This window comes from Hyperolius riggenbachi, chromosome 9 (genome assembly GCF_040937935.1).
Source record: "Hyperolius riggenbachi isolate aHypRig1 chromosome 9, aHypRig1.pri, whole genome shotgun sequence".
In the NCBI taxonomy this organism is placed as follows: domain Eukaryota; kingdom Metazoa; phylum Chordata; class Amphibia; order Anura; family Hyperoliidae; genus Hyperolius; species Hyperolius riggenbachi.
This window is the reverse complement of record NC_090654.1, coordinates 19,158,205-19,412,324: the sequence shown is the minus strand read 5'-3', so window position 1 is coordinate 19,412,324 and position 254,120 is coordinate 19,158,205. Positions and strand designations below refer to the sequence as shown.

Here is a 254,120-nt window from a genome sequence, read left to right as displayed (position 1 = left end):
AAGATGTTATGCAAAACAAAATTTGCCATTTTAAAACAGAAAGTATTTGCGATAATTCAGGTTGGAGTGAGCATATGATGTCTCCCACAATGCATGACTGCTGAATATGCAAATCATCCTTTATTGTCCCTGTAAGCTAACCACACCTCCAGAAGCCTACACATCATTGCATTCCAGCGGTTCTGGAGGTGTGGCTAGCTCACCAGGACAAGAAAGGATAATTTGCATATTCAGCAGTGATGCATTGTGGGAGACCTCATATGCTCACTCCAACCTGAATGATCACAAATACCTTCTGTTTTAAGAAGGCAAACTTGTCACGAAGGCAAGGCACTCTACACAACTGTTTTATGTTATTGCTGTAGGTTTTATTAAGACAACGGTCCGTGGTTAATCTGTTTATCTGACTGCAATAAACAGATACGGGACTCATGCCAACAGGTATGAAACGATAGAAAACGTCTTTATATTCACTAGGGAAGATCAATGAGATGCAATATTTCCCAGTTCCTGCAGGATTATGCACATTTTTATGCAAAAATATGCAGCTTGAAAATGGACCAATCAGGTCCCACCAAGGTTTAAACTGATTGGTCCATTTTCAAGCTGCATGTATTTGCATAAAAAATTACATAATCCTGCATAAACTCAGAAATATTTGCATCTCATTGATTAGCCACAGTATTCACCATGAAGAACATTTTTGGCATATTGCCTTACATGAAATAAGAACATTAGACTCGTCAATAAAGAAGCAAAAACATATTATGCTTTTATTTTAATTTCATACAGATTTTTTTTCCTCGTTCCTAAAAGTTACAAACAGTGCAATAATTTAAATATAAAAAAATAAACGCAAATAGGGAGCGCAACAGAGCGAGAACCGTGTAACGGTGTAAGTGCCGGGCTACGGTCATCACACGACAGCGATTGGGGAGACGGGGAATTCTTATACATCATGCATCTTTGGCACTCGAAAAAGGATTCACAAAGCCAAAAGCCCAAATAGCTTACCCTACATATGACAATGACGCCAATGGGGGGCAGTTAGGCACCATTGGCCTCAATTCACTAAGCTTAACTCCTGTCTTTAATAACTCTTCTGAGCTGCTTTACGGTTATCACAATTATATCACCATGGTGATAACTGTAAAACAGCTCAGAAGAGTTATTAAAGACAGGAGTTAAGCTTAGTGAATTGAGGTCAATGCGAGCCAAACTGAGCAGCCATGATGGCCTCTTACTCGTCCAACAAGGCCACCAAATAATATATCGAGGATCTAAAAAGCCCCTCTAGATACCTTTAGATGTGTTTTACGTGGAGAAAAAAGGTGGAACAACGGGAAAACTGGAGCCCAATCTCACACTTCCCGGTTGCCCAACATACAACCAGTATAAGGCTTGTGGGGAAGTTCCGTCCCCACTCTGCCTTTAAGATGGCCGTGGGGTCGCTTCTCCAAAAAGAGAAATACTCCAATTTTAATACAAATGAGTAGTACCTGGGCGGCCAAAAATCTTAAAACGATTATGGTAAAAGCTGCTTATAAAGTAAGGTAGGTGTTGGCTTACCTTTTTCTTATAAGGAATTTACCTGAAGAAGTGGCTTTAGGTCGCAAAACGTGTTGTCTGTCCTTTGTCTCAATTCCAGGCTGCATAAATCTGCATTTAGTTTGTATGCAATCTGGACTCCTTAGCATCCCATTGAATGTCTCTAATAAAGAGAATCCATGGTCACATGACTGCCACCAGAATGAAAGTATTTAAGGTACTTTATTCCATCATCTTCCTGTATCACTGTTAGACCAGTGAGAGGGGCTGCAGGCCATCGGGGCATTGTAACATTTGACTGGACTAGGGTTGTAAATGTCAGGGATATGGGAATGTAACAGTTCCATTGGATAGATCATGTATGCTTGGCACTATATACTTCATTAAAATCTCTAGTCTTATATGAAGGTGCATTGTTTAAGCCCCTGGGGCACACCTGAGACAGGGGGACTATGCAAACTGGTACAGCTGATCTTCTGAGAATTGTGTTTTTCTCACTATAAAACCTGGTACACACATCCAATTTTGATTGGCCAATAACGTCACTGCCACATAATGCCAGTCCTGCACTCCCTTCACTGGCTACCTATAGAATGGAGGGTCCTATTCAAGATCGGCCTACTGACATTTAAATCCCTGAATAATTTAGGCCCTGGATACATGAAAGATATGTTGCAGCTGCGTAGCAATCCCCGCATTCTCAGATCAACAGGTTCTAATAATCTAGTCATACCCAGTCCACTTGGAAACTTTTGGTCCCAGAGCCTTCTGTCATGCTGCCCCTACGTTTTGGAACTCCTTACCTCAACAGATCAGGACAGCTCCATCCCTGGACGTGTTTAAATCCAGACTGAAAACCCACCTGTTCAGTTTGGCATTTGCAGAAATATAACTTTTGTTGTGTGAATACTTCATCCTACTAATTACTGAATCTGAGAGAGCCTAAGCGCTTTGAGTCCTATGGGAGAAAAGCGCTATAGAAATGTTATTGTATTGTATTGTATTGTATAACACCACTTCCATGTAGCCTGGAACACACATCCAATTTGCATTGGCCAATGTCACCACCTCTATTTAGCCTGGTACACAGAACCAATTTTGATTGGCTAATTGTACCACCCCATGTAGCCCGTTACACATATCCAATTTTGATTGGCCAATTTTACCACCTCCGTGTAGTAGGAGGGCCAACACGCTTTGAATACTATGAACAGATTGTGTAGGTAAGCTCTCATACTGCATGGAGGTGGTTAAATTGGACAATCACAAGCCAATCAAAATTGGATATAAGTACCAGGCTTAAAGAGACTAACAAAATTTTGAGCCTTATTTCTTCTATCCTGTAAGTTCCTATAGCTGTTCTAATGTGCTCTAACTGCAGCCTTTCCTAGTTGCACTGTCTCTGTAATAAATCTCATCTTTCCTCTGTCGGCTCTGTCGGGCTCAGGCTGGAATGTGCAGCACTGCTTGTAATAGGCAGAAGCTTTACACACCCTCTCCAAGCTCTCCTCTCAGCCTATCACACTCTGGTTAGCAGCCATGTCTTGTTTGTAAACACTGCCTAAACTGGCAATTACAAGCCAGGATTACAGCAGGGAGTGGCAGAAACAGCACAGAGGGGCCCAGGAGAAAATAAGGAATAGAATGGTATGCTTTTTATTGTAAGAATTTTACAGTACAGATTCTCTTTAATATTGATCCACTAGGTACCAGCCAGTGGCCAAGATACTTGGCAATTCACTCAGTGGGGACAAGTATGCAGGTCCAATGTTCAGACCACCCCTGACAGACTATATGGTTGATGAGCAATCAAATTCTGCACAATTCTAAATTTCGAATTTCACATCAAAATTCAGCATTCGAAATTTGCAAAGCGGAATGCAACAAAATTCAGAATTCTGGATTTTCATTCTGAATATCGTCCAATCTTAGGCCAATTGTGAAACTGCAAGTTATGGTGAGTATATTTTTACGCTAACTATCAGATTAATGATGGTTAGAGCAAATTCACAAAAATATGTTAGAAATGTCACAAGTTCGCATAGAATTTTAACATAAAATGGTCACACTTTTGGATCAAATTAAACCCGAAATTCTGCGCCGTTTAATTTAATGTTAAGCGTCAGAATCCCGCACAAAATTTAGAATTACTAGGTGGAATTTTGGCAGCTTCGGAATTCGGACCATGGTATTGGTTGGCCTTTGTGCGTTCACAGCTGTCAGTAGCGCCCGAGGGAGCGTTGGCCATTTGCAGGGGGCAGCAGATGTTCACTAACACCAATGGAATGTTTGTTTACTTAAGAGTTCCGAAGCCAGTGAAAATAATACCTGGTCTCCCAGAATGCTGTGGGAGGAGAATTCTGCATAGCTAATCAGCCTAGGGTAAGCATCACTGGGAGGGCAGGGCTACAGACCAATATATCGATGTAGGACGCTGAAACCAGGGAAATTGGGTAACCTGAATAATTGACTTCATTGTACTATATGTCAGTACAGGGCCTCTTAAAAGTGGATCCGAGATGAACTTTTACTCATTGCATAATTGTGTTCCTTTCCTATGGTTCATAGGGCATTCCTCAAGCCAAATACTTTTTTGTTTTTGTTTTAATACTCTAATTCCCTATAAACTAAACAAGCCATACCCACAGGTTTTCAGAGAGCCTTGGCAGTAGCAAGGGCTCATGGGAGCTCAGTCTGGGCAGGAAGAGGGGGCGATATTACTAGCCAGAGATTTCAGAGGCAGAGGGGAGGAGGAGGGGGGATTAGGTTTCTTTGTTCAAGATACAGATAAGCCTGCCTCTGTGTAATGTTTACAAACAACATGGCTGCTGTCATTGTATCACAGGAAGAAATAATCATATTCTGTTGAAGCTGTTTGCAGCTAGATTTGCTGTGTAAACTATCTACACTTTAGATAAGACATATAGACAAGTTACTTGTTATAGTTAGTTTTTCATCTCGGATCCGCTTTAAGACCATTTAGTCTCATTGAATGTGCCAGTTTTGCACAAGTGATTTATGTGATTCTTGCGAAGGAGGTTTAACAAAAATCTTTCGAAATTGACGATTTTGCTCATGCCTGTTGAGCAGTGCGAGATGACAGGCAGGTGAATGGTGGATATCAGGCACAGATCGATCATTTCAGGGCCGAGGAGTCAGAGTAATTTTGAGTACCTGGAGTCGGTGGTTTCATAAACTGAGAAGTCAGAGTCGGGAATCGGATGATTTTTGTACCAAATCTACAACCCTGGTAAGAATAAAGCTACGTACACACATGCGACAACGATCGTTCGTTGTCAACGACGAACGAACTTTTAATTGATGAAAGAACGACCTAAGTAAAGTTAGTTTTAAAAGGTGTGTAACGATCTGATCGTTAGAACGAATGTTACATCACGTAAAAGTAACTATTGCGCTTGCGCATAAAAATGGAAAGTTCCATGGAGAAATAGTGAAATGCGCATGTCAAGCCTAGTACGAACGACCGTTTCCCAAAAATCCGCCATGCTAGATCATTCGTTTTTAACCATCTAGCTCGTCCGTCGTTAGACTTAATAGTCGTTGGCTGCTTTTTTTTAAACGATCGTCGTTTGAAACGATCGGGGAACAATAGTTTCAAACGACTATAGTCGCATGTGTGTACGCACCTTTAGACTTAAGGTAGCCACTAACGGTCCAATTTCTAGCAAATAATTGTTACAACAATCAGAAATTCTGATCGGATTGGTTGTAAATAATCTCAGTTGATGGGCACAATCAATTATGAACGATTATAAAAATAGTCGTCCGATTGGATTTTCGTCAAACCAAAATTTGGATTTGCTTGTTGTTTGTGATAGATAGGAAGCAAAGATTGGTCGTTGGTGTAGAGAACGATTTTTCTTCCGACCAGAATTATCTGATCGCGCAAATGATTTTTCGCTAGAAATTGCCTCGTTAGTGGCCACCTTAAGCAGTCGGAGTCAGAGTCATTTTGGGTACCCGGAGTCAGGGGTTTCATAAACGTGGGTCGGGTGATTTTTGTACCGACTCCACCGCCCTGGATCATTTCCCTGATCTTACAGTGTATGATGTCCTCACAGCCAAGAGATTGTGAGAATGGGGACAGCACAAGCGAACAATAGCAACACAGTCCTGTAATCCCCCTCAGTCTCGCCACGCTTCCATATCTGGGAGGGCAGCAGCTTTACACATCTATAACTTTCCCCCCCACAGGCAGCACTTAGTGAAGGAAGATCAGCAGCATTTTATCAACTATAGCAAATAAATACTTAAAACATTGAAATAAAACAAAAAGTAGAGTAGTAACAATGTAGACGTTAAATGGTAAGACCACAAAGTAAAAAAAAAGTGTGAGAGAGGCTGGGAGAGATCCGAGTCTGTATTTATGCAGGCGATGATCGATCAATAGGGCCTTTTTCCACTACACAGCTGAATCACAAAATCGCATATCGCTAGTGATTTTAAAATCGCTAGGTTTGCTACTTTATCATAAAAATCATGAGAAGTATTTTCCACTATAGTGATTCGATTTGCAAATCACAATCGCTTTCTGGAGCGATTTTAAGAGGGATAATGCAGTGCAAATGAAAAATCGCAATCGCAAAACAAAATTAATGAAAAATCGTTTGTGATTGCGATTGCTAGTGAAAAAGGGCCCTCAAGGTAGCCACTAATGATACAATTTGCCGAACGATTGTTTACAAATGTTTCTTCGTACGAACAATTGGAAATCATTGTTTGGGACCACTAATGGACAAAAATCTCCCAACCAATCCGATCAGATTCTTGGGATCAATATGAAAATCGCATTGATTTCATTCATCTGGTCGGATTGGTTATGAGATATTTTACCATTAGTGGTTCCAAACATTAATTTCCGATCGTTCAAGTGAAAAATCGTTCATAAAAGATCATTCAGCAAATTGTATCATTAGTGGCCACCTTAATCCATATAGGCAGCAACCGCTAAAACAGGAGAATCTTATACTGTATTAAAGAAATAAATGCAAACGCTATGAGTAAGTGGAGTACTCTGTTGTATGGCTTATTAAAATTATAATTTTTGTTGGATTAGTTTAAAAGTGATACTTAAGTGAAAACAAAGTGAAGAGAAACAATTTTATCTATCCTCCCACTCCTAAAAATGACTTTTGGATATCCCACAGTTTTAGGTTTAGTTTTAAAAAACTTATAAAGCAGAATTATTGTTTTGTCTCAGCTGAATGTAACAGTCTGTCTCTGTGTCTAAGAGCTAGTGTACACCAAAATCGCTATTGCAATTGCTAGCGCTTAGCGATAGCGATTTTCTGAAGCTGAGCATTTTTTGCTCATTCATTCAAGTTAAATCGCTCCCCCCCCCCCCCCAAAAAAAAGCTACATGCAGCGAGTTTAGGAAAATCACAACGCTGCTGTGGGAACACCCTCATAGGGTTTCAGTAGCCAAGCGCTTTTCAAAGCACTGACGATTTAAAAAAAGTGCTCAGATGCGCTCTTGGTGTGCACCAGCCTTCAGATTGCTCAAATATATGAACTATTGACCTTTTTTTTTATCTATCCTCTCCTGGCAGAGAACTGGGCTTCCTAGAGCAAAGTATTTTTTGGCTGCAATTCCTTATCAGTAGTCTGACTGGGTCCCGACTGGAGAGAAACTGTCAGTTGCATAGCTGAATATTAACCCTTTCAGGCAGAGAAAGAAGAGAAGCATCACTGCATATTTACTGTATTTGTGTGCTACGCACTGTACTAACACATATCTATCACGCGTACAACTTCTGAACGACTTTAAGCGCAAACAACAAGTCTTTCAAATGTCCTGTACACATTGACCAACAAAGCGGCCAATAAGCTTATTTACATGTCGTTTAATCAACTTGCTGATGGCGGCAATCGTCTGCGCTCCACTGTACACAAAAATCGAACAATGGACTGTATCAAACGACTGTATGTTTGCACGTCTATTGATTGTACACACGTTTGACAGTCATTTGCCCGATTGTCATCCCAACTGATCCGCAAGTTGGATCGGGCAAACCACCTCTTATCAGTAGGTCATTTAGGCATCCGCACGTCCAACTTATCATCCGACCAACAAGTTTGAACAATAGTTGGGTTAGAAAAGTTGGATTTGTGTACAAGCCTTTAAAGGTTCCCTCTAAGTGAAGAAAGGAATGGAGATGTGAAGATCTATTCTAGAAAATCAGGCGACTGAAAAAATATATCATTAACCTCCTGAGCGATAATCCCGAGCTGAGCTCGGGGTATATCGCGCAGGAGGATTTCTCAGGCCCTGGTGGGCCGATTTGCATAATTTTTTTTTTGTTACACGCAGCTAGCACTTTGCTAGCTGCGTGTATCTTCCGATCGCCGCCGATCCGCCGCTACCCGCCGTGCCGCGCAGCCCCCCCCCTCCCCGACCCCTTGCGCAGCCTGGCCAATCAGTGCCAGGCAGCGCTGAGGGGTGGATCGGAACTCCCTCTGACGTCACGACGTCCATGACGTCGGTGACGTCATCCCGCCCCGTCACCATTGCGACCGGGGAAGCCCAGCAGGAAATCCCGTTCTGAACGGGATTTCCTGCTTACTCTGATCGCCGAAGGCGATCGGAGTGGGTGGGGGGATGCCGCTGCGCTGCGGCTATCATGTAGCGAGCCCTGGGCTTGCTACATGATTTGAAAAATACAAAATTTTAAAAAAATAGTGCTGCGCCACCTCCTGGGCGATATAATTGTATCGCCCAGAGGGTTAAAGGGCTATTCCATACATTTTTGGTCCATATTCAATCAACTTTTTCCTGGGTCTTCTCACAGGAGAGGTTTTCACACAATATCAATAAAATATATATTTTTAAGACCACCCAACATGCAAGAGGATACACAAAAGAAGGCTTGTTAGCTTTTTTGGGTTGGGCGAGGTGGTGGGGGGGGGGGTTTCAGGGGTTACCACCTTTTTAGTGCTTTTCAGTTGTCAGGTTCTGAGAAGTAAAGGTAGCCATACATCTAGCGATTTTGTCTGCCGATCGACCGACAGATAGATCTCTTTCTGATGGAATCTGATGGCCTCCATAAACTGCAGGACGATCCCCAAGGTCAAGTTTAGCATGAAATCTTGCGGGAATCGGCCTTGTGACCCTTCCACGCCGCCGTCGGTTCGTCATTTGCGATTATCGAGCAAGTCAGCCGGATTATCCAGCATGTCCGATTGATACATGCAACCAATTTCAGGCCAAAATTGGTCTAGTCATCGATTGGACATGCTCTTGGCGGCACCCATTTTCATCTGATTCAGCTATATAATCATCGAATTGGATGGTCGATCGGCCAAGTCGAGTAATCTATAGGTACCTATATTGTATATAATTATTATATTAAATATAATCATCTCCTGGGAGAAAACCTGGAAGAAAAGTTAATAGAATTGAAGCCTCAGACTCTTCCACTCAGTACATAGCGTGTCATATATCTGCCAGGCATCACCAGCCAATCAGTACACAGGAGGAGGATCCATGGGCTGCCTGTACTCCAAGCGTGATACGGTTGCCGGGGGTAGCAGAGAAGCATCATTTGAACTTCCTGTTGGCAATTTTCACTGAAAATGGAATTTCACACAACATCTTTGGGATTTCGGCACTGGGTACATAAATAAAGCCTAGGCTCAGAGGGGAAAAGTGAGGGAAAATACTGGAGCCTTCACAGTAGAGGTGACCAAAAAAAATGAGCGGCAACCATGCCGTTCTCCTGCTATTGTTACCCACAAAGTCGATTTAGATGATGTGAATTAGACTGCCAACATCACCCACAAATGCCAACATCTCATAACTGTGCTGTCCAATCAGCTGAGACTTCTGTGTGAACAGGGGGAGATCTACTGACGTTGGGGTGAAATGACCTAGTCTAAGGCCATAGGGCCTTCATTATGTGACTGTTTCAAAGGATTCTGGGAGCTAAAGGCATTCCGGTTTTGAACCACTGCCTCTAGGATGGCGTCAAATGTACTATTGGGAGGGCAATTTTTTTGTTCTTAAATGCCCTCAGAATGGAAATGGCTGCAGCAGGTGGAGAACCTACATCAGAAAACTGTAGGACGTGCCAACTGCATTTCTGTTCTTCAAGCACAGATTTTAGGGAAGGGGGTATTTTCACATGGCTGTACTTGTTTTTCTCTCCCATACTCATCACTACTTAATAGTTTATTATTTAATTTGTGTTTGGAGCGCCATCTGCTGGTAGTACTGGTAATCAGTCTGGTGAGGAGAGGTAGGCTGTTCACTATACCAAAGTGCAGACAAGCAGGGGCATAACTAGTAATCACTGGGTTGCAAAACTTTGGATTGCACACACAACCCCCAACCACCCCCCCCCCCCCCCTCCTCCCAGGCAAAACTGAGAACCATTGTTATTTAATTGGGGATTTTCTCTATCATCATTAGCTTCTGTGATAAAATGTGCATGTTTTCACACATACAGACACACATGAAGTACAGAAAACTGACAGACAAGTGTGCCCCAGCCTCAGCTTCATATTACACTCACTCTGTCCACCTCTGATGGAGCAGAACTGGCTCTTCTCCAGCATCACTACAGTACACAGCACTTGGAGAGGGGAGGAGAGGCTGGGGGGGCAGGGTGCTGTACACAAGACTGAATAGGGACTGTCTACAAAACTTTGTATGATTCCTCATCAGTGGCTGAGCAGTTGCAGTCATTAGAACAATCGTAAAGAGAGCAGAAAGTATTTTCTCTCCGTGCCCTTAGTGGTCAGTCTCCCAAGACAGGAAAAAGAAACTTCTCCCCCAACACCCCCCCCCCCCCCCCCGCGCGCGTGGCCCCCTTCTGGGCCTTGCAGGGACTACTGTAATGGCCCATACACACGGGCTACAACTGTTGCTGGAAACACATGGCGCGCGCATGTTGCGGCAACAGGTCCTCCGTGTGTATGAGGCGCGCGCAAGGAACTGTTGCTAAAAAGCATCAAGGGGCCGCATTCGGCCTGCAGACTTTAGTTTGAGGACCATTGCCCTAGACACTAGGGCAACGAGACAGGTAAAAAAAGGTGTCAGAGATTGGGCCGCCGCCATAGGCTGCTCAGAGGGTAATTTGGGCAAAAAGACAGAGCCCAAATTGCAAAAAAAAAACAAAAACAAAAAAAAAAAACCTTTGCATTTCGGGCACAAGCAACAACTGGCAGTCAAATTGCATCTTCCCACTAAGTCCATGGCAACCTGGAGGGGGAATAGTAATCTATGCAGACGGAAAATTTGCAATAGCAGGATGAGCCATTTTTCGGCTTTACTCTGCTCCCAAATTTCCCGGCGTCCTTTTTGCATGAATGCCTAGGGCGTTACTTAGCACTTTGTTGTTCTTACACAGCATCACCAGCAGGTGGAGACATAACTATTCTATGTTGTTCTCCAGACCTTAGAGAACCAGGCAGACAAGTCATCAGTCATCAATTCCAGAGACTTTTGCGCCCCTTTCACACTTCATGCACCACAACCGTCTGAAAGTTTGCGCCACACAGTGAGGCTTAGTTTCCTATGAAATTATGCCTCACTTCCAGGTGAAATGCAGACGACGCACAGATACCCTTGCGTTGTCACAATGGGACCTGCCACCCAGCGCCGTGATCAATATGATGGCTCCATAGGACTATCACTACTTCTGCGACAGCAGAGTTTTTGTGCGACGCATTGGACGGCGGTAAGTGTGAAAGGGCCCTAACTCTTGTGATGTTAGAAACTTATTTAGTGCAGCAGTAAAGTCAGGGCCGGCACGCCCACTGAGGCCAAGGGGTCTATTGCATCAGGACCCCCAAGTGCTACCGGGCGCCTCCAAGTCTCCCCTAGCTCCAAGCATGTCCTCCCCGGGGCCCCTGAAATGTTTTGGCAACTCACCTTTTCTGGCGTGCTGGTCCATCTCCATCCATCCTCGCTGGCTGCCTCTTCTCAGTGACCCGGCACATGTTATTGCGTAATAATGGAGGTAGGAAGACAGGATGGGAGGGTGAATGAAGACAGGAGCACGGGCGGACCAGCGTGCCGGGACAGGTGAGTTGATATCACTGACTGAACTTTGCAGGGACCCTGGGGAGGACATACTTGAAGCAGGGAAGGGGTGGTGGTGGGGGGGGGGGGGGGTGTTGGGTTACAGTCACGATCAGGGGTTCTCCAAGGTTAATTTTGTACCAGGGCCCCAGTGTGGATTCAACCGGCCCTGAGTAAGTAACACTCTCTTCTGTTCACAAAGCATTGCCAGGAGGAGCATCAAAAAACAACATGTGTTTGTAATATTTCTTACTTCTATTTTTAAATGCTCAGCTTGTTAAATAGCACGACTATGCTAAAAAAAAAAACATTGTAAAGTCAGTTAAAATTATACCCATGTTGCCCTACAAAATTTGAGAACCTGCTCATCAGAAACAATAGCAGTACGGAGGCTGTAACACGAGCATGTGGATACAGATGTAGTTCACAATATAATACCATTCACCGGAATGCCCTCACAACTACACAGAAAACACCTGGGGAGAAGGTGCAGTGTTCTCCCCAGGCTCTTTTAGCCGGGTACTCCACCCGGCTAGTTTTTGTGAGCACCCGGCTGTCATCGACTCACCTCCTTTTATTCTGTAAGCAGAGTTGTGCACAGAAGCAACGGCCCTGCACTCTCTCATAGTGCCCCACCCGGCTACTTTTTCAAACCACCCGGCTACTTTTTCATGCCACCCGGCTGGATAAAATTTCTGGGATGAACACTGAGGTGGATCATGTGTAGGTTACAGAAGAGAAGTCTACTTGTGGTGGTGACTTACTCCATATGCTGCTACACTGCACCACATTTCCCTCTGAGTTTAATTCTACAATCAGAGAAAGTAACATTTCTAGGCAATGGTTCTGAACATGGTCAAACCCACGAAGGATACAAGTTGGGATGAGAGAGTCGGGTGGAAAGATTATAACTTGAGAATGAGCGTTGGTCACTGAGAAGCTAATAATTCTGGTTGATGAAAATTTGGTACAACTTGATGGTGCTCGGAACTGAACCAAGCAAACATGATTCGTCCAATCCCAAGCCACAAAATTAACTTAATTCTGCACCAACCCGAAATGATGAGCATTTCACGGACGGTGTCTATCGAGAACCTACTCAACGGATCTGACTTCTTTGTCAAGTATTTGGTCAGTTATGAAAGTCAACAAAAGACTACAGTATTCATGCATTGGCTGAAATCCCGGGAGTGGTCTGGCTTATACCAAAAACACAAACACCGTTTGGAATATTCCAACAATTTAGAAAAGTTTTGCTTGTAAGAAGTAGGAAGCCCCAGTGGACAAGTGACCACTGGGGGCTTCGATGGCATTCTGAAGAACAAATCTCTAACTAAGCAGTGCAAAGTCGTGTTTGGAAGGAGGAATGATACACAAGCCTCAGATATAACAGATCTGGCGAAGACAAGAGGATGGACTTCATAAGTGAAGCTCTACAGCAGCGCTACTCAAGAGTTCGATTCGCCAATCACCTCCAAGCCTGAAGAACCTTAGTGCAGCAAGCTCTATCTCTCTAGCATCATGAGCCAGTCATAAATATGTAACATCTAGAAGGCGTTCCGAAACTGAGCAGACTGATTTGTTATGCGTTATGAGTTTTCAAGTAAAGCTTAACATATGCTGGTCTAAAACTCTGAGCAAAGTTGTTCTCTTAGTCAATGACACGAGGAGCCCTTAAACAAGACTACCTTCATTCCATATATTACACCTTTTGCTTACGGAGGTGCAGCTTAAACCTCCTTCAGCTTCCAACGTTATTAACAGGTCACGGCGGACATGTCCATGGCTTGGCTTGTGCAGGAAGGGAGGCGCAGCAAATGTGTGGTCCAAACTGCTTCGCTTCAGTCTCTGGGAGATCCACCTCTACCTCTTGGTCCCCTCTCCTTGCGCTTGTTTTTTGTCCTTTGGGCTCTTAGATTTTGAGTCTTGTTTAGGAGAAAGCAGTTTGAGAACTTTCATTGGTTTGAATTTTCCTTTCTTCTTCTTATGGGTATCGGTATGAAAATCTGGAAGACACAAGAGAGGTTGGGTGGAAGTCATGGAAATGGCAGAAGTGGATAGCGGGAAAGGCAAGTGCAAAGACATGTACATACAAGATGGTTTCATCTGCTATTACTGCAACTGCAGGGGGAGCTCCCCAGCTTCTTACCCTCCCCCCCCCCCCCCCCCCCCTCTGCTGGGAGGAAAATAGCCTTTCCCTCCACTAACAGGGCGGAGCTACATACCAATATATAGGTAAAAGCACAATTTCTGATGTGGACACCACCATACTTAATATAGAGATGGGCATCTAGAATACGCTTTTATTGTAGTTGTAGGTCCTCGTTAACCGCTTTCTGACCGACTACATATCTATCTAAAATCTACGCCCTGTTTGGTACACTACTTAAATTACCACCGCAGTACGCGCCTGCTGCTACCGTGCCGCTCTCCCGCCCGGCCATCGCTATGACAGCAGAGCTCCGTGAGCCAGTCAGGAGCAGATTTCATTGGCTCCTGACCATGTGATCACATTGGCTCACAGTAATCACAGGCTCAGGAACCAATGGAATCGGCTCCCGACTGGGTCACGAAGGTCTGCTGTCATAGCGACAGCAGAGCGAGAGGGCTTCAGTGGCAGGAGAGCAGCGGAAATGGCGAAAAAGAAGACTCCATGCAGCGTGACGTCAGTGAACCCGTTTTTTTTTACCCAGCAGTGTCTGGTCCTTAAGGGCCCTTTTACACTTAATCAGTTGCTCTGATTTTTAAAGTAATGCCCATGTTTTCCTATTGGCACCTTTCACACTTAACGCGTTTTAACTGAAATCTTTATCACAATGCACTGCTATGGAAAAAACGCGTACCAACGCATACTAACGCACACCAACTGATTAAGTGTAAATGGGCCCTAAGGGGCCAGAGACTTCTAGTACTGAAGTGGTTAAAGAAGATGCTGGGAATACTGTAAGGAAGGAGAAAGAATCAAGACTCGATGTCTTCTAGTGCCTAGGTTCTCAACACATGGCGCACGTACCCCCTGGGGATACTATCATAGGGCTCAAGGGACACCTGAACTTATCATAGTCAATCTATTATAGAAAGTTTTGAAATTAAAAACTATGATAAATCATATATAAACAAACATGAATACATATTTAGAGTTAATTAAGAGCATCAAGGATTGTCTGAGAGACCTTTATATACAATTATACAGTACTCTTAAAGAAAACCTGAGGCATTTAATCAAGCAGCTTTTATACTTACCTGGGGCTTTTGCTAGCCCCATGCTGGCCATGGGCGCCATCGCCATCCTCCTTGGCCCCTCCGTTCCTCCCCCAGTATATTTTCCTGTCGTGACCAGTCTGCATTACTGCATGCGCACCCGCTGCGCTCCCGTGGCCCGGACTGTTCTGCTCAGTACTAACTGTGCAGGCGCAGAACTCTTCGCATGTGCAAAGAAGCACGACTGGCTGCAACGGGGCTATATACCAGGGATACAGCGGGGAACGGAGGGGCCCACATCCTGCATAGGGTTGGAAGAAGTCCAAGGCAAGTATAAACACTGCTTAATTAAATGTTTCAGGTACACAGTAACAAATATGTAGTCATCGGGGTATGTTAGATGATGTTAATCACACTAATAATAACTGTAATTGAAAAGGTGGTACATGTTATATTAATGTTTAGAGACCCTTCTAATGCGTCACATCTGCAGATCGTTCACTGCTGTCTCCTAGTCAGACCCTTACCTTTCCTTTGTATCAACGCTGCTATTAATTTATCTTCTTCTTCCTCCCTAAAATATAAAAAAGCATCATTAGGAATAAAATGTCAGTAAATACCAGTCACGTTACAGTCAGTGATGAGGCACTATTGTGGTATTAACCATTTCCTGCACCAAAACCAAGATCGGCACCATATAGAACACCTTTGCTACACACCATCGATCTGCTTTCTATTGTATACTTGACTGATCTGTTCATCATGTCATTTCTAAAATGACTAATAATTCAGCTTTTGCTTTGTATGGTCCCGCCTCTTCCCCCTCTGGATCTCTAACGGCTGCTCAGCTGGTCACATGACTCTCTTCAGTGCTCTGCCTGTCGGAAGATTTTTTTCACATAGCCCAGCTTGTGAGGGTTAGTCATTTTTCTTCTTTTAAAGGGAATGTGGTAGATTGGCGAACTTTATTCTGCCTTCCCCTCCAAAGTCAAATTCAAGCAGCAAAATTAACCATTTTGCATTTAATTGGCCTATTTCCAAACTGCATAAATTTGAATAAAATTAGCATGACATTTGCATGAGTCTGGGGTTATTAGGCCCTCTCTGACCTTCCCCTAGCAGTGATGTGACGTACCTCTGCTTGTCCTCATCCAGGCACTTGACGATGGCGTTCCTTTGCTCAATCAGGGTGACCAGCTCCTGCATGAGTACCTGCTCCCTCTCCTTGTCCTCATCCAGCCAGTCTTTCTCTGTAAGGAATGAGAAGGTGGTCAGTATAAGGAACACTCGCGGTTACACAACTACTGCCTTCTTCTAAGGATAATATTTAAAGGACAACTGTAGTGAAAGGTATATGGAGGCTGCCATATTTATTTCCATTTAAAGAGACTCACGTGTGCCCCTGCAAAAACGCCGCTAAACAGGGGTCCCTTCACCCCCAAAATCAACGACCAAATTGGTCGTAGATTTTGCTGCTCCGAGAGGCAGGGCTAACGGCTGCAGCCCTGCCTCACAGCGCGTCTATCAGCGGCGCATCGCCGCCTCTCCCCCGCCCCTCTCAGTGAAGGAAGACTGAGAGGGGCGGGGGAGAGGCGGAGGTACGCGTCTGACAGACGCGCGTGAGGCAGGGCTGCGGCGGTTAGCCCTGCCTCTATGCGGAAGAGATTCCGGGATTTGGGGGATCAGGGACACTCGTTAAGCCGCGGGATAGCGGCGTTTTAGCAGGGGCACACATGCCCCTGCTATCTATGAATAAATCTCGCTTCAGACTCTCTTTAAGCAATACCAGTTGCCTGGCTGTCCTGCTGACCCTCTGCCTCTAATACATTTAGCCAAAGCCCCTGAACAAGCATGCAGCAGATCAGGCGTTTCTGACAAATTTGACAGATATGACAAGATTAGCTGCATGCTTGTTTCTGGTGTGATTCAAACATGTCTTAAGCCAAATAGAGCAGCAGGGCTGCCACGGAACTGGTATTGCTTAAAAGGAAATAAATATGTCAGCCTCCATATACCTCTCACTACAGTTCTCCTTTAAAGGAACAGAAACTTGAAGTCCACTAGGGCTGAGTGCAATTGACAGATATTGAAAGCTATTTTTGGTTCACTCAATTGTCCTTTGTATATACACTGTGTGGGGTGATTTAATAAAACACCATTATCTTTCATCATTGGCCTTGATTCATAAAAGTGAGTGCGGTAGTTCAGAGTAGGGCGGGAAATTACTGCTAGCGGTAAATGAGGGGTTTTGCAGTGAATTCATTAAAAAAATTGTGCGAGGTGATTGCGATAGTAGTCGGTAAGTGTGCGGTACGTGTGCGGTGTGGTGAGAAAAGCTGTTGGTATAATTTGCTTAGAGCGGTAGTTTGCCGCTGACAAGGTGCATGCTGGGTAGAAGTGGGCAGTTTTAGACACGTGACATATATAGAATATATATATATATATATATATATATATATATATATATATATATATATATATATATATATATATATATATATATATATATATATATATATATATATATATTATTATTTAGTATTTATATAGAGCCGACATATTACGCAGCGCTGTACAGTGTATATATATATATATATCTTGTCACTAACTGTCCCTCAAAGGAGCTCACAATCTAATCCCTACCATATGTCTATATTATGTAGTGTAAGTACTGTAGTCTAGGGCCAATTTTTTAGAGGGAGCCAATTAACTTATCTGTATGTTTTTGGAATGTGGGAGGAAACCGGAGTGCCCGGAGGAAACCCACGCAGACACTGAGAGAACATACAAACTCTTTGCAGATAGTGCCCTGGCTGGGATTCGAACCAGGGACCCAGCGCTGCAAGGCGAGAGAGCTAACCACTACGCCACCGTGGCTTGCAAAAGTATTCGGCCCCCTTGAAGTTTTCCACATTTTGTCACATTACTGCCACAAACATGAATCAATTTTTTTGGAATTCCCCGTGAAAGGCCAATACAAAGTGGTGTACACGTGAGAAGTGGAACGAAAATCATACATGATTCCAAACATTTTTTACAAATAAATAACTGCAAAGTGGGGTGTGCAGCCAAGTTCTGTTTGTCACATTGTCACAGGCTGAGGGCTGGAGATGCTATCAGCTTGCCTTTGTGTAATGTGACAAATTCAGTCCCCTCTCCTCCTCCTCTGAAATCTCTGGCTAGTAACCTCCTCCTCCTGCCCAGACTGAGCTCCCATAAGCCCTTGCTACAGTGTCAAGGCACTCTAAAAAACTGTGGGCTAAGCTTGTTTAGTTTATAGGGCATTAGAAAATTAAAACAAAACAAAAAAAGTATTTGGCCTGAGGAATGCTCTATAAACAATATGAAAGGAACATAATTATGCAATGAGTAAAAGTTTATCTCGGATCCACTTTAAGGTCCCCATACACTGTCTCAATTTCCCGCCGTTAGACAGCAGATTCGATCACTGATCGAATCTGTTGTGAAATCGATACGCAAACGCTGACCGTTCGACCGATTTCCATCCGAAATCGATCGATCCAGTCGATCTGTCCGCGCGGAAATTTTTTCTCGATCGTCGGCAGCTCGGGAGTGCGTCCATAGCGGCGTTTGAATGTCCCGACGACCGACGCTAGTGGCAATACATTACCTGTTCCGCTGACGCGTGTCCCCGCTGTCCCGTCTCTGCGCTGGGCTCCGGCTGGCTTCACTTACTTCCTGACGGGGGAAGTTTAAACAGTACAGTGCCCTCTACTGTTTAAACTTCCCCGTCAGGAAGTAAAGTGAAGCTGGAGCCCAGAGCGGAGACAAGACCGCGGGGACAGTGTGGACTCGCGCCGGCCGGATCAGGTATTGTATGCTGGGGGAGGCGGCAGCTCCACAGATTGTGAATCGATTTCATAGTGAAAGTGATTCAAAATCTGTTTGCAGTGTAGGCAGCCAATAGATCCCTCTTTGATCAGATTCGATCACAGAGGGATCTATCTGCTGGTCGATCTGGTGGCAATCCACCAGTGTATGGCAGCCTTTAAGGTGCAGGGAGATTTGGGCGCAGGGTGAAGCAAAAAAATGGCTGATCCTGCTCCTGCACAAGTCCAGGCGGTGTTAATTACTATTCCTCCTCCAGGCCGCCATGGACTCTGGGGAAATATGTAATTTGGCTGCCAGCTCTTGCTAGCGGCCGAATTACGCTGTTTTTATAGTCATTTGGGCTCTGTCTTTTTACTGTCTGATGGCCGCTATAGCCGTAATTCACATTATGGCCTATGGCGGCGCATGGTGGGCCCAAATTTCCAGAGCCCTTTTTGCAAGTCTCGGCCAGATACACGTCCCTTCAGATCCTACGACTGAGCAGGCAAATGATTGGAATATATATACATATATATATATATATATATATATATATATATATATATATATATATATATATATATATATACACACACACACACACACATATATATATATATATATATATATATATATATATATATATATATATATATATATATATATATATATATATATATATATATATATATATATATATATATATATATATATATATATATATATATATATATATATATATATATATATATATATATATATATATATATATATATATATATATATATATATATATATATATATATATATATATATATATATATATATATATATATATATATATATATATATATACATATATACATATATATATACATATATATATATATATATATATATATATATATATATATATATATACACACACACACACACACACACACACACGTGTACACGAGCCTGCATCTATATCTGATTGATGCAAGATCTGAATACCGATCGGATCGAGTAGGATGAAAATTGCATGGTATGTAGCAGGCTCGAAGTATAGCTGAGACGGAGGCCCACAATAAAATATACATACCTGGGGCTTCCTCCAGCCCGGTCGCACCCATGTCGTCCTGTTCCTCTGGTCGCCAGCAACAGGCCCCAAAAAATCCATCAGTTGGGGCCAGTCAGTGCATGCGCAGTCATGCCATGCACGCTACCCTGGCTCACTCCCATCGTTGGGAGCGTTCTGCGCCTGCACAGTAGTACTGCACAGAAGCAGAACGCTCCAGGCAATGTGAACGCGCCAGGAGTGTCCTCGCAGCCGAGGCCGCAAATACACAGTTGGCCCCGGACCAGAGGACTTTCTAATTACAGGTGAACGGAGGGGGAGAAGAGGACGCCGTGGGTGCGATCGGGCCCGGAGGGGGCTGGTAGAAGCCCCAGGTATGTATATTTTATTGCGGGGCCCTGTCTCAGGTTCCCTTTAAGGCCTGGATCACACTTCAGCTGTACGGTCACAAAGCAGTTCAAGACAAACCGCAGCAGATGGATTGCCACTCTCAACCCCATTAGAGCAGATCAGTGAAATGATGAGAATTGCATCTTGCATAACACTGAGTTGATGTACATTGTATGGCAATCTCATATAAACTGGAGCTGGAGTTAGTCCAATCGCACGCGGGAAGTGGCATTTATTAGCATCTCACTAATCAGGTGATTTATAAGCTGAGCATCATGGGAGGTCGCACATTCGGGAAGGTACCTGGTTTATTTAATAGACACCGGAGCTCATACTCTACGTCGGCCTGTCGCTGCTCCAGGTCCTGCTGTTTGGTCCTGGAAATAAAACAGAAAAAAATATAAACCTATGTAAAATTAAATCATTCTCTGTACAGAGCGGCCCAGAGATGTGCAATTCACTTACACAGCGCAGAACGTTTACCTCCTACATACTGACAGTGTAATCTTACCGCTAATGGCTAGAATACCTGGGGGAGCGCACAGAATGTACAGATACTCACGTGTACACGAGCTCTGACTCCCTGCGCACCAGAGCATGCTTCTCCTGGATCAGCTTAAACCAGTCCACCAACAGGCCGTCCTCTTCTGATTCTGTGTGAAGAGCAAACCATTTCATATAACCAGCTCTCTTTAAAGTGGTCTGAAACCCAGCATTTCCTCATTGCTCTAAAAGATTATTTACAGCATAAAATCTACTACCACAAAATAAATGTGTAGCAGCACACCATTCAAAGAGTTAAACACAGCGGAAAGCTTCTGGCAGCATGCGAAGAGGTGATTATCTTTTGTTTACATTACTTTGTCAGATACATTTAGTAAACATTAGCAAAGTGCCGAAACTGAGCTCTACTGAGCTGAGAAGTGATCACTAGATAGATTTTAATATATAAATACAGCAGCCAAGCAATGAAATGCAATGGCAGCTTTCAGAGCAGATAAACTGTACTTTGGGAATTTGTAGACTCGTGCACAAAAGCAAATATGATAACTGCATGAGTAATAAAAAGCAGGTAAACACTTTTTATTGAATGTTATGCCAGAGTTTTATCCCACTTTAAGTAAACCTGAGCCAGCCAATGTTTGTAAAAATAAAATAACACACTACCTGACCTGGGGGACTAGTCACTTACCACCGCTAATATATTTTTTTCCTCCAGTTTCCTTTTGTTGCCACTTCTGTCATGTTTACTGTCATGTTCCCACTGATTTATAAGGTAAAATACAAGAGGGTGCTTCATCTCTGGTTCTCTTTAATAATTCTAGCTTGCATGCACATTTAATGCATCTTGGAATCGGCCCAATCACATGGGCTTCCTGCTGATTCTGATTGGCTCAGGTTCAAGCTGCATTTAATTAGCATGCAACACTTTTATCCGAAGCTCTCACCATTGTCCATCTTGCGCAGTCGGTGCTCCAGCTCCACCCCTCGCCTCTCCAGCTCGTCCAGCCGAAGCTCGATCTCCTCCATCTCCATCAGGATCTCCTGCTCTGGGATGTAGTCGTCAGCCTGGACCTGATGGTGCGGAGGAGGCAGATGGTTGGCAGCGAGAAGAAGAAAATAACGTGAGTCACTGAACATATGTCTCCCTGTACACACAATACTCCACGAGGATAAGAAGACAAACCTCTGACTGCACAAAAGTCTACATCTAAAATACGCAACGTTCAACTAAAGCCAAGAAACAAAAACCAAGCTACAAGAGACCTATGGGAAGAGAATTTCACAACTTTAAAAGTGCCCATACATCAGATGATGTGTGGGCAGATCAAATAAGTGAAAGATCTCTCTGATCGAAGAATGATCTGATGCCTGCCCATAGACCACAGGCCGATTCCTGATCAATTTCATGCTGAAATCGATCCAGAATCGACCTTGTGATGCCGTATCCACCTCCTCGCCAGCCCGACGTTGCTCCCCCCTAATGTTTAAAGTGAACCTCCGGACTAAAAATCGACTCAGCAGCACTGAAAAGGCCTGGTGTTTCTTTAACCGTTTCACAGCATCAGAACTTTGTTTCTCTTATCCAAGCCTCATTTTTAGCTGCACAGAAGGAAACTGCCCGGGCTTTTTTCCCCTGATGCTGTGCAAAGCATGATGGGATTTCTGATTTTGTTGTTCTCGTTCTGCTGTTTTGGTGCAATTTTTTTTTTTTTTACATTTTGAATTTTTCAGACATTTGAAGCCTAGCGCATGCAGCTGGGAGGTGTAATCAGGACACAGGACAGTTGGACCTGTGTCTCCTGCTCCTTGTCACCTCCTTTCAACCAAAAAGATGGCTGCCCCCATGACAAAGATGGCAGACCCCATGAATCACAAACATTTGCCTGTTCTTTTAAAACAGGGTGGGTAAGAGATTATATTACCTATCTATTCTAATTAACATAACTAATGTAACTTGATGACAGTATGTTTGTTTAGGCTGAAGTTCCCCTTTAAAGAGAATCTGTATTGTTAAAATCGCACAAAAGTAAACATACCAGTGTGTTAGGGGACATCTATTACCCTCTGTCACAATTTCGCCGCTCCCCGCCGCATTAAAAGTAGTCAAAAACTGTTTTAAAAAGTTTGTTTATAAACAAACAAAATGGCCACCAAAACAGGAAGTAGATTGATGTACAATATGTCCACACATAGAAAATACATCCATACACAAGCAGGCTGTATACAGCTTTCCTTTTGAATCTCAAAAGATCATTTGTGTGTTTACCTTCTGTCCCCTTCTTCTCTCATGCACTGAACATTACAGGCTTCCTGCAGACAGCTCTGCCTGTGCCTGTGTTTGTAATTCCTCAGCATGTGTCAGCCAGCTACTTTCACAGCCTAACAGAGGAGGATTTTTATCCAGCTCTCTTCTATCACTGATAAGATAGCAGAGAAGCTGCTGGCTTATGTAAATAAAACACACACTGGAGTGTGCATAGAGGAACAGACCAGCACAGAAGAGTTGGCAGCCTTCCAGACACAGGCCGACAAGTCTGACAGGGGAAAGATACATTGATTTATTACAGAGACCGTTATAGTACAAAGTGCTGCAGTTAGCCAGAACAGATTAGAATAGGTTTAGGAACTTGTAAGATGGTAGAAAAAACGTTGTAATTTTTGTTACAGAGTCACTTTAATGTGCCCCCAGTGCACTATACACTCTATATATTACCATAAAAACAGGGAACACCAAGAGCCCCAATAGTGTAATACGTACTGGATAAGGTGGCAATAAATGCATATTGCTAGATACTCACAAGTCAGGGTCACTATTGGGCAACCACTGTAAAGGCAGGTGGGGAGATTGTCCTGACCCCACTCAGGATTAAGAAGTCGCTCTCTGTAGACAGGAAGAAAGGGTAGCAACCCTCCACCAAGGGTGGACTCCAAATTGTATACAATGAACAGAGGCGCCAAAAGCATAAAATTAGATTAAATGAGCTTAAACACCAACTTAATTTGCAAAAATGAACCACAGAGGCGCTTAACTTGAATCCTTGTGCAGATCGCTTGATACTCCTCCCTATATTTCCTGATGAAGCGGGATTGAGCCTGCGAAACGCGTTGCATTTTTTTTTGGAGTTTCTAATAAATGTGTTTGACTGTCTGAATCGCAGTCGTTGTCGTGTCTGCTTGAGGGAGGTAAGACCATCACTTCCTCCTTCATTTTTGCCAATTAAGTTGGTTTTTAAGCTCATTTAATCTAATTTTATACTTTTGGCGCCTCTGTTTATTGTATACTATATATTACCATGGTTACCGGAGTAACATGGGCACGTGTGAGGTCACACACACACACACACACACTACACACACACACACACACACACACATGTAAGTTGGCAACAACGTGGGGCGCAGGTATGGACAGAGGATGGAGCAGAACCAGCGGCGTACACGGACAGGTAATGTACAGAGTGCACTGGGCAACGGGGGGCATATTGAACATTGAGGGGACAGCTTTGGGGTTTCCTCACATTCATCGCTCGTCCCAATATAAACTCGCCATTACTGCCATGCACCAGATTGACCACGATGGCCTGACATCTTGCAGCAGGTCCAACCAATTTAGTGTTCTCTCCAGAATTTTTTTTTCCAGCCGGGTGGTATGAGAAATTAGCCGGGTGGAGCAAGATGAAAGAATGCTCGGCTGGTGCTTCTCTGCTTACAACAGAAGAGGAGGTGGGCAGATAACAGCCGGGTGGTCACCAAAATTAGCCAGGTGGAGCGCCCACCTAAAAGAGCCTGGGGAGAACACTGCGATTCATGCGACACCCTTGATTGGGCATGCACTTGGTGGCACCAACTTTCATCCGATTCTATTATAATAAATGAATCGCATAGTCGATCGGCCGCCAAATTGCCTGATGCATGGCAACCTTACCATCAGATAGATCGCTCTCTGATCAGAGGGATCTATTAGCTGCTCCCACACTGCACACAGGTTTTAAATAAATTTCAGCACGTAAACGCAGCATGAAATTTCAGCATTGGCCTGCAGCACATGCAAGCCTCTTACTAAAAGATATTCCTCTTTTGTTTAGGGCAGCAAAAAGAATCCAAAAGAAGTTCTGACCACGGACACCGTACCACGTACAATTACAACTTGCAATATACTCTTTAACCACCCAGCATGTTCTGTAAAGAATGAACGATTTATGTCAGTCGCACAATGCGGCTTCTCCGTCTTACCTTGCGTTTGATTAGCGGGAATCCGTGACCCGGCGCGGGCCGGTGAGACGTTCTGGACTCTCTCTTACTTTTCCTGCTAGCGGGGGATGTGATCGGAGAAGCCTTTCTGTTGAACGGGTTCTCTTTACATGTTGCCTGGAAAAAAAAAAAAACACTAATGTCAGCATCACTCAAAAGACAGTATTTATGCTTTTTTCTTTTCAAAAACATGAAAGGCTTTTTCGCGCATTGCTGGAAGGTGTTATCGCTGTAACAGATGTGTTTATCTCTCTGATATATACCGTATGCTACACCCCCGGGCTACTTGTGACAGCAGAAGATTCAACAGAAATAGAATACCTGTTAGCGCTGCCGCTAACCCTGCCGACCACGCCAGATGTCTGCGGTCGTTCCCACCCGTTTACCTGTTTATTGTGTTTTATCCAACTCAGAGAAACATCTAAAGAAACAGGTAAAGGGAAGAAGAAATGCAGCGAAGATGTGGATTGAAAAAATTATAAATATTTAAAGCAGCAATGTTTCTTCCAACACTTTTCACTAGGCGAAACTTCAACTTTATGGCAAATATGAGCACGTTCAGTACGTTATTCCCCCCCTCCTCCAGGACAATTTGATTTCATCAGCGTCCGTCTGGGCACCGGCTCCACAGCAGCGATACAACTTGTCTTTTAGTGATAGTTTCTCCATTTCCCCTTTGGTGCAGGATTATGCAAATTTATGCAGCTCGAAAATGGACCAATCAAATTTTACCCCAGCCAGATTTGATTGGTTCATTTACAATCTGCATACATTTGCATAATGCTGCATCAACTCGAAATGATTAGCACCTCATTGACCATTCCTACTACTGCTTATCAATCCTCATAACAAAATCCCCTCCACAGATGAGTTAACCTAATAACTCCTCCCCCCACCAGCAGAAACCCATTCCTAATGCCTAACCCTAAACTCCTTTTTTCCTGCCCAAAATAAACTCTTTCCTAAACCACCCCCATCCCAACATAAACCCTTCCTGATGCCTACCTCTAGTTACATAGTTACATAGTTATTTTGGTTGAAAAAAGACATATGTCCATCGAGTTCAACCAGAGAACAAAGTACAACTCCAGCCTGCTCCCTCACATATCTCTGCTGATCCAGAGGAAGGCACAACACCAGCCTGCTCCCTCACATACCCCTGCTGATCCAGAGGAAGGCACAACACCAGCCTGCACCCTCACATATCCCTGCTGATCCAGAGGAAGGCACAACACCAGCCTGCTCCCTCACATATCCCTGCTGATCCAGAGGAAGGCACAACACCAGCCTGCTCCCTCACATATCCCTGCTGATCCAGAGGAAGGCACAACACCAGCCTGCTGCCTCACATATCCCTGCTGATCCAGAGGAAGGCACACCAGCCTGCTCCCTCACATATCCCTGCTGATCCAGAGGAAGATACAACACCAGCCTGCTCCCTCACATATCCCTGCTGATCCAGAGGAAGGCACAACACCAGCCTGCTCCCTCACATATCCCTGCTGATCCAGAGGAAGGCACAACACCAGCCTGCTCCCTCACATATCCCTGCTGATCCAGAGGAAGATACAACACCAGCCTGCTCCCTCACATATCCCTGCTGATCAAGAGGAAGGCACAACACCAGCCTGCTCCCTCACATATCCCTGCTGATCCAGAGGAAGGCACAACACCAGCCTGCTCCCTCACATATCCCTGCTGATCCAGAGGAGGGCACTACACCAGCCTGCCCCCTCACATATCCCTGCTGATCCAGAGGAGGGCACTACACCAGCCTGCACCCTCACATATCCCTGCTGATCCAGAGGAAGGCACAACACCAGCCTGCTCCCTCACATATCCCTGCTGATCCAGAGGAAGGCACAACACCAGCCTGCACCCTCACCTATCCCTGCTGATCCAGAGGAAGGCACAACACCAGCCTGCACCCTCACCTATCCCTGCTGATCCAGAGGAAGGCACAACACCAGCCTGCTCCCTCACATATCCCTGCTGATCCAGAGGAAGGCACAACACCAGCCTGCACCCTCACCTATCCCTGCTGATCCAGAGGAAGGCACAACACCAGCCTGCTCCCTCACATATCCCTGCTGATCCAGAGGAAGGCACAACACCAGCCTGCACCCTCACCTATCCCTGCTGATCCAGAGGAGGGCACAACACCAGCCTGCACCCTCACCTATCCCTGCTGATCCAGAGGAGGGCACTACACCAGCCTGCACCCTCACATGTCCCTGCTGATCCAGAGGAAGGTACAACACCAGCCTGCATCCTCACCTATCCCTGCTGATCCAGGGGAAGGTACAACACCAGCCTGCACCCTCACATATCCCTGCTGATCCAGAGGAAGGCACAACACCAGCCTGCTCCCTCACATATCCCTGCTGATCCAGAGGAAGGCACAACACCAGCCTGCTCCCTCACATATCCCTGCTGATCCAGAGGAAGGCACAACACCAGCCTGCTCCCTCACATGTCCCTGCTGATCCAGAGGAAGGCACAACACCAGCCTGCTCCCTCACATATCCCTGCTGATCCAGAGGAAGGCACAACACCAGCCTGCTCCCTCACATATCCCTGCTGATCCAGAGGAAGGCACAACACCAGCCTGCTCCCTCACATATCCCTGCTGATCCAGAGGAAGGCACAACACCAGCCTGCACCCTCACATATCCCTGCTGATCCAGGGGAAGGTACAACACCAGCCTGCACCCTCACATATCCCTGCTGATCCAGAGGAAGGCACAACACCAGCCTGCTCCCTCACATATCCCTGCTGATCCAGAGGAAGATACAACACCAGCCTGCACCCTCACATATCCCTGCTGATCCAGAGGAAGGTACAACACCAGCCTGCATCCTCACCTATCCCTGCTGATCCAGGGGAAGGTACAACACCAGCCTGCTCCCTCACATATCCCTGCTGATCCAGAGGAAGGCACAACACCAGCCTGCTCCCTCACATATCCCTGCTGATCCAGAGGAAGGCACAACACCAGCCTGCACCCTCACCTATCCCTGCTGATCCAGAGGAAGGCACAACACCAGCCTGCACCCTCACCTATCCCTGCTGATCCAGAGGAAGGCACAACACCAGCCTGCTCCCTCACATATCCCTGCTGATCCAGAGGAAGGCACAACACCAGCCTGCACCCTCACCTATCCCTGCTGATCCAGAGGAAGGCACAACACCAGCCTGCACCCTCACCTATCCCTGCTGATCCAGAGGAAGGCACAACACCAGCCTGCTCCCTCACATATCCCTGCTGATCCAGAGGAAGGCACAACACCAGCCTGCACCCTCACCTATCCCTGCTGATCCAGAGGAAGGCACAACACCAGCCTGCTCCCTCACATATCCCTGCTGATCCAGAGGAAGGCACAACACCAGCCTGCACCCTCACCTATCCCTGCTGATCCAGAGGAGGGCACAACACCAGCCTGCACCCTCACCTATCCCTGCTGATCCAGAGCAGGGCACTACACCAGCCTGCACCCTCACATGTCCCTGCTGATCCAGAGGAAGGTACAACACCAGCCTGCATCCTCACCTATCCTTGCTGATCCAGGGGAAGGTACAACACCAGCCTGCACCCTCACATATCCCTGCTGATCCAGAGGAAGGCACAACACCAGCCTGCTCCCTCACATATCCCTGCTGATCCAGAGGAAGGCACAACACCAGCCTGCTCCCTCACATATCCCTGCTGATCCAGAGGAAGGCACAACACCAGCCTGCTCCCTCACATGTCCCTGCTGATCCAGAGGAAGGCACAACACCAGCCTGCTCCCTCACATATCCCTGCTGATCCAGAGGAAGGCACAACACCAGCCTGCTCCCTCACATAGCCCTGCTGATCCAGAGGAAGGCACAACACCAGCCTGCTCCCTCACATATCCCTCCTGATCCAGAGGAAGGCACAACACCAGCCTGCACCCTCACATATCCCTGCTGATCCAGGGGAAGGTACAACACCAGCCTGCACCCTCACATATCCCAGCTGATCCAGAGGAAGATACAACACCAGCCTGCACCCTCACATATCCCTGCTGATCCAGAGGAAGGTACAACACCAGCCTGCATCCTCACCTATCCCTGCTGATCCAGGGGAAGGTACAACACCAGCCTGCACCCTCACATATCCCTGCTGATCCAGGGGAAGGTACAACACCAGCCTGCACCCTCACATATCCCTGCTGATCCAGAGGAAGGCACAACACCAGCCTGCTCCCTCACATATCCCTGCTGATCCAGAGGAAGGCACAACACCAGCCTGCTCCCTCACATATCCCTGCTGATCCAGAGGAAGGCACAACACCAGCCTGCTCCCTCACATATCCCTGCTGATCCAGAGGAAGGCACAACACCAGCCTGCTCCCTCACATGTCCCTGCTGATCCAGAGGAAGGCACAACACCAGCCTGCTCCCTCACATATCCCTGCTGATCCAGAGGAAGGCACAACACCAGCCTGCTCCCTCACATATCCCTGCTGATCCAGAGGAAGGCACAACACCAGCCTGCTCCCTCACATATCCCTGCTGATCCAGAGGAAGGCACAACACCAGCCTGCACCCTCACATATCCCTGCTGATCCAGGGGAAGGTACAACACCAGCCTGCACCCTCACATATCCCTGCTGATCCAGAGGAAGGCACAACACCAGCCTGCTCCCTCACATATCCCTGCTGATCCAGAGGAAGATACAACACCAGCCTGCACCCTCACATATCCCTGCTGATCCAGAGGAAGGTACAACACCAGCCTGCATCCTCACCTATCCCTGCTGATCCAGGGGAAGGTACAACACCAGCCTGCACCCTCACATATCCCTGCTGATCCAGAGGAAGGCACAACACCAGCCTGCTCCCTCACATATCCCTGCTGATCCAGAGGAAGGCACAACACCAGCCTGCTCCCTCACATATCCCTGCTGATCCAGAGGAAGGCACAACACCAGCCTGCTCCCTCACATGTCCCTGCTGATCCAGAGGAAGGCACAACACCAGCCTGCACCCTCACATATCCCTGCTGATCCAGAGGAGGGCACTACACCAGCCTGCACCCTCACATGTCCCTGCTGATCCAGAGGAAGGTACAACACCAGCCTGCACCCTCACATATCCCTGCTGATCCAGAGGAAGGCACAACACCAGCCTGCACCCTCACATATCCCTGCTGATCCAGAGGAAGGCACAACACCAGCCTGCACCCTCACATATCCCTGCTGATCCAGAGGAGGGCACTACACCAGCCTGCACCCTCACATGTCCCTGCTGATCCAGAGGAAGGTACAACACCAGCCTACACCCTCACATATCCCTGCTGATCCAGAGGAAGGCACAACACCAGCCTGCACCCTCACATATCCCTGCTGATCCAGAGGAAGGCACAACACCAGCCTGCACCCTCACATATCTCTGCTGATCCAGAGGAGGGCACTACACCAGCCTGCACCCTCACATGTCCCTGCTGATCCAGAGGAAGGTACAACACCAGCCTGCACCCTCACATATCCCTGCTGATCCAGAGGAGGGCACTACACCAGCCTGCTCCCTCACCTATCCCTGCTGATCCAGAGGAAGGCACAACACCAGCCTGCACCCTCACATATCCCTGCTGATCCAGAGGAAGGTACAACACCAGCCTGCACCCTCACATATCCCTGCTGATCCAGAGGAAGGCACAACACCAGCCTGCTCCCTCACATATCCCTGCTGATCCAGAGGAAGGCACAACACCAGCCTGCTCCCTCACATATCCCTGCTGATCCAGAGGAAGATACAACACCAGCCTGCACCCTCACATATCCCTGCTGATCCAGAGGAAGGCACAACACCAGCCTGCTCCCTCACATATCCCTGCTGATCCAGAGGAAGGCACAACACCAGCCTGCTCCCTCACATATCCCTGCTGATCCAGAGGAAGGCACAACACCAGCCTGCACCCTCACATATCCCTGCTGATCAAGAGGAATGCACAACACCAGCCTGCTCCCTCACATATCCCTGCTGATCCAGAGGAAGGCACAACACCAGCCTGCTCCCTCACATATCCCTGCTGATCCAGAGGAAGGCACAACACCAGCCTGCTCCCTCACATATCCCTGCTGATCCAGAGGAAGGCACAACACCAGCCTGCTCCCTCACATATCCCTGCTGATCCAGAGGAAGGCACAACACCAGCCTGCTCCCTCACATATCCCTGCTGATCCAGAGGAAGGCACAACACCAGCCTGCACCCTCACATATCCGTGTTGATCCAGAGGAAGGAGAAAAAACCCTTACAAGGCATGGTCCAATTAGCCCCAAAAGGCTCTCCATGCTAATTTAAACTACCCCCCCCCCCCCCTTCCAAACCACCATCTGAATCTTCTATTTATAATGTTAACCCATTTCATGATGAAACTCTTATCTTAACCCTTTCAGGGACTGGCACCCTAACCCCCCTCAAGGACCAGGCGAATTTGCATGCAGGGGGGCGGTGCATTTGGGGGGGGGGGGGGGGGGAATCAGGCAGCCGGATCCAGAGTGTGGCTTGCTGGGCTGTGTGGCCCGGTGTCCCCCCTGTGTGCAGCAGCCTTTATTCACCTCCCAGGCTCCAGCGAGGAGCCCCTGTAGACCCCTCCGATCTCTCCGGCATTCCGGATCGCGGCTTGATGATGTCATCAAGCCGGGACCCGACACTTACGTCAGAGCAAGCGGGGATGCTGGCCAGAGCGGAGGGGGGCGCCGATCGCCGGGGAACCGGCAGGAAGGTGAGTGGATCCTCTTCTTTCCCCCCTGCCGCCGTATCACTAAACAGTAATCACTATGATCCGCCGGCGATCGTAATCATCAGAAGCCATAAACGATGGTTGCTGATCACTGAGGGGCGAGGTCAGCTGTCAATTTTAGGTAAAGAAAGAAAAGAAAGAAAGAAAGGTGCCCACCTCAGGCTCCCTTTAAAATTGGACCTGAACTCTTGCACAGAACAGAAGGAAAACATAGAAAAATGCACCCTGTATGTATTTAGAGAGTTTAGCCTGTGTAATTCCACCTCATTTGTGACTAATCACAAGTTGTAATTTTATCACTCAGTTGTCAGGTGACTGCCTCAGCAGAGCAGCTAATTTGTAAACACAGGATGTTAACCCTTTGTCTGCTTCCACAAAAGCAGGAAGTACACACAGTGCAGATTTATTGCAGGATTTATTTAAGCTGTAACAAAGACATTTTTTTTCTTTAAAGGTTATTATGCTATTGCTTATCTTTTAGAGCAGAGAGGAAGTTCTGAGTTCAGGTCCGCTTTAAAGTGGACCCAAATTAACCTCTTGAGGACTGCTGTGTTAAAGGGGAACTGAAGAGAGAGGTATATGGAGGCTGTCATGTTTATTTCCTTTTAGACAATACCAATTGCCTGGCAGCCCTGCTGATCCTCTGCCTCTAATACTATTAGCCATAGCCCCTGAACAAGCATGCAGCAGATCAGGTGTTTCAGTGGTTCAGACTTATAAGTCTGATCTGACAAGACTAGCTGCATGCTTGTTTCTGGTTTTAATCAGATACTACTGCAGAGATATAGACCAGCAGGGCTGCCAGGCAACTGGTATTGATTAAAAGGGTATAAACATGACAGCCTCCATATACCTCTCTCTCCAGTTCCCCTTTAAACCAGGCACATTTTTAAAGACCAGGCACATTTTCATTAAATTGGCCACTGCAGCTTTAAGGCCAAGCTGCAGGACCGCACAACACAGCACACAAGTGATTCCTCCCCCCTCTTCTCCCCACCAACAGAGCTCTCTGTTGGCGGGGTCTGATCCCCCCCCCCCCCCCCCGTGTTTATTTGTATTTGTTTTTTAAATAAAAACTGTGTTTTTTTCCCCCCCTGCTGTATACCCCCCTCCCTCCCCCCGCCGGCCAATCCCTGTGATCAGCTGTCATAGGCTTCAGCCTTTGACAGCCGATCACCTCCGTGGCTCAGGAGGGGACAGCCGTGTCACACGGCTGTCCCCAGTACAGCGCTGCTGCTGATCGCAGCGCTGTACGGGTAATTAAACGGTGATTATGCCGTCTAACAGTCTCCCGAGCAACAATAGCCACTCGTAGACTGAAGAGGCCCTCCAAGAATGAGATCCGCGCGAGCTCATTCAAAACAGAGCCCCAGGACTTTACGCCAATTGGCGTTAGGCAGTCCTGGGGCTCCGGCCGTGGCCACGCCCATCGGCGTGACGCGGTCGGCAAAAGGTTAAAAATACAAGATTTCAGAAATAAAATCTATTTTCTAAATATAACAATAAATAGCAGACTTTTTTCAGCTGCATGATGACAAATATAAAATATTTTACATTTATTGGAGGAACCCTTCCCTTTCTTTCATATTGCCGGGACAGAATCCGGCAAACTGGTGGAGTAGATGGTGTCGGGCAAAGGAGAAATTGCTAATGGCTGCCACCTGTATAACCCTAGCTATGGAAAGAGAAGGGTGAAAAGCATGCACTGAAATGCTCATAGGCTTGAAGGAGTGTTTATTTATCTTTGTATGAGTCAGAGTGGTGCAACTAAGTATTTTGAATTAAAAAATGTGTTTGGTTTGGGTCCGCTTTAAGACCATAAATGATGTTTGGAAATAATACTATTTTAAGAGGAACACCGCCCCCTATCTGAACATTTCAGTTTGCTGTAAAATGATCGTGAGCTACTGTATATATATTCAAGATCAGCAACATTACACGAGCCGTACCGTCGCTGCGGCCTTACACTTACCTTGGCAGGATGCTTGGCTTCGGAATTAGGAGACGTCACTTCCGGTTCGGGAGGAGGAGGAGCCGATCGGCTGGGCGTGAACTGCAGGCTGTCGTTAGAGGATTCCCTCGCCTCCAGCGACAGATTCCCCAGCGCGTCGCTCGTGTTGGCCAGATCGCTGGAGGAGGAGAAGCTGGTGTTGGTGGACAGGACGCTGGCCTCGTGGCTGCTGGCCGCGGAGGGACTGAGGAAGTCCGCTTTGCTCTCATTTGGTGGTCCAGAGGTCGTCGGGGAATGAATGGTCGGCTCAGAGGAGCTCTTGGGAACGTTTTCCGATTCGCGATCCTTAGCAGATGGATCTATAGTGAGGCTCTCTGTACTCAGCGCCGGCGACGGGCTGCAAGATGGCGGCTCCGAATGCGAAAGGCGGGACGTAAGAACGCCGGAATGGTGAGCTGAAAACACAGAAATAAAGAGGCACTGTAGTGACACATCAGAATGCAATAAATTATTCAAGATATCCACTTTTACGGTAATTATCCTGACTTCAGCATCACAAACACTTCCTAGATCTGTATATGGTTATTTGTAGCACCGCCCTCCCAGTAATGTTTGGCCTAGGCTGTTTAGCTATGCAGAATTCTACCCTCCCCCCTTCCCCTGAGCATTCTGGGACAAGAGGTATTTTGTACTGGCTTTAGAACTCTCAGTAAACAAACATTCCACAGAGATGCACCTGACAGAACTAAAGATGTGGCCACCTGCAATAAACTTCAGAATGTAAATCAGGGAGAGGAAAGATTTTACAATGGGCACACACTGATTAAATAATCTATAAATGAAAATTGCAAGAAAATAAGACATTTTAAAGTTGCTATTTTATTGAAGTGCTAAATAAAAAAAATTAAAAAAAATCCACTTGGTTTGGTTGACCCTCAGAGAGAAAAACAATCCTGTAACAGTCCTCATCATGGAGCTCCCAGGTCTCATCAGAAACATTCCAGGCCGGGGTTACTGCAGGACGACGTGTCATGTGACTTATTCCCTAATACCGATCACATGATCAGCACGTGGGAAGGTTGCACTTCCTCTTACAAGTAAATCAAAACAAGGCAAACAGAAATCCTACAAACAAAAATAAAGATACAAATACAAAAGCACGATCTGGTGATCACTGGCAGTTTCTTACCCAGAGGGGAAGCGTTGGGGGCTCGGGGGGCGGGCCTTTTCCGTCCTTTCGGGCTGCTGGTCGGGGTAATGCCGTACCACGGGTGGCTGGGCTTTAACGTGTTCCCGTTAGAATCCTCCTCTTCCCCCGGTGGCTCCTCATCCTCGAACGGGTTGTATGGCTTGGAGACGCTCTGACTGACATCTTCTGAGGAGGTCTTGGGTTTATTCTCTGCCTCGTCCTGCTTCTGCCCCACGGGCGGAGGAGGCGGGGCTGCGCGCTTCTTAGACTCGGACAGGGGCACCAGGGAAAGCCAAGGCGGGTTTATGGGACGTTTGTCTTCATCCTCTCTGTAAGAGAAGCCACGTCAGACTCATTAATAAGTCATAGTCACATAGTTATTTGGGATGAAAAAAGACATACGTCCATCGAGTTGAACCAGAGAACAAAGCACACCACCAGCCTGCTCCCTCACATATCCCTGCTGATCCAGAGGAAGGCGAAAAACCCTTATTATGAGGCATGGTCCAATTAGCCCCCAAAGGGAAAAAATTATTTCCCGACTCCAGATGGCAATCAGATAAAATCCCTGGATCAACATCATTGGGCATTACCTAGTAATTGTAGCCATGGATGTCTTTCAACGCAAGGAAAGCATCTAAGCCCCCTTTAAATATACAGATATAGAATTTGCCATAACTACCAAGCAGGACGCCAAGCTACGTGCAAAGATTAAGCCATGACATTTATACTAATGCCTTTTGTGACAGTGTTTGGAAAAGTTTAGTTCCACATTGTTCTTGGCCTCCTGTGGGCGATGATGGGATAAAGCATGCATGCCAATCTCTGGCCCACAGGCCAAATCTGGCCTGAAAATGGTCGATCAGGCCGCAAAATCACTAGCTGTATTATGGCCAGCTTTACCATGCAGAATGGTGTGAACAAGTTAGGGTCCACTCACAATCATTTTAACGCATGCGATTTTCCACATGCACAATTCTGCCTTTGTAATCATTGTATTCTTTTTTGGAACGAGCATTTGTGTGTATTTTTTCACATGAACATCTATCTAATTCACCTCATAATCACCTGGGAACTGTATAGGTGGTGGTGGTGGTGGGGGGGGGGGGGGGGGGGGCTAGACACCAAGGAACTGTATATACAGTAGGGGAAAGAGGTCGACCACTAGACACCTGGGAACTGTATAGTGGAGGGAAGAAACACTGGACATCAGGGAACTTTATAAGGGAGGGAAGTGGCCACCAGGAATTGAGATTGGCCCACAACATGGTACCAGTGTGCAATATCCTCCAATATATCCTCCCCTGGGATAAAGGAGGGAACATTTTTAAAACCAGCCAAGCAGTATATGACATTAGCATAGGAAGTCAGCTCTGCAAACCCAACCAGCCAGGTTGTAAAAATATAAATGCTGCAGAAATTATTTTACAATGCATTGCACATAAATATATTCCAATATGAATTGGAAGAAAAAAAAAAGAAAAAAAAACAGCCCGGACACTGACCGCCTACAATGTAAAAGTCAAAAGTTCAGATACTAGCAAAGTGTAAATATAATGTATTCCTGTGATAGTTCTGTGTCTGCAGGAAATGGTGAGGTATACAAAACGCCTGCAGGAAGTGCTGGAGCTGTAACCAGTATACACAAAACTGACTGCGCTGTAACCAGGATACACAAAACTGACTGTGTTGTAACCAGGATACACGAAGCTGACTGTGCTGTAACCAGGATACACAAAACTGACTGTGCTGTAACCAGGATACACAAAACTGACTGTGCTGTAACCAGGATACACAAAACTGACTGTGCTGTAACCAGGATACACAAAACTGACTGTGCTGTAACCAGGATACACAAAACTGACTGTGCTGTAACCAGGATACACAAAACTGACTGTGCTGTAACCAGGATACACAAAACTGACTGTGCTGTAACCAGGATACACAAAACTGACTGTGCTGTAACCAGGATACACAAAACTGACTGTGCTGTAACCAGGATACACAAAACTGACTGCGCTGTAACCAGGATACACAAAACTGACTGCGCTGTAACCAGGATACACAAAACTGACTGCGCTGTAACCAGGATACACAAAACTGACTGCGCTGTAACCAGGATACACAAAACTGACTGCGCTGTAACCAGGATACACAAAACTGACTGCGCTGTAACCAGGATACACAAAACTGACTGCGCTGTAACCAGGATACACAAAACTGACTGCGCTGTAACCAGGATACACAAAACTGACTGCGCTGTAACCAGGATACACAAAACTGACTGCGCTGTAACCAGGATACACAAAACTGACTGCGCTGTAACCAGGATACACAAAACTGACTGCGCTGTAACCAGGATACACAAAACTGACTGTGCTGTAACCAGGATACACAAAACCGACCGCGCTGTAACCAGGATACACACACATGAAACTGACTGTTACCAGGATACATGAAACTGACTGTTACCAGGATACATGAAACTGACTGTTACCAGGATACATGAAACTGACTGTTACCAGGATACATGAAACTGACTGTTACCAGGATACATGAAACGGACTGTTACCAGGATACATGAAACTGACTGTTACCAGGATACATGAAACTGACTGTTACCAGCATACATGAAACTGACTGTTACCAGCATACATGAAACTGACCGTGCTATAATACAGAAATGAGAGCAGCAGGGTTCGCACACATTATATTTTGCACCAGGAAGAGAAAGAGTTCTATGTAAAGCGAACTCACCAGTAAAAGTTTCTCTGAACCTGGAACCTGTCCGTACAATTATTATAAATTCTTTTATACCCCATACAGACGTGTATACCCTCTGTAGTTTCTGCTGTGTCACATATTACAACTCTCCAATGTATGGGCAGATCAACCAGGAGAGAGATCTCTCACTAACCGGATCTGATCAGCGTGAGATCTGTTGGCTGCCCATACACACGATTTCAGCATGAACGCTAACCAGAATCAGCTTAACGCCGCTGCCTGACCCCCCCCCACACTGTAAAATGCCCCCCCCCTCCCCGCCCCCATCCCCCGATGCAGTGTAGATCCTCACCTGTCTCTGTGCTGTGCCTCTCCGCCTCGACCGCCGTCACCCCCATTACCACCACATGGCGCGTGTACGACGTCACACCACACAAAGACAAATCTGGTGCCGCACAGGGATGGTGGTGAAGAGGCTGGGAGTCGCGGCAGCGGGACAGGTGACAATGTACACTGCTCACAGGCACAAGACACCGAACATGTGTAACCAGGATACACACACATGAAACTGACTGTTACCAGGATACATGAAACTGACTGTTACCAGGATACATGAAACAGACTGTTACCAGGATACATGAAACAGACTGTTACCAGGATACATGAAACGGACTGTTACCAGGATACATGAAACGGACTGTTACCAGGATACATGAAACGGACTGTTACCAGGATACATGAAACGGACTGTTACCAGGATACATGAAACGGACTGTTACCAGGATACATGAAACGGACTGTTACCAGGATACATGAAACGGACTGTTACCAGGATACATGAAACTGACTTACCAGGATACATGAAACTGACTGTTACCAGGATACATGAAACTGACTGTTACCAGCATACATGAAACTGACTTACCAGGATACATGAAACTGACTGTTACCAGGATACATGAAACTGACTGTTACCAGCATACATGAAACTGACCGTGCTATAATACAGAAATGAGAGCAGCAGGGTTCGCACACATTATATTTTGCACCAGGAAGAGAAAGAGTTCTATGTAAAGCGAACTCACCAGTAAAAGTTTCTCTGAACCTGGAACCTGTCCGTACAATTATTATAAATTCTTTTATACCCCATACAGACGTGTATACCCTCTGTAGTTTCTGCTGTATCACATATTACAACTCTCCAATGTATGGGCAGATCAACCAGGAGAGAGATCTCTCACTAACCGGATCTGATCAGCGTGAGATCTGTTGGCTGCCCATACACACGATTTCAGCATGAACGCTAACCAGAATCAGCTTAACGCCGCTGCCTGACCCCCACACTGTAAAATGCCCCCCCCCCCCTCCCCCATCCCGCGATGCAGTGTAGATCCTCACCTGTCTCTGTGCTGTGCCTCTCCGCCTCGACCGCCGTCACCCCCATTACCACAAGCACCACCACATGGCGCGTGTACGACGTCACACCACACAAAGACAAATCTGGTGCCGCACAGGGATGGTGGTGAAGAGGCTGGGAGTCGCGGCAGCGGGACAGGTGACAATGTACACTGCTCACAGGCACAAGACACCGAACATTTATAATGTGCTTTTCTCCTGGCGGACGGAAAGCGCCACTTAAAGGATAAATGTAGCTAAAAAAAATACTAAGATTTACTTACCTGGGGCTTCCTCCAGCCCCTAGGAGTCTCTGTGTCCCTCGCCACAGTTCTGCCGTCTGCCACTTTTCTGGGGTCCCCATCGTTGCCTCTGCGTGCGCACGCCCCTCCGCAGAACTTTCCCGGCCACGGGAGCACAGCCATGAGCGGCGCATACGGAGGGGAATCCAGAATAGAGGCTGCCAGCAGAACGGCAAGGGACACAGAGACTTCTTGGAGTGGAAGGAAGCCCCAGTAAGTAAATCTGCAGTAATTTTTTTAGCCACATGTATAGTTTAAGGTATTCCCCCAGGGGGCGTCCAAGATCATTAGGGAGGTTTGCCCAAAGACTCCTTGCTTTTTTTTCATACTGGCTCGAGCTGGGAATCAAACTCTGGTCAAAGGGCCCAAATCCCGCATCAAAGGCAACAGTCTTACCAGTACGCTACCCAGCACACATTTTACACAGGGGAAGACAACGGGCGGGGGTTCATCATCGCTTGTCACCACCCCCTCCTCACCAAAGCCACCATGGTGTTTTTCCTTTGTAAAGTTTTCAGAACTCTTGTCCACGCCCATCTGCTTGTCGCAGCCCGCCCCCCACCTTGGCAGTTGTTGCCTAATTGGTGGCTGTCTAGCTGGGTGTGGGCTGGGGCTAGCTGTGGGGGTGGCAAAAGTTTGGTAAACTTCAGGACGAATGGTTGCAGCGATTTTACAGATGGAGTTTCTGTCATTAATGAATTACAGGCTAGCGGGTGGGTGATTACCACCCACTGATCCTTGCAGCAATAATAGGGAGACTCACATTGCAAGCTCTCTACACATCATTCTCTAATATTTGCAATTACAAACCACACTCTGCATTTTAAACTATGAAACAGAGCAGAGCTAATGACCCACAGCACTTCCCTGCAGTAAAACCTTATCTGAAGTGGTCTTTCACTGTTTCTCTGATGTAGAAGTGCTTCAGAAAATAGCACTGTAGCTGACCAAATAAGTCGGAGAGCTTTTTTGCATAGATAACAACTGGAGTTTTTTAACTCTTCCTGTACTGGAAACAATAGGAGACTCATACTTTTGCTACTAATGTTCTATTCCTTAGCTGTACTACACAATTCCTTATATCATAAGTTTATGAGATTTATTATTTAGTTGTAGTTATTCACCTCTCTGCGGACCTCTGTCGGCCTTGCGGTTTAGGAACTGGCGGAGTCGACACCTGCTGGTCGCCTGAAAAGGAAAAAAAAAAGGGGGTTGGTTGGTTCCCAATCTACACAGGTACAAACCAAAAAGGAAATTTGGGCGCCCAGTAGGCACAGCGGAAGTTTAGGTGTCCCAGAGGCGCCCATGTTAATACCGGCTATAAATGGAAATAAAGTAGTGAGCACCAGGGCTGCCCACTATACAAACTACTGGTTACTAATAGCAGGCCCAAACTCCCACACCACCTGATATTTAGGCTACTTACACACTAAGACGTTGCGTTAGGTGCTACGTTAAGGTCGCATAACGTGCCCCTAACGCAACGCATGGTGGTGGTGGCAGAGGATGTTAGCAAAAAGCCGCGTTAAGCGGCTCTTTGATGCTTCCGCAATGCATACTATGGTACGCATGCGCTGGTGGAGACCACGTGAGCGGAACACTCCGCATCACGTGGTCCCGCCAGTGACGTCAGCACAGTGCAGTGAATATTAATTAGCCATGTGGCTAATCACTGCGCCTGTGCAAGCAGACTAACGCGGCAAAGCCGCTCTAACGCCGTAGCATACTGCACTTTAGATTGACGTGCAGAGTTACAATGTAACGCAACGTGGGCAGTGTGAACAGCCCATTGCAGTTACATTGCTGTGCGTTGGGGAGCGTTACAGGCTGCTCTAACGTGCGCCTGTAACGTTCCACTGCGAAAGCAGCCTTAAGGTAACACATAAGGCAGAGCAGGTATAATCGAGTTAGGCATAAGTGTGTGGGGGAGGGGTGTGTAAGTTGGTTTGGGTATCGGTGGGGGGGTGGGTTACTTAGGGTTCAGTGGAGGTAGTTAGGCTTCAGTGAGGGCTGTTAGGGATCATGGGAAAAGGGCAGGGTTGGGGAGAGGGGGGGGTGTTTGGTTAGGGCTAGGCATCGGAAGGGGAGGTTGGTTAGAGTTAAAGGACAACTGAAGTTACAAGAACATGGAGGCTGCCATATTTACTTCCTTTTAAACAATACCAGTTGCCTGGCAGCCCTGCTGATCCATTTAGCTCAGTAGTGTCTGAATCACACCATAAACAAGCATGCAGGCAATCTTGTCAGATGTGACAATGTCGGAAACACCTGACCTGCTGCATGCTTGTTCAGGGGCTATGGCTAAAAGTATTAGAGGCAGAGGATCAGCAGGAGGGCCTGGCAACTGGTATTGCTTAAAAGGAAATAAATATGGCAGCCTCCATATCCCTCTCACTTCAGTTGTCCTTTAAGAACCGCTCTTGCTCACTTTCCAGCAGGGTTTAGCCAGCGATCAGCAAAGTGCTGTGAAACATGTAATCCAATGGGATTACTGACATAGCAAGTGCTTGCGGCATGACTGCAATCTGCACTGATTGCTTAAGCGCTGCATATAGCATTTCCCAAGCCATCGCGATGATATCCTCATTCACTCTAATGAAAATTGCAAAGCGCAAGCGGGAGATATCACAAAAAAACCGCACTGAAATTGCAATCGCATTTTGTGATTCGCAGTGTGAATGGGGTTTAAGACATCAGTAGAAGTAGAGTTTGTGTGAGATTAGGGTTAGGTTTAATGATAGTAAAGTATTTTACCATCAGTATTACCCATTGTCCAGTAGGAGAATACTGGTAATTTTACCAATATTCTACTAGCCGCTGTCCCCGGCACCCATTTGGCATGTAAGCGGTACACAGGCCTCGCAGGATCTCACCATTCACAATGCTCTGCGGTCGTGCCGGGCTCTGCCCTCCTCCTGCCCGGGCTCGTGGCATCGGCTGCGGAGCCACGTCGCTCGTCCTCCGTGGTGCTGGAACCGGTCGGGAGTCCGCCGCCCCGTCTGAATCCAGGTCCTTCTGAGGCTTGTTGGGGAGCGGAGGTTTCGGTGGCGAGCGCATCTTGGGTGGCGTTTTAACCGTGTTCTCCTCCGCAGACTCGGGGCTGCTGGCGGCGGGACGGTGCCGGTGATGGTGGGCACACACAAACGTGCCGGACTCAGGACCGGGACGATAAGAACCAGGAAGTAAAGTACTGGAGCACTCTTTACACCTGCAGGAATAAATACTCCAATTACAAAACATCACTTTCCTGTCACCGAAGTAAAAATAATAAAGAGAGAAGTCCTTTTTTGGGCCAATTATTCTCCCAAACGAGGAACGTATTATCTTCACATAGTATCAGCCAATCAGGATGATTTCTGTTAACATACGTTATCAGACCACCTTCTACACCCCATGCTACTTGAAATTGCTCCTGCTACAGGTAAAGCTCTCGGACTTTGTATTTGGGAGAGCTGGTTGAGTAAACTGCAGGTATAAATGTATAATGTCAACCCACTCTGTCTGCTTACGATCGGACCAAAGTTTTCCACCTAGTGGTTTTTTTTTTTTTTTTCACACAAACTAAATTATTACAGGACGGAAAATTCTGGTTGGTCGGATGCAGCAGTAGAGCGACGGCTTATAGTAGTGCACCGTACCGAACAGTGCAACGTTGCAGTTCAATATATTGTCATATGTACCTGAAACTGCAACGCAGCTTGTGAGTCAGAGCACAGCTTTATCACAGAATTATAGTTACACCAGCTGACAGCACCCGAACCCCCCTCCCGTGTCATGACCAGACTTGGAACAGAAAAACAGTCAACAGCTGCTCTACAAATCTGCCCAAAGTGAGCAGGACTGAGACATTATCTAACGTCTGCGGCTATCTGACGGGCAAGTTGTGGCAGGCAATTAGAGAAGTGATTATCTCGTCTCCTTCCCGTAGCCACACGATGCACACAGAGAAAAGAATCCGAAAAACTCTGACATAAGGTGATCGTCGCCCTGAAGGATTGTGGGAAAAAAATATGAATACAATCAGCACAAAGTTTGCATCAACTCAAACTTGTTAGTATCCCATTTGCCATCCCTAGCGGTAGGTAAGATGGCTTTAAAGAGTACCTGAAGCATTGGCGATGGTATAGCTTCCCGTCTACCAAGCAGCGCTGGACGAGGTGGACGTGCTGCTGGCACAGGGCGCATGTGCTGCTCAGAGACACCCGCGGGGCCACATTCGCAGGATCCGCTCTCACCTAAACCAGAGGAAACACACAGGATTTACAGTCACTGAAATAGTCACAGCACTTTACCAACAAACACTGCAACTGTTCTCTCTCCATCAACATGGAAATTATGACCCTTTTAAAAGAAACAGGAGGGTCAGAGTGCAAAACAACACAGCTGGGAAGGGCCCTTTTCAGTCATGCTATGTATGAATGGCGTCACCCCTCAGACACCGCATGGGCGGCTGCAGGGGTGTATGCTGGGATTTGGAAAGTGGACAGGAAGTGCCATTCTTGTTTCAAAACCTGGTCAGCTGTAGAGGAAGCTTATCGCTAGGAGGTCTCTGCAAGACACGCCCTCTCTGCTTGTGGACACGCCTCTGAGGATCCTAAAGACAAATTAAGTCATCCTATCCGGCTGTTTACAAGCAGACTAATTGGAGATCTAAAATGTAGCAGATCACAAAGGTCTACTGACAAATGATTGGCCTACAAATCTATACACAAGTCCTGCCCGACCTACATCTCTGACCATGTCAGCAGATACACACCCAGCCGCCCACTTCGCTCCACCGACAACCAAATCCTAACCATCCTGCGCATCTCGCACGCCATTGCACAACTACAGGACATTACTAGAGCTGCCCCTATCCTGTGGAACTCTCTCCTACTGCCCATCAGGCTTGCTCCCTCCTTCAAACGAGCCCTCAAAACTCACCTTTTCCAAAAGGCCTATCCCACCTTGCCAATGCCCTCTCTCTGCAAGAACCTCTTGATGCAGCCCCCATTTATCATGTCTCCCCCCTCTAGATTGTAAGTCTTTGGCGGGGCCCTCCCTCCTTGTGCATCGGGTCCCTCACCCCCTCTCCCAATATACCTCTAAACACAGCATTGTTTACCCATTATTCACGTTAACGTAACTATACACCAAAAATCATCAGCACACATATACATTGGTGTAAGGGCACGCTATCTGTCTCTGTCTACAGTGTACTCCTATCTATTTATTGCCTGAGGAAGTTGGAACATACCCGTGAAACGCGTTGCACTGTTTGTTTTGGAGTATATGAATAAACCTGTTGTCATAAAACTGACGGTATCTTGTCTGCTTCGGGGAGGCGAGTCCACCACCTCCTCCTGAGGGATTTTAAGCCTTTTAGAGCCTTTTATCCTGCTCTGTTCACTCTTATATTACCAATATCCACCCCTGGTGGAGGGGTGTATCCCCATTTTTCCTTATCTACAGAGAGCGACTGTTAATCCTGAGTGAGGATAGGTCTAATCTCCTCACCTGCCTATATAGTGGTTGCCTAAGCGGTAACCCACGTTTGTGAGTATACACATTATATAATTTTCATTTCCAACCCCGTTTTGCATACTACACTATATTGGGCTCTCGGTATTTCTTCTGTCTTTATCGTTGTATTATTGGGAGTACTACTCCAGTGTATGATCTGGCTGTGTATCATACTGGTTATTACCTGTATTGTGTTGTCTGTCATCCGTTACCATTGTCTATAACCTTATATATTGTCCAGGGCTGAGTAATTTGTATACAATAAATAATAATACCGAGAAAGGTCTACTGTGAAAGATCACAAGAGATGATCAACATTGATAACACTCCGCCCTCCCACCCACAGTGCAGCCCGATGTGCAGCTAGCACATCCCCCAGGAAGAGGAGGGGCATGTCTAGCCACCCTATAACGACTGTGGGAGGGATTTCAGCCGTATGGCAAACTGAGCACTTTATGCTCACATACCTGGGACTCCGCATCTTGGCTCGGTACTTTCTCAGCAAAGGAGGTCTGCTTCAGCTGAGGAGCTCCGGCTGCAATTATAAACCACAGGAGAGAAAAACCATCAGTTATCAGTGGAAGATGGGATCCCCGGCAGGAGGGAGCTCACAGGAAGAGGACCATGCTGTACCATGTGACAACTATTGAGTTCCAATCTTGGTTAGGGCTCATTCCTACAAGTCAGTGAATTGAAATGCATGAATAAAATACGTGTCAGGCTGCACACATGGCTGTGCGTGAAAGGGCGAGTTTTCTGCCATAGGCGGGGTTTTTTTGTGTGCGTTTGCGTTTTTCCCTACATATGCATTTTTCAAGCGTTTTGCGTAAAATGCATAAAAAAAAGCGTGGAAAACGCATGAAAACGCATACGATTGCGTTACCATTGGCTTTCATTATGTGCATTTTTGAAAATGATGCAACAAAAGAGTTTTTAAAAACGCATGTTTCGAAACGCATAAAAAACGCTTATGCATTTTTTATATGCACCCCATTGACTTGCATCAGCAGCAAAAATGCTGTGTTTTCCGCAATGCTTGCGTTTCTGCGATGTGTGTTCCCCCCTCACCCCTATAACATGAATGGAGCACTCCAAATGCTCACACCTCTTCCCTTGGTGCATTTTCGTATCCCGCTGATAAAATATGTGCATACATGCTCAGGTAATCGGTACCTATAAACAGACTGAATAACTAGCATGTGCAGATTTAATTAGCAGGATGCAAAAGCAAAAAAAATAAAAATTAACACCACAAGAAAAAAAAAAACACAAAAAAAACTGACATTTGGCGCTTTAGAGCCGCTTGTAGAGGAAACACCAGACGCTGCTCGTCGCTATGTAAATAAATGACAATAACTGGAAATAGGATGATTTACTACAAGTGCTGTAAAAATATAGACAGGTCTTCCTTCAGATCCGGCAACAGCAGAAGAAGTATTGGATGCGTTCCAAACAAAACAGAACACAGGCCTGGTGCACACCAAAAACCGCTAGCAGATCCGCAAAATGCTAGCAGATTTTGAAATGCTTTTTCTTCTTTTTCTGTAGCGTTTCAGCAAGCGTTTTGTGGTTTTGGGTAGCGGTTTTGGTGTAGTAGATTTCATGTATTGTTACAGTAAAGCTGTTACTGAACAGCTTCTGTAACATAAACGCCTGCAACACCGCTCTGAACTGCCGTTTTTCAGAGCGGTTTGCGGTTATCCTATACTTAACATTGAGGCAGAAACGCATCCACAATCCAAAATCTGCAGCAGCCCGGGAGTATGCGTTTCTGCAAAACGCCTCCCGCTCTGGTGTGCACCAGCCCATTGAAATACATTACCCAAGCGTATCCGCAGCCGCAAGCGGATCGCAAAACGCAGCCGAACCGCTCTGGTGTGCACTAGGCCTCTGAGGAGGATCCAAGTTTACAAAAACTAAAATTCCTCTTAACTTTAGAATCACGTTTTTTCCATTCTTATGGATCAGATCAGGTTTCTGACAGCGCAGGATCATTTTATTATTATTTAGGAATACAGAGTAATGTAGCCATCTTCACAGATGATACAAAATTATGCAGAATTATCAACATTAATGGTGCTCATACACGGTACAATAAAAACGTTTGATTTTCCCGTTTATTCGACCAAAGTGATATAAACGAAAATAATCGTATTTTTGATCAAGAGACATGATAGAGTATCCCTTTTTTCAATAAAAATCTGATCAGACACGTTGGAAAAATCTTTATATTCGATCTAATGGAATAATCAAACTAAATTATCTAATCGAAAAAATGAAAAAAAATTGTTCCATGTATGGGTACGTTAAAGAGACTCTGTAACATCAAAAACGTCCCCTGGGGGGTACTCACCTCGGATAGGGAAAGCCTCAGGATCCTAATGAGGCTTCCCACGCTGTCCTCCGTCCCACGGGGGTCTCGCCGCAGCCCTCCGAACAGCCGGCGACAGGCCCGACTGTTCAATTCAATATTTACCTTTGCAGGCTCCAGCGGGGGCGCTGTGGCTGCTTTCGCTCCGAAGGAGGCGGAAATACCCGATCTCAGTCGGGTCCGCTCTACTGCGCAGGCGCCGGAAACTTGCGCCTGCGCAGTAGAGCGGACCCGACTGAGATCGGGTATTTCCGCCTCCTTCGGAGCCGACAGCCGTCAGAGCGCCTGCGCAGGAGCCAGGAAGGTAAATATTACGTCACCGCTGTACGGAGGGCTGCAGCGAGACCCCCGAGGGACGCAGGACGGCGTGGGAAGCCTCATTAGGATCCTGAGGCTTCCCCCATCCGAGGCGAGTACCCCTCAGGGGACGTTTTGTCGTTACAGATTCTCTTTAAGACTGATAGTGAGATATTACAACCGGACCTTGACAACATGGTCATATGGGCAGGCACATGGCAGATGAAATTTAGTGTTGATAAATGTAAAGTTACATTTATATCGCGCTTTTCTCCTGGCGGACTCAAAGCGCGAGAGCTGCAGCCACTAGGGCACACTCTATAGGCAGCAGTGTTAGGGAGTCTTGCCCAAGGTCTCCTACTGAATAGGTGCTGGCTTACTGAACAGGCAGAGCCAAGATTCAAACCCAGGTCTCCTGTGTCAGAGGCAGAGCCAGCCACTGGATAGTGGCATACAGCTGTGAACATCTGACTTGGAGAAGGACTTAGCAATACTGGTCGATAACAAGTTAGGTAATTGTATACAATGCCAAGGAGTGGTAGCTAAAGCAAATAAAATTCTGGGATGCATAAAATAGGAAATAAAATCATGAAATGCTAGAATACTACTCCCTCTGTATAAATCACTTGTGAGGCCACATCTGGAGTGTGGGAAACAGCTTTGGGCACCACACTATAGAAAGGACATTGACCTTGTAGAACGGGTTCAAAGACGAGCAACTAAATGGATCAGAGGAATGGAAGAGCTCACTTACCACAAAAGGTTGGACAAACTGGGCTTATTAAGCTTTAAAAAGGAAAACGACTGAGAGGTGACTTGATTAACTTGTATAAATACATCAGAGGGCAATACAAAGACCTGGCAGATTAACTTTTGTCCCTAGGCTTGTACACCAGACAAGACGACATGATCTGCGTATGGAGGAAAAGAGATTTTGCCATCAAATTTAGGAAGTTTTTTAACAGTAAACCCTGGAATATCTTACCTCAGGATATTCTATATCTGCATTTTTTATTTATTATGTTTCTATTGGATGAATTTGATATGTCTTTTTCAACCCAACAATAATTTACCTCATCCTGGTCAGAGAGGCTTCGTGATATGCCAATAACTTCACACGGAAGCAAAACGTTATGTTAAGTTTATGAAAATTCTTGCAACATGGAAATGAATTCATCAGACGCAGTATTGATTTGCATCAACTCGAAATTGTCAGCTTCCTTGAGTTGATGGAATGTTATGTTCATTCTCGCCATAAAGCTGGCATTTGGCCGTGCTACCTCCTAATGACATCCGCTCTCACCTGTATTGGCGTTTCTGAAGAGGTTGTAGTATTGGGACACGTAGGTCATGATGCTGAGCCGGTCCGGAACTCTCATGGACACCATGTCTTCTGGGTCCAGCAATGCCGGGATGCCCAGCTCTCGCTCTGCCACTTCAAAGGCCTGTAAGTTCAGAATGTCACAAATAAGCATATAACCAAAAGCGAGCATAACAGTGCAATCTATTGTAAATGTAAACAATAGGAATAGTTTTATATTTTAACCACTTTATCCATCAGTACAGTATATCTACGTCCTCTGTAACTTCATTTAAGCCCTGAGGGCGTAGATATAAGTCTTGTAGCTGAAGCACAGCTGTGCAGGATTGTGCTTGTTCCTGTGTACACCTCCGATGCAGCACTAATTAGTGAAAGGGAACATATGTTCCCCGAGCCAATAAGATTGATTTTTACCATTAAAAATGCTTTTATTTTGTCAGTTCATAGTGAAAAATACACACTGTAGCATTATATCAGAATCAAATATTCTAACCATAAATTGTGACCGGAACATAATCTAAGTTTTGTGATAAATGGTAGAAATAGCCAAACAAAAAATTGTGCTTTTTATCTACAGTAGTGCTTTTTATTTTTAAACTAAAATAGGTAATACTGAGAAATAATGTGTCATTTTCTATTTTTTTTGGCTTATTTTTCCCATTAAAATGCATAGTAAACAAAATTGTTTGAGGGAAAAAAAATGCCATACAATGAAAGCTTAGTTTGTCTTGAAATAAAAATACACATTTCATTTAGGTGTTATAGGTAGAGATAAAGTTATTGCTGATTAAATAGGGATGCAAAATTTAGGGATAAAATGTCGAAACTGCTCTGGTCCATAAGGGAGAAAAAAAGGTCTGGATGCAAACTGGTTTAAGGACACCTGAGGTGAACATGAACTACTGAAATAAACAATTGTATCTATCTTCCTTCTCCTAAAAATGACTTTTTAAGATATTCCACAGTTTTATATTGAAATTATAAAGTGTTTTATAATTGAAATTTCTCATCAGTGAGGGTCACACTGTACCCAGACAGGAACAGCCACTTTCATACCTGACATTTAACTCTTTCAGGCAGAGAAAGAAAAAAAAAAGGAACACAGCATAGTTATTGGTGTGCTAGGCACTGTACATACACGTCTACCTCATGTCACATGTCACCTCCGGTATCCTTTAAGGCAAGGTTCACATTTATTTGACAAAATTTGTGATAATCTGAAATCGCCTCACCTAAATGTACTTCAATGGTGTTGCATTTTTTATACGTTCTTATGCAGCTGGATAGCATACTGGTAAGGATTATGTGGGATTTGAGCCTTTGACCAAGGCTTCAAAACCTGGCTCAAGCCAGTACACAAAACAGGAAGGAGTCTTAGGGCAAGGCTCCACGAATGATCCTGGTCGGCCACAGAGCGCACTCTAGTGGCTGCAGCCCTGAAGTGCTATGAGTCCGCCAGGAGAAAAGTGTTATGTGTCTTAAAGTGTTATAAACAGTGTCCTCCCCGGGCTCTTTTAGCCGGGTGCTTTACACGGCTAGTTTTGAGGAGCACCCGGCTGTCATCGCCTCACATCCTCCTATGCTATAAGCAGAGTTGCACACAGAAGCACCGGCCCTGCATTTTCTCATATTGTCCCACCCAGCTACTTTTTCATGCCACCCAGCTGGAAAAAAAAATCTGGGGAGAACCCTGATAAATGTTATGTGTCTTGTATGAGATTTGCATTTTGTGAGTTTTCTGCGTTGTGGTGACATATAGCTGAATGCAGAAAAGTATTCAGGATACCCACTTTTACGGTAATTATCCTGCTTTCAGCACTTCCTATATCTATATATTCCTGTATTTGTGTACTTTATGAGTCATGACTGTGGCTGTCAGACTCCTGCAATGCATTGTGGGACTTGTAGTTCCCTCAACAGCTGGAGGGCCAAGTTTGCCCATGCCTGGCCTAGGCTATTCAGCCATGTGGAATTCTCCTAGAGCATTCTGGGAGAGCAGGTATATTTTGTACTAGCTTTGGAACGCTCAGTAAACAAACATTACGCAGAGTTCACCTGACAGGACTAAAGGTGTTGCCACCCGTGACAAATGTCAGAATGTAAGTCAAGGTGAGGAAAGATATTACAATGGGCAAACACTTACCAAATAACATTTATAAATGAATATTGTAAAAAAAAAAAAAAAAAAAAAAAAAAAACATAAGCAACGTCACAGTTCCTTTTAAATTAGTAATTTTTTTTGTAAATTAACTCCAATAATATTCTTAGCTAAATCGTACAGGGCTGTGGAGTCGAGGAGTCGGAGTAATTTTGGGTACCCGGAGTCGTGATTTCATTAACTAAGGAGTCGGATGATTTTGGACAAAATGCACAGCCCTGGTAAGTATTAGGGCTCGTTTCCACTAGTGCGGTGCGGAATCGCCTGCATTTCACCGCACCCGCATGCGTTTTTGCCGCGATTTCACATGCGATTCCGCATAGGTAAGGGTATATGCGAATTTAACCATGTCACTGCCTGTGTAAATTAACATTAATACCTATGTGAAATCGCATGCGAATTAGTGTCAAAAACCGCATGCGATTTCCCTATTAAAATACATTAGCGGCGATTCGCGTGCATTCCTCTTGCACGCGAAACAGCCCCATCCACTTGCATTGCCTATGCGAATCCGCATGTGGACACCGCATGCGGATTCGCTATAGTGGAAACGGGCCCTTAGACTAAGGAGTCGGAGTTGGAGTCGGAGCCATTTTGGGTACCTGGAGTCGGCAGTTTCGTAAACTGAGTCGTCGGAAGATTTTTGTACCGACTCCACAGCCCTGAAATCGTAAAATCGAAATTCACATACCAGCACATACAACATAAACACAAGTCACAAAAATGTGAAAGATAATTTGCACAAAAAAAGCGTTCACATCTAAAACCGCAAAACGCTAGCGATTACCGCTAGCGTTCTGCGGAAGTGATTTTTCCGATTAACGTGGAAAAAAAAAATCACTGGACACTGTAGCGTTTTGGGAGCGATCTCAATTAGCGGTTCTATACATGCTAATCGCAATGGCTCAAGAATCACCGCCAAAACGCTGCATGTAATGCATTTATGGTTATCATTAATCACAAAACGCCCGCAATCGCGGCAGTGAGAACACTGCCATAGCAAACCCTGTGCTAAGCGGTTTTAAAAACTGCTAGTGGTTTGCGGCGAGCGGGAATCGCGAGATTCCTGCCCAAGTGTGAATGGACCCTAAGAAAAGGCAAGCGTAAAATCCTGCATGCAGAAGATGGCAGAGAGTCCACACTGACAAGTGCGAAAGGCCTGTAGACTACATTGTTCTTTTAGAACTGGCAGATTAGCGAGAATACCTCCGCTTTGGTTGCAGAACACAGGAAACGCTGAGAAGGAAATAAGAGTAATAAACCTACAACGCAACTTGTAGAACTGCTCACAGGCCGCATTAGTTTATGTAAGGTGACATTATAAAAATGTAATTCTAGCAGAGTTGTGGAGGAGTGCCAACATCCCGATCTCGACACGCCTGCACTCCTAACGCTAACAGAAAACACGACTATCAGGGTGGCCCAAGAAATGATGACCAGTGGCGTAGCAACAGGGGGTGCAGATGTTGCGACCGCACTGGGGCCCTCCTCCATCCATCTTATTAGCTTTTCATTGGTGCTATGCTGGTCAGAGCTGTGGAGTCGAGGAGTCAGAGCAATTTTGGGTACCTGGGGATGGAGTCGGTTTCATAAATTGAGGAGTCAGAGTCGGGAGTCGGATGATTTTTTGACCAAATCCACAGCCTTGGTAAGTATTAGACTAAGGAGTCAGAGTCGAGAAGTCTGAGAAAATTTGGGTACCAGGAGTCTGAGTCTGAGGTTTTATAAACTGAGGAATCCGATGATTTTTGTACCGACTTCACAGCCCTGATGTTAGTAATGATTCCCTTATATGTGTATTGCATAGAGGTTGTTTTTCTTTACTCTGATTACACCTCTCTGACACTGCAGTTGTCCCTTGGTGGTAGGGTTTCCATATCAATACAGTGCTTGGGGCCCCATGTATAACAAACTGGGGCTCCAAGCTCCTTAGTTACACCACTGATATATATTAAGTATTTAGCAGATCATTTATCTAGAGGCTTGCAAATCCTCCAGGCCAATTTATTTTAGCACTTTTTATTTTTATTTCTTTATTTGTTACGTTTCCTTGCTACTAATTAGTACTGCTGTAATGTGTATTTATGGTCACTTGTCACTAGGGGGCAGTGTGAGACAATAACAGAGGAATTCTGCTTTCAGTTTCAATTTTTTTCTGCTAGTAGAGAGACATCAAAGCATCCCAAGAATCTACAGCATAACCAGTCCTGCTGACTGACGTCAAAAAGCAGAGCACTTATCTCAAACAAGATAGTTCCTTGGAGGCTGCTAACGGGTTAAAGCAAACCTGAAGTGAAAATAAACGGATGTGCTTAACAAATGTATCTATAGTCCTAAGGCTAAATCATATTTGCCAAAAACAGTAGAGTAAAATTTCCATGACAACAAACAATGGACTTTGTACAGAGATTGCAAAACTAAACAAGACAGTCTATTTGAAATAAATCCTTAGCCATTACAGGGATAAATGTTACACATTTAGGGACTTATCCCAAAGAAAATAAAAACCATGAGAAACAAATACATCTCCTGCAGTCCATATATTTTGGTGGGTGCCGAGAACAGGCCCAATAAATAGTCAAGATTCTGCAAGGGCAACAAATATATAATGCTGGCAAAGTATAGCTAATATGGGGCTATAAATATTTAACGTACAGTCATGATCAATTCATGCTTCCAATGGCATTAAACAATTCTATAATGTGCCATACTGGTAGTCCCTGGTTAACCAACAAGATAGGGACTGTAGGGCCGGTCTTAGCCTGAAACTGTCCATAAATGGAAACACTGTCATCACAGTCCCCTGCGCCTCCTCTATGCCACCTCTGTCCCCCACTGTGCCACCTCTGCCCCCCTGTGCCTTCAGCATACTGCAGCAAAATGTCATTTTACTGAATTTTAAAATAATGTCAAAGAAAAAAATGTTTGTCAATCTATTTCATCAAAAACTACAAGGTCTTTTTGAAAAAAAAAAAAAAAAAAAAAAAATTTGTTTGACTCGTTCCCTCGGAATTAATTTAGCATTTTCCGTTCATAAGTCAGGGACTCCCTCTACTAAAGTGCTAAACTATTCTTTAACCGGTTCGGGACTGTGGTAAGTAAAATCTACGGCGCATCTGTGGCTCTCTAAACGCAACGTGGATGCTACAGCGCGGCTTACCACGGACCTGAGCTGATCGCTGTTCCTGGAGAAGGGTAAACTCGGCTGTCACATGACTGCCAAGCTTCCTCCTAAGGGCTAATGAAACTGCTCCTGACCTCCTGATCAATGTGAGCCAATCACAGTGATTAGGAGTGGAAAAAATGAGAGGAGACTGTCCCAAATGATTATAGGTGGCCACACACGATACAACAAAATGATCCGATTTTAAGGCAATTCGATAAAAACGATCGGATCTCCCCAAAAAAAAAAAAAGTCGAAAGCTTTTTTTTTTCTTTTCTTTTTCTTCTTCATTTGATTGAAAAATCCGATCGAATTTCCCGTTTTCTTCGATTTTAATCGATCCCGAATGCCAGATATTTTTCTTCAACTTTTCTAAAGATTGTATGGTGTGTGTTAGATTGTCAATTTATTAATATACAAACCCTACCAATTTTGTCAGAGTTTCCAATCATTTTTATCATACTTGGGGAAAAATTTAACACAGGGGTGTGGTACATTGGCCATATTTTTGAAATGTTACAATCAGTCAGAAAAAATGTATTGCAATTCTTAAACTGAACAGATTTTTTTAAAAAATTGTATGGCGTGTGGCCACCTTTTAAGAGCTATATCCCTGTAATGGCTATGGATTCATTTTAAATGAACTTATTTAACCTTTCCTGGACTGACGCAGGTGGTGCTGCGGCCCTGACTGGACGTAGACTCTACTTCGCATTGACCGCGCGTCCCAGCCGAACTTCGCTAGCCCTGCTGTCTCTATGACGGCAGAGCACTGTGTGCAGGACGCAGGTTAAACTCTGCTCCTCAAACCAATTTGAGACCGATCGAGCAAGGTGGCAAGGGTCCACAATAGGCATCTCTTCCTATTTTTTTGTGATACCAAGGACACTCTTGATGGTCGCCTGCTGCTAAAGCCCATCTTTTGCAAAGTCCGTCTTGTTGTGCGTTTGTGATATGCTTTGTGACGCACCTGCATTGAATTCAGCTGTAATTTGTCATGTTATTGCCCTTCGGTTGCTGCACACTGTGCATGCCACTGACCTTTCACCTCTCGTTCACCAGCCTTTTTCTACCAGAACAGTCATTATCGCTTGAAATTTTTTTCTCAACTGCTGCTCTCTAAATCAGACTGTCTGTGCTACAGACTACAATTGTCAGTCAGTTCCAGCCTGCGCCTTCCCCCTTGCAGTCTATACAGTGGGGATGATGCAATGAAGGCAGCTGCAGGAGCCACACCCTCACAGAACCTAAAACACGCCCCTTACACTCAATTTCAAGAGAGGATTATCCGTTTCTGAAACTTAATGTCACAGAAAAAAGTTGTCACTTGAGCAATCACTGAGCTGTTCTATGCCATTTACAGGCTTCGAGAGTAAGAGTTGGCTGGAGAGTCATCTGATGTCATCTGATTGCTGCAGACGTGTTCATACAATGAGCGTTATTATGACAAGCAGGGAAACAGGAAAATGCAGTTAGATGGGTCGAGGAGGAAATTATAACTATGTCAAATACATTAGTAAAAGGTTAAAGCGGATTATAAAAACACAAGGTGTCAGCAGGTATCACCACACACTTTACTCCGATTGCTGTAATCAGAATGTAGGAATACATACATCGCCAAACACGGGGGACACAGACACATACATGAAAAAAAGGCGCAGGGGTTTGCCGCTGCTAAAATTAGCGATTTTCTACTACTAAATTTCGATAGTAAAATATTGGTAATAGTTACCAATATTTTACTGTGCCTAAACCTAACTCAACAAAACACAATTGCCAGCTTCCAGCTAGAGCAATCTCCTGCCTTTATCTGGTCAGCAGACGCCAGTCAGCCAATCAGGTGTACTGTCATACACCCTTTGCCTGTTGTACCAAATCTAGCAGGAATTGCATAAATTAGCATTCAAATGGGAGGATTCGGTTGGATGCAATCGTAGATTGCATCGGTTACAGGGACCGCCGCGTGTAGGCATCTCGCACACGGTCCCCTCCCTAACCACTCACCTGTCAACCGCATCCTGGAAGCTGCAAAAAAGAAATGTAAAATCACAAACACTGGTCCGCACAACAGCCGGGGCCCCAGTCTCTCTCACTAGCTGGGGCCCCCAAACCACCATGCGATACGAATGTGTATCGTATGGTGGTTTGGGGGCCCCAGCTAGTGAGAGAGACCTGGGGCCTCAAGCTGTCGTGTGGACCAGTGTTTGTGATTTTAAACCTAAAGCCATACACTGGTCGATTTGCCATCAGATTCGACCAACAGACAGATCCCTATCTGATCAGAGAGGGATCGTATGGCTGCCTTTACTGCAAACAGATTGTGAACCGATTTCAGCCTGAAACCGTTCACAATCTGTGGTGGTGGTGCCGCCGCTTCCCCCCATCCTGCATACATTACCTGCTCCGGGGTCTCTGCTCTTCTTCTCCGCTCTGGTCTGCTCTGGTCTCCGGCATGCTTCCCTTCTTCCTGTCTGGGGGAAGTTTAAACAGTAGAGCGCCCTCTACTGTTTAAACTTCCTGCCGGGACAGGAAGAAGGGAAGCATGCCGGAGACCAGAGCAGAGCGGAGACGGAGAAGAAGAGCGGTGACCGGGGGTAGTAGCGCCGGCGGAGCAGGTAATGTATGCGGCTCTATTGCGTCGGTCGTCGGGCACTCGAACGCCGCTAGTGATGCGCTCTTTACCCGCGGGCGATCGACGGTTATTTTCCGCACGGCGCGATCGACGGGATCGGACGGAATGGATCGAAATTCGGCGTGTAGCGCGAACGATTGGCAGCAGATTCGATCCCAGTGATCGAATCTGCTGTCGAAACGGAAGCAAATCGGGCCAGTGTATGGCCAGCTTTACTCACTCAGAACCCTCCAGCTACTGATGCCTAACCCCAAGACCCCCGCTAAACCTCTATTCCCCCTCTACCGCAAAGCAGCAATACGCGGCAAAGAAGGTAAAAGTTCAGTGCCCGATAGGGGTCCTCTGCCGTGCACCCAAATTTCCTATCTTTGCTACTAATCACAGGTTTTATAATAGGGGCCTGTGGCAGCGCCGTTTTTTTCTCGAAAGGGCTCCTGCATCGGACACAGACGGTATGGTTCTATGCCATAAATACCAAGAGGAGTTATTTTAAGGTTTATTTAATGCGCCTTGCATGGAATACATCATCATTTGTATTACAGTTTTCTGCATTGAACGAAAACCATTTTTCTAGGATTTTTTTGAATTGCCTGGTTGGCAGGGTTTGCAATGCTGACTCCCTTTGACAATTTCAGAAGCAGCTTTCATGAGCAGTGTAAAATTTCTCAGACCTGTAGCTGCTTTGCAGGCCACAAAGAGTTGAAGTGAACCCGAGGTGAAAATAAACAGATGAGAAACAATTAGATTTATCCTCCTAGTCCTAAAAATGACTAAGTATGCCACTTTTTAAAATATTTAAACATTTACTAAGTAGATTGAATGTTTTACTGTCTCTAATCAGGTGCAGCCTAGTAAAGTGGTCTGAAAGTCAGCATTTCTACCTTGCTGTAAAAGATTCCTCACAGCTTGAAAGCTACTATCACAGAATTTTTTTAGCAGAACATCACTGAAATGGTTAAACAAAGCACTTGTCCTGCTATTCAGCTTCAATCCGCATCCAAACTGGAGATAACAGTATCTTTGTTTACATTCCACTGTTGTTACAATGTGTGTAAACACAGTCTAACAAGTGAAAAGAAGCTCTTTGTGCCTCAGACACACAGTTCATAAAAGATCATTTGAAGATGTTAATATATAATAAAAAGCAGTTAGAATAAAATGCAATGGCAGCTTTCAGAGCACGATAAACGACACTTTGGAAACTTGTAATTTGTAAACAGACAATATTACTTATGAACAAAAGCAAATATGATAACTGAGTAATACAAAGTAGGAAAACACATTTTTATTAAATGTTATGTTGGAGTTTAAGACCACATTAAGTGTCCTAGAATAAGAAAAGGATGAATTTTATCTCTCCCTGCCCTCAGAAGTCGTATCCTGCCAGGAAAACTTTTATGGCAGCAGTTTGCTTATTAGACCCCTACTGATGCCATTATTTTTATTATTTATTTTTAACAAAACATTTGTAACCATTAAGATTACTAATAAAAATACAGCCATCATCTGGCACACAGTCCTAAATCAACTTAAAATGTATTTATACATTTAATCTGTTTTTTTTTAGTTCGAATGAATCTTTTATGTATTGTAGCTGAGGGAGCGGCAAAACCGATGTGTCCAATAAAACCTTAAAGCCCAACTCTACACAAAAGATCTAAATAATACAATCTAATAGCTTATTTACGAGAGTGCTTAAATGTTAATTGTGTGGGGTTTTTGACAACTAAAAAGCCTGCGGTGGAATTTTGATCCCAAGACCAGTAGCTGCTGCTAGAGAGATTAAACGCCAGCCTCTGTGGGTGTGGCTGCTGCTGCTTCCTGGATTGCATCATCTCCACTGTTCAGACTGGAAGGGGTGGAGCCTAGACAGTCTGTCAGAGAGCAGTGCAGATTACAGTACAGGGAGTCTGTGGTACATGATTGATTAGGTTAATTTAATTTCAGCCTTTACTAATGCAACCCATTAGTCAGTGTTCTGAGAATTATAGGAATACGGTCATTATCCAGTGGAGACAGTAGAATGCATGGCAGTCACTGCCTCTCTGGACAATGATAAATATCCACTATAGCTAGACTTTTGATTCTGTAGGATTACTGACTATACCTAATACCGTAATAAGAATAGCAACAAAAGTGGGAGGAGTCATAGGAATTATAGAACCAGTCCGACCGGTCTTTATAGTATCCTGTGCAGTAAGGCATTATAGCTCATCATGAAAGATGTGACCATGTTCGATTTTATGAAGTGAAGAAGGCAAATTCTGGAAGTATGTTCATGGCTAACTAGAAACCAACTTTCCAAACCAAAAGCTCCTTTAAGTAGCTTACCTGCAGCTGTGCAGACATTCGTACAGGCTCAAGACCTCTGGGAGGTGGTACTTCCTGTTAGCACACTTACCCAGAGGCAGATAAGACCCTGAACAGAAGAAAAAAATACAAATAAAAAAAACAGCCCTAAAGCCAAATAAAGTTTTACTTTATTTGGCTGCTAATGGGTTAAAGGACACCTGAACTTAGTGGGATATGGGGGCTGCCATATTTATTTCCTTTTAAATAATACATATTGCCTGGCAGTCTTGCTGATCCCCTACCGCTAATACTTATAGCCATAGATTATGAACAAGCATGCAGATCAGGTGCTCTGACTGGAGTCAGACTGGATTAGCTGCATGCTTGTTTCAGGTGTGTGATTCAGCCACTATTTACACCTGGCGACCTCTCCACAGGGGATGGACTCTGTAATGGACTCTGTTTGGACTGTTTTGTCGGACCCTGGGGTGCTTTTTTTTTCCTATCCTGCAACCCTGGGGGGGGGACTCTGCCTCTGTCTTTCTCCTCTTGCCCTGGTTCTCTCTCTCTTCTTCCTCTGTTCTTTCTCTTTCCTTCCTAAGTCTCTAGCTATTCCTGCTGTTTCGCTCTCTCTTTCGCTGCCCACTCTCTCCAGGACACACGGCGGGGCGTCTGGAGCTGCTGCGGAGCTGAGCGAGCGCCACCGGCAGAGGGCCACCGGCTGCTCCCCTCACACAGCTCTCCAGACTCCCCCACGCGTCCGGCATTATAGCTAGTGTGCTGTATTTATAGGTATATGCTACTTGTACTACTGTACCTGACTGTACATGTTGGATTGCATGCATGTGTTTGTACCATCTCCGACCCTGTCTGAGCCAAAAATAATTCCGGGTACAACCCCCATTGTACTTGGCGAAATAAATGTGATTCTGATTCTGACTACTGCAGCCAAAGATCAGCAGGGCTGCCAGGCAACTCGTAATGTGTAAAAGGAAATAGATCTGGCAGTCTCCGTATTCCTCTCAGTTCAGGTGTCCTTTAAAGTGTAACCCCCACTCCAACCAAAACAAAAAAAAAAAAAATGTGAAGCTGACAGTATTATAATCTGCTCTGAACCATCTAGATTTAAAACGGATCCGAGATGAAAAACTAACTATAACAAGTGACTTGTCTATATATCTTATCTAAAGTTTAGATTTTACACAGCAAATCTATCTGCAAACAGCTTTAATAGAAAATGATTATTTCTTCCTGTGATACAATGACAGCAGCCATGTTGTTTGTAAACATTACACAGAGGCGGGCTTATCTGTATCTTGAGCAAAAAAACCTAATCCCCCCTCCTCCTCTGAAATCTCTGCTAGTAATACCTCCCCCCTCCTCCTGCCCAGACTGAGCTCCCATGAGCCCTTGCTACTGTCTGAAAGTGCCAAGGCACTCTGGAGAAGCTGTGGGCGTGGCTTGTTTAGTTTATAGGGACTTAACCACTTTACCCCCGCCCGTACGAATTTCTCCGTCCCTTTTTCCATCCTTTAACCCCCAGGGACGGAGAAATCCGTACTTTCTGCGCTCCCGCCGCTGCCCGCGCTCCCTCTAGCGCGCATTCCTGCGTGTAAACACGCCGCCGGCCGCTCGCCCAGGGATCAATGAACGGGAAAATACATTCCCGTTCGTTGATCTAAGCCCCGCAATGATCCGCTGCTTTTCCACTAAGCAGCGCGATCATTGTGAAAAAAAAAAAAAAAAACAACGTACCCAGCCTCCTACTACTTCCTCCAAGCGTCCTTCCGGACGCTTGGAGATCGCATTAAACAAAAAGTTACTGGTGCCATCTTGTGGCCAAATAGTAAAACTACACCCTAAACATTTTTCACATACAAATTAAATAGTTATACACAAAAAATTAACTCATTACCTCCCACACTCCCAAATTATTATTTTTTTGTAATAAAAAAAAAAATGTAAAAATTTACAATTAAAAAAATACATAAATAGTTACCTTAGGGACTGAACTTTTTAAATATTTATGGAGGGTATAACACTGTTACTTTATAAACTATGGGCTTGTAATTAGGGATGGACGCAAAACTGAAAAAAAAATGCACCTTTATTTCCAAATAAAATATTGGCGCCAAACATTGTGATAGGGACATAATTTAAACAGTTTTATAACCGGGACAAAAGGGCAAATAAATTTCATGGGTTTTAATTACAGTAGCATGCATTATTTAAAAACTTTTATAAGGCCCGAAAACTGAAAAATAATTAATTTTTTCCCACATTTTTCCTATTTTCCCACTAAAACACATTTAGAATAAAATAATTCTTGGCATAATGTCCCACCAAAAGAAAGCCTAATTGGTGGCGGAAAAAACAAGATATAGTTCATTTCATTGTGATCAGTAATGATAAAGTTATAGACAAATGAATGGAAGGAGCGCTGAAAGGTGAAAATTGCTCTGGTGGTCAGGTGGTCAGGGGGTAAAACCCCTCAGTGGTGAAGTGGTTAAGAGTATTAAAACAAAAACAAAAAAGTATTTGGCTTGAGGAATGCCCTATAAACAATAGGAAAGGAACACAATTATGCAATGAGTAAAAGTTCATCTCGGATCCACTTTAAGGAATGTAGGTCACCCCCTTATCTTGTGAGTCCACTTAGGATCAGATACATTCCTAAAGCATGAAAACATAAATATGTAACAAGTGAACAATTGTCCGAGTGGAAAGTTTTCAGTCTAGCCTGAGCCAAAGATGCCTGACAGACATTTCACAAAATACGCTGCCCCCCGGCCATCAGTCCGTGGCGTTCCTCGCAGCTCGCGGTGGGAAAGCCGAGGACAAAAGGAAACCAGATCATGTAGGAAACGAGAGAACTTAGAAACAGAAGCTTGTAAAGAGGAAAATACAACAATGAAAGCGAAAGAAAAAAAAAAGGAACTACTAAAGATTACCTCCAGCACAGGTTATTATGTAAACAAGAGGTAACGATTGCTTACTGTTTTCTCAGCGTATTTACAAAGCATTATAGTGAAAAGGGAATTCTACACACTTTGCAATATTCCAATATGAGCAGGCCAGGGAATGGGGCAACCAGGACATCTGTGTGGCTTGGGGTTTGAACCTGCGTAGGGACTTGTGCCCGCTGTCCGAGTACCACAAGGCTCCGTCCTTGGACCCCTCCTTTTCTCCATTTACACTCATGGCCAGGGACAAATAAGCTCTTTTGGTTTTCAATATCACCTCTATGCTGATGACGACCAAAATTTATTTTTCAGCACCCGACCTCTCCACACTACTATCTAAATAGAGCTGCTCAAATCTGGAACCGGGAGACATCCTGATAGTTGCTAACCGGATATCTCCCAGTATACCTGTGCGGGGTGGCCGGGGGGTCAATCTTACCTGTCTGACGTCTTCTTCGGTCCAGCCCTCGGCGCCTCCCACGATGCGCTCCACACGCGTCACGTGATTACAAACACTTCCTCCTTCAACCCGGAAGGAGGAAGCGTTTGTAATCATGTGACCACCGCTTGGACCGCATCCTGGGAGGCGCCGAGGGACGGACCGAAGAAGACGTCAGACAAGTAAGATTGACCCCCCCCCCCCCGCCCAGGTAACTGGGAGATATCCGGATAGAATTATCCGGATGTCACACAGTTCCGGATTTGAGCAGCTCTGTATCTAAAGTCCCCGACTGTCAATCTGCTGTATCTACATTTAGGTCATCCAGTTTCCTTAAACTTAACATGACCTAAAACAGAGATTGTGCTAGTTCCACCTCCTCAGTCACAATCAATGTAAAAAACACCCCAATAACTTCTCTGGAGCGCTCATTTACACCACATATTAAACTACCTCCTGTTACTTCCATCTCATCTCTTCCTCTCACAAGACGCAACCAAAATGCTTGTACAGGTAGTCCCCGGTTTACGAACGCCCGACTTACGAACGACCCGCCGATACGAACGCCCGCCGAGATGATGTCACACCGCCGGGGACTACCTGTTCTGCTCCCATTTTTAATGCAGAGTTGGCGCAGCGGAAGATAAATGGAGGACATCTCACCTGTTCCATGGCTGTAGAATGTCCCAGCGTGCTTCCTGGAAGCTGCGCGGCCCGTCCTCTCCCTTCATTCACTATCCTCCCGGCGGCTTCACATGCGTCGCATAATGACGCATTAGCAGGCACCGCCACTAGGGGGCTTCTCCTGATTGCGTCATTATGCAACGCATGTGAAGCCGCCGGGAGGACAGTGGATGAAGAGAGAGGACGGGCCGCGCAGCTTCCAGGAAGCACGCTGGGACATTCTACAGCCATGGAACAGGTGAGATGTCCTCTATTTACCTTCCGCTGCGCCAACACTGCATAAAAAATGGTAGCAGAACAGGTAGTCCCGACTTAAGGACGGACGTCCCTATCTTGTTCGTTAACCAAGGACTACCTGTACATGCTCTAATCATCTCCCAACTACTGTAACACCCTACTCTGGGGTCTACCAAACACCAGACTGACACCTCTCAGGTCCCTACTGAACCCTGCTGGATATCTCATCCACATCTCCTCCCGCTCCACTGAGGCAGCCCCTCTGCCAATCTCTCCATTGGTTGCCAATTACCCAGAGGATCTTGTTAAAACTCCTCCCGCTCTCATACAAAGCTCTGCACAACGTGTCACCTCCATACATTTCCTCAATCTCCAGATACCTCCCCACCAAGAAACTTTGCTCCTCCCAGAAGCCGGTTTTGTTCTCTAGCTTGGTCAACCCTTCTTACTCCCACATCCAGGACTTCTCACGATTGACCCTTCTCCTCTAGAACTCTCTCCCACAGCCTGTCTGTCATGCTCCGAGCCTTGAAACCATCAAAAGGTCCTCTCAAAACACACCTATTCAGACAAGTCTATAAATTTGCTATGAGTAGCATTGGAGGTTCACGGACTCATCCATTAACCTGTGTCTCCAACCCCCTAACCTCAAGATTGTAAACTCACAAGGGCAGAGATCACCTCCTATTGTTTCTTATTTTGCTGAAATGTATCATAAGTGTACAAAAAATGTAAGAATGTAAATTGGAGCAAGAAAAGATTTTACAATCGGCAAACAATAACTAACCGAACTTCTAAAGTAATATTGTTAAAAACAAGCAATTTTATTCATGAAAATAAAATGTAAGGAATAACATTCCTTATATTTTACAACATTACTTTATAAATTCTATAGTCAGTGTTTGCCCATTGTAAAAATATCTTTCCTCTCCCTGAATTACATTCTGACATTTAGCACCGGTAGCAACATCTTTTCCTGATGGTAGGTGCAGCTCTGCAGAATGTTGGTTTACGGAGAGCTCCGAAGCCAGTAAAAACAATGCCTGGTCTCCCAGAATGCTGTGGAGGAGAATTCCCCATAACAAAACAGCCTAGGCCAAGCATCGCTGGCAGGGCAGGGATATAGGAGGTGTTTCTGATGTTGAAAACAAGATAATAGACTACCTCCAGCCAAATAAAAAGTTTGAATGGCAACACATATATGGAGTGTAGGCACTGTGTACAGTTAGATGAACATGTAAATGTTTACATCTGGCACATCGTAGTGGATAGAATACACACACATTTATAGCTGTAGTAGCACCCCCATTTTTCCAGGGCTGTGGAGTCGGAGTCGGAGTCGTGGAGTCGGAGTTGTGGAGTCGGGCAATTTTGGGTGCCTGGAGTCGGAGTCGGAGTCGGGAAAAAATGCACCGACTCCGACTCCTAATGAATTTGTAACTGTAATTAAAATAGAAAATATGATAAAATGTTCTATTTCTCAGATTATAGTCATTAAAAATAATGTATATATACAGTATATATATATATATATATACAGTAATAGCTGTGCTTAGTCCACAAAAATGAAATAAACCAATCAAAATTAGTTACTTGTGCTGCTTCAATAAAGCAGTCCCCGTATTTTTAAGGTCAGATATACAGATCTGATTGTGACTGTATATATATGATGTGTACACAGGAATCTCTTATATATACTAAATAACATCTATGCTGTAAACATAAAGCCTGATGTGTAGCTGTGTCACTAATAGAGATGGTCAATGAGATGGAAATAATTCTGCATTGATGCAGATTTATGCAAAAGTATGCACTCCCTTTGCTGATGAAATCAAATAATTTGATATGTTGTTAAAATTTGGTTTGGTGACTACAAATTAAAGGGTAACTGAGACGGATGAAAAGTAAAGTTTTATACATACCTGGGGCTTCCTCCAGCCCCCTTCAGGCTAATCAGTCCCTCGCTGTCCTCCACCACCCGGATCTTCTGCTATGAGTCCTGGTAATTCAGCCAGTCAGCGCTGTCCGGCCGAATGCCGCTCCCACAGCCAGGAACATTCTGCACCTGCGCAATAGTGCTGCACAGGTGTAGTATGCTCCTGGCGGCGGAGTGTGTGCATGCGCACTACGCCCGACTGGCTCAAGTACCTGGACTCATAGCAGAAGATCCAGGTGGTGGAGGAGGACAACGAGGGACTGATTATCCTGAAGGCGGCTGGAGGAAGCCCCAGGTCTGTATAAAACTTTAATTTCATCTGTCTCAGGTTTACTTTGTTACACAGTAGTACTATACTCTACATATGCACTCCCCACAGAGCTGCAAGGAATCCACTGAGAATGCTGTGCACATTGAACACTGAGGTGTTGTCTGTCACCCATAAACCTGGTTCAGATTGTGCATGAAGAATGTGTAATAGAGGAAGAATCCCCTCATTCCCCTGCAGAGTAACTGCACATCACTCTTACATGTACTCACACTTACATTGCCTAGGGCCTGATAGATGTTCTTTGTTCCGGTTTGTACCTTTTACAAGTACTCTTACCAGCAAGGACTAGTTTTAGTCTAAAGGGAATAAATATAGTAATCTACATATCCTTCTCACTTCAGTTGTCTTGTAAAATTCCTAAGCGTTGGCAGTTAAGAGACGAATTTCATGTTACATACTTTTAATCAACAAAATTGTAATATGCAAATTAGAGGAGTCGAGGAGTCGAAGTCTGAGTCAGTGGAATCCTAAACTGAGGAGTCGGAGTCGGTGGATTTTTGGACCGACTCCACAGCCCTGCATTTTTCTCCTCATGCTGATGCCTTGCAAGTACATCCTCAGCATTGTATCCTCCCCTCCTCCCTAGCCCCTCCCTCCCCTGCCCTCTGCTTGCCTGGATCAAATGACATCTCTTTTCATAGTGGTTATGGGCTAGGAGCAGGACATATGGGGTGGAGTTATGATATCAATCCCCCAGCATCCTTTGCATCTATTTTTAGGAAAGAAGTAAAATTGCCCAGGCCCGACTGCAGATAGGTGGCGGGGATTTCAAGACCATATGTGGAATACGGACTCTGGGGGTGAGAAAAATCACGCTTTATCATGTGTGACTTTTTTTTAACGCAAACTGTTATTTAGAATTTAGCTACTCTAATGTAAAAGTGGGTACCCAAAATCATTTAGGCCCCGTTCACAGCACAAACGCGGATGGCCATGCGTGCGGAACGCAACGCATGCCATCCGCGTTGGTGTGCGTTGCGTGGCTGATCCCATCACTGAAAAGTGAATGGGACAGCCACGCGTTTTTACATAAAATGCATGCAGCATGCATTCTTGGACCGCACAGGTCCGGAACGCATGCAGTGTGAACATCAGACAGTGCACTCTATGCACTGTCTGATGTCGTGCGTGTCGGCCACCTGCACGCGTTTCCAAAACGCGGCTGGAAACGCGTGCAGTGTGAACGGGGCCTTACTACATTCTACTATATGCCACTACAGGGCCTCTTTAAGTTATATATTATTTTTTAAAATCAGTGTTTATTCAACAAAGAAAAAAGGAACATGACAGAATATGCAGTGTACTTTAAAGGGAACCAGAGACGTTGGGGGGGAAAGCTTTTATACATACCTGGGGCTTCCTCCAGCCCCATAAGCCTGGATCGCTCTCACGCCACCGTCCTCTGCTGCCTCTGTCCGCCGGTACCGGGTCCCGTCATTTCCAGTCGGCCAGTGGACACGACCAATGTTCCACATCACAGGGGCTCCCTCCATATACTTACGCGTGCGGCTCCAAACTACGCAGGCGCATGCGTAAGGATATGGAGGAAGCCCCTGTTCATGCGGAAAATTGGTCGCGTCCGCCGGAAGTGACGGGACCCGGTATCGGCGATAGAGGAAGCAGAGGATGGCGGTGTGGGAGCGATCCAGGCTTATGGGGCTGGAGGAAGCCCCAGGTAAGTATAAAAGCTTTATCATTTTTTACATAGCTTCCTCTCTGGTTCCCTTTAAGTTATATTTAGTAAAGTTCGTCTAAGTCAAGAAACGAGATCTCAACCAGCTCATTACATATGAAATTTACTCTGGTGCAAACAACGTGCATTTTTAGGGTCCTAAAACAGCAGCAGCCACAGGGGAGGGGGCCGTGAAAAACGGGACACCTCGGACCATTTCCCGCCAAAATAAAAACGTGACCGATTCCTGGATAACATTTTCAGCAACAGAAACATTTCCTATTCAGGAAATCCACGTCTCTATCCCGGAAGGGAAGACTTTGATGCTAAGTGTGGTGTTTAATTTAACACAGCCGGAGAGGAACTCTGCCAGATGACAGCTTACACTTCATGTTTCCAAAAAGAGACCCCGAGGAAGAAGCGAAACCCAGCGTAATGCAGAAATCAAAGCAACCAGAAAATCCTGCCCGTCTCTAGGAGGGTGTAACAATTCCCTCAGTGATCAGGCAGCAGCGTACGCAGGAAGCATAGTTCTCATTGGCTGGTGCTTTTAAGGCTATCTATGCAGAGTAGTGTGCAGATAGCGAGCAGGTTGCCAGTGGGTGCCAGCCTGCCCACCTACTACGGCTCATGGGTCTCACGCATGCACCCGTCCACCTACTACGGCTCATGGGTCTCTATCGCACTGACGCATGCACCCGTCCACCTACTACGGCTCGTGGGTCTCTGATGCATGCACCCACCTACTAAGGCTCATGGGTCACTGACGCATGCACTCATCCACCTACTACGGCTCATGGGTCTGACGCATGCACCCGCCCACCAACCACGGCTCTTGGGTCTGACACATGCACCCGCCCACCTACCACGGCTCATGGGTCTGACACATGCACCCGCCCACCTACTACGGCTCATGGGTCTCTGGCGCATGCACCCGCCCACCTACTACGGCTCATGGGTCTGACGCATGCACCCGCCCACCTACTACGGCTCATGGGTCTCTGGCGCATGCACCCGCCCACCTACTACAGCTCATGGGTCTGACGCATGCACCCGCCCACCAACCACGGCTCATGGGTCTCTGACACAAGCACCCACCTACTAAGGCTCATGGGTCAGTGACGCATGCACCCGCCCACCTACTACGGCTCATGGGTCTCTGACACATGCACCCGCCCACCTACTACGGCTCATGGGTCTGACGCATGCACCCGCCTACCTACTAGGGCTCATGGGTCTCTGACGCATGCACCCGCCCACTTTCTACTATAGCTGGATACAGAGTACCGCAGGGGACAAAAAACAGGTTTACTATAACAGAAGTTCTATTATATCTGGGTTTACTATACCGGGCGTTACCCCCTTATACTTATAATGGTGCTTGGCCGGAACTGAACATTAGTTTACTGTACCCCAATGTCAGAGTTTACTATAATGAGATTATGCTGTACAGTAAACTTCTGATAATGGCCTTAATTCACTAAGATCATGCTGGAGATAATAAGGCAAGAGAAAAACTTACCTCCACACAGTGAGAGAGTTATCTTACCTCTTCATTCCTTAAGTTACCTCCTCTGTAGTTAATTTACCTCCTCTGTAGTTATTTTCACACGCAGTTAATTAACAGCCTGTCTTTAACTCTGGAGTTATTTTAAGGATTGGAGAGTTAACTTAAAGACAGAAGAGTTAACTTTAGGCTTGCCTGAGGTAAAATGTTTCCTGAATACTACTTGCCTTATCACCATGGGAACAACTCTAGAAGAGTTATTAAAGACAGGAGATAATCTTAGTGAATTGAGGCCATAGTAAACAATTTTTTCTAATCTTTTGGAATTTACTATTAAGGGATTCTATTTTACACCCCATTGTGTCTCCATGAGTTTTCATACCCCCAAACTAGGCTAATCTCCGATGGCTTGCAGAGCCTTGTGGACAAACTTTACCGACTTGTTTCCTGACATAGAAAAGTCATCCACACGAAATCTGCTTGTTTTGCCAGTTTTGACCCAAGATGACAGGTTTCTGAAGAATGAGCACACACACAGCTGGGACACGTCTGGACACGGTGAATGAGATGGTGTGTGTGTTGTGATTGCCCGCAGGATTATGAAGAGTGTGTCACTCTGCAGCACAAGTCATGATGTCATCACCTTGGCACACGGCTGAGACATGTTGCATGCAGACCCGCCCGGCGACTGCTCATCCAAAAACCCATCTCACTGCAGCTTGGAAGAAACGTGAGTGTTTACATTTCATCCTTCTGCCGTGGTTATCCACGTTACACAGCCAGAGCGGCAGAGTTAGAGCTGAAGGCCGAAATTCCAGGAATCTCGCCTTACCGGCCCCGCCACGGAAAAATATGCTCCTAACTGCATCATTAAAGGTCATAGATTGATAACAATCAAAGAGCGGTTAGTGATTAACAAAAAGTAAGCAGCTTCAATATAATGGTCAGTAGGGATGCTCTCACGAGTAATAAGGAGTGTGTAAACATTCATATTAATGATTTAAATGAGCATTAATTAGCTCAGGTGTGCGGCGGCGGGGCTGTGCAGTCCGTACAAAAATCTTCCGACTCCAACTCCTCAGTTTAGGACACCTCCGACTCCAGGTACCCAAAATGGCTCAGACTCTTCGACTCCTTAGTCTACTTACCAGGGCTGCGGATTTTATACACAAATCATCCGACTCCGACGTTTATGAAATCACCGACTCCAACTCCAGGTGCCCAAAAACTCAACTCCGACTCCACAGCCCTATGCGGTGGGGAGACAAGGGGTTAGCTACCCATAATTCCACATCCTCCTGCACTCCAAATAGCTTGCATGCGTCCTACTGGACGCATTGCAAGCCTCCTTCGGGCACTTCAAGCCGGAAGGAGGAACTGCGTGGAGATAAGGCTTGCAACGCGCCCATTAAAACGCATGCAAACTATTTGGAGCACAGGCAGGACGCAGAATTATGGGTAAATAACTCCTTATCTCCCCACCGCACACCTGAGCTAAGTAATGCTCATTTAAATCAAAAATACGAGTGTTTACACACACTCGTTATTACTCGTGAGAACCATCCCTAATGGGCAGCCCAAAAAACAAACAAACTCGCTTATCCTCTTAGGGCCTGTCCACACTCGTGCGTTTGTAAAAACAGATCTAAAAACTCATCGGACGACATTCACGTATACAAGACTTGTCACGTGCCTTATCCCTCCTCTGGAATGCACTTCCACACAGGGCTGTGGAGTCGGTACAAAAATCTTCTGACTCCGACTCCTCGGTTTATGAAACCACGACTCCGACTCCGGGTACCCAAAATGGCTCCGACTCCTTAGGCCCGGTTCACATTGGCGGTCGCCGTCCGGAATCGCCGTGCCGGAGCCGGACCGCATTCGGAACGGACGGAACGGACGCACAGCATAGCAATGAAAGTCTATGCGTCCGTTCACATGCGTCCGTTCCGTCCGGACCGGATCCGGACTCCGGCGTAAGATCCAACATGCGCTATTTTTTGGTCCGGCTCCTCCGGCTGACGTATCCGGAGCGGAGCCGGACTGTTGCATCCGGCCAATAGAAACCAATGAGAAACGGAGAGCGCACAACACACTGGCTATAAAAACCGGACGTTCTACCCCACTTCCTATGCGTATTGTAGCAGCGATTTTGGATGAGGACACATGGGCAAGCATTTTGGAGTGGAGCAGCAGTGACGTTTAACGTGCTGGAGATGTTGGCAGTATGTCGGAGGTGGAGGTGAGTTCTAAACAGCGGAGGGCCTGATTCCACAGGTCCACCTTCTGCTGACCTCCCAGACCCCAACATTTTTATTTTATTTCTACTATCTTTTGCCAAACGGATCCGGATCGCATCCTGATGTACACCTGATGCAACCTGACCGGATCCGGATCAGAACCAAACGGTTCCGATCCGGATCCGGTCAGGTCATCCGGTCCGTTTGGCAGAGAACCGCAAGTGTGAACGGGGCCTAAGTCTAATACTTAGCAGGGCTGTGGATTTTGTACAAAAATCATCCAACTCCTCAGTTTATGAAATCAACGACTCCGACTCCAGGTGCCCAAAATTGCCCCCACTCCAACTCCTTGACTCCAACTCCACAGCACGTGTCACTCTCCAACCTTCGAAATCTTTAAACGCTCCTTCAAAACTTTTTCTGAAAAGCATATGCTCTAGCTTAGGCCATTCACCTTCGACCTCTCGCCAAGTTGTACTCCTACTAAATAACCTAAACACACACTGCCTGTATGCATACTGCATACTTCCCCGCCTCTCGTTTCCCCCCATTCCTTCAGATTGCAAGCTGCAGTAGTGTCTAAACCACCCACCTGCAACAAGCATGCAGCTTAATCCAGTCGCACTTCAATCAGAGCACCTAATCTGCATGCTTGTTCAGAGTCTGTGGCTAAACATTTTAGAGGCAGAGAGTTAGAGGGACAGCTAGGCAATGTGCATTGTTTAAAAGGGAATACATATAGGAGCCTCCATATCACTCACTTTAGATTCCCTTTAAAGAGACCCTGTACTGAAAAAAACAAGTTCCCCTGGGGGGTACTCACCTCGGTAGGGGGTAGTCTCAGTGTCCCAATGAGGCTTCCCCCTCCCCTGTAGCTGCAGGCAGTCCAGCGCTGGCTCCCCTGAAGTCTCCGGCAATCCTGGCTCAACAAGTCTGACAACCTACATTTATTTACCTTTCCTGGCTCCAGCGGGGGCGCTGTTGCGGCTCTCTGTACGGAGATAGGCGAAACTAGCCAATCTCCATCGGGTCCGCTCTACTACGCAGGCGCAGTAGAGCGGCCGGACAGCGATTGGCTATTTTCGCCTATCTCCGAGCAGAGAGCCGATACTGCACCTGCCCTGGAGCCGGGAAGGTAAATATTTACATCCCCGCTGTTTGGAGGGCACAGCGAGACCCCCGTGGGACACAGGAGGATGAGGGAAGCCTTGATAGGGTCCAGAGACTTCCCCCACCAGAGGTGAGTACCCTCCAGGGGAGGTTTTTCTTGTTACAGGTTCCCTTTAAACCTGACATTTTGCCCGGAGAAGATTTTAACTTCAATACCTCAGTCAGAAATGTCCCGGCCTGTATATAATGAACAGAAGCGGTCTGTCGTTCCATTGACACCTATGTGTTTATCTTGGCAGCCTTCCTGGCCGATGTTTACACCAATTCAATTTCTCTCCCTTTTTCACAGCTTGAAATGATGCCTGACTTAACGTACGATGACATACATGAGTCCCAAGCAAGGCAGGCCGCACGCCTGTACACTGAAAGCTGCGCTTGATTCCGCTTAAAGGACAACTGAAGTGAGAGGTATATGGAGGCTGCCATATTTATTCCCTTTTAAGCAATACCAGTTGCCTGGCTGTCCTGCTGGTCCTCTGCCTTTAGCCATAGACCCTGAACAAGCATGCAGCATATCAGGCGTTTCTGACGTTATTGTCTGATCTGACAAGATTAGCTGCATGCTTGTTTCTGGTGTGATTCAGACACTACTGCAGCCAAATAGACCAGCAGGGCTGCCAGGCAAATGGTATTGTTTACAAGGAAATAAATATGGCAGCCTCCATATACCCATCAATTCAGTTGTCCTTTAAGCCTGGCACACACACATCTAATTTAAATTGGCCAATTTTACCAATTCCGTGTATTAGGAGAGATTACCTACACAATCTCTACTCAAAATCTGTCAACCCTCATACAACATAATTATAACATAGTGGTAGTAAAATTGGTCAGTTATTAGCCAATCAAAACTGGATGTGTGTATGCACCTTACGGGTCCGTTTTATTTATATCCCATAAACCTCTGTGCCTCGTACATCAGGCCTTCTCCTGCTAAATACAACTCGCCCCGATGAGATCAATTTTGCAAGTTACAATTATACACAAAAAAAAAACTATAGACAATGACATATGTTCCAGCGTTCTGGTGAAAGCGCTCCACAGACATGAACGATTGCTCAGATTTCACACGAGTCTGGCAGGAATCTCTGATTATTTGGCCGCTGCAGTCTAGTACCGGTGTCTGCAGTCTTTGGCCGACCTTCCTAATAAGCCACCTTGTGACCTGCCGATTCCGCCTCTTGTTCAGCAGCCAGTTCTGTCCGACCAAACACACATTCCTCTGTCTACAGGAATACCGCAGTGCAATCTGACAACAACGCTCCCCACACTCACTACCACGTATAAATACACAATAATGACACTCATACCATACTACATCCGACATTTAAATCGGACCTGAACTCAGAACTTCCTCTCTGCTCTAAAAGATACACAGCATAATAACATTTACACAAAAACATTTTTTGTTACAGCTGATACAAATCCTGCAATAAATCTGCAGTGTGTCTACTTCCTGCTTTCATGGAGGCAGAGTTAACATCTTGTTTACAAATTAGCAGCTCTGCCGAGGCAGCCAACTGACACAGCTGAAAGATTAAATTACAGTTGTGATTAGGGGGAATTAGACAGGCTTAAAGCGGACCCAAATCAAACATTTTTTTTAATTCAAAATATTTAGTTGCACACCTCTGACACATACAAAGATAAATAAACACTCCTTCAAGCCTATGAGCATTTCAGTGCATGCTTTTCACCCTTCTCTTTTCATAACTAGGGTTATACAGGTGGCAGCTATTACTTCTGAGCTTAGTAGGAGGTTTTATTTCATGGGTGTGTTTGTCATCAGCTACCCTCCCTCACAGGGGCGTCGTCTATGTGAAATCTCACACAAGCTGAGATCACCTCCCCTGTGACATCATCAGTAGCAGCCTGTCTTTTATCTCCTCCACCAGTCTGCAGGATTCTGTCCCGGCAATATGAAAGGAAGGGAGGGGTTCCTCCATTAAATGTAAAATATTTTATATTTGTCATCATGCAGCTGAAAAAAAGCTGCTATTTATTATTATAATTTAGAAAATAGATTTTATTTCTGAAATCTTGTATTTTTAATTTGGGTCCACTTTAACTTTCTAAATACATACAGGGTGCATTTCTCTAGGTTTTCCTTCTGTGCAAGAGTTCAGCTCCACTTTAAAGAGGATCTGTAGTGAAAATAAGGTAATGAACACCTGAGCCCTTATTCAATGCACTTTTCCTCCTAAGTTTCCGCCTGGAAAATAATGTTTCATCTTCTGTTTAAAATCACTTTTCAGCACTCTGCAATTCAAGTATCAAAAAGTAGGTGAAAAAAGCTGTCAAAAATAGTATTTTCTTGCTTGCTGTGAAGAGATGGAACCATAAACGCCGGGGACAATCGCCAACAGTCGTGCGCCTGAACCAACCCTTATGTCAATATTCTATTTAACGGTACAATTGACAAAATTCTAGAATCGTTTCACATCAATTTTCTCCACATACTGGGTGGTTTTCTGTACAATTCAACTGTGAAAATCTGATTAAATTATCACAACTAAGGAAAATATTGTACAGTTATTGGGTAAATTTAAAGGATACCTGAAGTGACATGTGACATGATGAGCAAAAACTCGGTATACAGAGGCGCCAGAGTAGAATAAAACGTTTTAAAAACCGCTTAAAAGCAGAGGGGGATGTTAGGGTGGACTTACCTCCCTCTTACAAAAAAAGAAAACTCACTTGAGTCTCGATAAAACAGAATTGACAATTTATTCAACTTCACAAATGCAACGCGTTTCGCGGGCGTGACCCACGCTTCCTCAGGCAAAAATGGGAGCACAACTCAGTGGGTAAAAGCAATAGGTTTGAGCGCCTCTATTATACAGCCTTGTGACTACAGGGGTCGCAACCACCTCGGCCTTACTTAAAGGATAACCAAAGTGATGTGACATGATGAGATAGACATGGGTATGTACAGTGCCTAGCACACAAATTACTATGCTGTGTTCCTTTTTTTCCCCTTTCTCTGCCTGAAAGAGTTACATATCAGGTATGCAAGTGGCTGACTCAGTCCTGACTCTTTTTTCTACTTACCAACCCCCTGTGGTCTGTCCGCTCTCTTCTGGTCCCTCTGTTGTGCCCGTCAGCCCTGTGAAGTCCACGACTCGGCTCAGGCGCAGGGTACTGCACACGCTCCCTTTGGCATTCTGCGCATGCTTAGTTCATTAAGACTGCGCTTGTGCAGAACGCCCCCTGTAGGCAATGGAGGAGGTGCGCAGCCTGGAACTGCACATGTGCAGTGGCCCGGCCACCCAGCCAGATCATAGACTTCACAGGGGCAAAGCGGATTGGAACAGGAGGACATCGAGGGAGCTGACACTACAGGGGGCTGGAAAAAGCCAGAGGTAAGCAAAAATCCTTTTGTCCATTCGTCTCAGGTTCACTTTAAAACAAAGCAACATAAAACAAAATGATACATATGTAAACAATACCTCATAACTCTAAATACAGATCACAATAAATAACACTGGAAAGCAAAGAACAGGGAAATGTACATTTATTATGTAAATAACAGCATGAGGAGATGACAGTACAATCCACAAGGAGATGGTTACTCACCAGCCGGTTGTTCTCGAACACGTTCTCCTTTGTGAGAGCGTCAAATTCTCTAGAGAGAGAGAAAAGAAGAGGTAGATGTAAGGAGGCGGGTGAAAGCGAGGACTGTTACACGAGACAAACGCGCTGCTATTCATTCTAAACACCCGTGACGGAATTCAGTGACAGGTGGACACGACGGCAACTGCGCGCCGCCGGGGGTGGAAGGGCAGAAACCAGCGCCGAGGAGAACATAAAACAGCACCACAACATACCACCGGAAAAACAGCATACTATACAACAGTGTAAAACACCACAATGTTCCACTTCAAAAGTCAAAACAGCATACTATACAACACAACAGCATAAAACACCAACATACCACTTAAAAACAGCATAAAACACCACAACATACCACCTCAAAAACAGTATACTATACAACAGCATAAAACACCACTTAAGGCCTGTACACACTGCTGCGCGTGCGCTGCGTTTTTAAAAACGCATGCATTTTTAAAATCGCAAGGTCTTTTGAAAAAGAATGAAAATCATAATGACTTGTACACACTGGTGTGATGAGTTTTTAGAAAAACGCAATCGCAGTGCCTGCTGCGCTTGAAAAACGCATTAAAAACGCATGCGCTTGCGTTTTTTGCCTGGGTCTTTCAGAAGTCAGAATCCCAGAAGACTCTGCAATTTCCTGATTCCTGTTGAAATGTAAACTAGAAAAAAAAACGGATTCTTTAGCCAATCAGCAATTACAGGAAAAACGCAAATGCATCAAAAACGCAGGCAAAAGCGCATGCGTTTTTTAAAACGCATACGATGCATCTTTAAAACTACTTGCACTTGCGATTTTGCTTGCGTTTTTCAGTGTGTACAGGCCCTTAGGGGGCGGCCCCGGCTATTTTATCGGGTGACTAAGGGCCAAAATTTTCCCCTGTAGCCGAAATGGGCATGGGCGCCTATAGTGTTGTCCAAACTTTTGCGGCGTTTAATATTTTTCATTTGTTTGCGGTGGATTTTGCAGTGGGGGATAGTTTAGGTCAGGCATTGGTGGGGAGTTTCTTAACCCCTTCACAGCTTCAATAGAGTTATCTTGTTTGAGATAAGTGTATTGCTTTTGACCTCAGTCGACAGAACACGTTGTGCTGTAAATTCTTGGAATGATTTGATGTCTCTCTGCTAGCAGAAAATATAGAAACTAAAAACAGAAGTCCTCTGTTTTTGTCTCAAACTGCCCTCTGGTGACAAGTGGCCATAAATAAATACACATTACAGCAGTACTAATTACAAGCAAGGAAATGTAACAAGAAATAATAATGTGATGCAATAAATTGGCCTGGAGCACATGCAAACCTCTAAATAAATTGGCTGCTAAAAGGTTAAGATTAGGCAACAGTGGTGGTGGGGTCAGTTGTGGCTAGGCATTGGCGGGGGGGGGGGGGGGGAGTAGTTAGGGTTAGGCCTCAATAGTCCTTTAAAAAGTTCCCAAATCCTGCTAACTGAAAAAAAAAAACACACAAATCTCAGGTACAGTATAATCTCGTTATAATAAACCCCAATATAGGAAACATTCAGGTATAATAAACTACCTCTCCCGGTCAATCTCCATTATACTCTATGGGAGCAACTCCTGGTATAGTAAACCCAGATATAATAAAACTTCTGTTTTAGTAAATATTTTTGGGCCCCTACATGATGCTGACCCTGGATATAGTAAACAGTGGATGGGGCATGCGTCATGTGTCAGTGGGCGGAGCATGCGTCATATGTCAGCGGATGGTGCATGCGTCATATCTCAGTGTGACACCCATGGTCAGCTGCTCTCTTCAGGCTGGTTGCAGGTGAGTTGATGCCTGATAACATTTGTAAGACAAGAAGAATGGCACCCGCGCTGGATATACCGTGCTGCACAAATAAGCAGCCTGAGGAAAATGAGGAATAATGTGAACATAAAAGAGGATGCAGAGTTACCACTTTCACTCTGCAATCACTGCTAAAAGTATCGTCACAGTCCTCCCACGGGATTGTACGCACTGCTAGGTATCTCTTCCCTTGTTAGCGATAACACTCCTGGTAGCTTATGGAGCGCAGTACAGGCTACCTTCACTTGTAGTGCAGATCAGAGCGGGCCTACTCGCTGCAAAGCTACAGAGAGTGAGTGGAGAGAGAGGAGAGTGCTAGGTTATGCCCGCTGATGTATCGAAGCCACTCACATTACAGATTAAAGTGGCTTACTAAGATTGGATGCACTTTGAGGAAAGTGTGAGCAGAAAGTTTTGCAGAACACGTGCTGCAAGTCCCGCTCGCGGAGGCGTCGGATCCACTCACAGGAAGCTGCCTCTATTCAGTGACAGCTGCAATTTTTAAGGAGCCCTGGATACCAGCGATTTGTCCAGCCTGGCTATGCAGCCCTAAGGGCCCGTTCTCACCTGAGCGGGAATCGCGCGATTCCCGCTCACGGCAAACCGCTACACAATGTAGCGAGTGGCAGGGATCTCACTGCCGCGGTTGCGGTTAGCGATAACCGCAACCGCGCTGCATGCAGCGGTTTGCCGGTGACGAGCATTCCGCGATTAGCGTGCACAGCACGCTAATCGCGATCGCTACAAAACCGCCGCGGTGTCCAGTGATTTTTCCGCGCTAATCGTGGGAAAATCACTCCCGCAAAACCGTTCTGCGATTTTAAGTGTGAACGGGCCCTAAGGTATACTGAACCTTGTAGTCCACCAAATATGCAAGTGCTTGTACTGTACCTCCAATGGGAGGACAGGGTTCATCCTGTGCAGGTGCGGGGTCACAAGGCCAATTCCGGATCGATTTCAGCATGAAGTAGATTGGGAACTGCCCTGCGTTGTATGGGCAGCCGACAGATCTCTTATCAGATTCGATCACAGAGAGATCTGTCTCTTGGTCGAATCTGCCCATCATCACTAAATGTATGGCCACTATAAACCAGACCTGAACTCGGAACATCCTCTCTGCTCTAAAAGATCCACAACAGCATAATAAGCTTTTTTGCTGGGGATACACGATGAAATTCTTCAGCAGATTTACTGTTACGATCATTTTTCCGATCGATTTTCCGATGAATTTTCTGATCATTTTCGATTTCCATTCACTTCTAAAATCAGAATATCAGATCGGACATGTTGGAAATTATCTATCGAACCATCTGCCAAAAAATCTCATGGTGTATTCCCAGAATTAAACAAAAAAACATTTCTTTGTTACAGCTGATACAATTCCTTAACAAATCTGCAGTGTCTCTACTTTCTGATTCATGAAAGCAGACATTATTAACATGCTGTGCTTTAAAAATGAGCTTATCTGCCATCTCTGCCATAGGCAGTCACCTGACACAGGAGAGATCAGATTATAACTTGTGATTAGACACAGATGAGGGAGAATTAGACAGGCTAAACTCTCTAAATACATACAGGGTACATTTCTCTACGTTTTCCTTCTGTCCTGTGCAACAGTTCAGGTACACTTTAACTCCAATCTGCATATGATTTGTGCAGACTGGAATAATCAGAACCTCATTTGCTGTCACTAACAGGGCTATGAATTCAGCAGTGTGACAGCAGCTTCTGCAGGGAGATGTCAGTGCAGCTATTCGTCAACCAAAATGCTAGAGAATCTGGGTCACACAGCAAGACAAAGCCCCGAAACACACAGGAGTGCATCTACCGCAGACCATCAGGGCCCAACAAGAGGGACGACTGAAGCAGGGAAATACAGAGAAAAACCGTGAGGATTAGGGAAAATTCCAAGTATCTAATATCTACAGTAAATGAAAGACTTAATGTCATATTTCTATTATTGATAAAAACACTTACAGGACAACTGTCGCAAAAATCTTAAATACATGTAAACCTATACAAATAAGAAGTACGTTTCTTCCAGAGTAAAATGAGCCATAAATTACTTCTCTCCTATGTTGCTGTCACTTACAGTAGGCAGTAGAAATCTGACATTACTGACAGATTGTGGACTAGCCCATCTTTTCATGAAGGGGAGGGGGATTCTCAGGGTTTTCTTTATTTTTAAAAGCACTTAGGGCCTTTTTCCACTACCCTGCGATTTGCGATTTGCTTCTAATCGCAAATCGCAAGGTACATTAAACTAATGGAAACTGCAGCAGCAATTTCCATTAGTGCGATCCGATTGCGATGCGATTTTGGTCAAAGCGCAATCGTCGTCCTGCCGCGTTTTGTATGCGATTGAGCTGTACTATAATGAGTATAGTAGCTCAATCGCAATCGCATGGTGGAAATTGAAACGCGATTGCGATCGGAATCGCGATCACAATCGCGATCGCATTTCATAGTGGAAAAGAGCCCTTAGTGAATGGCAGTTGCTCCGTCCAGCATCTTTGTATTAATCATTTTCAGCAAATGTCTTTGTAAAGAATAAAGGCCATGCTGAGAATCCCCTATGGAGAGATGGACTAACCAAAAATCTATTGGTAATGTCAGATTTCTACTACCTACTGTAATGCTACGTACACACATGCGACAACGATTGTTCGTTGAGAACGACGAACGAACTTTTAATTGATGAAAGAACGACCTAAGTAAAGTTATTTTAAATTGTGTGTAACGATCTGATCGTTAGAAGGAACGTTACATCACGTAAAGCAACTATTGCGCTTGCGCATAAAAATGAAAAGTTTCATGGAGAAATAGTGAAATGTGCATGTCAAGCCTAGTACGAACGACCGTTTCCAACGATGTACTACTTTTGCAAACGATCGTCGTTGGTAAAAATCCGCCAAGCTAGATCATTCGTTTTTAACGATCTAGCTCGTCCGTCGTTAGACTTAATGATCGTTGGTTGCTTTTTTTTAAACGATCGTCGTTTGAAACGATCGGGAATGATCGTTTCAAACGACTATAGTCGCATGTGTGTACGCACCTTAAGTGACAGCAACATAGGAGAAAAGTAATTTATGGCTCATTTTACTCTGGAAGAAATGTACTACTTATTTGTATGTGTTTTAAATTTGAAGATTTTCACAACAGTTTCATTTTTAAGGGACACCTAAAGTGAGGAGGATATGGAGGTTGCCATATTTATAGCCTTTTAAAGTGGACCTGATCGCTTGCTCAGGACAGAAGGAAAACAGAGAAATGCACCCTGTATGTATTTAGAGAGTTTAGCCTGTCTAATCCCCCCTCATCTGTGTCTAATCACAACTGTAATTTGAACTCTCAGCTGTGTCAGCTCAGGAATCCCCTCTGCCATGGCGGAGCAAATAATTTATAAACATGGGATGTTAACAATATGTCTGCTTCCATGAAAGCAGGAAGTAGACACATTGTAGGATTTCTATCGGCTATAACAAAGAAATGGTTTTCTTTAAAGAATAATTAAGGGTGTTGCTTATTTTTTAGAGCAGAGAGGAAGTTCTGAGTTCAGGTCCGCTTTAGATCAAATATAAAGTGAACCTACAAAAAAAAAAAAAAAAAATTATAATAATAATAATAAAAAAAAAAAGTTAGATACTCAGCTACGGTATGTAGAGAGAAGACACTTCTATAGAGCCTTCCTGGTCCTCCCCATGCCCTCGTTCTACCGATGTCCCCCCGTGAAAGTTATATAACCAGCTTGATCGAATACGCGTTCACGAGCTCTCATGAAAGCTTTGGAAGCACTTGTGTCCCTGAGTGCTTCTGAGAATGGACGCACCTGTACTGTGCATGCACCAGTATACATACAAGGAAAATAAATCATTTGAAGAGACCAAAAAGTTTTTTCATAAAGATGAGCTTGAATTTTTAATATATCCCCCCCAAAAGTTCACGAATCTTCAAAAGAAGTTAATCTCAAGACTTGACTTCCCATAAAAGGTGCAATCAATTGTTTATAGAAGACGACAACGTCGACTTGTTTCGGGTAGACCCTTCTTCAGGCCTTCACAGACAATTGTGTACATCTGCACTATACACACAGCATAGGATGGAAAACCATCTGGATCACAACTAAGCAAGGAATATCCATCTGCAATGTGAAAAGGGCAACGAATGGAACAGCATCCAGGCACAACCAACAATTTCCCACAATGCAACAAGGTTCACAGACAGGAAACTGCCAGGACCATGGTGCTCACAGTTTCCTCTGAGAGGGGTGTCACCACAATATCAGTCATACAGCGCCCCCTGATGATTAGTTTTGTGAAAAGGTCTAGATTTCTCATGTAAAAGGGGGTATCAGTAACTGATTGGGATGAAGTTCAATTCTTGGTCACGGTTTCTCTTTAAAGGGTGCAGGGTTTGACATGACAGGTCCTAGGGATACTCTGTGTTCTGTCAGTCAAGAAAGATCTGAACCACTGGAGGACTAAGCCACTGATGCTACATTACTGCAATTGGTTGAGCAAGATGTCATGGTCAACTGTATCAAAAGCTGCTGAGAGATCCAACAGGATTAGAGATTGTTGCAGACTTGGATGAGGGTGGTTTCCCAGCTGTGGTGTTTTTTGAAGCCAGATTGTAGAGGGACCAGGATGTTGTTTGCTGAGAGTCCGGCTTCAAGTTGCAGATGGAGAGCCTTTTCAATATCTTTCCCTAAAAAGCGGAGGATGAGGAAGCCATGGCAGGGCATACGCTGCACATTTAGAGTATCCTTTCTGGAAAATGATCAGCACAAAACTTCACGATAAGATGATGCTGTTCCATTTTAGTTTAGGAAGGAAACTGAAGCTACGCAGATAAGATTATCGCAAAGTTGTGATGGGGAAAAAAACCATAATGATGAGCTGCTGAGAAGGCCTAACCCAAAGTCACAGAACTAGAGACCATCCAAGGACTACATCCAACTGTAATGAAACTAGAGACCGTCCAAGGACAACATCCAACTGTCACGGAACTAGAGACTGTCCAAGGCCAACATCCAACTGTCACTGAACCATAGCCGGCCTTTGACCTGTGTGACGAGAGCGGTCGCTCAGGGCGCCAGCTTCCAAGGGGGCGCCTAATAGCTGGTTACCTACACTGAGGACACCTACACCTGATTTCCTATACTGGGGGCACCTATAGCTGTCTACCTTTACTGAGGGCACCAACATACGGCTACCTATACTGGAGGCTCCTACGCTTGGCTCCCTATGGGGGCGATGGAGACCTTCAACTGACTTCCTATACTGGGGGCACCTATGCTTGGCAACCTATATTGAGGGCACCTACACATGAGATCGGGGTGCAATTTTTTTGGGGGGCGCACTGCAGCTATAACGCGTGGGGCAAATTGTCTGTGCTGTGCTATCATTCTAAATGGGGGGGGGGGTGCGCACTGCGGCTATGATGAGTGGTGCAAATTGTCGGTGCTGTACTATCATTCTAAATGGGGGGAGGGGAGGCGGCTAACTGTCCCACTGACTGTTTTTATTAATATTCCTGAAAGGTTCTAGCCTTCATTTTTAAGTATATTCACGACAATGCACTCTTTCCATCCATTCGTAGTTATTAATAGTATTTTTCCTATTATACATATGTGACGTGTCACGGAGATCTAAACATTTTGAATGATGTGTCATGACGTCAAAAAAGTTGGGAATCAATGTCCTAGGAGATAATTCAGGAGAAAAGATGAATTGCATATGGGCCTGTGTGTGTGTGAGTGCGTGTGTGCGCATGCGTGAAGAGGATGAAGGGGGGCACAAAAATCCGGTTTCGCTCAGGGTGCTGTGAAACCTAAGGCCGGCCCTGCACGGAACTAGAGACTGTCCAAGGACTGCATCCAACTGTCACAGAACTAGAGACCATTCAAAGATTACATCCAACAGTCATGGAACTAGAGACCATCCAAGGACTATATCCAACTGATCAGCAGGACAGCCAGCCCACTGGTATTGCTTAAAAGGAAATAAATATGGCAGCCTCCATCTCCCTCTCATTACAGTTGCCCTTTAAAACTTTATTTCTCTGGCTTTTTGCATTTTCTGCACTCTTGAGGGACACTGCTAGTGGTATAAGAACATATTACCTTCCACCATCAGACCAATGTACATGACACATTTATAGAGCTCAGTTCTTCCTCAATAGATCCACAACCAGCCTACAAATTACTATGCAATTCTGAAACAATCTGTCATGCCGAGACTGTACACATCTCAACCCAAAACTCACTTTTAGGCCATCAGACACAGCTCCCAACTTTCTGGAATGAGAAAGGGACGAACTTTAGCACAATCATCTAATACTGGATCTAAGGCTACAGAGAGGTAGAAGAGGTCAGCAATCAATGTGACCTGATCTATCATTTATTGAATGATGTATTCCCAGCATCAGGTGACAGTGGAGGCATTAGCATAAGATACTGTATAAGTTCCTAATAACTCATGACTATGAATCACTGCGTATATTATGGTACAGTAACTCATGCAATGATTCAGGAATCAAAGCTGCATTTATGCAACGCACGAAACTAACAGCCATCATGCAGGTATGTCTCAGCTAAGCAATAACTATTTTGACTACTCCCTCCTTAAGTGCAGCTTCAGATCATTCTGAATCCTAAAAAAATAAATTTGGACTGAGCAAACAAGATCAGCCACAAATGAGAATGTCCGCCAAAAGTGGAGGAGATTCCCCAATTGCCCACTGCAACCAACCAGAGCCCTTGATTCATTTCAAAGGCAAACCTGCCAGCAACCTTTCTGCACTCTTATGAACAGGCTCTTCTAGAGTTCTTTGAGGGCCTCTTAGCTGGGGGTGGTGTAACCTCTGGCTGAGAGGTGACCTCCTTCCCATGTCACACAGTCATTAGATGGTCAATGTCTGGGCCTAGCAAAGGGCAGTATCCCAGGAATTACATTAGATGGTCAGCTCCTGGACCCAGCGGGGGGTGGAACTCTATAGATAGCTCCTGGGTCCAGCAGGGGTAGTACTCTATACAGAGTCAGCTACTGGGCCCAGCAAGGGGAAGTACTCTATATATAAATTAGCTCCTGGGTCCAGCAGGGGTAGTACTCTATACAGAGTCAGCTACTGGGCCCAGCAAGGGGAAGTACTCTATATATAAATTAGCTCCTGGGTCCAGCAGGGGAAGTACTCTAAATCTAGTCGTCTCCTGGACATAGATTGTCCGGTCCTGGCCCAGTAGAGCTAGGTGCTATATAGATGTCAGCTCCTGGGCCCAGCAGGGGGTGGTAGTCTATAGATGGTCAGCTCTTGGGCACAGCAGGGGGAGGTACTCTATAGATGGTCAGCTCCTGGACCCAGCAGGGGAGGTACTCTTTAGTCAGCTACTGGACATAGATTGTCAGCTTCTGGCCCAGCAGGGGCTGGAACTCTAAATGCGGTCAGCTCCCGAGCCTAGCAGGGGGCAGTACACTCAGAAATTACATGGTAGAGGGTCAGCTACTGTGCCCAGCAGGGGGTGGTACTCTCTAGTCTAGAAGGTCAGCTCCTGGGAGCAGCAGGTAGCAGTAATCTATGTGGTCAGCTCCTGGACCCAGCAGGGGGCGGTACTCTATAGATGGTCAGCTCCTGGGCTCAGCAGCAGGTGGCACTCTAGATGGTCAGCTCTTGTGCCCAGCAGGGGGGAGGTACTCTATAGATGGTCAGCTCTTGGGCCCAGCAGGAGGAGGTACTGTATAGATGGTCATACTGTACTATAGATGGTCAGCTCCTGGGCCCTAGGGGGCGGTACTCATAGATGATCAGCTCCTGGGCACAGCAGGGGGAGGTACTCTATAGATGGTCATACTGTACTATAGATGGTCAGCTCCTGGGCACCAGGAGGCGGTACTCTATAGATGGTCAGCTCTTGGGCCCAGCGGGGGAGGTACTGTATAGATGGTCAACTCCTGGGCACAGCAGGGGGCGGTACTGTATAGTAAGCTCCTGGGCCCAGCAGGGGGCGGGCCCTTATAGATGGTGAGCTCTTGGGCCCAGCAGGGGGCGGTACTCTATAGACGGTCAGCTCCTGGGCCCAGCAGGAGGCGGTCCCCTATAGATGGTCAGCTCCTGGGCACAGCAGGGGGCGGTACTGTATAGTAAGTTCCTGGGCACAGCAGGGGGCGGGCCCTAATAGATGGTGAGCTCTTGGGCCCAGCAGGGGGCGGTCCCCTATAGATGATCAGCTCCTGGGCACAGCAGGGGGCGGTACTGTATAGTAAGCTCCTGGGCACAGCAGGGGGCGGCCCTTATAGATGGTGAGCTCTTGGGCCTAGCAGGGGGCGGTCCCCTATGGATGGTCAGCCCCTGGGCCCAGCAGGGGGCGGTCCCCTATAGATGGTCAGCTCCTGGACCCAGCAGGGGGCGGTCCCCTATAGATGGTCAGCTCCTGGGCCCAGCAGGAGGCGGTCCCCTATAGATGGTAAGCTCCTGAGCCCAGCAGGGGGCGGTGCTCTATAGATGGTGAGCTTCTGGGCCCAGCAGGGGGCGGTACTCTATAGATGGTGAGCTTCTGGGCCCAGCAGGGGGCGGTACTCTATAGATGGTCAGCTCCTGGGCCCAGCAGGGGGCGGTGCTTTATAGATGGTCAGCTCCTGGGCCCAGCAGGGGGCGGTTCTCTATAGATAGTCAGCTCCTGGGCCCAGCAGGGGGCGGTACTCACATGAGGTCGGGCCGGTGACGGTGGATGAGGGCACAGAAGGCCAGGCCATCCCGGAATGAGGAGCTGAGGTCGGTGATCTTCACCCCCGGGTAGCCGTCACACTGCTGGGCGCACCAGAGCTGGAGGGTGCGGGCGGCGGACATCATGCTGCGGCCGGAGGAGGAGGGGAGCCCGGGGGAATCACAGACCGGACAGCAGCACCGATTCCCCGCACAGCTCTCTCAGGGGCCCGGGTCACTCACACCCTCTGCAGGGATCCCGTCCTGACTTCACCCCGCGTAATAACTGCCCGTCCTGTCCCTGCGTCCCGGGCGGTGTCTGTGCCCCGCAGACACGCCCCTCCGCTGTGATACTGATAGAGGGGGGTGCGGCTGCAGTGCCAACCCCGCCTTCCTCATAGACACGCCCCTCCCATGTGATACTGATAGATGGGGGAGCGGCTCCTGTGCCAACCCCGCAGGCACGCCCCTCCGCAGTGATACTGGTGGTTGGAGGAGCGGCTCCAGTGCTAACCCCGCCTTCCCCAGAGACACGCCCCTCCCTTGTTATACTAATAGATGGGGGAGCGGCTTCAGTGCTAACCCCGCCTCCCCTGCAGACACGCCCCTCCCCTGTGATTCTGATACATGGGGGTGCGGCTGCAGTGCCAACCCTGCCTTCCTAAGAGTCACGCCCCTTCCCTGTGATACTGATAGATGGGGAGCGGCTCCTGTACCAGCTCCGCCTCCCCAGAAGAGACACGCCCCTTCCCTGTGATACTGATCGGTGGGGGAGCGGCTTCGTTGCCGGCCCCGCCTTCCAGGGACACAAGCTCCTCTCATGTAATAGATGAGGCAGCGGTTTCTGTGTTGTCCCCGCCTCGTCTTCGGACTCCCGCCCCTCCCTTATAGACGTGCTTCTGTGCCCGCCCACTCCGCAGGAAAGCTGTGATGATAGCGAGAGATGGGGGAAGGGCTTCTGCGCCGCCCCGCCCCCGGAGCTCCGCCTTCTCCTCCAGTGATAGTGAGAGAGGGCGGGGTGTAATCTCAGCCGCGCTCTCCTCCCCTGGAGCTCCGCCCCCTGCATGTGACTCCCCGGATTATTACTGATATCACCCAGTCAGTGAGTCACATCTCTCTCATCAGACAGGCACTATAACTGAGCTCCTCATAGCCCAGCATGGCCCGGGGACCTGCCTAGTCTGACATGCGGATTATCCTGCTCTGTCCCTGAATGTGTGATTATAAATCATCCTGATGTTCTATGGCAGCAGTCTTTTTTGGCTGAGAGAGATATTTTAAAATCTAATTCCATGAGAGCCATATATGTTTCGAACTGGGACAGTGGGCATGCGCAGCAGAGGGCCCTGTTGCCATGGTGATGTGTATACAGTTGATGCTCCGGGCAGCGGAAGTGTCAGACACGTCTTCAGCTTCTCTTGGGTTTCAGCAACATCAGCAATTTCCCCGAGAGCCAGACAGGAGAAATACCGACTAATGCTGGGGATACATGGTACGTTTCTGTACCGTGTATCGACCAGCTGATCCGGCCAGCTGATAATATTCAGCTGATCCGATCATGCCGCTCGACCCCCGGCCGCTCGACCCCCGCCGGCGGACAATGGCAGGGAATCGAGCGCTGATAAGGAAGCACCGGCGGGGACGAGTGGCAATTGATCCGCGAGCGGGGATGCGCCGGCATCAAGCCGCTGGCTTGATCCGGCGCATAAAATGAGCCGTGTATGAGCGGCATTACAGCTTGTACAATTAGCCAGCTGACTTTATTGATTAGCTAGCTGATTGGTTGATTCACTTTGTAGGATGAGATCCCCGCACTATGGCCTAATAGGCTGCTTGTCAAGTGACAGGCAGCCTATTGGTCCAATCAAAGTGTTGGGATCTCATCCTACAAAGTCACGGGACCTGACAGGCTCCAGGGTGGGACAATTGGAGCGGCTGTTAGTTTTGGGGGGAGGGTGAGTAAGTTAGTAGTGCATGCTACAGCAGTAGCGGGCCTACTTTGAAAATGTTACTTGCCCTGCCACACTAAGCTGGGCTGCTTGAGCAATGTAGCTTTAGTGATTTAACCCCTACTGACTTGTATGTGAGCCAGATGTAGCCATCAAAAGAGCCACATCTGGCTTACGAGCCATAGGTTCCCTACTCCTGATCTGAACTCTACAGCTGCCTGCACTGTTACAAGTGGCATAGTGATAGGTGAAGCAGAGATTGCAACCGCACTGGGGCCCTTGAGCCAGAGAGGGGCCCTCCTTCATGTACGTATGAATGAATACAGCGCTGGCAGCGTTAATTACTATTCCCCCTCCAGGTCCACGTGGATGGTGAAGAATGATGTCATTCAGCTTCCAGCTATCACTGGCGGCCGAATTACAGTGTTTTAAAAGTAACTACAGCTCTGTCTTCTGACGGCGCCGAAGTTACTGACTGTGCGCCGCTATAGCTGAAATTCCTATTACGGTCTATGGTGGCGCCGGCAGCGCCCAAATCTCCTGCGCTGTTTTAACCTCCTTGGCGGCAATCCCGAGCTAGGGTCGGGGCGGAAAGCCGCAGATCAGAGCGGTAACCCCAACCTGCACACGGGGTAGCCACCGGAGTCTGTGTGCAGAGCAATGCGCGCAGCAGACGTTTCTACATACCTCCCAGGGATCCCGACATCGGACGCCATTCTTCTTCCTCTCCTCCGGGGCTCTGCTTCCTCCTGTTGAGATCGCTGGCTGTCATGACGACAGCCAGCAATCTCACTTTAGCGTTGTATCGCCACCCAGAGGATGGAGGCATAACTGCAGCGCTGGAGCTCCAGGGAGGTGAGTGATTGCTGAACTGCTGCAGATCTCCCTGGCAACATGATTTTTTTTCCAGGTTTTAGGGTCTGAAAGGGTGCAAAAAAAAAAAAATTGAATCATAACACCAAGGGGGTTAACAGAGCTCGACCCTTCTTCATCCATCTCATTAGCTTTTTATTGGTGCTATGTTGATAATGAACACCTTTATAGGTGCATCAGATAGAGGTGATCTGAGTTCTGAGGTGAGCTAATAATCATATGCTTTTTTACTTACCTGGGGCTTCCTCCATCACCTAGAAGTGCCTGTGGGCCTCGCTGCAGCTCCGGTCTTCTACAGCCTGTAATGGATCGCTGACCCCTGGTGGGCAGGCATCTTCTGCACATGCAGGGGGACGTGCACCCTCCCCACGTAAGAACACGCCCACATCATCGGGTCGTACTGCGCAGTATCCTCCCGATGGCATGGACTCGCCTGCGCAGAAGATACCAACCCGATGGGGAACCAATGAACCTTCGGAGGCTGCCAGGGGACCGGGAGAGGATCAGAGCTGCGGCAAGGGGCATACGTGACATCTAGGGGCTGAGAAAAGTGTAATTGTCAGTTCCGATGCTTGTGACTGATAGATAATGATGGATTTGATTATGAAATAGGGTGAATGCGTCACGGTGTGTACCCACCTTAGTTGCTTTGTAGCCCCCCCCCCCCCCCCCCAACCATCAGTAGCGAATACCCCCTTTCCCATGAGAAATATTTACCTTTTCACAAACAGGTCATCAGGGGGCTCTGTATGGCTGATATTGTGGTGAAACCCCTCCCACAGTGTGATGTCAGACATACAAATGGAAATACTCACTCCCAAACAATCCTCTGCTGCTTTATAAAGCCTGCAGGCTGCTTAAAGGCCAATAAGAAGTGCACACACACGTTACACCTACTCTGCAGTGATTAATCAAGCAGAAGCTGAGCAGGTCAGCCAATCGTTGGAGAGGACTTCAATTGCATATAGACAATGGCTATATGACCAGCAGGGGGCACCAGCGTGCAGGATATTCCCTCTCATCTGCCCCCCTCCTAACTAAACTGCATGGGAATCCACAATAAAATTAAAAACAATGGTGCACAAGCCAGCCTGGGGCCCCAGGAACTCTCACTGCCCGGGGCCCCAGAACCAGCATGTCACACCATATGTGAGCGCAGTCAAGCCCTGGAGCTGCCACCCCCAGGAGCCTGTCCCCAACTGCTCTGAAACTTACCAAACATACAAAGGGAAATACTCACTTCCAAACAGTCCTCTGCTGCTTTATAAAGCCTGCAGGCTGCTTATAAGCCAATAAGAAGTGCACACACACGTTACACCTAGTCTGCAGTGATTAATCAAGCAGAAGCTGAGCAGGTCAGCCAATCGTTGGAGAGGGCTTTAGTTGCATATAGACAATGGCTATATGACCAGCAGGGGGCACCAGCGTGCAGGATATTCCCTCTCATCTGCCCCCTCCTAACTAAACTGCATGGTAATCCACAATAAAAATCCTCTGCTGTTTGGGAGTGAGTATTTCCCTTTGTATGTTTGGTAGGTTTCAGAGCAGTTGGGGACAGGCTCTTGGGGGTGGCAGCTCCAGGGCTTGACTGCGCTCACATATGGTGTGACATGCTGGTTCTGGGGCCCCAGGCAGTGAGAGTTCCTGGGGCCCCTGGCTGGCTTGTGCACCATTGTTTTTAATTTTATTGTGGATTCCCATGCAGTTTAGTTAGGAGGGGGGCAGATGAGAGGGAATATCCTGCACGCTGGTGCCCCCTGCTGGTCATATAGCCATTGTCTATATGCAACTGAAGCCCTCTCCAACGATTGGCTGACCTGCTCAGCTTCTGCTTGATTAAAGAGAACCCGAGGTGTGTTTAAAGAATGTTATCTGCATACAGAGGCTGGATCTGCCTATACAGCCCAGCCTATGTTGCTATCCCAAACCCCACTAAGGTCCCCCTGCACTCCGCAATCCCTCATAAATCACAGCCGTGCTGTGAGGCTGTGTTTACATCTGTAGTGTCAGTCTCAGCTGCTCCCCCGCCTCCTGCATAGCTCCGGTCCCTGCCCCCGTCCCTTCCCTCCAATCAGCAGGGAGGGAAGGGATGCAGGCGGGGACTGGAGTTCTGCAGGAGGCGTGGAGAGCAGCAGACTGACACTATAGAGATAAACACAGCCAGCTCTGACAAGCTGTTTGTCAGCAGCGTGGCTGTGATTTATGAGGGATTGCAGAGTGCAGGGGGACCTTAGGGGTTTTTGGGATAGCAACAGAGGCTGGGCTGTATAGGCAGACCCAGCCTCTGTATGCAGATCACATTCTTCAAACCCACCTCGGGTTCTCTTTAATCACTGCAGACTAGGTGTAACGTGTGTGTGCACTTCTTATTGGCTTATAAGCAGCCTGCAGGCTTTATAAAGCAGCAGAGGACTGTTTGGGAGTGAGTATTTCCCTTCGTATGTTTGGTAAGTTTCAAAGCAGTTGGGGACAGGCTCTTGGGGGTGGCAGCTCCAGGGCTTGACTGCGCTCACATATGGTGTGACATGCTGGTTCTGGGGCCCCGGGCAGTGAGAGTTCCTGGGGCCCCAGGCTGGCATGTGCACCATTGTTTTTAATTTTACAGTGTAATGTCAGGACCATGGTCCTGACAGTTTCCTGTCCGTGAACATCATTGCATTGTGGGAAATAGCTGTTTACAGCTGTTTTCAACTGCCAAAAAAGCAAGCAGCATCTCCTTCCAGTGACATCACCTGCCAGCATTAAAAATGTCACCATGTGATATACAGTATGTCAGAATGTAAATCAGGGAAAGGAAAGATTTTACAATAGGCAAATATTGACTAAATCATTTATACATAATTATTGTAAAAATTATGCACTTTTTTATTACATTATTTTCACTGGAGTTGCTCTTTAAGGAAGCGTTTAAAGATATCAGAGGTTGGAGAGTGACAGAAGTGTTGTGGAAGGGCATTTCAGAGGAGGGGTGAAGCACCTGCAAAATCTTGTATACGTGGATGCATGTTGATTCTATCTGAGGACAAAAGAAGATCATGTGCAGATCTGAGATTGCGGTTGGGTTGGTATCTGGAAACTAGTGAGATGTACCGGGGAGAGAGGTTATGGAGAGCTTTGTAGGTTAGGTTTAGGAGTGTGAACTGGATCCTCTGGTTAATTGGCAGCCAGTGAAGAGCTTGACAGAGAGGAGCAGCAGAGGAAGAGCGAGAGAAGAGATGAATGAGACGAGCAGCTGAGTTCAGCACAGATTGGAGCGGTGCCAGTCTATTAGCTGGTAGTCCACAAAGTGGTATGTTACAATAGTGCAGACCATGATGAGATAAAAGCCACATTTTCTTTTTTGGTAAATTCAAGTGCAGGGCCGCTGGGCCGGATATGTACTTTTTACCGCCCAAGGCCAACTATACCATCTGTATGGTTGTTATCTCTGTGTGCCCCAATGAGAATTCAACTTTCTTTCCATCATTGATGTCACAGACAATAGCTATTTTAGTAATACGTGTATAGATTAGAAGTTATGTTTTGAAATGTTATGTTATGCTTGCCATCTCATTAATGATGGACCCATTGCATCACCATGAGAGTTAGACTGATGTATACCTGCAGGATAGAGCTTGCAGGGACGGCACAAGTACAGGACAGAGAGTTCAAAGGTTAAAGCTGTTCTTGTAGATAGGGATGACTGCATAGAACAGCTTTCCTGCCCCTCACTGAGCCGCCCCTAAACTTCTGGTGCCCTAGGCCATGGCCTATGTGGCCTTGCCAGAAATCCGGCCCTGTTCAAGAGGACAAAAATGGCAGCTGACCCGTTTCAGACATAACGTCATTAGTCATAGTACCAATAAAGAAAACATGGCTTTTATCATCTCGGTGTGCTGCAGGCTCTTGTACTGCTCACATGAACAGCTAAAAGACTGCTGATGAATTGTTGGTCAGATTGAGTAGGTGATGCAGTCAGTATAGATAACAAATTTTAGTCCTGGGCCCCTATGCAATCCTCTTTTTCTCCTGAGTTTCTCCTAGGACTAGGGGATATTTTCACAACTTGTCATAAAATGCGACCAACAAGCAAGAAAATACTCAAAATAAACTTGGTAGTATTTTTTCACCAATTTTTGGTTACTATTTAAATTGTAAAATTGTAAATTGTAAAATGCTGAAAAGTTATTATGAAAATTATCTCCTAGGAGATAACGCAGCTTTTTTTTTTGCAGCTTTGTGCTAAACCATAGCAGAGTGTAGAGCAGTGGCGTAGCTAAGGAGCAGTGGGCCCCAATGCAAGTTTTACAATGGGGCCCCCCAAGCACTCTATACATAACAATTGATACGGCGCACCAAAACCTGCCAATGGCAACTACAGTGCCAGAGGTGCAAGAAGGGGATGGGGAACAGTTTGTTAATAATTACCACTATTCAAAGTATCTATAGAAGTGATTATTATGAGCACAGGACCAATAGAGAGCTAACACTGCAGTTGAGGGAGGGCCTTTCGGGGCCCCTTTGGCCCAAGGGCCCTGATGCAGTCGCAACCTCTGCAACCCCTATTGGTACGCCCCTGGTGTAGAGAGTAACTATGGAATGCTCAGCGATGGAAACACAAAGTACCCAACCCAAACTTTGTGCAACTACCGAATACCAGTACTTCTCTGATAAAGTTTGTTTACTGTAGCTCACACCTGTGAATGCTGCTCATATCCTGTGTTACTTTATCAGCAGGCTTATCAGCAGGCTGGTAGTCTGCTTGCAGCTCTTATCAGCAGGCTGGTAGCAGTGGTGTAGCAATAGGGGGTGCAGAGGTTGCAACTGCACCTGGGCCCTTGGGCCAGTACTCCCACAACTGCCGTATTAGCTCTCTATTGACTGGTATTGTGCTTGCAGCGTTTATCAGCAGGCTGGTATTGTGCTTGCAGCTTTTGTCAGCAGGCTGATATCGTGCTTGCAGCGTTTATCAGCAGGCTGGTATCGTGCTTGCAGCTTTTGTCAGCAGGCTGGTATCGTGCTTGCAGCGTTTATCAGCACGCTGGTAGTGTGCTTGCAGCTTTTGCCAGCAGGCTGGTATCATGCTTGCTGCGTTTATCAGCAGGCTGGTATCGTGCTTGCAGCTTTTGTCAGCAGGCTGGTATCATGCTTGCAGCTTTTGTCAGCAGGCTGGTATCGTGCTTGCAGCGTTTATCAGCAGGCTGGTGGTGTGCTTGCAGCTTTTGTCAGCAGGCTGGTATTGTGCTTGCAGTGTTTATCAGCAGGCTGGTATCGTGCTTGCAGCTTTTGTCAGCAGGCTGGTATCGTGCTTGCAGCGTTTATCAGCAGGATGGTAGTGTGCTTGCAGCTTTTGTCAGCAGGCTGGTATCGTGCTTGCAGTGTTTATCAGCAGCCTGGTATCGTGCTTGCAGCTTTTGTCAGCAGGCTGGTATTGTGCTTGCAGCGTTTATCAGCAGGCTGGTATCACGCTTGCAGCATTTATCAGCAGGCTGGTATCGTGCTTGCAGCGTTTATCAGCAGGCTGGTAGTGTGCTTGCAGCTTTTGTCAGCAGGCTGGTATCGTGCTTGCAGTGTTTATCAGCAGCCTGGTATCGTGCTTGCAGCTTTTGTCAGCAGGCTGGTATTGTGCTTGCAGCGTTTATCAGCAGGCTGGTATCACGCTTGCAGCATTTATCAGCAGGCTGGTATCGTGCTTGCAGCTTTTGTCAGCAGGCTGGTATCGTGCTTGTAGTGTTTATCAGCAGGCTGGTATCGTGCTTGCAGCTTTTGTCAGCAGGCTGGTATCATGCTTGCAGCTTTTGTCAGCAGGCTGTTAGGCCTGGTGCACACCAAAAACCGCTAGCAGATCCGTAAAATGCTAGCAGATTTTGAAACGCTTTTTCTTCTTTTTCTGTAGCGTTTCAGCTAGCGTTTTGCGGTTTTGTGTAGCAGTTTTGGTGTAGTAGATTTTATATATTGTTACAGTAAAGCTGTTACTGAACAGCTACTGTAACAAAAAACGCCTGGCAAACTGCTCTGAAGTGCCATTTTTCAGAGTGGTTTGCGTTTTTCCTATACTTAACATTGAGGCAGAAACGCATCCGCAATCCAAAATCTGCAGCAGCCCGGGAGTATGCGTTTCTGCAAAACGCCTCCCGCTCTGGTGTGCACCAGCCCATTGAAATACATTACCCTAGCGGATCCGCACCAGCAAGCGGATCGCAAACAGCAGCAGAACCGCTCTGGTGTGCACTAGGCCTTAGTGTGCTTACATCGTTTATCAGCAGGCTGGTATCGTGCTTACAGCTTTTGTCAGCAGGCTGGTATCATGCTTGCAGCTTTTGTCAGCAGGCTGTTAGTGTGCTTACATCGTTTATCAGCAGGCTGGTAGTGTGCTTGCAGCTTTTGTCAGCAGGCTGGTATTGTGCTTGCAGCTTTTGTCAGCAGGCTGGTATCATGCTTGCAGCGTTTATCAGCAGACTGGTATTGTGCTTGCAGCGTTTATCAGCACGCTGGTATCCTGCTTGCAGCGTTTATCAGCAGGCTGGTATCGTGCTTGCAGCGTTTATCAGCAGGTTGGGAGTGTGCTTGCAGCTTTTGTCAGCAGGCTGGTATTGTGCTTGCAGCTTTTGTCAGCACGCTGGTATCCTGCTTGCAGCGTTTATCAGCAGGCTGGTATCGTGCTTGCAGCGTTTATCAGCAGGTTGGGAGTGTGCTTGCAGCTTTTGTCAGCAGGCTGGTATCGTATTTGCAGCTTTTATCAGCAGGTTGGGAGTGTGCTTGCAGCTTTTGTCAGCAGGCTGGTATCATGCTTGCAGCATTTATGAGCAGGCTGGTATTGTGCTTGCAGCTTTTGTCAGCAGGCTGGTATCACGCTTGCAGCTTTTGTCAGCAGGCTGGTATCGTGCTTGCAGCATTTATCAGCAGGCTGGTATCGTGCTTGCAGCGTTTATCAGCAGGCTGGTATCGTGCTTGCAGCTTTGTCAGCAGGCTGGTATCGTGCTTGCAGCGTTTATCAGCAGGTTGGGAGTGTGCTTGCAGCTTTTGTCAGCAGGCTGGTATCGTGCTTGCAGCTTTTGTCAGCAGGCTGGTATCGTGCTTGCAGCTTTTGTCAGCAGGCTGGTATTGTGCTTGCAGCGTTTATCAGCAGGCTGGTATCGTGCTTGCAGCTTTTGTCAGCAGGCTGGTATCGTGCTTGTAGTGTTTATCAGCAGGCTGGTATCGTGCTTGCAGCTTTTGTCAGCAGGCTGGTATCATGCTTGCAGCTTTTGTCAGCAGGCTGGTATTGTGCTTGCAGCTTTTGTCAGCAGGCTGTTAGTGTGCTTACATCGTTTATAAGCAGGCTGGTATCGTGCTTGCAGCTTTTGTCAGCAGGCTGGTATCATGCTTGCAGCTTTTGTCAGCAGGCTGTTAGTGTGCTTACATCGTTTATCAGCAGGCTGGTAGTGTGCTTGCAGCTTTTGTCAGCAGGCTGGTATTGTGCTTGCAGCTTTTGTCAGCAGGCTGGTATCGTGCTTGCAGCGTTTATCAGCAGGTTGGGAGTGTGCTTGCAGCTTTTGTCAGCAGGCTGGTATCGTGCTTGCAGCTTTTGTCAGCAGGCTGGTATCGTATTTGCAGCTTTTATCAGCAGGTTGGGAGTGTGCTTGCAGCTTTTGTCAGCAGGCTGGTATCGTGCTTGCAGCATTTATGAGCAGGCTGGTATTGTGCTTGCAGCTTTTGTCAGCAGGCTGGTATCACGCTTGCCGCTTTTGTCAGCAGGCTGGTATCGTGCTTGCAGCATTTATCAGCAGGCTGGTATCGTGCTTGCAGCATTTATCAGCAGGCTGGTATCGTGCTTGCAGCGTTTAACAGCAGGCTGGTATCGTGCTTGCAGCGTTTATCAGCAGGCTGGTATCGTGCTTGCAGCATTTATCAGCAGGCTGGTATCGTGCTTGCAGCGTTTTATAAGCAGGCTGGTATCGTGCTTGCAGCGTTTAGCAGCAGGCTGGTATCGTGCTTGCAGCTTTTGTCAGCAGGCTGGTATCGTGCTTGCAGCTTTTGTCAGCAGGCTGGTATTGTGCTTGCAGTGTTTATCAGCAGGCTGGTATCATGCTTGCAGCTTTTGTCAGCAGGCTGGTATCGTATTTGCTTCTTTTATCAGCAGGTTGGGAGTGTGCTTGCAGCTTTTGTCAGCAGGCTGGTATCGTGCTTGCAGCATTTATGAGCAGGCTGGTATTGTGCTTGCAGCTTTTGTCAGCAGGCTGGTATCACGCTTGCCGCTTTTGTCAGCAGGCTGGTATCGTGCTTGCAGCATTTATCAGCAGGCTGGTATCGTGCTTGCAGCATTTATCAGCAGGCTGGTATCGTGCTTGCAGCGTTTAACAGCAGGCTGGTATCGTGCTTGCAGCGTTTATCAGCAGGCTGGTATCGTGCTTGCAGCATTTATCAGCAGGCTGGTATCGTGCTTGCAGCGTTTTATAAGCAGGCTGGTATCGTGCTTGCAGCGTTTATCAGCAGGCTGGTATCGTGCTTGCAGCTTTTGTCAGCAGGCTGGTATCGTGCTTGCAGCTTTTGTCAGCAGGCTGGTATTGTGCTTGCAGCGTTTATCAGCAGGCTGGTATCGTGCTTGCAGCTTTTGTCAGCAGGCTGGTATAATGCTTGCAATTTTGGTCAGCTGGCTGGTATCGTGCTTGCAGCGTTTTATAAGCAGGCTGGTATCGTGCTTGCAGCGTTTATCAGCAGGCTGGTATCGTGCTTGCAGCTTTTGTCAGCAGGCTGGTATCGTGCTTGCAGCGTTTATCAGCAGGCTGGTATCGTGCTTGCAGCTTTTATCAGCAGGCTGGTATCGTGCTTGCAGCGTTTATCAGCAGGCTGGTATCGTGCTTGCAGCTTTTGTCAGCAGGCTGGTATCGTGCTTGCAGCTTTTGTCAGCAGGCTGGTATCGTGCTTGCAGCTTTTGTCAGCAGGCTGGTATCGTGCTTACAGCTTTTGTCAGCAGGCTGGTATCATGCTTGCAGCGTTTGTCAGCAGGCTGGTATCGTATTTGCAGCTTTTGTCAGCAGGCTGGTATCATGCTTGCAGCGTTTGTCAGCAGGCTGGTATCGTATTTGCAGCTTTTGTCAGCAGGCTGGTATCGTGCTTGCAGCATTTATCAGCAGGTTGGGAGTGTGCTTGCAGTTTAGAGTCGTTGTGGGAACTTTCACTTCCTAGATTTTGTTTTGTAATGAGAAGCTATTGAAGCCTGGCTGCCACTGTGTGGTTGTAGTCACAGGTAGAAGCATCGTGCGATTACAGAAAGAAACAACACTGATTACAGCCAAGTTCACACGGGTGGATTTGTTGTGTTTTCTCTTACCGCAGTGTATAAAGAAAACGCCTTTCATAGCGATGCTGCAGTTTGCACGGGTTTAGAGGGCGGCGTATTTGAGGAAAACCGTGACCTGCTGCAGTTTTTGGTCTACTAAACGTCTTGGGCAGGGTTCACACTTGTATGTATGAAAAACGAGAAGAAAAAGCAGAACCCATCTGCACCCAAATCTAACCACAAAAATGATGTGAATAAAAAATATTTATTAATACATATTAAAAGTTATTAGTCATACAGTTTGGAGATCTGAGTATCTGGGGTAGGACATTACACTATGACTATGGTAGGATTAGAGTGTGAGCTCCTCTGAGGACAGTCAGTGACATGACTATGGGCTCTGTAATGTGGTGCAGAAGATGTCAGCACTATATAAACACATAATAATATGGTAGGACATTAGACTATGATCACAAACCCTGGTTCGCCTCTCTCACTTGCTGGGGTCCCCAAACCACCATGCAATACCCAGAGGGAAATGCTGGCTCTCTCACCTCCAGGGACTTCACCCCCATCACCTGCAAACTGAATGCAAACTGCAACACACACAAATGCTCACTACCAGTTCAGGCATTTTCCTACCTCTATCTGGCCAGCAGGCGCCAGTCAGCCAATCAGGTGCACTGTCATACACCCTTTCCCTGCCATACCAATCTAGCAGGATCTTCACAAATTAGCATTCAGGTGGGAGGCTTGGTTGGATGCAATCATTGATTACATTGGTTACAGGGACGCCCCGTGTAGGCACATCTCCCACACAGTCCCCTCCCTAACCACTCACCTGTCAACCGCATCCTGGTAGCTGCAAAAACAGAAAAAAATGCAAGATTATGGTGATAGCATAATAGGAATTCATCTTGTATAGACGCTCAGGAGGTGCTTCACTTTCAGACTTGTGAGGGTTTATTTATAGAGCAGATATGTATGGAAAATGTGCGTCCAGCTTAGAGACAAAGCCTGTCTGTGTAACGTCTTTCAAAAATATTGCAACAGGACTCTAGGGAGATACTGCAGTGAGCAATCATTAACCCCCTGCACTCATAACACAGCACGCTGGAGCACTAGAAGCCATAAAACAACTAGGTTGCAAATTGTATTCGGTTGTAGAAATAGAAGATATTTGCTTCCAAAGTGGACTGCATGCAACACCATTCTGTGCTAGACCCTCTCACCAGCATGGAGGTTTCCTCTGTGGAAAGGGTCCCTACTCTACCTATACCAGTCAGCAAGTGCCTACACTCATAAAAGGGGGTCCGTTGCGGGCCTCAAAGAGACCTGCTGCTGGCCACCTGAGGTAGCAGAGCATGGGCCATATACAATTCACTTTTTCTGTTTCAATATTGTTTATTAAGCATAAGAAAACCAAGCATACAAGAATTTGAAATAACATGTACAACTTGAAAAACATGAGAAATGCGTACAGGCGCTTGTTAAGGTTACAGATACATTCCATTAATAGCCAACCTTCCTCTTATTATTGCAGTCTATGGGAGTGTTAATTCAGAAGGCCAGTTATATACTCTAGCAGGTTGTTTAGCTTCTTTGGAATTTGCGCGCCTATTTTATAGCGCGTTACAGCTAACTCATGCATCCTAATATAGAACTAATTTAACTGAGTAACTAGTGGAGTCTATACAGTAAATTGACTCCAAATCTTGAAACAACATTTGAACATGTCTTATATAACCACTGCTAACACTCTATTGGACATGTTTCGAATATCAGCTTGTTACATTAGCCATCTTTCCACCTGCTAACAGTTTCATCAAAGAAGGACGGGATAGTATTAGAAGGGGGTTCTCCGTGGCAGCGACTTCATCTCCAGACCCCGGTATAGTGGGGTTCGGTACCAGCTTTTCACCCCGTTGTTTTTACCAGATGTATTTAAGCTGTTAGTAGGGGGTGGTGATTTGGGTTCAGAACATAAGATAGAGGTTACCAGCCGCTATCAGGCTTAAGGGGTGTGTCGGTGAGGGGGTTTCAAATTAACTCCTGTCCTGTCAGAGGGTATGCATCTTTATCTGTCAGGGGTTGAGCTGATGATCAGTTCCTTATTATCTCTCAGAAAGGCTCTCCATCTATCCCAAATTAAATGGTATTTATCCATAGTGTACTGTGCACTGTGGATCAGTTCCTCCAGTTTTTGAATTTTGGTCACTTTTTGCAGCCAGGTTTGAATTGAGGGTATGGTTTTTTGCTTCCATAAAGCTGGTATCTGTGATCTGGCTGCATTTATCAGATGCGGTAAAATTGAGTTTTTATACTCTTTATGGCTGGTTCGAATGGGATGGGGTAGCCATATATTTTTTGTGTAAGGTCATGAACTTTGACCCAATAGGTCTTCAGTAGAGGGCATGACCAAGTAATGTGCAAGAAGGATCCGTCATTGGTGTCACATCTCCAACATTGGTTTGGGACTTCAGGGGCAAATCTATGAATAATCTCGGGGGTTTTATACCAGAGGGATTGAAATTTAAAACTCTGTTCTTTCTCCAAGCGTTTCTAGCGGATTTATGTGTGTTTAGTGCTATCTTTTCCCATTGTTCTGGGGGGATACTTTTTTCCAGCATGAGGTTCCATTTTTTCTGGTAGCGTAGTAGATCGTCCGCTTTGCTATTGTTTAAGAGGGAGTAGGCCCATGCTAATAGGTGTCTATGTGTTTTGCTGGAGTGGATTTTTTCCTCAAAAACCGTGGTTGAGTGGTTTAGAATGTTTTTAGTTTTTAGTGAGTTTATGTAGTGCCTTAGTTGGAAGTATTGCCATTTGGGGGTGATGTGTGGTTGCGTATAGTCCTTAATTTGCAGGTATGGTGAGACCTCTCCTTTATTTACAAAATCTATAATTCTTGGCGTATCGCTTTTTTCCCATCCCGTGAGAAATTTTTTTTCCAATCCTGGGGCGAATTCCTTATTGTCTATTAGGGGGGTAAGCAAGCTTCCCTTCCTTGTTAACTTGTGTTTTTTGTTGCATACTAAGAACGCTTTCAATGTCGGGGCTATTAGTGGGTGCTGATTTAAGGATTTAGAGTGTTGTGCCGAGTGATCCCAGAGTAAATTTTGGATGTTTAATAATTGAGGTTTGACACTGGCATTCTCTATTTGTACCCAGTCTTTTTTAGAGTTTGATCCTGCCCATCCCAGCACTCTGACTAGATGCGAGGCCCAGTGTCACAGGAGCCCTAGTGGCTGACCGCACTTAGCCTTCTAAACGGTGCCAGCGCACAGATCGTGCGAACTCTGGTCGCAGTCAATGCGCAGGAACCGTTAAGAATTAGCCGCAGACAACTCAGAAGGGAGCCTGTGAGACACGGGTGATTACAACTTCACCCACTGGTTCAGAGTAAACTGCCACCACCGCGGTTATCATGGGACCGTGGAGCCCACTAACTGACTAGTCCTGCGAATAAAACGGTTAAACACACGATATTCTGTCTAGCCAACAACAAACAAACAGTAGCGTATCTTCAGAGACCCGGGATCAGTTCTGTGTGTGCTGATAAGCAGGGTAGCAGACAGTGAATGACTTGGAGAAAGTCGTTTATTCACGCAATATAAATAATTAATATATACAGGCAATTATTAAAATCAACAATTAATAAAACAGTAATAGCCAGTATGAAAAATAAAAGAAGGGAGAAAAATACTTAGTTCCTGGAAAGATGTCCTTTTTGTGGGAAAAATCAGTTCTGGATTTCAATCAAAGTTCAGAGTTCAGACCAGGTGGATGCCAGCATATCCTCAAGCTGGCATCTGATGAGTGCAAGATGTTTCAGTCTGGAGGACACTGAGTTTGGGTCCTCAGCCATTCTTATGCCCCTGCTTCAGTAGGAGGGAGTGAGGGCGGGGAGCCATACACCCCCTTAGAAGATGAGATGAGCCCTCCCCTTATCCTGGGGGCTAGAAATCATATCTACCCATATATGGGCTCTATCTCACAGAACCGTACAGGTCAGGGCAGATTTATTAACATTTTCAGGTCTGTCTCGATTTACCCAGCGCCCTGATACCAGACATGAGGGGTGGGACCCCTGTGGTATCATCAGGGCACTTTTAAACTGCCTAACTGGCAGTCCTTACCTCAGAATGTTCTGAAACTTCCTCAGAACCAGCACCGGGGCTCATGCTACACTTCCCCCACGTTTGGTGAAGCTGCCATCTCAGGAACCCCAGAAATATTACAGATCTGGGAAGTTATGGATTATGCCATGAGCCTCAGGTTAATTCAGGAGGTGTTCTAGCTGCTAACAGCTGACTTTCCTTTGATCTTTACTAGGGAGCAAAGTGTCAAGACCTCCCGTGGATTCGTAGCCTGCCTGGCTGTACCTAGGCATCCTTTGGTTAATTAACATCTCCATGAGATCAGCTAAGTGTCACCTGGTTCCCAGAACCAAAAGGGGAATTGTGCCTTCCACAGGGAATATGTCCAAGCTAATTAACACCTTCCCCCCAGGCTGTCACTTCAGCTAAGACAGATCCCCCAGCTGTTCCTAGGCATAGGGATACTACACGTCAAATCTTGGTTCTATTGATCTGAGGCGCAATCGATGCAGGAATCGAGTGCGATCGTTCTTTTCTTCACGGGCGGTTCCAGGACGCACCTGCGTCCCCGCAACCGTCCGTGACAGCCCTCCCCCTTGTCTGTGGCTCAGCCACTTATCCGCAAGATGTGTGGCGGCGCCGCTAACCTGGCTGACGGGCCTCGAGTTGCCGGTACGGCGGGAAAACCTATTGGAGCCTGTGGCTCGGTTCCCCTGGACCGGTCGCGGTCTGCTACCCTCAGGGTTGACCCAACATGGACCGTTCTGGACAGGGCGTTTGCGCCACTGCAGTCGGACGTGGTGTCTGCCGTGACTGCTGACAACGGGCAGTGGGTTGGTTAGGTCAACAGCCAGCCCACGCCGGGTTCCCCTGCTAAGTGGCTGTGGACCTAAGGGAACCCCGCGGGAATCCCTGGACCTTCCCAGCTCCTGACAGACGGCACATGCCCTGCAGTAGTTTGCTACATCCCTGTTCATCCGGGGCCAATAAAACTGGTTCTGAATACCGGCGAGTGTCTTGCGGACACCCGAGTGCCCTGTCAGAGGATTACCATGTGCGGATTTCAGCACATGTCCCCTGAACGCATTTGGGACCACAAGCCACTTGGTATTCGCGTGGGATCTACCTGTAGGGGGCTGTACAGACTCACTGTACAGTCTCCCACCTTCCCAGTACACCTTGAAAGCGGCCCCGTCTGCGAGGGGCTCAGCGGCTTGCTGCCTGAGCACCTCCAGGCTTGGGTCACTTTGTAGTGCGGCTGAGAATACGGCGCTGTCAGTTTCAGCCAACTGGCTCATGTCACACGAGGCCAGCGGCTGAAAGGTCTCATCCCTGCGGTCAGAGGAGGGGGAGGAGGCCGGAACCCCCTCCACCTGTTCTGAGCTCGGGTTCTGAGCAGTGCAGCTGCGCGGTACTGCTAGCACAGGTACACTGTCAGAATGGCACAGACGGACATTACTCAAATCATCATTGCATGCAGTAATGACATTGACAGGTATAGACATTTTTTCATTACAGACAGGTTGTACAGTAAACTCAGGTACAGTTACAGCATCATCACAACAGACAGTCTGTACATCAAACTCAGGTGCCTTTGAAGCAGGCACTATTGAACCTGGTACCCTTGAACTGGGCACATTCAACCCACCTCCCCCTGGTGCTCCCCCAAGTGTATAAAGTACCTGGTGGTGGGTGGAGAGTCCGTCTCCTTCCGTGAGCGACAAGGCGGTCGTGGCAGGTTCATAGTAGGACACAAGCTTGCCCAAATCAGTCCCTAGCAACACAGGAACTGGGAGATCCTTCATAACCCCAACAACCCGTTCTTGGACTCCTCCCACTCCCCAATCCAGCTTCACTTTTGCGTGGGCTATGTGGAAAAGGGTGCCCTCTACTCCAGTAAGGGCAAGGGATCGGCTGGAGCTGATGCTCTCCTTTGGTACAAGGTGTGAGTGAACTAACGTGATGTCAGCTCCGGTGTCTCGGAATCCGGTGACAACTTTGCCGTTCACTCTAACAAGTTGCTGCTGGTCGGTTCGGTCGCGGATTTCCTTTCCGCGGGCAAACAGGACAAAATCTGATGATCCAGGCTGTGGTTCGCTGGCGGGTTGCCTCTGCTGTGGGTGAGGTGCAGGTGATGCAGATGATCCAGGTGCTGGTGGTGTCTGTCTCCGCTCCGGGCAGTCGAACTTCATGTGTCCGGGCTGGCGGCAGTAGTGACAGGTGACCTCTCCAGGCGCTGCAGGCCTGGGTGCAGCAGCTGCGCTGGGTGGCCTCTGTGGCTGACGGCTCACAGGGGCAGGAGAGTCTGCCAGAGTATTGGGCTGACCTCCTCTCCAGCTGGATGGGACAGTCCTGCGGGTATCAGCCACCCGGGTAGTTGCAAAAGTCTCAGCAAGGTCTGCAGCGACAGTTGCTGAAGCCGGCTTGCGTTCTAGCACAAATTGTCGTACATCAGCAGGGCAAATGTTCAGAAATTGTTCCAGGACTATCAAGTCCTCCAGGACATCATAAGACTCTTTGGTGAGGCCTAGAGTCCACTGGCGGAGTGTGGTAAGCAAGCTGCTGACCACATCTCGATACGAGTCAGAAGACTTTTTCTGCCAGGCCCTGAACTTTTTCCGATAGGCTTCTGGCGTCAGCTGGTACTTAGTAATGATAGCGTCTTTTATAGCAGCATAATCATTATCCTTCTCCGCAGGCAATTCTGCGAAGGCATCAAGCGCTTTGTAGCGCAGCAAAGGTGTCAGATGTCTGGCCCACTGGTCTTGGGACAGACGATACTGACGGCATGCTTTTTCAAAAGACCGCAAAAACAAGTCAATGTCAGTGTCTTTTTCAATATTAGCAAATTTAAATTTTGCACTTACGGGTGCTGCAGCTCCTTCAGCAGGGAGGCTGGGCGGTGAACTCCGGCTGGCCTGTTGCACTTTTGCCATGTTTAGCTCATGCTGTCGTTGGCGCTCCCGTTCCGCAGATTGGCGCTCCTCACGCATGTACTGCAGGTACTTGTCCAGGTCAGTCTCCATCAGCTTTTGTAATGCCTGCTGCATTACCGGGTCAGCACCCATGGACAGTCCAGTACTGGCCAGTTCCGGGCGAGTACTGTCAGAAACTCTGGGATTGGGGTCCACACTGACATTCTCCGGCGTAACTGTTGATGCAGGGCCCTCAGGATGCACAACCTCTGTACGGTCAGGAGTTTCAGTCTCTGGTTCCCCTCGATTGTCAGATGGGCTGGTATCCACTTCAGCGGACACTCCCGGCTCCCGCAGTTGCTGGGTATCCCATTGAAACAATTCCGTTACCAGGTCCTGTTGTTTCTTGCGGCCGACATCAATGCCTCTCTCTTGGCAAAGATTTTGCAGGTCCGCCAGGCCCATTTTCTTGTAGTTCCCGGACATTTCCATGCCAAATAAAATAAAACTTTTGGGGAGGGGTACTGGCTACACAGTCTCTCTGTATATATAAAAAATATATTGCCTTCCAGCTACACCAACGAATTAGTTCGTTCCTCGATAGCGCTAGCGCTATCGTAGATACTTTCAGCACAACACAGGTCCCAACCGCTGCCTAACACTGTCACAGGAGCCCTAGTGGCTGACCGCACTTAGCCTTCTAAACGGTGCCAGCGCACAGATCGTGCGAACTCTGGTCGCAGTCAATGCGCAGGAACCGTTAAGAATTAGCCGCAGACAACTCAGAAGGGAGCCTGTGAGACACGGGTGATTACAACTTCACCCACTGGTTCAGAGTAAACTGCCACCACCGCGGTTATCATGGGACCGTGGAGCCCACTAACTGACTAGTCCTGCGAATAAAACGGTTAAACACACGATATTCTGTCTAGCCAACAACAAACAAACAGTAGCGTATCTTCAGAGACCCGGGATCAGTTCTGTGTGTGCTGATAAGCAGGGTAGCAGACAGTGAATGACTTGGAGAAAGTCGTTTATTCACGCAATATAAATAATTAATATATACAGACAATTATTAAAATCAACAATTATTAAAACAGTAATAGCCAGTATGAAAAATAAAAGAAGGGAGAAAAATACTTAGTTCCTGGAAAGATGTCCTTTTTGTGGGAAAAATCAGTTCTGGATTTCAATCAAAGTTCAGAGTTCAGACCAGGTGGATGCCAGCATATCCTCAAGCTGGCATCTGATGAGTGCAAGATGTTTCAGTCTGGAGGACACTGAGTTTGGGTCCTCAGCCATTCTTATGCCCCTGCTTCAGTAGGAGGGAGTAAGGGCGGGGAGCCATACACCCCCTTAAAAGATGAGATGAGCCCTCCACTTATCCTGGGGCTAGAAATCATATCTACCCATATATGGGCTCTATCTCACAGAACCGTACAGGTCAGGGCAGATTTATTAACATTTTCAGGTCTGTCTCGATTTACCCAGCGCCCTGATACCAGACATGAGGGGTGGGACCCCTGTGGTATCATCAGGGCATTTTCAAACTGCCTAACTGGCAGTCCTTACCTCAGAATGTTCTGAAACTTCCTCAGAACCAGCACCGGGGCTCATGCTACACTTCCCCCACGTTTGGTGAAGCTGCCATCTCAGGAACCCCAGAAATATTACAGATCTGGGAAGTTATGGATTATGCCATGAGCCTCAGGTTAATTCAGGAGGTGTTCTAGCTGCTAACAGCTGACTTTCCTTTGATCTTTACTAGGGAGCAAAGTGTCAAGACCTCCCGTGGATTCGTAGCCTGCCTGGCTGTACCTAGGCATCCTTTGGTTAATTAACATCTCCATGAGATCAGCTAAGTGTCACCTGGTTCCCAGAACCAAAAGGGGAATTGTGCCTTCCACAGGGAATATGTCCAAGCTAATTAACACCTTCCCCCCAGGCTGTCACTTCAGCTAAGACAGATCCCCCAGCTGTTCCTAGGCATAGGGATACTACACGTCAAATCTTGGTTCTATTGATCTGAGGCGCAATCGATGCAGGAATCGAGTGCGATCGTTCTTTTCTTCACGGGCGGTTCCAGGACGCGCCTGCGTCCCCGCAACCGTCCGTGACACCCAGTAATATTTCTGTAAGTCTGGGAGGCCCATTCCTCCGGTCAGTTTGGGTCTTGTAAGTAAGTCAAATCTCAGTCTGGGTTTTTGCTTATTCCATATAAATTGTGTTATTCTCCTTTGAATGTTCATTAAGTATGATTTAGGGATTGCAACTGGAAGGTTTTGGAATAGGTATAAAAATCTAGGTAGAATATTCATTTTTACTATTGACATCTTGCCAAACCATGAGATTCCTTGCATATTCCCCCATAATGTGAGATCAGACATTATCTTTGTCTCTAGCGGTGTATAATTTAGTGCGAATATTCTTTGCAGGTCTGTAGGGATTTTAATTCCTAGGTATGTAATATCAGAAGTTTCCCACCTTAGGGGGAAGGACTCTTGGCATTGCTGCAATGTAGACTGTGAAAGGGAGACGTTTAGGGCGCTAGATTTTGAAAAGTTTATCTTTAAGTTTGACAATCCCCCAAAGTCTTCTAAGCATTTTATTAGGTTTGGAATTGAAGTTAAAGGTTTCGTGATGAAGAAGAGCATGTCGTCTGCGAAGGCAGCGATTTTGTGTTCCTTGTGGTCGATCATGACCCCTTTTATGTTGGGGTTTTGTCGTATCTGGATGAGTAAGGGTTCTAAAGTCAGTATGTAAATGATGGGGGAGAGGGGGCAGCCCTGTCTTGTCCCGTTGGAGAGAGAGAAGGTGTCTGACAGCAGGAAATTTGCCTTGATGCGTGCTGTGGGTTGGGAGTACAGTAGGTTAATCCAGTTGGACATATTAGGTCCAAATTTTAAGTGTTTAATTGTTTCAGAGATGTAGTCCCAAGCCACCCTATCGAAAGCTTTTTCAGCGTCCGTGGAGACAAAACAACCCTCCACGGCTCGCTTTGTGAGCCAGTTATGGATATTGATTGCTTTAGTGGTGTTCTCTCTTCCCTCCCTTCCCGGGACAAAGCCGGCCTGGTCCTGTTCTATCAAGCTAGGGAGTAGGGGGGATATTCTGTTGGCGATTATCTTTGCAAAAAATTTTAAATCATTGAGTAGGGAGATGGGTCGGTAGCTGGCACAATTAGATGGGTCTTTACCTGGTTTGTGGATGATTGTAATGTGTGCCTCTAGGAGTTGTGGAGAAGGCTTGGGGTTAGGTCCTGTTGTGTTAAAAGCTGCCAGGAAGGGATCTACCAGGGTGGATGCAAAGGTTTTATAGTATATATCTGTTAGGCCATCGGGTCCTGGGCTTTTGCCTGCTTTGAGCTTATTGATGGTGTGGAAAAATTCTTCCTTGGAGATTGGGCTATCTAGTTGGCCAGTTGTAAGCTTGTTTAGAGGGGTGGGGCCGAATTTAGCTAGGAAGCTTTGAATTTTATTTAGTCTGATGCTTAATTGTTGGGGTGTTACCTTTTTCTCTCCTATATTGTATAAGCTTTCGTAGTATTGCCTGAATGTTTCTAAAATGTGCTTGGAGATTGTGTGTTTCTTCCCTGTTTTGTCTATGATTGAATCTATTTGTTGTTGGGCCTGCTTTTTTTTCATTCTCCTAGCTAGGAAAGCGCCAGCTTTATTTGACCACTCGTAGATTGCTTTTTCAGCTCTAAGGATACGTTTTTTTGCAGCGGTGTGTAGTAAGTTTTTGATTTCATGTCTGGTATTGTTAAGGTCTCTCTGTGAGTATTTCTTTAGCGTGTTTCTGTTTGTGTTTCCTTTCTAGTTGTTGGAGCTTTGCCAATAAGGAATCTAGTTTCGCTTCCCTTTCCCTCTTGTGTTCTTTTCCTAATCTAATGAATTCTCCCCTTACTACTGGTTTGTGAGCTTCCCAGATCAGCAGGGGAGAAGTTTCTGGTGTTGTATTGTTTTTTAAGTAATCCAGAATGGAGTTGTTTATTCGGTCGGTCGTTGTTTGGGATTCTAGCAAGTCTGGATTGAGCCTCCAGATAAATTGGTTAGACCTTGCTGTTGGGAATTGTAGAGTCAGATGTACTGGTGCATGGTCCGAGACTACCCTTTGCCCAATGTCAGATTCGGTCGCCCACTCCAAATCAGCTTGGGTTAAGAATATGTAGTCAATTCTAGAGTATTTGGAGTGGGGGTCCGAATAATGTGTGTAGTCTTTGGTTTGTGGGTGTTGGAGTCTCCAGATGTCCATTAGTCTTAGTGATAGCAAATTCTGTTTGATGTTTTTGATAGATTTGAAGGGAATTGAGGATTTACCAGTGGAGGAGTCTAAGCTGGGGTGCAATGGAATGTTTAAGTCTCCCCCCATGATTATCATGCCCTGTGCGAAGTCATGTAGGCTATTAATGGTTTTGTTTAGGAAAGCTTCTTGTTTTTTGTTTGGGGCATAGACTGCTGCGATAGTAATTACCCTATTCCCTGAATTTCCCTTAATAAACAAGTATCTTCCCTCCGGATCCCTTTTACACTCAGTAATGTTGAGAGTGCAGTTTTTATGTAGTAGTATAGAAACCCCTTTATTTTTGCCTTCTTTTGAAGGAGCGTGGTAACATTTGGTAAAGTTTCTGTCCCTTAAGAACGGGATTCTATTTTCTTTGAAGTGGGTTTCTTGGAGAATGGCTATTGAGATTTTTTGTTTCTGAAGTAGCCTAAGTATGGAAGAGCGTTTTTCTGGAGAGTTAAGGCCATTTACGTTCCAGGAAGTTACCTTCCATTTCACCTTTCTCCCCTCTGTGCCTTCAGTCCCCTTATTTCTCATTTTCTCTCCCCTTGGGTGAGAGCTTTTATTTATTGCCCGTAGCCTGATAGGCCGGGTGTGCTAGTTTTTAGTGGTGTATTAACCTCTTTTTGTGTAAGTTCGCCGCCACGGAGATTATCCGTCCAACCTAAAACCGTTGAGGTGGATGTAAAATTAAATCCCCTTTGAGAGGTAGTTTGGGGGAAGTTTTTGTGACTAGCCCCTAAGTACCTACTCAAAGTCAAATGGGGATGATGTCAGGGATCTCTGGGTCAGGGATCTCTGACGTGGGGTAGTGGGGCTAATCTCTGTCTGTACAGTGGATAGCCGATGTTTTAAATGTGAGAACATAAACTATTGGACCCTATTTGATTTAGAAGTGGTGGGGACTATTGTGTTTTTGACTTTTACCCTGTTTGAGCTCTCCGGGAGTCATAGGATGGCGAGTGTTACTGCCTTAATGCTTACCGCCCTGGGGGGCGGGGGGGGGGGGGGGATGGTGGGCAGCGGTGGAAGCCTCCGGGAGCGAGAGGCCTCCTATATTCAAAGCTGCAGTTAATACTTTTTTCCCCTTCCCCCCCTCCAGTTAGTGTATAGGTCTTATCACTTATTCCTGCAGGTATAAACAGAAAGGACATAGGGAGAAAACATCAAAACTGCTTCAGGGTATATTTACTAGAAGCTTTCACATCCTAGGGTGACCGAGGTATATGTTTAAGTGAGCCGGAGATATAATGTTCCATAGGGGATCAAGGTCCCTTGCCGTCATGTTTTTATGTTGCCATAGTCAAATACAGCAAGAACTATTGTGTAATGTGTTCTTGATTCCGGAACTACGGCTCGGGTGCTTGCCTATATGTAAGGCTGGGGAATGTTCACGTTAGAATATAGTAATAGTGACAATGTTTATTTTACCTCAATGTCCTAGGTCTATATGCCTCCTATGCAGCCTGTAAAGTTGCAGGCTTAAGAGGGCGACTTGCGGACTTTCTAGGTGGTGTCATCTTCTTCTGAGCCTGAGCCTGAGGGGCTGGCAGCATTTCTTTGGGGGGAGCCCCTGTCTTGGTGTCCACGGGGAGAGGTTCTAGAAGTAGTGTCAGTGCCTCCAGTAATCATATTTTTGGTATCTTGCAGTCTGAATTCTTCATACCATTCTGGGAGGGTGCCTTTGGGTAAGCCGAGCATCTTTAGGAATCCCGACAGGTCTTGCGGTGTCCTCAGAATCGCTGTGCGCCCTTTATGTAAAACTGTTAGTGCGAACGGAAAGCGCCATCGATATTGGAAGCCTTTATCTTTTAGTATTTTCGTGAGAGGTTTCAGTGCTCTACGGTTTGTGAGGGTAATGAGGGAGAGGTCTTGATACAGAGATATAGTCGTATCGTTGAAGAAGATTTCGTCTTGGGCTCTGGCCGCTTTCATTATTTCCTCTTTCAGCTGGAAAGAGGCCAGACAACACACTACATCTCTCGGAGGATCCCCTTCTGAGCCTCGGGGTTTAAGGGCTCTGTGTGCTCTGATGAACTCTATTGGAGTGTCTTTCTCTCTGTCGAGAAGTTCATTGAAGATTGCTGTGAGAGCTGCTGTAAGGGTGTCCGATGCGACCGATTCCGGTAAGCCCTTTACTCTGATGTTCGATCTTCTCCCTCTATTATCCAAGTCTTCTAAATGTCTATTGTGGTCTATCAGCCTGCGGTTGTGTGTTACCATTGCGTTGTGTAACCATTTTAGTTTTGTGTCCCTCTTTCTTCCCGCCTGCTCCATGTCTGTCAGCCTTGTGTTAATGGCCGCCACCTCATCCCTTACCTCCGCTATGTCCGCTCTTATAGAGGCTTTGATGTCATCTGCGAAAGCCCTCATATCTGCCATGGTAGGGAGGTCTGCTTTGGGGTTACATTTCGCTGTGGGAGGCCTCTTACTTTTATCCGGCGAGTCTTCCGAGGGAGCAGGGGAGGAAGCCGCTGTGTCACTCCGCGTCGGCGCCATCTTGTTAGCCGCGCTGCTTTGTCTCCGCGCTTGTTGCGACTTGAATAGCTCGGGAACCGTTTTTCCTGCCGGGGTGTGACTGTCCCTCTGCGACCTGCTGTTGGTCTTGATGCGTGTCTGCATACCCGGGTAGCTGTTTGTAGCTTAAGTTGCTCGTCCCGGTCGTTTAGATCTGCTCAGGGTCCGGAGCTCAGTTCTCAGGCAGCCATTCTCGTTGCGTGCCTAGCCACGCCCCCCACAATTCACTTTTTCACCTGATTTTCTCCCAGGAGATAATTTTTCATCTCAGATTTAAAATAACTTTTTAGTACTTTTCAACTAAAAAAAGTACCAAAAAGTTGGTGAAATAGTACTATCAAAATTATTTTGAGTATTTTCTTGCTGTCTGGTGGCTTAAAAGACAATTTATTGACAAGTTTAAAAATATCACCTAGGAGAAAACTCAGTTAAAAAAAAAAGTGAATTGCATATGGGCCCATATGGGAGAATTGACTCGCCCCTCTAGGCTGCACCGTTTCCATGACTACCTATACTGGGGGGATGCTACCTTACACTGGGCTCCCATCTGGCTATAGTGGTGGGCTAATACTGGGGGTACCTCAGGCTACCAATACCGAAGGGCTACTTCATACAAGACAAAAAAAATAAAAAAGATATATATATATATTGTACAGTGCTGCGTAAACTGTTGGCACTATATAAATACTAAATAATAATAATAATACTGGGGGCTCCTCTAACGACCTAAAACTTCTGTGTGTGGTAGGGGGCACAAAAGTGCCGTATTTTTAATTTTTGTTGGGGGAACCTTGAAAGAAGAAATTGCTATGGGGCTCTAGGATTCCTAGCTATGGCCCTGCTTACTGTCTCTGTTAGGCCCCTGTCACATGGGCAACTGACAGGCTGTGAATTCATCACCTGTCAGTTGCTCACCTGCACCGGCTGGGCGCTGGTTAGCGCTTGGTACCGGCGTTAGGCTCAACGTGATGCATTCCTTTGCCGCCCAGTAACACCACCGCTTATCAGCGCTTGACACATGTGGGGTTACTACCGATGCAATTTAGCTGCACCCAAATTGCACTGGCAGCAGCGGACAGAGACTGAACTGTTCGGTTTAGTGGTCCGTCTGAAAGAGGCCTTATTTTTTTACAGCCACACAGATGTTTTATGACCTTTCATTAGTGATTAGGAGAGCTTCCGCTGCTGTAAAGGTGCCCATACATCAGGAGATCATGGGCAGATTCGACAGAGACAAATTTAACTCTAATAATCGAATCGGATTAGAAATAAATTTGTCTCTAGTCGTAGCTGCCCATTTACTGCAGGCCGATTCCCGTCCGATTTCAGCATGAAGTCTGCAGGGAATCAGCTGAGCCGGCTGCGTCTGCACCGCCGCTGCTCCGCAATGTATAATGTGTCCCCCTCCCCCCCCGTGTGTGTATTTATACATTACCTGTCCTGTCAATGCTGTGTCCGTAGCCTCCGGGCGGCTCTCCATACACACCACTGGCGCATAGCGTCTGACATCAGACGCTATGTGCCGTTAGACGCTATGCCCAAATGGCAAGGTACGGAGGTCGCCCGGAGGTTTCAGACAATGCAAAGGCTGATACTGGACAGATAATGTATAATGCACAGATTGGGGGGGCACATTTATACATAGCGGGGGCGGGGGTTTCGTTGTTTTGTTGCTGTACCGCTGCACACCCGAGCAACCAACTTCAGCCGGACATCTTGCACCAGGTGCGATTGAATAACGCAACCAATTTCGGCCCGAAATTGGTCATATCATCAATCGCGCCTGCACTTGGCGACATTGATTTTCAACCAATTCTATAATAATCGAATTGGTTGGTCAATTGGCCGCCAAAGTCGCCTGGTGTATGCGCACCTTAAGTCTTCCTGGCTTGAAGATTGAAAATAACCCACTGATGTTTGGTAGTGAAAAAATACAATGACGTGACCACCGCCAAGCTCTAAGTAGGATTGGTACTATATGTTCAAATGCTTATCTCATCACTCCACAAGTCACATCAGGCACCCTTTAAAATGTCTTTTAGCAGCTAAAAGTATAAAGAACAACTGAAATGAGAAGTATATGGAGGCTGCCATATTTATTTCTTGTTAAACAATACCAGTTTCCTGGCAGCACCACTGTTCTATTTGGCTGCAGTAGTGTCTGAATAACACTAGAAACAAGCATGCAGCTAATCTTGTCAGATCTAATCCCTATTATAGTCTGATGCCTGTGGGCTCGTTTCCACTATAGCGAATCCGCATGCAGGCACCGCATGCGGATTCGCATAGTCAATACAAGTGGATGGGATTGTTTCCACTTGTGCGTCATGCGGGTGCGTTTTGGCGTGCGGGGGAAATCTGCACGGCAGAGCCGTCAGATTTCGCGTGCGGCAGGAATGCAGGCGAATCGCCTGCAATGCTTTTAATAGGGAAATCGCATGCGGCTTTGTCATGCGGATTTCCCCGCGATTTCGCATGTAAAGCTATGGAGCTTTACACAGGCAGTGACATGGTTAAATTTGCCTGGCTCCTTGCCATGCGAAATCGCATGCGAAATCGCTGGGAAATCCGCATGCGGATGGTGGAATCCAGGCAATTCTGCACCGCAACAGTGGAAACGAGCCCTGTGAGTGTGTAGTGTATTGATCGCAGTTTAGGGCCAATTTAAGGGGGAAGGGAGGAATACATTTTTTTTAATAAAAAATTTGCTCTTTTTTTTAATTAATAGAAAAAAAATTCGCAGCAGCAATCGGAGACCACCAAATGAATGCTCTATTAGTGGGAAGAAAAGGAGGTAGAATTCATTTGGGTGCTAAGTTGTATGGCCGGGTAATAAACTGTTACATTTGCAAAGTGCTGAATTGTAAAAAATCGCCTGGTCACTAGGGGGGGTATAAACCTGTGGTCTTCAAGAGGTGAAAGTGAACCTGAGCTGAGCGTGATATGGAGGCTGCCATATTTGTTTCCTTTTAAACAATACCAGTTACCTGGCAGTCCTGCTGATCTTATTTGGCTGCAGTAGTGTCTGAATCACACCAGAAACAAGCATGCAGCTAATCTTGTCAGATCTGACAATGTCAGAAACACCTGATCTGCTGCATGCTTGTACAGGGGCTATGGTTGAAAGTATTAGAGGCAGGGGGTCAGCAGGAGAGCCAGGTAACTGGTATTGCTTAAAAGGAAATAAATATGGCAGCCTCCATATCCCTATCAATTCAGTTGTCCTTTAAACTTCTCTGTGAAAATATAATTTCTATTGATTACTGTTAAAGGGTTCAGAACAACAGTCCTACAAAGTAAAGGGGGTTTGCTTAAGTAATTATATTTTGTAGAGTGTTTCATTGCTTTAAAGAAGAACTGTAGTGAAAATAATGATTATTTTTTCAATATCCATGTATAAAAAATGTAGACAGGTGCCCATTGTAAAATCTTTCCTCTCCCTGATTTACATTCTGAAATGTATCACTGGTGGTGACATCTTTAATTCTGCCAGGTGATCTGTACGTAATGTTTGTTACTGAGAGTTCTATGCACAGGGAGATAGTGCTTGCTTGGTAGTTGGAAAAAGCCAATATTTCCCACAATGCAATGAGGTTCACAGACAGCAGACTGTCAGAACCATGGTCCTGACATCACACTGAGGGAGGGTTTTCACCACAATATCAGCCATAGAGAGCTCCCTGATGATCTATTCCAGAAAAGGTAAAGCTTTCTGGTGGGAAAGAGGGGGTATCAGCTACTGATTCTAATGCAGTTCAATCCTTGGTTAAAGAGACACTGAAGCGGAAAAACAATTATGATATAATGAATTGTATGTGTAGTACGGATAATTACTAGGACATTAGTAGCAAAGAAAATATTTTAATTTTTTTTTCAGATATATATAGATAGAGATATATAGATATATATATATATATAGATATATATATATATATATATCTATATATATATATAGATAGATATAGATATATATATAATCTCATCATTCTCTAATATTTGCAGTTTCCACTCTACCCCTTTCTAAATGATTTTACAGAGCAGGCCAGTGAACTTTTGAACTGTCCTCTGCAGAAGAAAAACCAATACAGTGACTGACACTTGAGATAACAAGCTTCAGAAGACAGAGCTCTCTGTGACTTTGAAAATCGTGAGGCTCAGTGGCTCTTTTGCATAGATAACAACTGGAGTTCCTTAACTCTTCCTGTACTGGAAACAATATTAGACTCATGTCTCTGCTCCTAATGTTCTATTTCTTAGCTGTACTACACATACAAATATCAATTTTTTTTTCGCTTTAGTGTCTCTTTAAAGTAATATTTAATTCCTCATTCCTTGTATAGGAAGCACAAGTATTTCTCTGTGTACAGAATCAGGTGGGAGTCAGGAATCCCAGAAATGCCATAACCCTCCTCCTCCACTTATTATATGTCATTCTGACCTTCATCATCTATTGCAATTTCCATAGTTTAATCAGCAGATGAAAGCATTGCAATGTCACCAGAGAAATAGGTGCGCTTGTGATGATGTGATATCACAGCTCTGAGTCACTGCACTGAGTCACCGGTCTTGTGCGGAACTCCGGTAATTCACTGTACATATGAAGCTACAGCATACCGAAAACACAGCTGTGCAAATAAACAGTGTGTTGTGGTGCAGAAACAAAGATATTAATTAAAGGGAACCCGAAGAGAGAGAGATATGGAGGCTCCCATGTTTATTTCCTTTTAAACAATACCAGTTGCCTGGCTGTTGTCCTGATCCCATGTCTCTAATACTTTTAGCCACAGCCCCTGAACAAGAATGCAGCAGATCAGACTCTGAATTAGCTAGCTTAGGCTTTACTGTACAAGCCATACGCTTCTTCCAGATTTTTGTCTGACACTACTTATGCAGGAAGATCAACAGGGCTGCCAGGCAACTGGCATTGTTAAGAAGGAAATAAATATGGCAGCCTCCATATTCCTCTCACTTCAGGTTCTATTTAAAGTGTAACTGTCGGGCATAAAATCAGTTCTTTATTTTTATCTGGTAAAGAAGTAATAGGGATGCGAACCAGGAAATCCAAACGTTAAAATCACTATTACTTTTCTTGTTGATAAATGATCATTCCCCAGTTTACCCGACTCTTATTTGGTACACACAAAGGAAGTTGTAGGGCATGCTGGGTTGTCCTTTTTTGCTTCTCTACTTCCCCTCAAACTTAACAAATGCAGCCTGATTGGCTGAAGCCTCTTTCCCTCCTATTTTCCCCTCCCACACCTCTGATCTTCTCCGATTGGCCAATATTTCTCATGCTGAGACAATGCACTTTCTATAGTGGAGGGCGGGCAATGCATATACAATCAGGCAGAGGAGAGTAAGGGAGGAAATGACATAAGGATTGGCTTCAAAATAGTCACAGTTAATATGGAAACTGTCTAGAATAGGATTCTCTGCTTTTCCTTTATAAAATTCACAGGAATCATAAAGTGGACAGTACAATACATGTGTTATGTAAGTAGAGCAAGTATTTATCTACTTATATGTTTTGTTTTTCCTGAGATAGTATGGCTGACAGCTCCTCTTTAAGGGTGACAAAGTGGTGTAGTAGTGAATGGCACTCTTGCCTTGCAGCGCTGGGTCCCAAATCTGGGCCTGGACAATCCTTGCATGGAGCACATGTTCTCAGTGTTCGCATGGGTTTCCTCCCATCCCAAAGCCATACTGATAGGTTTATTGGTTCACCAAAAATTTGCATTAAAGGACAACTGTAGCGGGAGGTATATGGAGGCTGCCACATTCATTGCCTTTTAAGCAATACTAGTTGCCTGGCTGTCCTGCTGATCCTCTGCCTCTAATACTTTTAGCCATAGACCCTGACCAAGCATGCAGCAGATCAGGTGTTTGACATTGTCAAATCTGACAAGGTTAGCAGCATGCTTGTTTCTGGTGTGATTCAGACACTACTGCAGCCAAATAAGATCAGCAGGACTGCCAGGTAACTGGTATTGTTTAAAAGGAAACAAATATGGCAGCCTCCATATCACGCTCAGCTCAGGTTCCCTTTAAAAGGGAAGGTTCAGGGAAGCTACTAAAAAAATAAAAATCCACATCCACTTACCTGGGGCTTCCTCCAGCCCGTGGCAGGCAGGAGGTGCCCTCGCCGCTGCTCCGCAGGCTCCCGGTGTCCGACCCGACCTCTTCTGCGCTCCATTGTGCGTTCCACACTGACGTCATCGGACATCCTCGGGGCTGTACTGCGCAGGCTCAGAAGCACCTCCTGCCTGCCACGGGCTGGAGGAAGCCCCAGGTAAGTGGATGTGGATTTTTATTTTTTTTGTAGCGTCCCTGAACCTTCCCTTTAACCTCTTGAAGACCACAGGTTTATACACCCCTAGTTTTTTTTCTATTATTTAAAAAAAGAGCAATTTTTTAATAAAAAAAAAATGTATTCCTCCCTTCCCCCTTAAATTGGCCCTAAACTGCAATCAATACAGTACACACTCACAGGCATCAGACTAGAATAGGGATTCGATTTTGAGCCGTTAGGAAGGTCAGTTAAGTGACAAGTCTGTCCCCTGTACAGCGCAACGCTAGATCGACTCGCTGTACAAATATTTATTGGGTTGTTTTTTTCCTTACATTACAGCCTGCCAGCTCTGGTAGCAGCTGGCAGGCGGATTACGGATACCAGCTTTGACAGCAGGACACTGGCCAGAACTGTCATTGTGCTGAAATAATCCAAAGTATTATCGCCTTTTGGACTCCACAAGGTAATTTGTCCGAACACAGTATTTTGAACAGGTGCAGTGGCCAAAAACAAAAAACTTAGCCGTGGCGGGGGACTGGAGGATCAGTTTGGCACGCCATGGGCACAGGGCATCTACAGGGGGCTGGTCGAAGCACCAGGTAAGAGAAAATCTATTCCTTACCTTCAATTTAAGTTCACTTTAAGTCAATGACGAAAATGCAGATTTACCTGGGGCTTCTACCCCCCCGCCACACACACTGTGCCTGTGCGGCCCCGGTAGCGCACATCGTTGATCACGCTCCCGTCGCTGGGAGTGTCCTGCGCATGCAAAGTACGAGACAATTTTGTGCGATCGGGGCCGCGCACCGCCAAGACCACAGAGGTGCATGGTGCCGAGTCCCTGAAAACGAAACTGGGTGGCTGCGGGGGACCGGAGGATGGCTTTGTCTGGGTTTTTTAAATTGGCTTCAGGTTTCCTTTAACTGCTTGCCGACCGCTCCACGTCAATTGGCGTGAATGTGGCGGCAGCCCCAGGACCACCCCAAGCCGATTGGCGTGAATGGCCTTATATGGGGCTAGCGGGAGATCGCACGCATCTCTGCTTGGAGCTCCGCTCTGCCTTTAGTCTCCCAGCGGAAGGCAGCGCTGTACTGGGGTCTAGGGTTGCTCAAATCGGGGAGATTCCTGGATAGTTGCTATCCGGATATCTCCCAGTTACCTGTGCGGGGTGGGGGGGGGTCAAGCTTACCCGTCTGACGTCTTCTTCGTCCGTCCCTGGCACCTCCCACGATGCGTTCCACGCGTGTCATGTGATTACAAACACTTCCTCCTTCAACCCGGATGAAGGAAGTGTTTGTAGTTATGTGACCGCCGCATGGACCGCATCATGAGAGGCGGCAGGGATGGTTTAAGAAAACGTCAGACGGGTAAACTTGAACGCCCCCCCCCCCCCCCAAGGTTTACTGGGAGATATCCGGACACAGAAGCGATCGGCGGTGATAGGCTGACGGGGGAGGGAAAAATAAAAAATAGGCATTTTTATAAAAAAAAGAAAAAAAAGAAAATACATATTTGTAAAAAAAATAAACAGAGGGAACGATCAGACCCCACTAACAGAGAGCTCTGTGTGCCGAGCTGTGTTGCCCTGCAGCGAGGCCTTAAAGCTGCAGTGGCCCAATTTATGAAAAATGGACTGGTCTTTTTGGGGGGTTTAACACCGCGGTCCTCAAGAGGTTAAAGGTTATTATGCTGATGCTCATCTTTTACAGCAGAAAGGAAGTTCTAAATTCAGGTCCGTTTTAAGTTTATTATAATTTTTAGAAACAAAAAGACTGGTTCTCTTTAAAAATACGTTCAGAGCTGTAAGTAAACAGCTGTCTGTGATCCCGCAATGAGTCCAGAATACACAAACAAGCATGTGACTTTTTTTTAGGAATTTTATTAAAACATTTCAGTCCGGATATTGGCGTTCTGCTGGGAAGCGCTGTTAGACCTTCGCTCCCGAATAAATATTCTCAGTGTTCTGTCCTCAAGGCTTCTGGCTCATTTTCTTCAAGGTCTTGTTTAGCTAGAAACACAAATACAAAGTACTGATAAGTGAGGTTCCAGGTTTACCCCAAGCAAAAATGGCACATTATGTTTAACAATCAACAGAATAAAGATATTTACACCCTCCCTTTACAGCCCAAATACTTAAAGAGGAGCTGTTAGGTATAAGGTCTCAGAGAAAATAAACACATATATCAGTAGCTAAATATAGACTGTACTTACATTACATATGCATTTCACTGTCCACGTTTGTACTTCACAGAATTTTTATATAGTATTTGCAGAGATTGATGCTCCTGACAGCTCATGGCAGGTTCCATGTTTTTCTGTCTTCTATGAAGCCAAACGTGTCGTCATGTCCTCCCTGCTTCCTGATCACAGAAAAGCTCGTACTGAATAACACTAGTGTGCAGTGAATATTAATTAGCCATGTGGCTAGGAACAATAGCGGACTCCTGCAGTGTACTCTGCCCGGAGATTTTTCACTGCTGTGCGCTGGACTGAGTTACAAGCTGCTGAAACTTGATCCTGTAACTTATCACTAGCAGCCGAGGGGAGGGCCCCAGAATGCTTTGCAGTATGGTATGCGGCTTGCGTCCTCCTTAGGAGCTTGGGTCTAACAGCTTTGCTGATAAGCACACATCAAATGTAAGAGAGATTTTTAACGACAGTATTGCCTTTTTGGCTTCCTTCTAAACTGTTTAACACAGGAGAATAGAGGTTTAAATTAGCTTCTCCAGCCTGACAGTTACTCTTTAAAGAATTATCAGGTCCCCTCTCCCACTCAATTTCCCAACACAAAGAACTTTCTCCTTTCTCACTCTTTGTTTCAGGAGTCCTTGAGAGCGCCTATACAATACAGGATAACCAACTTATTTAGGGCACTTAAAGTTTTCCTTAAAGGGAACCTAAACTGAGAAGGATATGGATTTCTCCTTTTAAAATAATACCAGTTGCCTGCCTCTCCTACTGATCCTGTGTCTCTAATACTTTTAGCCACAGCCCCTGAACAAGCATGCAGATCAGATGCTCTGACTGAAGTCACACTGGATTAGCTGCATGCTTGTTTCTGGTGTGTGATTCAGCCACTACTGCAGCCAAAGAGATCAGCAGGACTGCCAGGCAATTGGTATCGTTTTAAAGGAAACATCCATATCCCTCTCAGTTTAGGTTCCCTTTAAGGTGGCCACACATTAAAATGATCCGATTTTAAAGCAATTTGATAAATATGATCAAATCTCCCTAAAAAAATTTAAAGCTTTTTTTTTTTTTTTTTTTTTTTTTTTTAAGTCGACCGAAAAATCTGATCGGATTTCCTGTTTTTTTCGATCTCCATCGGTCCGGAATGCTGGAAATTTTTCTTCAATTTTTCTAAAGATTGTATAGTGTGTGTTAGATCGTCAAAGTATTAATATACACACCCTAGCAATTTTTTTACGGTTTCCAATCATTTTTATCATAATTGGGGAAAAATTTAACATATGTGTGTAGTGATGATCGCCAGATGAAATTCGAATGGATTTTATTCAGATTTCATCCAGGTAATTAAAGCACTTGTGCAGGTGGGCAGGGGGGGGGGGGTCGTATTAAACTTAAACAGCAGGCGTTTTCTTTCATCTGTCCCACGATGGTTCCAAGCCGCAGTCACGTGATTACAAACACTTCCTCCTTCCGGGTTGAAGGAGGAAGTGATGTGCGCACTCCCGCGGGAAGACTTAGCTAGCGCACGAGGTCACCTGACTCAGGCATACTGCGCACACATGCACATTATGTCCGCTTGGGTACCTGGTGGACGCTGAATGGAAAGAGACACTGGGCCACGGTAGATGTGGTAAGCCTATACACACCTCTACACACACAGTGCGTAAATTTCTGATTTGGTTAAAAACTAAGGTATCTTTCAAAGGAAACCAGAGATAAACCAGATATCTTCCTTCCTTGCTGCTACCCCCTACAGCTCGGCGGCCCCTCCCACCCACAGCCAGGTGGGCGCCGCCCCCCAAACATCCGCCGCCAGAGGAATCGCCCTGAGTGCAGCAGGAGTCTTAAGCAAAAAAGGTTGCCGCCATCAGCTCTCGTTATAAAAACCGCAAAGTGCTGCAATGAGAGGAAATTTGAGTGCAGGGAGGTGCTCGATAAAACAGTGAGCGTAAAAGTCTTCCCACTATGCAAAGCCACAATGTACACAGTGGGGAGACTTGGCACCCGCTATTTTATCAGGTGCGGGGGAGGGTAGAGGAGGCGTTTGAGGCATAGATAGAGGGAGGGTTCTGTGTTAGGCATCTCGAGAGTGAAGTTCTGTATTAAGGTGACCACTAATGATCCAATCTTACCATTTCTATGTCATATAAGGGACAGCCTATAGTATTCATTCAATATATTCACTCAGTTTACTCTTCTACTACATAGATTTCGTAAGATTGGATGAAAAAGATTAGTTTATTAGTGGCCACCCTAAAGGTGGCCACACACACACCATACAATTTTTTTAATATCTGTTCAACTTAAAAATTACAATCAATTTTTCTGACTAATTGTAACATTTCAAAAAATATGACCAATGTACCACACACACACACACGTTCAATTTTTCCCCAAGCATGATAAAAATGATTGGAAACTCTGAGAAAAGTGCATGGGTTTGTATATTAATACATTGACAATCTTTAGAAAGATTGAAGAAAAATATCTGGATCGATAAAAATCGAAGAAAACGGGAAATCCGATCGGATTTTTCAGTCAAATGATAAGATTTTAATTTTTTTTCGGGAGATCCGATCGTTTATCGAATTGATGTAAAATCGAATCATTCTGTTGTATTGTGTGTGGCCACCTTTACAGGCTTAGGTTTAGTTATAGTAAAATATTGGTAAACATTACCGATATTTTACTCTCAGAATTCAGTAGTAGAATATTGTAAATTTTAACGATCTTCTACTAGCGGCAATTCCCTGCGTTCTTTATTCCAGGCGCTTTAATGTTTGCATTTTCACCCCCTTATTTCAATCGGTCATACGCTATTTCAATAATGTTGCACATTTTCATGAAATCTTGAAAAAATAAAAATAAAGCACAAATGCTAAAACAAAGCATAATGATGTAATACTTCTGACATTGTCGGCTTTGGCGTTCGCTCCACAGGTCTGTTTCTAGGAAATTATTATAAATAAAGCTTTTTACCTCCTCAAACTTGTGTATCTGTCGTATGAAGAAGTCTCCGTATCTGCGGGCCACTTTTGTGTCTGCGATGTGGATCATGTCCTGAGGAGTGAAGGAATACATTGTAAGACAATCACCAGTCTGGATATGATAGAATATCAGCAATCACAAGGCACGGAAAATGTGTAGACCATTTGTGGCTAGCAGCCCCAGGTTTACACTAGGTTTTAATCATTAGTTAGTGGTCAGGCCTCTTCAGAGAGAGCACGTCATCATCAGGGAAGAGTCTAGTACTGAACAATCTGCACGCAAACTGATTCTGGAAGCCAATGTCTTCCATTTGGTGCATCTGTTTTGGATGCAAGTTGTGTCATCTGCCTGTGTTTTGGGCTCTGCCCATCTATGCAGCTGGTCAACTCGGGTGCAGCCTGTATTTGGAAGTGCTGCCAATATCCTCCCGTTGTACAAGAATATCAACACTGACAGGCAGGGGGTGGTTATTTAGTGCATTTATGCAGCTACTGCATTTGATTGGTCAATTTTCCTACAGTGTAAATTAGCCTAATACTTGCATCAATTCAGAATTATTGATGCTTCATGGCCATGCCTATTCAAGAATCAAGTAACCGCATATTATTATTATTTATTGAATTTATATAGCGCCAACATATTACGCAGCGCTGCACAATAGATAAAAGGGGTAACATACAAGGTAGGACATACAGGAAACTCACAACAAAACAAGATCATGCAAATGATTTGATAATACAGTGTGATAGGTCAAAATAGAGACTGTTCTAGTCCACAAGAGGGGTGATTGTCAGTAAGATTGCATAATCAAGCTGGAAACACTAGGGAGGAGGGCCCTGCCAGAGGCTTACAATCTAAAGGGTGGGGGTGGAGACAATAGGTGTATCTGTTGAGAGGGTGTCTTAACAGAACATATTATGGTGCTGGTGTAGGGGGGTATGTGAGCATGAAAGGGTGAGTCTTGAGAGCTTGTGTGAAGGTATTAAAGGTGGGGGCGAGTCTGGTGGCTGGAGGGAGCGAGTTCCAGCGAGCAGCTTATTGCGGGTGGACCTGGCATTCCAGAGGCCACGGGAAACATGGAGCGAATGCCTAGGGCTAGAATGGATAGGAATAAGGTTATGCCGAGGGGGTGTGTGGGTAGAGTTTGGGGGGGAGGGAAGGGAGGTGCATGGGGGTTGAGGGCCAAAAGGGAGTCTAAAGACAGAAGGGGAGAGGGTGCGGGGAAACAGAAGGGGGGCAAGGTGTATAAGGAGGTGGAGGTAGAACATGTGGTGATGGGGAATAGCGAGATGGGGAGGGAGATAGCTTGGAAATGGTGGAGGGGTAAGGGAGTGAATAGGAGGGAACATTTTGTACTGATGGGATAAGGTAGAATGGGGTGTGGAGAGTGGAAGCATAGACAGGGGGACAGCAGTTAGACCAAGATGAGATAAATGTCACCAATGATGTGGCTGAAGGGGTTCAGCAAAGTTGCATCAGTAATCAATCTGGTAAGAAGCAGTCCACAGGAGATCATCAGTGAAGTTGGCAGAACATCAAGGATGGCCAAAAAAAAAAAAATCCAGCTGTGTGTGTGACTGACTAGCAGGCTTCCTTTCACAGTTTCCTACAAGATGCATTTCATGGTGCCTACACTGAAGATATCAGTTAACCTCCAACTTCTGGTGGCAAAGACTACCACAAGATTTGCCTTGGCTATGGTAAGCAGGTCTTACCTACTAAATCAATCCTAGGATATGGAAGGCACAAACTAGGAAAATAGAATATAAGTGGCGAACATTGGTAGAAAATCCTATATTGGCAACACACTTTAAAGCACCAAAACATGTTCATGCTGCAATAGTGGGCCACCAAGTTGCACTGATATATGAGAAAGCTGGCAAGACCTATAAAACATTCTTTGGTGCGTTGAATAAAGCATTTTGCCAATACAGGCTTTTTTTTGCAATTAACCTCCCCAGCGGTATGGACAGAAATGTCCGTTCAAAAAAACATGCTGTGAACAGTATAAACGTGCATACACATCAATACTCTCCTGCACTGTATACTAGACCCTTGCTTGACACATTTTGGCAAGTTACAGGAAAAAAAAAGTTTTAAAAATAAATTTTATCACTGTTTGCACAGAAATCCTGGGGAAATTGAACGCTGGGGAGGTTAATGTGAAGAGGGCATGTACTGCTATATCAAAATTTCCCATTTATTTCCCCTAAATATTTCTAGCAGGCATCTACAAAATCCTAGAAACAGTCATACTGGATAAAAGCAGGGCTTGGCATAGATAACCTTTTTTCTGGAACCAAAGAGAAGATACGGGTGAAATGTTCTTTTCTAGCCTTTGCAATGGTTGCCTATGTGCTAACCTAATATAGCTTTCCCATTGTAGAAATCCTACACTTAAACCGCATAACCGCATAAGGGCCTATTGCTTTGAAAAGGACCACCATAAGCAAAAATGTAAGCATTTTAAAGCAGCAGGAACAGCCATGCTATCCCAGGAATAAAAAACACATTTATAAGTAGATAAATACTGGCTCTACTTACATAACACATGTAGTGTACTGTCCACGTTTTGATTTCAGTGAATCTTACACAGTAAATAAAGAAACTGTTTCAGGCATTTTTCATCTTTACTGTCTCTGACTGAAGCTAATGCCGATGTAATTTCCTCCCTTACTCTTTTTTTCTGCTATAAAATGCACTGTCATATCTAGCTTGTTTTGTAAACACATGTAAGCACAGCATAGATCATATTTCAGCAGTTTCTGTAGAGGGGTCAGGTGTATATTCCTTCTCAGCCTCCTGTCACGCTGAACTGCCCTCAGCCAATCAGTAAGGGGCAGGAATTGGGAGGGGAGATTAGCTTCTCTCTCCCCGCTAATGTACCAGAATAAAGTCAGGCTGACTGATATAAGATTCATTACAAGAGAAACATTTATGATTATATTGGAATGCTTGCAACGCAGGATGAGGTTGTAGACTGCATAATAGACAGATCAGCGGGTAAAAAGAATTTGATTTTGCTGACAATCCCGCATAAAAGTGGTATGACTTTGTGTCCTGAGGAGGCGTGGCTACATGTGAATCAGCCGTCAACATAGGCAGCTCATAACTCTATATTGCAGCGCAAGTTTCATACCGTATCTGAATAAAGAAGTTTGATATTGGAGTGTAGGAACCCACTGTCTATTAATAATGCAGGTAGTCTCTGCATGAACCACTGACATAAGATATGGATATTCTCTCTCCCTATTGAACAGACCTACATTTACAGGCAATAATACACACTTACCTTATCTATGTAGAAGTCTACCTCTGAGGCAGACTGGAACTCCCCCTCCAGGGCGGAGATTCCGCTGGTCCACACCAGGTTCTTCATCTTGTGTTTGAAGACCAGCAGCTGGATTCGGAACTCCTGCTCTGGGAGGTCCAGGAAGCCGGCCAGTTTGGCAACAGGCATGGTGGTGTACAGCTTCAAGAAACTGCAGACACAAGGGGGCAGATTACAGCTTAATTTATAGAATGTTTGTCCTTTTCCAACAGCGGGAGACCATCTGGCTCTCCACAGCAAAATGAACATATTACATCAGCCAAAACTTCCTGTGGCAAAGCAAAACCGAACACCCAAACATTACATTAGGGCAGCACGATGGCGTAGTGGTTAACGCTGGGTCCCCAATTCAAATCCCAGCCTTCCCCCTAAATGGACCCTAGACTAAAATGGAAATATGACTAATATGCGATTATTAGCCCTTCTGAGGGACAGTGAGTGGCATATGTTCTCTGTAAAGTGCTGCAGAAGATGTAAGTGCTATATAAATACATAATAATATGGTAGGACATTATGCTATGACTATGGTAGGATTAGATTGTGAGCTCCTCTGAGGACAGTCAGTGACATGACTATGTACTTTGTAATGTGCTGCAGAAGATGCCAGTGCTAAATAAATACATAATAATAATAATAATATGGTAGGACATTACACAATGACTATGGTAGGATTAGATTGTGAGCTCCTCTGAGGACAGTCAGTGACATGATTACATACTCTGTAATGTGCTGCAGAAGATGTCAGTGCTATATGAATACATAATAATAATAATATGATATGACATTAGACTAGGACTATGGTAGGATTAGATTGTGAGCTCCTCTGAGGACAGTCGGTGACACGACTATGCACTCTGTACAGCACTGCACTGTATAAATACTAACAATAGAGTTTAGTATTCCCCACTGCTGGTTGGCCTATGTTATTTAGGAAGCTGACAGAGGGAAGCGTGAGCTGCATTGTAGGACCTCCTGGCACTGTATAGTGATCTGTGAGTGCGGAGCTTTACCTGCGGATGGTGGAGAGCTGAGCCTGCTGCTGCACTTCATCCAGGAACACCTTCAGCTGCTGCAGGTACGGCTCCTTGTGGTAATTGGGGTGGACGTTGTCATAATTGGGGACGACCGGTGACAGGAACTTGGGGCAGGCGTAGTTGAAGAGCTCTTCGTAGATCTGCGCATCTCTGTCGGGAAACAAACAGTAAATCAGATGGAGGAAGAAGAAGTGTGCAAATCTCAGCTGCTCTCATAAGATCGATATAAAAGTAATAATTAAGTTATGAGACATTCCTCAGCAAAAATAATCACTGATTGAATTTACTTAAAGAGACTCTGTAACAAAAAAAAGTTCCCCTGGGAGGTACTAACCTCGGTAGAGGGAAGCCTCAGGGTCCCAATGAGGCTTCCCCCTCCCCTGTAGCTGCAGGCAGTCCAGCGCTGGCTCCCCCGAAGTCTCCCAGAATCCTCCCCCGACAAGCGCTGATTTATTTATCTTTCCTGTCTCCAGCGGGGGCGCTGTTGCGGCTCTCAGCACGGAGATAGGCGAAAATAGCAGATATCTGTTGGGTCCACTACTATTCAGGCTCAGGAGACTTGCGCCTGCGCAGTATAGCGGGCCGACAGCGATCGGCTATTTCCGCCTATCTCTAAGCGGAGAGCCGATACTGCGCCTGCGCTGGGAGCGTAAATATTCACATCCCTGCTGTTCGGGGAGCTTTATCGCCACCGCCGTGGGACCGAGAAGGACGGGGGGGAGCCTCAATAAGATCCGGAGGCTTCCCCCACCCGAGGTGAGTACCCCCCAGGGGAGGTTTTTTTTGTTACAGGTTTTCTTTAAGACTTGATTGTAATTTCAATAGATTTCTAGCAGAAATTGACCAACATGAAAGCAGACCTTAACTCAGAACTTCCTCTCTGCTCTAAAAAGGTACACAACAGCATAACTTAGAGTCTGAAGCGAGAATAAATCTCGCTTCAGACCTCAAAGTTAGCAGGGGCATGTGTGCCCCTGCTAAAACGCTGCTATCCCCCGGATTAACGGGGGTCCCTTCACCCCCAAATCCCCTTGGTGCAGCGGGGGAGCGCTTCCTGGTTGGGGCAGGGCTAACCGCCGCAGCCCTGCCCCACGCGCGTCTGTCAGCCACGTATCTCCGCCTCTTCCCCGCCCCTCAGTCTTCCTTCACTGAGAGGGGCGGGGGAGAGGCGGCGATGCGCGTTTGATACACGCGACTGGAGGCAGGGCTGCAGCCGTTAGCCTTGCATCCAGGAAGAAGAAAATTTACGACCAACTTGCGACCAATTCTTGCGGGGGTGGGTTTGGGGGTGAAGGGACCCCCGTTTAGCCGCAGGATAGCGGCGGTTTAGCAGGGGCACACATACCCCTGCTAACTATGAGCTCTGAAGCGAGATTTATTCTCGCTTCAGAGTCTCTTTAACCACTTCGCCATATCTGGACGCATATATCCGTCCAGATAGGCAGTGGTGCTGCAGCCGTGTGGTGCGCGCGCTCCCGCTGCCTACCCGATCAGTGAATGGGAATATAATTCCCATTCACCGATCTAAGTCCCCGGCAGAAATACCGACGCTTTCTCATCAGAGAGCGTGGTATTTCTGCCCCCAGGAAACTTCTTCTCTTCATTTTAGTTCATCCAGGAATTTTTTGAATGTCGCCATCTTGTGGCCAAATAGTAAACTGCACCCACATACCTGTATTGAATAAAAAAATACATTATATTACATCTAAAATTGGCTATTTACCTCCCAAACTAAAATTACCCAAATACATTTTTGTATTAAAAAAAAAATAAAAAAAATTACAATTAAAAAAATAAAAAACTACATAAATAGTTACCTAAGGGTTTGAACTTTTTAAATATACATGTCAAGAGAGTATCGTATTAATTTTTTAAAATTATAAGCTTGTAAATAGTGATGGACGCAAATTGAAAAAATGCACCTTTATTTCTAAATAAAATATCGGCGCCATAAATTGTGATAGGAACGTAATTTAAATGGTGTAATAAGCGGGACAAATGGGCACATAAAATGCATGGGTTTTAATTACTGTAGCATGTATTAATTTTAAACTATAATGGCCAAAAACTGAGAAATAATGATTTTTTCCATTTCTATCTTAATCTTCCTGTTAAAATGTATTTACAGTAAAGTGGCTCTTAGCAAAATGTACTACCTAAAGAAAGCCTAATTAGTGGCGGAAAAAACGAGATATAGATCAATTAATTTTGATAAGTAGCGATAAAGTTATTAGAATGAATGGGAGGTGAACATTGCTCGGATGCATAAGATTTTCGAAGCTGTAGGCTGAAGTGGTTAAACAAACAAACAAAAAAAATTTTCTTTGTTACAGCTGATACAAATCCTGCAATACTTCGGCTTTGTTTCTACTTCCTGATTCATGGAAGCAGACATATTGTTAACAGCCTGTGCTTTCAAATTGGCTTATCTGTTATCTCTGCCATGGTAGTCATGTGACACAGGGGAGAGATAAAATCACAACTTGTGTTTAGACACAAATGAGGGGGAATTAGACACTCTAAATACATATAGAGGGCATTTCTCTCTGTTTTCCTTCTGTCCTGTGCAAGAGTTCAGCTCCACTTTAACAATCAGATAGGACTTTTTTTGCTGCTCAATTGGGGGCGGCGCCATCTATGGGGGGGGGGGGGGGGGGGGTTGGGGAGGACTACAATGTCCCATGCTAAGGGTTCTTTCATACACACCAAAAAAAGTGAAACGAAATCGAAAATTCGTTTTGCATTTTGCGATTTTCACTATGCTGGCATCAATCGAAACAAAGGAAAAATGCAGCATAACTACGATTGCCTTTTTAGAAAAATCGGAAATGCATTCAGTGTGAACGCATTCCCACAATTCCCATTATAACTTTACTGTGCTTGCGTTTGGAAAATTGCACACCTTTTCAAAAACGGAACACAGTCGGTGTCTAAGGGCCCTTCCTGTGGTCCTATGCAGAGTATTAGCGCAGGGAAGCTCTGGTAATAACTTCTAGCTGGCGCCCCTTCCTCCGTGCTGCTGTTACCCAGGGTGCCCATAGGTACTCATGAACCAACAGTACACGCAAGTGCGTACATGGCACCCTGTCACTGTGGGCATGGGGAGAGGACTGCCGCACATAGGATGGGTCCCGCCAGATGGAAAGGCGAGTAACAGAGTGCTTAGCTGCACTTATACACTGAACGGGGCATCGGGGAGAGAAGCTGAATTTAAAGTTACTCACTGCCTGCTAACAGTGCAAGGAGGTTATCCATGGGCCTCGGGTTTTGTCTTAAAGGGCAGATAAGAGCGCTACTTACCCGGGGCCTCCACTAGTCCCTGGCAGCCGATATGTCCCTCGTCGCAGCTATGCTTCCATCCACTGGCCCCTCCGTTGCAAGATGATGACCTTGCCAGGTTGGCATCTAAAGCGCCTGTGCGAGCACCGCTCAAGATCGCACTCACATAGTCAGGAGAGAACACTCCAGACCACTGCACCGGCCGGGACCCCGGGACGGCAGCTGGGAGCAGAGCTGCGGTGAGGGACAGATCTGCTGCCAGAGGGTGGAGGAAGCTCCGGGTAAGTAGATCTCTTTTTTTATTTTGCTCGGACCTTCCCTTTAAAGGGGCAGTAAGAGAGCAGCTAAGATTGCCTCTGACCCTCCTCACTCCATTTTCCAACGTATGCCTTCAGGAGTGAGATACCGGTCAATTGCAACAAAAAAACTTTCAGGCACAAGAACAGCTTCTTCCCTCAGGAGGTAGCCATGCATAATGTACAACCACGCTAGAGCTGCTAGGACATGAAAGTATTCAGCACAGAAGTAAAAATGATCACTTCTCACTCTGTTCACTGCCACTAGCACTTACATACTGTCCTTGACTTGCAATTACCTGCACTGCGTGTCCCTGTATTGTTTTGTCTGCGTCTGTTAAGCAACTGCCAGGTCAAATTCCTTGTAAGTGCAAACTTATTTGGCCAAATAACATGGATTCTGATTCTTACTCACTCAGGGAGTCCCGCCCATGACTGGACGTCCATCAAGCCTCTCAGACAAAGTGCAATGTAAAAAAATTCCACTTCCGACTCAACCCTTGAAGTGGGAAAATTCTCCTAAATTTGCAATACGGTCATATAACATAACAGTCCGGCACAAGTTTTCGGGCCTTGCACCCCTTTGTCAAATGCTTCACTCAATGGCACACTGTTGTACTGTTGACTACTTATCGTCTAGTGTCTCTCCCCAGGATTTTTTACCAGCCGAGTGGCATGAAAAAGTAGCCGGGTGGGGCGGCACAATACATCGCTACCGCGCGGCTTTGTACACTGCGGTCGTTGCTTAGTAACTAACGCACGCACGCACGCTACACTCCTGTTGCTCGCGCTAATAAATCAATTTTGATGAATCTACCCCTTGTCCTTTCTAATTGTACTTTGTTTCATGTATTTACATTTATCATTTCCAATATTTAATAGTTTTGTTTTTTTAATTAATTGTTTCCCCCCGCTCCATTGCCTTAGGCTTCTTGCACACAGGGACGATACAGGCGCACGTTAGTGCAGCCTGTAACGCTCCCCCAACGCACAACAATGTAACACAAGTGGGCTGTTCACACTGCCCACGTTGCGTTACATTGTAACGCAGCAAAGTGCTGCATGCTGTGTGTTCTATGCGGCTAAGCCGCGTTAGACTGTTTGCACATGCTCAGTCATGTTGAGGAGGAGGGGAGAGCGGCTGGGCACATGGCTAATTAATATTCACTGCACTCAGTGACGTGCAGTGTTTACTTCCTGGAGCGGCGATTGGCCGGGCGGGACCACGTGATGCCGCATGCGTCCAAGAGTACGCATCACGGCATCATGGACGCCAGAGTGAGCTGCACAACGCGGCTCACTCTGACGTCCACATTAGAGAGCACCAGGCATTGCGTTAGGGGCACGTTATGTGCCCTATAACGTCCCCTAAACGCAACATCCTGGTGTGTAACTAGCCTTAATGTTATTTATTATGCATGATATTTCCTGGGGGGGCTGAGGGGGATCAGTGGGTATTGCAGATTGTGTGCAGGCAAAGGGGGCCTTAGAGTACGTGGGGCCTGGGGCGAATGTCATATGCGGGGCATAGAGACGGGAAGGAGGAATGCACTGGACGCTGCTGGGTGGGGGAGGAGGGACGCGCTGAAAGCTGCTGCGTGGGGCAGGAGGGACGCGCTGGAAGCTGCTGCGTGGGGCAGGAGGGATGCGCTGGATGCTGCCGGGTGGGGGGGGGGGGGGGGGGAGGAGGGACACGCTGCCGGGGGGGGGGGCAGGAGGGACGCGCTGGACGCTGCCGGGTGGGGGTGGGGGGACGCGCTGGACGCTGCCGGGTGGGGGAGGAGGAGGAACGCGCTGGACGCGCTGGGTGGGGGGGGGGGGGGGTGGGGAGGAGGGACGTGCTGGACGCTGCTAGGTGGGTGGGAAGGAGGGACGCGCTGGACGCTCCTGGGTGGGAAGAAGGGACGCTGCTGGGTGGGAAGGAGGGACGCGCTGGACGCTGCTGGGTGGGGATGGAGGGACGTGCTGAATGCTGCTGAGTGGGGAAGGAGAGACGTGCTACATGCTGTGTTGTGTACTGCTGGGTGTGGAGAGAGGGTCATGCTGTATGGGGAAAGATGAATGTGCTGAGTGGGGTGTTAGCTAGTACAACACTGGGTGCTGCTGCCTACCAGGTCTCTAAGGGCTGGTCTGCATGGCCCGCCCTCCTTCTCCTCAGTCCCTTCTGGTGCACATCGTTAGTGAGAGAGATCTCGCTCTGTGCCTGCCACATGTGCCCTGGGGTTTCTAACTTCCCATTACACCTGGCAGCGCAGCGAGATCTCTTGAAACTGACGTATGACGTCAGCTACGGCTCTCCGTTGGAAATCCCGCATCCACTGACATGCGGGAACTGGGGTGGAGGACGGGCATAATTGTAACTTGTGTGTCAGCTGTGGGAATGCGGCTGCTCCCCGATATACTCAAACCACTGAGTAATCCGAGGCCTCTGAAGAGGGTGCGGGGCCTGGTCACATATAGCCCCTGCACACTGTCTTCAATACTACCGACTGACACCGGTAATATCATGCAGCATATTAAAAGTTTTTAAAGTCAGCCGCAATCACGTGCAGTCAGTCAGCCGCCCCAGAGCTTATTTACAGCTCAATTAGTGTCCTACCTAGACAGACAGCCTGTAATGCGCACCAGTGGGATATCGGCTTAGCCTCCCCGCCTCTACTGCCGCTGCACCAATCAGTGCAGGAGCTCGCCGGGAAGCGCGAGATATCGTGCATAGAGGAGCAGATTCAGGACAGCCTACTGCCGCTCAGCCAATCGGTGAATGAGCTTGCCGGGAAGCGTGAGATCTCGTGCATAGAGCGGAGTAGATTCAGGACAGCGCTGCTGGCTTATTTTTATGAGAGAGCCTGGCACGTCCTGACATCCGGGCACGGATGATGACAGCTGGAACCAGGCGGGCGGTAATTGATTTGACCCGGGCGGCCCGCCCACCTGTTTGATCCTTAGGAGAACACTGGTCTATCAATAACTCCATGCAACATAACCCCAACTTCTACAACACTTCGAAGGCTGCATTAACCCTTTAGCAGCCAATTTATTTAGAGGCTTGCAAGTGCTCCAGGTCAATTTATTTCAGCACATTTTTTATTTCTTATTTGTTCCACTTCCCTGCTTCTAATTAGTACACCTGTAATGTGTATTTATGGTCACTTGTCACTAGGGGCAGTGTGAGACAATAACAGAGGACTTCTGCTTTCAGTTTCTATATTTTCTGCTAAGAGAGAGATCAAAGCATTCCAAGAATGTACAGCACAACAAGTTCTGCTGGGCGGCTTCTTACCCTTTCTGCATGCGCAGCATCTTGTCTCCATACTTCTCCCTGAGCTGGGTGTGAATGCTCTCGTCAATGCGCATGGGGTACATGGTCAGGGCGATGGCCAGTAAGCCGTGCATCTGCTCATTTTGCTTATTGATCTGTATAGAGGATACAAGACAGGTGAGAGCGGGAAGCGTATGGCAATGACAGGGGAGAGCGGGAAGCACATGGCAATGACAGGGGGCACGGGAAGCACATGGCAATGACAGGGGGAAGCGGGAAGCACATGGCAATGACAGGGGGAAGCGGGAAGCACATGGCAATGACAGGGGGAAGCGGGAAGCACATGGCAATGACAGGGGGAAGCGGGAAGCACATGGCAATGACAGGGGGAAGCGGGAAGCACATGGCAATGACAGGGGGAAGCGGGAAGCACATGGCAATGACAGGGGGAAGCGGGAAGCACATGGCAATGACAGGGGGGAGCGGGAAGCACATGGCAATGACAGGGGGGAGCGGGAAGCACATGGCAGTGACAGGGGGGAGCGGGAAGCACATGGCAATGACAGGGGGGAGCGGGAAGCACATGGCAATGACAGGGGGGAGCGGGAAGCACATGGCAATGACACTGGGGAGCGGGAAGCACATGGCAATGACAGGGGGGAGCGGGAAGCACATGGCAATGACAGGGGGGAGCGGGAAGCACATGGCAATGACAGGGGGGAGCGGGAAGCACATGGCAATGACAGGGGGGAGCGGGAAGCACATGGCAATGACAGGGGGGAGCGGGAAGCACATGGCAATGACAGGGGGGAGCGGGAAGCACATGGCAATGACAGGGGGAGCGGGAAGCACATGGCAATGACAGGGGGAGCGGGAAGCACATGGCAATGACAGGGGGAGCGGGAAGCACATGGCAATGACAGGGGGGAGCGGGAAGCACATGGCAATGACAGGGGGGAGCGGGAAGCACATGGCAATGACCGGGGGGAGCGGGAAGCACATGGCAATGACAGGGGGAAGCGGGAAGCACATGGCAATAAAAGGGGGGAGCGGGAAGCACATGGCAATGACAGGGGGGAGCGGGAAGCACATGGCAATGACAGGGGAGAACGGGAAGCACATGGCAATGACAGGGGGGAGCGGGAAGCACATGGCAATGACAGGGGAGAGCGGGAAGCACATGGCAATGTAGACAGGAAGAGGTGGCGGCAGTTTCTCACCATCTCATACTTGTAGGTCGTCCTCTGGAACATGCTTTTGGTCCTCTGGATATACAGCAGAATGTTGGCGAACACACGGATGGCATCCTGGTATCGTCTCATCATGAGATAGGCAAAGCCAACGTAGTAATAGGTGGTGACCTGGCACTCTGGCACACGGGAGTACATACTCTACAACGAGAGTCACAGAATGAGCTCAACACAGATAACGGTAAAAACAAACTACCTACAGAGAGGAAATGAGTCGTTCTTAACCTCCTTGGCGGTAACCCCGTGTGTGACACGGGGTAAGCCGCCGGAGGGTGCCGCTCAGGCCCTGCTGGGCCGATTTACTTCATTTTTTTTTTGCTGGACGCAGCTAGCACTTTGCTAGCTGCGCCAGCACCTCGATCGCCGCCGCCGCGCGCCCGATCGCCGCTATCCGGTGCGGCGCGCGCCCCCCCCCCCCCAGACCCCGAGCGCTGCCTGGCCAATCAGTGCCAGGCAGCGCCGAGGGGTGGATCGGGTCTCCCAATGACGTCCTGACGTCGCTGACGTCATTCCGCCCCGTCGCCATGGCGACGGGGGAAGCCCTCCAGGAAATCCCGTTCTTTGAACGGGATTTCCTGATCGCCTATCGCCGGAGGCGATCGGCGGGGCTGGGGGGATGCCGCTGAGCAGCGGCTATCATGTAGCGAGCCCTCGGCTCGCTACATGATTTAAAAAAAAAATAATAAAAAAAAAAACTGCTGCGCTGCCCCCTGGCGGTATTTTTCATACCGCCAAGGGGGTTAAAGGCAGCCTGAGCAAAGACGGTTACTACAAGGTTCAGTATACCTTAGGGCTGCATAGCCAGGCTGGACAAATTGCTGGCACACTATCCAGAACGCCTTAAAAATTGCAGCAGTCCCTGAATAAAGGCAGCTACTCACTTCCTGTGAGTGGCTCCGATACCTCCGCAGGAGAGACTTGCAACACATTTCCTGCAAAACTTGCTGCTCACACTCGAGCCAATCATGAAGTCTCTCTTCAAAACGCAGCCAATCATTAGAAGTCACTTGCATCTGTAATGAGAGTGGCTCCGATACCTCCGTAGGCGGGACTTAGCACTCTCCTCTCCACTCTCCTTAGTTTTGCAGTGAGTAGGCCCGCTCTGATCTGCACTACAAGTGAAAGTAGCCTGCACTGGGCTCAGAGGACGTCTTACCTTTTTGTTGAGCTCGATGTTTTCCAGCACTTTAATAGCCTGATAGTAATCTCCCAGCAGGGAATGCAGCCGCAGCAGCCCCACCAGGCTGAAGTATCCGAGCATCTTGTACAGCGAGTGTCTGCCGTACTCCCCAGCCACACTTTCCGGGTCCCCTAGAGAGACAAACATCCACCAATCACATCCAGAATGGAAAATATAAAAACAGAGAAAGCCAGTTCTCCGGTGATCACTGACAGCAGCACATTTGTTTTTCACCGAATTTTAATTGTTTATTTCACAATTTTGTCAAAGTAAAAAGGGCAAAGCTGATTGCAAGCTGATGCGTTACAAAGTGAGTGGTGTACCAGCAGTACAGCAAAGCATTTCGAATTAGGAAGGGGAACAATTCTAGCTTTACATTTGCTTGATAATTTGATTCATAAAGGGTGTATAATTTAAAGAGAACCCGCAATCCGCATACAAAGGCTGGGGCTGTCTATAGAGCCCAGCCTCTGTTGCTAGTTAGTTTCCTCCAAAGCCCCCCTGCGCTCTGTGAGAACCCATAAAACATAGCCACGCTGGCGACACGCAGCGTGTCGCAGCCGGCTGTGTTTATCTCAATGTCAGTCTCGCCGCTCCCCCACCTCCTGAATCGCTCGGGTCCCCGCCCACGTCCCTTCCCTCGCCGCTGATTGGAGGGAAGGGACGCGGGCGGGGACCGGAGCGATTCAGGAAGCGGGTGAGAGCGGAGACTGTTTTATGGGGTCTGACAGCGCGCAGGGGGGGGGGGGGCTTTGGAGGAAACTAGCAACAGAGGCTGGGCTCTATAGGCAGACCCAGCCTCTGTATGGGGATTGCGATGGAAGAACCCCGCCTCGGGTACTCTTTAAAGCACATCTGAAGTGAAAGGGTAGGCAAAGAGTGGAATCAGCACCAGTTGCTGATGGCAGCCTTAGTGGGGGTCAGTGGTAAAGGATTAGATGTGCCTCCAGACAGCTTGAGATAATCACATCAGTATGCAAGGAAGTAGAATCCGGGCACCATCCAAATGCAACTTCTAAGACCAGCCCTGTGTACCTGTACCTATCTTTTGTGGGGATGAAATAAAGTGTAGAAGGTGCATTTGGATGATGCCCGGATACTACTTCCTTGCATACTGCTGAAGTGAAAGGGATCTGGAGGTTGCCAAATGTATTCCTTATTTATTGCCTGGCTGTCCTGCTGATCCTCTGCCTTTAGCCATAGACCCTGAGCAGGAAAAGTTTTGTTATTAGTTTTGAGCCTCCTAGGAAGGGCACAGAGCTGCCAGAATGCAACCATGTTGGACACTAACTGTAGCATTCAAGACAAGACGACGTGATCTACCACGACGTTTATGAGGACACGAAAAGCTATCCCCGTCATTTAAAAACACTTCCATTTATTTGAATTTAATACTTGATCCCTATCAAACATCACTTCCGTGCCAGCCAAAAACACAGCGTTCCCAACCTGTCTGAAGCAGCTCTAAAGGACACCTGAAGTGAGAGGTATATGGAGGCTGCCATATTTATTTCCAGTTAAAGAAAACCTGTAACAAGAAAAAGTTCCCCTGGGGGTACTCACCTCAGGTGGGGGAAGCCTCCAGATCTTATTGAGGCTTCCCCCGTCCTGTGCCCAAGGCGGTCTCGCTGCGCCCCTCCGAACAGCGGGGATGTAAATATTTACCTTCCTGGCTCCATTGCAGGCGCAGTATCAGCTCTCCGCTCGGAGATAGGCGGAAATAGCCGATCGCTGTCAGGCCGCTCTACTGTGCAGGCGCAAGTCTCCTGAGCCTGAATAGCAGTGGACCCAACAGATATCGGCTATTTTCGCCTTTCTCTGTGCGGAGAGCCGCAACAGCGCCCCCGCTGGAGACAGGAAAGGTAAATAAATCAGCGCTTGTTAGGCTTGTCGAGGGAGGATTCCGGGACACTGCGGGGGAGCCAGCGCTGGACTGCCTGCAGCTACAGGGGAGGGGGAAGCCTCCTTGGGACCCTGAGGCTTCCCCCTATCGAGATGAGTACCCCCCAGGGGAACTTTTTTGTTTTTTTGTTTTGTTAGAGTCTCTAAGCAATACCAGTTGCTTGGCTGTCCTGTTGATCATCTGCCTCTAATACTTTTAGCCATAGACCCTGAACAAGCATGCAGCAGATCAGGTGCTCTGACTGAAGTCTGACTGGATTAGCTGAATGCTTGTTCCAGGTGTGTGTGATTCAGACACTACTGCAGCCAAAGAGATCAGTAGGGCAGCCAGGCAACTGGTATTGTTTAACAGGAAATAAATATGGCAGCCTCCGTTCAGTTGGCTTAAAATAATCGTGGGGCCTTTTCTTACTTGTAGACCGGTCAGGTGAACATGAGCCAGAGCTAGTCCTAAACTTGAAATCTATTGTGTTAGCATCTTGGTTAAAGGGTAACTGTCGGGAATAAAATAAAAAATCAATTCTTTTTATCTGGTAAACAAGAAATAAGGATGCTAACTAGGTAATCCAAAAGGAAAAACCACTATTACTTTTCTTGTTGATAAATGATCATTCCCCAGTTTACCTGACTTATTTGGTACACACAAAATTTGGTACGCGAAAAGAAAGTTGCAGGGAATGCTGGGTTGTCCTCTTTTGCTTTTCTACTTCCCCTCAGACTTACCTAATGCAGCCTGATTGGCTGAAGCCTCTTTCCCTCCTGTTTTCCCCTCCCACACTTCTGTTCCTCTCTGATTGGCCAATATTTCTCATGCGGAGACAATGCACTTTCTATAGTGAAGGGTGGGCAATGCATACACAATCAGGCAGAGAAGAGAAGGGGAGGAAAATACATCAGGATTAGCTTCAAAATAGCCACAGTTAAAAAGGGGAATGTTAAGAAGGATTTTCTCTTTTTTACTGTAAAAAAATCACTAAAATCAAAACATGGGCAGTGCAATACATGTTAAGTAGAGAAAGTATTTATCTACTTATATAAATGTTTTTTTTTTCTGAGACAGTATGGCTGACAGCTCCTCTTTAATCCTCCTCTTGTATGTGCTAGATTAATCTTGACCTAGGCTGTTGATAAATGCCTTTGCCGAGACTCTAGCGTGTGTACAGCCCCCTCCACCCCCTGATGTCTTGGCCAGTGATCAGCCCGATGGATCAGTTCGGCCACGCGAAGGCCGAGAGCATTGTTCTCCCCTCTCATCCCTGTCCCTGTGTGACATCACTCGTACACTGTACTGTTGGTCCTGCGCCCCCGCATAGTAGCAGATAAGCAGGCGCAAGACGCATGTGTACAGCCTCAGCCCTGTAATGTCACCCGAGTGATCGATACCTGAGCCCTGCCAGGCGACATGCCTCTTAACTGAAAAATCAAAGCTCGCCCATACCCGCTCAGGAAAGATGGGGAGGAGTCTGCATCAGCGTAGGGGCGGGGATGGGAGGGGCTACATTCAGCTTCTCCCTGCAGTCAGGTCGGACGCTCTTATTCAAAGTGTGCTCCTGGCAAAACATAGTGGCTTTCCTGCATCAAAGCAGGCACTTTTGGAACGCTTTATACAAGTTTTGCAGGGTATGTTCAATTTACACATTTCAGTGTCACTTTAGGTTTGCATTAATGCTCAGTTCAATAACACATTGTGTCATTCTCCTTTAAGAGGCGGAGCCGTGCTGCCTTACCTCCGCTGGTGTACACCTCTAGCTGCCGGTTAATGTTGGACTTGTCTACCAGAGAGTGCAGGACGTTCAGAACGCTGTGCACATTCCAGATCTTGGGGTTGGATCGCAGAAACTCGATTTCTTCCTCGGATTTCTTAGCAGTCTTGCATCGATACTGACTGAATGACTGGAACTGAAACACACAAGCAGAGTCAAGTGCCAAGATCAGAACAAGCAGGTCGTAATTCAGAGATTGAAGCACACACAACTGAAACACACACAGAACTGAAGCACACAAGCCGAGTCGAGAGCCAAGATCAGAACAAGCAGGTCGTAATTAAAAAACTGAAGCACACACAGAACTGAAGCACACACAGAACTGAAGCACACAGGCAGAATAACGAGCCAGGATCCTAACAAGCAGGTCATAATTCAGAGACTGAAGCACACACAGAACTGAAGCACACATCAAGAGCCAAGATCAGAAGAAGCAGGTCGTAATTAAAAAACTGAAGCACACACAGAACTGAAGCACACAAGCAGAGTCAAGAGCAGAGATCAGAAGAAGCAGGTTGTAATTCATAGACTGAAGCACACACACACAGAACTGAAGCACACAGGCAGAATAACGAGCCGGGATCCTAACAAGCAGGTCATAATTCAGAGACTAAAGCACACACAGAACTGAAGCACACATCAAGAGCCAAGATCAGAACAAGCAGGTAGTAATTCAGAGACTGAACCACACTCAGAACTGAAGCACACAAGCAGAGTCAAGATCAGAACAAGCAGGTCGTATTCAGAGACTGAAGCACACACAGAACTGAAGCACACATCAAGAGAAAAGATCAGAATAAGCAGGTCGTATTCAGAGACTGAAGCACACACAGAACTGAAGCACACATCAAGAGCCAAGATCAGAATAAGCAGGTCGTATTCACAGACTGAAGCACACAAGCACAATAAAGAGCCGAGATCAGAATAAGCAGGTCGTATTCAGAGACTGAGGCACACACAGAACTGAAGCACACATCAAGAGCCGAGATCAGAATAAGCAGGTCGTATTCAGAGACTGAAGCACACACAGAACTGAAGCACACATCAAGAGCCAAGATCAGAATAAGCAGGTCGTATTCAGAGACTGAAGCACACACAGAACTGAAGCACACATCAAGAGCCAAGATCAGAATAAGCAGGTCATAATTCAGAGACTGAAGCACACACAGAACTGAAGCACACATCAAGAGAAAAGATCAGAATAAGCAGGTCATATTCAGAGACTGAAGCACACACAGAACTGAAGCACACATCAAGAGCCAAGATCAGAATAAGCAGGTCGTATTCAGAGACTGAAGCACACACAGAACTGAAGCACACATCAAGAGCCAAGATCAGAATAAGCAGGTCGTATTCACAGACTGAAGCACACACAGAACTGAAGCACACATCAAGAGCCAAGATCAGAATAAGCAGGTCGTATTCACAGACTGAAGTACACACATAACTGAAGCACACATCAAGAGCCAAGATCAGAATAAGCAGGTCGTATTCAGAGACTGAAGCACACACAGAACTGAAGCACACATCAAGAGAAAAGATCAGAATAAGCAGGTCATATTCAGAGACTGAAGTACACACAGAACTGAAGCACACATCAAGAGAAAAGATCAGAATAAGCAGGTCGTATTCACAGACTGAAGTACACACATAACTGAAGCACACATCAAGAGCCAAGATCAGAATAAGCAGGTCATAATTCAGAGACTGAAGCACACACAGAACTGAAGCACACATCAAGAGCCAAGATCAGAATAAGCAGGTCGTATTCAGAGACTGAAGCACACACAGAACTGAAGCACACATCAAGAGAAAAGATCAGAATAAGCAGGTCGTATTCAGAGACTGAAGCACACACAGAACTGAAGCACACATCAAGAGAAAAGATCAGAATAAGCAGGTCGTATTCAGAGACTGAAGCACACACAGAACTGAAGCACACATCAAGAGCCAAGATCAGAATAAGCAGGTCGTATTCAGAGACTGAAGCACACACAGAACTGAAGCACACATCAAGAGAAAAGATCAGAATAAGCAGGTCATATTCAGAGACTGAAGTACACACAGAACTGAAGCACACATCAAGAGAAAAGATCAGAATAAGCAGGTCGTATTCACAGACTGAAGTACACACATAACTGAAGCACACATCAAGAGAAAAGATCAGAATAAGCAGGTCGTATTCAGAGACTGAAGCACACACAGAACTGAAGCACACATCAAGAGCCAAGATCAGAATAAGCAGGTCGTATTCAGAGACTGAAGCACACACAGAACTGAAGCACACATCAAGAGAAAAGATCAGAATAAGCAGGTCATATTCAGAGACTGAAGCACACACAGAACTGAAGCACACATCAAGAGAAAAGATCAGAATAAGCAGGTCATAATTCAGAGACTGAAGCACACACAGAACTGAAGCACACATCAAGAGAAAAGATCAGAATAAGCAGGTCGTATTCAGAGACTGAAGCACACACAGAACTGAAGCACACATCAAGAGCCAAGATCAGAATAAGCAGGTCGTATTCACAGACTGAAGTACACACATAACTGAAGCACACATCAAGAGCCAAGATCAGAATAAGCAGGTCATAATTCAGAGACTGAAGCACACACAGAACTGAAGCACACATCAAGAGAAAAGATCAGAATAAGCAGGTCGTATTCAGAGACTGAAGCACACACAGAACTGAAGCACACATCAAGAGCCAAGATCAGAATAAGCAGGTCGTATTCACAGACTGAAGTACACACATAACTGAAGCACACATCAAGAGCCAAGATCAGAATAAGCAGGTCATAATTCAGAGACTGAAGCACACACAGAACTGAAGCACACATCAAGAGAAAAGATCAGAATAAGCAGGTCGTATTCAGAGACTGAAGCACACACAGAACTGAAGCACACATCAAGAGCCAAGATCAGAATAAGCAGGTCGTATTCAGAGACTGAAGCACACACAGAACTGAAGCACACATCAAGAGAAAAGATCAGAATAAGCAGGTCATAATTCAGAGACTGAAGCACACACAGAACTGAAGCACACATCAAGAGAAAAGATCAGAATAAGCAGGTCGTATTCAGAGACTGAAGCACACACAGAACTGAAGCACACATCAAGAGCCAAGATCAGAATAAGCAGGTCGTATTCACAGACGGAAGTACACACATAACTGAAGCACACATCAAGAGCCAAGATCAGAATAAGCAGGTCATAATTCAGAGACTGAAGCACACACAGAACTGAAGCACACATCAAGAGAAAAGATCAGAATAAGCAGGTCGTATTCAGAGACTGAAGCACACACAGAACTGAAGCACACATCAAGAGCCAAGATCAGAATAAGCAGGTCGTATTCAGAGACTGAAGCACACACAGAACTGAAGCACACATCAAGAGCCAAGATCAGAATAAGCAGGTCGTATTCACAGACTGAAGTACACACATAACTGAAGCACACATCAAGAGCCAAGATCAGAATAAGCAGGTCGTATTCAGAGACTGAAGCACACACAGAACTGAAGCACACATCAAGAGAAAAGATCAGAATAAGCAGGTCATATTCAGAGACTGAAGTACACACAGAACTGAAGCACACATCAAGAGAAAAGATCAGAATAAGCAGGTCGTATTCAGAGACTGAAGCACACACAGAACTGAAGCACACATCAAGAGCCAAGATCAGAATAAGCAGGTCGTATTCACAGACTGAAGTACACACATAACTGAAGCACACATCAAGAGCCAAGATCAGAATAAGCAGGTCATAATTCAGAGACTGAAGCACACACAGAACTGAAGCACACATCAAGAGCCAAGATCAGAATAAGCAGGTCGTATTCAGAGACTGAAGCACACACAGAACTGAAGCACACATCAAGAGAAAAGATCAGAATAAGCAGGTCGTATTCAGAGACTGAAGCACACACAGAACTGAAGCACACATCAAGAGCCAAGATCAGAATAAGCAGGTCGTATTCACAGACTGAAGCACACACAGAACTGAAGCACACATCAAGAGAAAAGATCAGAATAAGCAGGTCGTATTCAGAGACTGAAGTACACACAGAACTGAAGCACACAAGCACAATAAATAGCCGAGATCAGAACAAGCAGGTCGTAATTCAGACCCACTGCAAATACTAGGAAGATACAAAACCATAAGGATAAGAAAGTTCCAACCTGGTATATAAACTCATCAATGATATCCCACAGCCACTGGTTGGGCAACTCCAAGGGAGCCGGGCCATCTGCATCTAAGGGGGGGAAATAAAAGTTAACTATCCTTTCCACTTAAAGGGATTCCTTCACAATCTCAAATATGGATATTACCACAAACACAGTCCACTATATTACAATCTAGTCACTGCCCATAAAGCACTTAAAGCAAACCTGAAGAAAAAAAACAACAAAAAACGTAAGATATAATGAACTGTATGTGTAGTACTGATAATGAATAGAACATTAGTAAAGAATAGAGTCTCATATGTTTGTGTTCAGTTATATAGGTTTTTGTGTTTTAAACATTGCATCATTCTGTCACAGTTGCCATTTTAAAAGCAGACTTTGTATTTTAAGCTATAAAACGGAGCAGAAATAATGACCCTTTGAACTTTCCTGCAGTAAAACCTTATCTCAAGCTGTACTGGAAAACAATAGGAGATGCTTCTTTACTACTATGGTGTAATGGTTAAGGGCTCTGCCTCTGACACAGGAGACCAGGGTTCGAATCTCGGCTCTGCCTGTTCAGTAAGCCAGCACTAATTCAGTAGGAGACCTTTGGCAAGTCTCCCTTACACTGCTACTGCCAATAGAGCGCGCCCTAGTGGCTGCTGCTCTGGCGCTTTGAGTCCGCAAGGAGAAAAGCGCAATATAAATGTTATTTGTCTTGTCTTTGTCTACTAATGTTCTATTTCTTAGCTGTACTACACATACAATTTATTACCTCATAAGTTTATTTTCACTTCAGGTTTGCCTTAAAAAGAGCTTAAGGTGTAGCTAGTGACATGTGGCCCTGATTAAATGTGTAGAAATGCTTCATAAAACTTTCCTGTGCTCCCTACAAATATGGGGTTGAGCAATACCCTTAGATTGTAAGCCTATTTGGCAGGTCTCTCTTCCTCCTAAGCTCTACGCCGCCACCATACGGACTCAATGACTTGTATGCTATACTTAGGTGACACAGGTGAGGGTGGCCACAGCTTTTAGAAGACTGCCAGGGCAGTTTTGCTGATGTAGGGGGGGCGGAGCTGCTTGACCCAGCAAGTTGAACAGTTTCACTGGTGGACAGTGAATAAAAGCCGGGCTGGAGGGAGGACTAGAAGGCTCTATGCTATCCAGAGCTTTCCCTCTACATAGGCAAGTATCTAACCTGAAGGCAAGTATCTAACTTGAAGTCAGTTTTCTCATTTCAGGGTCACTTTTAAGGGGGTCTGCTAAAATGAAATTTCAGATACAAAAGTTTTATGAAAAAGTGGCAGTCTACCAAATAGGCACCAAAAAAATATAAAAAAAGGTGCAGCCATGAAAGCGGCTTTCTTTCAAAGGAAGAACACAGAGAGCCTCCGCAATCCATATTTACCGTATATACCCGCATATAAGCCGACCCGTGTATAAGCCGAGGTACCCACTTTTCCCTCAGAAACCAGGAAAAAGTGATTGACTCGCATATAAGCCCCCTCTCCAGTAGCCAGATGTGCCCCCAGTACAAGTCAGCCTCCCTCTCCATAGCCAGATGTGCCCCAAGGATGATACAGCTGTGTCTCAAGGTCCCACTAGATGATAGATATGAGACACAGCGATTGCCCCACAAGAAGAATACTTGATCATTGCACCACTGACACATTGCTTGCATGCTCCACTCCTCAAGCCAGGGGACACAGGTAGTCCTGAGCAGCGCCCTCTGCACACCATGTTGCAGGGGATGGGGGGCACAGACACAGCAGGGAGCCAGTAACAAAACCTGCTCCCCCATCCATTCTGCTCCACTGACTCCCATATAAGCCGAGGGGATCATTTTTCAGCACATTTTTGGTGCTGAAAAATTAGGCTTATACACTAGTATGTACAGTATTTTAGACATGGGAGAGGTGGCAGCGCTTCCCAAGACAGGCTGCGCCTGAAAGTCTACCAGCATAGGTGCGCATAGCCTTATTATAGGCAGGGTACACATTTTGCATACAAAACAGATGCACCAAATTAACGTAATGGAGGATGTTAGTTTCCAAAATAGTTTGCATGCAAAGTATTCTGTACTGGACCATTCCACCGCGATGAGGCCATCCTTCTGGAAGGGACCCCAACGTCTAATTACTAATCACGCATATGTATAATCTGGGAGCAGCTGGCCATGAAATTATTATTATTATTATTTAGTATTTATATAGCGCCGACATCTTACGCAGCGCTGTACAGAGAATATAGTCTTGTCACTAACTGTCCCTCAGAGGAGCTCACAATCTAATCCCTGCCATAGTCGTATGTCTGTGCATGGTATTGTAATCTAGGGTCAATTTAGGGGGAAGCCAATTAACTTATCTGTATGTTTTTGGAATGTGGGAGGAAACCTGAGTACCCGGGGAAACCCACGCAGACACGGGGAGAACATACAAACTCCATGCAGATAGTGCCCCGGCTGGGATTCGAACCGGGGACCCAGCGCTGCAAGGCAAGAGCGATAACCACTACGCCACCGTGCTGCCGTGGTTTTGAATGCAAAATGTGTACCTTTTCTATAATAAGTACTATAATAAGGCGCCAGCAGAGTAAAAATTGATCATAGGTAAAAACAGATAAAAGTTGGGGTGCAAGGATGGACTCACCTCCCCCAAACCAAACACAACCACTATGTATGGTTTAAACAAGATTTAATTTGTACTCCAGAACAAATGCAATGTTTCGTGGGTCTCTAGCCGCTTCCTCAGGCAATAATACAGATAGGAGTAACTCAGAAGTTGTGTAGACAGAGGCGCTGTACTTGGCTACACAACTTCTGAGTTACTCCTATCTGTATTATTGCCCGAGGAAGCGGGCTAGAGACCCGCGAAACGCGTTGCATTTGTCCTGGAGTACAAATTAAATCTTGTTTAAACCATACATGGTGGTTGTGTTTGGTTTTGAGGAGGTAAGTCCACCCTTGCCCCCCAACTTTTATCTGTTTTTACCTATGATCAATTTTTACTCTGCTGGAGCCTGTTTCCATTGAAATTATTATAGGAAAGGTACACATCTTGCATTCAAAATCATTAAATGGCCAGCTGCTCCCAGATTATACATATGCGTGTTTAGTAATTAGTTAGACGTTGGGGACCCTTCCAGAAGGATGGCCTCACCGCGGTGGAAGGGTCCAGTACAGAATAGTGGGGACAGGCCTAATAAGTGGTTGCCTGAACCCGGCAACCCATACTTGTAAGTATATTTCTATTTGCTGCTACCTTGGCATTCCTTTAACAACAATATTATTATTGGGGCTCTCGATTGTGTTTTTGCTTTTTTCCCTATAATAAGGCTCTGCTCACGTATGCTGCTAGCCATTCAGATGCAGCCTGCTTTGGGAAGCGCTGCCACCTCTCCCCTGCTGTCTAAATAATGTAAGTTTACCTTATGGCTAGCTGCTCCCATTTTGATATTTATGTTTGCATTCCATTTATATCAGAGGTTAGGGCTCTAGTGCATAATTGTAGCATCTGTTTTGAATACAAGGTGTGTATTTGCCACTAGCGGGCTCTGCACACCTCTGTTGGTAGTCACTCAGATGCAGCCTGGTCATAGTTTGCACTGCCATTTCTCCCCAGTTGTCTACAATCCATGATTAGACTTCTTCCAGACACTTACTGAGAATGTAGTTGAAGAGGTTGCAGTAGTTGTAATAAGATTCAAATCTCTGCTCCAGCGTGGGTCCTCCCTGCAGACAGATGACCGGCAGTTATTAAAGAGAAACTCGAAAAAGTTTAGGTAGTCTGCATGAAATTTGGCAGTAAAATGACACTAGCCACGCCCACACACTATACTTACACTGACTTTAGCATATATGTGCCTGTAGTATAACTCTTTATATAGTATAAGGAACACGGCATCTGAAAGGGAAAAAAAAAAAGCTCAGCACATTTTTAGACCAATACAGAGTCAAGGGGGCAACTGACCTGAGGGCAATATGGATTGTGACATTTATTGCCTGTTAAACAATGCACATTGCCTGGCTGTCCTGCTGATCCAGTGTTCTCCCCAGGCTCTTTTAGCCGGGTGCTCCACCCGGCTAGTTTTGATGAGCACCCGGCTGTCATCGGCTCACCTCCTCCTATGTGGTAAGCAGAGTTGTGCACAGAAGCACCGGCCCTGCATTCTGTCATCTCACCCCACCCGGCTACTTTTTCATGCCACTCGGCTACTATTTCATGCCACCCGGCTGGAAAAAATTTCTGGGGAGAACACTGTGATCCTCTGCCTCTAATATTTGTAACCATAGACCCTGAACAAGCATGCAGCAGATCAGGTGCTCCGACTAAAGTGTAACTGGATTAGCTGCATGCGCTTTTCAGACACTACTGCAGCCAAAGAGATCAGCAGGCTAGCCAGGCAACTGGGATTGATTAAAAAGGAAATTAACATGGCAGCCTTCATATCCCTCAGTTCAGCTGTACTTGTAGTAGATTCAGGTAAAAGGGGCCCATTTACAGTATAATTTTTCCTTCAGATTTGATCTTTCGATGCAATTTAACCACTTGAGGACCGTAGGCTTACCCCCCCCCCCCCCCCCCCCCCGCCCGGACCAGGCTATTTTTCACAAATTAGGCCACTGCAGCTTTAAGGCCTTGCTTCAGGGCCGCACACAGCACTCAAGCGATTTCCCCCCCCCCCCCCCCAACACTTTTCAGCCCACCAACAGAGCTCTGATCGCTCCTGAAGTGTTTGTATTTTTAATAAGCAATATTTGTTCTATTTTTTAATAACTATTGCTGAATTTTTGTAACCCTCCCCTTCCCCAATTATTGTACAAATCGGACAGTGCAGATTCTCTCTAAGATGGTCAATGAGAGGCTAATAAATCTATTTGGGTGTTCAGCTGGAGCATTACAGTAATGATGATCAGCTAGGCCTGAACGATTTTAGGAAAAAATTGAATTGAGCGATTTCTGTAGCAAATCACGATTTCAATTTGATTCACGATTTCCTTCAAATTAAGCTTTGCTCCCCCTCTGTGCCTTTCTGTCCCCTGTCTCACTTTGTGCACTCTCTTCGTCTTTGTGCCCCCTTTGTCTCTCTCTCCCCTTTGTGCCCCCCTTTTTCTGTGTCTTTTCTTGTCCCCTTTGTGTCTTTTCTTGCCCCCTCTGGGCCGCTCTCTGGGCCTCTCTTTTGCGTCTCTGTGCCCTTTTTGTCTCTCTGTGCCCGCTCTGTCACCTAAGCTGCGGCAGTGCTGGACATACACGAGCCTAGCGATGCCAGTCTATCCACTTCGCGTCCTGCAGGCTCTAATGCATGGCATACTTCCTGTATGTCATGAGACATACAGGAACCAGGAAGTATGCCGTGTACAAGAGCTGGCAGACGGCAAGAGAGGATGGACAGCGTTGGACGCATGCGGAAGGTATGACTGACACTGCGGGCCACATACGCTGGGACTTAGTAGTTTGAAGCAGTGTCTTCAAACTTCCCCTTGTGGAAATGTGGTTCATTACGATATTCTCCACTTTGACGATTCCGAAATTGTGAACTTGTTGATCGCGATTTCGGTTTAAAGTCGATTTATCTTTCAGGCCTATGATCAGCTGCCAAGTATCTCCAACAACAAAGGTCAGCAGACAGCATGCTGAACATCCACAACACAGAACTGGAGCCGTGACCCAGACTGCAGCTGATGCTCAAACAAGGGAACGTCTGTTCCAGATTTCTTCACACATTCCCTGATATATCATCTCCATGGAGGAGGAATGAGTCACTCCCGAATGAACCTTCAGTCTGTTTTAGAACAGATTCACGCCCAGATTTATACGGTTTACAGTTAAAGTCAATGCGAAAAAAGGCCAGATAACTACCTACAGGGAATGCAGAATTATTAGGCAAGTGGTATTTTTGAGGAATAATTTTATTATTGAACAACAACCATGTTCTCAATGAACCCAAAAAACCCATTAATATCAAAGCTGAATATTTTTGAAAGTAGTTTTTAGTTTTAGCTATTTTAGGGGGATATCTGTGTGTGCAGGTGACTATTACTGTGCATAATTATTAGGCAACTTAACAAAAAACAAATATATACCCATTTCAATTATTTATTTTTACCAGTGAAACCAATATAACATCTCAACATTCACAAATATACATTTCTGACATTCAAAAACAAAAACAAATCAGTGACCAATATAGCCACCTTTCTTTGCAAGGACACTCAAAAGCCTGCCATCCATGGATTCTGTCAGTGTTTTGATCTGTTCACCATCAACACTGTTCAGAGAGGTGTACTGTTTTCCCTCCTTGTAAATCTCACATTTTATGATGGACCACAGGTTCTCAATGGGGTTCAGATCAGGTGAACAAGGAGGCCATGTCATTAGTTTTTCTTCTCTTATACCCTTTCTTGCCAGCCACGCTGTAGAGTACTTGGACGCGTGTGATGGAGCATTGTCCTGCATGAAAATCATGTTTTTCTTGAAGGATGCAGACTTCTTCCTGTACCACTGCTTGAAGAAGGTGTCTTCCAAAAACTGGCAGTAGGACTGGGAGTTGAGCTTGACTCCATCCTCAACCAGAAAAGGCCCCCAAGCTCATCTTTGATGATACCAGCCCAAACCAGTACTTCACCTGCACCTTGCGGGCGTCTGAGTCGGACTGGAGCTCTCTGCCCTTTACCAATCCAGCCACGGGCCCATCCACCTGGCCCATCAAGACTCACTCATTTCATCAGTCCATAAAACCTTAGAAAAATCAGTCTTGAGATATTTCTTGGCCCAGTCTTGACGTTTCAGCTTGTGTGTCTTGTTCAGTGGTGGTGTCTTTCAGCCTTTCTTACCTTGGCCATGTCTCTGAGTATTGCACACCTTGTGCTTTTGGACAATCCAGTGATGTTGCAGCTCTGAAATATGGCCAAACTGGTGGCAAGTGGCATCTTGGCAGCTGCACGCTTGACTTTTCTCAGTTCATGGGCAGTTATTTTGCGCCTTGGTTTTTCCACACGCTTCTTGCGACCCTGTTGACTATTTTGAATGAAACGCTTGATTGTTCGATGATCACGCTTCAGAAGCTTTGCAATTTTAAGAGTGCTGCATCCCTCTGCAAGATATCTCACTATTTTTGACTTTTCTGAGCCTGTCAAGTCCTTCTTTTGACCCATTTTGCCAAAGGAAAGGAAGTTTCTTAATAATTATGCACACCTGATATAGGGTGTTGATGTCATTAGACCACACCCCTTCTCATTACAGAGATGCACATCACCTAATATGCTTAATTGGTGGTAGGCTTTCGAGCCTATACAGCTTGGAGTAAGACAACATGCATAAAGAGGATGATGGGGTCAAAATACTCATTTGCCTAATAATTTTGCACTCCCTGTAGTGAGAGGGAAGGCTCTGTGTCCAATAGAGCCTTCTCTCTCCTCTCCCGGTGCCCTCGTTCCAGTGCAGGATCTCCCGTAGCAGTTTTTGACTAAAGTCGTCAAATACTGCTCTCTCTGAGACGGAAGGAGGCCTCGGAAGTCTTCAGGAGTCCGAGTGCTCCCAAAGACAAACCGCTCCATACTGCGCTTGCGTGTGAGAAACCTCTCTTGTGTGCAGTATGGAGCCGCCTGTCTTCGGAAGGAAAAAATCAATTAACCCTTCGCACACTCACATGCAAATGTTCAAACAAATGCATTCACAGATTTACTCATCCAGGCACAACTGTTATCCCTACAGCTAAATTAAAAGCCAGGGTTTTAGTTCACAGAAGAATGCATTCTTCATCTTTGATGCAATGAATGTGTTTGCATGTCTGCACTATGCATGTTACAGGGCCAGAGTTAGGACACCTATGTTTACCTGGGTACTTCGCACTTGTGAGTGTGCGAAGGGTTAATTGATTTTTTCTGTTTCTAGCCACACCCCCTTCAGCACCTCCCTTTCCCTAATAATTTATTTAATGTCCCAACTAGAGGCGATGTGCCTGGATATATGTATGTTTATTCTTATCATTGACCCCTGTGGCTAGGGTCCAATTCGGTGCACTCCCCCTTCCCCTGTATGTTTGTCAGCATGCAGACAGCTTATGCTGGTGTATGCGCATGGTGCACATGGACACATAACATTAGCTCCCTTGTGCGATTGGTAAGATGCACTGTCTTTCCCAGGAGAGGAAGTTAGGATGTGTGCTCCTAATCCATTGATAGGTTTGATGCAATGAATGTGTTTGCATGTCTGCACTATGCATGTTACAGGGCCAGAGTTAGGACACCTATGTTTACCTGGGTACTTCTACGCAGTATAGGTGACTAAGCATAAGAATGCATTCTTCTGTGAACTAAAACCCTGGCTTTTAATTTAGCTGTAGGGATAACAGTTGTGCCTGGATGAGTAAATCTGTGAATGCATTTGTTTGAACATTTGCATGTGAGTGTGCGAAGGGTTAATTGATTTTTTCTGTTTCTAGCCACACCCCCTTCAGCACCTCCCTTTCCCTAATAATTTATTTAATGTCCTAACTAGAGGCGATGTGCCTGGATATATGTATGTTTTGTCTTCGGAAGGACTCTGCTCCAGAAGACTTTCAAAGTCCCCCGCGGCGGGAGATTTAACCGGAGGAGCTGCTGCTGCAACGAGGGCACTGGGAGAGGAGCGGGAAGGCTCTATTGGGCCCAAAGCCTTCCCTCTTCTTAGGTTAGTATCAGTTTTTTTTGTTTTTTTTAACAGACCCCCCATTAGCTTTAAAGCAGGATTGTCAGCCATAAAATCAAAATTCCATTTACCCACCGCTCTGAGTTTATTATGCAGTCTAGAACCTGACCCTGCATCGCAAGCATTCCAATATAATCATAAATGTGTCTGCTATAACGAATCTTATCTCGATCAGCCTGGCTCTATTCTAGTATATTGCCAAGGAGAGGCAAGCTTGTTATCTCCCCTCCCACATCCCTGCTCCTCACTGATTGGCTGAGGGAAGTTCAGTGTGACACGAGGCTGCGAAGGGAGCGAAGGCTGAAATATGCTCTATGCTGTGCTCACATGTGTTTACGAAGCAAGCTAAATACAACAGTGCCGTTTCTTGCAGAAAGAAAAAAGTGTAAGGGAAGAAATGACATCAGGATTGGCTTCAATCAGAGGCAGTAAAGATAGAAAATGCCTGGAACAATTTTCTCTTTACTTACTATATAGAATTCACTGAAATCAAAACGTGGACAGTACGGTATGTATGTTATGTAAGTAAAACAAGTATTTATCTACTAATATATGTGCTTTTTTCCTGGAATAGTATGGCTGACCCTGCTGCTTTGACCCCATACATATGCTAAATGAAATTTGGCAGGGGCGGCTAACAACGACCACTTCTACCAAGAATCATGCCGTATATAGCAACCCCCTTATGTAGAACGCTTCGGACAAGCGACCATTTGTTCTGCCCACTTACCCCGCTGCATGACTTTATTCCCTCATCATTGGCCTTCCGCCCCCCCTTAGCCTTGCATAAGAACAGAACACGTCACTAGCCTGCAGGATAGCGACACATCTGTAGAGTCTCAGCCCTACAATGTGGGTACGAGTCGAGGAGTTGGAGCAATTTTGGGTACCTCGACTCGGTGGATTCAATAAAACTGAGGAGTCAGAGTCGGATGATTTTTGTAGCGACTCCACATCCCTGGTCACCTCCCAGCCGGGGGACTTGCCTCTTACGCATTTACCAGGCTTTAGTGCTCTAATTCAGGTAACGTTTAGTCTGAAAAGCGCACGTTCCATTATAGATGACCGACATTTCCACTGTTTAAAAACATTGCTTCCATTTTCTGCATAACAACTATTGTTACATAGTAACAGTTATTTGGGTTGAAAAAAAAAAAAAAAAAGACATACGTCCATCGAGTTCAACCATGTACATATCGAGTTCTGTAAAGAAATTCAGGAAGTGATGACAAAATAAAAAAGTTGAAACAAAAATAATCAAATCTTGTGTTTTTCAAAAATATCTCAACCTCAATTGCCAACTTGGCATCTTGTTGCTGTTCATGAGACTGGAGGTAAAAAAGGTGGTTGCCTTACCTATAATACTGGGTCAATGACAACCAGGAGGCAGAGCATAAAAAAATGGAGATCTCCCACCCTATACAACTGGCTTATAGAGCAGTTTCATTTTTTTTAAATGATGGAAATTTTCACCCACCCCGAGAGGGAGCTGATGAAGTACGTCAAATTGGCCGCGTACCGATGAGAGCGTGACGAGTTTGCATAAAAGAACAAGTGCTAATCAGAACATCTATCGTACCATCGACGTCGGTACAAAAATTATTCAGTTTCAACTCGTCCTCAATTTATAAAACCACTGACTCCAGGTACCGACTTCACAGCCCTGAGTACAGTATCAGTCAATTTACAGATATACTACAATTGGCATTACCCTGCGCTAGGCCTGAACGATTTTAGGAAAAAATTGAATTGAGCGATTTCTGTCTGAAATTGCGATTTCGATTCGATTCACGATTTCCTTCAAATCAAGCTTTGTTCCCCCCCTTTGCCTGTTTGTTCCCCCTGTCTCCGTCTCTCTTTGTGCCGCTCTGGTTCTCTCCGTCTCTCTGTGCCCGCTCTGTCTCTCTCTGTGCCTCTCCTCTGTCTCCCAAGCTGCACCAGTCCTGGACATAGCTTCAAGCACGAGTTCAGCGATGCCCGTCTATCCACTTCGCCTCCTGCAGGCTCTAATGCACGGAATACTTCCTGTATGTCATGTGACATAAAGGAACCTGGAGTTTTGCCAAGCACAAGAGCCGGCAGACGCGACAGACGATGGACAGCGTTGGATTCGTGCAGGAGGTATGTCCATGGCTGCGGGCCGCATGCGCCGGGACTTTGGGGAAGTTTAAAGCCACTTCTTCAAACTTCCTCCATGTGGAAATGACACGATTGCGATAATTGATGCTTTGACGATTCCGAAATTGTGATCTTGGTGATCACGATTTCGGTTTAAATTCGATTTATCTTTCAGGCCTACCCTGCGCCCTTTCTTACGGGGGCCTTTTTGAATGTACTCTCCCCGCAGCCCCAGTGAAACGTATAAAGCAAGCTTCTATGGGCTCTTACCATTACCGACTTGTGGAGCGATGGTCTCTGCCTCTGGCCAGGGGGAATTCTTGAAGAAGCGTTCGGTCAGCTTCGTCCAGCTGCATATGGAATAAGATAAACTGTGTTAGGAAACATCCCCCCACATGACACACGGCAAAAAAACCACGAGTGAGGCTTCCCTGGACCCAAATTGTCTCCTCTTAAGGTATTAGGCTGGTCCTATTGAAATTCTAAACAGAATTGCACTGAATTCCTATTCTTATGACGTGTATAAATTCATTTTTAACAACACTATATATTGTTGTATTTGTTTGAACATTTTGACTGAGCCGATGGTAACCCGTTTGTTATTCGTATAGAACTTCTGCTATGTTCAAGGATAGTCAATATACCAACTGTGCATGGTTGTTTCCAGGGCTGTGGAGTCGGAGTCAAGGAGTCGGAGCAATTTTGGGCACCCGGAGTTGGAGTGAGTCGTGGTTTCATAAACTGAGGAGTCGGAGTATTTTTGTACAAAATCCACAACCCTGTTAAAGTGAACCAGAGACAAAGCATCCTCATGTATTTTACCATATATCAATGAGAACATGAGATAAAACACCTACGCTGCTGTCTGTTTCATTTTTAACTGTTCAGCTTGCTTCTAATCAGCCCTGATAAAATCCCCGACTGAGCATTCAGTCAGGCTTTGCTATAATGGCTCAGTTATAATGATTCCTGAGCAGAGCCACAAGGGGGCAGGCTTGGGCTTGAAAAGGCACCCGAGAACACAGACTCTGCTTTAAAAATTCCTAAGCAAAGCCAGACTGAATGCTCAGTCGGGGATTTTATCATGGCTGTTAAGAAGCAAGCTGAACAGTTAAAAATTAAACAGAGAGCAGGGTAGGTGTTTTCTCTGATGTTCCCATTGATATATATGGTAAAATACATGAGGGTGCTTCTTTTGTGGTTCACTTTAAGTATTAGACTAAGGAGTCGGAGAAATTTTGGGTACCCGAAATCGGAGTCGTGGTTTCATAAACTGAGGAGTCTGAAGATTTTTGTACCAACTCCACAGCCCTGGTTGTTTCTCCCCTTTATTGCACTTTTGTATGCACTTTTTGAAATGACTGTTTGAAGCTGCTAACAATCTATTTACTGTTAATGCTACACATACAATTCATTATCTCGGTTTATTTTTAGTTCAGGTTTGCTTTATCCACTTCAACCTTCAGTCGGTTTTCACCTCCCATTCATTTGTCAATAACTTTATCACTAATTATCACAATGAAATGATCTATATCTTGTTTTTTTCCACCACCAATTAGGCTTTCTTTGGGTGGTATATTTTGCAAAGAATTATTACACCATTTAAATGATGTCCCCATCACAATGTATGGCGCAAATATTATATTTGGAAATAAAGGTGCATTTTTTCAGTTTTGCGACCATCACCATTTACAAGCTTATAATTTAAAAAATAGTAATACACCCTCTTGACATGCATATTAAAACAGTTCAGACCCTTAGGTAACTATATGTTTTTTGGGGTTTTTTTTTTTTCAATTGTAAATTTTATTTGGGTATTATTATTTTTTTGGAGTGTGGGAGGTAAACTGCTAATTTTAAATGTAATTGATGGTGTGTTTATTTAAAGAGACTCTGTAACAACAAAAACCTCCCCTGGGGGGTACTCACCTCGGGTGGGGGAAGCCTCCGGATCCTAATGAGGCTTCCCACGCCGTCCTCTGTCCCACGGGGGTCTCGCCGCAGCCCTCCGAACAGCCGGCGACTGTGCCGACTGTCAGTTCAATATTTACCTTTGCTGGCTCCAGCGGGGGCGCTGTGGCGACTTTCGGCACGGAAATAGACGGAAATACCCGATCTCCGTCGGGTCCGCTCTACTGCGCAGGCGCCGGAAACTTGCGCCTGCGCAGTAGAGCAGACCCGACGGCGATCCGGTATTTCCGCCTACTTCGGCGCCGAGAGGCATCAGAGCGCCTGCGCAGGAGCCAGGAAGGTAAATAATGACGTCACCGCTGCCCGGACTGCACGGAGGGCTACAGCGAGACCCCCGAGGGACGCAGGACGGCGTGGGAAGCCTCATTAGGATCCGGAGGCTTCCCCCACCCGAGGTGAGTACCCCCCAGGGGCCGTTTTGGCGTTACAGTTCCTCTTTAAGAATAAAAAAAAATCAAATAAAATGTATGTAGATGTCGGTTTTTCCTATTTGGCCACAAGATGGCCTTAGCCTTTTGTAAGCGCTCTCGCAGCTTCTCATAGAAGCCGCCGGTCTTTCTAACGGGGACTTAGATCAATGAATGGGAACTGCGTTCCAGGCTGTATACGATTTGCATTGAAGAGGAACTGTAGTGAAAAGAACGTAAAAGAAACTTTTTTTCCTTATAAAATTCAAATGATAAATTAGTGTTTGGGGGGAGGGGGGCCAGGGAGATATGAATAGAATTCTGCAGAATAAACAGCCTAGGTTAAGCCTCAGTGGCAGGGCAAAGCTGCATACTAATATACAGCAATGTATAGCCATAGGAAATGTTTCTGATACTGAAACCAAGAAAATGACCATAAAAGGTGGGTATCCTGAATAATATACTTACTGCATTCTGCTATATGTTACTACAGGGCCTCTTTACTCCATTCTGCTATATGTCACTACAGGGCCTCTTTACTGCATTCTGCTATATGTCACTACAGGGCCTCTTTACTGCATTCTGCTATATGTCACTACAGGGCCTCTTTACTGCATTCTGCTATATGTCACTACAGGGCCTCTGTACTGCATTCTGCTATATGTCACTACAGGGCCTCTTTACTGCATTCTGCTATAGGTCACTACAGGGCCTCTTTACTGCATTCTACTATATGTCAGCACAGGGCCTCTTTACTGCATTCTGCTATATGTCACTACAGGGCCTCTTTACTGCATTCTGCTATAGGTCACTACAGGGCCTCTTTACTGCATTCTGCTATATGTCAGTACAGGGCCTCTTTACTGCATTCTGCTATATGTCACTACAGGGCCTCTTTACTGCATTCTGCTATATGTCACTACAGGGCCTCTGTACTGCATTGTGCTATAGGTCACTACAGGGCCTCTTTACTGCATTCTGCTATAGGTCACTACAGGGCCTCTTTACTGCATTCTACTATATGTCAGCACAGGGCCTCTTTACTGCATTCTGCTATATGTCACTACAGGGCCTCTTTACTGCATTCTGCTATATGTCACTACAGGGCCTCTTTACTGCATTCTGCTATATGTCACTACAGGGCCTCTTTACTGCATTCTGCTATATGTCACTACAGGGCCTCTTTACTGCATTCTGCTATATGTCACTACAGGGCCTCTGTACTGCATTCTGCTATATGTCACTACAGAGCCTCTAAAAAGTACTCGATGCGGATATGCCATGCCTGTGTCGCTGTCCCTCCCTGCTCTTCGACCGCCCAAATTTGCAGACACTGTTGGCTTGTCGGCAATCTAAGAGGGTAAGTGGCGTCCATTGCAGGAGAGGCACAACCCCTCTGGTCGTCAGGACAGCCTCCTCACTCCTCTCAATGGCCATTCAGTGATGTATCCCACACCTTTCTGAGCTCTGCCTCTTGGATGAGAGCACAGAGCTCTGTATGCAGCGTTGTGACCCCTAAAAGTGAAACTATGCCGTTAAACGCTTCAGTCACGCCACCATCTGATCAGACTTCCCACCCTGCATCAGGAGGTATGTTTTTATCCTGTACAGAATAAAGCTGGCTTGGGTTCTCTTTAAAAAAGAAAGATCCAAGTAATTTAAAAAAAAAAAAAAAAAAAAATCACTTACCTGGGGGTTACTCCAGCAGTCCTGTGCCCTCGCCGCAGCTCCGGTGGCTCCCGGTCCCCTCCGGTGGAGATGCCGACCTTGCCAGGTCAGTTTCCTGGTCGGCTCATGCGCTCCAGCATGCGATGGTCGAGCTGCCGTCACCCGGACTGCACAGAGCAGAGCTACTGTGCCTGCAGGATCTAGCCTGTTAGAATTATGTCAGTGCGACTCCGAACCGATCGCGCATGCGCAGAGGACATCCGGCACCAGAGGGGACTCCGGGCCATCGGCAATGAGCGGAGCTGCGCCGAGGGCACAGGACGGCTGTCAGGGGCTAGAGGAAACCCCACGCAAGTGGATTTTTTTTTATTTTTAAATTGTTTGGATGTATCCTTTAAAGTGCAAGCTTGAATTATTAGCATAACACTGACCATCTTTAGTAGACACACAGCCAATCAGATCTCACACCGATCTCTGACAGAGTGGCTGGCCGTACCTGTTCTCATAGATATCTTGGATCTCGTAAACCTTCTGGTCGATGAGATCGCTGGACACTCGGCTGGCTTGTAGCTCGTACACCTTCTGGTCTATCAGATCAGACACTGTCTTGTGGAAATACTGGATGAAGTTTTTGATGACCTCTGGGATGACCTGATAAGTCTGCTGTTCATACTGGCGCTCGTATGCTAGATCCTGCTTGGGATCACCTGGAACAAAACAGATTTCATGAAGATTCCTTGGAGTGACCATTTTTCTTCTCGTCAAAGACTCAAAAAAAATAAATCACAAATCCATCATTATACCCAAGCAGCCTGGGGTGACCCAAAACTACTAGGAAAGTATAGGGGACTAAAGCCCTCCTACTAAAATGCCAACACTCAGTGCAGTTTGCCTTCTTAAAACAGAAGATATTTGCGATAATTTAGCTTTAAAGTGAACCAGAGATGAGAGGGATGTGGAGGCTGACATTTATTTACTTTTTAACAACAGTGTTCTCCCTAAGCTCTTTTAGCCGGGTGCTTCGCCCGACTAGTTTTCGTCAGCACCCGGCTGTCATCGGCTTACCTCCTCCCATGCTTTAAGCAGAATTATGCAGAGAAGGGCTGGCAGGACCTGCGTTCTCTTGTTTTCATGCCATCCGTCTGGAAAATGTTCTGGGGAGAACACTGAACAATGCATATTGCCTGACTACCCTGCTGCTCCTCTGCTTCTAATACTTTTAGCCAAAGCCCCTGAACAAGCATGCAGCAAATCAGAGGTTTCTGACACTGTCAGAACTGACAAGATTAGCTGCATGCTTGTTCCTGGTGTTAAACACTACTGCAGCAAAATAGATCAGCAGGGCTGTCAGGCAACTGGTATTGTTTAACCTGCCTGGCTTTCTGATTCCCGCGGCCCTGGGAACGTTTTTGCACATGTTTTTTTCCATGTAGCTAGCCCAGCGCTAGCTACATGATTCCCCCCTCCCTGCGGCGTCCCTCCCTGCCCTCCGATCGCCGCCAGCGCAATGACCCGTCCGGAAATCCCGTTCTGAACGGGATTTCCTTGAGGGCTTCCCCCGTCGCCATGGCGACGTACGTCGTGACATCATCGACGTCACAGGGAGACCCGATCCACCCCTCAGCGCTGCCTGGCACTGATTGGCCAGGCAGCGCACGGGGTCTCGGCTGGGGTGCCCTGTATCGCGGCTGGTAGCGGCGGCGATCGGGTAAGACACGCAGCAAGCAAAGTGCTTGCTGCGTGTTTAAAAAAAATTATTCAAATTGGCCCAGCGGGGCCTGAGCGGTGACCTCCGGCGTCTCTGGACGAGCGCTAGGGAGGTTAAAAGGAAACACATATGGCTGCCTTCATATCACTCTCACATCAGGTTCACTTTAAGTGAGCGATTGTGGGCTCCCATAATGCATCGCTACTGAATACGCAAATTCCATCAAGCATTTATAGAGTTTCACTACTTGGCTGCTACCTTGAGGACGCACGTAAAAACACATAGAATGAACGTCTATGAGCTGTATTTAAAGTGCGTTAATCCGCCACACCTCCTGGGATTTTATTTGCGTTTTAAACCATAGACTTATGCCAGCGACACCAGCGACATCTACCGTATGTTTAAATTGTTCACATTAAAGTGTTGCCCAAATCAACATGTACCAAAGTCCTCAGTCAGCAGGGATTGTTACTGAGGTGCAAATACATTTGGGAGAATTATGCCAGCTATGATACAGAAGTAATTATTATGAGAATCTAAAATGTAAATGGTTTTCCTGCATACAATGCTTTCCTATGGAGCCATATGCATTATAACAGGTCTCTGGATTCTGCACCAAGTTTGATACACTGAGTATTAAAAAAGCCTGCGGATGAGCAGGGGGAACTGAAGGGGGGTGTGAGGTCTCCCTTCTGTGGTGGAGGCCGCCTTTCACAACGTGTCTTTTTGCACTAGGGTGAGTTGTGGGGGACGATGTTCCCCATAAAAGTTTCTCTAATATTGCCCTAAAGTGAACCTCCAAACTAAAAATCTACTCAGCAGCACTGAAAAGGCCTGGTATTTCTTTAACAGTTTCACAGCATCAGAACTTTGTTTTTCTTACATAAGCCTCGTTTTTAGCTGCACAGAAGAAAACTTCCCGGGCATCTTTCCCTTGATGCTGTGCAAAGCATGATGGGATTTCTGATGTTCTTCTGCTTTTTTGGCACAATTTTCTCATTTTATTTTGAATTTTAAGCCTAGCACGCGCAGCTGGGAGGGGTGATCAGGACACAGGACAGTTGGAACTGTGTCTCATGCTCCCTGTCACCTCCTTTCAGCCAAAAAGATGGCTGCCCCCCTGTAATCACAAACATGTGCCTGTTTTTTTTAAAACAGGGTGGGTAAGAGATTATATTACCTATCTACTTTAATTAAAGCGGACCCAAACCAAACATTTTTTTAAAATTCAAAATATTTAGTTGCACCACTCCGACACATACAAAGATAAATGAACACTCCTTCAAGCCTATGAGCATTTTAGTGCATGCTTTTCACCCTTCTTTTCATAACTAGGGTTATACAGGTGGCAGCCATTACTTCTGAGCTTAGTAGGAGGTTTTAGATCATCAGGTGTGCTTGTCAGCAGCTACCCTCCCACACAGGGGCATTGTGAAATCTCACACAAGCTGAGATCACCTCCCCTGTGACATCAGTAGCAGCCTGTGTTTTTTTTTTTTTCTTTTATATCGTCCACCAGTTTGCCGGATTCTGTCCCAGCAATATGAAAGGAAGTGAGGGGTTCCTCCAATAAATGTAAAACATTTTATAATTGCCATCATGCAGATAAATGTGTGTTAATTTATTTTTTTTTACATTCAGTTGTAGTATTACTTTTTGGCCACAAGATGGCGGCCATGAGTTTGTTTACATGACGTCACTCTAAGCGTAACACACGCTTAGAGTGACGCATCGTGGAGGGAACCGCCAGAAAAAACACAGCTTCCGAGAGAAGCTGTCGCTTTTTCAGCGGGGGAGAGGAATCAGTGATCGGGCTCCGCAGCCCGATACATTGATTCCTTGGCTACCGAATCCGCGGCCGGGAGTGCTCGGTAGCGCGCATAGTTCCTGGACGTAGTTTCTACGTCCAGGAACCAAAATAGGTAAACATAACTAATGTAACTTAATGACAGTATATTTGTTTAGGCTGAAGTTCCCCTTTAAGGACTAATGCTGGGAATATACGGCTCAATTTTGAGCCAGATGGCTCAATAGATAATTTCCGACAGGTCCGATCTCCCGCCCGATCGTTTCCGCGCTCGATTCCAGATAGAAGTGAATGGAAAAAGAAAAACAAGCGGAAGATAAGAGAATCTACTTCGGAATCGAACGGCAAAACGATCGTGGAGGAGAATCGAGCGGCAAAATTGAGCCGTGTATGTCCAGCATTACAGATACACACTAAGAAGACACACAGAGGTCCATCTGTGCTTATCCAGCAGCGCAGCTGTTCTCAACCTCTTAAGATTGGAAGGAAATCCCTATATCTGAGCACTGGCAGCCCTGCGACTTGGGAACCGGTCTATGAAGGGGTGGTAAGCACAACATCACTCACATTGTGCAAATGCCACAGTACTGACTAGAACAGAATACTGACATACCTGTGTGTGCATCATATTCGCCTGCTTGGTAGCTATATGGGTCATAGGAGGGGGCCTACAAAAAAACAAAAAAATAATCAGAACAGTAACAAACACACAAATAACAACCATAGGCTTTTATTTTACTCATTTCTTAAAGGACAACTGTAACGAGAGGGATTTGGAGTCTACCATGTTTATTTCCTGTTAACCAGTACCAGTTGCCTGGCAGCCCTGCTACTGCAGGAGTGTCTGAATCGCACCAGAAACAAACATGCAGCTAATCTTGTCATATCTGACAATGTCAGAAACATCTGATCTGTCGCATGCTTGCTCAGGGTCTAGGGCTAAAATATTAGAGGCAGAGGGTCAGCAGGGCTGCCAGGCAACTGGTATTGCTTAAAAGGAAATAAATATGGAAGCCTCCATATCCCTTTTTGTTATGGACAACTTCCGATTTTGTTTTTGACTTGTGCAGTGTTCTCCCCAGGATCAATCAGCCGGGCGGAGCGCCCAGGTAAGATAAGTTACCGCCCGGCTGATGAAATCTCTGTCACTGCGAGTCGCACTCTTCACTGACAAGTGCCCGGCTGTCAGGATGTGCTTCTTCCCCTCTGCACACGAGATCTCGTCCTTCACGGCGAGCTCCTGCACTGATTGGCTCAGCGTATGGTAAGAGGTGTGACCATAGCGCTAGCTACTGACTGTCACTGCAGACTCATGACTGTTTTAGTGTAAGCTGTGCGGGGATGTGCTGGGCAGAGACTAGAGGCGGGCAGAGCGCAATCATTGACCGGCTGAACGTGTTAATTTATGTGCACGAAGTTCAGCGTATAAAGCGGGACGGAGCAGTGCAGCGGTCTGTGATTTATAGCACAGGGGAGAAACACGTGCTGGAGTCATAGGGGAGCTGACAGCAGGACGGAGCAGTGTGGTGGGCTGTGATTTATAGCAGGAGGATCCCGGGCAGGTCACGGTGAGAGATGGAATGCTGTGTGGAGTCAGCTGCAATTTAAACTGCAGACTTAAAGAGACTCCGTAACAAAAAATTGCATCCTGTTTTTTATCATCCTACAAGTTCCAAAAGCTATTCTAATGTGTTCTGGCTTACTGCAGCACGTTCTACTATCACCATCTCTGTAATAAATCAACTTATCTCTCTCTTGTCAGACTTGTCAGGCCTGTGTCTGGAAGACTGCCAAGTTCTTCAGTGTTGTGGTTCTGTGATGCATCTCCCCCCTCCAGGCCCCTCTCTGCACACTGCCTGTGTATTATTTAGATTAGTGCAGCTTCTCTCTGCTCTATTATCTTTTACAAGCTGGATAAATCCTCCTCTGAGCTGGCTGGGCTTTCACATACTGAGGAATTACATACAGGCACAGCTGTCTGCACTCTGCAGGAAGAAACAGCCTGACACTTCAGTGGAAGATAGCTGCAGGGGGAAAGAAACACACAAATGATCTCTTGAGATTCAAAAGGAAGGGTGTATACAGCCTGCTTGTGTATGAATGTATTTTCTATGTGTGGACATACTGTACATCAATCTACTTCCTGTTTTGGTGGCCATTTTGTTTGTTTATAAACAAACTTTTTAAAACTGTTTTTAACCACTTTTAGGCTCCCTGCACACTGCAAATCCGTTTTCCGATTCCGATTCCGATTTTCCTTGAATACATTCAACAGAAAAACGGATCAAAAAACGCAGCATGCAGTTAAGATTAAAAATCTGAATCGGAATCGGATGTAAAAACAGATTAAAAATCTGAATCTGATTTGCTTGCAGTGTGCAAGAGGCCTTAATGCGGCGAGGAGGGGCGAAATTGTGACAGAGGGTAATAGGAGATGTCCCTTAACGCACTGGTATGTTTACTTTTGTGCGATTTTAACAATACAGATTCTCTTTAACTGTGTGAGAGCCAGTGGCTATGTTGTTGTTCTATATGTGTGCTTGTGACGTGAAAGTCCTGTGTAAGCCCAGACTGCAATCCTTCATAAATAAATCTCTCCTGGACTCCTATGGGTCTGTTCTGCCTATGCAAGCCAGGGAGGAGCTGATATATATCACACAGTGCGAGACCCCTCCTCCATACAATCCAAAAGGAGATGGCTCTCTGTCCATTAGCAGCAGCCAGTCATGTACCCTCAATCCACTAGCAACAAAGTGTGAGGCATCTAGTATGAACCTCTCACCCACATCAGCTGCACCAAGGGTGAGATCTCCCTCCGCACCTGATAGCTGTCAGTGGTATCTCCACATCCAGTAACACTCAGCACAATCTTCTCTCATACCTATTACCCAGGGTGATCAAAATACCCCACCTGACACTTTTTCGTGATCCACCACACACACACACACACACACACACACACACACACACACACACACACACACACACACACACACACACACACACACACACACACACACACACACACACACACACACACACACACACACACCTCCCCAGCCCAAGTGACCCCCCCTCCTCCATTCATTGTGACCTTACTTCCCCACCCGGCTACTTTTTCATGCCACCCGGCTGGAAAAAAAATTCTGGGGAGAACACTGTTGTGAGTCATCTTTCTTCTTTACACTTCTTGCCTTGGGGTATACTGCAACGTTTGCCAGATACAACTTTAATTTGACCCAGCAGGAAACCTCAGAGAGAACAGTTCTCCAATCGTAGCACCTCTAAAGCACGAAGCCTTGTGATTGGCTGAATGGTATGGCCATAGTTTACTACAACCTGCAGTGTTCTCCCCAGAATGTTTTTCCAGCTGGGTGGCATGAAAAAGTAGCAGAGTGGTGGAGAATGCAGGCTCGGCGCTGCTCTGCACAACTCTGCTTACAGCATTAGAGGTGGATGAGGAGGCGAGCCGGTGATAGCCAGGTGGTCACCAAAATTAGCCGGGTGGAGCACCCGGCTAAAAGAGCCTGGGGAGAGCACTGACCTATTAGAAACCTAGCAGTTTGAGAGGGTACTGTCCACCCAATCATGTTAGCATCATTCCTCTATGAAGTTTCCTGCTGGGTCACCTAAAGTAGATTAGCGCCAATTTCAATTGATTAAACACAGCGGAATATCAATGGCCCACAGCGTTGCACTCACACAATACAGTGCTGCAGTTCGAACAAATTTCAATAGATTTAATGGTGAAATCTATAGTGCAATGTATGGAGGAGGGAGGGTATTTAATCTCCATCTGAACAGATTTAAGGTAACCATACATCTAGAGATGTGTGGGTAGATTCGACAAAGAGCCAAATATCTCTCTAATCGAATAAGAGAGATCTGTCAGCTGCCCATACACCACACCCTAAATCTCGGTAAATTTCATGCCAAAAATCTATCCGGAAGTGGCCTTGTGACGCTGCATCCGACTGCCTCTCCAACGCTATCCCCCTAATGTTAAATGTCCCCCCGGTGCCCAGTGGAAGGTATACATTACCTGTCAGCGACCTCCACTTGTCCCTTCACTGGCTACGGGCACACTGCTTATTCATAAACGCGTGTCACGTGGTGGTTGCCTAGTAACGTGGCTGTGTGCATCACGTCTGACGTCACACGCGTGCCCTTACTAGAAAAACCACATGCGGCGCGCATTTATGGAGCAAGGGCTTCGGCCGGAGCCAGAGGTGGTACAAGCAGAATGTGTACCTTGCACCGGCATATTTAACATTAGGGGGGACAGCGCCAAGGGGTTTTGCCGCATTCGTCGATCATCCCAAAATTGCATGCTGTTCCCACCATGCAATCTTGCAGCATGTGTGTATGACAATGCAACCAATTTACATCCCAAAACTGGGCGCATTGTCAATCAGGCACGCACTTGGCAGCACCGATTTACATCCAATTCGATTATAATAATCAAATCGGATGGTCGATCGGCCGCCAAGTTGCCTGATGTATCTCTACCTTAAAGGACAACTGAAGTGAGAATATGGAGTCTGCCATATTTATTTCCTTTTAAACAATACCAGTTGCCTGTCAGCCCTGCTGATTTATTTGGCTGCAGTAGTGCCTGAATAACACCAGAAACAAGCATGCAGCTAATCTTGTCAGATCTGACAATGTCAAACACCTGATCTGCTGCATGCTTGTTCAGTGTCTATGGTTAAAAGTATTAGAGGCAGAGGATCAGCGGATAGCCAGGCAACTGGTATTGTTTAGAAGGAAATAAACATGGCAGCCTCCATAACCCTCTTGCTACAGTTGTCCTTTAAAGAAAAATAATCCATATACTTACCTAAGGAGAGGGAAGGCTCTGGGTCCTAATAAGCCTTCACTCTTCTCTCCCAGCGCCCTCGGTGCATCGCTGTCCCCGGGAGCAGTATTTGACTAAATTGGTCAAATACTGCTCCTTCCGCCGGCGAAGGTGACTTCGGAAAGTCTTCGGGAGCCTGAGTGTTTGGGAACTTTCCGAAGTCACTTTCGCCGGTGCGCAGTACGGAGCGGCCTGCTCCATACTGTGCATATGTGAGCGCCTTCTATTGCGTAATCACGGGTGCGCAGTATGCGCCGCCTGTCTTCGGGAGGACTCGACCCCCGAAGACTTCCAAAGTCCTGCGCAGCAGTGGCTTTAAACGGGATGCACTCGGGCACCCAAAGACTTTCTGAAGTCATCTTCGCTGGCAGAAGCAGCAGTATTTTACCAATTTAGTCAAATACTGCTCCCGGGGACAGCGTAGGATTTACCTCTCCTTAGGTAAGTATTTGGTTTCTTTTTTTAATGAGTGGTTCCCATTGGCTTTAAAATCAATGTTAACCCTCCTAAAAAAAACAAAAGTCAGATACTCACCTAAGGAGAGGGAAGGCAGTGAGTCCTGAGACTTCCCTCTCCTCTCCCGCTCAGGATCCCCCGTTGCAGTATTCAACCAGTTCAGTCAAATACTGCCACTTCCGCCGCTGAAGGGAGGTTTCTGAAGTCTGCGGGAGCACTCGGGCTCCCGAAGACGGGCCGTTCCATACTGCACATGCGTAGTCTATGACGCACTCACGCGTGCGCAGTATGGCGTTGTCTGTCTTCGGGAGGATTTGGCTCCCGAAGTCCCTTTGGCGGCGGATGCGAATGAGGAGCCAGCGTAGCACCGAGGGCACCGGGAGAGGCTCATTAGGAGCTCTCCTTAGGTGAGTATCTGACTCTTTTTTTTATTTAATATGGTTCCCATTGACTTTAAGATTAGAGAGGGATTGCTCTGCATGGCACATTGGATTGACATCTGAACATGTATGGGCACCTTTACAGTCCACAGATGCTGGTCTTGCTGTACACATTGTACGGCCAGATAATAGGGAAAGGTTGGTTCGTTATAGTGGTTCCTGCTGCAATCACATGACCAGTCAGGGAGCCCCGCCTCCCGATGGATCGCTATTCGGGGCGGAGGCCGTATCCCGCAGCATACCGGGAAACACTTACTTCAAACTCTTCGGTCGGGTACGACATGTTTGCCGAGCTCACCACCGGTACCCCCAGCGCGAAAGAGAGGGAGACTTCCGGCGACGCGCTGTGACGTACTTCCGGCGCAGGAGCGCAGCCAATCACCGGGCTCGTTACAGAAAAGCGGCGCCACAAGCGGTTCCTACGCGGGCGCTGATTGGCTGCGGAGAGTTTCCAGAGGAAGTGATTGGTGGATGCAGCAGCACGTGTGCATAGACAGAGCGGTGATCCCAATCAATGTCTCCTCACAGAGGGCAGCTGTTCTCTCTGCCTGATGTTACCTGATGCATAATACTCACAATGGGCTCTATTCACAAAGCTTCTCATAAATAAGTATTTATCACTTAAGTGATAAAAATTACCTTGCAGCCCATTTACAAGCAAAATAATCACTCTAAGTTGTTCCATAACTTCCAACTGTCCCTCAGTTTGGGAGCCCTGTCCCTCTTTCCTCCTTATTTGTCCCTCTTTCAGGACTTTGTCCCTCTTTCTATGTAAATATATATATTTCTCTACTAAAATTGTGTTTGATTGACGCTAAGCTTTATTCCCATCCTTTAAATTGATGTATTACCGATTTTAAAATGTTAATATGAAGGAAAATGAACCAGGATAGAAAGCACCAGTGTGGTTTGAATTATAAAACAACATATTTTTGTTATAAATCTTGATGATATGTGTGACTAGGGGTGTGGCTTAAAGGGGTTCTGTGTGTGTGTCTAGGGTTGCCAGGTCGGCTGATGGAGAAAACCGGAGAAGGGGTAGAGTTAGGGGCGGAGTCAGAAGCGCACTTTTATGTAGAGTGGGGCTAAGTAATGGGCTTTTTAAAAAATGTTTTTTACAGTATTTATATCGCACTGACATCTTCTGCAGCACATTACAGAGTACATAGCCATGTCACTAACTGTCCTCACCAGTACATGCACATAAGAGACCACTTTTCACCAGTAAATGCACATAATAAGAGACAGAGCAGAAAACTATTACAAAACTGGAAAACTATGCAAATAATGCAATGCATTTATGGCGTTTTTGCACAGTGAAGTGGTCGATTTCTTGCGGGAAGTTTTAAAATTTATTTTTTTTTTCCCACCAAAATTTTTTATTGAGAACAATAAAGTGGACATACATAGGCATAAAGTTAAAATATAAATCTGCGCATACATGTATGTACACATTTTGAGCAAATATAACAAATATAACAGTATAACAGTATAAATTGCGTTGTACAATAGTATGAATTCAAGTGTAAAGTATAGTAAGCAGCGGGCTCAGGCGAGATTGAATGAGATTGAAAGTCACGCCTGGACTATACGGAGGGGAGATAGAGCGGAGCCAATGCACACAAAGAGCGGAAATACAACCAGAGAATTATGGGTCACTCACTCACCATATCTCCAGACTCCTGACCTTACCTTGCTTCCTTCGCAGATGCAGAATCGCACTGCAAATGACGTGAGTGACGCTCGTCATGCGTGCGTTGGCAACGCAGCGTTGGCGTTGCCGTAGCAACGTCGGGAAGCACGGGCTCGGGGGCGGTACTTAAGCTGGCGTAACTTACGCCGCGTAAGCTGGCTGGCTGTGCCTTTGACTGACAGCCAGGCAGCGAATCAGCGGTCGCGCAGCGCTGGCGGACGGGTGGCGGCAAGTGGCAAAAGGCATAAAACCGGACATCTTAATTGTCCGGTTTAACATGCCTTTTTGGACAGGACACAGCGGCCAAAAACCGGACTGTCCGGTCTAAAACCGGACACCTGGCAACCCTATGTGTGTCTGTCACACACCTAGTCACGCATATCATAAAGATTTCATAGGACCCCCCCACAGAACCCCTTTAAGTAGCCCTCTTTCTCATCTCAAAAAGTTGGGAGGTATGCCTTAGTGATAAAAAAATAACCTTTCATCACATTTACAAGCAAAATAATCACTCAGTAAGATGTTCCTGATTAACTTCATTTCAATAATACTTTTCTTACCTTAATGTGCTTATATGGTACTTACGTATTATCCCGTCTGGAAAGTTTGTCAGCTTTTTGTTAAAGTTCTGTTTGATCCCCTAGCCAGATCTAACCGTTTTTGGAAAGCTGAAAGTCCTGGCTTTCCTTTGCACTGGGTCCCAAGTCAATGCGATGCACCATCCCCAAGTTAGTGGGGGTTTGGGAGACGGCTGTCCCCTGCACTTTGCTGCAGAGAGAACAGTGGTATTGAGTCTCCTGCCCATGCCAGTAAGACAGAGAGGAGACGAGGGTGCATAGCTGCGCTGCTTCTTAAACAGAATCTGTACTCTAAAATGTTTACAATAAAAAGCATAACATTCTATTCATTATGTTCTCCTGGTCCCCTCTGTGCTGTTTCTGCCACTCCCTGCTGCAATCCTGGCTTGTAATTGTCAGTTTTAGGCAGTGTTAACAAACAAAAGACATGGCTGCTAACCAGCTTGTGATAGGCTGAGAGGAGCTCAGTCTGTGACTCATAAAGAGTTCTCCGGAGGGCGTGGAGAGGGTGTGTATAATTTCTATCCTATCACAAGCAGAACAGCACATTCCTGCCTGAGTGCCTGAGCCTGACAAAGCTGACAAAGAAAAGAAGATTAGATTAGATAACAGAGATAATACAGCCACTGTGCAACTAGGAAAGGCTGCAGTAAAACAGACCACATTAGAACAGGTATAGGAACTTATAGGATAGAAGAATTAGGGCTGAACATTTTGTTACAGAGTCTCTTTAATCTGTAATGAGAGACCCAGGACACTTGACAAGTTTTGAAAACACAGCTTTATGCTGCGAAGGAAGAAGACATACCGATGTGCTGCTTATCATCATGTTGGGTTCGTCCCATACTTCTTCAAAACCCCATAACTTGGGAACTGAGCATCATACCGACTCGGGACCCGGTGCAACAGAAAGCCGGGACGCTCAACTTTCCATATATGGTCAGATCTTCCTGGGGGAGCAAACAGAACTTTTACAAAAAGCTGCCAAACTTTCCAGATGGGATAATACGTAAGTACCTATTATATTTTTGCTCTTTGGGAGCTTAAAAATGTAACAAAGATTAGGTGAAAACAGAGAAAAACAGGTGAAAAAAGCTTTGTGAATCATATATCATTATCAATGTATACATTTGTTCACTTTGTTTTTTATATACTGGCGACACCCTACTTACAAACAGGTAAGAGAGATTGTAAGTTTAGTCCTGCGTTAAAGAACATCTGTAAGGAAAGAAGTGCCACTGGGGGGTACTTACCTTGGGAGGGGGAAGCCTCTGGATCGTAATGAGGCTTCCCTGTTCTTGGCTGATCCTGCGCACCTGTAGGCACAGTAGTGACTTCCAGCTCCAACAGAAATAGCTGAGCCAGATCGACCTGCGTAGTAGAGCAGACCTGATCAGGTTTGGCTATTTCTGCCGGAGCCCGAGTGAAAAGTTGCTAGTGGGCATGGCATGCATGCACACCAGCAAGCGGCCAACAAGATCTCCGGGGATCCCAGGGCTGGATCCCTCTGCTGCTGAGGATGGGGGAAGCCTCTTTAGGATCCAGAGGTTCCCCCCATCCTTAGGTAGAACGGATCGATCGGGTTCAGCTATTTCCGGCTTAACCCGAATGAAGAGTGGCTATTGTGCCTGCCCTGGATCGCGGTAGGTAAATATATACCTCACCACGATTCGGGTGATCCCGGCAAAGGGACGGGGAGGCCTCATTAGTATCCAGAGGGTTCCTCCTCCCGAGGTAAGTCTCCCCTAAAGTTTTTTTGTTTTTGTTTTAATACAGATCCCCAACAACTGTAACCACCCCCCAGGGAAAAAAGTTACTCACCTAAGAGGAGAGAAGGCTTTGGATCCCGTAGAGGCATCCTGTTCCTCTATGTTATGCAGGAGAACAGAGGCGCCAAAAGGATAAAAGGAAGCTAAATGAGCTTAAAAAACAAAATTATTTGTAAATAGAGGAGGTAGTGGTGGACCTACCTCCTCCAAGTAGACACACGACGACTGTAGTAAAGACAGTCAATATATTTTATTTATGAGGGGGGGGGGGGGGGCTGTTACAGTACTTTGCCCCAAAATAATGTTACTTTAAAAGTTTTGGTTCAATAGAGAATTGCTTTACAATGTATCAAAATGTAGCCAATTTCTTCCTTTTGATTAAGAAAATATATATATGCACACAAAGTCCAAGTAAGGGTGCTGAGAGCTACATCAACTTCTTGGGTGAGTAAGTGGTTGGGGGGGAGGGGGGGCATTAGGTTAGTTGTGGGGAAGTCAGGAGAATGGGGTGCACACTGGAGAAGTTGAGGGGGAAGGGGGCACAGGGAAGTGGGGGAACATTAGGATTGTTAGGGAGGGGGGGCATATTGGATAGTTGTGGGGGGTCTGGAGGAGCAGTAGGTAAGCTTGGGGGTGGAGGAGCAGCAGTTATGATAATAGGGGGCTCATTGGGTACTTGGATAGGTGATACATTAGTGTAATAGACTGGTAATGTCAGCTGACAGTGACACACAGCACAGTGATGTCAGTCATAGGAGGAGGAAGAGGGCGGGACCTGTCAGATCTCATCCTCCCTCCTCATTGGCCGGCCGCGCCTCCGCCTCCTCCCGGCTGTCACGTGATTGGCTGCAGATCCCGGTTGCCATAGTGACTGCGGCCTAGCGGTGCCCGGATCCTGCCTGTGATGGAGCTGGAGGAGCGCTGCCAGGCTGGGGTCTCCCCGGAGCTGCCCGCCGCTGTTCGGGGGGAGGAGCTCTGCCCACCCGCGGTGCCCGAACTGCTAAGAGCCATATGGGAGGAGCCAGAGAAGCCCAAAACCAGCCCCGGGGGGAGGATGAGATCCCACCGGCAGCACCGCTACCGGAGGAGCCCCCTGGGGAGGGAGAGCTACGGTGAGGGGGAGGGGCTTCCGGTGACAGAAGGGGGGAGGGGTCCCAGCTCGGTGTACTTATACATTATATACATATATCATGTCATTACATAGAGAAGAAATAGTGAGCAGCTGTCAGGTCTCTACTGTCATTCCTGTAGCCATGGCAACCACTGGCAGGTCACTAGTGTCATTCCTGTAGCCATTACAACCACTGGTAGGTCACTATTGTCATTCCTGTAGCCATGACAACCACTGGCAGGTCTCTAGTGTCATTCCTGAAGCCATGACAACCACTGGCAGGTCTCTAGTGTCATTCCTGTAGCCATGACAACCACTGGCAGGTCACTATTGTCATTCCTGTAGCCATGACAACCACTGGCAGGTCTCTAGTGTCATTCCTGTAGCCATGACAGCCACTGGCAGGTCTCTGGTGTCATTCCTGTAGCCATGACAACCACTGGCAGGTCTCTAGTGTCATTCCTGTAGCCATGACAACCACTGGCAGGTCACTATTGTCATTCCTGTAGCCATGACAACCACTAGCAGGTCTCTAGTGTCATTCCTGTAGCCATGACAGCCACTGGCAGGTCTCTGGTGTCATTCCTGTAGCCATGACAACCACTGGCAGGTCACTATTGTCATTCCTGTAGCCATGACAACCACTGGCAGGTCTCTAGTGTCATTCCTGTAGCCATGACAACCACTGGCAGGTCACTAGTGTCATTCCTGTAGCCATGACAACCACTGGCAGGTCACTAGTGTCATTCCTGTAGCCATGACAACCACTGGCAGGTCATTAGTGCCATTCCTATTGCCATGACAACCACTGGCAGGTCACTAGTGCCATTCCTGTAGCCATGACAACCACTGGCAGGTGCAGTGAGGAACATGGTACCAGTGGGATATCTGTCTCTCTTCCTCTGCCTTCCTCCAGGGAACTGAATTGGGGAGGGATGGCGCCGGGTTCGGTCGCCGCGGCCACAGGGCTCCGGCCTTTTTTCTTTTTTTTACTATAATTCAGTCTCCTCCGAGCTCCTTTTCCTGCGGGGTAGTATGCGGAGGGCAGAGGCACGCAGGTCTCGCTCTGCATCCCAGCCTTTTGGTCCCGGTCTGCCTGCCGAATGATCAGCTGTTTGGGACCCACGTGCATCACGAGATCCCATGAGTCAACTGCTGCGGACGTGGGGGAGCCGGAAGCATCGCCTCTGCAGCCGTGAGGGAGCAGGACACCGAGCCGGCCGAACCACCGCTGCCGCTTGCTGGTCCTCTGGCATCGCCACCTGCGTGGAGCCCACCATGGCAACGCCGCACAGGACGCATCCGAGTCCTGTATCTGCACTGGGCTTAGCCGCCGCCAGGGAGACCAGACACCGCTGAGGGACCCCCGCATCCGCGCGGACTGTGATGCGGCTGCTGCTGCCAGGGAGACCAGACGCCGCTGAGGGCCCCCCGCATCCGCGCGGACTGTGATGCGGCTGCTGCTGCCAGGGAGGACAGACGCCGCAGATTGTGAGCGGGCCACCCACCCCACAGCTAGGTGAGGTCTAACTGCCGCTGCTTCCCCCGCTGGGTCAGGGCTGCTACGTCACTGTGGCCACAGCAGGCCAGTGTTCCGCTGCCTCTCCGGCCATGCTGTCCTCTCCACTTGGCCAGCAGGTGAGAGCCAGTCTCCATGCCTGATCCTGCAGCCACCATCTGTGTGGGCTCTAAGTGTCCCGAGCGCCCACAACGTATCAGGCCACAAGCCGGAGGCAAAGGTACGAACCTACGTGCATCCAGCTGCAAACCCACCACGGCAGTCAAGTGCCCCCTCCCAGTGTCCCCTGGATGAATTTCAGGCCATCCTCGCACCACACGCTGACGGGACAATATGAGGAAATGCGCATTTGAGCTCTTTAGTAGCCAGGCTGGCCAGCCAAGACACCACAGCAGCCATAGGAGGACTCTTTCTTTTCCTCTGCAGCAGCCAAGTGACATAGCCTATCCATTCCGGTACTAACCAGCCAGGTTACCTTAAATCCAAAGGGAGCTCTTTTTCACTTTCACTGCTTTCACTGTATGCACTGTACTGTATGTATCTGTTTATCTTTTTCTCTCTCTCTCTCTCTCTCCCCAAAGATGGACCAGGGGCATCTGATCAAAGTATCGCTGCAGAAGCGTTTTGAGTGCAATAGACGGCAGCAGATGTCCCCCTGGTCCTTCTCTTTGGGTCCATTCCTTATGGGTTCTCTACCTATGTTCTGCTTCACTCCGTAACTATGCATTGTACCTACTGTATGTATCGCCGTATATATGTATGCGTTATATGTATTTACTGTGTACCTACTGTATGCTGCCTGTTCAATTTCTGTACTGTACCACCACCGACCCTGTTGTGCCAAAATCAATTCCGGGTACAACTCACGTTGTACTTGGCGAAATAAATGATTCTGATAGATATCAGGGAGATGTATAGCGGAGGGAGTGGGGGTGCTCCAACAAAATAACTTACATCCCATTGACTTTACTATGCCCTTCCCTTCCTAACCCTACTTCCTATGCATTTGACAATGCATGTTGGCAGATTCAACGGGCAGGCTATATCGTTGGCAGGTGGATAGCCTACCCGTCAAATCTGCCTACATGCATTGTCAAATGCATAGGCAGGAGGGTTAGGGAGGGCATAGTAAAGTCAATGGGATGTTGGTTAGTTCGACGATGTAGGCCAGGGGTGCTCATTGGGTAGGTCGCAATCTACCGGTATATTACAAAGGACTTCATGGTAGATCCGTACTAGATTTTCCATTCTGTATATATAATTGTGCTCCTAAAATTGTACATAGGTAAATTATTTTGATTTGATAATTCTTAAAGTAGCTCGCAAGCCGAAAAAGTGTGGGCACCCCTGATTTAGGCTGTTTCTTTGGAGCAGGGGCACTAGATACCAGGGAACTGTATAGGGGAGGGAGGGGGACACCAGGGAAATTTATAGTGAAATGAGGACCACTAGACACCAGGAAACTTTATAGGGGAGTGAAAGGGACTCATGACACCACGGAACTTTATTGGGGATGGGAGGGGGGCACTAGACACCAGGGGACTTTATTGGGGAGGGAGGGGGCCACTAGACACCAGGGAACTGTATAGGGGAGGGAGGGGCACTGGACACCAGGGACTGTATCAGGGGAGTGACGGCCACTACACACCAGGGAACTTTTTTTTGGGGGGGGGGGCACTAGATACCAGGGAACTGTATAGGGGAGGGAGAGGGACATCAGGGAAATGTATAGGGAAAGGAGCACTAGACACCAGGGAACTGTATAAGGGAGGGAGGTGGCCAATAATTTGGTCCCAGTGTTCAATTTCTGCCCACTTTGTATTTGAGATTGACAACCCTGCTTGAGGGCTCGTTTCCACTATTGCGGTGCAGAATCGCCTGGATTCCACCGCTGTTGAAATTCCATGAATTAGCATGCGGATGCGAATTTTTGCGTGTTTTTTGCCGCGAATTCGCATGCGAATTCGCATAGGTGAGGGTATATGCGAAATTAACCATGTCACTGCCTGTTTGAATTACATTGGTACCTATGCGAATTCGCATGCGAATTCGCATGAAAATTCGCATACCATAGCCGCATGCGAATTTCCTATTAAATACATTAGCGGCGATTCGCATGCATTCCACTCGCAGGCGAATTTGTTGGCTCTTTTGTGCGTTTTTTTACCGCTGAAAAAAACGCACCTCAACAACGCTACAGTGGAAACAGGCCCATCCACTTGCATTACATGTGCGGATCTGCATGCGTTGGACGCATGCAGATTCGCGATAGTGGAAACGAGCCCTTAAGGTAAATTGCAATCAAATCGCAGTTCATTTGCAAAGGGCCTGTAGAGCAAGCAGCATATGAGCAGTATATGGGAGCTGTATTTGAGTCTTTGTTGTGTTTCTATGGAATTCTTTTGTCCATCTAAGAAATGTTTCTTCTGTCTGCAGCTCTCAGAAAGCTACGAGAAGCAGCAAATGGGAACGACATAGACACTGGTGAGTTGTGCTTCTTGTTCTTGTTTTCCCTGTTGCTGGTAGTATTACAGATTATTCTCATAGCTGTGCATGGCATTGCGAGAGGGATGCGGATGCACAATCGTGCTGCACATGTGACGGTTTGCGTCTCGAAGACGGACGCTCGTCTCCAGTGGAAACCTGCCTGTAAAGTTCTGTGCTGTGATACCCTAATTCTGTATTTTTGTTTTTCAGTGCAGCGTTTGCTGGATGAAGGAGTGGATCCGTGTGCTGCTGATGACAAGGGTCGCACTGCGCTGCACTTCGCATCCTGTAATGGGAATGACCAGATTGGTATGAGAATAAAGAAGGTCAATGGAATTATAGAGTACTAGGAAACCTAAGCCCGTTTAAAAACGGGCCCTAGGCCACTCACAACCCCCTTTCCCTCCCGCAACCGCCGCATGTCAGCGCGCATGCGTGCGCCCTCGCTCCGCGCGTGCACACATGTCCGCCCGGCCCCGCCCTCCTCCTGTCCCAACGGCTGTCCGTGCTGTATATGTGCAGCAGCAAAAAGCACGGACGCAGGGACAAAGGAGGATGCAGGGACTCCGGGATTATTATATAGGATTAACATTGGTGAACCGGCCCAAATTTACATCACAGGAGCCTATAGGCACAGATGTCCTGGCACCCTAGACTCCACCCTCCGAACCACACCCCTTCCCTTACCTGTCATAGCTGCAGGTGTCCCTTAGCTTTAGGTAGCCAGCAGTACCCTCAGTAATAAGTACCTAGAGGAGTCCCCAACTGAAGGGAGATCTCATCAGTGGAATGCTGAGAGCTGGGTTAGTAACCTCTCATTTATGCTCTGCTCAGGACTCTGTATAGGGAAGGAGGGAGGGAGGCGCTCGGGGAGGGCAGTGAGCCGCCCCTCCATCATCAGGTGCCTGTAGACACATGTCTACAGTGTCTTCTGGTAAATCTGGCCCTGGTAGATGTTAAGCCCCTCCCCCAAGACTAGCAATAAAACAGTATCGTAAAATATCCTGTAAACACCTTTATGTATTGGTTACTGTAGTAAACAGCAGCAGGCTTAGCAAAGAAATGAACAGCGCTACTTAAAAACAGATGAGTGCTTACCTGCAAAAAAGTGCACACCCCACTCATGGGATTCAAATACACAATGAGCATACACATGACCTGTCTACCACTTGGAGGATGTTAGTTTCACTAACAATTTGCAATTTGTTAGGTACTTGTCCCTCCCACTATCGAAGAAGTCTTTCCTCCATGGGAGGGGACCTAACACTAACTAAATTCTACCTATGCATATGCATAGCCTGGGCGCGCTACCAGTAAAATTGAGAATTGCGCAAAAAAAGTGGGATCAGCGCATCACCAGGCCGCCTCTGAATGGCCTCTGCTCAGAGATGCGCTGAGCCCCCCAGAAACTGCAAACGCACCTTGAACCGCATCTCTGAGCAGAGGCCATTCAGAGGCGGCCTGGTGATGCGCTGATCCCACTTTTTTTGCGCAATTCTCAATTTTACTGGTAGCGCGCCCAGGCTATGCATATGCATAGGTAGAATTTAGTTAGTGTTAGGTCCCCTCCCATGGAGGAAAGACTTCTTCGATAGTGGGAGGGACAAGTACCTAACAAATTGCAAATTGTTAGTGAAACTAACATCCTCCAAGTGGTAGACAGGTCATGTGTATGCTCATTGTGTATTTGAATCCCATGAGTGGGGTGTGCACTTTTTTGCAGGTAAGCACTCATCTGTTTTTAAATAGCGCTGTTCATTTCTTTGCTATGTTTGATTGATTTATTTCTGGTCAGCTGCTCCCACTTAATAGTTTTCCTTTGGTGTATATGCAGAGCCTCTGTTTGGGTTCAAGGTGCGTTTGCAGTTTCTGGGGGGCTCAGCGCATCTCTGAGCAGAGGCCATTCAGAGGCGGCCTGCTGATGCGCTGATCCCACTTTTTTTGCGCAATTCTCAATTTTACTGGTAGCGCGCCCAGGCTATGCATATGCATAGGTAGAATTTAGTTAGTGTTAGGTCCCCTCCCATGGAGGAAAGACTTCTTCGATAGTGGGAGGGACAAGTACCTAACAAATTGCAAATTGTTAGTGAAACTAACATCCTCCAAGTGGTAGACAGGTCATGTGTATGCTCATTGTGTATTTGAATCCCATGAGTGGGGTGTGCACTTTTTTGCAGGTAAGCACTCATCTGTTTTTAAGTAGCGCTGTTCATTTCTTTGCTATGTTTGATTGATTTATTTCTGGTCAGCTGCTCCCACTTAATAGTTTTTCCTTTGGTGTATATGCAGAGCCTCTGTTTGGGTTCAAGGTGCGTTTGCAGTTTCTGGGGGGCTCAGCGCATCTCTGAGCAGAGGCCATTCAGAGGCGGCCTGGTGATGCGCTGATCCCACTTTTTTTGCGCAAACAGCAGCAGGCTAATAATGGCGGGTAACAGATGGTGTGTATCTCTTTGCATTTCAGGGCTGGTTTACACCCTGAGCACTATACTAAGGGCTAATGTGTTTGTATGGGCTAGTTCACTTCAGAGCGATGTGATTCTTTTTCCCAAACGTGGGTCCTGCAGCATTTTGGAGGCGATTACACCTCAATGTAATGTTTAGGAGAACTGTAAAATCACTTTAAAGTGAATGGGAACCGCATTTAAAAAAATGAGACAGATACTTACCCAAGGAGAGGCAAGGTTCTGGGTCCTATAGAGCCTTCCTGCTCCTCTCCTGGTCCCCTCGTTCCAGTGCTGGCTCGCCCGGTAGCAGTATTTGACTAAATTAGTCAAATACTGCTTTACCCGGCCGAAGGAGGCTTCAGAAGTCTTCAGGGTGCCCGAGTGCTCCTGAAGAAGGGCGGCCCTGTACTGCGCCTGCACAAGCACGCTCTCTTGCACGCTCATGCCTGTGCAGTATGGAGCCGCACGTCTTCGGGAGGACACGGCTCCCAGTGACTTCCAAATACCCTTTCGGCGGGGGATTGAAAGGGGGGGGGGGAGCCAGCACAGGATAGAGGGGACCAGGGGAGGAGCCGGAGGCTCTTCCCTCTCCTTAGGTAAGTATTTGCTTCATTTTTTTTAAAAAATGCGGTTCCAATTCACTTTAAGGGCCCTTTTCCACTAGCAATCACAAACGCCAGCGATTGCAATTAATTAATTTTTTCAATTCTGTTATGCGATTGCGATTTTTCATTTGCATTGCATTATCACTCTAAAAATCGCTCCAGAAAGTGATTGCGATTTCCAAATCGAATCACTATAGTGGAAAATACTTCTTGTGATTTCTATGATAAAGTAACAACCCTAGTGATTTAAAAATCACTAGCGATATGCGATTCAGCTGTGTAGTGGAAAAAGGCCCTAAAAATTGCTGAACGGTGATTTTAAAAGCGGTTTTTGCCAAAAGCTGTTCACTTCCAGGTCAAAGTGTACTTCCTGTTTTGCCACAAGAACTATAAGATTGCTTAACGCAGACGCTCCAAAATAACTAGGCATAAATAGAAAATCGCTGCACGTGTCGAGAGTCGCTACTGTAAATCGCTACAAAAAGCGCTAAGCATTTGTGATTATGCTTAGCAATTCTTGGTGTGAACTAGGACTTAAAGAGTAACTCCGGTAATAAAGAAAAGCTTGTCACGACGGGCTCTGTTATAATGGGCGGGGTTTTAGGGTTATGTACTCGCCTGTCCTGACTTCTTGCCCCCAGGCAGCTGATTGCTCCACCCCCACCATATTGTGGCCATGGTGAGTTTTTCTTAAATTTTCTGCCAAAATTCTGGTGACGCCTATCTGTGTTGATGTGGCCTCTACCCCCAGCTAGACTACTGCAGCATATTTGGTGGGATTCCGGTTGTCCTGCTTGGATAAGTGAAAGTGAGGTGCGACCTGGAACATTATGTCTTCAGCAGTGCTGCTGTTACAGTTTAACCACTTCACCTGGAAGGGTTTTTCCCCTTAAAAAAATTGAGCAATTTTCCCTCTGTCAGCGCTTCTTCCATTCATTTAACTAGAACTCTATTACTAATTATCACAACAAAACAATCTATATCTTGTTTTTTTGCCACCAATTAGGCTTTCTTTGGGGAGTACTTTTTGCTAAGAATTATTTTTTTCTAAAAGTGTCTTAAAGGGGAACTGAAGAGAGAGGTATATGGAGGCTGCCACGTTTATTTCCTTTGAAGCAATACCAGTTGCCTGGCAGCCCTGCTGATCCTCTGCCTCTAATACTATTAGCCATAGCCCCTGAACAAGCATGCAGCAGATCAGGTTTTTCAGACTTTAAAGTCAGATCTGACAAGACTAGCTGCATGCTTGTTTCTGGTGTTATTCAGATACTACTGCAGAGAAATAGACCAGCAGGGCTGCCAGGCAACTGATATTGTTTTAAAAGGAAATAAATATGGCAGCCTCCGTATACCTCTTACTTCAGTTCCCCTTTAACAGGCAAATAAGAAAAAAGGAAAAAAATCATTATTTCTCCGTTTTCGGACATTATAGTTTTAAAATAATACATGCTATCGTATTTAAAACCCACACATTTATTTGTCTCGGTTATTGCAACGCTTAAAATTTTCCCCTAGTACAATGTATGGCACCAATATTTTATTTGGAAATAAAGGTGCATTTTTTCAGTTTTGCGTCCATCCCTCATTACAAACCCATAATTTATAAATTAATGGTAATGTATCCTCTTTGCATACATATTAAAAAAGTTCAGTCCCTATGGTAAGGGGTGAGCGTGAACATGCAGCAGGGAGGGACGTAGTAGCTATGTCCCTGCACATAGTTATGGTATTTTGCAGGGACGTAGTTACTTGTCCCTGGGTAGGGGAAGTGGTTAAAGGGATACTTAAGTCAAACAAAAAAAATGAGTTTTACTCACCTAGGGCTTCCAATAGCCCCCTGCAGCTGTCCGGTGCCCTCGCCGTCTCCCTCCGATCCTCCTGGCCCCGCCGGCAGCCACTTCCTGTTTCGGTGACAGGAGCTGACAGGCTGGGAACGCGAGTGATTCTTCGCGTTCCCAGACACATTAGCACCCTCTATGCTGCTATATGGTATATGATATATGCTATAGCAGCATAGATGGCGCTATTGTGGCCAGGAACACGAAGAATCACTCGCGTCCCCAGCCTGTCAGCTCCTGTCACCGAAACAGGAAGTGGCTGCCGGCGGGGCCAGGAGGATCGGAGGGAGACGGCGAGGGCACCGGACAGCTGCAGGGGGCTATTGGAAGCCCCAGGTGAGTAAAACTCATTTTTTTTGTTTGACTTAAGTGTCCCTTTAAAGGACAACTGAAGTGAGAGGGATATGGAGGCTGCTATATTTATTACCTATTAAATAATTCCAGTTGCCTGGCTGTCCTGCAGATCCTCTGCCTCTAATACTTTTAGGCATAGACCCTGAACAAGCATGCAGCAGATCAGGTGTTCTGGCTGAAGTGTGACAAGATTAGCTGCATGCTTGTTTCAGGTGCTTGATTCAAACAATACAGCAGCCAAAGAGATCAACAGGGCAGCCAGGCAACTGGTATTGTTTTGAGGAAATAAATATGGCAGCCTCCATATCCCTCTGTTTTCAATTGTCCTTGAAGTCTGAAGTTATTTCTCGATGATGTTTTCCTTTTTTTCTGTGCAGAGGTGTTTTATGACCTTATTGCTTAAAGTTACTGTAAAGGGGGAAAAAAGTTAGTTACTTAACTATAATCACACACGATTGGTTCGCACGATGGCCAGGGAAGGCCATCGTGCGAACCAATCAGGGAAGGCTCTGGGTCCTATAGAGCAGAGTTCCCCAACCCTGTCCTCAAGGATCACCAACAGTACATGTTTTGCAGGAAACCACAAACAATCACAGGTGGGGTAATTAGTGTTGCAGCAGAGCTGATTAATTACCTCTGTGGGTTTCCACAAAACATGCACTGTTGGTGGGCCTTGAGGACAGGGTTGGGGAACACTGCTTTATTGAGCCTTCCGTGTCCTCTCTTGCTCAACTTCTTCCAGCGCCATAACCCCCATTGTGTGTACTCGGCCAGTTGGTGTTTGCACCCTTGGGAGGATTAGAAAGCACTATGTGAAGATGGATGGGGCTGCCTGTCTTTGGAAGTACTCAAGTGCCTTGAAAGCCTCTTGATACAGCAAATTAAATGGGGGGGGGGGGGGCGGCGCTGGTTTAAGGGTTATAAGAGAGGTCAGGAAAGGCTCCATAGGATCTTGAGCCTTCCCTATCTATCGGTAGGTATCTGACTGTTTTTTTTGGTGGGGGGGCATTACATTTACTTAAATAAGGCAATAAACGTCTCCCATTTATAAGTATTTATGTATTTCCTGAATTTCTTTCAGTGCATTTGCTCCTTGACCATGGTGCTGACCCGAATCAGAGAGATGGATTGGGGAACACTGCGTTACATTTAGGTATGCTGCAAGTCGTGGCTCCCCCCACTCTGCTTTCTGGGTGTTGCTTTTCACTTACACTGTATTTCTTTCCTCTCAGCTGCTTGTACCAGCCATGTCCCGGTGATCACAACACTGTTACGTGGAGGTAACGTGCCTTTCCTATGCATATTAGCTGATGTGCATTTCATGTTATGGTCATCCTCACGCTTCTCTTTTATCTGCCCCTCCCTCCAAGGTGCCAGAGTAGACGCTTTAGATCGCGCAGGCCGGACTCCACTGCACTTAGCCAAGTCCAAGCTGAATATCCTGCAGGATGGGAAATCCCAGACCTTAGAGTCTCTGCGGCTAGAGGTCAAACAGGTGAGGAAACCTGTGGAGAAGGCTGGATATCCGTTTTAATTTACGCAGTCATGGGCGGAGTTAAATGACACCCTTCCTCGGCACACATGAAGACTAGCGGTGCAGTATACGTATGAATCAGCTGATTATGAAGTGTCACTTTTGCCCCCGTAGATCATCCAGATGTTGCGGGAGTATCTGGAGAAGCTTGGCCAGCAGGAGCAGACGGAGCAGCTGGATCAGATCTGTTACCGACTGCAGAGGACCAGCACCAAGGAGCAGGTGAGGTCTCAGGCCCGCCACGTTCTGTGGATGGAAACAACCATTACCGATCCCCGGGACCCACTGGAGCATTTTAGGCTGAGTTTTTGCTTTCAAGGAATCGCGGGTGATTCCCAAGACGGTAGGCTAATGAGAGCCTATGGCTGGGATTCCACTACCGTTATTGCAATTTGCCAAGTAATTTGATTCAGGGAATGCAGGGCCCAAAATCGCTGTTTTAGTGGCACAAAGACTAGTGTTTTCAAGAGCGATTAGCGAGTTCTACTTGGTCCCAGCCCTTAGTGACAAGACAAACTTGCAAAAACAGGTTCAAACCTGAAGCTATTCAGTGGGGTTCCTGTGCTGATCTAAGATGATTGCAATTTTATATCAACCGGTATTTCAAGCTCATGTTAAAAAATGGTCAATGAAATTGACAGAATTCCTGGATTGTGCATATTTATAGGGACTCTGAGCTCTGAAAATGAAATTTGGACTTACCTGGGGCTTCCTCCGGCCCCCCATAACCCACAAGGTAGCCCAGTGTCCTCCTGGTCCCTTCCGTGGTCCTGGTCCCGGCTCTAAAATCCGTCGGCTGAAGTCGCCCATGCTCGCTCCCGCCGTGCACACTGCACGTCATTACGCTCCCTCCGTGCACACTGCACGTCATTACGCTCCCTCAGTGCACACTGCACGTCATTACGCTCCCTCAGTGCACACTGCACGTCATTACGCTCCTTCAGTGCACACTGCACGTCATTACGCTCCCTCAGTGCACACTGCACGTCATTACGCTCCCTCAGTGCACACTGCACGTCATTACGCTCCCTAAGTGCACACTGCACGTCATTACGCTCCTTCAGTGCACACTGCACGTCATTACGCTCCCTCCGTGCACACTGCACGTCATTACGCTCCCTCCGTGCACACTGCACGTCATTACGCTCCCTCCGTGCACACTGCACGTCATTACGCTCCCTCCGTGCACACTGCACGTCATTACGCTCCCTCAGTGCACACTGCACGTCATTACGCTCCCTCAGTGCACACTGCACGTCATTACGCTCCTTCAGTGCACACTGCACGTCATTACGCTCCCTCAGTGCACACTGCACGTCATTACGCTCCTTCAGTGCACACTGCACGTCATTACGCTCCCTCAGTGCACACTGCACGTCATTACGTTCCCTCAGTGCACACTGCACGTCATTACGCTCCCTCAGTGCACACTGCACGTCATTACGCTCCCTCCGTGTACAATGCACGTCATTACGCTTCCTCCGTGCACACGTGCCGGCGTAAGAGTCCTCCGCATGTGCGGTTCAGTCTTACAGAACCACACATACGCCGGACGGCATGATGATGCATGGCGGGGGCTTCAGTCGAAGTCGCCGGATTACAGGAGCCGGGACCAGAACCCACGGAAGGGACCAGGAGGACACTGGGGAATCTCAACGGCTACGGAGGCTGGAGAAAGCCCCAGGTAAGTCCAAATTTCATTTTTATGCTAAGAAATCTCTGGCTAGTAACCACCTCCTCCTCCTGCCCAGACTGAGCTCCCATAAGCCCTTGCTAGAGTGCCAAGGCACAAAAGGAGCTGTGGGCGAGGCTTGTTTAGTTTATAGGGAATTAGAGTATTAAAATAAAAAAACAAGTATTTGGCCTCATACACACATCAGATAACAGTCTTTGGAAAATTAAAGATCACAGACCAATTTTACCCCCTTCCATGTAGTATGAGAGCCATACTCTACACAGTCTATTCTATGGAGCTGCACTCCCCATCAGACAGAAATCTTACCCCCTTCCATGTAGTATGAGAGCCACACCTACACAGTCTATTCTATGGAGCTGAACTCCCCATCAGACAGAAATCTTTGCAAGATGCTGCACACAAAGATGCTGTACACATGCAACAGATCAGTATCTGCAAAAGATCTGTTCCTGCAAAAGATCTGTTCCTGCAAATTGCATTCATAGTCTATGAGATCTGCAGATCATCATACACACCTTGTTTAACAGACATTCATCTGCAGATCAGATCCACCAGGATGGATTGTCAGATCTGCAGATGATTGTCTGATCTGCAGATGAATGTCAGTTAAACAAGGTGTGTATGATGATCTGCAGATATCATAGACTATGAATGCATTTTGCAGGAACGGGTCTTTTGCAGGAACAGATCTTTTGCAGATACTGATCTGTTGCATGTGTACAGCATCTTTGTGTGCAGCATCTTGCAAAGATTTTTATCTGATGGGGGGTTCAGCTCCATAGAATAGACTGTGTAGGTATGGCTCTCATACTACATGGAAGGGGGTAAAATTGGTCTGTGACCTTTCATTTTCAAAAGACTATGGTCTGATGTGTGTATGAACCTTTGGCTTGAGGAATGCCCTATAAACTATATGAAAGGAACACAATTATGCAATGAGTAAAAGTTTATCTTGGATCCACTTTAAACTGTAATATTGCCTACTTGAGCCATGGGGAAACATGGACATTACCTTGCACATTCAGTTATAACTGACTCTGCTTCACCCGTTCTCCTCCCTCCCCCTCCTTTCATTTTCAAATGCCCTCTGCAGCTACATCCGGGTTGGCGAGTCGGGCAGTAGTGCACAGGCGCCGGCCTGGCTTTGCACAACCTTGATCGTGCGCCTGTAGCTGGGAGCACTGTGTGCATGACACCATGACTACGTAGATAAAGGATTCTGATTCTGTAAAAGTGGGTAGCCTGAACAATTTGCAGCATTCTACTACATGTCACTACAGGGCCTCTTTACTGCATTCTGCTATATGTCACTACAGGGCCTCTTTACTGCATTCTGCTATATGTCACTACAGGGCCTCTTTACTGCATTCTGCTATATGTCACTACAGGACCTCTTTACTGCATTCTGCTATATGTCACTACACGGCCTCTTTACTGCATTCTACTACACGTCACTACAGGGCCTCTTTACTGCATTCTGCTACATGTCACTACAGGGCCTCTTTACTGCATTCTGCTATATGTCACTACAGGGCCTCTTTACTGCACTCTACTATATGTCACTGCAGGGCCTCTTTACTGCATTATCCTGTGTGTCACTACAGGACCTCTTTACTGCATTCTACTATACAGTATGTCACTACAGGGCTTCTTTACTGCATTCTGCTACATGTCACTACAGGGCTTCTTTATTGCATTCTGCTATATGTCACTACAGAGCCTCTTTACTGCATCCTACTATATGTCACTACAGGGCCTCTTTACTGCATTCTGCTATGTGTCACTACAGGGCCTCTTTACTGCATTCTGCTATATGTCACTACAGGGCCTCTTTACTGCATTCTGCTATATGTCACTACAGGGCCTCTTTACTGCATTCTGCTATATGTCACTACAGGGCCTCTTTACATACATGTTTGTTTGGTATCTGCATTCCTTTACCTGATGAAGGAAAATTAGACGGCAGGGAAACATAACTTTGACATTTTGTGCATTGCAGGTGGATGAAGTGACGGAGCTCCTGGCCAGCTTTACATCTCTTAGCCTTCAAATGCAGAATATGGAGAACAGGTAGCCAGAGCCTTGCCTCCTCCTCTACATCATCGGGAGATTCCGGGTGGCGGTGCCCAGCATCCCTGCGCCGCTGCCTCATCCGACCGTTCCTTTCTATGGTTACAATCCGCAGATGTGTGTGTGACAGTGGCCATATCGGTGGCTCCCCCGCAGTATTAATCATGTGCTAGAGCTGCCAGGGTGAGGAAGATAACATGAAGCACAAGATAACGTTTTATGCACGGAAGCCTTTTATTAATATCGCCCTAAGAGTTCCTTGTGACATTCTGACAGTCGGCATTCCAGCATCTTCTTCTATTCAGGAAACTACAAGTTTTGTGTTTTTGTCTTTTGTGTAGCAGAGTCTTGTTGGGAGGGGGGGGCTGCTGAACTATGCATGCGTGCGCATTGCTGTGTGTTTACTGGGTCATATCGTGTACATTGTACGAGTTGTTCTTTATGCTGTTTTGTGATATTTCTATGCCTCCTACGGTGAAATAGTTCAAGTCACGGTTCTGAATCAGATTCCTTTAACTCTTTGACTGAACTAAAAAAAACTAACAAAAAAAAATGATCTCTGTATTGCTTTCTGCATGTTGCTCTGCCAAACTCCCATGTGTATTTTACAACCAGAGACGGTCATTGGGGTACTAGTCATTTTGAGTTGATGCAAATTATATGTTAATTGTAGTCAAATGTATGCACCTCCAGATTTGAATTTATTTTAAAGCAAATCTGAAATGAAGATAAAGGTAAGAGATAAAGCATTATCTGCACGAGATATGATGAATGCCGTGTAGTGCAGCTAAGAAATAGAACATTAGCAGCAAAGAAAAGAGTCTCCTATTGTTTTCCTGGGCTCGCTACATGATTTAAAAAAAAAAAAAGTGCTGTGCCACCCAGTGCTGGGCCGAAATTACGCATGAGCGTAATTACGCATCGTAATTCAATGCAAATTGACGCGTAAGCGCTACGCGTAACTTACGGTCTTACGCGTAATTATTTACGCGTAAATAGTAAAGTGGTATCGTAATTACGCTGTCTACCGTAATTGCTAGGTATGCGTAATTTTACAAAGACTTACGCATAATTTTACGCGTAATTACTAACGTAAAAACTCCCCTTTTCTAAGAGTAGCCAATCGGTCAACATCCTAAGCAACCAATAGTATCTTCTCCCGCCCTTCAGTATATAAGCGTACGTTTTGACGCATACGAATGATGTGTACGCAATAGCTGACACATTGACGGCTATTGCGTACACATCGTCCGTATGCGTCAAAAAGTACGCATTAATGGGTATTACGGCACTACGCGTAACATCGTAGCGTACGTGCCTACATTACGGTTTCCTTATGCGTAACTGCGTAAGTTAACGCGTAATTACAGTGATGAACCGTAGATAATTTCCTACGCCGTAACCTTAATTGCGTAATAGCATAAAATTACGCGTAATGATCCGTAAGCATAGATTTTTCTATTACGACCAGCACTGGTGCCGCCCCCTTGCCGACACAATTGGAACGGCAAGGGGGTTAAAGGGAACCTGAAGCGAGGAAAATTATTTTATATAAACACATGCTGTAGCTGCAAATGAATATTACATACTAACCTCACCATCAGTTTCTCTCAAAAGCTCACCATTTTCTTCTTACAGTGATCCCTTCCAGTTCTGACAATATTTTGTCAGAACTGAAATATACCAGTTGCTGTCAGTTATATATCAGCAGCTGTCAATTACAACTGATGTGCAAGGTAATGTCCATGTTTCCCTATGGTTCAAGTGGGTGATATGGCAGTGTAACAGTGTGCTGACCAGGAAGCTGTTATGGGGTAATGGCCATGTTTAAAATGGAGGACAGAGAATTCCATTGATCACAGTGGACAAATGGGACGCAGGAGAGGAGGAAGAGATTGAGGAATAGACTACACAGGAGGTAAGTATGACCTGTGTATGGTTATTCTGACTTTTTATTTTCAGATCAGGTTCTTTTTAAGTTGTCAGCTATGCAAAAGAGCTTCTCTGACCTATTTCTCCCAAGTTGGGTCAATACAGGCCTGTCTGAAGCAGTTGAACAGCCAAGAAACCGTGAGAGACAGCTTGAGATAATGTTTTACTGCAGGAAAGTTCTAAAGGTCATTAGCTCTGCTCTGTTTTATAGCTTAAGAGACATAATGTGATTTTTGAAACTGCATATATTACAATGATGCAATGTAACTATAAATAAATATGAGACTCTTTTCTTTGCTGCTAATGTTGGATTCATTATATTGTAAGGTTTTTTTCGCTTCAGGTTGGCTTTGATTCAAAGTGAATGAATCCATCTCAGCCTCTGAGTTTGATTGGTTCAATTCCAAAATCTATATATATTTATATACAATTGGAATTGAATTTGCCTGACAGAGAGATGGCCAGCATCTCTCTGTCAGTCTGTATTTCTAACATTTGCTTGCATGGTGTAGAAGTTGGTGTATTTTTCTATCCAATACCTTCTTCAGGTTAATGTTATAGGCATAGTATATTTAAAGAGGAACTGTCGCAAAAATCTTAAAATTTAAAACCCATACAAATAAGTATGTTTCTTCCAGAGTAAAATGAGTCATAAATTACTTCTGTCCTATGTTGCTGTCACTTACAGTAGGAAGTAGAAATCTGACAGAAGCGACAGGTTTTGGACTAGTCCATCTCTTCATGGGGATTCTCAGCATGGCCTTTATTCTTTATAAAGACACTCCCTGCAAAAGATTTATACAAAGATGCTGGCCAGCCTCCCTGCTCACTGTACATTTTTTTTAGCAGTTGGACGGAGCAACTGACATTCACTAAATGCATTTTGAAAATAAAGAAATCCCTGTGGACCCCCCATGAGGTGATGGACTAGTCCAAAACCTGTCGGTTCTGCCATATTTCTACAACCTACTGTAAGTGACGGCAACATAGGAGAAAAGTCATTTATGGCTCATTTTACTCTGGAAGAAACGTACTTCTTACTTGTATATGTTTACATATATTTTACATTTTAAGATTTTCAAGAGAGAGAGGTCCTTCAATGCAACCACAGAACATAGCTTCTGTTGAAGGGGAGGTGAGACAAATTTTAATGGTTATGCTTCTCTGAATAATCTATAAGACCCCTGGACACTGCGGGGCCTATTAGGGCATTTTCATTCCAAGTCTGTTGCGGTAATAGTGCGGTGTGACCATACAGCGAGGCTGACAGTACAATGAATGTTGGCCTCACTGCCACTGTAAATGCATGCAGTACCCGGTTAATGCAGAGTAGCAACAGGTTGCAATGCAATGACACTGTCTATTGCAATATAACAGAATAAAACCCAAATGCAATTCACTTTTTCTAGGACCTAATTTTTTTTTTTTATCTTCTATTTAAAGAAAACCTGTATCAAGAAAAACCTCCCCTGGGGGATACTCACCTGCGGTCCTTAGATGTATTAAAGTTAATGGGAACCACATTTTAAAAACATGAAGCAGATACATACCCAAGGAGTGAAAAAGGGTCTGGGTCCTACAGAACCTTTACTGTCCTCTCTCGGTGCTTTCGTTGCTTAGCTGGCTCCCCCGTTTGAATTCACCGCCATGGGGGGACTTCTGAAGTCTTTGATAGCCGAGTCCTACCGAAGATAGGTGGCTCTGTACTGCACCTGCGTGATCGGGCGAGAGAGCGTGCTTGTGCAGGTGCAGTACAGAGCCACCTGTTTTCGGGAGCACTCTGACTAATTTAGTCCAAATACTGCTACTGGAGGAGCCAGCGCAGGAACGAGGGCACCAGGAGAGGAGAGAGAAGGCTCTATAGGACCCAAATCCTCCCTCTCCTTAAGCAAGTATCCGCCTTTTTTTTTTTTTTTTTAAATGCGGTTCCCATTGACTTTAAATAGAAGTTAAACATTTTTCTCTTAGGAGAAAACACTTGGGAAAAAAGTGATTTACATATGGGCCCAGGACAGGTGTGAAAGGGCTCTTTCGTGCTTGGCCTACCCTTTGTACTGCAGAGCAAGGAGTATGTGACGGCCTCGGCATGTATGGGAAACATTCGGAGTCGTGCATGTCCTGTACGCTGACCGCAGTAACTGCTACACACAGCCGTGCTGAAGGACACATTCAACCTAGAGCAGTGATGGCTAACCTTGGCACTCCAGCTGTGACAAAACTACAAATCCCATCACGCCTCCCTGAGTTACGCTTAGCGCTGTCAGAGTATTGCAATGCCTCATGGGACTTGTAGTTCCAACACAGCTGGAGTGCCAAGGTTAGCCATCACTGACCTAGAGCTTCCACTTGTGAATGGGGCTACAGCGGCAGTACAGAGGGGCCACACAGGGTCTGGGGACCTGATAGATTATGGAGGTCTACATACTTTTTAAAATGTGTCTTGCCTCAGGTTTACATTAAGGGTTTTGTTTACTTTACCACTGTGACAGCAACTTTTTGCTATTAATGTAATTTTTGTGTGTTTAAGTATTAGAAAGGGTGGAAGAGGGTGTCTAGATTTCAGTGCAATCTGTTTCCCAGTTGGGGATATTTCCCTCCAGTTCCTCGCTGATGTTCACAAGCACAGCACACATTGAAAACTCATCCAGCTTGGGTAACAAACAGCAGTAAAAACCCATCACCCATTCTGACTCTTTCCCATCTGTAATGCTGCCTCTGCTCCTGTAAAGAGAAGTAGAAACTCTGTTGTGGTATCGTGGCATGGTCTGGAATGAGGGGATAACTCACCAGTGGGGTTGTAAATGGCAATTCAAACCTGAAATGTTATAACTCTAACTACAGTAAAGACTAAAAGAAAGCAGTGAAGCTTTGGAGGAAGTTCAGCTGATTTCCTGCCTGAGTGGAATAGTTGCAGAGAAGCACAAGAGACCTGTGACATTCTCTATGCATGACTTCCCTATAAACGGGGTTCAGTAAGCAGACGGAAGCCTGCCACGTCGGTCACCTGATCAGGCAGATCTCTCGCACTCTGACGAGTACAGATCTCATCTGCAAGTGAACTTCATGCATTCTTGTTTGTTTGTTTGTTTTGTTTTCGTTTTTTTTCTTAACATTGTGAAATATTTAAAGAAAATTTCAATTTTCATTGTAAAACTGCCATAAATATACGTTGGTGCTGTCCAAGTCTTTTTGTAATTTAATTTTATAAGAAAGGTATCTTGCAGCCAGACTGGTCAAGAATGTTCTTAAAGGTCAACTGTAGCAAAAGGGCTACGGAGGCTGCCATATTTATTTCCTTTTAAGCAATACCAGTTGCCTGGCAGCCTTGCTGATCCTCTGCCTCTAATACTTTTAGCTATAGACCCTGAACAAGCATGCAGCAGGTCAGGTGTTTTTGACATTGTCAGAGCTGACAAGATTAGCTGCATGCTTGTTTCTGGTGTGTGATTCAGACACTACTGCAGCCAAACGGATCAGCAGGGCTGCCAGGCAACTGGTATTGTTTAAAAGGAAACAAATATGGCAGCCTCCATATACTTCTCACTTCAGTTGTCCTTTAAAACTTTCCACACCTTACAGTTATATGTGGTCTGCTGTTATGGTTTGTACACTCATCCAATTATGATTGGTCAATGTTACAACTTCCATGCAGTATGAGGACCAACAGAATGTTATGGACAGTGTGTCGGTAAGCTCTCATACTACATGGAGGTGGAAAAATTGGCCAATCAGAATTGTATGTGTGTAGGCATCTTTGATCATGGAGAGAATCCGAAGACCTAACAACAAAAGTTGTTTAGGTAAGACCCGTAAAGACTAAAGCTTGGTACTCACTTTCAGTCATGATTGGCCAATCCCTGACCAAGTTTACCCTCTCCATGAAGTATGCGGGTCAACAGATATTGAATACTATAAGCAGATTGCTTGGCCAATCATAATTGAAAGTGTGTACCAAGCTTAACTACTTCTCTACCACGGTTTTTTCCCCTTAAAAAGCTCTTCCCATTATTTTGGAAATTATCACACTGAAATGATTTATACATTATTTTTTGCAGGGAAAACTAGGCTTTTTTTGGGCAGTACTTTATGCTAAGAGTTATATTTTATATGCATTTGACAGGGAAGAAGAAGAAAAAAATCACCATTTCTCAGCTTTCAGCCATTGTAGTTTAAAAATAAAATGTGCTATTGTAGATAAAACAGACACATTTTATTTGTCCCGGTTATTACAATGTTTAAATTGTGTCTCTAGTACAATGTATGGCAATAATATTTTATTTTGGGTTAGGGATGAAGGTGTTTCAAAAATAATGAAAATGTATTTAATCTTTCTATGGTGTATTATAAGTGAATAATGATGTATTTGGAAGTAGTTTTACTTTTTGGCCTCAAGATGGTGCTATACGTACTCAGTTTTCTAAAAATAGAAAACAGAACCAAATATTTACATGTGTTTATAGGTGTTTGTAAACAAGGACATAGAAGTGCGTGGCAGAAGTTGCTAAGTGGTTAAAGAGAACCCGAGGCGGGGTTCTTCCATCGCAATCCATATACAGAGGCTGGGTCTGTCTATAGAGCCCAGCCTCTGTTGCTAGTTAGTTTCCTCCAAAGCCCCCCCCCCCCTGCGCGCTGTCAGACCCCATAAAACACAGTCGCGCTACGCGGCTGTGTTTACCTCACTACTGTCAGTCTCGGCTGCTCCCCTGCCTCCTGAATTGCTCCGGTCCCCGCCCACGTCTCTTCCCTCCAATCAGCGGCGAGGGAAGGGACGTGGGCGGGGACCGGAGCGATTCAGGAGGCGGGGAGTGGAGAGACTGACATTATGGAGGTAAATACAGCCAGCTGCGTGTCGCCAGTGCAGCGGTGTTTTATGGGGTCTGACAGCAGGGGGGGGGGGGGTTTGGAGGGAACTAACTAGCAACAGAGGCTGGGCTCTATAGACAGACCCAGCCTCTGTATATGGATTGCGACGGAAGAACCCCGCCTTGGGTTCTCTTTAAGGGTGTGTACACACATACAATTTTGATTGGCCAATCACTGGCCAATTTCATCAATTACATGTAGTATAAGGGCCATCCGATTTCAAATACTTTGAAAAGATTGTGTAGGTAAGTTTTCATATTACACAGAAGTGGTTAAATTGGCCAATCAAAGTTGGATTTATGCACACACCCACAACAGTACAGGCTTTCTTTGCAAGCTTTACAAACTACAAGTTTCTTCTTCTGGTATGATACAGATATGGATCAGAACTGTATCATGACAGAAAAAAAAAATAGAAAACATGAACCAAGTAAAAATATTTAAAATAAACACATGATATAGCTGCAAATGAATATTACATACTTACCTCACTGTCAGTTCCTCTCAGAAGCTCACCGGTTTCTTCTAAAGGTGCCTATTAACGGTATAATTTTTCACTAAATGTGATCTTTCAATGTGATTTTAATGATTGAAACGAATTGGAAGGTAACTATCGATTTACTGAGTGATTCTTTTTTCAAATTCGATCATAAAATCCAACGTTCTAATCGATTTTATCCTATTTAGCAATCGACCAAAGAATCATTTCTTAAATCGATTGCCTTCATAAACGGAAAATTTTCTATAAAATTCGATCATTCAAATATCAAAAGCGATGCAATTTTTTACAATTGAATTGTATCGAAAATTTGCCGTTTATAGAGGCAATCGATAAACGATTCTTTGGCCGGTTGCTAAATAGGATAAAATCAATTGGAAAGTTGGATTTTGTGATCGAATTTGAAGAAAGAATCACTCAGTAAATGTGAACAATCGATAATTACCTTCCAATTAGATACGATCGTTTAAATCGTAATGAAAGATCACATTTAGGGAAAAATAGTACCATTACTGGGAACCTCAACATGCTTCCTTCCAGTTCTGACAAAATTGTGTCAGGTATAAAATATATCAGTTGCTGTCAGTTATAACTGAAAGGACAACTGATGTGCAAGGTAATGTCCAAGTTTCCCTATAGCTTAAGCGATACTACAGTTTAACAGTGTGTTGACCAGGAAGCTGTTATGGAGTAACAGCCATTTTCAAAATGGAGGACGGAGAATTCCATTGATCACAGTGGACAAACAGGATGCAGGAGAGGAGAAAGAGATTGAGGAGTAGACTACATGGGACATCAGTATTTTGTATGTTTACTTTACTTTTAATTTTCAGTTCAGGTTTGTTTTTAAGTTTGAAAAGCTTGCTAGGAAATCCTATACTGCCAGTCATTACAGGTATCACCTAAACAACTTTTGATATGTATTTGGAGACAAACTTGTCAGTAAGCTCAACATGCGGTTCGTCCTACTTGTCACGCTCCGTTGGGAGTACTGTTGCCTTGAGGATGTCTAGAAACGCCCACATTGCTCCAACACTAATAGGTTGCGCTGAACAGGTACCTGAGTGACTCTCTAAAGCTGGCCATACACTATTCAATTATCGCTTGATTTTGGGTTTGATCTTCATTGGATCGATATAATGACTGATTCATTTACAACAAACTAAAGACCAATGCTACGTACACACATGCGACAACGATCGTTCGTTAAGAACGACGAACGAACTTTTAATTGATGCAAGAACGACCTAAGTAAAGGTAGTTTTAAAATGTGTGTAACGATCTGATCGTTAGAACGAACGTTACATCACAGAAAGCAACTATTGCGCCTGCGCATAAAAATGAGAAGTTTCAGGGAGAAATAGTGAAATGCGCATGTCAAGCCTAGTACGAACGATCGTTTCCAACGATGTACTACTTTTGCAAACGATCGTCGTTGGTTAAAATCCGCCGAGACAGAACTTTCTTTTGTAGCGATTTGGCTCGTTCGTCGTTTGCCTTAATAGTCGGTGGTTCGTTTTTTGTAACGATCGTCGTTGGTAAAGATCGGGGAACGATCGTTACAAACGACTATAGTCGCATGTGTGTACGCACCTCAAGATTACAGATCAATCTTTCAATCAATTTTAACCTTTCATATCAACTGGAATACATGATGTATTGACCTTAATTGGCAACTGCAGCGAGCGGTATATGGAGGCTGCCATATTTATTTCCTTTTGAACAATACCAGTTGCCTGGCTGTCCTGCTGATCTATTTGGCTGCAGTAGTGTCTGAATAACACCAGAAACAAGCATGCAGCTAATCTTGTCAGATCTGACAATAATGTCAGAAACACCTGATCTGCTGCATGCTTGTTCAGGGTCTATGGCTAAATGTATTAGAGGCAGAGGGTCAGCAGGATAGCCAGGCAACTGGTATTGTTTGCAACGAAATAAATATGGCAGCCTCCATTCTCTTGCTCCTCTTGCTACAGTTGTCCTTTAATTTTTTCACTATATGTGTGGTTTGTACCTTGATGGGGACCTGAGGTGAGAGGGATATGGAAGCTGCCATATTTATTTCCATGTAAACAATACCAGTTGCCTGGCTGCCCTGCTGATCTTCTGGCATACATAGTGTCTAAGTTAAAAACAAACAAACCTGGAACAAGCATATGACAAATCTAGCAAAACCAGTCAGAGCACCTGATCTGCTGCATGCTTGTTCAGGGTCTGTAGCCAAGAGTATTAGAGAGACAGGATCAGGGAGGACTGCCAGGCAACAGGTATTCTTTAACCACTTGATGACCAGAGTGCTAAACCCCCCTGAATACCAGGCAATTTTTACTGAAATGGGCCACTGCAGCTTTAAGGCCTCCCTGCAGGGTCGCACAACCCACCACACAAGTGATTCTCCCCACCAAAAGAGCTTTCTGTTGGTGGGGTCTAATGCCCCCCCCCCCCCCCCCCGATGTTTATTTTTTGCTAAATATTTATGGTTTTGTTGGTTTTTTTTATAAATAAACATATTTTTGCTTTAATTTTAACAACCCGCCATCCCCCGGCCATCCTATCACAGCGATCGGCTGTGATGGGCTTCCGCCTATCGCTCTCCGGTGTGACAAAGGGACAGCCGTGTTACACGGCTGTCCCCAGTACAGCGCTGCTGCAGATCGCAGCGCTGTACTAACTAGAAAGATGGTGATTTCGCCGTCTAACAGTCTCCCTGAAGGCGGGGTGGAGCTCTGCCCCCCCAGCTGCGCGCGATCTCTTGCTGGCCCCAGGATTTGACACCAATTGGCGTTAGGCGGTCATAGAGTAGTTAAAGGAATACTATAGGGGGTCAGGGGAAACTTACTCGGGGTTTCTAATGGTCCCCCGCAGACATCCTGTACCTGCGCAGCCACTTACCGATGCTCCGGCCCCGCCTCCAGTTCACTTCTGGAATTTCAGATTTTAAAGTCTGAAAACCACTGTGCCTGCGTTTCTGTGTCCTCGCTCCCACTGACGTCACCAGGAGTGTATAGCACAAGCCCAGTATGGTCTGTGCCTGTGCAGTACGCTCCTGGTGACATCAGTGGGAGCAAGGACACGGCAATGCAGACGCAGTCAGTGGCGGCGCCACACTGGGGCTTACCCAGGCTTCAGCCCCAGCTGGCGACTTATAAGCCCCCCCGCCGTGGCCACCGCAAGTTCCTTCAGGAGGAGGACTGTCTGGACACGTGAGGAGGGCCTGGCGCTGACTGTCACCACCAGCTATCAGTCACCGCCCCGGCCCATCCCATATACATAATGCTGGTACACTAGCAGCCACGCAGAGCGGCCTGCATATAAAAAATTCTGTCACGTGACGACGTCCAGCGTCACGTGACACTTGCAGCGCGCTTCCCTCGCCTGGCCCGCACAGGCAGCTTCAGCAAGTTGCCGCCGAAGAGGCGAAGAAAAGAGACTGCGTGTCTGCAGCATGCCCAGCACTCACACCCACCCAGCCCAGACACCCACGGACAGCACAGGAAACGTCCGAGCGGCGTCGGACTGGAGCCGGGCCAGCCAGAGCTGAGGCAGCAGCAGCAGGAGGAACTCGTTACTCTGAGCGAGGAAGGAAGGCTCAGTCAAGGTGGGTGTTCTCCTTTCCTGTGTCCAGCCAGCCAACTGCCAATTTTATTTTTTTTGCACAGGCCTGAGCTCAGCTGCCCTGGGGGGCCCCAGCCCACCACACCAGCCAGGCTTGAGGCCTTCCCACCCACCACCAGCCAGGCCTGAGGTGCCCTGGGGCCCCCAGCCCACCACCACCAGCCAGGCCTGAGCTGCCCTGAGGTGCTCCAGTCCACCACCACCAGCCAGGCCTAAGCTGCCCTGGGGCCCCCAGCCCACCACCACCAGCCAGGCCTAAGCTGCCCTGAGGTGCTCCAGCCCACCACCACCAGCCAGGCCTTAGCTGCCCTGGGGCCCCCAGCCCACCACCACCAGCCAGGTCTCAGGCCTCCAGCCCACCACCAGCCAGGCCTGAGGTGCCCTGGGGCCCCCAGCCCACCATCACTAGCCTGACTACATATACTGGGGACAGCTATACACCTGGCTACATATACTGGGGACACTGGCTGTCTGTCATTATGTGCATTAACTGGTGAAACGCTGTCTCATTACATGCATTTACTGGGGAAACGCTGTCAGTCATTATGTGCATTTACTGGTGAAAAGCTGTCTGTCATTACGTGCATTTACTGGTGAAAAGCTGTCTGTCATTACGTGCATTTACTGGTGAAAAGATGTCTCTTATGTGCATTTACTGGTGAAAGGCTGTCTGTCATTACGTGCGTTAGCTGGTGAAAAGCTGTCTCTTATGTGCATTTACTGGTGAAAAGCTGTCTCTTATGGGCATTTACTGGTGAAAGGCTGTCTGTCATTATGTGCATTAACTGGTGAAAAGCTGTCTCTTATGTACATTTACTGGGGAAATGCTGTCTGTCATTATGTGCATGAACTGGTGAAAAGTTGTCCCTTATGTGCATTTACTGCGGAAACGCAGTCTGTCATTATGTGCATTAACTGGTGAAACGCAGTCTGTCATTATGTGCATTAACTGGTGAAAAGCTGTCCCTTATGTGCATTTAATGGGGAAACTGTCTGTCATTACATGCATTAACTGGTGAAAAGCAGGCTCTTATGTGCATTTACTGCAGAAACGCAGTCTGTCATTATGTGCATTAACTGGTGAAAAGCTGTCTCTTATGTGCATTTAATGGGGAAACGCTGTCTGTCATTACGTAAATTAACTGCTGAAAAGCTGATTCTTATGTGCATTTACTGGTGAAAGGCTACCTGTCATTATGTGCGTTTACTTCATTTTTTTTTCCATGTAACTACGTTAGCTGGTACAACTACATTACAGTTAGCCCCGCCCACATGACATCATGACCATGCCCAATTTTTCGCCTTCTCTCTCCCCCCCTCAGCCCGGCCTGCCAGCCCTCGTGCCCCCTTTGAGCCCCCCCCAAAAATCCGACTTTAAAGTCGGAGCATCGGTGAGTGGCTGCGCCGGGCGCACTAGGGAAGAAGGCCCAGGCTGGACTGTATATATTTTTTCAAATGAGTCAGTCGGGCAGACGGCAGCTGGCTGGCCTGGTGCTGGAGACAGTGAGTGGTGCTGTACACTTACTAGCTGCCTCTCTGACTGTCTCGCTCGGTGGTGGGTGGCTGTGGCTTGCTGGCTGCGGCTGGCTCTGTCTGCGACCACTCACACTGTGCTGACTCCCTGCTCCCAGCGTTGTCGGCTCCTCCCCCCGTCACCGGGGGCAGAGCAAAAGGCGTGGGACTGCCTGTTTTCCGCTCTGTGCAGCGTTCCACTGCAATCATGGGCGCTGCGCAGCGATGCACCGACATGTGACTTCACTGGGAGAGGGAGATGGAGCAGGAAGACAGCGGCCCGGCGTGGAGGAAATAAAAGTTAAAAAACAATTAAAAAATAAGCACACTGCAGCGGCGCCCCTAGGGACCCAGCGCCCGGAGGCACATGAACCACCCTGACCCCGCCCACCCCAAGCTACGCATCAAGCGCTTTGAGTCCTATGGGAAAAAAAGCGCTATAAAAATGTTATTGTATTGAATATTGGGTTATTTTCCGTTAGCCGGGCGCAACCACTAGGTGGCGATAAAACTCCAGCGATCGCTGGCAGCAGAGTTACATCTTTCCCTACTATCCATGGCGGTCTGGAAGGGAGATGTAACGTTTGTGGAATTCTCTCCATGGTCAACGCACAGGATGTGCGCTGACACTGCGGAAATCCTCATCAAGCGTATAATCTGAGAGAACCCAGCAATGGTGATATGCACCTGTAGAGGGGAATTCCTGCCAGCAGATGGAGCTGTGGAGAACAGAGGAACAACCCCTCTGTACTGCCACAGATGCCAGATAGGAATTGTACGAGGGGAAGCAATGCAGGGCAAGGTAGCCCTCAAAGAGAGAGAGCACAAAGACAGGATGTATGTGTCCACCAATCTAGTCGCCACCCAGCGACGATGAACACACAACCGTGAAGATCAGGTAGGAAAGCAATCGCAAGAGATGGCGATTGGCAACAGCGACACAAGACTGAATAAGCACAGAGAAGGAATGTATGTATGTCCACCAATCTAGTCGCCAACCTGCGACAGTGAACACACAACAGAGGAAACCAAGTGAGAACGCAATCGCAAGAGATGACGATTGCCAACAGGGAAACGAGACTGAATAAACACAGAAAGAATGAATGTGTATCCACCAATCTAGTCGCCACCCGGCGACGGTGAAACACACAACAACAGAAACGAAGTGGTAACGCAATCGCAAGACTGGCGATTGCCAACAGTGACACAAGACCGAGCAGGACAGAGCACGGGAGTAGCAAGAAAGGCACAGCAAACAACAATGATCAGAACATAAAGGAAAATAACAAACGCTAGCTAAACGCGAACACCGCACTCATTCGCAACAGCGAACGCGTTTAAGCACGATCACCGCGCGTTAGGCGCCCAGTGATAATCGTGCCACCCTAACTAACCAGTGAAACACAAACACGAAATAGAGAACGCGAACGCTTGCTAAACGGTTACCTCACCGAGCCTACAGCAAGCGTTTGTACTAGACAAGACAGACAGACAGATGGGGCTACCAGCAGCAACCGCTGCTCTGGCTAGCACCCCTAAGGCAGAATATAGAAGGAACCACCGCTGCTACCGCTAGAGCGGATGCGATCCAGACAGACAAACAGATGGGGCTACCAGTAGCAACCGCTGCTCTGGTTAGCACCCCTAAGAGAGAATAAAGGAGGAAGCACTGCCATTACCACTAGGGCGAATGCAATCCAGACAGATGGAGCAGCCAGCAGCAACCGCAGCTCTGGCCTACACTCCCAGACAGACAGAACGATTTCCTGTCGACCGCCGCTGGCGACAAGACAATCGAGGCAGAGAAACAGAACAAGGCAATACAAGTTATACAACCTGACTGCACTAGAAGGGATGCCTAGTGCAGTCCCAAGGAATACTCTAAGATAATCTTTAGCAAAAAATAGCAAGGCTGACACTCCAGGAGTGTTTAGCAGGAACAAACCATCATGACCAGCAAAGGATCCTGGGAGAACATGGTATTTATACTGCAAGCCTTCAAAGGAGGCAACTAGGCAATTTGCATGGCAAGTGTATATAAATTCCTCAGTAGCAGAGCAAGTCTGAAACTTGCAAAGTAAAGACAGGTCTCTTTTCCAGAGACCTGCAGCCCGAATGGTCAAGACAGCTGAGCGGATCATTACAGGAGAATAGTAATTAACACCACCTAGTGGTTGCGTCCGGCTAACAGAATAGTACCGAATATTGTATTTGATCTGTAAGAAATGATCTATAACCCCATCTATCTGATGGGAAATTGTATGGTGTGTAGCAGGCATTATAATACACACAATGAGATTTTCAGGCTGATTTCTTGCTAGATCGATTATCGCCAATTTTCCATAAAAGTGAATGGAAAATTGATAGGAAATCAGATTGGATACGTTAGAAATAATCGATCTGGCAAGAAATCTGCCTGAAAATCTCATCGTGTGGATAGACATTATATAGCTTATCAATCTGTCTGTCTTCTATATCTTATCTAAGCTCTCTACGTCCAGATATCCTCACTGTGTACAGTAATGCAGGGCTGTGAACCAGGAGGCGGGGCACATGGGAGAAGGCCACGCCCTATAGGCGGAGCATGTACCTCCACTAGCCGAGTACACGTCAGAACACAAACATTCCTCTCCTCCAATCACAGCGCGGGGCTTTGTCCAGCCAGCCAACCAGACTCCTCGGCGTCGCTCGCTGGTGCCGGGTGACGTAATGACGTATTACGTGTGGGCGGGGCTTGTACTTTCCATGATGGCGGGAAGCCGGGGGATCGGGATTTGTTTTGCGGTCGCTTCGCCTCCATCTGTGATGTAAGTCTCTCTCTCTATTATACTATCCGTTCCGCTCTCTTTATATCCTGCCTCGCTAACACAGCGACTGCCCTCCACACACACGGGCCGATCTGCCTGCGATCTCATCACACCCATCACTGCTCCTGCAGCTTAGATCTGTGTATATACATATTCTCTGTTGCCAGGAGACCATCAGACACGCCCACCTTCCTGCACAGAGCAGGAGGCTTTCTTACTCATTCTCAACACCTGCACTAATGACTGGAGACCACCTCTCACTATAATCTGACAATTAGCGGCTGGATAGTGTAATGGTGACACATCATCTGACCCATCACTGCTCCTGCAGCCTAGACCTGTGTATATAAATATTCTCTGTTGCCAGGAGACAAGCAGCTCCGCCCACCTTCCTGCACAGAGCAGGAGGCTTTCTTACTCCTTCCCATCACCTGCACTAATGACTGGAGACCACCTCTCACACTCTTATCTGACAATTAGTGGGTGGATAGTGTAATGGTGACACATCATCTGGCACTGTTCCACTGAAACACTGCTCCTTCAGCCTAGACCTGAGTCTATACATATTGTTTGTTGCCAAGAGATGATACAGCCCCACCCACCTTCCTGCACAGAGCAGGAGGCTGTCTTACTCAATCCCAACACCTGCACTAATGACTGGAGACGTCTCTGACGCTCCTATCAGATAATTTGTATAAAGGCCTTTAAACAGCCAGTAATGCAGCTGAAGTCATGTTTGTCATTCATTTCTGCTTTCTATAAAGCTGAACTGACAACGATGAGCCTGGCTTCACATAATGGTGCCGTAGTGGTTAGCGTTCTTGCCTTGCAGTGCTGGGCACCTTGTTCGAATCCCAGCCAGGGCATTATCTGCAAGGAGTTTGTATGTTCTTCCCGTGCCTGCGTGGGTTTCCTCCGGCCATTCTGATTTTCTCACACATCCCAAAAACATACAAATAAGTTAATTGGCTTCCCCCTAAATTGGCCCTAGACTGCTATACATACACTACATGATACATACTTAGACATAAGGCTATGGTAGGGATTAGATTGTGAGCCCCTCTGAGGGATAGGTAGTGACAAGACAATATACTCTGTACAGCGCTGCAGAATATGTCAGTGCTATATAAATACTAAATAATAATATTGCACAATGGACCGTTTGCTGGGCCCATCTCAGTCTGTCTCACTGGCGGATTCTCTGCTTCTGCTGGGAACAAACGGCACAATGCCAATGGGAGCCCCGGCGGGAGTATCTAACCCCATTGGATTGAAGTTCGTTGAAGATGATAAAGACCAGTCTTGAATGAATCCAGTGTGTGCAGCATCACCCTAGTGATAATGGACACTGTCCGTTCTCGTTGCATTTCATTGATGCCATTGGAATCCGAAGATGTCCCCGTTTCCGCAATTATCGTATATTGCACAGCGGAACTGAAGTAACGGATCCATTGGAAATGGACATATGCTAACAGATCCTAGTGTTTAGCATTGGATCTGTTAGCATGTCCAGTTATCCGATCATTTTCAATCCAATAAGTGGAACAATTATGGTGACAGTGGCAATTTCCTATTAACTGTCAACTTGGCCATTATTATAGTTTTATGTAGCACTGATATTCTGCAGCACTTCACAGAGCCTCCGTAGAAGCGCGTATATAGCGCGAAACGGCCGTCAGGCTCTTCTGTGCCCAGCACCCACCCACCACATACAGCCTTCTTATACGGTATGTTTACCTCCTCCACAATGTTTTTGTGAAATTATGTATTACCACCTTTGGAATAAATGACAGTATACAGCAAGTGCCGACTTACCCATTCTGTTTCAACATATGCATCTTCTGTCCACACGCAAGCCTGAGCACGCTGTCTGCACCTAAGGTTTAAGAAGACTGTTCCCCCCTGCCGCTTCCCTCCTAGCATGTGTAGTCAGCTGTAGTGCCGACTCTTTTTTCTGCTTGTGTTGCACTCAAACTTCACAGAGTACATAGTCATGTCACTGACTGTCCTCAGAGGAGCTCACGCTCTAATCCTACCATAGTCATAGTCTAATGTTCTACCATATTATTATTATGTATTTATATAGCACTGACACCTTCTGCAGCACATTACAGAGTACATAGTCATGTCACTGACTGTCCTCAGAGGAGCTCACAATCTAATCCTACCATAGTCATAGCCTAATGTCCTACCATATTATTGTGATGTATTTATATAGCACTGACATCTTCTGCAGCACATTACAGAGTACATAGTCATGTCACTGACTGTCCTCAGAGGAGCTCACACTCTAATCCTACCATAGTCATAGTGTAATGTCCTACCATATTATTATTATGTATTTATATAGCACTGGCATCTTCTGCAGCACTTTACAGAGAACATAGTCATGTCACTGGCTGTCCTCAGAGGAGTTCACAATCTAATCCTACCATAGTCATAGGCTAATGTCCTACCATATTATTGTGATGTATTTATATAGCACTGACATCTTCTGCAGCACATTACAGAGTACATAGTCATGTTACTGACTGTCCTCAGAGGAACTCACACTCTGATCCTACCATAGTCATAGTCTAATGTCCTGCCATATTATTATTATGTATTTATATAGCACTGACACCTTCTGCAGCACATTACAGAGTACATAGTCATGTCGCTGACTTTCCTCAGAGGAGCTTACACTCTAATCCTACCATAGTCATAGTCTAATGTCCTACCATATTATTAGGTATTTATATAGCACTGACATATTCTGCAGCACTTTACAGAGTACATAGTCATGTCACTGACTGTCTTTAGAGGAGCTCACAATGTAATCCTTCCATAGTCATAGTCCAATGTCCTACCATATTATTATTATGTATTTATATAGCAGTGACATCTCCTGCAGCACATTACAGAGTACATAGTCATGTCAGTGACTGTCCTCACAGGAGCTCACAATCTAATCCTACCACAGTCATAGCATAATGTCCTACCATATTATTATTATGTATTTATATAGCACTGACATCTTCTGCAGCACTTTACAGAGTACATCGTTAGTTCACTCACTGTCCTCAGAGGAGCTCACAATCTAAGCCTGTCATAGTCTAAGGGCCCGTTTCCACTAGTGCGACGCGATTTCGCCGGCATTCCGACGCTTGTAAAAACGCATGCGGGTGCGTTTCCGCATGCGTTTTACCCGCGATTTCGCGTGCGATTTCGCATGGCAGGGTGCCATGCGAAATTAACCATGACACTGCCAGAGCAAAATAACATTGAGAAGGGTGCGAAATCGCACGCGAAATCGCGGGTAAAAACGCATGTAACAAACGCATGCGTTTTTACTATTAAATACATTAGCGGCGATTCGCACGGATTCCCGACGCAGGCGAATTCTGCGGGTCCCGCCGTGCAGATTTGGCCCGCCGCCAAATCGCTCCCGCACGCCGCACAGGTGGAAACAGCCCCATCCACTAACATTAACTATGCGAATCCGCATGCAGTGCCCGCATGCGGATTCGCCCTAGTGGAAACGAGCCCTTAGAGATAGAACCATTTACTGTATCATTAGGGTATTGGGATGTTGGTGGAAACCAGAGTGCTTGGAAGAAACCCAGGGAGAAAATACAAACTCAATGCAGATAGTGTCATGTCCGGAAAATGAGCCTAGGACTCTAGTGCTGCAGGATGAGTGAGTGTGCAAGCCATTTTACCCCCAATTTCATCAGGATTCCCAGCACTGTTAGGCCTCTTTCGCACAGGAGGCTGTATGCGGTGTATTGGCTGTTAGCTGCTCCTGTGCATCAGCCAAACTTGTTTAAACATATCACAGCCCAATTAAAAGTAAACCACTTTTTATAACGTGCTATAATCTTGATTACAACTGCTAATGATTACAAATGCCGGGTTGCAGAACTGCTAGCCTGGACTTCATACCAGTGAAACAACTACACCAAGCTTTATTCTTACAACGGGGAAGTACTTTATTACGACTATTAGCTGTGAAGTAGGACAATTTAACATGTTATGTATATTCATTACAGTTTAAGTTCATTGTAAGTCAGTCGGTACATTCTTTCCTGAGGGCCCTTTTTCCACTATCAGCGCTTTGTGACTCTATTCCCAATCGCTTGCAGATTGCTAAACGATACGTGCAGCAAAACTAGTTAACTAATGGAATCCACCGCGAATGTTTCCATTAGTGCCAAAATACACCATAAGTAACAATGAGAGTAAAAAAGCCAATATTCTAAAAGTCATAGCAATTTGCTTGACATTTTGGCGTGGCATTAGCCCTCCACCACACCCAAAACGATGGGCACTCAATTAGTTGGGTCTACAGCGTGGAGACTCTCTGCTGTCACTTCCTCATACCATAGGCTAGGGGTAGGGAACCTATGGCTCGGGAACCAGATGTGGCTCTTTTGATGGCTACATCTGCCTCACATACAAATCAGTAAGCAGCAGCATGCACTACTAACTTACTCGCGTTACCCCAAAACGAACAGCTGGCCCAATTGTCCCACTCTGGACCCTGTCAGGTCCAGTGACTTTGTAGGACGAGATCCCTGCACTTTGACTGGCAGCCTATTGGGCCAATCAAAGTGCGAGGTTCTCGTCCTACAAAGTGAATCAACCCCCAGGTCAGCTAGCTAATTGTACAAGCTGTTAGGCCTGGTGCACACCAAAAACCGCTAGCAAATCCGCAAAACGCTAGCGGATTTTGAAGCGTTTTTTCTTATTATTATGAAGTGTTTTGCGGTTTTGTGCAGCATTTTTGTGTAGCAGATTACAGATATTGTTACAGTAAAGCTGTTACTGAACAGCTTCTGTAACAAAACCGCCTGGAAAACCGCTCTGATCTGGCGTTTTATCAAGCGTTTTTCCTATACTTAACACTGGAGGCAGAAACGCCTCCGAAATCCCAAAAATGCTGCAGCCTGGGAGTTTGCGTTTTTAGCTAAAACCGACCCGCTCTGGTGTGCACCAGCCCATTGAAATACATTAGCCGAGCAGATTTACAGGCGGATGCGGCCGGCGGATCGCATCCAAATCCGCTCGGTGTGCACTGGATCCAAGTCTGTATTTCTCCTGTCTGGCTCTCGGGGAAATTGCAGATGTTGCTGAAACACAAGAGAAGCTGAAGACTTGTCTGACACTTCCGCTGCCCGGTGGATCAACTGTATACACCTCACCATGGCAACAGGGACGTGAGCTCTCTGCTACGCATGTGTACTGTCCCAGTTTGAAACAGATTGTTACATAGTTATTTGGTTTAAAAAAGACATCGAGTTCAACCAAAGAACAAAGTACAACACCAGCCTGCTCCCTCACATATCCCTGTTGATCCAGAGGAAGGTAAAAAACCCTTACAAGGCATCGTCCAATTAGCCCCCAAAGGGAAAAATTTCTTCCCGACTCCATGGCAATCAGATGAAATCCCTGGATCAACATCATTGATGTCTTGTATGTATTGTATGGCTTTCATGGAAATACATTTTACAATATGTGGCGTTTAGGGCTCTCTCCGCCAGAAAAGTTCCTGACCCCTTCCATAGGTCATCAATGCACCTTCTGACACAATCATTAGCGCAATACGTTTGTGATGTAATTTTTTCCCCCAATCACAATCTTCTCCCTGCTGCATTTTTCATGTGCTTGAGCACTTGTAGGAGCGCAGGAAAATCGCATACCAATCACACCGCTATGCAATTTTCACTGATCCAGCAATTCAAAATGTTTTCCTGGTCCTTTTTTTGTTGTCGTCCCGTGCTGTACACCTGATGGACCATGGCAGAACTGCAGTATTGGAAAATGAAAGGTACAGGTAGTCCCCGGTTAACGAACGAGATAGGGACTGTAGGTATGTTCATAACCTGAATCTGTTCTTACGTCGGAACATTGTGCCATCTCTGTCCCTTGTACCTCCTCTGTACCTCCAGTTTCCCCCTCTGTGTCACCTCTGCCCTCTGTACCTCCTCTGTACCTCCAGTGTCCCCCTCTGTGTCACCTCTGTCATCTGTACCTCCTCTGTACCTCCAGTGTCCCCCTCTGTGTCACCTCTGCCCTCTGTACCTCCTCTGCATCCCCCTGCGCCTCCAGTGTCCCCCTCTGTGTCCCCTGTACCTCTTCTGTGCCTCCAGTGTCCCCCTCTGTGTCCCCTGTACCTCTTCTGTGCCTCCAGTGTTCCCCTCTGAATCACAGCTGCTCTTTTGTACCGGCTTATACAAGTGTAAAAGACATTTTTTACTAGAATTTTAGAAATCGCTTTTCTCAAGAACTACAAGTCCAATTTGAAATACATTTTTTGAGTACTTCCCATGGAAACACAGAATCCATGCCGATGTTATCAGCGGATTGTTTGTAAGTCGGGGACTACCTGTAATGCAATCTCAGCACTGTTGTGGTTGCAAATCGCATTTCTTAGTGGAAAATGGCCCTCACTCAAACACCAATAGTTGTTTCAGATTTCATCTCCTCAGCTCTGGGGGATTTTATGCAATGGCCTCAATTCTGGTAGGGTTATCAAACAAATTACCTCATGAGGTAATGTCATTTAGCAACCCTAGTAGTTGTTAGTCATGTTTTACCTCATGAGGTAATTCATGAGGTAATTTGCATTAATTTTACTGAAAATAGCAATTCTCATGGAAGTTAGGGGGCATGTTAGCACATCAGTTACAGATCAGTTTAAAGGTGGCCGCACACCAAACAATTTTTTAAATATCTGTTCAATTTAAGAATTGCAATCAATTTTTCTGACTGATTGTAACATTTCAAAAATATGACCAATGTACCACACACCTGTGTTCAATTTTTCCCCCAATTATGATAAAACTGATTGGAAACTCTGAGAAAATTGCTAGGATGTGTATATTAATAAATTGATAATCTAACACACACACCATACAATCTTTAAAAAAATTGAAGAGAAATATCTGGCATTCTGGATCGATAGAAATCGAAAAAAAAACGGGAAATCCAATAAGATTTTTCAGTCGAATGAAGAAAAAGCTTTTGATTTTTTTCGGGAGATACGATAGTTTTTATCGAATTGCTGTAAAAGCGGATTATTTTATTGTATCATGTGTGTGGCCACCTTAAGACCTGCCTGTACCTAGAGGTAAAGTCAATTTGTATGCATTTTGCAGTTTTTAGCGGAGTTCCTATTGCTGTTTTAGTGTCGTTCCTATTCAGGCTATGTAATAGAAAAGATTAGTAGAAATAAAACTCCAATTATTTACTGGATTTTTTTTTTTAAAGGGGATGCCTATAAATATACTTTTCATAGGTTGCTACATAATCAAATACACCTTCCCACCTAAAAAAAAAAACCAAACAAAAAAAACAAACAAACAAACAAAAATCTTACAAAGACTATCCTAACTTATGGAAGACAATTAATGACTACTATTATTTATTTACTGTATGCTTATCGCTGAAATACCTCATGTTATACCTTACTTTATGCATTTACCTCATGGTTTACCTCGTGTTTGGAAATGGAGAAAAATCTTTCAGAATTGCTAAAAAAAAAAAAAAAAAGAGCAAAATACCTCATGAGGTATTTTACCTACAAAAAAATATTTACCCTACATAGCTACCGGAATTGAGGCCAATGTTTTTCAGGTGATTGACAAATATTAACAAATGTGTCCTTCTGCAGGCCGGTGTAATAAGGATCTGTTCACAAGCCTTTGGTGATCTCTGCTGCAGACCCCGGACATGGCATACAGGGACTCCCGAGGTAAGACTACTCAAAATACAAGTCTCCCCATTCTCCTATCTGAACACCAGCGACTACTTAGTGTGACATCACTCAGCTAAATGTCCAACCTGCAGAGACCCTCGAAGAACTTCAGCCAAAAGGCGCAATAAATCAATACATTGCAAAGAGAAATCAATAAATGATTGATATTCGCCATGTAATTTGTTCATGTTGTTTGATCCACAATCAGTCTGCAGGTCAGCATCTTTACTACTGGCAGACGTGGAAAAAAAAACAAAGCACTAACTACCAGTATCTATAACCACACCCCCTAACAATGTGATAGGCTGAAAGGTTTTTTTTTTATCATAGATATATTTATGTACAGAGGGAGATAGTGGTTGCTAGGCAGTTGGAAACAGCTATTTCCCACAATGCAATAGGGTTCACAGACAGGAAACTGTCAGGACCATGGTCACGACATCACACTGTGGGAGGGGTTTTACCACAATATCAGCCATACAAGTGCAGAAGTGTGATTGAGAGAGTCTTGCGGACATGCATATGCAGAAGCCCAGAACCATAATTGTGGTTTGGTGATCTTACGGAGGGGCTATCGGCACAGCGGAACTGCAGCGAGGGAACACAGACCGCTAGGGGCTGGAAGTTGGATGCTGGGGTAATATGCAGGCTGCCATATTTATTTCCTTTTAAACCATACCAGTTGCCGGGCAGCCCTGCTGATTCTCTGCCTCTAATACGTTGAGCCATAGGCCCTGAACAAGCAGGCAGCTTTCTAAGGGTGATTCAGACACTACTGCAGCCAAATAGATCAGCAGGGCTGCCAGGCAACTGGTATGGTTTAAAAGGAAATAAATATGGCAGCCTTCATATCCCTCTCGTTACAGGTGTCCTTTAAAGGACAACTGAAGTGAGAGGGATATGGAGGCTGCCATATTTATTTCCTTTCAAACAATACCAGTTGCCTGGCTGTCCTGCTGATCCTCTGCCTCTAATACTATTAGCCATAGCCCCTAAACAATCATGCAGCAGATCAGGTGTTTCTGACATTATTGTCAGATCTGACTGGATTAGCTGCATGCTGGTTTCTGGTGTGATTCAGACACTACTGCAGCCAAATAGATATGACAGCCTCTACATCCCTCTTGTTACAGTTGTACAAGAGGGGTGATTCAAATGGGTGTGGTCAGTAGAGAAAGAGGCATTCTTAGAAGGAGAACCGCCACTTCCTCCCCACTCATATTCGATGTTCTTTACCATTAAAGCATGGACCACAAAAAGGAAGGTGCTGTGACATACGTCACAGCACCATATATACAAAGGTGTAACTAGAAAACAAACACCCTCCCCCTCCAGTTCAGGGGTACTTTATGTAAACTAATATTGGTCAGTACTGCATCTACAAATGCTTTTAAATCTGTACTTGCTGCAGTTTCAGCTTTTTAAATTGTTGGCTAGAGAGGGGAAGGATGAGAGCCTCTGCCAGCTTTTTTATTCTGTCTTTGCCCCTGCCGGTCTCATGGCTTTTCCTGTCCCTGTGACACCAATGGAATGACAGTGTGGTGTCACAATGGAAGGAACGGAACGACCGCAGTAATACCTAACAGAAACTTTCTCCTTTCTACACAATCAGCTTATATCATGGCTGAAATGTATCTACTTCCTGCTCATACAGGAAGAGGGGGAAGTTCCCCGACAAGGACATGAAGAAAATAAAAAAAATGGTGTTTTTAACCCCTTTAAAACCATCACAAATTAAAACCATACCTGTGGGGGCAGCTGAGTTTGCTAGCGACTATTGACTGTTCATTCTAACCCTTTAGCAGCCATTTTATTTAGGGGATTGCAGGTGCTCCAGGCCAATTTATTTTAGCAAATTTTTTTTATTTCTTACTTGTTATATTTCCTTGCTTCTAATTATTACCGCTGTAATGTATATTTATGGCCACTTGTCACTAGGGGGCAGTGTGAGACCATTATAGAGGGCTTCTGCTTTGTTTCTGTATTTTCTGGTACTAGAGAGGGATCAAAGCATTCCAAGAATTTACAGCACAACCAGTACTGCTGACTGAGGTCAAACGCAGTGCACTTATCTCAAACAAGATAACTTTATTGAAGCTGCTTATGGATTAAAGTAATGTACCAATAAACCACTGCTTTGTATTTTTCTTGAAATAATTTGAATACATCTTCAGTAGCTTTGCCTTTTTACAACATATGTACCTGTCATGATTCTGCCATTGCCCGGTAAGTAACTTTATAACCGACTTATAGAGCAGTAGAAAGGACCAGATTGAGGTTGTCATTTTTGTTTCGTTATAGGCTAGAAAGCGAAAGAAGACATCTGATTGGGCGGTATGGGCACTAAACACATTTCATAGAGTTCTTATTATAAGTCTCAGCTCCATGTTACCGTATAGCCTTATCTTCTTCTTTCTCTTTGCTCAAAAAGTTTTGCAGTTTTTTTTATGTTATCTGTTTATTTATGATGACCTCAAAATACACCTTAAAGTGACACGGAAGCGAAAATAAAACTTATGATATAATGAATTTTGTGTGTAGTACGGATAAGGAATAGATCATTAGTAGCAAAGAAATAAGTCTCATATTTTTATTTTCAGTTATATAGCGTTTTTTATAGCATTTCGTTATATTTGCATTCTGCTCTGTCTTACAGTTTAACCACTTCGGGACCGGCCGCCTAACCCCCCTTAAGGACCAGGGTATTTTGCAGTGGAGGGGGGTTCGCGCGTTTGGGGGGTCAGGCGGCCGGATCCCGTCTGTGGCTGGCTGGGCAGTGTGTCGTCCCCCCCCCCCCCCATGGTGGATGTGTCCCCTCTTACCCCAGCAGCAATCACTCACCTTGCGATGGCTGCTGATCACTGAGGGGAGATGCCAGCTGTCATATGACAGCTTAATCTCCCCTCCCGCGCACGATCGCGTTGGGACGGTTCTTTAGCGCGGTCGTTGAATCAACGTCCGGTCAGAACTGTACCACCACCTGCTGGACGTTGATTAGACCTACGTCGGTCCCCAAAAGGTTAAGAATACAGAGTGTGGTTTGCAGAGCTAATGACCCTTTGAACTTCTCTTCTCACTGAACCTTATCTGAAGCTGTCTGTCACTGTTTCTTTGTATATATTTCTTGTCTTCTATAGTGCTCCAGAAATCAGCAACCAATTTATCGCGGAGCTCAGAGAAGCTCTTTTGCATAGATAACTGAAGTTTCCTAACTCTTCCTGTACTGTAAATAATATGACTTGTTTCTTTGCTACTAATGTTCTTTTTCTTAACTGTACTACACATACAATTCATTATTTTATAAGTTTTTCACTTAAATCGTAGCTTCCTGTTTTGTAGGAATAAAACAACCTTGATTACCCTTTATTAAAGAGACCCTGTAGTGAGAGATGGGAGAATGCAGTAAATTATTCAGGATACCCAGTTTGGCAGTCATTTTCCTGGTTTCTGCACCAGAAACACTCCCTATAGCTCTTTATTGCTGTATATTGGTATGTAGCCCCGCCCATAGCCTAGGCTGTTTAGCTATGCGAAATTCTCCTCCCAGAGCATTCTGGGAGACCAGGCATTATTTGTACTGGCTTTGGAATTTTCAGAAATAAACATTCCCCAGAGATGTACCTGACAGGACTAAATATGTCAGCACCAGTGATAAATGTCATAATGTAAATCGGGGAAAGGAAATGTTTTACAATTGGCAAACACTGACTAAATAATCTGTAAATGAATACTGTAATTTAAAAATAAAAGGTATACCATTTCAAAAGTAGTTTTTTGTTTTGAAGCTAAACAGGTTTACTTTCATTTTTCCTGGGTTGTGGTCACATGATACCTACAGGAAGCAGCTGACTCCTTTGTATATTGAAAGAACACTTCTTCTTCTTCTTCACCTTCATGGCACTTGTTAGTGTTGGGGGGCATGTTAAGAACAATCCATGATCACTCTGGGTGACAATTCATACATCACTTTAGGTAATCCTGAGACAAAGAGAGCAAGAGAATTTTCACTTACCTGGGCTTCCTCTAGTCCCCTGTAATCCATCAGCTCCCTCAGTTTACCGGTAAAGCGGACCTGAACTCAGAACTTCCTCTCTGCTCTAAAAGTTAAGCAACAGTATAATAAAGATTTCTTTGTTACAGCTTACAGAACTCCTGCAATAAATCTGCAGTGTGTCTACTTCCTGCTTTCATGGAAGCAGAGAAAGGGTTATCATCCTGAGTTTACATATTAGCTGTGTCTGCCATATAGCTGAGAGATCAAATTACACTTGTGATTACTTGAAGATGAGGCAGAATTAGACAGGCTTTTATCTCTAAAAACACACAGGATGTATTTCTCTCTGTTTTCCTTCTGCCCTGGGCAAGAGTTCAGGTCCACTTTAATAGTATCCAGCAAGGTGTACATTATATTTCCAGAGAATAAAGCTAGTTATGCTGTGAAAACTAAAAGTAAAAGGTTTTCTCTGCTGCACACGTTTTCTAGAATGTTTTGCTTTCCTCCTTTTGCTCTAAATCCTTAAAGGGAACCTGAACTTAGTAAAATTATTTAAAATAAACACATGGCGCAGCTCCAAATGAATATTCCATACTAACCACACCGTCAGTTCCACTCAGAAGCTCACCATTTTCTTCTTACGATACCTTCCAGTTATCAATATTTTGTCAGAACTGAAATATAGCAGTTGCTGTCAGTTACATATCAGCAGCTGTCAGTTACAACTGAATGTGCAAGGTAATGTCCATGTTTCCCTTTGGCTGAAGTGGGTGATATTACAGTTTAACAGTCTGCTGACCAGGAAGCTGTTAGGGGGTAATGGCCATTTTTAAAATGGAGGACAGAGAATTCCATTGATCACAGTGGACAAACAGGACGCAGGAGAGGAGAAAGAGGTTGCTGAGTAGACTACACAGGAGGTAAGTATGACGTCACGTGTGTATGTTTATTTTGACTTTTTATTATTTTTAGTTCAGGTTCTCTTTAAGTCTTCTTTCTGCCTTTGAACACCTCCTGCTGATGAAAGTGTTTCCCCTCCGGGAACCCTCGGAGCTGACGTTTCTATCCACCATATGAATCTCTGATCCTTGCCTCTTATCAGGGAGTCTGGACGCAGACCGCGGGATGGACGACGTCGGTCTAGCGGCTGGGCGGAGCCAGCGGGAGAAGAAGAGATCGTACAAGGATCTGCTGCGTGAGGAGGAGGAGATTGCTGAGCAGGTCCGGAAGTCCTCCAAGAAGAGGCCCAAGGTAAGACCCCGCCCCCTCCATTCCCATCCAAAATGACATGAAACGTTTGTATAGAGCTGGTCCTGCTGTATTACACATCTATGATTTTCCTGAAGTGTGTACTTTCCTTGTAGGACGCAGAGTTCACCCCTCCGGTGCCGGAGTCCCATAAGAAGAAAAAGAAGCACTCCGAGGAGACACATCATACAGGTGGGGGCACATGCTAGTATTAAAGTGGAATGAAACCCTGCATTTCTTCTTTGCTCTAAAAGATCATTTACACAACCATTTTTTTAATAGAACAGCATTCAACTAGTTAAACACAGGACTTACAAGCTCCCTGCAGGGAAAGCTGGAGCATCCAAACTGGAGATAATGTTATATTGTGTTTACTCAATTGTATTAAGTGAGGATTGTAAACAAACACTTCTTTGACACTGCAGAGTCTTCTGAACACAGACAGACACTCAGAAAGCATTTCTGCTCAAAATTGAAGATTAATAAATCGGTTATGAATAAAATGCAAAGGCCGCTCTCAGAGCAAAAAAAATGTACTCTGGGAACTTGTAATTTCTAAATGAATAATAATACTTATGCACAAATGCAAATATGATAACCGAATGGCGTATAAAATGTAGGAAAACATGTTTTTATTGAATATTATGTCAGGGTTTTATACCGCTGTAATTGGCTGTTTTATTTTTAGTGTATGTACCGGTTATGTATATATATGTATAACTACCTAACCACCTGTCGGGGTTCTGCTTATCTTGTCACTGGTTACAAGTGCGAGCAGCCCCGGGGGGGGGGGGTGGGGGGGTGGAGCCGCGACCCCCAGGACTTCCCACCACAGACGAGAACAAACAGAAGGGGTACCTTTCCAATATGGGAAGGATTATGGTACAGGACAGACTAACAAACTAACTGGACAGGACGGGATAGTGCGGATGGGAAGGACTGGACAGAATGGATAGGGAAGGCAGGACGGAGCTGGTTGAACGGGGGATAGCTGGATAAGTGCCGGATTACTGGAGTGTGCAGCCTGGAAAGGGCAGACTCGGCCGTATAGCCAGAGCTGTATTGACGGGGCTGCACGTGTGTGTGGGGGGGGGGGGGGGGGGGGAGGGTTTACTGGCAAGGCCCAGACTTGCAGACTAGTAAGGGTAAATGGGCAGGCTGATCAGGACAGGGAGACTGACATACAGACTGACAAGCAGGCTACCAATGGGAACTATAGACCAGTGACTGACGGGGCTGACTGAGAACAGGAATGACTGGCAGGGATGAGGCAGGCAAACTGATACAGGACAACCGGACAGACTCAGGACTGACAGGGAACACCAGCAAGGGGCAAACAGACTGGCAGGCAGACTCAGGGCTGTTACTCGGTACAAAAATCATCCCACTCCTCAGTTTATGAAACCACGACTCCAACTCTGACTCCGGGTACTTAAAATGGCTCCGACTCCCGATTCCTCGACTCCTAACTCTTTAGTATAATACTTACCAGGGCTGTGGATTTTGTACAAAAATCATCCGACTCCTCAGTTTATGAAACCACCGACTCCAACTCCAGGTACCCAAAATTGAACGACTCCGCAGTTTATGAAACCTCCAACTCCAGGTACTCAAAATTGAACGGCTCTGACTCCTCGACTCCAACTCCACAGCCCTGGGCAGACTAAGCTGCCCAAACAACAAGACCTGCAGGCAGAGGACTAAGATCAGGCTGGAGATGGCATGAACACATGCCACAGCTGTGTAGCATCATACAACAGTGCTGGTGGAGTGAGAGTTCATGGTTTAAATACCCTGACTCTCGTGCCAGCGCTGAAGCCAACATTAACATTTAAATGCAATTGCTCCAAAATCTCTCCAGAAATGCTGCATGCACCATGTTTGATATTTCAGCAAATCACCAATCACTGGTGACCGCTACAGTGAGAACTATACCATTGACTCAATTAGCATCATAACTTTGCTGAACGCCAGTAATCAGCAAAGCGCTGCCAAAGCGCCCACTGTGAACTAGTCCTAAATGTCATGAACAGCAAAAAAACGTATTAAAGCGGCTTTGAGGCAAATGGCCTGCACCCGTAGGCCTCTATTCCCTTTAAATCAGAAGTGCCCGCAATGTAATTTTTAGTTTTTAAAGAGACACTGAAGCGGAAAAAAAAATGATATAATGAATTGGTTGTGTAGTACGGATAATTACTAGAACATTAGCAGCAAAGAAAATATTCTCATATTTTTATTTTCAGTTATATAGTGTTTTATAACATTGCATCATTCTTTAATATTTGCAGTTTACACACTACTCGGCATTCTAAATGATTTTTTCAGAGCAGTCTGTGAACTATTGACCTGTCCTCTGCAGAGAAAAAGAAAATTCTTCACTGAAAGCTGAGATAATAAACTTCAGAAGACAGCCCTCTCTGCGACTTTGAAAGTTGTAGAGCTTAAAGGGAACCTGAAGCGAGGAAAATTATTTAAAATAAACGCATGACGTAGCTGCAAATGAATATTACGGTACATACTAACCTCACCGTCAGTTCCTCTCAGAAGCTCACCATTTTCCTCTTACATTGATCACTTCCAGTTCTGACAATATTTTGTCAGAACTGATATATACCAGTTGCTGTCAGTTATATATCAGCAGCTGTCAGTTACAACTAAATGTGCAAGGTAATGTCCATGTTTTCCTATGGCTCAAGTGGATGATAGTACAGTTTAACAGTGTGCTGACCAGGAAGCTGTTATGGGGTTAATGGCCATTTTTAAAATGGAGGATGGAGAAATCCATTGATCACAGTGGACAAATGGGACGCAGGAGAGGAGAAAGAGATTCAGGAGTAGACTACACAGGAGGTAAGTATGACCTGTGTATGGTTATTTTGACTTTTTTATTTTCAGTTCAGGTTCTCTTTAATGGCTTTTTTGCATGGGACGTTTCTTAACTCTTCCTGTACTGGAAACAATTAGACTTATGTCTCTGCTCCTAATGTTTTATTTCTTAGCTATACTACACATACAAATCATTATATCATAAGTTTTTTTCGCTTCAGTGTCTCTTTAAATGTTGCCATTAAAACAAACGGGTATGTCAACAATATACGGTAATGTATATTTATATCCCACCTTATCTCTTTTCTAGAATTATCTTCCTCGGACAGTAAGAAGAAGAAAAAACATGGCGTGTCCGGCTCTTCTTCATCCTCCGATACCGCCATGGACCTCCTGAATTCCATTTCCTCCCCTGTGGTTTCTTCCAGCAGACATTCATCCAAGAGAAACGAGAAAACAATGGCACCTCCTGTCCAGGCCCCGCCCTCAAGGCCTACAACCCGAAAAGAGCATCGCAAAAAGGGTGGAGAAGACGCTCCTGAGGACCTCTCCACTAAATCAAAGAAGCCCAAACCTTTGACTTTACGGGAGCCTGAAGGACTACGCATGAAACTCATCCTGTCTCCCAAGGAGAAGTCCTCCGAATCTCAGATCCCAACCCAAGAAAGTCCTTCGTGTAGTGACAAAAGCTCTTCCAAAAAGAGCAGCAAGAAATCAAAAGATGAAACCGAGAAGAGCAGTCATAAAAAACACAAAAAGGAAAGCCACACCTCACGGCGCGGTGGAACGCCGGAGTCAGCCTCTTCCTCTGGAGCAGATGCGGACACGGGGCAGCTTGTAGTTGACGACTCTCTTCGGGAGTTGATGAAGAAGAAAAAGAAGTCAAAAAAGAGTAAGAAGAAAAAAGATAAACATAAGGAAGAGAAGCATAAAAAGCACAGCAAGAGTAAGAAGGAGCATGCGATGGAGAGTCCAAAACCGGCTGCAACGCCTGTACTTTCCCCACCCCCACCCGCTACTGCCATAGCTGCCGTGGTAACAGCATCTCCCCCGCCGGTCCAAAGCCCTCCGGCTGTGGCCCCTCAGCCTACACCCATCCTTGTGCCGCTTTCTGAAGGAGCTTCAGACAAAAAGAAGAAGAAAGAAGATCCTGAAAAGGTACGTCTGTTTTTCTGCCAAGATATATGTGTTACGGCCAGAAACCGAAGTCGGGCCACTTCTGGATCTGGCCGGATAATGTGCAAACAGTGTCAGATGAACTTGCATATTCAGACTTTGGCCGGCCACAACGGGAAATGGTGGAACCCTGTTGGCCAAGCCTCGATGCCTATCCTGTAGTAAGAGCCAGGCCAGCTAACACATGGAGCAAAGGAGGTGCAGAGCAAACACTGGAAGGGAACAGCAGGGACCCATCTGTTGTACCAGCCTGCTGCTGTGCCAGTCCGCCTTCCCTCTGCTATACCGTGCCCCCCTCTGCACCTGACTTATTCCATGTTTTTCCGACTTACAAACTCTAATCCACCTCCACATGGTTGTGAGGTCTTACAGCAGGGTCTCAGGGAAGGGAGAGGGATGGAAGAAAGTCAGGTGTAATGGGGAGACACTGCGGAGCAGGGGAAAGGCGGGCTGGTATAGGGGTGGCTGGATGGTGTAATGGTTAAGGGCTCTGCCTCTGACACAGGAGACCTGGGTTCGAATCTCGGCTCTGCCTGTTCAGTAAGCCAGCACCTATTCAGCAGGAGACCTTGGACAAGTCTCCCTAACACTGCTACTGCCTATAGAGCACGTCCTAGTGGCTGCAGCTCTGGTGCTTTGAGTCCGCCAGGAGAAAAGCGCGATATAAGTGTTCTGTGTTTGTATAGCACATAGGTCACTGCTGTTTCTTTTTGTTCTTTTTCATTTGCTCTTACCGCTTCAGAATAGGCATGTCTGGGATTTAGTCATCCGAAATCTAACATTTCCCGTTCTGGCCTGCAAAAATTTGTCATACCATTTGACCAGTTCTGTAACAAAACAGTTGATTATTGAAGTTTGGCAGTACTCTGCAGACACAGCTTATATGTTAACACCGGATGTTAACTCTTTCTCTGCTTTCATTAAAAATCAGGAAGTGGACTCACTGCAGATTTATTGCAGGAGTTCTGTAAGCTGTAGCAAAGAAATGTTTTTTTAAAGGTTATTATGCTGTTGCTTATCTGTTATAGAAGAGAGAAAGTTCTGTGTTCAGGGCTTCTTTAAAGGAAACATCCAAGCACGAAAAAAAACAAAACGAAATCCACTTACCTGGGGCTTCCTCCAGCCCCTGGCTGCCGTCCTGTGCCTTTACCGCAGCTCAAGTGGCTCCAGGTGTCCTTCGCTGCAGCGGTGGACTTACCTCCATAAAGCAGACACGAAAGACTGTCTGTATAATAGTAATTACATTTATTATATGGTACCCCAAAAGTGCAACGCGTTTTTGTCTGTATGATAGTAATCACATTTATTATATGGTACCCCAAAAGTGCAACGTGTTTCGCAGGCCGAGCCCGCTTCATCAGGCAATAAAGTGGGGACAAAACAGAATTCCAGCAGTAGCAGGTGTAGCGCCTCAGAGGTAAGTCCACCACTTCCTCCAAGCAAATTTTAAAGCTTTTATCCACTTTTATTCTGCTGGCGCCTCTGTTCTCCTACTGCAAAATCGTGTCCATCCCAGGTAAGTATAGATCTATACCCTTTATCTCAGGTTTCCGTTGTGTCTACTTTGCCTAATTAAGAACTGACGTATGATTATAGTGTGTTTTGTTGTCATAATGCTAAGTTTTTAATTTACAAAACAAATGATCCACTGGAGTCTCAAATATCAATCACTTTATTAAATACTGTATACAATTCCCCTTTTAACCCCACGAAAAAGAGCAGCCTATGATGTATCACTATGCCAAATACACAGCCGGCATGTGTCAAACAACCATCATGCACATCAACCACACACTCTTGCATGAAGTCCATAAACTCCCGGGAGCAATGAAAAATATCAAATTGACATCCACAGAAAAATGGTCGGCAAAGTGCTGTAGGTATGTTAAACCGGATTAATAACTCTTCAATAAACTCGGCGGAACTTAGCTGATGGAGTGATGCAATACGGTGGATGCCCTCTGAGGTGGTGAGAGCCCTCTAGGGCAACGTAGTTCACTAGTTGGAGGTGATGAGAGCCCTCCACATAACGCTGCTGTAACTTTGCCCATGTGTTGAGCTTTGCTGTAATCCAACTAACCACTTGCCTTGCTGCTGCTTGATCTAACACAGAACTGTACAATAAGAGCATATTGCATGCGTGCAGGATGACTTCTGTTGCAATTGATCTCAGCAGAGTTTATTGAAGAGTTATTAATCTGGTTTAACATACCTACAGCACTTTGCCGACCATTTTTCTGTGGATGTCAATTTGATATTTTTCATTGCTCCCGGGAGTTTATGGACTTCATGCAAGAGTGTGTGGTTGATGTGCATGATGGTTGTTTGACACATGCCGGCTGTGTATTTGGCATAGTGATACATCATAGGCTGCTCTTTTTAGTGGGGTTAAAAGGGGAATTGTATACAGTATTTAATAAAGTGATTGATATTTGAGACTCCAGTGGATCATTTGTTTTGTGCTTGGTTCTATTTACCACTGTGAGGCTCCCCTGCACAGGGTGCTATCAATCTGTGTATAAAAAGATCCAGCGCATGGTATTGTTTTCTAAGTTTTTAATTTAAAGACCAGTTACAATACAAACCATCTTAGCAAAATGTCTCCAAAGCTGTAAGTAGATGTGGGTAGTTTCTTAAAAAATAAGCTGGTTTCTTGTTTTCCCTGACTGCAGAACCAACCTAAGAAGAAGAACATGTCTGCCTATCAGGTGTTCTCGAAGGAGTACCGAGGAAGCATTGTGGCAGAGCATCCTGGCCTCGGTAAGCAGCGCACACACACGCCAATGAAAATTGTATAGATTACATAGTGGATTTCCAGGCTGAAATGTAGGGGAAGACCTCCTATTGCTCCTCTTATTTATTACAAGGTCTCTTCTCCTGTGGGGAAGACTCTGCCACCCTTCTCAGGACAGGTGCCGCATCCTTCCTTTTTGGATAATGGGAACAGTGGGGGTAGGGTAGGTGATGGGTAGGCCTGAATGATTTTAGGTACAAATTGAATTGAGAGATTTCTGTCCAAAATCGCGATTTCCTTCAACTCGAGCTTTGTTCCCACTCTGGGTCTCTCTGTGCCCTTGTCTCTCTCTGTACCCGCTCTGGGTCTCTCTCTGTACCTGCTCTGGGTCTCTCTCTGTACCCGCTCTTAGTCTCTCTCTGTACCCGCTCTGGGTCTCTCTGTACCTGCTCTGGGTCTCTCTCTGTACCTGCTCTGGGTCTCTCTCTGTACCTGCTCTGGGTCTCTCTCTGTACCTGCTCTGGGTCTCTCTCTGTACCCGCTCTGGGTCTCTCTCTGTACCCGCTCTGGGTCTCTCTCTGTACCCGCTCTGGGTCTCTCTCTGTACCCGCTCTGGGTCTCTCTCTGTACCCGCTCTTAGTCTCTCTCTGTACCCGCTCTGGGTCTCTCTGTACCTGCTCTGGGTCTCTCTCTGTACCTGCTCTGGGTCTCTCTCTGTACCTGCTCTGGGTCTCTCTCTGTACCTGCTCTGGGTCTCTCTCTGTACCTGCTCTGGGTCTCTCTCTGTACCTGCTCTGGGTCTCTCTCTGTACCTGCTCTGGGTCTCTCTCTGTACCCGCTCTGGGTCTCTCTCTGTACCCGCTCTGGGTCTCTCTCTGTACCCGCTCTGGGTCTCTCTCTGTACCCGCTCTGGGTCTCTCTCTGTACCCGCTCTGGGTCTCTCTCTGTACCCGCTCTGGGTCTCTCTCTGTACCTGCTCTGGGTCTCTCTCTGTACCTGCTCTGGGTCTCTCTCTGTACCTGCTCTTAGTCTCTCTCTGTACCTGCTCTGGGTCTCTCTGTACCTGCTCTGGGTCTCTCTCTGTACCCGCTCTTAGTCTCTCTCTGTACCTGCTCTGGGTCTCTCTGTACCTGCTCTGGGTCTCTCTCTGTACCTGCTCTGGGTCTCTCTCTGTACCCGCTCTGGGTCTCTCTCTGTACCCGCTCTGGGTCTCTCTCTGTACCCGCTCTGGGTCTCTCTCTGTACCTGCTCTGGGTCTCTCTCTGTACCCGCTCTTAGTCTCTCTCTGTACCCGCTCTGGGTCTCTCTCTGTACCTGCTCTGGGTCTCTCTCTGTACCCGCTCTGGGTCTCTCTCTGTACCCGCTCTGGGTCTCTCTCTGTACCCGCTCTGGGTCTCTCTCTGTACCCGCTCTTGGTCTCTCTCTGTACCCGCTCTTAGTCTCTCTCTGTACCCGCTCTGGGTCTCTCTCTGTACCCGCTCTGGGTCTCTCTCTGTACCCGCTCTGGGTCTCTCTCTGTACCCGCTCTGGGTCTCTCTCTGTACCCGCTCTGGGTCTCTCTCTGTACCCGCTCTGGGTCTCTCTCTGTGCCCACTCTGGGTCTCTCTCTGTACCCGCTCTGGGTCTCTCTCTGTACCCGCTCTGGGTCTCTCTCTGTACCTGCTCTGGGTCTCTCTCTGTACCCGCTCTGGGTCTCTCTCTGTACCCGCTCTTAGTCTCTCTCTGTACCTGCTCTGGGTCTCTCTCTGTACCCGCTCTGGGTCTCTCTCTGTACCCGCTCTGGGTCTCTCTCTGTACCCGCTCTGGGTCTCTCTCTGTACCCGCTCTGGGTCTCTCTCTGTACCCGCTCTGGGTCTCTCTCTGTACCCGCTCTGGGTCTCTCTCTGTACCCGCTCTGGGTCTCTCTCTGTACCCGCTCTGGGTCTCTCTCTGTACCTGCTCTGGGTCTCTCTCTGTACCCGCTCTTAGTCTCTCTCTGTACCCGCTCTGGGTCTCTCTCTGTACCCGCTCTGGGTCTCTCTCTGTACCCGCTCTGGGTCTCTCTCTGTACCCGCTCTGGGTCTCTCTCTGTACCCGCTCTGGGTCTCTCTCTGTGCCCGCTCTGGGTCTCTCTCTGTACCTGCTCTGGGTCTCTCTCTGTACCTGCTCTGGGTCTCTCTCTGTACCTGCTCTGGGTCTCTCTCTGTACCCGCTCTTAGTCTCTCTCTGTACCTGCTCTGGGTCTCTCTCTGTACCCGCTCTTAGTCTCTCTCTGTACCCGCTCTGGGTCTCTCTCTGTACCCGCTCTGGGTCTCTCTCTGTACCCGCTCTGGGTCTCTCTCTGTACCCGCTCTGGGTCTCTCTCTGTACCCGCTCTGGGTCTCTCTCTGTACCCGCTCTGGGTCTCTCTCTGTACCCGCTCTGGGTCTCTCTCTGTACCCGCTCTGGGTCTCTCTCTGTACCCGCTCTGGGTCTCTCTCTGTACCCGCTCTGGGTCTCTCTCTGTACCTGCTCTGGGTCTCTCTCTGTACCTGCTCTACCCGGGACGGGACAGGGGGGATTTTGAAGCCACTTCTTCAAACTTCCCCCATGTGGAAATGACATCATGATAAATCGATGCTTTGACGATTCTGAAATCGTTATCTTGGTGAACGCGATTTTGGTTTAAATTCAATTTATTATTCAGGCCTACTAATGGGAGTGCTTTTGTTTGACAAGCCTGTTTCCTTCTTCCCTTTCCCATGATTCCAGTGACAGGAAATGACTGAGCAATAGCTACTGAAGTGGCCTCCACTACTGCATCACCTTAGGGATCCTCCAGTGAAGATATTTACCCAAACCAGTTGAAGAACTCAGCTGCAGAGCTTATGTGTCAGTCTATGAGCAAACCTCCAGTGTAACATTAGTGTCAGGGACACTGTCTCCATATGCTATAATGCATTTGGATATTGACATTTCTATTTACTCAACCACTCCATTCCATATAAGGAGAAGGCCCCACTTCCTTTATAGTATAACACCATAGTGTTGGCTATGACTTATAGAAAAAACTGAGTTAAAGTGTCCTTCTCACCGGGCTCCATGGAGACAGTTGCCCAATAGAGTCTGGATATGCCTGCTAAACCTATCAGAGCTTGGACTACATTTTCCATCAGCCCCTCCCCTGTCCCCATGTGACCGGCGATGGCCAATGGTGTGCATGCAGTGCTAGTCTATGGGGACACCCATTTGCAATGCATTATCGATAAGGGAGTTTAGGGCTACACTTGTGTTCACATTTTATTAAAACTAAGTCACAGAACTATTAAATAACCTCACTTAAAAACAACTGGTACCAGAGCTGTGGAAAATAGAAGAATTGATACTTGCCCGAGGCTTCCTCCAGCCCCATAAACATGTGTAAGTCCCTCGCCATCTTCCCGCGGTCTGCCGCTCAGCCGTGTTCAGCCCCGGTACCTGGCTCAGTTACGTCAGTCTGGGTCTACCGCGCGTGCACAGGTGGTCCGCACGTGCACAGTAGTCTCAGACTGGACCCGACTGAGCCAGGTAACGGGGCTGATGGCGGCTGAACGGCAGACCGTGGGAAGACGGCGAGGGACTCACACGTGTTTATGGGGCTGGAGGAATCCTCGGGCGAGTATCAATTCTTCTATTTTTCCACAGCTCTGGTACACTTTAATATCAGAGCGCACTCCTTAACCACCCTGGCGTTCTATTGAGATCGCCAGGGCGGCTGCGGGAGGGTTTTTTTTTAATTAAAAAAAAAAAAAACTATGCATGAAAGCCCACTAGAGGGCGCTCCTGAAGCATAATTCCGATCGCCTCCGGCGTTCAGAATTAACAAGGAAGGCTGCGATGAGCTTTCCTCGTCGCCATGGCGACGAGCGGAGTGACGTCATGGACGTCAGCCGACGTTCTGACGTCAGCCGCCTCCGATCCAGCCCTTAGCGCTGGCCGGAACTATTTGTTCCGGCTGCGCAGGGCTCGGGCGGCTGGGGGGACCCTCTTTCGCTGCTGCACGCGGCGGATCGCCGCGCTGGGGCGGCGATCAGGTAGCACACGCGGCTGGCAAAGTGCCGGCTGCGTGTGCTGCTTTTTATTTGGAGAGAATCGGCCCAGCAGGGCCTGAGCGGCACCCTCTGGTGGTAATGGACAAGCTGAGCTCGTCCATACCGCTAAGGTGGTTTAAAGGGACAGTGATACAACTTGCTCATACATGCATGGATGTGTTCACTTAGCATTGCAATTAAGTAGGGTTTTTTTTTACAGTTCTTGACTTTGTTATAATAAAACTTGTTCATTGTTGCCCTAGGCTCCCTTATCGATTTTTATTAGTGATTACAGGTGGATGCCTGATAACTGTTTATATACCTCGTATACTGTTTATATACCTCATAAAGAAGACGTGTGTTATGTGGATTGCAGGGAGATTTCTGGAATTACTATCCATCTATTGGTGGAAACCCACCTGATTATGTCAGAGCGTAACAAATGGGATAACCTTATTGGAGGAAACTAATGTTAAAAATTAACTTTTAATTAGATATGTTAAAATTGCTTAGGACAGATAACTACCCAAAGGTACACACAGTGAATCAATGGGTTGGCGTTAATTAGTCATTCGTAAAGTATTACTGCCCTCCAAACTCTCATTGTATATTTATTACAACCCCACACAATACCCGTACAATGAGAGTTTGGAGGGAAGTAATACTTTACGAATGACTAACGCCAACCCATTGTTTCACTGTGTGTACCTTTGGGTAGTTATCTGCCCTAAGCAATTTTAACGTATCTAATTAAGTTGATTTTTAACATTTGTTTCCTCCAATAAGGTTATCCCATTTGTTATGTTCTGTAGTAGATCATCTTGGCTGCAGCCATCTCCCTTTGTGGCATCTATTAGGAAGCGCTTGTAATTTTTTCCTTGCTACCAGAACGTGTGAGTAGAGTCTGTACAGAAATAGGCCCTGAGCTGTCACCCCGGGATTGAGTCCCAATGCTTGTGGATGAAATGTAACTTGCGTGCTGCAGGCTGCAATCTTCTCACAGAGATTCAATCTGTGCCTTCCCTTTTGCAGACTGAACAGTGGCAATGATGCAGTTGTGACATCACCATCAGTCAGACTCGCACAGAGTGTGACACTGACTACATTCACTCTATTGCCGCTAATAATGTTTTTAAAGTACAAGGCAGGAATTGTTTTTGCATAAAAAGTTAACTTTTGAGGATTTGCGATTATTCAGCTGTTTGATGGTATTTTTTGCTTGGGCACCAGAGATAGAGTTAAAGGGCACTTGAAGTGAGAGGCCTATGGAGGTGACCATATATCTCTTTGGCTGCTTTCGTTTCTCAATCACACACCTGAAACCAGCATGCAGCTTATCCAGACACACTTCAGAGCGCCTGATCTGCTGCATGCTTGTGCAGGGGCTATGGCTAAAAGTATTAGAGGCAGAGGATCAGCAGAATAGCCAGGCAATCTGCATTGTTTAACCCATTCAGGTTCCGTCGTTTTCACGTGAGAAATGTTCACTTCCCATTCATTAGCCTATAACTTTATCACTACTTATCACAATGCACTGATCTATATCTTGTTTTTTCCGCCACCAAATAGGCTTTCTTTGGGGGGTACATTTTGCTAAGAGCCACTTTACTGTAAATGCATTTTAACAGGAAGAATAAGAAAAAAATGGAAAAATTTATTATTTTTTTTTCAGCCATTATAGGTTTAAAATAATACATGCCTCCATAATTAAAACTCACGTATTGTATATGCCCATATGTCCCGGTTATTACACCGTTAAAATTATGTCCCTATCACAATGTATGGCGACAATATTTTATTTGGAAATAAAGGTGCATTTTTTCCATTTTGCATCTATCACTATTTACAAGTTTAAAATAAAAAAATATAGAAATATTTCATCTTTACATTGATATTTAAAAAGTTTAGACCCTTAGGTAAATATTTACATGTTTTTTTTTTTTTTTTATTGTAATGTTTTTTTTTTTTTATACTAAAATTTTTATTAGGGTACTTTTGGGAGGGTGGGAGGTAAACAATAGATTTATAATGTAAATGTGTGTTAATTCTGTTTTTTTTTTTTTTCGTAGTAATGTAGTATTACTTTTTGGCCACAAGATGGCGGCCATGAGTTTGTTTACATGACGTCACTCTAAGCGTAGCACGCGCTTAGAGTGACACATCGGGAAGGGAACGGCCAGAAAAGGCGCAGCTTCCGAGAAAAGCTGTCGCTTTTTCAGCGGGGGAGAGGAATCAATGATCGGGCTTTGTAGCCCGATACATTGATTCCTTGACTACCGAATCCGCGGCCGGGAGTGCGCGTGCACGCGCACGATCGGCCGCGGGGGCGCGCGGTAGCGCGCATGGTTCCTGGACATAGAAACTACGTCCAGGAACCAAAATAGGTTAAAGTGTAACTGTCGGGCATAAAATCAAAAATCAATTCTTTATTTGTATCTGGTAAACAAGTAAAAAGGATGCTAATCAGGCAATCCAAAAGTTAAAATCTCTATTACTGTTCTTGTTTATACATGATCATTCCCCAGTTTACCTGACTCTTGTTTGGTACATTGCCGCACAAAGGAAGTTGCAGGGCATGCTGGGTTGTCCTTTTTTGCTTCTGCGCATTAGTTAAGTCTGAAAGAAAATAAAGAAGCAAAAAAAGACAACCCAGCATGCCCTGCAACTTCCTTTTTGCGGCAACGTACCAAATAAGAGTCAGCTAAACTGGGGAATGATCATTTGTAAACAAGAAAAGTAATAGTGATTTTAACTTTTGAATTGCCTGGTTAGCATCCTTATTGTTTACCAGATAAAAATAAAGAGTTGATTTTTGATTTTATGCCTGACAGTTACACTTTAAAAGGGAATAAATATGGCAGCCTCCATATCCCTCTCAGTTCAGATGTCCTTTAAAGCGGACCTTGTCACGGAACAGCCGTGAGAAACGCAGGCGAATTGGAAGCAGCCGCGCAGTCCAATTTCTGATCGCTCTCTGGCTAAATTTGTGCAGCCATTACAGGAATCAGAACCGACATTCCTGTTTTTTTTTAAATACAAGTTTTCTCCTCTGCCCCTAATTTAGGTGCAGGATGTCTTTTGAGTTGTTAATTAGCTTAGACCTATTCCCTGTGGAAGGCAGAATAACATGGAGGCATTAATTCCCTTTTCTGTTCTGGGAACCAGGTGACACCTAGCTGATCTCACGCTTAGATGTTAATTTGCCAGAGGTGTAAAACACCAAAAGTTTGTTCAGCTAGAGGAAGCCCCAGGAGCCAGAGCTTCCCCAGGAGCCAGCAAAGAGCTCACTCTGCCTTTTGGGAAAAGACAGGATGAGCTCACAGCAGGAGATCAGACCACCCAGCCAAACCGTCTCCGTGGTTTAAAATGATGATGCATGGTTTCTGCTTATTAAAGAGACTCTGTACCAAAAATTACAACGTTTTTTCTACCATCCTACAAGTTCCTAAAGCTATTCTAATGTGCTCTGCCTTACAGCAGCACTTTGTACTATAACTGTCTCTGTAATAAATCAATGTATCTTTCCCCTGTCAGACTTGTCGGCCTGTTTCTGGAAGGCTGCCAACTCTTCCTGGTCTGTTTATGCACAGTCTCCAGGCCCCTCTATGCACACTCCAGTGTGTGTGTATTTACATAAGCCAGCAGCGTCTCTGCTATCTTATCAGTGATAGAAGAGAGCTGGATAAAAATCCTCCTCTGTTAGGCTGTGAAAGTAGCTGGCTGACACATACTGAGGAATTACAAACACAGGCATAGGCAGAGCTGTCTGCAGGAAGCATGTTACTCTTCCGTGCATGAGAGAAGCAGGGGACAGAAGGTAAACACACAAATGATCTTTTGAGATTCAAAAGGAAAGCTGTATACAGCCTGCTTGTGTATGGATGTATTTTCTATGTGTGGACATACTGTACATCAATCTACTTCCTGTTTTGGTGGCCATTTTGTTTGTTTATAAACAAACTTTTTAAAACTGTTTTTGACTACTTTTAATGCGGCGGGGAGCGGCGAAATTGTGACAGAGGGTAATAGGAGGTGTCCCCTAACACACTGGTATGTTTACTTTTGTGCGATTTTAACAATACAGATTCTCTTTAAAGAAAACCGAGTATCACCCAGAGGTGGGAAGAGTGTATTCGGATTTGTTGAAATTGGACCAACGTCTCGGTATACAAATCATAATCATACCTCGTTCGGTTAAGGAATTATGGACCCCTCGGTAACCATACGCCCTAACACCCACATCCAAGGTACCATATTAATCGGTAGGTTCTGAGGATCGAGAATATGTAATTATTTCTGTGCCGGCCGTGTAGGTCGGTCTAGAGAAATGTCAGGGTTATGGGGCTTGTGAAAGCCCCTGCCCAGATGTGATTACCATAGTCCGGCCCGGGGGCCGACTCTGGAAGCCCGCCTCTGAAAGCAGCTCCATTAAAAGTACATGAGCTGCCCGGGCTAGTGATTCCTCCATTTTTCCACCTTCATGAACACACAGCCACCATGAGGAACAAGTGGTGGCCATTTTTGCTTGAACTTAGATGAAACAAAGAACTCTGCGGAACTTGAAACCAAGGACTTGATGATTTTCCCACAAAAGGACATTTTCCATGCAACTAAGTATTTTTTCGCCCTTTCTTTTATTTTTCATACTGGCTATTACTGTTTTAATAATTGTTGATTTTAATAATTGTCTGTATATATTAATTATTTATATTGCCGTGAATAAACGACTTTATCCAAGTCATTCACTGTTCCGCTACCCTGCTTATCAGCCGCACAACTGAACCAGACTTCTGAAGAGACGCTTCTATTGTATTGTTGCTGGCTAGACAGAATACAGCGTGTTTTAACCGTTTTTATTTGTAGATTTAGGTTCAGACAGTCAGCGGGCTCCTCTGTCCCATGGTAACAGAGGTGGTGGCAGTTATACCCTGAACTAGTGTGTAAAATTGTAATTACCCTACCTCACAGGCTCCCTTCTGGTTTGTCTGCGGTCAATTCCCAGCGGTTCCTACGCACTGACTGCGACCAGAGTTCGCACGATCCATTTGGAAGGCAATTTGCGGTCTGACCACTAGGGCTCCTGTGACAGACCTGAACTCAGAACTTCCTCTCTGCTCTAAAAGATAATCAACAACATAACATTTAAAGGAAAATATTTTTGTTACAGCTGATACATATCCTGCAGTAAATCTGCAGTGTCTCTACTTCCTTCTAATTACCAATTAGCTCTTTGCCGAGGCAGTCAGCTGACACAGCTGAGAGATCAAATTATAACATAATTAGTCACAGATGAGGGGGAATTAGACAGGCTAAACTCTCTAAATACACACAGGGTGCATTTCTCTAGGGTTTCCTTCTGCCCTGAGCAGGAATTCAGGTCCATTTTAACTTCCTCCTCCTTAAAAGCTAGTTTCCTGGATTTCGGTTAGTGGACGCCGGTGCTGTGCAAAGTTTCTCGCTCTGATACCGGACATTTGCTGAGTGTTACTGAACCAGATTGAAACTATTATCTGTGCTGTATCAGTAAGTGAACGTGTTTCTGTTCTTCCATCTCCTGCCAGACTTCGGAGAGCTCAGTAAGAAGTTGGCTGAAGTTTGGAAGCAGCTGCCAGAGAAGGATAAGCTGGTAAGTTTCTGATGTGAAAGTTATAAACTACTCTCTGTGCTGTCTAGTTGTGGGGAGTGTGAACACTATGCAGTGATTCTGTGTATTTTGGCTGCAGGTTTGGAAACAGAAGGCCCAGTATCTGCAGCACAAACAGAACAAAGCTGAAGCCACCACTGTGAAGCGGAAAGGCAGCCCATCCGAGTCATCCTCCAAGAGTAAAGGTGCCGTGTCTGTCTGTTAAGCTTGTAAACACAAGACTCTAGCGTGTATAGAGCAGTCCCTGATGCCTTGGCCAGCCATCAGCCTGGCCCAACAATTGCAATCACATGCTGAAAGCAGTGTTCTCCCCTCCCACATGCCACACCCTCAGCCCCTCCCCCTTCCCAATATAGCAATACAACTCTAGCAAGCAGATCATGCTACCAATGTCTGTACATGGTCAGCCAACGTCACCCGAGGGATTTTGTCCCGATCCCTGCCCAGCGACATGTCTCGTATGTAACAGGCTTTAGACAGGGTTCACACGTAACACTTTAGCAGGCTTGCAAGTGCTCCAGTCCAATTTATTTGTTAATTTCCTAGCTTCTATTTAGTACTGTTGTAATGTGTATGTATGACCACTTGTCACTAGGGGGCAGTGTGGGACAATAACAGAGGAGTTCTGCTTTCAGTTTCTATATTTTCTGCTGAAAAGTTTTTGTACCCTGTTAGCCAAACAAATTTCTGACTACAAATTTATGAAAATGTTCGAAGACACCAAGGCCCAGTGCACTTCAGAACAGCTAGCAGATCTGCAAAACGCTAGAGGTTTTTGGAGCAGATTTCAGAGCGATTCTAGGTATGTATAGAGAGGTTTTCTAAACATGCCTAGCGTTTTTTGGAGCGTTTTTGTGTAGCAGATTACATATATTGTTACAGTAAAAGCTGTTACTGAACAGTTTCTGTAACGAAAACGCCTGGAAAACCGCTCTGATCTGGCGTTTTACAGAGCGGTTTGAGCTTTTACTATACTTTACATTAAGGCAGAAACGCCTCTGCAAACTGCCAATGTGCAGCAGGAGACACGTTTGCGGTTTGCTAAAAACCTCAAACCGCTGGTGCCAGATAACTCTATTGAAATTGCCAAAGGGGTTAAAATTTGCATGCAAATGTGCAAAAGAAAAAAAAAAAAAAAACCGCACATCTGAGAGCCAATGGAGAATTGCACTTCTTCTAAAAAACGTGAAATCGAGTTTGCTTTTTCACGTGCACAAAGTTAAAGTACATCTTGCAGCATAAATTTGCACATCGCATTAAAATTCCCATCGGCTTTCAATAACTGCAGTAAAAAAAAGCAGCACGGGAAAATTTATGAATGCAAACTTTAATATGAAAAAAGTTAATGTTGCAATAAGTGTGAATCTGCCTAGGTCCATACACACATCCAATTTTAATCTGCAGATTAAATAGGGTAGGGTTTACCTACACATCATCGGCCTCAATTCACTAAGATCATGCTGGAGATAAGGCAAGAGAAAACTTACCTCCACACAGTGAGAGAGTTATCTTATCTCTATTATTTCTTACGTTACCTCCTCTGTAGTTAATTTACCTCCTCTGTAGTTACGTTACCTCCTCTGTAGTTAATTTACCTCCTCTGTAGTTACGTTACCTCCTCTGTAGTTAATTTACCTCCTCTGTAGTTAATTTACCTCCTCTGTAGTTAATTTACCTCCTCTGTAGTTAATTTACCTCCTCTGTAGTTACGTTACCTCCTCTGTAGTTACGTTACCTCCTCTGTAGTTAATTTACCTCCTCTGTAGTTACGTTACCTCCTCTGTAGTTAATTTACCTCCTCTGTAGTTAATTTACCTCCTCTGTAGTTAATTTACCTCCTCTGTAGTTAATTTACCTCCTCTGTAGTTATTTCCACACGAAGTTAATTAACAGCCTGTCTTTAACTTAAGAATTTTATTCTGGAGTTATTTTAAGGATTGAAGAGTTAACTTTAGGTTTGCCTGAGGTAAAATGTTTCCTGAATACGACATGCCTTATCACCATGGTGACCACTCTGGAAACGTTATTAAAGACAGGAGATAAGCTTAGTGAATTGAAGCCATAGTATTCAATATCAGTTGGTCCTCATACTACATGGAGGTGGTATAATTGGTCAGTGATTGGCCAATTATAATTGAATGTGTGTACAGGCTTTAGTCTCTGTATCTCAATATTGCCTGTAGAATGTGAGGATATGAGAATTAGTATATCCGATGGGATTTTTCTTTTATTTTGTAGAGGGGCTCACATTTTGGCACTGGAACAATTATTAGCAGACACAGTCAGGGCTGGTTCACACTATGAGTGTTTTGAGCATTTTTTTTTTAAATTGCTAGCGTTTTTAAAGTGAACTCGAGGTGAGATCGATATGGAGGCTGCCATATTTATTTCATTTTAAACAATAGTAGTTGTCTGGCAGCCCTGCTGATCTATGTGGCTGCGGTAGTGCCTGAATCACACCAGAAACAGGCATGCAGCTAATCTTGTCAGTTCTGACAATAATGTCAGAAACGCCTGATCTGCTGCATGCTTGTTCAGGGTCTATGGCTGAATTTATTAGAGGCAGAGGACCAGCAGGGCAGCCAGGCAACTAGTACTGCTTAAAGGACTTACGAGCCCAAACTGTCTAAAAAAGCAAAGTACCTGTAAGCTGTTTAAATGCACGGAGGACGCCGTCCGCGCCCTCCGTGCAGTTCCGCCGGGTCCCCTTCCTGAGATCGCCCCCCGCGCCGACTCCGACCCCCCAGGCCGGGTCGGGCTCTCGTGCCGCTCTCAATATGGCCGCTTCCATTGGCCGCGGCTGCGCAGTCCGCCTGGCCGCGAGTGCGGCTGCGCAGCTCTACGGCCAACCCCCCGAACCACGCACTGTAGCGTGGATCAGAGGGGTTGGCCGTAGAGCTGCGCAGCCGCACTCGCGGCCAGGCGGACTGCGCAGCCGCGGCCAATGGAAGCGGCCATATTGAGAGCGGCACGAGAGCCCGACCCGGCCTGGGGGGTCGGGGTCGGCGCGGGGGGCGATCTCAGGAAGGGGACCCGGCGGAACTGCACGGAGGGCGCGGACGGCGTCCTCCGTGCATTTAAACAGCTTACAGGTACTTTGCTTTTTTAGACATTTTGGGCTCGTAAGTCCTTTAAAAGGGAATAAATATGGCAGCCTTCATTTTATTCTCACCTCGGGTTCCCTTTAAAAGTGCTTGTGTTATGAAATCCAATGTGATTGTTCTCACATGAGCTTTGAGCTTTCTTTCCAATTGCAAATGCAGGTCCTGCACCATTTTCTGAGGGATTGCGCTTCAATTCAGGATCGCACATCGCTTTAAAAGCGTTTGAAACAGCGATTTTGTGAGCGGTTTCACGCAAAATTGCTTTAAAAGACATTCAGTTCCAGGTCAAAGAATGCAATTCCTGCTTGCGCACAGAAAATCGCAAAAAGCTTATAAGATCGCTTGCAAAAAACGCAAATCGCACAGACAGATATAGGATTCCTCCTGAACCCATACTGTCCCCACCCTCCGTCCCCCCCAAACACACACCCTACATGTTTCACCCCCTTGAATGGGGGGCTTCGTCAGGGATACAAAAGTGCCTAGTGCTATAGTTCAAATCTGCATGTCTACATAAGAATAATATTTTAAATACTGCCTCTGTTAAGAGTACCTGTAACTTTTCTTCCTAGTGGTAACGTGTCCTAATCTGCTTGTCCCCAGGCTCTCCCTCGTCCTCTGGTCTCTCGTCACCTCACAAGAAGTCCCCGAGTATCGCGCTCTCCTCCTCTTCCCCAGCCAAGGTCCCGGACACGGAGCCCATTGATGTGGCCGCCCACCTCCAGCTCCTGGGAGAGTCCTTGAGTCTAATTGGCCACCGGCTACAAGAAACTGAGGTGATGATCACCCCAAACCCTGAACACCCTGTAGGTTACCAAAGAGTCGCATGGCACTCCACAACTGTTTCACTCAATTACTGTATATTTTCGTTTACAACATTTGTTTAACGTGTATTATTTTAAAGTGGTGGAAACTGCATTTTTTTCCCTTTGTTCCATAACATTTATTTACAGCATAAAATCTACTACCAGAAAAAAATAGGTAGCAGAACAGCATTCAAACAATTAAACACAGCACATTCTTCTGACGTTAAAGGGAGATTTAAGTAAAAAAATAAAAAACAGTTTAGCTCACCTGGGGCTTCTTGCAGCACCCCCGGAATCATACTGTGCTTCTGAGTCCCTCTGGCCAGTAGCGGCGACCTCCACAAAGCTGGCTGGTTGCCGCAGTTGCTGGCTACTGTGCATGCGTGGCCCCGAGCTCTGACCACGTTCCTGGCCATGGGATTGCGTGGCTCAGGAGCGTGCATGCACAGTAGCCGGCGAGAGGCCAGCTTTGTGGAGGTTGCCGCTACTGCCCAGAGGGACTCAGAAGCACATTGTGGGCACAGTATAACTTCAGGGGGCTGCAAGAAGGCCCAGGTAAGCTAAACTGGTTTTTATTTTTTTACTTGAAGATTTCCTTTAAAGAGTAACTGTTAAAGGGACTCCGAGCAGTGCAGAAACTATGGAAAGATGCACATCATTTTAAAGCTCTCTTTCTCCTCTTTCCAATTATATATAAACCACCACCCTACGTCTTTTAGTTTTCGCTATTTTCGCGATTGAAATTGCCGCGGCCGCAAATTCGATCGAGAAAATAGAGAAAACTAAAAGGCGTAGGGCAACGATTTAGGTGTCGTCAGAAAGAGGAGAAAGAGAGCCATAGCTTTAAAATGATATCCATCAAGCCATAGTTATATTGTATTACACAGGACGACACTTTCCCCAGTGTCAGCAGCTCCATTCTGCTGAATGCAGCTGCTGACTTTGACAAAAAGTCGCCCTGTGTAATACAATATAACTATGGCTTGATGGATATCATTTTAAAGCTCTCTTTCTCCTCTTTCTGACGACACCTAAATCGTTGCCCTACGCCTTTTAGTTTTCTCTATTTTCGCGATCGAAATCGCGGCCGCGGCAATTTCAATCGCGAAAATAGCGAAAACTAAAAGGCGTAGGGTGGCAGTTTATATATCATTGGAAAGAGGAGAAAGAGAGCTTTAAAATGATGTGCATCTTTCCATAGTTTCTGCACTGCTCGGAGTCCCTTTAAGCATTAAATATAAAATTAATTAATTTTCTATTTCAGGGTGTTACATAGCTAAAAAGAAAGGATGCTAACAAGGCAATGCAAATGTTTAAAATCATTCTTACTTTTTTTTTTCCTAAGAGGTTTACTCTCTGCATGCCCCCAGGCTCTAACATGGTATGCAGACGCAAAAGAGAAGTGACAGGCATGCTGAATCAGCCTGATTGGCTGAAGCCTCTGTTACTCACCTCTCTGCGCTGCGATTGGCCGCCTGGTCTTCCCTTGTCTGCGGTGGTCGCAGCCGCTGTTAGAGCGCAGGGAGGGGGGCCAGAGGCTATCTCCTATCACTGTCCTCTGCTCCCCTCCTCCACTGGCATGTCCGTGCCCCCCCTCAGCCCTTCTGACGCACAACCGCCGCATTCTCCCTCTTCCCCGCACTGAACTTGGGGGAAGGATAAAGGCGGTGCACACAGACTCCTGGAATAATGGTTCCAGGTGCTGCAGTTCCCTTCTATACTTTCTGCACATAGATGGGAACGGCAGCGCTTGGATCCATTATTAGGTGAGTCTGTGCCTGCTGCACTTATCCCGCTGTGCTCATAATTAGTGCGGGGGGGGGGGGGGGAATTATCTACTTGTATATGTGTTTTGTTTTGGGGGGGGGGGCATGTTATTGCTAATAGTTTCTCTTTAAAGTGAACCCGAGGTGTGTTTAAAGAATGTTATCTGCATACAGAGGCTGGATCTGCCTATACAGCCCTGCCTCTGTTGCTATCCCAAACCCCACAAAGGTCCCCCTGCACTCTGCAATCCCTCATAAATCACAGCCGTGCTGTGAGGCTGTGTTTACATCTGTAGTGTCAGTCTCAGCTGCTCCCCAGCCTCCTGCAAAGCTCTGGTCCCTGCCCCTGTCCCTTCCCTCCAATCAGCAGGGAGGGAAGGGATGCAGGCGGGGACTGGAGTTCTGCAGGAGGCGGGGAGAGCAGCAGACTGACACTATAGAGATAAACACAGCCAGCTCTGACAAGCTGTTTGTCAGCAGCATGGCTGTGATTTATGAGGGATTGCAGAGTGCAGGGGGACCTTAGGGGGGTTTGGGATAGCAACAGAGGCTGGGCTGTATAGGCAGATCCAGCCTCTGTATGCAGATAATATTCTTCAAACCCACCTCGGGTTCTCTTTAAGGTGCGTACACCCCTTTGATGGATGGCGCCAGTCAGGGATTGGTATCCAATCCCTTCAGTGACATCTTTGGGCGCTGTTTTGCTTTGCGGGGAGGCGGATGCAAGACGGAACAGCGCGTGTGTGACGTCACGCATGAGATTGGTGTGAACTATGTGATAGGCCATTGGTTGCGGTCAGTTTGACCACTGGGCATATCGCTTGTGGGTTTGGGGGTCAGTGGCCACTGTACACACACACCTGATAACGACCACCTCATTCGCCTTTAGTCAGGCGGAAAACCTGTAACAAAAAGCCTCTGGATCCTATCGAGGCTTCCCCCGTCCTCCTCGGTCCCACGGCGGCGGCAATTAAACCCCCCCGAACAGCTGATGGGGATGTAAATATTTAACTTCCCGGCACAGGCGCAGTATTGGTTCTCCGCCTCGGAGATAGGCGGAAATAGCCGATCGATGTCGGGCCGCTCTACTGCGCAGACGCAAGTCTCCTGTGTAGTAGAGCGGACCCGACAGAGATCGGCTATTTCCACCTATCGCCATGCTGAGAGCCGCAACAGCGCCCCCGCTGGAGCCAGGAAGGTAAATATAGCAAGCCTTGTCAGGCTGGTCGAGGGAGGATTCCGGGACACTTCGGGGGAGCCAGCGCTGGATTCCCTGCAGCTACAGGGGAGGGGGAGCCTCATTGGGACCCTGAGGCTTCCCCCTCCTGAGGTGAATACCCCCCAGGGAAAACTTCTTTTTTTTTTTTTTGTTTTTTTTGTTACAGGTTCTCTTTAAGGTGGCCATAGATCTCTTGACTTCGCGGCCTATCGGCCATCTGGTTCAATAATTATCGAATTGAATAAAAATTGGTGCCCAGTGTTCTCCAAAGAAATTTTTTCCAGCCGGGTGGCATGAAAAAGTAGCCGGGTGGGAAAGTAAGGTCACCTTGAGTGGAGAAGGAGGGTCACGCTGGGGGGGAGGCTAGGGACAAGGGTGTGTCTGTAGAGGATCATCAAAAGTGTCAGGTGGGGTATTTTGATCACCCTGGGTAATACTAGGTGTGAGAGAAGATTGCGCCGAGTGCTACTGGATGTGGAGGTAGTACCACTGAAAGCTATCAGGTGGGGAGGGAGAGGGGTTCATACTAGATGCCTCACACTGTGTTGCTAGTGGATTGAGGGTACATGACTGGCTGCTGCTAATGGACAGGGAACCATCTCCCTTTAGGTTGTATGGAGGGGGGAGGGGGTCTCGCACTGTGTGATATATATCAGCTCCGCCCTGGCTTGCATAGGCAGAACAGACCCATCAGAGTAGTGATAGGAATTCCGGCTCTTCTCTGAGAATCGGCTCTCATTACAGAGAACCGATTAAAATACATAAATAGTTATCTTACGGCTCTGAATCGGCTCTTCATTAAATATCACTAGACACCGCTCAGAATCGGAGTAAAAGCCCCGCCCCCGTATCCATGACAACGCCAGATTGGTTATCTGAGTGGGGCAATCCCTCCTGCTTCTGCTCTGCTCCATACACTCCTACAAGCTGAAAGAGGAGGACTACATCTCCCAGCATGCCTCAGCGCCCTTTATCACAGAGAAAAGCAGTGCTGTGTGGGGCGACTGAGGCATCGGCTCTTTTAAAACTGAGAACCGGCTCTTCTCGGTCGTAGCAAAGAGCCGGCTCTTAGAGCCGGCTCGTTCGCGAACGACCCATCACTACATCAGAGTCCAGGAGAGATGCAGTCTGGAGACACAGGACTTTCCATTCACAAGCACTCATATAGAACAAGAGAGCTATGTGCTTCCACAGCCACTGGCTCTCACACAGTTATGTCTGCAGTTTACTCTGCAGCTGACTCCACAGACAGCATTCCATCTTTCACCATGACCTGCCCAGGATCCTCCTGCTATAAATTACAGCCCACCACACTGCTCCGTCCTGCTGTCAGCTCCCCTATGACTCCAGCACGTGTTTCTCCCCTGCGCTATGAATCACAGACCGCTGCACTGCTCCATCCCGCTTTATGCACATAAATTAACACATTCACCCGGTCAATGATTGCGCTCTGCCCGCCTCTAGTCTCTGCCCAGCACATCCCCACACAGCTTACACTTACACAGTCATGAGCCTCTGCAGTGACAGTCGGCAGCTAGCGCTATGGTCACACCTCTTACCATACGCTGAGCCAATCAGTGCAGGAGCTCGCCGGGAAGGACGAGATCTCGTGCACAGAGGGGAAGAAGCACATCCTGACAGCCGGGCACTTGTCAGTGAAGAGTGGGGCTCGCAGTGACAGCGATTTCATCAGCCGGGCGGCAACTTATCTTACCTGGGCGCTCCGCCCGGCTGATTGATCCTGGGGAGAACACTGCTGCCACCAAGAGCATGCCCGCAGATTGACCAACTTCGGGCCATAATTGGTCACGTGTATTGATCGGACATTCTGCAAGATGGAGATTACTCTGCTTTTTTTTTTTAGTAAGCCAAGCCGCCATTGCACTTTTTTTTTTGCATAGTTGCTATATTTACATATAATATGCAAAACTAACATAACTATGCTTTTAAAGGATACCACAACTGAAATGTGACATGATGAGATAGACATTGGTGTATGTACAGTGCCTAGCACACAGATAACTATGCTGTGTTCCTTTTTTTCTTTCTCTGCCTGAAAGAGTTAAATATCAGGTATGTAAGTGGCTGACTCAGTCCTGACTCAGACAGGAAGTGACTACAGTGTGACCCTCACTGATAAGAAATTCCCCTTTTTTACCTATTTCTTGCTCTCAGAAGCCATTTTCTACTAGGAAAGTGTTTTATAGTTGGAATTTCTTATCAGTGAGGGTCACACTGTAGTCACTTCCTGTCTGAGGCAGGACTGAGTCAGCCACTTACATACCTGATATTTAACTCTTTCAGGCAGAGAAAGAAAAAAAGGAACACAGCATAGTTATCTGTGTGCTAGGCACTGTACATACACATGTCTATCTCATTATGTCACATTTCAGTTGGGGTACCCTTTAAAGTTCCTGGAATCAGTAGGTGCTGGGACAGCAACTCAACCGCTCGCCCTGTCGGCAAATTCACTGTGGCCATTTTATTTCCTGAAGTGTTTCAAAAGCTCCATGTCCATCTCCGTCCTGCATCGCTGCGGCCCGCCCCCAGCTTGGCTTCCACCTATTAGGCCGCAGCTGTCAAGCTGTGGGCTGGGTGGCCACAGAGCTTCTGCAACGCTTTGGCGGTTTGACCAACGAGGGTGCGGCCAGCACGCGATTGCTGCAGATGTCTCAGCTGCATGTTCACGCTGTGAATCTCAAGTTCTGCCACACCTCTTGCCAAACCGCCTCCGGCCTGGACTGCTGACACATGGCGGTGTGGCTCCATGGATTCAGGATGTTATCACCAACTTCTTATCCCACCATCTGCGGCATTGTCCTGAAGACCACCGCTGGATGCCGGGACCCATTGGGAGGTTGCGGCTGGTGCGCATGTCAGTGAATGAGCACAGCCACACTGTTCAGACGCTCGGCCTTCAGCCTTTAGAGCATCTCACGCACAGCGGAAAAATCTGTGCATAAGAGGCTCTGCACTACTGTGGTGACGCAGGTCGTCTTTTGTCTGCCCAGTGTGGGTGTGATTGTAGTTGGGGAGGGGGGGAGAGTCCCGGCACTAGAATGGTGAGCAATCATTCACTATTGTCTATTGTATGGGGGGGGGGGGGGGCACCCATGTGCGGTGGCGACTTTAATGCAGCGCGTGAGTCATTATTCTTTAGTGTAGCCAATCGGGACCTGGGAGATGCACGTCAGGGAATCCTTGATTAGTTAGATAATATCAAATGGTGTATTATAGCCTTTATCAGTATTCTATAAATTCTTTATGCTCTTTAATCTGGAATCTTTGTCTGCCTATTAGATGTTTAAATCACCCCAAGAACTAACTTTTGTTTTTAAGGGGAACCCGAGGTGAGATAGATATGGAGGCTAACATGATTATGTTCTTTTTAAAGTAAATCTGAAGCCAGATTGATAAAAAAAAAACACGATACTTACCTAAGGAAAGGAAGGCCCTGGGTCCTATAGAGCCTTCCTGTTCCTCTCCCGGTCCCCGCGTTCCATCGCTGGCTCCCCGGTTCAAATCTCCCACCACGGGAGGCTTCAGAAGTCTTTGGGAACCCGAGTGCTCCCGAAGATGGATGGCTGCGCACTGCGCATGCGCGAGATATTGTGCTCATGCATGCGCAGTACGGAGCAGCCAGTCTTCAGGAGCACTCGGGCTCCCAAAGACATCCGAAGCCTCCCGCAGCGGCAGAGAGCAGTCTCCGACCGATTGGTTGGAGGCTGCTAATGGGGGAGCCAGTGCTAGGACAATGGGACAAAGAGAGGAGTGGGAAGGCTCTAGAGTTCCCCAACCCTGTCCTCAAGGACCACCAACAGTGCATGTTTTGCAGGAAACCACAAACATGCACAGGTGGGGTAATTAGTGTCTCAGCAGAGCTGATTAAAGGAACACTATCAAACCAAGTGTTCTAAAATGACAATGTACCAATAATGTCTAAGTAGCTGTGTAAACATTTTTCATGTTAAATATTAGAGGCAAAAGCTTTAATTAATTATGCATAGATTTTGGAATGTTTCATTTGCAAAGGTGAATCTCTGTTTCAACAGAACACTGTTTTTTGCATGTCATACTGCAGCGTTACCGTATATGAAAAGCTGTGGTGTCAGGTTTCACACTTACAAATGTTTATAACAAGTTACATTTCATCTGCTCTCTGCAGACAGCTCTCAGAGTCAGGCAGCTGCCAGTAAGAGCTTTCTCTCACACACAGGGTTAACAGATGTAGGGTGAGGGATTCCCTCCTCCCCTCATGGTTCACTGGGCATTCAGATTTGGCCAGATTTGCCATCAGTGAAGTGTTAAAGGACTTTGGTAACAGTAAACAAACAGATAAGCATTGAAATGTATACACCCACACTTAGCAGCACATGTTATTGATAGTGTTCCTTTTACTACCTCTGTGGATTTCCACAAAACATGCACTGTTGGTGGGCCTTGAGGACAGGGTTGGGGAACTCTGCTCTATAGGACCCAGAGCCTTCCTTTTTCTTAGGTCAGTATCTTTTTTTAATTTTAAATCTGGCTTCAGACTCCCTTTAAACAATGCAGATTGCTTGGCTGTCCTGCTGATCCTCTGCCTGCCTGAACAAGCATGCAGCAGATCAGATGTCTGACAAATCTGACAAGATTAGCTGCATGCTTGTTCCAGGTGTGTGGCTTATACCCTACTGACCAGGAAGCTCAGCAGAACTGCCAGGCAACTGGTATTGTTGAAAAGGAAATTTAGCAGCTTCCATACATCTCACACAATGAACTAGAAAGTTGCCGTATGATTGGAATGTTCACCACCTGTCATTTAATATCAGAATGTGAATCAGGAAGAGGAAATATTTTACAATGGGCAAACGCTGACTAATTGATTTTGTTATTTTCACTGCAGTTCCTCCTTAGGCTGTGACTGCCGTATCGGATCACTGACCTCGTGTGTTTATTTGCAGGGCATGGTTGCCGTATCGGGGAGTCTATCTGTTCTGCTGGACTCCATTCTGTGTGCTCTGGGGCCCTTAGTCTGCCTCACCAGCCACGTCCCTCAGCTGAACTCCTGTCCCAAGCAAGTGCTTGTAAGTGTCAACTATTCATTGCTGCTTCATTTTACTCGTTACTGGAGATGGCAGTGTTCTCACCAGAATTTTTTTCCAGCCGGGTGGCATGAAAATGTAGCCAGGTGGGGCAAGATGAGAGAATGCAGGGCTGGTGCTTCTGTGAGCAACTCTGTTTACAGCACAGAAGGAGGTGAGCCGATGACAGCCGGGTGCTCACCAAAGCTAGCCGGGTGCAGCACCCAGCTAAAAGAGCCTGGGGAGAATCCTGGATAGTCAGTGCGTGCGGGGGTGCACACGGTGAAGCGTGGCTCGGCCAGTTGTCGGTGATCATGGATGTAAATGAGCGCCTCACCTGACCAGGTTCCCACCACCGACGATCGCTGCACATGTCCATCCTCAACAGCAGCCAGCCCGTACAGAAGCATGTGCCAGCCAGGACCCCAGGACATGCTTCAATACAGGGCTGGCTGTGGTGGTGCCTGTTAGTTGCAGGAGAGAAGTGAGTAATACCGTACTCACCCAGCATCACTTCCTGCATGGAGGGAGGGGGGACCTTAGACTGCCAGGGAATGTTTCAAGAAGGGGGTGGGGACACCAGGGAAATTGATCCTCTGGTCCTTAAACAACTGTAACAAGAGTGATGTGGAGGCTGTCATATTGATTTCCTTTTAAGCAATACCAGTTGCCTGGATGTCCTGCTAAATCTCTGCCTCTAATACTTTTAGCCATAACCCCTGAACAAGCATGCTTGTTTCTGGTGTTATTCAGACGCTACTGCAGCCAACAGGGCTGCCAGGCAACTGGTATTGTTTAAAAAGAAAGAAATATGGCAGCCTCCATATCCTTCTCACTGCAATTATCCGTTAATGGGGGGGAAAACATGCCGGTCCTGAAAGTGTTAAGCTAGAATCAGTTTGTTTTTAACAACAATTGCATATATCAAGGTTGTATTTACTAGATATAACGGCCTCAATTCACTGAGCTTAATCAAACACTTTATCAAACGTTTGATAAGTTACCTCATGGGGTAAATCTAATTTTGAATTCACTAAGGTGTTATAGATTTATTGAGCGTTTTATCGATAACATTCGATAAATATATAACACCTGAGTGAATTCAAAATTAGATTTTCCCCATGAGGTAACTTATCAAACGTATGATAAAGTGTTTGATAAAGCTTAGTGAATTGAGGCCGTTATAATGTGTGAGATGTTAACAATTGTAACTTACATGCAAATTGTATGCTGCTCAAAATTGGGCCAATCGAAGTCGCCAGGAAGTGCATGTGAATGGCCGAGCTCCAAAACTTGTATTACAATTGCATGCGTGCCGAAATGATTAACATTTTATTTATTACTTTTTGTTATTGCTTGCTACAGAAGTGCACGTGTTCATTAGAATACATTTTTATCGTTTTGTATTTTTTTTTCTCCGCAGTCCAACACTTTGGATAACATCGCCTATGTGATGCCCGGCTTGTGACCACGCTACATGAGGGACTTTTATATCTGTACAGTGATGTATTAAATGTATAAAGAAGAAATTGGGATCATTTTAGACCGCTTTTAAATTTCATTGACATTTCTGGACAAGAAGTTGCTATGAGAAAAGTTGTATTCTGAAGTACAGAATTTCCGACTTCCTAAACGTATTGGTGTCTGACCGATATCAACCGAGACAAAGAAACCTGCAGGAGAAGTGGAGCAGCTGCTCGGATCAGAAATCTCGTCTCTTCTGAGAGCTGAAATCTGATTGGCTGTTCTCAGGCGTTGTCCTGATCGGAATTCTCATCTTGGCTAAGAGCTCAAATCTGATTGGCTGTTCTCGGGAGCTGCCCTCATCCAAAGTCTTGTCTTAGCTAAGAGTTGAAATCTGATTGGCTGTTGTCCGGAGCTTGCCGCATCAGAAGTCTTGTCTCAGCTAAGGGCCGGATCCTGACTGGCTGATCTCTGAAGTTGTCCTGATCAGAATTCTCATCTTAGCTCAGAGCTGATATCCGGTTGGTCGTTCTCAGGACTTGATTTGCTGCAGTTTTCTGTCTTGATGGATGTTTTTAAGCAAAATCGCAATTATTTTTTAATTTTACGCGCAAGATCTTGGTACGCATTTACCAGAGTCTACTCATGATCAGTGAACAATCCAATCAAAATGCATACATTGTTTGATAGGGAGTGAATTCTCCCACCAACAGACTGGAAACGATTAGGGGTGGCAGTAAATATTCATCAGTCCTGACGAATATTGGCGAAACCTGGTGGAACTTGCTGGGATCAGCAGATCAGGCGGGGGTGACCATGCACAGATGTGTAAGTTGGCTTGGGAACCCCATCTGGTCACCTATGTTTTCAAAATCAATGAGAAAGATCATGTCTGAAAAAGTTGCCCACCGATTCCCCCAATTCGGTATTTGATGGACAGATGAAGATCATGAATGATGATTATCACAGACTCTTCCCGGAGGTGGCTACGTAAGGCCCTATTTACACGTCGGGGGCCGCAAAGTCAATCCAAGGATGTAGAGCCTTGTACACTTAAATGATACCCGAGGTGACATGTGACATGATGAGATATACATGTGTATGTACAGTGCCTAGCATACAAATAACTGCTGTGTTCCTTTTTTTTCTTTCTCTGTCTGAAAAAGTTAAATATCAGGTATGTAAGTGGCTGACTCAGTCCTGATTCAGACAGGAAGTGACTACAGTGTGACCCTCACTGATAAGAAATTACAACTATAAAACGCTTTCCTAGCAGAAAATGGCTTCTAAGAGCAGGAAAGAGATAAAAAGGGGAATTTCTCATCAGTGAGGGTCACGCTGTAGTCACTTCCTGTCTGAGTCAGGACTGAGTCAGCCACTTACATACCTGATATTTAACTCTTTCAGGCAGAGAAAGAAAAAAAGGAACACAACATAGTTATGTGTGTGCTTGGCACTGTACATACACGTCTATCTCATCATGTCACATGTCACTTCAGGTATCCTTTAATGCAGCCTGTTGCATGGCACTGGAAGTGCCCAATTCACCCCGAGCCGCCGCAGGGCAACAGTGCGATACCTGACGGACTTTTCAAAGTTAAGGAACAAAACATTCCTTGTAAAAAAGGTTTTATGGCGCGGAAAGGCGGAGTATGAAGGGAATCTCCAGGAACTCCAGTGGCAAACTTCCTGTTCAGCAGGAAGTACATTACATCACTGGGCGAGGGGTATGCAGGGGGCGGGACTATGCATATGACCCTGTCAGCGCACTCTGCCGCAGGGTCATATGTTTGGTTCTCTGCGGGGGGCGGGGCATCGCACTGAAAACTCTTATTTCAAGTGTAAAACCAGCTTCGCTGAATGAATTGTGCTGTGATGAATATATGGAGCCTTGAATATAACTTTGATAAAGACGTTTTTTTAATTAACTCAACTATGTGTGGATTTTTTTGTGAACAGCCTCCACGCTGCACAGATAGTTTAAGGACAACTGAAGTGAGAGGGATATAGAGGCTGCCATATTTATTTCCTGTTAAACAATACCGGTTGCCTGGCAGCCCTGCTGATCTCTTTGGCTGCAGTAGTGTCTCAATCACACACCTGAAACAAGCATGCAGCTAATCTTGGCAGATCTGACAACAATGTCAGAAAACTTGATCTGCTGCATGCTTGTTCAGGGTCTGTGGCTAAAAGTATTAGAGGCAGAGGATCAGCAGGACTGTCAGGCAACTGGTATTGGCTAAACAAAAATAAATATGGCAGCCTCCATATCCCTCTCACTTCAGTTGTCCCTATGATGTATGAATACGTCTCTGCACTCTCCTCCCTACAAAATCTTAGATAACACTGTTTATGTATCTCTGACCTGATAACATCACTACAGAGTTGTAAAGTAATGACCGCAAACCCCTCTCCTCCTCCCAGGAAATGCAATGGCAGAGTTCATTAGTAAACAAGTGTAAAATACACATTTCTGGAGCAGACAGTAGCAGATTGTATACATTACTTAATTGTTACATCTAATACATTATCAAAACAAATTAACCGCTTAAAGCGGAATATAACCCTGCATTTCAACATTGCTCTAAAACATTATTTACAGCATATTCTATGCAACCAGCATTTTTTTTTACTAGACCAGCATTGGAAGGGTTACACAGAGCTTTAAAGTTCGTGGAGAGAAATGCAGACGCATCGGAAGTTTAGATAGATACATTTAAGTAAACACAATGTAACAAGTGTGGAATGTGACTCATTCTCTGACTGTGCAGGAGCTCCCCAGAGCGAGTGTGAGTCACATTCCTCACTTGTTACATTGTGTTTACTTAAATGTATCTATATAAACTTCGGATGCGTCTGCAGTTCTCTCCAGGAACTTTAAAGCTCTGTGTGTAACCCTTCCAATGCTGGTCTAGTAAAAAAAAAAATGCTGGTTGCATATAATATGCTGTAAATAATGTTTTAGAGCAAAGTTGAAATGCAGGGTTATATTCCGCTTTAAATAAACAGGAGGGATAGACAAAATGTGTGGCATTTATGTACAATAGAATTGGCGAAAATGAAATGTCAGCAGCACCGCTTAAGTGAAAAATTGGCTCTTTTATTTATGCAATAAAATCACATGTGAAGAATAGGCTGAGGGCAAAAAACAATATATAGCTCATTTAGTTGTGATAAATATTGATAAAGTTATTGCCAAAGTAATCTGAGCTGAGCTGTGAAAATGACCAGGGAAGGGAAGTGGTTAAAAGGAGGAAATTTGTGCAGAGAAGTGAAAATTGAGCCCAGATGCCTACATCCATTTTTATATATCTTCTGGGGTGCTAGTACCCTTTGAATTCGGAGTTCTTGAATTGATAAGGTATACCAATATATCGAGGGAGGTAGGAGAAACTGGGAGTTGACATTTGCAAAACTGAGTGCCTCAATCTTAAAGTGGAACTGAACTCTAGCACAGCACACAATGAAAAGCCTACATTCCGCATGCAGAAGAAATTCACTGTCCTGTGTTTGTGTTCAGTTTACCCAGATCAAAGTGTCTTAATTAGTTCTTATAAGTTAATATAGTGTTATTCGCATAGCAATACAAGTGAATGGGACTGTTTCCACTTGTCAGGATTCCTTTGCGTTTTTCTGTGCAGAAAAAATTCCCATGGCAGAGCCATCAGAATTCACATACCGCTATGCAAATCGCATACAATGTACTTAATAGGAAATTCGCATGAGGTTTGGGTATGCGAATTCGCATAGAAACAATGGAAAAGCACACCAGCACTGCCATGGTTAAATTTGCATACATCGTCATCCATGCGAATTCGCATGAAAATTCGCATAGACCCGCATGCGAAATTCGCATCCACATGCAAACTTTTACCGCGGCGATTCGCACCGCACAAGTGGAAATGCAGCCTTACTGTTAGGCATAAAATACAAAAAAAGTTCTCTACTAGAAGCTGTTAAATATGGAAAATTGATGCTATCCAGGCAATTGAAAAGCTTAAAATAAATCTCACTTTTCTTCTCAGTAATTTATCTCTCCCCTATGCCCCCAGGCTCTTACAGCGTACGCGTGGCCGCAGAAGAGAAGTTGCAGTGCATACTATATCCTCTATCCCTCCCATTCTCCCCGCCCACACCTCTCGTCGTCTCTGATTGGCCACCTTGTCTCCTTCAGTGGTCGCCGGCAGCCAGCTGTTACGATGCAGGGAAGGGGGCCAGCACCTGTCCTCCAGCCGCATCTGCCTCCCCCGCGTCCCCCATCAGTATCTCCTCCATGCACTATTACTGAGCACAGCGGGGAGGAATAAAGGTGGTGCACAGAGACCTACCTACCAATGGTTCCAGGTGCTGGAGTTCCAGTATATATTCTCTGCACTACCGCTGGCAGAGATTATAGACGGGAACTCCAGCGCTTGGAACCATTAGTAGGTGAGTCTGTGTGCACCACCTTTATTCCTCCCCGCTGTGCTCAGTAATAGTGCGGGGAGGAGAAGGGATGCGGAGGGGGAAAGTTTCAGCCTGTGGGACCAAGATGGCCTCTGCCACAATCAGCATTTCGCTCATTTATAATGTTTAACATCTCTGAAATGAAGTGGTGGACAGTACAACACATCTACTTTGTAGCATATGTGTTGTTTTTTTCCAGGCTAATAGTTGCTCTTTAAACACTGAAGTCTCATAAAATTTGTTTTTATTTTAAAAATCACATGAATGTCATTGCCCCTACCTAAAACGCCTCTAACTAAATCCCCCCTAACTCTCTAACTCACTCGACCAAACACCCCATCCCAGCCCCTAGACAACAGGCACCGCCCCAATTTCTATTTATCTCGCTTAAAGAGAGAAGGGGATGGGGTAAAATAAAAAAAAAGTAGGCTACCTGATCTTGTAAAAAAATGCCGCTCCTGTGGGCTGCAAAGGCTCACTTTAACTTTCGTGATCTATAGGTCACAATGCTGCTCGGAGAGACAGTGTGTCTCTCACAGGAAGCAGGGAGGTGTGGCGGAAGCAGCAGAGGGCGTGGCCAGGGAGAGAAAACCCTGGAAACCCTGCAGGAACACCCCTGGCGGCGTTTTTTGAACAGAGCTCCATAGACTTTTATTGCCTTAGCATTACCGCAGGGTATCGCAACGCAATAAAAACGCCCCAGTGTGAAAGGGGCATTAGTGTGTGTGCATAGCTTTATCCTGGTAGCAGTGTGACAGGGGCCTAAAGGCTGCCATACACTGGTCAATTGCCAACAGATAGACCTGACCACAGAGGGATCTATTGGCTGCTGCCCATACACTGCACACAGATTTTGAATCAATTTCAGCATGAAATCGATTGACGACCTGTAGAGCTGCTGCCTCTGCCTGCCTCGCCTCCCCCGGCCAGCCACAATACATCACCTGTCCCGCTGCCGCAAGTCCCCGACTCCGTGCTGTCACTTCTTCCAGCTTCCTCTTCGGTCTCCTCTTCACTTCCTGTCCCATCCTGTGACAAGTGGACCTTCAAACAGTAGAGCTCCCTCTACTGTTTGAACTTCGCCTTCTCACAGGACAGGAAGTGAAGACTGCGTGGACCCGGGGATTGGCGCAGGTGGACGGGTGATGTATTGCTGCGTCGCTCATTGGCGTGTCCATCGCCTCTAAAGACGCGCTCCCGACCTGGAAATTGAGCGAAGATTTCCGCCTGGACAGATCGACTGAATCGATCGATTTCGAGTGGAAAACATCGATCAGTCAACATTTGCGTTATCCATTTCACAGCAGATTCGTTCACAGTGATGGGAAATTGTCATAGTGTATGGGGGAACCTTTAAGATACATACACATCTCTGATTTTTCCAAACGACCGGTCGTTTGGGCGTCAAATCGGGCGTGTACAAATGATTGTTCGGCTGATGAGGCTGATTTTGACGGATAGGCTCTGTCAAAATCGGTCTCATCACCCGAACGATCGTTTGTATACACACGCCGGATTTGACATCCGAACGACCGGTCTTTTGGTAAAATCAGAGGTGTGTATGTACCTTTAGCATCTGTACACAGCCTTATCCTGGTAACAGGAAGACTAGCACAGCCATAAACCCTCAGGCGTCAGGCTGTGAGCTCCTATCTGCAGGTCACATCTCTGCATACACACGACAGCCATAGAGGCACTTTCTACTGAGCAAGGGTCAGTTCCTCCATTCCCTGGTAACAGGCACTAGCTGTGCGGTGATTATACTAATACACTCTAATTATAGACATCTACATTCACATACAGGGCAAGAGCGATAAGCTGTAACTCCAGAGCAATGCTCCAACCCTCGTCCGCCGGCAAGCAGCAATCGCCTAGAAGCATGGCTGAGGAATGGGAACATTATAAAACTATCATAACCATTTGTTAAAGGACAACTGAAGTGGGAGGTATATGGAGGATGCCATGTTTATTTCCTTTTAAAACAATACCAGTTGCCTGGCAGCCCTGCTGGTCTATTTGGCTGCAGTAGTGTCTGAATCACACCAGAAACAAGCACGCAGCTAATCTTGTCAGATCTGACAATAATGTTAGAAACACCTGATCTGCTGCATGCTTGTTCAGGGGCTATGGCTAAAAGTATTAGAGGCAGAGGATCAGCAGGGCTGCCAGGCAACTGGTATTACTTAAAAGGAAATAAATATGGCAGCCTCCATAAACCTCTCACTTCAGTTGTCCTTTAAAGGACCGCTACAGTAAAAAAAAGTAAGCAGTTAAAACCTGACAGAACCAACAGGTTTTTGGACTAGTCCATCTCCTCATGGGGGATTCTACTGGTTTTTATTTTATTGTACAGGAAAAACTGAAGTGAGAGGGATATGGAGGCTGCCACATTAGTTTCCCTTTAAACAATTACAGTTGCCTGGCAGCCCTGCTGATTCTCTGCCTCTAGCCATATACCCTGAACAAGCATGCAGCAGATCAGGTGTCAATGTCAAAATAAACATAAATATGTCATACTTGCCTCCCCTGTAGTCTACTTATCAATCTCTTTCTCCTCTCCTGCATCCTGTTTGTCCACTGTGATCAATGGAATTCTCCGTCCTTCATTTTGAAAAATCCATTACCCTATAACAGCTTCCTGGTCAGCACACTGTTACACTGTAATACCACCCACTTGAGCCATAGGGAAACATGGACATTACCTTGCACATCAGTTGTCCTTTCAGTCATAACTGACAGCAACTGATATATTTCAGTTTTGACAACATTTCCTGTCGCAGTTTTTGCCTGTATGCGGCTAGATTAC

At 46.1% G+C, this 254,120-nt stretch overlaps 4 protein-coding genes across 7 annotated transcripts; 2 read left to right on the top strand and 2 right to left on the bottom strand.

The window, feature by feature from the left end:
• Positions 1–13,264: 13,264 nt before the first annotated feature.
• MICALL1 (MICAL like 1) lies at positions 13,265–86,635 on the bottom strand. Of its 2 annotated transcripts, none has more exons than XM_068252077.1 (16): positions 86,199–86,635; positions 75,654–75,702; positions 48,636–48,777; positions 45,132–45,199; positions 43,267–43,397; positions 42,036–42,370; positions 40,287–40,350; positions 34,742–35,070; positions 33,574–34,007; positions 24,810–24,944; positions 21,521–21,647; positions 20,635–20,725; positions 20,376–20,449; positions 15,927–16,041; positions 15,319–15,365; positions 13,265–13,596 (listed from the first exon to the last, which is right to left on the bottom strand). In XM_068252077.1, exons 1-16 carry the CDS (start codon positions 86,342–86,344, stop codon positions 13,454–13,456), a joined length of 2,430 nt encoding a protein of 809 aa, XP_068108178.1. In that variant the 5' UTR covers positions 86,345–86,635; the 3' UTR covers positions 13,265–13,453. The 2 variants fall into 2 exon arrangements, with proteins under 2 accessions (XP_068108178.1, XP_068108180.1); XM_068252079.1 differs by lacking the exon at positions 86,199–86,635 and adding an exon at positions 58,938–59,025 and having other exon boundaries at positions 75,654–75,701.
• Positions 86,636–120,221: 33,586 nt separating this feature from the next.
• EIF3L (eukaryotic translation initiation factor 3 subunit L) lies at positions 120,222–169,494 on the bottom strand. Its single transcript, XM_068252080.1, has 15 exons — positions 169,389–169,494; positions 163,992–164,046; positions 160,360–160,570; positions 156,088–156,167; positions 148,853–148,914; positions 148,673–148,742; positions 145,022–145,095; positions 140,799–140,970; positions 137,146–137,300; positions 135,960–136,130; positions 134,761–134,894; positions 127,882–128,055; positions 126,833–127,022; positions 123,532–123,612; positions 120,222–120,370 (listed from the first exon to the last, which is right to left on the bottom strand). Exons 1-15 carry the CDS (start codon positions 169,413–169,415, stop codon positions 120,332–120,334), a joined length of 1,695 nt encoding a protein of 564 aa, XP_068108181.1. The 5' UTR covers positions 169,416–169,494; the 3' UTR covers positions 120,222–120,331.
• Positions 169,495–174,004: 4,510 nt separating this feature from the next.
• ANKRD54 (ankyrin repeat domain 54) lies at positions 174,005–189,145 on the top strand. Its single transcript, XM_068252076.1, has 8 exons — positions 174,005–174,284; positions 178,239–178,286; positions 178,500–178,598; positions 184,612–184,683; positions 184,763–184,810; positions 184,901–185,025; positions 185,179–185,286; positions 188,760–189,145. The coding sequence occupies exons 1-8, from the start codon at positions 174,077–174,079 to the stop codon at positions 188,832–188,834; spliced, it is 783 nt and encodes a 260-aa protein (XP_068108177.1). The 5' UTR covers positions 174,005–174,076; the 3' UTR covers positions 188,835–189,145.
• Positions 189,146–203,971: 14,826 nt separating this feature from the next.
• HMGXB4 (HMG-box containing 4) lies at positions 203,972–248,021 on the top strand. 3 transcript variants are annotated; one of them, XM_068252074.1, is made up of 11 exons: positions 203,972–204,058; positions 211,713–211,793; positions 216,893–217,041; positions 217,155–217,230; positions 220,175–221,022; positions 223,713–223,800; positions 233,364–233,428; positions 233,526–233,631; positions 237,154–237,326; positions 245,285–245,407; positions 246,828–248,021. In XM_068252074.1, exons 2-11 carry the CDS (start codon positions 211,772–211,774, stop codon positions 246,870–246,872), a joined length of 1,695 nt encoding a protein of 564 aa, XP_068108175.1. In that variant the 5' UTR covers positions 203,972–204,058; positions 211,713–211,771; the 3' UTR covers positions 246,873–248,021. The 3 variants fall into 3 exon arrangements, with proteins under 3 accessions (XP_068108175.1, XP_068108174.1, XP_068108176.1); XM_068252073.1 differs by having other exon boundaries at positions 237,154–237,356; XM_068252075.1 differs by lacking the exon at positions 203,972–204,058 and adding an exon at positions 214,098–214,130 and having other exon boundaries at positions 237,154–237,356.
• Positions 248,022–254,120: the final 6,099 nt, after the last annotated feature.

Excerpts from the sequence above, each read along its gene's own strand:
- MICALL1 (XM_068252077.1), bottom strand. The coding sequence starts at position 86,344 with ATGATGTCCGCCGCCCGCACCCTCCAGCTCTGGTGCGCCCAGCAGTGT. Across the intron at positions 45,200-48,635 it reads CTTCAGAAACGCCAATACAG|CCGGAGCTCCTCAGCTGAAG; the intron begins GTGAGAGCGGAT and ends TTATAATTGCAG. Across the intron at positions 24,945-33,573 it reads AAGCCAAGCATCCTGCCAAG|GCAACATGTAAAGAGAACCC; the intron begins GTAAGTGTAAGG and ends TTTTTTTTCCAG.
- EIF3L (XM_068252080.1), bottom strand. The coding sequence starts at position 169,415 with ATGTCGTACCCGACCGAAGAGTTTGAA. Across the intron at positions 160,571-163,991 it reads CGAATATGATGCACACACAG|GTGATCCCAAGCAGGATCTA; the intron begins GTATGTCAGTAT and ends GTTTTGTTCCAG. Across the intron at positions 148,915-156,087 it reads CGCTCCACAAGTCGGTAATG|ATGCCGTGTTCCTTATACTA; the intron begins GTAAGAGCCCAT and ends TTTCCCTTTCAG.
- ANKRD54 (XM_068252076.1), top strand. The coding sequence starts at position 174,077 with ATGGAGCTGGAGGAGCGCTGCCAGGCTGGGGTCTCCCCGGAGCTGCCC. Across the intron at positions 174,285-178,238 it reads CCTGGGGAGGGAGAGCTACG|CTCTCAGAAAGCTACGAGAA; the intron begins GTGAGGGGGAGG and ends TTCTGTCTGCAG. Across the intron at positions 184,684-184,762 it reads GAACACTGCGTTACATTTAG|CTGCTTGTACCAGCCATGTC; the intron begins GTATGCTGCAAG and ends CTTTCCTCTCAG.
- HMGXB4 (XM_068252073.1), top strand. The coding sequence starts at position 211,772 with ATGGCATACAGGGACTCCCGAG. Across the intron at positions 233,429-233,525 it reads TGCCAGAGAAGGATAAGCTG|GTTTGGAAACAGAAGGCCCA; the intron begins GTAAGTTTCTGA and ends TTTTGGCTGCAG. Across the intron at positions 245,408-246,827 it reads CCTGTCCCAAGCAAGTGCTT|TCCAACACTTTGGATAACAT; the intron begins GTAAGTGTCAAC and ends TTTTCTCCGCAG.